The sequence below is a fragment of the Indicator indicator genome, chromosome 5 (assembly GCF_027791375.1).
Source record: "Indicator indicator isolate 239-I01 chromosome 5, UM_Iind_1.1, whole genome shotgun sequence".
NCBI lineage: Eukaryota > Metazoa > Chordata > Aves > Piciformes > Indicatoridae > Indicator > Indicator indicator.
In genome coordinates, this window is record NC_072014.1 from 17,560,719 (window position 1) to 17,804,511 (window position 243,793).

General features: G+C 37.7%; 2 protein-coding genes across 4 annotated transcripts; both read left to right on the forward strand.

The window, feature by feature from the left end:
• Positions 1 to 29,490: 29,490 nt before the first annotated feature.
• Positions 29,491 to 60,507, forward strand: CWC22 (CWC22 spliceosome associated protein homolog). The gene is made up of 20 exons (XM_054380912.1): positions 29,491 to 29,507; positions 30,056 to 30,164; positions 34,276 to 34,343; positions 35,182 to 35,298; positions 35,411 to 35,668; positions 36,138 to 36,266; positions 36,959 to 37,127; positions 37,479 to 37,532; positions 38,347 to 38,482; positions 38,573 to 38,779; positions 38,891 to 38,953; positions 39,301 to 39,396; positions 40,377 to 40,458; positions 42,422 to 42,482; positions 52,520 to 52,597; positions 54,128 to 54,280; positions 55,187 to 55,314; positions 56,261 to 56,362; positions 56,461 to 56,660; positions 59,862 to 60,507. The coding sequence occupies exons 2-20, from the start codon at positions 30,138 to 30,140 to the stop codon at positions 60,443 to 60,445; spliced, it is 2,712 nt and encodes a 903-aa protein (XP_054236887.1). The 5' UTR covers positions 29,491 to 29,507; positions 30,056 to 30,137; the 3' UTR covers positions 60,446 to 60,507.
• Positions 60,508 to 111,321: 50,814 nt separating this feature from the next.
• On the forward strand, positions 111,322 to 243,487 carry ZNF385B (zinc finger protein 385B). Of its 3 annotated transcripts, XM_054381115.1 has the most exons (12): positions 115,101 to 115,344; positions 119,143 to 119,158; positions 134,554 to 134,587; positions 157,540 to 157,555; positions 190,243 to 190,385; positions 192,014 to 192,040; positions 207,756 to 207,866; positions 221,060 to 221,222; positions 239,082 to 239,327; positions 240,361 to 240,539; positions 241,608 to 241,709; positions 243,269 to 243,487. In XM_054381115.1, exons 1-12 carry the CDS (start codon positions 115,101 to 115,103, stop codon positions 243,485 to 243,487), a joined length of 1,500 nt encoding a protein of 499 aa, XP_054237090.1. The 3 variants fall into 3 exon arrangements, with proteins under 3 accessions (XP_054237092.1, XP_054237090.1, XP_054237091.1); XM_054381116.1 differs by lacking the exon at positions 192,014 to 192,040 and having other exon boundaries at positions 190,243 to 190,373; XM_054381117.1 differs by lacking the exons at positions 119,143 to 119,158; positions 134,554 to 134,587; positions 157,540 to 157,555; positions 192,014 to 192,040 and adding an exon at positions 111,322 to 111,376 and having other exon boundaries at positions 115,099 to 115,401; positions 190,243 to 190,373.
• Positions 243,488 to 243,793: the final 306 nt, after the last annotated feature.

The window sequence follows — 243,793 nt, forward strand, 5'->3', positions numbered from 1 at the left end:
ATTTCAACTCTAACTGGTAATTTTAAATAATTTCCATTTTATTTTAAAGAACGATATTTTAAGAGCTTTAAGAAATGTTTCATTTTAAAATCAACTTTTCTTTTTTTTATACTTTTTGCTTTTATTTACTTGCAGTTTACTTGCACTTTTGTTTTGTTTCAGGTTAATCCAATGCAATTTTCATTTTGACAGATCTTCAGACAAATCACAGTACCTGTTATTTATACAGCTCTGTCAAAGCAGTAAGTGATTTTCACTGCTCACTCCTTAAGGACAAATTGAGGCCCTAATCTTGTAAAGGCCTACCTATTTTTATGGGTAGAACTGCTTACTGAGCATAAAGTTAATCACATTAAGCTTGTAAAGCACTAGAGGTCCTAGAATGGAAAACATTAGAGATGTGGAAAGCAATACTTTGACTTCCAAACACTTCTCCCATTCTCTGCCTTTTCCTGCTGAATAATAGAGGTGCATTAAGAAGAGAGTCGTCAACAGCTTAAGGGTGGTTCTGCCCTGCCCTGGTGAGGCCTCATCTTGGGTATTGTGTCCAGTTCTGGGCTCCCCAGTTCAAGGACAAGAAAGTACTGAACACATTCCAACAGAGGGCCATGGGGATGATTAATGGACTGGAGCATCCCTCTTATGAGAAGAGGCTGAGAGACTTGGGGCTCTTTAGCCTGGAGAAGACTGAGAGGGGATCTTAGCAATGCACATGAATGCATAAAAGGTGGTGGTCATGAGGGCGGGGTTGGGCTTTTCTCAGTGGTGGCCACTGATAGAGCAAGTGGCAGTAGGTACAAACTAGAACACAGGTTTCACTTGCATTTTAAGGAGAAGCTTTATTTTGATGGTGACGGAGCACTGGACCAGGCTGCCCAGAGAGGTTGTGGAGTCTCCTTCTCTGGAGACTTTCAAAACCCACCTGGACATGTTCTTGTGCAACCTGCTTTAGGCATACTGAGTTAGCAGATGGGAGGTTTGGACTAGATGATCTTGGGAGGTCCATTCCAACCCTTACCATTCTGTGATTCTTTGATTCCAAATGGAACAGAAAAAAAAATTAGTTAGAATCTCAGTTCTGTGTATTTTCTTTTATTTCATGCAGAGACAGTATTATTGATATTAGTTGTATTTCAGTTTAAAATAATGTTTGCCTCCTCAATTCAACTTCAAATATTTTATTCCAACACTTTCTTTTAAAATATCATATAAACAAAATTATTAAGAGTTGTACAGACATGTAGAAAATTATTGCTCACCTTAATTCAAAGGGTGCTCTGAGTAAAACTTTTTATACAGCTGGAATAATGCTCTGGTTTGTTCTCCTTTCTCTCCTCTCTCTTCTCCTCAGAATACAGACCTCAGAGTTACTGACCAAACCAAAAGACGCCATGCTCTTTGCTAACCCTTGTCTCTGCACTATCTCCCACCCAAACTGCCTAACAGCCTGCCTCTGCTGTTCTTTCTACCCCACCCCGGCACTTAGGATGGCATGATACCTGATAGGTACAGGTTGGCAGAAAACCACAACAGTTGTTAACAAAATGCATTATTTCCATGATGAGGAAGACAGAAATAGAAGTTAAGAGAAAAAGCTTTTCTAGAACTGGGAAGTCTGAGAGCAATTGAAAGCAGTTAGGGCAGCCAGCTGTACATCCATGCCTTTGTGGTGCAAAAACAACTGGACTTTGGCATGGATGGTACCAGGTGGGTTCTGCAGAGAAGTTGTAGAACACTTCAGGACAATACTCTTGGATTTTATCCTTCGGATAAGAGTCCAAGTTTAAACACATACTGGAGCTGCTGATTGTTGTTTATCATACAGGGTGTTCAAAGGTTAAATTGGGCTCTGGCAGTGTAAGTCCTCAGTTCACATGGCTCTGAAGACTTGTCTTTATTGCCTCTGCACCTTTGTCAGACTAGTCTGGCTGGTAGAGGGCCCCATACAGATTCAAGAGATGCTGACAGAAGGAATTTTTGGTTGGCATAGCTGCACCACATTCATGACTGACTTAAGCAAAAGCAGCATTTTTCTGCTGACGTAGTTGAGCATACAGAGGAGGTCTGCAAATATAGCCAAGTGTGGATTTATTTTAAAATTAAAAATATAATTATCTGTCATGATTGTTGCAGAAATCTTAAAAATCTGGAGCTAAGAGGCTCTACAATTATAAAACAAATTTTTTAAAATTATAATTAAAAATAAAATCTCCTTATTTGTAGTAATGTAGAAGCACAGCCATCATTTTACATTTTCTTGCAATAGGAAACACTGCTGTTAGATTTGTGTGAGCCCTTCCCTTGTGCCCTTGAAATCACTGCAGCCAGCTCAGTCATGTTTTGACACGAGCCTCAATTCTTTGGACAGAAGCAGGGTGTAAACAGCATATAAGGATAGCTTAAAGTTTCAGACTTTTTCTTTTCTTCTCTTTCCTTTTCTCTTTTTCTTTTCTTTTCTTTTCTTTTCTTTTCTTTTCTTTTCTTTTCTTTTCTTTTCTCTTTTCTTTTCTTTTCTTTTCTTTTCTTTTCTTTTCTTTTCTTTTCTTTTCTTTTCTTTTCTCTTTTCTTTTCTTTTCTTTTCTTTTCTTTTCTTTTCTTTTCTTTTCTTTTCTTTTCTTTTCTTTTCTTTTCTTTTCTTTTCTTTTCTTTTCATTATTTATTTATAGTATTGGTACCTAATTTCTTAAGTACCCTTAGTGCTGTTTTATCAAGCAAGAAATATATGTATTTTTTTAATTAAAAATTCATGGTATAGAAAATAGCATGCTGTTGACAGAAAACAGAAGAAAATTCTCTGTATAAATCCATGAAACGTAAGCAGAAGCAACAATCTTAATAAAAGTTCTCTCAAGATTAAGAGGTTTTTAGCAAGTAAATATAGAAACAGAGAAAATTTAGCCATTCGTGTCAGCCATTTATATAAGTAAATATATTCTTTAATTTATTCATGAAGATCAGAATCCTGTTTAATTGTTTATTAAACAGGGCTTCACTATCTTTTGTGTCTGCAGCTGCATGTGTTTAAGAGTTAGAACGTTAATGCATGAAAGATTAAAATAGCATTATTCACTAGTGTGTCACAGCAGGATGACCAGCTTGTTTCCATTAAAGCTGTCATTACTAAGTCACCCAAATACCTAAATTCAGAGACTGAGATAAATGTATACACTAAATATTTTAAAATTATCAACCAATGAAAATAAAAGTTTCAATTAATCTTCTACGTAAATGTTCTGCTGCCAAACATCAATCTTCTAATTCAGTACATGTTTCAAATTTCCTGTTCATAGATTTGAAAGAATTTATACCTGTCAGGTTTGCCACTGATGCAAACACATCTTTAAACAAGTTAACACTATTACTGTGTTGTGTGCCCACTTCACTTTAATCTAGACAGATTGAACAACATGTTGCTGGTAAGGCACTCAGAGCCAGCTATATGTTAGACTACATAAAAGATATTTAAGCCCAGCATTGTTTGTTTAGGATGGTAACCTTTCTGGATTAAATTTTACTAGAGAGATCTTTTCCTTTTTACACGCTGTGTTTTGGCAATACACATTTCAGCCATTTTAAAGAAAGATTGAAATGCTGTTTTAAAAAATAGAGACAAAGTATAAACAATTACAGCACTGAAGTAATTGTGCACAACCGGCACTGCAAACAGATCAAGTTCTCCATTGCAGTTCTGTATTCATAACTTTGCCTTATATCACCTATAAAGAAATACTGCACATGGAGGCCTCTTTACAAGGAAAACATTGCCATGACAGCAATTTCTTTATGGTACTTTAGTATAATTTATATAAAGACATCTGAGTGAGATGTCAGGTGAATGCCTAGGCATTTAATAGTATGTATCTATGTATTCCAGTTTGTGAATCTGTGTGAGTGTATATAATACATGGTGTATTTTAATATCTAGTTACTTATTCAAATTACTACACCTTACTGGGAGTGGAGCACAGTAAATGCTGGCATTTAACAACATCGTGCAAGAGTTCCAAGCAAGCAAGCAAAAAAAAAAAAAAATTAAGTGCTGTTAGTGTGTCTGTTATACCATGAGGGACCAAAAACATTAATACTGACATTAGATGATGTGCCACAGCCATAGGCATATCAGAGGAAATAACTAGCCAACAGCTTCCAAAATTTTTGAATAGAAGAACCACCAGGTTTCAAATTTCTCATAGACCACTGTGCCTCCTGTGTGTAATAAATCTTGACTAACACATAAGAGCCGTAAATTTATGAACATGCAATGCGCTTAAGTCACACAAACGTATGAGCATGTTGCTATGTTTTTGTACTTAGAGCTCCATCTAGTGGGGAGTCGGGATAAAGGAACATAGCGTTCCTGATTTCCAAGCATCGAAGTAACACTGTAAAAAAGTACTGTAGCGAGGATGGCCATTAAGTGACAAAAAAAAATTTAAAAATCTTTCCTCATAACTAAATTTCATACCGTTATCAAATATAAAAGGGAAAGTGGAGTGTTGGGGTGAAATTAAAATCTTGTCGGCTTTTAAAAAATTATTATCCACAAATAGATATCATTAAATAATGTAACCACACATATCTCATAACAAATCTTTACACATACAGTTTCTAAAATATTTTTAAGTAATGTCATGGTAGCCACACATTGGGAAAAACATCTTACACTCCAAATTAAGATGAAAGTTTATTATTGACTGGTCTTTTTACTACATATGTTGAAATAATAATCCAACGTTATGATGTAACAAATCTCTGGGGTTTTATGATTCAGAGTTAGAATGTAGTTTTGTGTAAGGAAACCTTCAGAAAAGTAATTCAATGCAAGTCATTAAATGGCTACATTCAACAAGCATAGAATAAACCCTTTGCAACATGCCTGTAATTCACAAGAATGATTACATAGACCTTACCTACGAGTTAGTTTGCCACCTGTGTGCCCTTTTTGTTGTTGTTTTCCTAGAACAGCAGAAGGTGGCAGGAGATTGATTGTATTAAACATTCATTAATTTATGCTCAGTTTATGTAAAGTATCTATTATATGAAATAACTCAAAAGTTACATGAAGAGGGAGGGGTGTGTAGAAATTCATCACTAAAAAGTGCTGTGTGACATGCTAACAAACTGAAGGAGATAAAGAAGATAGGGATTACTCCATTTAATAGTTATTGAGTTGCCCACATACCTTTTCCTACCGTTTCCTGTGCTTAAAAACCTTAAAATATACTAGCGTTCTGAAAGGAGTAATGTTCAGTTTAAACAGAATACAGCATAGTAAACAGAAACTCAGATGCTAGTCAGTTTCTGCTGCACTTTTCAACTGTGATGCTGCTTTTAATGACTTGAAGCATAGCCCATGATACCATTAATTTAGAAAGGATACAATACTGAATTCCTGAATCTAAATAAAATTCTTTATAGAGTGTGGGTTTTTGGTTGTTTTTTGTTGTTTTTTTTTTTTAATTTAGAAAGGATACAATACTGAATTCCTGAATCTAAATAAAATTCTTTATAGAGTGTGGGTTTTTTGTTGGGTTTTTTTTTTTTTTTTTTGGTCCTTCTGAAAATAAAACTGGGAATTCTTTTGTAAGTACAATTGGATGAATTGATTCAGGTGAAGGAAGCCACTTGAAACATTTGACAAAATTGTAAAAGGATTATAAAGATGAAAAGGATTAAAATACCTACTGGAAAAATTCAAATAGACCAAGTAATTTTGGGTTGGTTTGTTGTTGTTTTCTTCTGTTAATAGTCTGAGTCATTTTGGTTGTGTTTTGGTGGGATTTTTTTGTGCTTTTATAGACTTATTTTAGTGGTACTTTGAGATATAATTACCCAGGTTTTATAGAAAAATCTATCTTTGTGGAATTTTTGACCAAGCGGACACTGAGGATATTGTCTGGACTGATACTGCCTGTACAGCTTGGGGCACAGAAATCAATGGTTCCTCTATCTGGAGGGCTAGATAAAGGTTAAGTTGTCTTACTGTAACTAAAAATAAAATGTATAGGAAGAAATCAGCAAGGGAAAGAGTTAGCAAGAGGTAGGGAAACACAATGGAAAAGTCTGATAAATAGAAAATGTCATGATAATGAATAGATAGACAGTAGGAGAGAAAAAAGGGGAATCTATAAAATGAGAGAAAACAGGGACTGAGAAAAGTTCAAAGAAAATACTAGCTTAACCTCAGTAACCCACTCACACTGGAAGGGCAAAGAATCTCATTTAACATTTCTTAGGTTTCAGAATTCATTGTACTTTGAAAGAATACTTGATAAATTATTTAGACAGTTTCAAGTGAGATTGGAAAAATCCCAGCCTGTCAGAAGCTAGGTTAAAAAAGGTTGGTGCTGTATAAATAATTTACTTCTCTGGGGAGATAAAAAACATACAAATGGTAGTGACTAAAGTAGAGAAGCACTAAACCTGCTGAAGCTCTCTAGTCTTATGTTGAATGTAAGGCAGCACTACAGAGTGCTGTCATTTAAAAGCAAAGACTATGCCAAAGCTATCTAAAGAAGGTCAACATTAAGGATTCTACAATTTGCTGCTTTTATACATTCACCCTTTTTAACACCATAAGCATACTCCACTTAAAAAAAAAAAACCCAAACAAACTTCTTTTCAGTGATTCCCATAGCAATTTCAGTAAAGCAAGCACTTGAATAAATAACTAATCACCCTATCACTTAATTCTGTGTATGATCAGTACATTCAGTGGCAAGGCTGATGAATGGCATTCTAGAAGTTTGACTGACATGTATCAGGACTCTCTCAGATTAGTGGTTAGCAAGAGAAAATAAATGTGGGAGATCTGGTAGGCGATCTGCAGAAAGAAGGTTAGCTAGATCAAAATACCTACAAAATATTTAGTGTGTGCCCATATATGACACTGGAATTCCTCTTGTCTGCCTCCTACACAGACCAAGTTACTAGTCATAGCTAGGATAGTTGCATCTCAAAGTCTGTCTTGATACTTGTCAGCAGAATTATTATGTGTTTCCTGTGAGAAGAAGATATATTTAAACTTAATTTTCAAAGTATCACCACTGTGAGAGAGCATGCCAGGGCAGCACACCCTGTAATTTGGCTGACCTGGGCAGGAAGACTGACCAGTTAGAGGAAGCAAAGTCATGGCTTTATTAATTCCTGAGAAACTTCAAAGCATATGGCCCAAAGCATGACAACATTTACTGCAGGCGTGGCTGTGATGCACACTTTCTATCTTCAGTGCCCTCAGCATTGTTTTTTACTAATTTATATAATTTCATTCTGTAATACTGACGTGAAGAAAATTACTTTGTTTTGATCTCTAAGCCCCAGCCACCTTTCAGTTCTCAGAGGTTCTAGAGATGATCCTACTTCTTACATCTAGGGCTTTAGCCAAGTAGAGTGGGAAATCTCTGCCTTCCTCAGCTTTTTTCTCAGGGATCCCTCTGGATGTTTCAGGGACTTTGGCTGGAGCAGAAACAATCATTTGTTATCCTGATTCTTGTCAGCTCTGAGGCCTGTGTTCAGCAAAGATAGGCAATTCTCACCCAAATGGGATGTGCCTGAAACATGGGCTTTAACTGGCTATCTTTGTACTCCATAATAAATCTTTTAACTCTGAGAGCTTAATGAAGAGGTGATAATAAAGGAGTTGGCAGCTTTTTCTTTTGCAGTCATTATGAATATTTTTTACATAACTGGTAGGCAGAACACGGATACCTGTTCTGGATTGTCTAGAAGTGCTATGGATTATGGCAGGTACAACCATCCTCGAAAACACAAAGAGCCTGATAGACACCAGACAAAGGGCTGAGTCTTGCTAGAAGCTGATAAAGATCAGCTCAATGTTAATTGGCACCTCTGGGCCCAGAAGTTCCTTTGTGTCCCTTGGAGGACTCAGCCCTCCAACTAATTAAGAAATTGACCACTGCACACACTCAACAGGGTATAAATGGAGTCCTGCTATGGAGAGAGAGGGGCTCTCCACACATCAAGCAGCCTGGCAGTCAGCTCCTCTCCAATTAGACTGGGACCTCATCCAAGAAGTCCTCACACTCCCCTCAGGTAGTTTAACTGGTTGTGCAGCAGTGTATTCTCAACTGACATCTGAATCTGTAACTTTATTGTGTCAGAAGGAGTGCAGGGTAATTGCAATAAATCAACAGTTTTCAGGTGGCTGTTGCTGTCTGTTTTGTGGGCACCTCTGGTGATATGGATGAAGAAAATGAGCACCCCCAGTTTTAGTAGCAGCATATTGATATGGTATGTGACAGCAGCTTGTAAAGTCATATGGAACTTGCAGTAGGGAGTTAAATGGGGAACAAGGAACTTTCCCTATTAGAGAGATTTTCCAAACTAAAGCAGCACATTCAGTGAAGAAAATATTGTTCACAATGGAATTCCTCCATTTTCAAAGAACAAGCTAAGTTAATGCAAATCAGAGTTAATATTTTGAATAGTTTTTTTTTTAAAAGCAAACTTCAGAAAAATCAAGTAATTCCCTAATATTTGTTTATTAATTATTTTCCTTCCAAATGAGGCTTTATCCTCTGCTTGTCATAGATCAAGGTTTATCAAGGTTTCATGTATTTACTATTTTTTGTCCATTTTGCCAATAGTAGCATAAGAGATGGAGAAAGGTAAATAGCACCAAATAATTGTAACAAAAACTGAACAAAAAACATTAGAAGATAAGTTTGCTTGTTAAATTTAATGTAATTTTTACTTTCAGAATTAGGTGTCTTATCAGTGTTTCTGCTCTTCACATTTACTTGCATCAGCTTCTGGTGGGGAAATAAATCACTAGTGGTTAAATACTCCCAAGGATTAAAAAAAAAAAAAATCTATTTCAGTACAGTTTTGTCTTATATAATAGTCGCCATATGGCAAAACTCTTTAAGTACCTCAGCCTTTTATTAAACTTAATGCAAGCTGGAGAGCAGGCTCCTTCAGGAAGGGGTTTCAAGAGCCTCTGCAGATCCCTACCTCGAATAATATTCCATTAAGCTACTCGGGTGCTTATATGAGAGTAATTGAGACTCAGCTACTAATAGGAGATGTGAAATTTTGGGTTAAATTCTCTGTGTAAAAAGTGATGTAATGGCACATGGGGTAGAAGTCTAATTTTGTCTAATTTTTAAACTGGTACAGTGTATTACTTCATGTTCTTAATTGCTCGTTCGTTGGCAGTAGGAGGTAGGACACAGGAAGGAGACGGAATGGGACTTTGTGGTATGTTTGCAGCCTGTTCCTACAAGGTGGCTCTCAGAGGGTGGGTGTCAGGAAGCATCACTTTATCTAAACTGATGTAGCCCATCACTAACCTGGCACAGCACTGCCTTCCAGGCATCCCGCTGGGGCCTGCTTCAGTGCCAATTCCCACTGATGCCAAAGACTGAAATGGAAAAATGGGTACCACAGCTACCACTGTGGTTATCAGAGGCATAATCATGGGGGCTGGGCTGGGGGAGGAGTATTTAAGCTGCATTTTGTTTCTGTTCTTGCATGGCTGCATAACAATTACTGCCTTCTATTGAATCTCTCCCTGTTTGCTCCTCAGCCGTGTAGCTACATGCAGTGCAGCACCCAGGCACGCCCCAGCATTGTTGCTTGCCTGTTCTGCATGAGCGGTGCCAAGGAGCAACCGTGTGGCCGAGGCTGCCACCATGATGCCTGGGCAATGCTCCGATGTCACCGCAGTTGTAATTTGCATCTCAATGCCAGAACAGGGCCAATGTGCTGGGCTCTAGCTCACTTACACCAGAGTAGTAATTGATTTCAGGCCTGAGTAAGTCCATTGAGCTCAGCTGAGTTTCTCCAGTTTTACACTGATGTAGCTGAGATCAGTTTGTGACCTCTGTGTAATGTAAGATGAAACATTATTATTAAGCATTTGTCTTTTGTGTTCATGAAGAGCCAAGGACACACTACCAATAGTCATATGCTAATAAGACAAGGGAGAAATAGTTTTGAGTGCAAATCTTTTATAATTTTGAGACAAAGATGAACACTATTTAGATAGCGATGAATCTGACAAACATACTATATATATAGATCTAAACTTTCATTCCTAGAATTCAGAATACCTTTTTTCATCAAGTTCAAAAAAAGGAGTTATCCAAATATTCATTTTTCTGTTTTTCTCATTGAACTTTATACTTTTGTTTGAACATACTCACCTTACTTCACTTTGTGTTTATTTTGAAAAAAAAAAATTTAATATTGTATAATAACCTTGAAAATGAAATGCAAAACTTTGGTAATTATATACTGATTTGTGGTTCTATTTACTTTTGCAAAAATATCTGAATTTGAGATAAAATCAAAATTCTGGAACTTCTCTGTGAAAGAAACAAGCAGTTCTTTACCTGCTGACCAAGTCTTATCCTTTCTTTGGCAGTATGTATGTCTGTCCTGTTCAGAATTATTCCTCTGTGTTTCACTGCCTTCAACTGCCATTGGATGGCAGAAAGCCCCAGGTCTTCCTGTGAATGGTACACCACATCTACCTGAAACTCCAAAGCTTATTATGTTTTTACTTGACAACATAGAAAACCAAGGATACTATTTGTTTTGGAAAGACTGACTGTAGTAAGCACCGTTCAGACCCAATGACATAGTAAGATCTAATACCTTTATCCTTCCACCAGGAGAAAGAGGTGAAGTCCTGCATCATATCACTCCACTCGTAGATGTTGACTATATCTGAATGGGAGATGGGCAGATGAACCATGAAAGCCATGGCCTGCTTGCAGGAACACAGGCTGCTTTCCCTTTTTTAGTTCATCTATCGGCTTTTCACGTTTCTGTTCCTATCATTACCCAGTTCTGTGACAACCTTTTATATACATGCTGGCAAATGACAAACATGACTAGCAAATACAATGTGAAGCATTTACAGATTATGTGTGTATAGGTGCAAAATGAATATCTAAGAAGAAAGCACATTTCTTGGCAGAGTGTATTTAAAGAAAAACCCTACAAAGTTAAAGCCTATCATACAAAGTTCTGTTCTTCTGCTGCCTTTAACTCTTTTGCTTCCTGTATTCATCATTTTTATTTTTTCTACTTCATCATAAAGCAGTAAGATCAGCACAGCAAGCCCAGCTCTCTACACACTAGTTACTAGCTGAAGCTATGTATTTGATTTTGCGGGAGGGATCTGATTTACTATATATTACACTGACAGCTTTTTAAGGTACCATACTTTTTCAGCTAGTAAAAAAAAAAAAAGAGAGAGATGATCCATGCTTTTCAAAGGATGGACAAGTTTTCCACACTTAAGAGTGGCTCTTAATAGCTGACTGAAATATAATTCAGACAGTGCTCAAGAAGAACTGACTTTAAAAAGTCCCCACTATACCAGCTTTTAAGAGATATTTCTGTTCCTAGTTTTGTTCAGTTTTAAGATACTACTCACTTTAGTGCACCTTCTTCTGCATATCCCAGAATAAAAGGAAATGTTGTAAATGTACAAGTCAATGCTGTTTTAAGAGAATGTATTGTAAAATTATCTCAGCATTCTGTTTATACTGCAAAGTGCTGACAGTGCTTTGATGTGGAACGGATGAGAATCCATAATATGAGGGGCTGCTATGAAAGGAATGACATGCTTTAAGCTGGAACTATACAGAGAAACACATGGATTAATGACAGCTTCACACAACATCTAATTTGGTTGCTTCTTTACACCGCAGTGGAATCATTAAACTACAGCTATCTGCTAATGAGCAGGCAGGCTTCTGAACAGAGGTCACCTCTCTCCCATATTTTATAAAATTCACTCCACTCCAGTTACAAAATGATCCATTATCTCCTTTACTTGCAAGACTTTTTGTCTTTGGTGAGCTTACTGTCACATAGAAATCAAATCACAGAATGGAAAATTAGTTCCTGCTTTGACAATTGAAATTGCTTGTTTGGTGTAATTGCTTCTGTAGATCAGAAAATTAGTTACAAATATTCCTTAAAAAAAATGAAAAGCAGACCTCCTCTCTCACACACACATACTCCAACTAAATAGCAAATGCAAAGCTGGAATATAGATTCAAGCAGGAGTAACACTACATGCTTGCTTGCAGATTATTGCTCTATAAGTAAGTGACTTCCTTTGTGGATCACATTTTGGTATTGCCAACTCAGATTGGCAAATATTGACTACAATTGCCAAGCTGAGATAGTTCAAGAGCTGCAGAACTATTTGCTGTTCCAAGAAATGAAATGTCATACTCATTAATACAGCTCTTCTAGTTTCACATTTGACTGAGTTAATGCTAAAAAGAACAAACTTCCAGATAAAGGCAAAAGGTGAATTTTGGATGATAAAAAATAAATGCATAGAGTTATTTGTCTTTTTATACATGTTAGAGAAACATTTCCTAAAGCTCAGAAATTTGTCATATTATCAATCAGAACAAAGTAAATCCCCTGAATTGCAAATAGTGCCCTGAATGCCTAATAAAAAGGCATACTGATTAGCTGTACCACAAATTCCCTGTGCTTATACCAAGCACAAAGCACAAGCAACTCACCTCATAGTGAGTTGGCACCTAAATATTAAGAGTACTTGTTGAATTTTCTCAGAGTAAAGATCTTCTTCCACCCCTTAAGGCTGTGCTGTGATACAAACACACTGGAAAAACTAAAAGTGTGGTGCAAAAGCTATGAAAATCCATGAAATAGTAATTAAGAGAGTAGATTTATATTTACATTTATTTGAGAAGCCAGTACAGCCTTTTAAAGGTTGTTTACATAGATGCATTTGGCAGATAAATGTATTATTAATAAGGAATCTAATTAGTTGTATTCTAATACTACAAGGAATATTTTTTTAATCCAGTGAGATAAAGAATGGACACACTCTGCATGAACCCAAAATGAATTTGTCATTTCCATGTAAAAGTATTGAGTGAATGTGTAATGAGTATGAGGGAACCTGCAGAATCTAGGCATATCCTGTGAAGAGAAAAAAGCTACATGTCACAGAGTTAAGCTTAATTCTGATGCTGCTCTCACAACCAAGGACATCATTTTACTCTTTGGAACTCGGGGGTACCTAGAAATGCTACAATTTATTTCTTCTATGTGTATTTTATAGTACTTAGTCATACCTCATTCACACAGATCTGCACAGCTCAGAAATAACCACATCTGGCCAGCTGCATGCTTGGTGTGAATAACGTCAACTAGTTTACTGCATTAGTGCTCTAGTACAGATCTTATCACATTACAAGCCTTTAACACTTATTTATCAATCTGAAATACTAAAATGGTAGAGTTCAAAGTGATGGCTTCAATGTGTAAAGCTCTTAGTGGCCTAGGATCTGACTGGAAATCCTCTCTTGTTTAAATTGTTATACACCTGAGAAAAATAGATCACTCTGCTAAAAAGAACTATTAGCAGGCTATTTAGGGAAACCATGCCTACTATTTAAAATTCCTACTTCTGTGGCAGGTTATTGGGAACAATTTAAAGAAATTATTTGCATGTGCGTGATTTTTTTATTTAATTTATAAATTTCAGCTTATGGACAACCCATGCAATGGGAGAGACAGACATAAAATTAACCAGAATTCTGGTTTTGGTAGATGTTTTCGAGAGTTAGGCAATATTAGGGCACCAGGGTGCTATAAGAAATAGTGGAAGTGAATAAATTTTGTTTGCAGAGCCAGCAGCTGCCTTGAACTAGCAGTAAATAAGAGTAGCCAAAGCCACAGGGGGACCTTGTTGAAGCCAGAAGCTGTCTCAGCTAGGCAGTGAAAATCATCTGAGGATTATTCATGAACATGTGACTTTGATAGCCTTGTACTTGCAAGTGAGTGTGGTACTTGGGACTGACAGACTATCTGTCAGGACAAGGAGTTCTTCCTTTCTGTTTCATGAATTTTACTTTGTCATTATCGTACAAGGTCCCTACTTTGTAAGGAGAATGCTCTCACATTTCACTTTAAATTATTTTGATTTTTTTTGTGTGTGTGTGGAGTTTATTGGCAGAATTCTTTTTCGTGGTTTCTTATCCAGTAAGGTCTGTTACCCTAGAAGAAAACTGACCATTATGGAGAAATGAAGGGCATGCCTTGGCTGCTTGGCTGCTCCTCTCACAAACCCAACCTTAGCCAGTTAGGTACAATCCTCAGTCCCTTTCTTTCCCTTTCTCTTCTTTTGCTGCTCCCAGAAATGAGCTAATTAGAGCAAAATGTTTAGTGCCCATGCACAAGCTTGTAGCACCACTCTGAAGTACACCCTTTTACTTAACCATAACAATTGCTGCTTTTCTGTAGGTAAACACAGTAAATGTACAAACAAGCAGTCAGATTAGACTGGCATCTTTTCTGGGAAAATCCAGTCTAAACTGTGCCATTTGTATATGACAGGTAATCTGCAGACAGCTTTGGATTATAATTAAATAGTTTGCAGATTGAAGCCAGTGATAAACTTTCAACAAACACCACCTTTTTCTTTTCTTTCCTTTTTGCTTATGACTCTTCTTGTGCTCCACAGTGCTAATGATACTTTAAATTCAATTCTACACCGAATGCAAAGATTGAAGAAGGGATTTTTTCCCCAATTTTCTGATTTCAGGCCCTCTTTTTCTCTCTTCCTCTTCCCCTCCCTCATGCTGTCTTTGAACGTAAAGGCTTATTGACAGACACGCTGCCATTTTTTCATTGCCTAAACCAATTATTGTGTAAACCATTCATTTGCCTGAAAAATTCCTTATTTGAAGGTGATGAATTTACTACGTGATGTGATGATGAGTCCTCATTTTTTCAACAGTCACAAGGCTGTCAATCAACATAGTGATGACTCTTAACACTTTAAAAATGCTAAAAAGTTGTTGCAGTTCATGTCATAAAAATTGCCCCTCTGAGATTTAGAGGATATGAATGATTATTTTCATGTGTATTTAAAGTATTTTAGAGAAAGTGCCCATTAGGCTTATTATCTGTGTTTTTATGACTCTGCCGTAGCTAAAGCTGTTCTTTGTTTACTCTCTCTCTGTTCTTCTTCATGCCATCTTTCTTCTCTGCTTATACACACAAACAAAACCAAACACAAACAAACAGTGCTTCCCACTGCCTCCTGGACCACTGCCAGCTGTCCTGATGTCAACCAGCAAAGGACAAAAACAGCCCACCAATAAAAAAGCTCACCAAGAAGCAATGCTCTGCAGCCTTGACAGGCAACACATTCTCCCTTTCTTCAGCATGTCAGCAAAGATGTCCTCTGCAGGCATCTAATATTTCCATACTGGAAATATTAGAATTCAGTCATTTAGTTAACGTTTTATTGTTTGCATAGAACAAGAAAACCAAAGTAAACAATCTCTCAACTCTGGTTGCAATATTTGGCAGAATTTTTAAGTTTAGAGATTAATAAACTGGTAAGTAGTTAATTGACTTAATTTTCTTGAACTGCCCCTTCCAAAATAAAAGCTCTTGGGGACAATCCTTCATTATGAAAAGAAGGGAGAAAAGCTGAGAAAAGCAAGACACTTTTGTTCTCAGAATTTAATTTCCCACAATGATAAACTGTCATACTATGCAGAAGGACACATAAGTGATAGAAGCAGTAGCAGTAAATTTCAGAGCTAGGAAAACTCCTCAGTGTCAAAAATTAGTAATTACATTTAAAGTAACTCAACTGGATCTGAGAAGCAGTGGAACAATTTATCAGAGAACGTAACAAAAGGATTTCCATAAGTTACAGCTCATTATGGCTGGGAGGTAGCTGTAGCTGGGAGGTGGGGAAAAATCCATATTGTTGCTAACAGTTGGTATAATAGAAAATAACAACAGCTATTTAATTAGTTAGGGATAAAATAGGAATACATTTTAATTCCTAGAGAATACGTGACTAAAACAAGAAATTCTAAAAAGAATTGATTAACAAGACACTCTGCCTGCTCTTAATTCTTATACAAACAAATTACCTATGATCCAATACTTTAAAAACTGCAACAAACCCTCCAACACTTATTAATATACACTGGCAGAAACACACCCTCACCCCAAAAAGAATATCTAATCAGGTTTTCAAGAAGCGTTCATGTCAAAAAACAGACTACCTACAAAGTTTAACATTATTTCAAATGAGATTTTTAAATTACATCTAAAAAGTAAACCCAGGTTAAAACTGAGTTGTGGTAGATCTGCAGGATGCCTCATCTAAGCAAGAGTTAAGGAACGTGTTTTTGTAATTCTTAGCAGTTTTATTCTTTTTGACCCCTGCTCTTTTGCAGAACTACTCAATCTTAAGTGTACTGAATTGGGTGAGTATTTGTGCTTATTTTCATCTCCGTTAATTGAGGAAGCTGTCTGTTCTTGCTTTAACCTACTTTCTCTGCTGAAGTCATTTCGCCTCATAAGCCCCATGGAGATTTGAGATGCAAAGCCAGTTTATTTCTACAGTGGTCCCACTTTGTTCAGAAATACTGCCAAAGGCTTATTTGGAAACCCTTCTCATCGGAAATGGGAACATTTGGTACTTTGCAAAGACTATAAGGACTCAACTCAAAATAGAAAGTACAGTTAGCAACTGTAAGATTGAGTATATTGCCTCCCTTCAAATTGAACATCTGAGAAGAAAGCCTGTTAAAAACAAAAACAACAAAAAGTATTAATATTCATCAGGTATTAAAACATGGTGTGACTTTAAGGATTGATGTCATTTTTGGTTAAATGTTTCACAGTTATTTTATATGACATTTGCCACACATTCTGTAGCCGTGATGAAAAAGGATTGGCATTCACAGCTGCATATGCTGAAAAAAAATTCTCAAATTAATACAAATTTGTAAAAAAAAATTGAAGCATGTCAGCATGCTGTTAAGCAGGATGCAGAGATAACTAAGAGTGTCACCTGTATCCAGAGTTTTTTTTGAGCATGCTTCACAATTACTTTGTACTTCAAAAGAGAGCAGTGCACAGTGAGAATGAAATCTCTCTCTCTGGAAGGACTCCCGGGAAACAGTTTTTTGTCAGTGTTCAACAGCAATCATGGTATCCCCAGAAGTTTGATGAATTAGATACTTTAGCAAAAGTAGGGCAGCAAAGAAGTATAACAAAAGCAGCAGCTGAGCAGCTAAATTTCCCACCCTGGGTAGCTGAGAGGAACTGTTTAGGGGAAAATAAGACATCTCTTCCTTGAGTACAGTGGGATTCTGCCCTTCAGAATATCCCACCCATGTCATCATAGACCCTGTTTCTATTTAGACCATACAGCAAAACTGTTCTGATATTCCTCTTAACATGTTTTTTTGTTATGTATAGGAGGTCTTCATCAAAACAATAATGCAATTAGTTTGGCATTACTCCATTAGCTGTGCACTGGTGCTTACAGATCTTCTGATCTGCAGGCACTAAATGATTAACTAAATGATAACTAAATCACCAAATAACAAAATATTCTAGGTCCTAGAGTTGCTATAGCATAGCCTTTTGAAGAAAGGCAGCCATATGCCATAGGATAACCAGTGCCCGTTTTTAGCACAAGCAACACCAAGACCATATCACGCAGAGCCAGAGTTAATTAAGTGAGGCACCTACTGTTTGCCTATAGTTTGGAACAGCTTAATTTGAAGGTCTCCTGTAGCACTAAGAAAAGGTAATTAACAAGTGTTGCATTTTGTGACATGATGAATGCACTTGTAAAGGGGCTTGTAATGGTGACTTCTGGGTAATACCACTCTCAGTAAAACTATACCATAGTAATTGAAAGGGGGGGGAAGTGTTAAGAGCTTACATATGTCTCTAGGTAAAGTGGAAAAAGGCCAAGAGCTCTTTCTGTTGAATTTACAGTGTGCAAAACCACACTAAAACTGGTCAAACTATCAAAGGAGCATCAACATTTTGGCATTTGTTTTTGTTATTTTGAACACATAATTTTGCCAAATTTAGTGAGGTTTTAAATATATATATATATTTAAACATGACAGAAACTCTGTGCTTTGCTTAACGTTATAATGAATTAGATAAATGCTGTCACTGTCTATTCAAAGCCACGGTTTTTATTTATTTAGTGCATCTCTATTGAATGAAATAGTTTCTTTTCTAGATTGAAAGGATACCTCTTCCATTATATACAACCAGAAGATCAAGGGACAAAAATAAAAGTCTTCTGGGAAGGACTAAGGAACAACCGCTATGGTACGAAGTACAATTAAAATATCAGGATGAGAGACATGAGCCAATGTTAAGGTTGTGTGAGGATTTAGACCACCTACAATCACAAGTCAGGTAAATTCCTTGCATCACTTCCATCCACTCTGAACGCAAATGTTGATCTCACATAGTGAAGAGTTGCTCTTTAATATAACTAAAATTTATTACTTCCAGTATAAGAATATTGGCATCACAAACCCTAACACTTACTACAATATTAGTTAGCTGTTATATAGAGGAATTAAATATTTTAATATAAGTATGCTGAAGTTCAGAATTTGTTACTTTTCCTGCTACTATACTCTCTTGTCTTTATTTTTTCAATTATGTTACTGTTCAGTAGATAATAAAGTTCTTTGTGAAACACTTCAGAGGTCTTCCCAGCATTGTTACTGTGTTTAAACTCTGAAGAAAATATTTTCAAACAATCTTCTAGGTTTTTAAATCTCTATTGAGATGAACTCACATAGCTGGATATGCTGAAAGACCCAAGGGCTCCAAGGATTCCTCAATGTCTTGCCAACCTCTGGATATTCTGTCAGGACAGCAAGGCCATAAAATTTATCAAGAAATTGAAGAGATTTAGAAGTGATACATGTTTTTAATGTTTCAGGTTCACTAAGTGTAAGGAAAACTATATATAGTCAGGTCCTTTCCAGTACTTTATAATATACCATTTACGCTGATGTATTTATGCTTTAATCTCACACGAGATTCATTGTAAGCAGTGACTAGCACCAGACTAGACAGTACCTCTCCCTCTTGGTTGCCAAAGAAATGAGTATGAACACAACATCCAAATGCCAGTTCAAGTAGCTGAGAAATAGATACGATAACTTGTCTTTTAGTTAAAGATTTGAGTACATATTTCTGCTTGATGAAATAATTATAAAAATTACAATGGAAAAGTGACAGAAAGAACAAGGGAGGGCTTTGGTTTTGTTGGGTTTTGCTTTAGTTTCCTTTTTTTTTTTTTTAACTGCTGTGAAGAATAAACTACAGGAAACACACATTTTCCATTTCTAGCTTGGAGAAGCAAAGAAGAATTGTCTAACCATCTAGCAACATTTTCAGAAGCATATAACACTTAATTAACCCCTCAAGCCACTCCCCTGCATGTTATGCTACACAATCTCTGTTTTAATGCAGGTAGGCAAAAAGAAAAGTGCATTCATCATACTCTGACTTCTGGTTTCTGGACACAAACCCACTGGCACTGAATCTTGTGTCCCCACGAGGGGGCTCTACTGTCCCAGCTCTGCAGAGGAGCTGAAGTGTTTTTTTCTTTAAAGGCCAGGAGGTATAAAAATACTTCATAGAGGCTAAAAAAATCAGCACAAAGGAAGACAAACACAACTGAAAAGATTTCAATTGCTCAAAAAGAAAAAAAAAGGATTTTAGTTACTAATTAAGCTAAAGCTGCCAAATACAGCTCAATTCAAACATAGTTCAATTCATGGTATTACCTCAGAATTTTAGACAGACTAACTTTAGGGGGCTGGTTGTAGAGCAACACTTTGGTTTGATGAACTCATTTCTGTGAAAACAAACCAGTATTCCTCTTTAGTGTATAAGATTGAAGTGGAACTAAGGACATGAAAACATTATTTCACAGAGACCAGAGCGACCTGTAGCTACAGCACTACCTCTGGCTTCAGTCCACAATACAAAATAGGAATTACTTCAAACAAACAAACAAGCAAACCATTAACAGCATTAATGTGCAAAATCTGAGAGGAAAAGAAAGGGTTTTTTTCCTTTTTTATGCCAACCTGCATTTGCTGTGGCCTCCTTTTCTGAATAAAATACTTAATCTCTACATTCCTTTAAGGGAAGATGGTGCCTGAAGGGACAGGAAGTGTTTGCAGTCCTAGAAGCTGATCAGAAAACAGCATTGCCACAAACCTATGGGAAATGAAATCTTAGATACAGTCTAGAAACCTGCTTTAAACAGGAGCTGAGCAGATTTTTGACTACTATGAGAAGCAGCTGAGAGACTGTCATTAAAAATAATACAAAACATATGTGATGTTTTCACACAGTGAAAGTTCCACATATGATCAGCCCTACCCACTGAGCTCATGGGGATAACTTTGTTTTGATGAGGTTTCAAAACAAGCTAGGAGTCTGATGGTGCTTTCTTGTAAATAATAAAACTTCTGATAGAAAGGTTAGGGCTGGGTCAGCCACTAAATGAGTGACAGCTGATCTCTATTAACCCCTCTCCCCTGCCAAACGGAAAGAGAAAGGGAATAAAGGACAGTTATGAATTGGAAAAGAAAACTAAAACAGCTTTTTTGGGGAAAATAAATAAATAAATACATAAATAAATAAATAGGAAAAATAAAAAACACCTAATATATGTAAACTCAACATTGAACCCAGCCCCCCTGATGGCAATTGCATCATCATACCACTGATGCTGTGACAGAAGTCCCAGACTGGACTCAGCAGCAGATGGGAACCAGATTTAGGAGCTGGGTTATGGAACCAGATTCAGGAACTCATGGATAGGAACTTAAGGCATGAACGGACAGAGTCCTCCTCAGACGCCAGCCATTGAAGAAGAGAGCCTGACTCTCATGATCTCTCAGCTTTACACCAAATATGACATATATGAAATAGAATGCCTTGCAGGTCAGTTTAGGGCCACCTAAACTCTCTGCTTCTCCCCGTGGATGAAGCATTTTACTTGCCTGGTACACAAGATTTAGCAGTGATCTTGGCCTGCACACCAACCCTTGGTACTACCTAGAGACATTGAGCATTATCACCACTGGAAGCAGACACTGTGAAAACCTGACATTAATATCAGAAGTGTAGTTATTTAGAAGAGACTGAACTGAAAAGAACATAATTAGTTCTGTTCTTACTCAGACCAGGACAGTGTGTCACAAATATCAGTAACAAAAAGATGTTTTTCAGTTAGTATTGTAAATCCATGTTCTTCTAGCATTTATTAAAATGTAATGGTGATGGAACTTCACAGCAGAGATATTAGATCCCTCTGAAGCAATGTTATATACATGATATAAGAGCTTTCTTTTTTCTTTCTCTCTCTCCCATATGTTGCTTAACACCTGGTAGCAGAGATTGCTGCTGCCACTAAAAAGGTAGCAGAACAGATTGTACAACCATATCTCAGTCTGCTAACCAAGCTGAGCTTTGTTGTCTCAACTTATCTGACCTTGTACTAAAACTGTAAAGAATGTGATTTCTTGTCTCAGCAGCAGTGTGCAGTAATATCCTATGGCTGGAACACTCTTAACAGCTATCTGGAAACAGAGTTTGAACCTTGCTGAAAATTTTAAATGTAAAGCATGATAAAGGTCACACTGATTAATTTTAATGGAAATTAGTTGTATGTAAACGCCTTACATCTAATGAAGCAGTCAGGGAAACCAGTCACCATCATTCTGTGATTAATTAGTAAAGCAATATTAACTGCAAAGAATGACCTAGGTGAATAAGCTATTGGAGCTGTAGACTGTCTGTTGCTTTTCCAGTAGTATTGGGTACTTTCAGTGACCTAGATACAAAATTTTATTAAAAGTTGTAGAACACTGGAAGTTAATGGTTCTACAGCTGCTTGTACCAGGAGAGGCACCAGTCCAGGGAGTGCAACATGTGGATGATTTTTAACTGCTATGGGAAAAAAACATGGCTAAAACTATGTTTCCTGTGGCGTACTAATGGAGTGTTCATGCACAACATTAAGATGGCGAATATTAATTTCTTGGACACATTATCCTTTCTCCCTTTGTGTAGGTTTCAAACATTTAATTATGTTTGGTTTAATTGCTATTAGTCTCAGTTGAATTGTCACTGCTTTCAGCATTTTCAGTGTGAAGAAATTTATACAGAAATTTGCCTTATCTGAAGCACAGCTTCTCGTGTTGATTTAATTTTGTATGAATTGGGTGTTACTGTACTTTAAGGTCTGTTCTATCACTGCACTTGCTTAAGGAGAATCATTCTGTGTTGATTATTACCATTCTATATGCACAAAGCCACTTGACATGAGTTAATTTGGACACCAGAAGCAATATGACCCTGTTAGCTCATCGATAACACTGTGCTAACCTAATGAAGCAAGGGGTATCAGACAGCACAGATTTCTACTTAGTGTGGCTATATGATTACTGGTACCAGAACTAGCTCATTTAGAGATAACTTAGCTCTTAGCTCATTTATCTCCACTTGCAGTGTGCAGCAGAGACGCCCTGAGATAACTCAAAAATACATATAAATACATATAAAAGTAATTTCCAAAGAGCTCTAGTTAGAGCACACTCGTGCAGCTTCTTCCAGTATGTGGGTTTTAAATAATGGTCAGCAGTTATTCTTGCTTTTATGCATTTTACTGGAACTTGGGGAGGGGTGTTTTGGGAGGAGGAAAAGGAACACTGTCAACTGTCCTTCTCTCTGCTAAGTCCAGTCTTTCCCCAAATAGAGATGTTCCTCTTATGTGTTTTTATAGCCTAACTCCATCTATCCCTGCCTTCTGTGTGACATTTGGCATGATTTGGGTGGAGAGTTGAGTAGTATGATCATATATGTTTAGTGTGTACTCCATTTGGCTCATTATCATACTGAGGGATTTCAACTTCAATATTAAAAGTGCAGTTCATTAGACAAAGATCTTTGCTCAGGCACTATAGCCTTTGAAATTGTTTTGAAGCTGTGTGTATTCATTGTTTTAGCCTTGCTTCATTAGTCTTAGCCAAAATACGGCAGTCTTATCTTCACAAGACTCCCTCCTTCAGCCATTTGGCAGGCCAGCCTTGGGGATCTTCATTTTCTGAGATAGCAACCTCATGTTTCTAAGCATTTTGACCCCTCTCATGAAGTGCATTAAATTAACTTGCATTCCTGTCCCACGATAAGCTAGGCAGTTATCCCACACCTGCTTTCCCAGACTCTCCTCTGCTTTCCACATGTAAGCAGAGAACTAGAGTGCAACTTGTAACTCTATGTTATTCAGTTGCTTTCAAAACAAAAACTTGTTTCTAGAGGTAATCAGTTGTCTCTTGGCAAAGGCACCTCGAAGTATATTATTTCCTGTTCCTGTCTTCAGGGTCCCTTTGATGCGAATGCTCAGCTGTCCATGTTTGCTCTCTCCCAGGGTGTTTGGAGGGACAGCCAGCGTGCTGGTACATGCGCCATCAGCCACAGGACATCTTTCTCATGAGATGCTGGTGCCACATTGATGCCATATGCCTTTTTATTTCATGACACCTGTTTACACAGTGTGAGTCAGGAAGAAGATTACTTTCACAGCAGAATGGGAAACCATAGAGCATTCACAGGCAGGTGATGTTGTATTTGCTGTGGGTTCACAGAATATCTAGTGAAAGCATTTAAGAATTCATTCAAGATCGGTAAAACCATCCAGACACATGCTGGATTCAGTGTCCTGTGTGATTGCCACAGTTGAAAATCATTTTGAAAGCCAAAGAAATCAAATTCTGTAGCTACAACTTAGTTATAAGCAGAACAAAAAAAAGTAATCATTCTTTTTCTCATTGTTGTCTTTAACATATGCTATCCTTGTGTTGTTTTGATTAGGGATTTCTTGCTTTATTGATTATTCTTCTTTGTATTGTAAAGTAAATGGCGAGTTAACTTTTATGACTTTATAAGTAAAAATAACGATGACCTCTGGAGCACAGAATATTTATATCTGGCATGATGTACAATTTTACAATAGCACTGTGCTGGTTTGAGGCCAGACAGATCTTCTCTTGCCCCGAGAGGGACAAAAGAATGACACTCACACAAACGGATTGGAGATTGATAGAAAGTTTAAATGGAAAAGCAATTGGTGAAGCTACAAAACACTACAAAGCATAGTGGCAAAGAATATCCCAAAGCATACAGAGCCCCTCAGATAACACCCAAAGGCTTCCCAATCCTTCCCTCCTCCCACCTGAGGGTATACCCAAACCCCCAGGGCTTTCTTCCCCCCTCCCACTGCTAGGCAAGTCTCAGGCTGGCCAGGTCTGAGACTGCCCCCCCCTCCATTCTCCTCCTGGCATTAGGCCTAGACAGGCCTAAGAGGCCTCAAGATACTCCCCCACTGTTACCCGATAAGAGAGAGCATCTCCCAGGGAGCAGAGAGGGAAGAAAGAGAATGACTTTGCAGATGGATTTACAGGGTGCAGGATTTATGGGTAGGAATATGCCGTTTCCTGTGTCCACCTGATTGGGTGGACACTCGGGACACCTGAGGTGTAACTTATGTGGCAGTAACAGGAGGCACCCAGCCTAAACTGCCACAAATAACTATGACCTCTGGAGCACAGAATATTTTTATCTGGCATGATGTACAATTTTACAATAGCACTACTGGCCTTGTGAAAAATTTGAGAACAGGTTTGCACTCATTTTGTTAACACTTGAGTGCTGGAGAGCAAAGATTGGTACCTTAGTTTAAATCAAAGTGGTTTTGGGTTAAAGTGCTGCATAGCACACTCATGGCCTGATACTTCCTTTCTCTCACTCTTCTGTGACATCATAGTCTTGGACAGAGGAGCAGCACAGACAGTTTCGATCTTCATGGCTGTCAAATCATGAATGACCCCTCCTTACTATATTCTGATTTGATTTGATATTTTTTAACACTGATGATTCAAGCCTCTAATGCTTGTTCCAATTAAAGTCATGTTACAAGTGTATTTACGTGATGTGGTAGAACAGAAGCCATTACAACTTCAGTCCTTTGAGACTCTAAAGGTCTGTGATTCTCCCAGGTGAGCTATTTAAGTCAGATCCCAAATAAACATGGGGCACCAAATAAACTGTCTACATTTAGCTTGTATGTAGGGCTAAACTATAGTAGCTATTGTCACCCAACAATCCCTCCCCAGGAGAGAAAGAAGATCAGGAAAAGGAGACAAAACCCACAGGCTGAAATAAAAACAGATTAATGAAAATGCCAAACTGACACCAATGTCAGTATAAAATACCTAAAGTTATAGTCAGCAGAACAAAGGTACAGCAGTCATACTAAACAGGAAACTAGCCCTTGGGAGCAGGAGAAGGAAGAGGAGCATGATCAGGAGGAACCCAAAGAGAAATCCCAAGCAAAACGCTCTCACATAAAACATAAAAATTCCATGAGCAATCCAGCAATAAAGTCCCAGTCAAAGTCATCAGGTTAAGCCCATGATGTTTACAAGATCACAGCTGGCAGACTGCTGCTCTTCAAATTCATCTGCCTGACACTCCACTTCAAGCAAGAGCTGGATACAGATGATGTTGTAGTCATGATTTTGCAAAGCAGACATCGCACAATGAGGAAGTGGTTTGCATCACTGGGATTTAAAAACATTTTGTTTCAGTACAAAGAGCTGTCCCAAGAGAATTCTCACAAAATAAAAACTGTATTTCCATATTGATGAGAATTAATAAAATGTGAAGTGTTAAACATGTGAGCACAAATAAATTTTTAACACTTTCATCTAGCGCTCCAGATGCATGTATTTAAGCAATGACAAATTTTTCAGAGCATGTACAAATTAAAGATTCCTTGTTATCCCATCCATTCAGTAACTACCTTTTCTGTTTCTTTTCTGGGTTGTTTTGTTTGGGGTTTTTGTTTGGTTTTTTTGGTTGGTTGTTTTTTTTTTTTTTAATTAATATAATTCTCCAAAAGCAGAAGCCTTGTACCATTCCCACAATGAGAACTGACTCACATGGGTATACATTAAGTGCTAAGAGAAGAATGAGACCGCTGAATACTGAAGGAAGCAAATCAGTGTCCTGAAAGGTCATTTTAAAGATGGTAGCTATTCCAGCAATTGTGTGAGCTGTTGTGAACAAGAAAAAAGTTCTGGGATTCCTGACAGTAGAAAGAAGATACTGAGAACTGTGCTTTCCAAAAAAGTGGGGAGCTTAACATTTGTAGCCTAAGAGATAAGTCAACAGATTTCCAATAACTCTGTATTGAGGGATTTTCCTCAAAAATAAGCACTGAACAAAACTTCTAGTTAACAAGAGTTTTCTTACAACTTTGTGTCATAACTTTCAAAATTTAGTTGTTTTGTTGTTTTGTTTTTGTTTTTTTAATTAAACATCTTCATTTTGCCTTTTTTAGTTCACCATTTTGGTTTCAGTGTTTATTCCATACTTTGTGCTACATTGAATTACCTGTTTTTCTGCACCATTTCAGTAACCCTTTTCTACTGTTTCAGGAATTAATGCATGTCTAATTTTTTTTCCCCATGCATAATGTTTTCCCATACTGTTGTCTGGTGTGTAAAACTGGCTGGCATCACCACACAAAGAGGAGATTATGTGCTTATGACCCTCTTAGTCACTCTGCACCTGAAGTGAGTTGTTCAGCTATTCAGTCCCTTTTTGCATTACAAAATGCTAAGGAGGACTTGAGTTTTGCAGGTTTTAGAACAGTCACTAAAAACATTCAGATTGGCTCACCAATCTGGAGGAATAAGGCAGTATTTCAGGGCTACAAAACATATGGCAGAGGATGGCTACATGACCTGAGGCACAACCAGGATTCCTCCAGCTTCTCGCCACATGGGCTGACCCAGGAGCCTGAGACAGGGCAAGGACTCAACAGTACTGTGGAAGAGATCTACCTGTTGACAGCTACCTAGTTGCAAGAAAGGAGATATTTTCCCACTGACATGACCAGAATGCATGATCGATGGTGCAGTTCTTACAGGACAGAAGGGGGAATAAGAATAAAACACTTACAATTACATGCTTTCATCCCCTGGTCCTTGCAGGAATGATGCAGGCAAATACTGCTCCTAGGAAACAGTCTTGTGGATTGTTCTACAAACATCACAGCTGAGTAAATTTCAGCTGTAGAAGGAACACAGGGAATGCATTAGCAGATAACACTGTGATTTGGGCTTCAGCATAAGGCCAACGTACACTGCAGCTCATCAGAATTACACTGCTGGATGCATTTCTCCCTTCTGTCTGAAAAGGGAAATTCTGAGTAGTGTTTTTCCAGCACTGCTTCCACATTGTTATCATCTTCTTCCTCTCAACAAATACTGTGTCCCACTGCATACACACACACAGGGACTTGCACAGAGATGCTGATGGGCACAGCACAGCAGTACTGCCACATGGCTCGGTTACAAACGTCCCTGCAGGAACCATCTGGCTGTTGGCTAAGTTAATGCCTTTCTGACCCTGATCTGCTCTGTCCTCTAAGAGTTTATTTTCATTATCTCACAAGAGCTGAAAATGAACCACAAGCATTTGAAGACCTTAGATAACATTGTTCTTTTTTTCTTAATTTTTTATGAACTTAATTAATTTCCACAATCCATATAAATTTGAGCTGATAATAGGACACAGGCCCTCTATAGGTGTAAATCAGTGGTGCACAAGCACTTAAAACTTTCAGAGGCCCAAACCCCACCTCTAAGAAACAGGCATCCTAACAGCATTTTAATATATAAGATGGTATAATGTGTGCCTTGGTCATCCTTCAAATAACGTTTAACCAGCAGGTCATGTAAGTAGCAGAAGCGTGTTCTGCAGGTGTTATTCAAGGTGTCATTCAAGGAGCAGGTGTACTAAATTCACTCAGTAAACTCACTAAATTTTACAGAGATGCTGGGAGACCCTGAACAGCTTCTGATCTGTAAGGGAAGTGAGTTGACTTCTTGTTTGCTTTATTTCTGACAGGATCCTTGTACATTTTGTAGCAATGAGGTTGTTTTTTTCTGAGACGCCTCCAGATGAGATGAAGTCAGCAGTAGAGAAGTACAAGCTGAACTGAAAGATGCAGCACTCCTGCTGTAGAGCTACTCACAGAGTCATAGATTCACAGAATGGTTTAGGTTGGAAGGGTCTTTGAAGATCATCTAGTTCCAACATCCCTGCTGTGGGCAGGGACACCTTCCACTAGCCTAGGTTGCTCAAGGCCTCATCCAACCTGGCCTTGAATACCTTCAGGGAGGACGCATTCACGACCTCCCTGGCAACCTGTTCCAGTGTCTCACCACCCTAACTGTAAAAAATTTCTTCCTAATACCCACTCTAAATCTACTCTCTTCAAGCTTAAAAGCTTAAAGCCATTCCTTCTCATCCTATCACTACAAGCCTCTGTAAAAAGTCCCTTCTTTGCTTTCTTTTAGGCCCCCCTTCTGGTACTGGAAGGTTGCTATAAAGTCTCCCTGGAGCTTTCTTTTCTGCAGGCTGAACAGCCCCAACTCTGTCAGCCTTTTCTCACAGTGGGAGATGCTCCAGCCCTCTGATCATCTACATGGCCCTCCTCTGGATTTGCTCCAGCAGTTCCATGTCCCTCTTCTGCTGGGGGCACCAGAATGGATGCAGTACTCTGGGTAGGGCCTTATAAGAGCAGAGGAGCAGAATCCCTTCCCTTGTCCTGCTGGTCACACTTCTTTTGATGCAGCCCAGGACACAGTTGGTCTTCCAGGCTGCAAATGCACATTGCTGGCTCATGTTGAAGTTTTTCATCAACTGACGCTGCTTAGTCCTTTTCCTTGAGACCGCTCTAAAGCCACTCCTCACCTAGCCTATATTTGTGCTTGGGATAGTCCCAACTCAGGTGTAGGACCTTGCACTTGGCCCTGTTGAACTTCACAAGGTTGGTTTGGGCCCACCCCTCAAGCCTGTGTAAGTCCCTTTGGAACTCTACGTAGAGCTCCATCTTCAGTCATCCTTCCTATTTCCCACTGAACTGTTTTCCCTCTGCAACAACCACTACAAACGTTTTTATATACTTTATAAGAGTGTGGCTAGCAGGTTGAGGGAAGTTCTCCTGCTCTACTCTGCCCTGGAATACTGCATCCAGTTCTGGGCTCCCCAGCTGAAGGACAAGAGACTACTTAAGAGAGACCACTGGAGAGAGCCGCTAATATGATTAGGGGCCTAGAACATCTTTTACAAGGAAAGGCTGAGAGAGGTGGGTCTAGTTAACCTGGAGGAGTCTCAGGCTGGGGGGGTGGATCTTGTTAATGTTTATATAAACATCTCAAGGGTGACTGTCAGGAGGATGGAGCCAGACTCTTCTCAGTGGTGTTTGGTGACATGGGGCAATAGACGCAAACTGTAACACAAGAGGTTCCAGGCAAACATTCTGTGATGCTATGAATCTGTAATTCTGTGAAAGGGAAAACTACAGACAAGGCCAGTGAACGCGGAGAACAAAATGGCCGCCGAACGCGCCACCGCCAAACTACGCTTCCCGTCGTACAGCGGCGCCCGGGCGACAGAACCTCGCGCTGCTCCCCACGCTACTTCCGCTACGTGCACGCGCCGAGCGGGACCTGGGCGCAGTGAGCTCGCAGTGTGCGCCGCGTCCCGCCGGAAGTGATGCTGTTTGTGGCGGTGCGCGGCTGTGGGCGGTAGGTACGGAGCGCGGTGGGCCGCGGGTGGTGGCTGGGTAGCAGTAGTCCCGTGGGCAGGGCAGGAGATTGCCTCCTCGCACCTTCCCCGGGAGCCGCGTTGCCCACCGACCAGGTCTGCTTACGGGCTGGATGGTCGCGACCTCCCCTCCCAAGTCGCATCTCGGGAGCGGGCGGAAGGGCCCGGGCGGGGCGGTAAGGCAGCCCCACGGAGAGCACGGTGGCCTGCTGGGGCTATGGTTAGGTGCTGTATGGCAGGGTCTGTGAACAGGGCCTCAGCATCTGCTGCTGCTGCCTGGCCGTCGGTTCTCGCGTCTGGTGGTGCCGAGTGGCCGCGACATTGGTGCTAGAGAACTGGTTGCTGTTTCGCAGCCTTGGTCTGCTCCGCCAGGTGCTGTGTAATCGTAAAAGATAGGACTAGCAGGGGGGTGGGGGTGAGCGGGCTATATGGTTTCTTTTAAGAAGTTGCGGAAACATAGCATTAAAGATCAAAGTAAAGGAGCAGGTTTCTGTGCAGTAAAAGGTTGTTGATTGTCTTTGTGTTATAGATGATATGTTTTTCATATGCTGAACTCCTTGGATTGTCTCATTGCTGCACATTCAGAACTTCTTAAACAGTAGAAAGTCAACATGAAGAGCAGGGTGACACAAGTGAATGTAAGTGTTCTTAAATCTAAACTGTAGTGTTTGATTGGGCTCTTATTACTGCTGATAAGGTTTATAATTAATATTATCTTAAAAAAAAACCTACCTGAATGTAAAACTTATCCTCATTTGACAGCAGCTGTTTAGAACAGAAATGTTGCTGTGAGGTCAGTGAATTATGGTTGTTTCTAGTATGTATTGTTCTAACGATAGAAGTTCTCTATGGTATTAGCATATACCGATGAAGTAATTGGTGAAATGTAGCTGAATGGTGGCTCAACAGAGAGCACAAGCATCTGAAGGAATAGAGAAAAGAGGCATTGAAAAATTACCAATGATGTTAAAATTAAAATGTAAACAGGAAGTAGCAGTTAATGTGTCAGCTATTTTTTGCTGTGAAAGTTAAAGGTTTCCCATTTAAAAGTTCTGTGGTAGATTGCTGAATGGTTAAGAGCTATTTTCATGTTGTAAAGTAATTTTTGGTTTGTAAAGTACATTATTTGGGACAGGTTTGCAGAGCAATACTCTTCTGATACACTTTCAAATCTATGGTATTTATCTGGCTATATTTCTATAGAGCTCAACCTCATATAGACTTCTTCACTTTTGGTTCAAATTTTGGTGACTGAAGTGGTTTTTAATATGGGTGCCTCAGGGAATAGTTTGATATCATCTCATATTTTACCAATATGGCAATTATGGTAGTGCTCCCTCAGGTGTCAAAATGAACCAGTTAGCAGAGGCACACTGTGTGGACACTTTCAGTTAATTATTTTGGTTGAAGTGGACAAAGAAGAGAACTGTAACTTGGGGCAGAAAGCCTGGTAGTAAAGAACTGTGGGTGACCTAGGTGCTTTTGCAAGGAGACATGGTAACTGCCAAATAGACATCCAGTGACAAGCAGAGTCCCTCAGGGATCAGTCCTGGGACCAGTCTTGTTCAACATCTTTGTCGGTGACATGGACGGTGGCATTGAGTGCACCCTCAGCAAGTTTGCTGACAACACCAAGCTGTGTGGTGCAGCAGACATGCTGGAGGGAAGGGATGCCATTCAGAGGGACCTTGACAGGCTGGAGAGGTGGGCACAAGCTAACCTCATGAGGTTCAACAAGACCAAGTGCAAGGTCCTGCATCTGGGTCGAGGCAATCCCAAGCACAAATCCAGGCTGGGCAGTGACTGGCTGGAGAGCAGCCCTGAGGAGAGGGACTTGGGGGTGCTGGTAGACATGAAGCTCAACATGAGCCAGCAGTGTGCACTTGCAGCCCAGAAAGCCAACCAGATCCTGGACTGCATCAGGAGAAGTGTGGCCAGCAGGTCGAGGGAGGTGATTGTCCTTCTCTACTCCACTCTGGTGAGACCCCACCTGGAGTACTGCGTCCAGTTCTGGAGCCCCTATTCCAAGAGGGATATGGACATGCTGGAACGTGTCCAGAGAAAGGCCACGAGGACGATCAGAGGGCTGGAGCACCTCTCCTGAGAACAGACTGAAAGAGTTAGGGCTGTTCGGTCTGGAGAAGAGAAGGCTCTGAGGAGACCTTATTGTGGCCTTCCAGTATCTGAAGGGGGCCTACAAGAAAGCTGGGGAGGGACTTTTTAGAATATCAGGTAGTGACAGGACTAGAGGGAATGGAACAAAGCTGGAAGTGGGTTGATTCAGACTGGATGTGAGGAAGAAGTTCTTCACCAGGGTGAGAGCCTGGAACGGGTTGCCCAGGGAGGTGGTTGAGGCCCTATCCCTGGAGGTGTTTAAGGCCAGGCTGGATGAGGCTCTACTATGAGGTGTCCCTGCCCATGGCAGGGGGCATTGGAACTAGATGATCTTTGTGGTCCCTTCCAACCCTGACTGATTCTATGATTATTTTATTTTTATGACCACTTGTCTTTTAGGGTCTGCTTAGTCAAAGACAGATGATGTAGAACTAATGAGAATGGATCATCCTAAAAAGACCTGCTTTTTCCAGTATGATGAATATTATTTAAATACAGTAACTGTTCTGTGTTTTTCAAAGTGTTTTTTAGCACTTTCTTGGAATCATAGGATACAATCTTGCATTATATTATTTTTAGGGAAAAGACAACAGCATAAGGACTTCTTTTAAACCTCGAATGATTTCAATAATTTCCTATATCATACAGGTCCACAAATATGAATTGAAAGGTACAGAAAATCTTGATGAAAATATACTAATTTCTTGTACTGGTCTTGTCATAGATAATGTTGCTACAGAATTAAATTCTCACATGAACATGAACTTTGTAGGGATACATGCGCCCAGTAAAAAATGGAATGCATTTGTTTTCTACCATTGTCTTGATTCAGAGAAGATAACACAGGGAATAATTTTAACACAGTGTTAGAAGAGTACCCAAGGGAAGGCATTATTCTAGGATATGTTACAGTGGCCTTAAAAGTATAACTATAACTATATATATATATATATATTTACACATGTGGATTTGGGTGATGGCAATACAACCTCTGTTGCTAGGATGATGGTCATAGAATCATAGAATTCTTAGGGTTGGAAGGGACCTCAAGGATCATCTAGTTCTAACCCCCCTGCCATGGGCAGGGATACCTCATACTAGATCAAGTCGCTCAGAGCCACATCCAGCCTGGCCTTAAAAACCTCCAGGGATGGGGCTTCTACCACCTCCCTTGCCAACTGTTGCAGTGTCTCATCACCCTCACAGTGAAGAGTTTCTTCCTAACATCCAACCTGATTCTGCCCATTTCTATTTTTGTTCCATTCCCCCTAGTCATAATCTTTGTGTTGATATTATTTCGTTAGGAAACATCAGTTAATTTTGTTTTTACTTGCATAGATCATTATAAACAGCACACTTGTCACTTAGTAAAGATGCTTTTCTTTCTAATTAAGTTTTTGGAGATCATTTGGTATAGCTGTCCATCAGAGTCTGCTGTGAAGGAGGTGTCATTCTTCTCACCAACAATTTTTAGCTGCTGCTTTGGTGTAGCAAAAGCTACCGTGCTAGCATATTAATACACAGAATGACACTTCAACAAATGAGATGAGTATTTGTGCAAAAAGGTTAGCCAAGATGCATAAACAAGTCCTTGTGTAGAGTTTTTGCATCAAGGTGAAGTGTTACCTATTTCTCATCTGATCAGTGGCTGGTATCATGAGATTATGGTTCTGGAAAAACACAATACTTTAAAGAAAGGGAAGACCCTTGCAATGAAAGTGTAGAGCTTATAAAAGCTATTTCATAGCTGTACTCAAAGTAGTTTTGCAACATCTTGATGAAGGGAATATCTTTGTGTCTTGTAGATGCTGTCATGCTCTGATTTTTGTGTACAACTCCATACTTCTGTGTGTCATGATTCAGTCCACAGAGTTTGCTGTGAACTATTTAATTGTGTATCACTTGAACAGTCCTGCACAGTCACATGCAAAAAACCCATAGAATTAAATTTACTTCCAAGATGTGTCGGTTGGAATGGTATAACTTAAGTGTTTATAATGTATGAATTGAGGAAAGACTTATGAAGAACTATATCATGGTCAGTGAAAAGGAGGAGCATAAGGAGAAATTACACAATAAAGGGTTTTTTTAGGAGAGAGAAAAGGCACTTTTCAAGAAGCAGTTGATTTCTGTTAAGGGTATTGCATGTGATGCAATAAAGTACAAAATGGTATATGGAGGAAGTAAGCAGGAAAGGCAGACCTAGGGTAATCCAGCAGTAATTGACAGCAGATGGCTTGAAAAGTTAAGGAACAGGGCAACCATGAAAGTGTTCATCCACACATTTTCCCAGTCTCTGCCTATTTATAGCTCCCTGAGATAAATGGTTTTGGCAACCCATGTGAGTTTTTCTTACGTGTTTGTTCAGTCTCTTAAACCTATGCAAGCTCTGGATATCTGCAGCACCCTGTATCAGGGAGTCCAGCTCATTAGCTACTTGTTATTTAGAACCAGCATTCCTTGTCAGAATTGACTGCCATTAGCTTTACTTGATAGTCCTTACTTCTTGCAAAGGAGTAGGGAAATTGAAGACATGATGCACATTGTTCTCAAGATAAATGTACTCCTGGCAATTAATATACTATGTTGAGGCTTAATTTTTTTTTAATTATTATTATTTTCGTTTTCTTAAAGCATGGTTCCAGTTACGAAAGGAAGGAGGGCTACAGTTCACGGCAAAAAAGTTTGTCTCCAGAGGACAGGTAGAATGATTGCTTTTTTTAATACCCTACCATTCTGCATGTATACCTCAAACAGTGACTTAGTAAGCTAAACAAAAAATATAAATGACAACAAAAATCATGTTCTGTTTCTTTTTATATATTGCCATACCTGAGCAGTGAGAAAGAAACATAGGTTTAATAAATTACTGGCACGTCAATATAGCAGAAATTAGATTTGTTATTGAAATGAAATATTTAATTGAACGCTAAGGATTATTTTTAAATTGTCGCAGGACTTGGAAATTAGATGCCAGCTTTTTGCTTGCACTCATGTATTGCTGAAACCACAGTTTTCACTTCAGGGCAAGATTATTGATACCAGCAGGAAGTGAAGGAAGGAGTATTATTTGAAATGCATTCTACTGAGGTGTGAGATAAAGTGTTACCAGTTTACTTTTAATTTCACATTTTAATTGGAATAAAACCTCTTACCAAACACTTAGTTTTTTTTCTAATAGTGTCTATTATGTTTCATACTGCACAGGTAAAAAGTAGGTTAAACAAATGGATGCTTAATTTCCAGGGAGTGCACAGTGCTGAATTTATCTTTGGTGTTTGATTTTATTACCATTTAGCATTTCATTTTAAATTCTAGGAGGAGCTTTCTTTTACAGTGCTTCTTTGATTTTATTTTTTATTTTTTGAAACTTTTTCTTCATTTTTTGCTGCCAACAAATTATCATAAAAGGAGCATCTTCAATTTGAATGATGCATATATTGAAACTCAAGTTGCAGATGTGTAACAGTTGTGTATCATAGCATTGTATTGCTTTTCTGAGCTTGCTACTAAGAATTGTGTGTTTTGGATTGTGAGTAGGGATATAGAGCATGACAGGTCTCCATCTCCCAGAAAGAGAAGATACTCTGATGACAGCAGATATGATCAGGAATATTCAAGAAGGGAATACTATGATGACAGAACTTCAGAAGGAAGGTATTTAGCTCATTCTTAAGCAGTGATAAAATATTCCTTAAAATTAGTAAAACTCGGAAACCTTTCATGAACTCTTCAGTGCTGAGTAGTTTTTGTTGGGTTGTTGTTATAGAAGAACAGAAAGAGGGAGAGATCGACATCATGAGAAATGGGAAGAAAGGGAATCTGATCGAAAGAAGCAGAGAAGATACTCATCACCTGATCGCAGGAGTCCAGAGAGGTCGACAGTCCAGAGCTCACATGCTCATGATGAGGCCACTTCAAAGAAGAAGAAAGAAGAAGTGGACCCAATCCTTACTCGCACAGGTGGTGCGTATATTCCACCTGCTAAGCTCAGGATGATGCAAGAGCAAATCACTGATAAAAACAGGTAAGTTGAGAGTCACAGGCTGGTATTTTTATTGAAAAGCAAAGCAGTAAAGGACTTTAGTGAACGTTGGTAAAAATGGGGTACCTTTGGAGGACTCTGATCATTCTTTCAAAGGTCTGTTTTTTGAGAAGAAATCAAATTACGACTGTATCTTCTGCTGCAAAGTGTAAATGGAAAAGTGGGATAGAGTACATGATCAGGGATTTTTGGGAATATCTTGAAAAACTGAATATGCTGAGTTACAGTGTATCTGCAGAGACATATGCAGTGTATCTGTTGTTGCATGTTGGTTTACTGATTTCCCAGTAGTTCAGTGTATAATTGTGAACTAGTCTTGACATTTACACAATGAATACTTTCTTACCTATTTTACTGATTGCAACATACATTCATGTTTTCATAAACATATAGAAAATTCACTCAGTGTTACTGCAAATTTCCACAATAATTTGTGATACCTTTGTAATAGCTTGGCATATCAGAGGATGAGCTGGGAAGCCTTGAAGAAGTCAATCAATGGCCTTGTCAATAAAGTGAATGTTTCTAACATAGAAAATATAATTCATGAGCTCCTTCAGGAAAATATTGTTCGAGGAAGGTAAGTTCAGTATTTTAAAATAATTTTCTTGCCCTTCTGGTAATATGTATAGAGTTCATGTGTACATCACTGTGTGTGCTGTATGTAGTGTGCAAATGCTGGTCACATTTTAAAATTGACTTCAGGCTGTATTGTTCTATGCAGCGTTCCCTACTTGGGGAAGGGACCAGAGGGGAAAATGATTGTATGTGGGAATAAAAATGCAACAGATGGTAATTGTTTCCTTTTCATAAAGGCTTTACCTACATGTTTTACTTGAAAGACATGAAAGTTATGCATTTCTCTATTTACTTCTGTATTCCTAGATTTTTCATGTAAGACAAATCATATTTGTAGCCATTATTTAGCAAAATGAAAGTTTTACTACTGTTACCTACAGTGGATTGTTGTTCTAATGTGGAGACAAGATTATTACGCTGTTTTGCTCATTGCTGGGTCATTGTGACTGTTCTCAAATACTGCATGATGACTTTCTTTGGTTTAGTTTTGATGACTGAGGCTCTGTCCCACAGATCTTAAAGATTTCTTTTCATTTTGCAAAACTGTTTGTGGTGTGGTAAACAAAGGTTTGAAAACAACCATCTGTGTTTTCCAACTATTCCAACTATATACTATTTTATGTGATATGTACTGAATTAAAAACATTCAATGTTGTATTACCAGAAACATCTTAAACTTACATGTTTTTGCAGGGGATTGCTGTCTAGATCCATTTTGCAAGCTCAGAGTGCATCTCCAATTTTTACTCATGTCTATGCAGCTCTTGTGGCTATTATCAATTCAAAATTTCCAAATATTGGTGAGCTGATTCTCAAGAGGTTGATACTAAATTTTCGCAAAGGATATCGCAGAAATGATAAGGTATGTAAAGCATGAAAAAGCAGAAAAGCGTGTTCAAATTACATGCTTCAAAGGAACACACCCAACACCTGTGCATCAGCACATATCATTAGTACACTAAATACAGTAGTATTGCTGTATCAGGAAAGCTTGACAACCTGTTTTGCTGTTATGAGTTGCTACTATGATAGGTTTTTTTTACTTTTCAAACTGCACAGTCCTAATGGTGAATAACTCTCAGTATCCCTAAATAGTTTCAGAACCTTATTTGATTGTGAGATACGCAAATCTATATAGTATGTCTCCTTCCATTATGTTTCCTTCCATTTTTACAATGTATTAAAAGTTTCCTGATTTTGTTTTTTTTTGCAGCAACTCTGTCTAACATCTTCAAAATTTGTTGCTCATTTGATGAATCAGAATGTGGTATGTTACTTCATGTTTCTACTTAATCCAAACCCTATATGGCTATTTAGTTTCAAGAGAGCAGTAGCCTAAGCAAAGATACTCTCCCTGTTCTAAAAGTAATTGAAAACCTGACTTAAGGTTTCCTTTTGATGCCTGCTTTAAGTTGTTAGGACCCTTTTAGAAAAGACCTTAGTATTTGCCTACACGCTTACCATCACTTATGATTACAGTTATGCTCCAGATCTTGCACAGTCTGATACTAAGATGCAAAGCAAATATCATTTAAAGTTTTTTTTGCAACATTGTCATCTGACTTTAACATCTGTATAGACAGAATTAGCCTTAGATGTATCTAAACCAGCTCTATGCCACTTTTTTGTTAGAAAACTGGATACTACAATTTAAATAGTGGTAAGAAGCAGTGTTTCGGAAATGCGTTGGGGATGTACAGCATTTTGGTAACGAGCAACCTAATCTGAGATGTGCTGTTTGCACTTGCAACTAGTTTCTGTTATATGAATGCTGGTTTTGCTTCCTGCAAATGCATTCTTTTTTTTTTCTCTCCTTAATGGCAAAATGTTATTTATTGCTCATTGTTTATTTCAGTAGCATAGTCACATTCACCACAAAGTAGGTGATAATACACATGCTAAAATTCCACTTCATATTTTAACTTCCTGTTAATTAGCTTTGGCCCACTACTTTTGCTCTATGTGTATAAACAAATGAGCGTTGTGGCATCTTCAAAGGCTGGACTGCACTATCAAGTAAGTTAGTGTAATAATAGCATAAAATAGCGTGTTCTAATTCTTTGCTGCCATTCATTCCATAGGCTCATGAGGTTTTATGTTTGGAAATGCTCACTTTGCTCCTTGAAAGGCCTACTGATGACAGTATTGAAGTAGCTATTGGATTTATTAAAGAGAGTGGTCTCAAATTAACTGAAGTTTCTCCTAGAGGTATTAATGGTAAGTGTAATTAGCCTTTTAGTTTTGTCTTTTTGGTGTCAATACAAAAACGATTTACCAATACAAACGTATCTATCTTTTTTTGCAAAGCCATCTTTGACCGTCTTCGACACATTCTGCACGAATCTAAAATTGATATGCGTGTTCAGTATATGATAGAAGTCATGTTTGCTGTAAGGAAGGATGGCTTCAAGGATCATCCAATCATCCCAGAGGGATTAGATCTAGTGGAAGAGGAGGATCAGTTTACTCATATGTTGCCATTAGAAGATGACTACAACCCAGAGGATATTCTTAGTAAGTTAGAAGATAATTCTATGACTTTGCTCCCCATGAAAACAAATTTAAGATTAAATATTTGTTTCCTTCATTCTATTTTTAAAGTAAAGATTCTGTTTTATTCTATAGATGTTTTCAAGATGGATCCAAACTTTATGGAAAATGAAGAGAAATACAAAATGCTAAAAAAAGGTAAGGTAGTGTGTATACACATTTTTACACATAAAATAATATGTCTACACACTGACAAGATATTTCTTTATCCAACTATTGTTGCCAGCCTTTATTAAAGGTGGGTGATACTTGTGACCCAGATAACTGTCAGTTCATCATAGACCTTTCTAATGTATTCCTGATATTTTCTTCAGTGTTGTTTCTCCATCTACATTTTCATTTGGTTATGACATACCTGTTTTTCTGACTTTGCCACATTTTTCCACCTGAGACACCCTTTCACTCATACATGTTTAAATCAAGTTGTTTTGGTAATAAAACTACTGTGGTCTGTATTCCTTTAATCTGGGATACTGCTCTTTCAGAAATTCTTGATGAAGGTGACAGTGAATCTGAAGCTGATCAAGAGGCTGGAAGTAGTGAGGAAGATGAAGATGAGGAGGAGGAGGAGGATGAAGATGGTAAGTGTATGACTGACACCTCATTAGTAATTGTTCGTATGTGAAATGGGAAAGGACAGCTCAAATTGTTACACGTTTTGCAAAATGAAGTTTCAAACGTTAAAGGATGTTTTCATCTTAAATTAGTTTCCTAACAGTTTCAGGTGAGAAATGTCTTGCAAACATTAAGAGTACCAAATGTGAAAACAATACCTTAAAAATTGGTGAAGGCAGCCTTTCCAAACACCTTCTAGTGCTCTGTCGTATTTTTGAATCACTTTCAAAATCAGCATGTATTTTCTTAAAACTGTATTTACTTTTTCTATATCTCATTTTGTAGTTCAGTTCATCCCCTTTCTTGCTCTTTAGTGTAAGTCAGTGTTCACTCATTTTCAAAGAACATACTTAATTCCCAGGAAGAAAAAATTATAAACAAAACTGACATGATTGCGCAGAGTGCACAAGTAATTGAAAAGCCATCCAAGTCTTACTTTTGTAGAATACTGGGAATGGACTTCCTCACCAGTTTGCTGATGTATTTCACAGAAGAGCAGAGTTTACAAGTTGATGAAAACTGAGAATTCACCTAACTTTTCATCATTTATGCTCCTACCAAACTTTACAAGAATGAAGAAATAGTAAGCACCTCATTAACAAAGGTGTTATCAAATCAGAATGGATTTGATTCAAAGTGGATTTTTATGTACTTGCTATGGGACAAAAACATAACTTTGCAGAATGCTGTAATGTAGATCCTACACATAACAAAGAATTTTCTGTTACAATCAGGGCGTCCGTGTAATGTGTTGTAGCATCAAATTATGCAGAAAATACCTTGATAATAATGTAGACCCACGTGAACTTGCTAAATAGTCCTTAATATCTCTAGAAAAAGGTATTACGTTGTGTGCTACAGACCTACAACAGCTCTGTTTATTTAGTGACTACATATACCTGCTTTAATGTTTTGCTGTATTCAAAACCATGGTTTTCTCTTGCAGGTCAGAAAGTTACTGTCCATGACAAAACAGAAATTAACCTGGTCTCTTTCCGTCGTACAATTTATCTTGCTATTCAATCAAGGTAAATACAGTAGAGCTTGGACACCTATAACTGTAGTTGTTGTTCTCTCCTGGGTTGGGGGCCACTGGGGCATGAACCCCATTGCCTTAACAGCAATGACATTCCAGAAATGCAGGGAGCAGAGAATCTCGGAAGTCTTCATAGAAGTCCTTCATTACTGCATTGTAGAATCCCTAGCATTACATAGTCTCAGAGTCCCACTTACAAAAGAAGTCCCAAAGTCCTTAACAGACGAAGCAGGTAACAGATGTAGAAGTCCCGAGCATGTCCCTAGCCTCATCCCTAAACCGAAGCCCTGACCAGAAGTAGCAGCTAACTGACAGAAGCAGGAGTCCCTAGCAAAGCCCTGACACCCCCAAGCAGTTCCTAAGTCCCTAACCCAAGTAACTATTGCCCAGAGTGGCTGTGTATATACTCTTTGTTATCAGTCAACTAACCAGTAAAATCCAACAACATATATAAGCCAAAATCTTCTCCCAGTAAGAAGTGCTAAAGTCAAGGAGGTGGCTTCTGCAGCATGTTCCAGTCAAATGGTGCCAGTGCGAGGATGTTGTTCTTGGCACACGTGGAACATTATTGTTTTGCTCTACGCAGTGTGCCAAGGAATTGGTCAGGTAAGGAATCATGCACTCTGCACATGTCCAGCAGCTGCCCTCAGAACACTGGCTGCAGCACTGTAGTTCTTTTGAAATGGGTGAACTGGAATTCTCTTCCTTGTAAATTTTTTTTTTTTTAATATGCAGTCAAAAAAGCAAAAAATCCCCAAAGATACAAACAAAAAAAGAAACCAGAAAATGACAAAACAAACAAATCCCCCCCAAAACTAAACAAACAAAAAAACCCCAAACCAAACAAAAAAAAAACCCCACAGCAATCCAAGCAAACAAAACAAGAACAGGCAGGGAAGTGTTCTTTAATGGAGCCTGACTTCACTGTGTGAAGCAGGCTGCTTTGACAAATTCTCGTCCTAAGATAAATCCTGTTTGTTTAAAGATGCTTGAGTAGCACAGTGGGACTTCTCTATGAGGATTGCTATAATTAGTTTTCTGAGTGAACAAGTCAATGATCTTCAGATGATAAAGAATCCTAATTTCTGAAAAAAATGCATGACAAGATTAAAGAGATGCTGTGGAGTTTCTTCACTTCTGAAAGTAAGGAGTTCTGCAGTGCGGTAGTCTTGTAGGCCTGTCACAGTCTGCATTGTTTGTAAAATAAGTATATAGATAACGAACCCTAAAGTGCACTGTATTTGTATTCATCTTGGGAATGGAATCCCCTTGCAGTACATGACATGAATAATGAAAACATGATGGTATACCTCTTGTGTTGCCTGGGTGAAAGGAGACATTAATCTGTTGTATACCACTCAATTCTGTCATTAGAAGTAAGCACAGCCCACAGTATTCTGCAGGTCTGAACCTGTATGAGGAGTGAGATAATGTAGTTGTGGCACTGATGAACTAATACCACACTCAAAGGTATGAAAGTGTCTTCACTTACCCAAAGATATTGTTCCATATGTCCTTGCTGTACTTAGGTTTGTGCATCTTATACTTGGGGGGTGAGAAGGGGAAATACCTGCTGGCAGCTAAAGGCTTTCAATATGCGAGAATGGAAGCGCAAAGAGGAGAATTGGTAAACGCTGCTCTTGAGCTCACATAGAGTACTTTTCATTTCACTGGTTTTTCAAGATGTGCAGAATGAGTTCACATGTTTGTGCTTTGCTTAATTTTGTAAAGAGGATGCAATAGTAATAATTACTTGAATCGTTTTACTTTGAAATTGCTTCAAATTTGGATTAATATTCAGATATAAACTGGTGAAATACAAAATGTTTATTTAAAAACTCCACTAGAATAAAAAATACAAGAGTTTCAGCACCAATATCAATATAATTATGAAATGGTTTTAGCATAGCATATATGGCACAGATAATGAGAAATATTTTTTTCCATTATTGTAGCTTAGACTTTGAAGAATGTGCTCACAAGTTGCTGAAGATGGACTTTCCTGAAAGTCAGACTGTAAGCTTTGCTTCTTACTCTTTTTTAATAACATTATAAGAAATAGTACTATGATAGTATCTAAAATCCTTAATCTTGTCCTGGGGCCTGGTTTTTATAGCAAGTAGATGAATGACAGTGATTCCTTACAGCTATTCCTCAAAATGAGTCTTAAAACCTTTAGAGAAAATAGGCTTAAACATATTTCATAAGACATTTATTTTATGTGATTACTTTTTTCTGTGCAGCAGTTCAAGTGTTTCCTCATAGCCTATTTGAAAAGGCTAGTTGGCTGGACTTGTGAAACATTTATCCCATGACAGAATTACTGCCGTGTGGCAGCCATTCTCAGTGCTCTGTCTCTAAGGAATTTGAAGATCATATTTGCAGGCAGCTGTAGACTTCTGTCAGTGGGGTTTGAAATTTATCATAGTGCTAAAGGAATGTACTGTTTTGTTGCTTTCACAGTTGTCTTTGAATAGTAGTGTATTTAATTAAAGCAGTTCTAAGTATGATTGCTTTGTTGTAATCTTGGAGATCATCAGATGAAATGTTTAATCTTCACACACTGTAAGATCAATACAATTGGAATGGTTTCAAATAAGGGAGACTGTCCTTCATCTAGTGTTAGATCCTGGTAGAATATAAATACCTATCTAATTATATAAACAGCTTTTCACTTAGCTGTAAGCTATCATGAGAGTTGCACTTGAGAGAGCTGTTAATCTTCTTGTGGCTTTAATTATCACTATTCTGTTTTATTTGAAACACTAAGTGGAGATCTGGGCTACAGTCAAGTGTTCCTTGAAAACTTGGTTGAATGTAGTAATCAGAAATCAGTTTGCTGATTATTTTTTCAGTTCTTACACTATTTTGTTTCTAAGCAATTTACATGCAAGTAAACTAAGAATTCAGATGATTGCTAAGTATTTTCTTATCTAATTCTTTAATTCTGTGCATGAAATGCAATACTAAGCGTGCATAAGATTGTTATTCTCAATGAAGCATAGCCTGGAGAATTCTAAAGAGAAAAATCCCCAGTTTTCTAGCAAATCAGTTCTGCTGTAAAGAATAAAGAGAACAATCTAGAATATATGTGCTAGATCATACAACGGAGATTTAACTTGTGTGACATTGCTTGTTGGGTAACTGCTCAGAGAAATGTTGGTATTTAACACCACTGCAGTCTCTGTCAACTACTAGCTGTTCTACGGGGAAGAACTACTCAGAAGAAATGAATTTAATGGAGGAAGAAAAAAACCTAACCCATTAGTCAGAATCTTAGGTGTATGAAAAAAGTAGATTTTCTTTTTACCACTTCAACTTTTTTGAGATTTCACTTAAATACTTGCTTCCAGGTTTTTGGTGGATTTTGTTTGGTTTTGTTTGTTTGTTTCCAAATAAAAATAACCAGACATAAGCAGATGAATTTAAGGTATTATTTTTCATATAACTTATGGGGTGCTTATTTACTGAATACGAATCTTTGTTGTGTAAATCTGTGAGGGGCTTTATTTCTGTCTCATCTTTGAGAAACTTTATTTCCTCTATCAGTTACAAATTAAAAATACATGGATGTTACCATACACAAAAATAAATGCACAAACATGGGTTGTTTTTTTTCCTGCTGCACTACAAACACCAAAATTGTAGGAAAGCTCTCAGAGCAACTCCCAAGTCTGAGAGTTAAGAAAATAAGGGTAATTTGAATGCATATGTAACTGTTTGGAATCAATTAAATACAATGCTCAGTAATTGAGAGTACAGTAGCTCCGTGGCTAGCAGCACTATAATCTCTGAAATACTTCCACTGACTTTCATGTCTCTTCAGAGAGCAAGTAATTAGAGGAGACAAAATACGGTATCCCGCTAGCTGTCTAGTCAAGTCTCTAGACAATATTACTTTGTTCCCTCAACGGCTCATTCCAACAGATTCTTTCTTATCACTTTGTGCTTTGGCAAATGTGAAAATTCACGAAGCATCACAATTTTTAATTAAAATTTAATTTAAATTTGTAATTTATTTTTAATTAATGCATAGCCTTCTTTGAAAGCTGCTACATTTAGATGAGTAAGAATGTATATGTTACAGTTTCTGGTGCTTAGATAATTTATTTTGGTTAGCACGCCACCCTATTAAATAAGAAGAATCTGGAATGATGTAGTTATGAGTCTGCCATAATTGCTATGAATTAAATGCTTTAAAAATAAATGCAGAAGTGTTAATTTTGGCATTTTGTGTGCTAGTATGTATCTATCTAAAGAGATGATAAATGAATGTCAACCTATGATACAGTACTAGTTGTAGGAACTAATATAATTAAACTAACTGCATCTTGTCACCTGAAGCATCATCTCTGTGCAGTTTTCTTTTCACCTCACATTAAAGATGTGAGAGATTTGACTTGCTCACTGTGTAGACTTAAAGCTTGAAAGGAGTGTGTATGGGGGCAAAAAGAAAAAACCTGAGGTTTCCATATTTGTATGAGAGCAGAAAGAAAAAACAGATACAGAAATTGAAGTCACTCAAGGATTTTTGAGACTCAGCTCTGTCCATGTGGATAAAAACCAGGAATTTCTGGTTAAATTTACTGCCAGTTTCGAAACAAGGAAAATCATGTCTTATTCTTCCAAGTTAATATCCTCTGATCGAAGCCTGGATTGCATTAGTGCTGCCTTCATTATCAAAACAAACCACAGGATTATTTTTTTTAATCACAAAGCACTTTTTTACTTTTTTGATAGGTTTGACTGAAAGCTTCAGCCACCCATATTGCAGGGTGTGGTCTTCATCTGTAATTTTTTTGAACTTTGATTCAGAGCTTTAGCCAGTCTTGAGAAATTCCTGGAATGTTTGCTGAACTTTTGGATGAATCGTCAAAGTTTATGTATGTTAGTAAGAAGATTACAATTTAGGGTGAGCGTAGGAGAGGTGATAGCGTCATGGTTGGTTGTTTTTACAGTGAAGACTCTGTAGGTAAGAGGTCATTCGTTATGCCAACTCCTGCTATGAATAGTGGTTATCATGAGAAACAGGTACTAGAGCGTTTGAAGTAGTTTAATGGTGTTTCTATTTCTTAAAAATCAGGTTAGGCTTAAAATTCTTGTTGCAAAATTTTTGTTCAAATTAAGTGCAATTTTACAGTTACTTCCTGTTTTTCTTCTTAGAGGGCTCAATAATAGAATTACAGAAACATGGTTTTATTAAGGTTGTTCTCCACAGGTTTTGAGATAGACATGAACATCAATTTTGACACAAATATAGTACTAACTTTCTTGCAGATTAATTGGTTCTGAATTCTTTATGCACAGAGATTTTTGTTGTGGTTTAGCAGGGCTGAATTTGGAAATATATTTAGCAGTTTTTATCAGTGGTTAAATGATCAGATTATTGTATTACATTAACTGCTGTGCAACACAAGTGTTTGTGCTTAATACCCTTAATGGATCTGTCGCACAGCTCTGACTCGCAGAAGCGGATTAAGGCTCAAATGGATAATCTGTAGAATAGGACAGCATAATACTGCTTTTTTTGGCATTGCAGTGGTGAGGGGAGTGTTGGCACTCTCCCTTACTAACCTAAAATGGTTGTGTACTGACTGGAGATGAACAGACTTTCATGAACCGAAATGCTGCTTTTTTTGAAGAGAATGATGCTGTTAAACAGAAATACCCGTGTTCCATTTCCCATCTGATTTGCATGCAATTAACTTTCAGTCTCCAGCTACAGATCAAACGTTGAAGTGCTTTGTGTAGTCTGTGCTACAGCCTGTGAGAAGCTGTAGTACAGCCTTACAGTTGCTTCTTTGGGCGTATGTTCAGTCATGGCAGAGTACGTTATTTCTCTTTTTTTATAAACTAATGTTATTATCCGCATTAATCCCATGCGTTACCAAAGAACATTTAAATCAATTAAAACTGGAGTTAGAGGACTGTGGTATTAATAGTCATTCTGGCCTCTGAACTATGAGGAGAGGAAACAAGCAAGTTCAACTAAAATATCAGAAATAGGTATTTTTAACTTCATGCTTTCCCTTACTGAGTTCTTGTTCTCTGTTATTGGAGGAGTGGAGTACACTTCAGTTTTGTTGTTTTCAGTTGAAACAAAAGTTGAGGGTTCACACAGTAATACAAATCTAGACAAGGGTGACAACTGCTTAGCTAGAGAACTGATCCTTTAGAAAAATGAGGAATATCTTTTTTATTATTTTTTTTCTTGAAATATGCCTACAGGATACTTAACTTTTTTAAACATTATTCAAACAGAGGGCATAAAGAGAAATGCCTTATGTTGTTGCTTAGTCTTCCTCAAGGGTTAGTCTCAAGGGAGACTAATCAAATGCACCACCAACCATGCATTGGTTTTGATCTTAGAAAATGTGTCATGGATTGAATTGAACCTGCTGCTGTCACTCATACCATGCTGCAGTCATGCCAGCTTCAAAAAGTGAAGGTGCTGACTGGAGCAAAGTATTATGGGGCTTGAAGTTCAGATTGCAACATGGGAGGCCTACTGTTCCGGTTGCTGCTTCTGGGTTCTTTGGGTGTTGTTTTTCCACTGGAATGGTGGTGGGACAAGGAGGGATAGGGGCATAGTTTTCTGGCTTGGGCTTTTGACTTGCTTGCATCTGCTTGCTGCTGCTTTGTGCCATACTTCTTCTGCAAATAGGCTAAGTGATTACGTGTTGTGTACCACGTTTATCTGATTTTTTTTGATCAGTAAACTCTATTTTTCTCTCACTTTTTTTTGTCTCAATCCTGAGGTTTTGTGTTACTTTTCCCTCACTTCTGTGTTGGAAAAATAGCCAGGTTAACTCACTGGTTCGGCTTGACCTGCTTTGTTCTGATTCAAACCATGACAATGTGCCTAAAAGAGATTGGCTTTTATTGCTCCTTTTTTTTCAGTTGTGACGAAAACTAAACTTTTATACAGCAATGCTCAAAACTTTGCTGGATTAAGTTAGAGCCTCTTCTATAACAGTATCTTCCCTTCCATGCATTTATCCTAGACAAAAGTAATGGGTCACAGAATATTACTTTTTTCCACTGGAAAAAAAAATGTTACCATAGGCATGGCCTTCTTGGAAGAATTATGCATGCATTTGACACTTTCATTTTTACAGGATGGAGTCACACTTTCTTAGAACAGTCCTAGATGGAGAGGTGGGGGTGTCAGTGTCTCTTTTGCTATTTATGCATCAGGTCTTGAAGCTAACAGAAGTACTTACTTTGACTTGACATTCAGTGAGAATGTAGTCCAGGAAACTGGTATAGAGGGGGATGGTGTAATGCTGATAATTATGTTCTGATCAAGTTGATGATTTCTTAGATTCATTGATTTCTTTTGTTATAGGGCATTGCAGCTGGTAGGTTTGGCAGCTGCACCATTACTTCACAGACTTGCTACTGCCTGTAAAAGTTGATCCTGCTCAAGTAGGCTTCATGAAGCAGGACTTTTTTGTGGGCCTGAAATACTTGAATCAATCTGAATTTTCATAATCTATCATTTAAAGAAAAAAGTACATGGCAGTAATTCTGACATGGAGGTTAGAAGTATGTTGAATTATCTGAGTTCTGTTAATGCACAAACTTCCATTATTTTCCTCCTTTTGTTGTTGTTAATGTCTTGAAGTATAAGTCTAATGACATGGATCACACAAAGGAGCTGAGCTTTGACGGGAAAAAGCATCTAGACCTATAGTTTGATTATTCAAAATATCACTTGAAATAATTATGGTAAGACTAATGGATTATAAGAGGTCTTTTAAACCATACCTATATGGCATGAAATTCCAGAAACAGAACTTAATTAAATATATGATATTAGATAAGATTAATTTAAGCATATGCTTATAACTTTTTAATGAGTTTGAATTTTTCAACTCCTATTGATCTATTTTTACCAGAATTAAAAAAAAAATAAAATCAATAATATCTGAGACTAATTTTGATCTATCTTGAATGCTTAAGGCTTAGTTGTATGTTTTGGAAAACAGGCTGCATGCACTTTATAAATGCGACAGATGATACTTATGTTAAAATATTTCTAATAAGCATTAAAAAGAAGTTTTCTAAAACTGCTTATCTTTATGGCATTTAATATACCAATGAGGCAAAAATAGCTAGTTTTGCAATGTAATTGGGAAGATTGTTGCCTGTCCTATGCATGTTGCAGTATATGTTGATGTCTACAAAATGAAGGTATGGAAGACATAAAAAAATATGCTATATTTATGTGTTACTGATAACAGATGTTAGCTAGAATTCTGACTATTGTTTTTCCAAGCATGTATGTATGCATTTAACTGAAGGAGATGGATTTCCTCACATCAAATGAGTGACATCATTTAAAATTTTTTACTCATGTAGCTTTCAGGTGGAAGGGAAGCTGATTCTGTGGGGCTTTGGTGCATTACTTCATCAAAGGCTTGCGTGTGTGGTGCAGACTTGTAGGAGCATGATGAAAAGTATGTCTATCCTTGTATCCTGTGAATGATTCCTGTGGAAAATGTTTTCATAGGTCTAATTTATGCAAGATTTTTTATGACCCTGTTCAGCTCTAGGCATGCATTGTTCTAAACATAAAACAAGCTGAGGTAAAAAATGGTAAATAAAGGGACAGTATAGTAGCTGCCCTTCAGTACCTGCTACTGAAACATCTTCCATAGCTTTGCCAGCCTTGGCTCTAGATTGTAATTCAGTGGATAAAGAAGAAAAAAAGGAGAGATTGTAGAAAAAATACATATGCATATGATAGTTGTGTACAGTCAAATACTCAGCTGTAGAGAAAGCTTTAAGGGTAATAAGCAGAAGTAAAATACACTTCAGCTGAAATCAAAGAGGAAAAAGAAAAGAGTTAAAAATGTGAACTTAATTGTGAAAACAGTGCAAATGTACCCAGTGAAAGGCACTAATTTAAACAAACTGTGTCCTTTACTAGGTTTGCTTCCAGCAAATTAATTCCTTCAGTTCCTTGAATGATTGTAGCAACCCAAGTGGTGGCATTGTTTGTTTTATATTTGAAGAAGTCACGTTAGCTTATGAGTTTATGATTGTTTCAGCTTTTTTGTGCAATGGATGGAATGGAGTTCCTCTTGGAGGCAGGCTCTGGGGCAGCTCTGAAACTGCAGTCTTAGCTGAATGTAAATCTTAAAAGAAACAGCATAAAAATAAGGGAAGAAGGGGGAAAAAGAACCCATGAGAAAGGAGTGAGAAAGTATCTCTTGTACCTGCAGTGAACATAGCCCTTGAGTGAAGCTGAGAGGATAGAGAGTGGGCAGGGTGTGCTTGTTTTGCTTAAATGGTAAAGCTGGGGGAAAATGTGAGTACAATTTTTCTGTCTTTTCCTAATTCACCCTTTAGCATCTTTAAATGTAACACGATACTTGCTATGTTAGGTTGAGCTACAATCCAACTAAACCATAATCCTGTTTGGATAACATCTAGTAGAAAATGTTTAGGGACAACTGTAAGAAATGCAGTGTATTTAGAGGGAGCTTTCTCCTTATCTTCTGAGGTGCTGGTTTTTTCCGTAATAATAAATATCTTTGAAAAGAGCATGCACTGTCTCTATGGGAGATCAGATATTTTCAAAGCATTTTACTTCACGACTGGGTAGCTATACGTGATGTCTTAACTAAGGTGAATAGTCAATGCTGTGAAAACTGTTGAACAACACAGTATATGAATTGTCTGTAATACTGCAAAACAAATTCATTGCATTCTTTAAAGCAAGTGAATGGGTTAGAAACCACAGGCTCTTCCTATTATAAACATCACCAGAAGAATTATCATTGCAGTGCAGAAATGAGTTAACTAACCTTTAAAGCTATATGTGAAGCTGGAATTGCCACATGAACTTGTTGCAGCTCTCCAAAAATAATTAAATCATATTAAAGTTTGCCAAGTTTTAATCTGTACGGTTGCTCTAGACCTAATGTCAAGCTGTTTAGATAACACTACCAAGAATGTCTTTGTGGGAAGATCTCTTCTCATGCACAAGGTTATTCAAGATACCTTCCTAGAAATCATTGTAACATTTAATTAAAATGTTAAAATATTTAATTACTGGAAACCACAGGGGATACGGATGTTGGAAGTACATTTAAGATGATAAAGAAAAGTAATTTGATTTTCAAGTCTTGATGATGTTATTAGCAATAGCATCAGCACTTTACCCTTTTTATTGTTTAAAAACTGATTAACTGCAGCACTACTGTAACACAAGACAATATAAAAAGTTAATGTGCATTTTAATACTTCACACTAATACAGTGTGACAGTGTGTAAATGAATGCCTTTAAACACATCTGTGAGTTTGTTTGCTATGTTACTGCCTCATTATTTGGAAGAATTTTTTGTTATTACTTTTTTTGTTCAGTGTGGTTGGGTTTTTGTTTTTTTTATGATAGGCAGAATGTTTCCTTTTGGAATGCATGCTTGGCAGAATGGTACGAAAGGGAGAACATGAAATCTGGTATATGTTTCAATAAACTGATGTAAGCTATAGAGAGGGCAAAATGCTTGAAATTATCCCATACTTTTATGGGAGTCTTAGTAGTTTAAAGAGAACTTAAACTGATCGTGGAAGATACAGGACTGACAGCCGAAAGCCTGTTTGGGAATATTATAAACTGGTTTATGCTACTGAGTTGGTCTTTTGAGAAAATAATAGCAATTAAAAAAAAAAGTTAGAGGGGAAAAACTGCAGGCCTGTTTAAGCACTGTGTATTTCATGGCTCTTAATTTATGTAAAAATGTTTGCTCCACTTGTCTTAATTCATGTTTCAAAATGTGCCCTAAGCCAATTCACAGCTGTACTACCATCTGTAACATATGTAGCAGGTCAGAGGAAAAAGTGTTTTTAAACTCATGTTTGTGTACTTGCCTAGATCACTGCTGATAGACTGGGTCTGGTCCTAGGGACAAGGTACAAAGAATCCACTTGCATGTGGATTTCCCCTGTGACTTTTGCTTTGGTATGTGTGAAGGAACAGGAGGAGGAGGCGGCTACCATTGGATGATTACTCATGATCTTGGTGTAATGGTATTGGGGAACATGGAGGAAGGGGGCCAGGCAGCCTGTATCCCAAGAAGACTGGGGATAACTGTTCTAGATAGTTGTTGTCAATGGAGAACATCTTCTGTAGTACTCCTATAGAATCCACATCCACCATGGAAACAAGAAAAATGGAAAAGTTGGCTGCTGACAGTTGAGGAAGCACAAAGGTTTGGGGAGGCTAATCTATCTACATTTCCTTCTTCCTATCCAAGGAGGAGAGATCCTCTTTTAGAGAGTGATGGAGAACATGAGCCTAAACCAGCTTTTTCAGTGAAGTTCTCTCAGTTTTGGTTAGATGAAGTCTAGTCATGTCAACCTCCCAGGGCTGAGTTTAGTCTTTCTGAATGTAAGCCTTTGCCCTCTCCAGTGCTCCACTGTAGCAATTGCAGAGAAGCACTACTTTCTGCTCACTTATGGTAAGCAGAGCTTCTTGTGAAAATTATAGCTGAATAATTGAAGGTATTAGTATATACAAAAATGTACAGATTGTTTTATTTTGCAAATGCACTGCTAAGTATGAGAATTGTATTGGAGCTTCAAGAAGGGCTTGTCTGTAAGCCATTTCGACTTTTGGGAGTTATGAAGAATCTTAATTTTCTATAAACACAGAGGTTGGTGCTATTTAAACAAAACCAAACCCTCCTCCAAAAAAGCCCTCAGCCTCCTTTTTGTACTATGGTGAAGAAATCAGTTTGTAAATTGGTTTTGACCATTTTTTATTTAGATTTACAGTGTGTCAACTCATAAATTTTAGCTTAGGCAGAAGAGGAAGTTTAAAAGGCTGAAGTTTATACTCCTATTCCAGATAATGTGTAAAAGATGAGAAATTCAGAGAACTATTGGTGTTGCCTGTAAAGTTTTATGTAAATGCTCTTGTTCCAAAGCTCATGTCAATGTAAGGCTTTCTTTAGTATTTTGGTACTTAGTAATGAGAGGTTTTTGCTGCTACAGTGAATTTATCTAGACATTTTTTAATTTTTTTTTTTTCTTAAACCAGAAAGAACTCTGCAATATGATACTTGACTGCTGTGCTCAGCAAAGAACATATGAGAAATTCTTTGGTTTACTGGCAGGGGTGAGTTCTATTTTCAGTTTTTATACTTTATGAACTACAAAGTGTTTTCAGATTTTGCATTCCAGGACCCCATGTGAAGTACTCTGTCCAGCTCTGGAGCCCCTAACACGAGAAGGACATGGGACTGTTAATGGGTCCAGGGGAGGGCCATGAAAATGATCAGAGGGCTGGAACTCCTCTTCTGTGAAGACAGATGGAAAGAGTTGGTGGTGTTCAGCCTGGAAAAGAGAAGGCTGAAGGGAGACCTTACAGCAGTATTTGAAGGGAGGCTACAGGACAGCTGGAGAAGGACTTTTTACAAAGACATGTAGTGACAGGACAAGCAGTAATGGCTTCAAACAGGAAGAAGCTAGATTTAGATTAGACATTAGGAAGAAATTCTTCATCATGAGGGTGGTGAGGCACTGGAACAGGTTGCCTAGGGAAGTTGTAGAGACTCCACACCTGCCCATGGCAGGAGGGTTGGAACTAGATGCTCTTTAAGGTCCCTTCCAACCCAAATCATTCTATGATGCTGTGATAGACCGTATCATTGGTTTGCTCTCTTTTTTGCATCAATCTTAAACTAATAGTCTTTTTACCATTATGAACATGATTATATTAGTTGGTTGGTTGTTTAGTGAATTGAATTAACATTTTGATTGTAATAAGCATAGTGAATGCAGAATGAGAGCGCCCATTTTTCTCTTTATATTGTTATTTTTGTGCCCCCCCCTTCTCATTATGGTAGAACAGTAAATCAGTGCCAAAAGTGTGGTACTAAAAAGAGGTAAAAGTATTATTAGTTACCAGAAAATAGCCTAATGCTGAGGATTAATTTTGGAAACTTGTTTTTTATCACTTTATTCAAAGCTGCTTAGTAGGTTTTATTTAGAGGACATGAATGAATACTTACTGTCCCAGGGTTGTGGGTGGTTTGTTGTTTATCTTTTTAAGTTAAGAGCTAGCTCTCTGGTTTTGTGTAATTAATTGCTAATTTAGTTGCACTTAAAAATTCCCTATCTATGATATTGAGAGATCTGAATAGTTAGGATAAAACAGTTGTCTTCTCCAGGGAGCATGTTATGCTTAAATGCTTCTGCTGGCAGTCAGTTACAAAGCACCAACTATATGAATCTACATGGTCAGTAGCATATTAATGTTAATTTCCATGTTACTTGGAATGTTTATGTCCTAAGTATCTTACCTGTGTACTCCCTCCTGCCTCTCTCAGTTCTAAATAGTCATTCAGTGATGCCATGTCTGATGGGGTTACATCAGGTGAAAGTACTGTGTGCGTGGAAGTACAAGAAATTGCTGGTTAATTTGCTCTAGTTCAAAACTGATAATTACCACTTTACAATGCAGATGAGTTTCTTGTTCTGACAAACTGCTTAAAGAAATAAAATGTATCCATTTGAAGGTATTTTCTGCTCCTCCAAGGGTTTTTAAAAAGGAAAATCTTTTGGTAAATACTTGAACCATTAGGTCACTTACATGTAGGGTTTTTGCATGTTTAATCTGTTTTTTTCAAATTGTGCAATTTCTCAGCGTTTCTGCATGTTAAAAAAAGAATATATGGAATCCTTTGAAGCTATTTTCAAAGAACAATATGATACCATTCATCGTTTGGAAACAAACAAACTGAGGAATGTTGCCAAGATGTTTGCTCATCTGCTGTACACCGATTCAATTCCCTGGAGTGTAAGTAAAAAAGGCTATGGTCCTACATGTCTTTTTCATTAATTAATCTTCAGTGTTCAGAAATAATATATAATACATTAGCTTTAGTATTATTCTATAATTTGGAACTACCTGTATTTGTGGCAACCTGTTTTAAGTATTTTCTCAGACACTGTTGAACTCTGTTGTTCCATCTCTTCTTTCTGTCCCTTGTGCATCATTATCCTACCTTCCCCCATTCTTAAGTAGCTGATTTAAGTTGTTATTTTGTGGAACACAGACAAAATTGGTTGATTAAAATGTACTTCTCTTTTTAGAATTTTGAACTTCTAGTCAGCAATGTCAGTAGCAGAACTATCTCTAGAGAAGCTAGCCCTGAGAAACCTTTAAAAATTATGTATCTTATGTTTCATAGAATTACAAGAAATTTGAAAATACTGCCATTATGTGATTTAAGTGCCAAACAAATAAAAGCAATCTTGTTTTCTGAGATGCAATAATGTAACATTACAAATGAAGAAATACCAGAGTAACTTTTCTTTTCATAGTGTTCTATTTTTGTTTCACAGCTTAATCTCCTTCTTCAGGCACACACAAGTCAGTCCAAACATTTTACCTCTTTAGGACTTAAGTCGCAAATCTTTTAACTTCCCAGAAATCCACCTGATTTTCTCATATGGAGCTTTCCTGGCTGATACAAATCTTAATTACTACTGATGATTCTGATGATCAGAAGCTCTTTTCAGGGTAGAAAAGGATTTTTTGAGAAAGAGAGCCTTGACCAAAAATTAGATGGTTTATGTTCTTGAAGGGAGGGAAGGGGGGAAATCACTCTTTATTAGTTATTTCAGAAGGGCAAAAATTTTTAAGATGAATATATGTTTAAACTGAAGAGTGTTTCCAAACTATTTTTCTAATAATTTTCAGGTCCTTGAATGTATAATACTGAGTGAAGAAACTACCACATCCTCCAGCAGAATTTTTGTCAAAATATTCTTTCAGGAACTCAGTGAATATATGGGACTTCCTAATCTTAATGCAAGGTTAAAAGATGAGTAAGTTGTAATTTTATTTACAGAATTATACATTTAATTAGCTTCTTTATCTGAGGAAGTACAGATAAGAACTCTTGTTTTCAAGTTCAAGTAAGACTGCATTTTTGTATCTGCAGTACTTCAGGAATAAGTTCATGTATAGAGGTAGTCATTGCAGAGTCTCATTAAGGGTTACTGTAAGTTTTGGGTCAAGTATCTGCATGACTTTGCATGATGTATCTTATTTTTTTCCTAATGATACTCGACTTTTGTAAGAATTTTCCAAATGCAAGTCTATTTTTACGAGGTGCCAGCTCTACAACTGTGTAATAAATGGCACTATCGCTGTTTTTTCTGTGACAAAAAAAGCACATAACTATTAATAACAGTGGTTCCAGGATTAGTCATTACAGTGTAAATGACACTTTTTTTAAAGCCTGTACGACATTTAATGCATTGCATTCTTGCAATATTTCTTTCAGTTGCTTGATCTATCATCTTGGAAGATGGGATTCTGTGTATGATGAAGAATTTAGTAGATGCTCTAGCTCATGTAAACTTATATTTGAAGTTATACTTAGAGTCATTTTTGATGGGATTTCAGCATAGATACCTAGGTTTTGGAACTTCTTGGTCAGTAAATATTATCCTTTGCTGTCACAGCCTATTGTGATCTACAGGTCTCTTCAGGGTTTCACAGAATCAGGCTTTCTGTTGTCATAAGCTGACAGTGTGTATGTAATTCTTCCATGTGTGAGAAGGTTTAGTTTCATAAAAGAGTCAGTTTTTAAATAGCATTTTGATCAGGTATATCAGATAAAAACAATGACAGTATTGAAAAATGTATAAAGAGAAAACTTCTGCTGTCCTGTGAATATCCATACAGTTTCTTTTTCAGTTTATTAATGTCAATAAGAACTAGTGCTAAGATGGCATGGTCTTTAATTAAGGTATTTGTTTCCACCAGAACACTGCAGCCTTTCTTTGAGGGATTATTGCCTCGAGATAACCCAAGAAACACTCGCTTTGCCATCAATTTCTTCACATCTATTGGCCTTGGAGGACTAACGTGAGTAGCACTTTACTGATTTGATATTTATTTTCATTTTCTTCTCTCCCTCTTAACAAAAATTAAAAATTGAATTTTTTTGTTTGTTTGTTAATTAGGGACGAATTACGGGAGCATCTTAAAAATGCACCAAAGATGATAATGACACAGAAACAAGATGTCGAGTCATCAGATTCCTCTTCATCTTCAGACACAGACTCTTCGTCAGATTCTGATTCTGATAGCAGCAGTAGTAGTAGCTCAGAGTCGTCCAGCAGCAGTGACTCCTCATCTAGCAGTGGCAGCAGCAGCGATTCAGGTACTTAAACACTAGTTGTAACTGTATGCTTCTCTTTTATTCTATACATCCATTTATTTCTATTTACATGTATATGTACTTGGTTCGAGGCAAAAGCATCTATAGACTGTATTGGTTGCTGTGCTTTAAGAAACTAATAACTTTTTTAAAAGAAAAGATATTAAATACTGCCTATGGAAATTTATTTCATCATTTAGAAAATCTGAGTTCCATTATTAGAGACTTAAATATATAGGAACGTTTTTTTAAAGTAGATTACTTTTTTGTTCTTCTTATTTTGTTTTTTACACAATACCTGTTGTACAGTACTACATTTCAGTTTAGTGGAGGATGGAGGGATTAGAGTCATACCCTATTAATAATCTTTGTGAGGTGCTTACCAGTGAACTGTAGAGAGGTTGTTTGGTTTTTTTTTTTTTTTCACTTGACTTGATTGAGTGAGCTTGCTATTACTTGTGTCCTTCCCCGTAAATACATGCCACTTCATGGGTCAGTAATGACGTTCTAGCAATGTGTTTAAATTTTATTCTCTTTCCTAATATCCATTTCTAACTCCACTTCCTCAGGAAGACTTTGTGTGATGATATAGCAAAGGTTTTTGTCTGTAGAGAAATCGCATGAAGTGTTGCAAGCAGTGCTTAATCTGTGAAATACACACAAGTACGAGTTGGTGTGTGCAGTCTCCCCCACTGTACAAAATGTGAGCAGATGTTAACACAGCATGACTTTCTATAGTACAGAAGCTTGCTGACTCAAAGTTAATTTGATTTATTATATGCAGTTGAAACGAAAATGTCGATTAATAAAAGCAGTAAGAACTGTTTATGCTTTGGAAATACCTTTTTGTTCTCCATTGCAGGCTGATTGTGCAAAGTCTGATTTGTGTGTCATTGCATTAATCGCATTAGTGACGACAAAGCAGTAGAGGAGGGCACAGTTAAACAGGGTCAGAGAAGGCGTTATTGGTTCAGCAAAGAGCCAGATGGCCCCTGCAAAGACAGCTGCAGCTCTGCTGAGCTGCTTGATAGGAACCAGAGAGGGAAGTCCTTAGTGACAAACCAACTGAGTCTGAAGTCTGCTAGCATGAACACTTTCTTTTGGTAAATTCAGGACCTTCCCTTTACTGCTTGTTCTTTCTCTATTCAGGAAGTTATTCATTAAAATTTGCATTTTGATATCTTTGCAGCCTGGTTTCACTATCTTCCTGGTTCTGGTCAGGACACTAATTGGAGAGAACTGTGTTCTTTTCTTGGTTGAGGGCCATTACTGGTTATAGCTCCAAGTCTCCCTGGTGTTTGCAGCTTTTCAAGTCTTTGAAATAACTTGGTAGAATTGAAATGCACTTGCATGTTTTAGCAGTGCATTGTATAAGAGAGAATAGAAAAACCTGCTGAGTAGAAATGGAGCATACAGCTGAATTAGAGATTACTGTTTTACTGACAGTTCATGTGTGGAACTTCACTAGCTAGCTCAACTCAGCACTTCTCTGGAAAGGTCTGTTATCAAAACAGCTTGTTCCTTTGTACTACTTTCTCAGGTTGTCTTCTGCATTCTGGTGGATGTTAAATAATAGGGAAATCACTGTTTAAAAGAACTTAGTGCACTGGAAGTATCTGAATTGGTCCATCATTGTGTTTTATCAGAATGCCAGGAAGCCTTAGTTCTAGCCAACTAGCCAACTGCTGTAGAATTCAGATATTTTAGTATACTACTAAATCAGTTTCTGGCTGTGGTATTTTTCAAAAGGCAATCGATTAGAAAGAGTTAGTTGATATGATACTATAGTTTGTACAATAAGGTGAATTAATGGTTGTTCCAAATGTTTCTTGATGATAAATACTGCTGTGTGAGAGTTAGCTTTAATCTTAAATTGTTGACAAAGCTGTCACTATTTCTGTTGAGAAGGAGCCAGAGGGCCATTGTTACATTGCTGCAATACCACTATCTCAGTCCATTTCAGCATGCCTCTCATTTCTTATAGGATAGTGCTGGAGATTTTCCCCCATCTGCTCTTTTTAGTCTCCACTGACTGATAAGCTTTTCCAGAAAGTAATTGGGAAAGTAAATGATTTTGAAAGTGGAATAGTCTGGGGAAAAGTGATATTTCTAAAAACGACTATTTGTCAGAGTGCTTTAATGTATGACTTTGCAGCCTATGCCTGGGTTTTTTGTATCAATCCAACCAGAGGATGATGATGGGTAGACGTTTGTAGAAGTCAGGTATCACTGGCAGATAGCTAATGGATAAAAAACCTGTGATGGATACTTGTGATGGACTAGGAAGTTATGGTATACTGTATCATATCATCATCAACTATATCACTATTTTGCTTTCTTACACCCAATAGTGACTTATTTACATTCTTTAGCGTTCTCTGCTTGAACCTTGTGAAGAAAAATTAAAAAGACAGTTTTTAACCATCACACAGTGGCAACCAGATCTGTACAAATTTGAGTTGTTTCTTCTTAAATAATTAACTGGGGAGGAGCAGTCCTCATTTTCCATTACAGAAGTATATCTTACATCCCCAAAAAGTTCTTAGCATGACAGGTTTGCAAATTTTATGTCAGATTCTTATTTAGTGAGTTACTCTATTTTCACAGTGATATGATTGCTTAGTGATATTTTGCATTCAAGTCCAAATTTCTTGGGGTTTTTTGTAAGTTGAGGAAGAAGTTTTGTTTCGGTTTGAGCTGCATCATGTTTTTGATGTGTGTCAAGCACTGTAAATGGAAAAAATGCGGAAGGCCATTCTCTACTTTCTTATTTGTATGCTCTTAAGGTTTTGTGGTGGTGTGTTGTGGCCTTGCTCTTTGTTACAATATGGTTCTTGTGTACTTACCGAGAAATACTGAAAACATAGAGGAAAATGGAGAACAGTCATAGTCTTGGTAGTCAGTTCACACTTCTATGAAGAATTTATCTTTGTGAAAAACAAAAAGCCTGTAATACAGACAGGCATTTTAAAATTATCAGTACCTGCTCAATTAAACAGTGGGTGAATTTTCCCCTATTTCATGAGATAATTGGTTGGGGGTGGGGAGGAGCAGTAAAATAACACTCGTTATTTTGAAACCTTTGTCCAGACACATCCCATGAAGGTTTTCTGACAAAAAAATAAATTTAGAACTTTCTATGTAGGTTAACAAGTTTAATAAATGGGCATTGAACCTTATTCCTGTAATTTGTTATGGTTTCAGATGTTTCTAAAGCCAAAAGAAAGAGAGTGCAAAAGAAAAACAGAGAATCTGATAAAGTTTCCAGGAAAAAGCAAGAAAGGCAAAGGAAATCCCTTGAAAAGAAAACGGGAAGAAGGCAGCAAGAGGAAAGAAGTGATACTGAGAGCAAATCAGAAAGAAATCACCAAAAATTGAAAGAATCACACAGGAGAGATGATGTATCGAAGTATCACAGAGATGAGTCCAATGGCAGAGATGGTTACCATAGCAGAAAGGATAGACACCATGAAAGAAGTAAGGATCTAGAGAATAAGCACAGTAATTCAAAACCAAAGAAAGCAGAGAGAAGAGCTTCTTTGTCTGATGATGAAAATTACAGACAGTGGAGCAAAGATAATGGACATCGTAGCAGAAAAAGAGAAAGATCCAAATCCAGAGAGAGAGCCCATAACAACTCCAGTCCAAGAGAGGAGGAACAACAAGACCGGTACCGAAATGGTTCTGAGAAGCACCGAGAGAAGTACAGCCGCCACCCCGAGCAGTACAGGGAATCCAGAAAGAACGAGGACAGGCGAAGGGAGAATTCCCCACACAGACGAAAATAATACCTGACCAGAGTGGGACATAAACATGCATTTCTGAGCTGGTAAAACTGTATTTTGAAATCTGTTGCTGAACTTCCTTTTAAAAGAAAATATTTTGTACAAAGTGATACTTCGCATTTGTAAATTTTATCAGACTTTTTCAGATTTTCAGTACCACTTTTTTTATAACGGCTGCCTTGAGTTTTTCTGTTAAATTCTTCCTTTAGAGAGATGGAGCTGTTTATTTTGTGAATAAAACCATTATGATCTCAGCAAAACCAGTGTTTTTGTCACTTAGTTACAAATATTTGTAATTGCAACTTTCTAGTCTAAAATGCATTGGCTTAATTGAAAGTCAGTTACTGAGACTGGGGTGATAAATTTCAGATTGCAATGTAAATGTCACCTGAGAAGGTTTATAAAAGTTCTCAAACATCAACACGAGTGCTTCAGGCATTCTCTAGCTGTATATTCTTTCAACTTCACAAACATGAAACAAGTTTGACCAAGTATTTCAGGAAATATTTCAAGTTGATTTATGTTTTGGATTTTTTTCTTCTAGAGTTACAAATTTTGGAAGCAGTTTTAAATGTCACATATGAAAGTGTGTCAACTTGTTCTGTTACTTTTCACAGTGTTTTTTAATATTGTAACATCCTGAGCTAGTTACACTTCAGATCTTAGGGTAAAAAAACGGGTGGGTTGTTTTTTTGTTTGGGTTTGGTGGTTTTTTTTCATCTATGAATTTGATTTTGAAGTCATAGACTTCAACTCTAGCCCTACAAAAGAAGTGCTTAAGGAACATGTTTCCCAGTGTATAAAAAAAAAAAAAAAGAAATCAGAAAGAGGTGTTTCAAATCTTTGTAGATGTTTCGAATTACATGGCTTGAAGCATTGACATTATTAGAAGCAAAGTTTACCCAGAAAAATCCAGTTGCTGCAGCAGTTCATATTATAACTTGTCTTACCAGGAGTCAGTTGAATAACTAGCTCAATATTCATGTATGAGTAATGAATCAAAATCATCTGGTTAAGACTAAATTTTTGTAGTAAGTAAGGAAAATATTTGAAGTCTTTGAGCTTGAAATTGGAAATAGTCTGGGCATGGTCAGTAGGAAAGACAGAGGTGACAGTTGTCACTTTTTTTAACTTTGAAAAAGGAACACGATTGCTGGGAATATGAGAACTTACACATTTCTTGTGTAAATCATAATTCACCTTGTATAAACAGAAAATATTTGACCTGTTTTATAACAGAAAACAGAACACTTCCTAAGGAAATAGATCACTTTCACCTAAATCTTGTCACAACATTTTTCTAAGAAAAATGTCACATTTTAGAGTTTTTTCTGTATTTAACAGAATTTATTTCTGCAGGCTTTCGTGTAATAAAAACATTTTCAGTCAACAACATTCGCATGAAAAGTAAATTAATTGCAGAGAAAAAAAACGGTTTCTATCTTGCTGTACCACAGCTAAAAATGCTTTGGTGGCATTGTTCAAACTGTGGTGGTCTTTTGTTCAAAGTATTTCTCATTCTCAAAACAATTTATGCATTTTGGCAGTGTGTGTTAATTCCAGGAGAACGTCATTTTAAAGAATGCTTTCTTAAAAGAATGTTGTTGATAATTGTTACGCTTCTTTGATAGCTCTCTATAAACTGTTGGAAATTACCTGTACTTCATAATGGTTTAATTGTACAAACTTACATAATTTACCTAGAGTAACACTTTCCTTGCTACATTATGGGTTTAATAGCATAAATTTCAGTAACCCATAACTTTTGAGATATTACCTTCAAGTTTAAAAGCTTGTTAATTAAATTTTGAATAAATGGAAATACATGAAAACAATAAATGTGAAAACATGAAAAATAAAGCATTTGATTTCAGAAATGCTGATTAGAAAATGCCAACTTAAATATATCCAATTCTTCATTATTTCATACTGGCTGCTAAAAAGATTGTCCTATTTTATTTTTTGAGGTGGGGGCAAAATGGAGAGGGTGAGATTAGGACTTGAGCTGAAGTCTTAGCTGCATTTACAGTTTTCTGATGTGTTTTCTGTTTTCATTTCAAGAAACATTAATAGGCATTTATTTGATAGAATAACCTGTTAAAAATAGCTGTTATTTTTACCATTACTGCTATGAGTAGGTTTATGTGTGCATCTTAACAGATGCATGCTCAGAAGAAATGCTGCACTACGGCAGACCAGAAGTGTGTCCAGCCCAGAGACAGTGGTGAGTAATACTGAGTGTAATCCCAGTTTTTAGCAGATTAGAGTTTAATGACTTCCTGAGACAGAGGCACTATGTGCATCTTTGAATAAGGCCTAATTCTTTCACTCACTTCCAGGGAACCTGCAGCATCTTCTGCCAGTTCCAGTATTTCACTATATAGCACATGTAAGCATATGTTTCTTTCATAGCTTTTGCCTGATTGCTTTAATTTGCTACTTTCTAGTGTGTTTTCTGAATAATGTTGCATAGTTGTTTCCTGCTTGCCATCTTGAGTGTTATTTTCATAGACCTAAACCTGTATATTTTTTGCCATTTCTTTTCCAGAAGTTAAAAAATGACTTGAAATCTCTCCTTGTGTGGGACTACTCTGTAGCCCTGGTCCTTCTTCCTGCCCTTTATTTGTTTTGCTATATTCTTTACAAGGGAAAACAAGTCCACAGTACTATGTAAGCTGCTCTTCCTTTATCCACTGATGCTCTAACGGTCACAGAAAGCCACCAAGTTCATCAGGCATGATTTGCCTTTGGTGAAGCAAACTCCTGGCCAAGCTGTCAGCCTGTGGCTTGGACAGCAACACTCGGTGCTGGGTTAGGAACTGGCTGGAGGGCCGAGACCAGAGAGTGGTGGTGAATGGTGCCACATCCAGATGGAGACCAGTCACTAGTGGTGTCCCCCAGGGATCAGTGCTGGGCCCCATCCTGTTCAATATCTTTATTGATGATCTGGATGAGGGAATTGAGTCCATCATCAGTAAATTTGCAGATGACACCAAGTTGGGAGCAGGTGTTGATCGGTTAGAGGGTAGAAGGGCTCTGCAGAAGGACCTTGACAGGCTGGACAGGTGGGCAGAGTCCAACAGGATGGCATTCAACAAGTCCAAGTGCCGGGTGCTGGACTTCGGCCACAACAACCCCATGCAGAGCTACAGGCTGGGGTTGGAGTAGCTGGAGAGCAGCCAGGCAGAAAGGGACCTGGGGGTACTGGTTGACAGCAGCTGAACATGAGCCAGCAGTGTGCCCAGGTGGCCAAGAGAGCCAATGGCATCCTGGCCTGCATCAGGCATAGTGTGGCCAGCAGGAGCAGGGAGGTCATTCTACCCCTGTACTCAGCACTGGTTAGGCCACACCTTGAGTACTGTGTCCAGTTCTGGGCCCCTCAGTTTAAGAAGGACATTGAGATACTTGAACGTGTCCAGAGAAGGGCAACGAGGCTGGGGAGAGGCCTCGAACACAAGCCCTACGAGGAGAGGCTGAAGGAGCTGGAACTGTTTAGCCTGGAGAAGAGGAGGCTCAGGGGTGACCTTATTGCTCTCTACAACTACCAGAAGGAAGGTTGTAGCCAGGAGGGGGTTGGTCTCTTCTCCCAGGCAACCAGCACTAGAACAAGAGGACATAGTCTCAAGCTACACCAGGGGAAGTTTAGGCTTGAGGTGACGAGAAAGTTCTTCACGGAGAGAGTTGTTGGAATGTGCTGCCCAGGAAGGTGGTAGAGTCACTATCCCTGGAGATGTTCAAGAGGGGATTGGACGTGGTACGTGGTGACATGGTTTAGTGGTCATGAGGTCTTGGGTGACAGGTTGGACTTTGATGATCCTTGAGGTCTTTTCCAACCTTATTGATTCTGTGATTCTGTGGTTAACACCAATCACCTCTTCATTTTTCTTATGCCATAGCAAAGCCTTCAGGAGGATCTGCTCTGTGATCTTGCCAGGCATAGAGGCGACTGACTGGGTTCTTCCTTTTTTCCCTTTTTTGAAAAGAGGGGGTTATGTTTCTTATATTTCCAGTCAGCAGGGACTTCATCACATTGTCATGACTTTTTGAATGTGTGTGGCAGTTTAGGCTGGGTGCCCCCTGCCACTGCCGCATGATATACACCTCTGGTGTCCTGGGTGCCCACCCACAGGGGTGGACACAGGAAACGACGTATTTCTACCCATAAATCCTGCACCCTATAAGGCCATCTGCAAAGTCATTCTCTTGCTCTTTCTTCCCTCTCTGCTCCCCTGGGAGATGTCCTCTCTTATCGGGTAATGCCCGGGGAGTATCCTCAAGGCCTCTTAGGCCTGTCTAGGCCTAATGCCAGGAGGAGAATGGAGGGGGGGGTAGTCTCAGACCTGGCCAGCCTGAGACTTGCCTAGCAGCGGGAAGGGGAAGAAAGAGCCCTGGGGGGTTTGGGTTTACCCTCAGGTGGGAAGAAGGGAAGGATTGGGAAGCCTTTGGGAATTCTGTGAGGGGTTCTGTACGCTTTGGGATACTCTTTGTCACTATGCTTTGTAGTTTGTAGTTTTTTTCGTAGCTTCACCAATTGCTTTTCCATCTAAACTTTCCATCACTCTCCAATCCGTTTGTGTGAGTCTCATTCTTTTGTCCCTTTCGAGGCAAGAGAGGATCTGTCTGGCCCCAAACCAGCACAATGTGATGGACAGGGGTTTGGCAACTTCATTTGCCAGTTCCCTCAGGACCTGTGGGTGGATCTTGTTCAGGTCCCATGGACCTGATTTTTGCTAATAGTGTGCAGATCTTCCTTTTCCCACTTCTGTTTTTGTTTTCTGGAGCTTGGGCAGGACAGCTAGAGCCCTTGCTCATGAACTCTGAGACAAAGTAGTTATTGAGCACCTCAGCTTTCTCTGTATCCCTCATGACCAGGTCTCCATTTTCCCTCAGAGAGGCCCCGCTCTGTAGCTGCCTTTTTTGTCACTGATGTACCTGAAGAAATTCTTACTCCCCTTTATGTCTCTAGCCAAGTTTAATTATATCCACACTTTTGATTTCATAATTTGATCCTTGGCTGCTCAGACTGCTTCTTTGTAGTCTTCCCATATGGCCTGTTCTTGCTTCTGTTGCTGTGGTGGTTTGAAACTGTCTTTTTAATTTTTCCTTGCAAAGTTCAGAACAGAGAAAGTGAAAGAATGTAAATAAGTCACTATTGGGTGTAAGAAAGCAAAATACTGATTGTTCTAAGCACTTCCATTGGATAGATAGAAATGTTTAAGAACTATTACCCAAAACAAAGTAGGCATTCGGCACATTCTGCGTTCGGCAGTGGGGGCAGTTGCTGGGCTGTCTGGCTGCTGTTTCTTCTTCTCTTCTGGCTGAAGATAACACGTACTGACCTTGGCAGCTAAGTTAACAACTTTTTGCTTAACTAACTCTGCTTCTCTGTCCAGGGGGGTCTGGGGGGAAGCTCCTGGGAGAGAGAGAGGCCCCTTTGGGAGGGTCCCCTTGGGGGGAAGCAAAGGGAGATCGGTTGTGCTTTTTCTGTTGATTGTATATATTTGTGAATGTTGTGAATTTTGTATATTTGTACATATTCATTGCATTTTATTGTAGATTTTAGACTTTGCTTGTAAATACAGCTTTTCATTTGCTTCCAGACTGGGCTAGCCTGGTTATTGTTGGTGGGGGGGGAATTTCAGCTCACACCGACACAGTTGCTTATAGACTTTCCTTTTTTGCCCAGGTAAGTCCAGGAGCACCTTGTTCATCCATGCTGGCCTCCTGGCACTCTTGCCTGCCTTCTTCCTTCTTGGGCTTCCCTCCTGGGCTTGGAGGAGATGTTCCTTGAATATTGACCAGCTTTCTTGGGCCTCTCTTCCTTCCAGGGCTTTATCCCATGGCCCTCTGCCAAGCAGATAAGTGAAGAGGATAAAGTCTGCTCTCTTGAAATCCAAAATAGTGAGCTTGTTTTGCACCCTCTTTGATGCCTTGAGGGTCTGAAACTTTATCATTTCATGATTGCTACAGCCAAAGCTCCCCTTAAGTTTCACATTGCTCTGTGTTGGTGAGGATAAGGTCTGTCATAGCACCTTTTCTTGTGGGTTCTGTTACCACTTGGAGGAGGAAATTGTCATCAGTGTACTCCAGGAACCTCTTAGGTTGCTGGTGCCCTGCTGTGGAACAAGCTGCCCAAGGAAGTGGTGAAGTCACCATCCCTGGAGCTGTTGAAGAAATGTGTAGATGTGGTGCTTCAAGATACAGTTTAGTGGTTGTGGTAGCTGGATTATGGCTGGATTTTGTGATCTTAAAGGTCTTGTAGTACTCCAGTCACAACAGTCATTCTGTCACGTTTCTGTGATGGCAACTCTGTCATAGCTGTCCTGCTGAACAATGGCTTCTAGTTCCTTCTGTTTGTTGCCCATGGTGTGTGCATTGGTATGGATGCACTGGAGTTGGGCAATCGATTTAACCCGTGACATGGGCACGTCACCCCTAGGCTTATCTCTGGTGAGCTTGGTTTTATCACCTTCCCCTTTCAAACCTAGTTTAAAGCCCTATCAATGAGCTTCACCAACTCACAACAATCCTTCTTCCCTTTTGAGACAGCTGAACTCTGTCCTCGTCAGGCCTCATGCTACATAAATGTCCCCATGATCAGAGAACCCAAAATTCCACTTGCGGCACCTGCCCCTGAGCCACATGTTCATCAGCTGTGTTTTCCTCTTCCTTTCAGTGTTCAGTGCAGTTTTCCCTGCTGCTGAAGGTATTGAAGAAAACACTCCCTCTGCTCCTGATCCTTCAACCAATTGTCCCAGTGCCTTTTTATTTACTTTTGCACTTCTGTACTCAACCTCTTCAGTTCCAACTTCTATGACCAGTAACAGATAATAACCAGACTAGGGAATTTCCTAGTAGCATCTTTGACCCAGGCCCCAGGGAGGCAGCAGACTTCCCTGTGGGATGGAACTGGTCGGCCTGTAAGGCACTCTGTTCCCCTCAGCAGGAAGTCACCTATGACAATTACTGCCCTTTTTTTTCTTAACACAAGCATGGGGCTGACTGAGTCACCCCAGGCAAGCCCCTGGGTGGACCTTTATCTCCTTCCTCCATAGGCAGGCCATACTGGTTGTGTAAGGGCAACTGGGAAGGTGAGGGAAGCTGGGAGGAGCTTCACCTGCCTCCCTGTTTCCACTTACCCCCTGTATTTTAGGTCTCCTCCAGTTGCCTGATGGTGGGAGGGGAGGAGATCCTCTGCTTCTTGCTATGAACCTCCATCTGCTGCCTTTGCCTCAGGATGTGGCTCCACCAGTCTGTGATTAAGAATTGCCTCACAGTGGTGGCATTATGTGTTCTAGAGATGATCTGGTGACTCATGCAGTGAATACACCACCCATCCATGTAGGAATAAATCTTGAGTGAAGTGTTTGTGGTATTTGTAAGAACTGTACTTCTGTTCTGTAAAAATAATTTTGTTTAGAGCAAGGTCTGTGAAGCTCGATTACTCCTAGACACAAGTCTGAAGGATGGATTTGTAAAGGAAAAAGACTATTTAGGCCACCTTGTTATATAAATCCTCTAACTTCGACCTCCATATGAAAGCAGTTAGATAAATTTGGGGACAAACCTATCCACCCTCTGTTAAAATACTTTAAAAGTGCCATTAATAGATCATGCTTTCTAAAGCAGTTTTAGTTGTTATTAAAGCAATATTGCAGTCTTCCAATTGCAAATAATTTATCTCCACAATTCTGCATTGGAACAGGAACTCAAGTAAAAAGTTTTTCTGTTTGCCTTGTTCATGTTAAATGACTGTTACAAAGAGATGATGTACATATTGAAAATTAATTTTGAAAATTAGTGGCAATACTAATTAGAGATAGTTGGTGTATTATTTTAACCCAGGAGAATGGTCTTCTCTAATTTACCTAAGGTTCCAGTAACACAACTGTAACTAACTTTTGAAAGCAGGATGTGCTTCAAAATAGCTTAGCACATGTCAGCCACCAAAAAAAAAAGAGCTAGGCTGGACACTTCAAGCTCCAGTAGCAATTTAAGTTCCTCCCTGTCATTAAATTTGTACACTTTTATGAATATAAAAGTCATCTTCAGTCACCATTCCTACACTACTTTGAATCATCTTTACTGTTGAAAGCATAAAGCTAATTTTCTTGGAGCATCTTAAGAAAAGTATATTATTCTGTTAACAGATGGAATTGGCTACAGTTACTCTAATAACATTCAGAAGGCAGGAATACTTGCCCTTCAATTAGATGAGCTGCTGGTTTTTTTAAGCTTATTATTTGTATATATGTGTGTGTGTGTATATATATATTTAAGAAACAAAATTCAGAGTAAAGGGGCATTTTAGTTAAAACTCTATAAAGCATAGATTAAATTAAAAACAGCATGAGAAAAATATTGCTTCATATGCTGGAAAAATTTGAGGTCACTTCAGAGATGTTCTGCTTATATGTTTTCTTTAAGCAAAGCTATAATTTGGCTGAGCTTAGTAAGAGATTTTCTTTTCTTGCCTACTCATGACTATCATCAAGCCTCTTTCCTGAAACTGGGAAATTAAAAAAATGGAGCAGGGTGTAACTTAAAACCTTAGTATTGTTGGGGAAATGGTTTACTGAAGCATAAACCAGACAAGTCTATTAAGAACATTAACTCACATTTTGACTGTTTAAGATATGTCCATTTGGAGTTTTTCAATAATTTTATAAAATAAAGTGGGGATGAAAAATGTTCCTGAGTGTAAAAAATAAGCTGCAACATTTCATAAAAGGGGGAAAGGGAAGAGCAAGGGTATGGAAGAGGATGCAAAGCCTCAAGAAATAAAATAATTTGTCTTTAGTATCAGGGTGCTTATGGCAGGTAAGGAGGTGAGGTCGCAGCTGTTCTCACAGCAGGTGCAGTGCTAATTGGTTTTAGCTACTTGTCTGGTATTGCTTCTTCATTGCTGAACTGAAACGTGTATTCTCCTTTTAAAACTGCTGATCCAGTAGCTTTTTTTCACTTGGTTAACTATTGATTTTGGAGGTACTTTATGCCGCAGTCACAGCTGAGAAACCTCTTGAGAAATTTCTGATTGTGGTCTTTTTGTGTGATAAAAAGCTGTGCAAAAATTTCTTTGTTACTATCTTACCTAAAATTTGGTTTAACTTGAAAATTCCTTGTATTTTCAAGTCCCTATGGATAAATCCACTCCATTCCATAAGGACTGGACATTTTCAGCATCCTTTTTTGCCCTGGAGTAGCAGTTAACCTAATTGGAGAGATACCTATTGGTTTAACAGGGAGAGGCATAAGCTCTTTTATCCAGTCAGTTGCAGGTGCTGCTCCTGTGTTGCCTGTGCTTGTGTTGCTCAGTATGCTTATTCTTACTAGGCTTTCCCTCATTTTCTCGCACTCCAATTACAGTTTTAATGGTTTATTTTCTAGCACTTCTGAACTTCGCTCTCTATCACACACAGTGTTAGCCATTTGGAAAAGCATAATGTTAAAAAATACACATAAAAAATTTACTATATATCACTTGCATAATGCACTTCAAAAAAAAATCCTTAAAGCATAACATGGCTGAAGGAACAGTGTGTGTTCACACTTCTAATAAAAAAGAAGCAGCAAGCAACATGCTTCTTGCCTTCTCCTTCTTACCTTGGAACAGTGAGTTACAGGACAATTGCAGGTTGATCAGTCTTATGTCTGTAAACATTTTTTTCTGATTGCCTTATTTTGCACTACCTTTGCTAGGAGTTCAGATTTTTACATTTTTTTTGAATTTTTTTTTTATTTCATTCAGATTTTTACAGGTTTCTGAATCTAGATAAAGAATTGTCTGAAGGGTCTCATGTATGTCAATATGCCTTCAGAGGAGCCACGATGGTACTATAACAACAGAAAAAGTAAAGAGGGGTCAGCATGTAGTGTGGTGATGGGTCCCATAAGCTTCTGTGTGCTTGTAGGGAATCCTAAGTTTGTATCTTCTTACTGGTGGATTACATAATCAGCCTGGATCTTTTGGCCATAAAGGCTCCCACAAACACTCACAGAGAGAGGTGTGCCCTGTTCAACCAGTTTATCACCTATACCTGGGTAAGGCTACTAGGAGAGAAATGCATCTTACTGTCCCCTCCCTGTCATCCTTCACCACCCAGAGCTGGGTGTGTTGTGTTCTTGTCCATTTGGGTGATCATCTCTCTAGTAATATTTCAAGCAGGGTGAACAGTAGATTTAGGCAGCTATCCATGCTGAGAGTTTTCACAATGGCTGGCTTGAACCCTGTGAGCCTAACCTAGTGTGGCTGTTTTACGAGTCATAAAGAAAACCTCTACAGCATGCAACGAACTGAAACGGCCTCTCTTGGCTATAAAGAGCACCCAGAGAGAATAGCTTCCTTACACCAAGAGTAGCTTTTGCAAATACTTTCATCCTGTCCTCTTCCACATTCTTCCTGATTCTCAGTCACCTAAGGCATAGGTGAATGCCTGACTAGTCAACTTGAAAATTCTTCTGGAAAAATAATATAGGCCAGTCACACTGAAAAGAGAAAGATTCCACCAGTTCATGAGTGGTCCCAGTTAGGTGGCTGAAAGCAGCCCTTTCTTTTACTTTGCTGTTCCAGTCTTAGTGAGAATGCCATGCTTCCTCTTACCACTGTTCCTCAGTGCTGGGAGTCTTGAACACACTTCCTCAAGAAAATGCATAACAGCAGCTCTCTCTCAAACTGTCCTCCTCCCTTTCCTGTCTCCCATGTGCCACTCAAAACCAAAGAGATAGTCACCTCTTTCCGTTTCTTTTTTAAAACGGCATCTTGTGTTGCAAATCTGGTGTGTATATACACACCTTGAGAAGTGGCCTTAAATAACTGATGGGTTTCATGTAGCCTTCTCTGGGTCTTCTGTCAGTTAACTGGTGTTAACAGACTTCAGTGTCAGGGAACATTAATGGTGGACAGAAAGTTGTTTTACTTTGGGGGCTGAAATAGTCAATTGAAAAGTTGATATATTAGATCATATCTATACTGGGGTGCAGACAGCCTTGTGGCTTCCCATAAGGAAGGAGTACTGAAGTGATGACTACCTGGAATGGATTGCACACTTTTAATGATTATGCTTCCTTTGTTCAGACCCTGAGATTGGATTTGGATTTCTGGTCTGTAGGCTCTTGTTCTTTGATTAGATTCCCAGGGGCCCTCTTCTTGTCATGTATACTTTGTTATGAGTCACCAGAGGTCAAACACAAAAGCACTTAAGAAAAAATTCAAGCCAAGTGACTTCGTTACTCAATGATTGAAATGAGAAGCTGAAAATATACAGCTGAAAAAAACAAATGCCCTTTGCGGCTCTGTTCATTTCTGGCCTCTCTGCACAGAAAAAAAAACCAAAACCAAAACACACCAAAAACCTTGTTATACCTCTTTGTAGGAGAGAGATGGTATATCAGGCTGTTTTGATCACTGAACCTGTTTGAAACAGAAATTCTTTGAGATGTCATCTGTGAGCGCTTCACAGCTCCTCATTCCCTCCACTCGTGCTGGGTATGTGACTATGGCTGTGAGGATGGGTTTGTTTCTTCACCCATGGCAGGGAAGGGAGCAGCCTCCATGCTCCTTGTGGAACCTCAGGCTAAATTTAAATTCATCCTTGTGCACAGAGAGCTGGTTTTTTTTGTTTGTTTGTTTCATTTTGCAAAGTAATTATTTCCTCCCATTTCATTTTTAGCTCCCTATGGAGATGCAAAACATTGGACAAGTGTATTTCAGTTTTCCGCATATGTATAAATGCAGACTTACACTTGCATCCAGTCTTCTATTTTCATTCCCTTTTCGCACAAGAGCTGAAGATTAGTTATATGTGTGAATTAGTATAGTTTACTAGTAGAACTTCCAGCTATTTATACTCTGTATAGCTTTTTCATCATACTATCTGAATAGCTCCCAAACATTACTTTTCCTCTATACTGTGATAGCAATACATAGTATTAACTCTTGATTTTGTGAAATAGTACTAATGACAGGCACTTCAAAAGATGGGACTACAGATATCAACATTGTTACTTGTTCTGGTTTTGCTGGGACAGAATGATAGGCCAGGCATTGTCTGCAGGCTGTTAGCAGTTTGGAGTTAGCCAGGGCAATTGACTTGAGCTGACTCTCCATTGTATCCTCCAGCATAAGTTTCATGCTCTGTACAAAGGGGAAAGTTTGCTGAGAATGAGGGCTGCTTCTGCTTGAGCTCCTTGTGACCCATCCTCTTCTTTCTCCTCCTGCTTCTCCCTATTTCTGGAGGGGCTTGCTTACTATCCTGCTCCTAGTGACTACCTTATTGTGACCACTATACATTCAGTGGGCTGAATATAACTTCATATACTTTATATTTACATTGGTATTGTTTTTGCTGTTTCATTAAAATAATTTTCATTTCAGCCTATGGGTTGTCTTTTCCTAATCTCCTTTCTCAGCTGGGGTGTGGTCATTGGGTGATTCAGTAACTTCTATAGTTTAGCCCCAGGTATTGGCTAAATGTAGATATTAGTGTATATTTTGCTATCACATTCTGATGTTTTATATACATGCAATTGCACTTTCTTTTCCAGGAGTAACTGAAGTTGAAGCTTAAGTGGAACAGTGTGCATGTCAAGATCAGACTGTCCTGCAGCATACCAGGGAAGATGGGTGGTACATTCCATGGTCTGGATGACTGTGATTACCAGTGTGGTAAGGAGCAATGACTGGGTGCACAGGGTTTCTACCCAAGTCTCAAGGTCTGCCTTATTTTGGGTGCATGTATAATCAAGAACTTTCCTTGTTTGGCAGTATTTATAGGAAGGCTTTATTTCCATAGTTGTAGTTTCACAGTACTTTATAAAGAAAATACAGCATGAAGATCAATTGTTTTAATGATCTGTGTAGCACACTATTTGAGGGAAAGTGAGTTTCAAGGTTAGTTGAATGGCATTTGTCATCAGTCTGTGAAATGCTCATTTTGAATGGCAGGTTTAATTTGCACTTTAACCCTAGCACTAGCTTTAACTTCATTTTCCTCACTGTTGCTAATAACTTCAGTCTCTCCTTTTTCTGTGTGGACCATTATAATCTCTTTTTATAAGAAGACATTAAAGGTGGGGAGGGGCAAACTCGTATCTCCAGAAGGCCCCTTTTATTTTCTTAATAAGCTTTCTGCTACACCTGATCATTCTGAATTACATGTGAAATATTTAGTTCTTTGTCAGTCGGTGTTTCAGAAGAGGATGCCACAGTTCTTGGAGATTGTTATCATGGAATCATCTACAGCATTAAAATAAAAAGGGCTGTAAACAGTTTTAAATGTGTTGTTTTCATTCTCATTGAATGTCTCTCCTGCTATGAGATAGCACAAGAAGTACTCATTTTCTCTTCCATATAATATTTATTACTGCCAGTGTCTAGGGCTAAGTGCTTTTCTGTTTATCTGTTCTGGAAACATTTCTTCAGAGCTCCACTTCAGTAGGAATGCCTTTGCAGCCTCTAATGGTTTTTATCCTCTCTCTTTTCTCTCTCACTCTGTGATTCTGCTCTATACCCTGGGGCTGCCAAACACAGCATCCTAGTTGATCGCACCATGCCAACTAATTTTCAGTACGATTCTATATTTTCCATATTAGCTTTTTTGCTTTTTCTTGTGCTTTGGAAGAGTCTGTATGTTTGTTTCTTGATAACCACTGAAGAGTGCTCAGGGAGACAGAGCAGTTATGCTCTGGTCTGTCTTCTACAATTGGTACACCAGACTTGTATGGATAATTTGCAAGATTACCTGTAATGTTCATTAACATTTTCACGTCAACAATGATTTTCAGCAGTCATTGTGTTGTCCTTTTAACTACTTCAAGTTCTTTAAAGTTCCTACTTCCCCCCCCCCCTAAGTAGCAGTACTACAACACGCTTTTGGGACTGTTTCACTGTTTACCTATTGGCATGCAGAATATTGAGCATATCTTTTTATACTTCATGTTCTAACACTATGTTTCAAATTCCTGATCTCTTACTTCACAACTTCTTTAATAGCCTCTTCCGCAGGACTTATTAAAGGCTTTTTGAAAGAACATATGAATGACATAATTCCAGGTAGGTTCCCTCCTATATCTTTTGGTGGTTCCTATAATTTTCATTGAATTAAGTTAATACTTTTAATTTTTACTGAATATTTATCATGTAACTAAAAATGGTCAATAATTCCCCTAAAGACCTTTGATATAATTTTCACAACTGACAGCTTGAATTTAATTCAAGCTCATTTAAGCTCAAATGGTTGAAGACAAGATTAAAACCTTTGCAAGAGGATAATTGAAGGACTTTAAGTTCAAATACATAGGAAAAAAAAAGAGTATTTAATAGGAAAGGTGTTCAAATGAGTAAAATAAAGAGATTGGGTGTGAAAAATCTCTTCCCTTGTTGTGCTTTCAAGTGGCAGAGCATCTTTGTTTGAAACTACTTCAGGAGCAACTGAAATTTCACTTGTTTCATGCCAAGGAGCTAAAAAGGCAGTGAAATCCCTTGAACTGCTAAGTTCAATCACAAGCAGAGGTTACAGAGCTGCTCTGTCCCTGACTGGCTACAGCAGGTGCTGAAAACAGGAGGAAGTGTGAACACAGCATTAGTCCCTCTGGATTTATTAATCCATTGTCAGGCCATGTGTTACCCTGGCCACAGATCTGCAGCAGCCTGGCACGTAGCACAGGGAGGATGTCACATGCAAAAAGGCTTGCGTGGAAGCTGAGGACAACACTGCCACATATCCTTTGCTGGCTTTCTGCTTTCTGCTTTTGTGAAGTGCTTGACCAGGCCTTTCTCCATGCCTTCCAGCCACCGGAAATGATGGCAGGATGAGGGGCCTGGGTAGCAGCCAAGGGAAGCAGACTGCTGGGAGGGAGGGTGATGTCTCAGAAACAGGCTGGTGCTGGAGCCCAACACTAAGCCATGACAGTAGGTCTTCTCAGATCCTACCTGGTATAAGCCTGAGGACAGCATGCAGGAACCCACAGGGTGACTGGTACAAGCTCATACAGGAACAGGAAACAGTCTCCTGGGCTATAAACTCCCTTATTGTAGAAAACATTGCATACAGCGTGCTCTGTTTAGGTTATATACACACACACTTCATGCACACAGTCCGTGCCAGTGCTGGACAGCCAGGACTGAATGCATCTTCCCAGATTCTCTTCTCTTTACCAAGTTCTCTCATCCTGCTTTCTATTATTTCTAGGTCCTAATCTTAATGATTGATCTTAAACAGAGTTATAGTTTAGAACACAAAACAGCAGCAAAATACTACATACACTAATCACATCTGAAAGTTAAGTATTTTGGGCAGAAACTGGGAAACACATGATCATCATTGCAACAGAGATCTATCTACCACCCTTCCTCAAAACACAGCCTGATATCAAGAGGAGAGAGGAGATATACCAGTTGATATCAGTTTTACATGTAAAAGTAGATAAAAATAATTTAAATGTTTTGCGTCATAGCAAAATTCTGTAGAGACACTGGGGATTTTTTGTTATTCAATCAGAAGGGATCACCTGCTTCACACAGTGACTCTGCTTGCTTTCAATCAGCTGAGTGTATGGCTTTGACCTTTTGGCTGGGAGAGTCAATGCTGGCCTGGACAACGAGGGCTGCTGACAGGCAGTCAACAAACCAGCTGCAAATAGCTCTTGAGAAAAATTATTTGTTTCTTGCCCATTTAGTATTCCTCATTCTACTGTGAAGAGAAAATAAATGCAGACAGATAAGGGGAAGCCTCTCTTCCTGCTCCATTTGCTGTTGTGAAGGTTTTCATCTCCAATGTGAATTGGCAGGGATTGTACTGTTTTGTGGGACAATGGCTGGCAGTAGAGAGAGTCATCAAGTCATTTGCTGAGACACAACAGCCTGCCTGCACCATGAAGTTGCCAGACTGTCACATATTTTTCTAAAGAGATGATTTTCTGTGCCTGCTGGGAAAAGAAATATGAAAAGTTGTCCCTAATGAGCTAAAAATTGTGACAGAGAGGGACTTTGCGTAGGTGTAGATCTGAGCAGAGCATCACTCTGTCTTCCTCTCAGTGTGATCCCAGAACGAATTAATTCATTTCTATGATTGTTTCTTGTTTAAAGAAAATGAGATTACACAATGTCTTGGTTGATTCTTTTCCACTGTCCCATGTTATGCAAATGTAAAATAAATATATTAAAGTATTTATCTGGATTGTTTAGTGTAAGGAAGGTTGGTTCTCCCTTCTGCTGAATGCTGCAGCCATGATTGCTGCTGTCCTGATCAACTTATTTCAGCTTTACAGTGAAGTGAGAGTGAAGAGGAAAAGAGCACACATGAGAAAGTTCACATGACTCATTTAGTAAAATATCCTCTAGGTTAATAGCTCATTTACCATGAGTTATTCTATTTCCATTCAATTCATTTCTCAGCATAATTACAGGGTGGACCAACTTAGATGAAACCTCCCTTAATATAGAAACTGCATTTGTTGTTTTGTAGGTAAATGTGTATCTGCACACTGAAGCATTCTCTTATCCACATGAAAAGCAGACTATTCTTTAGTGCTCCCCTTGGAACGTCCAGCTGTGGGAAGAGCTCAGGGAGAATTTGGTTTCTGTTTTCTGACACAGGTATTAAATCTGGTACCAAAATCCACACATTCTCCAAAATCTGTAACAGATCTTGAAAAGCCCCCAGAGATCCCTGTGTCTTATAATTATCCCTGAGATTATTGCTATATTACCTTACAGCCTGTCACTGGGACTCACAACACCCAGGAGAGACACTTGGTCAGCAGCTGACAGAGGCTTGGTGAAATAGAAACATTGTGATATATTTTTGCTAGTTCTGAAGAAGCAGGATGCCTGGCAGGTGTTATAAACCAGGGCCTCAGGTCTGTATGGCTTGCAGCGATCCCTGACCACAAGGTTGGCCAAGCTGTGTATCTTGCACAGTGATGGGAAGAGTTTCACAGAGAGTAACATCCCTCTGCACAAATACTGTCAGGTTATTTGAGGAGCTTGTTATAGTAAGAAATTCACCAGTACAAAACCAGGTGTGGCTTTTTCTTCTTTTTGCAGCTGTGATCTAAACAATAACTTCCCATTCTGCTTTTGTTTTAGACAGCACTGAAGCTATGCATATTTTTTTTTTGGTGATGCACAAGCTTCCTTATAGAGAAAAGGCAAATCTCACAGTAGCACAGTTTTTACCTTGCCCATGAGGGTTGGTTTACTTCTCTGTGGTTACATCAGATGTAATTTGGTTGGTGGATACTATCTTGGTGTCTGTTCTGTTTTTTCGAACTGTGTAATCATAGGGAGGCAGCTTTTGATCTGTTTAGCATATAATTAAGCTGTGTCTATTGCTGTCTTTTTTCTACAGAATGAGCAAGTAAACAAATGAATGGAAAGGTACCAGGGAAAAAATATTTTTTCAACTGAATTGTAAACTCTGAGAAAATCAGATGTGGAACCGAAGTGCTGATATGTCTATTCTACCAGAATTAATCTCTTCCTAGAATCTTAATGTACAGGATCCATACAAATAATCTATGGAAAGATTAATTCTTTAAAAAACATACTAGCAAATAGAGTAATTGTATTTTAATTAAAAAATTGTGGGGTCGTGTGTTTAGTAAGTAGCTATTTAATTACACATTGTGTTGGGGTTTTAAAAATATACAATGTAATTACAAGGTTACATATTAAAATTAGTCTTTAAAACATTTTCCAAAGTTATTTTACTGCATTAGCTGCCAACTAAAATTCAGTAACCACAATATTATTCTCTAACCAATTGTGTAATCTAGTCTCAACATGATGTGTATTTTTAAAATGGTATGCCTACATAATATATCCATCCCTCCTACTGGTTAAGTAGAAATAACTTTCGGGAACTGAAATAACACATGTATGCAGGCATAAAAACAAAACAAAACAACTATGAAAGCAGTAAATCAGAATAATCTAAATCCTGTTCTTGTTCACCTTTATTTTTTCTTTCTATGGCATTCTTCAGGCACAAGCATGATCTTGCAAGTGTCCAGTCACTGTGGTCTGTAGACTGATTTTTATGAGTCATCTAGTGTGTCTAAGAGCCATCCACCCTATTAATGAAATCCCCTACATTTCTCCTGAAATTAAACAAGCATAGCCATAGCTTGTCCTTTAAATATTCTTAGCCTGGTCTCTGTTCAGATTTTATAAGGATGTAAATATTCCACGTAGGTTTGAGGTTATTTTCCCTGTATCTGAGGCAGCTATCTTTTGACATAAAAAACCCCAAACAAAACCACAACAAAACCAAACTCAGACCACACAAAATCCACCACCACTGCCAAGAATATGGAAAAAAAAAAAGCTTTAATATGGAAAAGTTTCTACATGAGAGATAAGTCTTAATATGCAGTCTGTTTGCTAGTGGGGGGAAAAACAAACCAACAAACCAGTAACTAAATTTTTAGAAATAATAGCATGGGACACAATGTCTAGTGACACAGGTAATGTTACAAGCTTTTTTTGTGGATTTTTATATGGGTAGAGCTGATGTGTACACATATATTCTGGAATAGCAATGTACTCACATAGCCTTCCTATACTGGAATTTGCTGTAATACCAACATAAAGCACCTAATAGGTGTGTGGCAAGCTATATCACTTTAGTTCAGTAGCTATGTAATATCACCTGTGTTGTCAATTTTGCACTGGTAGTCTTGGTTAAGATAAAGACAGAGCTGCAGCTAGAGCCAAATCCTGTTCTTGTTGTCACTAAAGCTATTATTTATTTTCTAATTCTCAATGATGCATTGAGATTTCATTCTAAATAGTGTTAATTGAAGCAATCAAGGTTTGCAATGCGTTTTCATAATGCTTTCTTTTATTCTCATTCTTGAGAGAAGATCTTGAGGTTATTGTAAAGGAATGAGTCTATCTTTCATCACCATCCTTCTTATTTTTACCCCACATTAACTGTGCCAGTGTAAGCATTGGCTATGTAAAGAATAAAGTACTACTCCTATCCTTGGTACCTTTTTCAATCTATATCCCAAGACAGAAAATTACTAGTTTCCCCATGTAATCTAAACCACTAGCATCTACACTGGATTTTATATTTCATACTTTTCCATCAGGGCAAAGTTATGCTGCAAATGCTTGGCTGGTTTTCAAACCTTGAAGTGGCAGATCTCTCAGAAAACAGACTATCCCCTAGCTGAAAAATTATCTTTTCAATTCATATTTTTCTGGAATCATAGGGGTTTTTTGCAGTTTTTTTGTGTTAACACAGAAATTTCCCATATATAAGCATACATGATACGTCATCCTTGTTTTGATTCAGTGATTCTAACGAACAAATGCATTAGTTCTACCCTTCTCTCAGTTTTCCATCTCCTATGCTGTGCAGGTAGTATTATTTTTAAAAAACAGATGGGAACTCAGGAGGTGACTCTGACCTTTGACCTATACTTTAGAAGCAAAACTGCTTAGTTCTTACCTGGAAACCCCTGATGATTTTTAATGGATGCTGGTCTAGGAATACTGAGGGAAATAAATATTCTAATTGGTTTTGATTTTTAGCTGAAGAACAGTTTGTTTCTATGTTAAATGAAGTAGTGAAAACAAATAGTATGCCATCTGGCTAGCCTACCTGGGTACTTTACCAGGAGGTTTTAAGATGTTCCCTCTGGGAGTTTTCAACTTCTTAAGTCCTATATTACTAGTATACTTTCTTTAACTAATTGTTCTTCCCTGTCTACAAATTATCTTACTCCTTGAACTGAATTAGAATTTTTAAAAATCTGGTTTGCACAGATTTTTGCTTTTGTTGGCTTTATTTAGTTTCCAAATGACAAAATCTGTAGTATTTCCAGCATTCACAGTACTCAGTTATGCAGAGGAATAGGCCTCAATGTAATCTGTGAAGCTGATACTCTCAAGGGACAGGATAACATTGAATAGTCTTAATATGTATCAGCGAGGTCTTGTTTTTAGAACAGATTGTGACTGAAAGGAAGGATTTAGCTACTTTTCAGTGCTTGGAAGGATGTCAGATGTTTTTCTTCAGATTATATTTTTCTCTTTGTTTATCAGAGGAAAAATATCCTGCAAAGAGATGAAAAATATTTAACATAGCTGGGAAGGTGATGAAGTACAGATGCAAATATTTCATTCAAACAAAATGTGCATTGTTGATTTGCAACTTTAATATTGCTTTTACTTAGTATAAAACACAAACATTTGTTCACAAATACTTTTGAAAAGAATTGTAAACATATAAATGACAACAGATTTGTGAGGATGATCTGATAATTCAATTTTTAATGTATTATTTATATTGAATGTGCATATACAACCCTGATCATATCTCATAGATGTGGTTTTCTAAGCACAACATTGACAGATAATAATTCCTTATGCTGAAAAATCTTGCAGTCTAAATCTATATAATTTTACTCAATATGCAATCAGGAAATAGAAACACTATTATGACAGTTAAGTGACCTGTCACAGAGTACAAATAGTATAGTTGTGTAAGACTGAATGGTTGGCAGATACTTTGTAAAGTATATTAGTATAAAAAAATTTGAATTATACAGCTAATTTTACTGCACCCTCCCCAAGGTAAGGTCATCAGATACTGAACATTCTAGCCATAGCCAGCAAACATAGGTTTAAAAAGGGGTAAGTCTGAGAAGTTAGGAAGGCAAGTGGGACACCTGAACATGCTTTAAAAACACCAGGAAACTGGGACTCAGTGGAGGGGGGGGGGGGGGGGGGAAGGTAAAAAGTTAATAGCAAATTGCATAGAGCATCCCAAGTAACAAGGACTCCATCAAATACAGATGCAAGGTAAAAAAGAACACCAAAATGAAATGCTGGCTTACCTAAAAAAACAAAGATTGGTTCGCAAACAGCAGAGTGACTAAGTAGTTTCTTGTCTGTTTTTACAGGGAAAGCAGATGGAAATCTACTAAATCTGGGATTGTCTTCCCAGAGGCAGTAACAGGGAAGACAAAAAAAAAAATGTACTGGCATATAAGATATCTGGTTATAAAATATCAGACTCCCTTAGAAAAACTCAAGATGTGCATCTATAGCTGTGAATTTTAAAGTGAATAAGGAAATTGGTGATATTTCAAAAGCCTTTAAAAAATATACTTGATCCAGAAATAACTCTAAAGAAATTCTTCATTAAACAACAACAACAACAAAACACAACCAAAACCCCAGTAAAAAAAAAAAAAAAACAAAAACAAGGAACAAACAAGGAACTGAATGCCATTGGGAAAAACTCTTAGTCTTTTGAAGTAATGTAGTGAGAAAATACCAGGAAAATCTCAGTTTCATTAGGGAAAAGGACATGGAATCAGGTATGGAAGATCATGCTTCACTCATCAGAGTGACTTTCTCCTGGCTTTTTTTACCATACTTTTTCCATGCATGAAAATAAGTGGTTAGACATTTAGCTGTGTTTTATTAGAAATCTGTTATCAGACTTCAATTTTGAAGACCATAAAGATGGGTGAAAAGGAAAGATGGGTGAAAAGGTTCAGAAAAAGTTACTTAGATTTCTTGCACTGTTTCTTACAGAGTAAATCACACCTGTGAAGTTTGCTTGAAGTGTTCCACTGGTAACCTCTCCTCATAATATTACATAAAATGTCATCCAGATTTAATATTCCTGTTCCCTTTGGCAGGAAATACTTCCCAGCTCTTGGGATTTCTCTAACTGGTTATGGGTTTACTTACATGCACCATTCTGTAGGATTCTATTCCTTTCAATAACAAACTTGCATCACATTAAATCTATTCTCAATGCTGATGTTTTAAAAATTCAAAACTATCAAAGTTTATTTTGGTAGAGCCAGATATAAGGTTCTGAACAGATTATAATGATAAATGCAATTCTAATTCACATTCAGCATGTCTTCCTCCTCTGCATATTCTTACTTTACTCAGGATAGGATGCTACCTCTTTTATACGTTGGTTTATGCAGATTTCAGTGGAAAATCAGCAAGTAGCAGCCTCTCCTTTCTGTGAGATTTCTGAGTCTACAGACCACTTATCTTCTTATATTCTTGTTGCACACATGACCTCTTTAGCTATTTTGATATTCCTCAACTCCTAAGAAGTATGAATCGGACAACAATTCTGTCATTTCGTAACTTCTAGTGTGCTTTCAGTCTTTGACAGAGATTAAATGTGACACTTAGAATTGAGATCACAGGGCATTTGGAATTTTCCAGTTTTCCCACCTATACTGTACTCTAGAGCATAGCATTTATAGGAAGCAGGAATATGGCATGGTAGATTGCACAATGGAGGACTCAACTGAAATGCTTTATAAATATGTTTACAGTTATGGGTTAAATGTTGCTGGTTTTGATGAAATAGTCCTGCCAAAGACAGATCCAAGGTATACTTTCACATAAAGTGTTCAAACGCATATACAATTATCTATCTGTCATTGCATCTCTCTGTAGGAGGTTGATGGTTAGCTTTCACTGAAATATCTTTCTTTTTGTAAAAAGTAATTCACAAGCCTACTGAACAGAAATATTTCTGTTCTGAAGAATGTTATAGTATTCACAGGGGTTCTTAAACATTTTCACCTTAAAAGTGAATACGGTGAATGGCCATTGTAGACCACCTTTCAATCTGAAATTGAATAACATCTCTATGGCAACTACAGCAGCTGCTTATATTAGAAAAATAATAATACATGAAGATAATACACTTAGTTCTTTACAATAGGACTTAGCAGTTGGATATGAAAATTGTTGATTTTTTTTTTTTTCATGACTTCTGAACATATTTTGGAGACTGTTGTTCTGGATCATATCAAGTTTGTCTTCAAAAGGGCTAAAAGATAGATAAAAGATAATGAAATACAAAAATGTTGGATATTGCTGTGATCATACATCTTTGTTCCTTTTCAAGATAATCAACTTGGTGTCTGAATGACACCAAATCCTGCCAGCCTGGATTTTTTAATTATTTTGCATGTGTATGAGCACAATTACTGAAGGGGTTGTGTACACTCCCAATTCCTCTACCACTGGTCCAATGTTCTCAGTTGTAGTAGTGGATTCTTACTACTGTGTTTCTATTTTGGCACGACAGACTCAGATGAACTCAGAATTTCTAGCAGAAAAGAAACGTGTCCAGTTTGCAGCTTTTCTTTCACAGTAGGAGACCTAGCCAAATCTTTCAATAAAACTTGGTGATGCTTTAGAGTTTGGAATTCTTCTGAGGAAGTTCATGATATGTAAAGCACCCAAAGAAGGGCTACATTCATATTTCACAGGATGATTAATTCAAATTGTGAAAACTTGCTGTTGTGAATTATAAAAATAACAAACATAAAAATCTAAATAAACAAAATACTTCTTAATAGTATTAAGAAGCACTGCTTTTCTCCAAAAGATTAAAGTACAGCAAGAAGGTTTTCTCCAACGTTAAATGTTCTGGTTTTCCTTTCTGCAGAAAAAAAAACAAATTAAGTACTACAGGATTTCCCCTGTTTACATCATATTCTTCAGGAGGGATATTTGAATTCTACTGACACTATAAAAATGTTTACACTTAAGTTTGTATGGATGTCTCTACTTATAACATTATTTTTCTGTTAAGCATATTTACGAAGACTGATGTGTAATGATTATATTTAGGTATGTTTTTGTACAGTGTAGAAAACAGAGCTCATCCATAATGCTTATTGTTTTGCGCCGTTCACAGTGGGCTGATAATGTCAAGGGTATGTGAATCTCACTAGAGGAGTGTTTAAACTCAGGAAGCAAAGAGAAACCCGTGCCATCCAGAAACTGAAAGGGGGCAGGAATAGCAGGATCCAGGGTTGTTCAGCTAGGTGGGTTTGATATATATATATACTTTTTTTAAGCTGTTGCTTCTGGGACGTGGCGTCTCAGAGAAATCAGACAATACTGAGGTAACTGCGATCGGTCACCTCTGGGTGTGCCCAGGGCAAATAAACACGCAGTGCCAGAGGGGGCTTCTTCCAACCGCAAGGCCCTTTCTTTCCCCCTCATTTAGAGGTTCCCGGGGTACCGCTGCACGGCCGTGCCTCCGCCTCGCTGCGAGCTGGACCCTCAATGCCAGTGCGAGCGACCCCGGGGGCAGGGCTCGCAACCTGGAGCGGTACAGGAGCCACCCAGACGCGGCGCCCGGGAACTGTCCAACTCGCCTCTCACTGCGAACGAGAGCGCGACGCTCCCCTCGGCCGCAACCTGACGCGGCCACAGGTGCCAACTGCCTCCGCTGGCACGAGCGCACACCGCCCGCCGCCGCAGCGATCCGCCGCCCGTGCACACCCCACCTGAGCCCGCCGAGGCGGGGCGGCGGGGAGGGCCGCCGGGGCCGGGCGGACGCATGCGCCGGGACGGCGGCAGCGGGCGAGCCGCCCGGGTCCCGCGGAGTTGGGACTCGTTCCCTTCGGTTCGGCCGGAGCGGGGCTCCTGTGCTCGCCCGCCCGCCGGCCGGCCCCGCGCTGACTGCCGCTTTCCTCTCTCGCCGGCAGCTGAGGTAAGAGGCGGGCGATGCCCCGGGGCTCAGCAGGTGCCGGCGGGGACCTTGCTCAATGTCACAGCGCGGCTGAGGGCGAGGATGAGTTGGGGCAAGGACTCAGTGCACCGGGGACACCCAGCTCGGTCTCGGGGTGCAGCCGGAGCTCCCTGGTGAAGCCCAAACCAAACTTTGCTATCGCGTGAACGGGGCGAGCGGCGAGGAGCAGAGCCGCAGGTAGCAGGCGGCGGCGGAGTGGGCATCCCTGGCTGCCCGGCAGGAGGGGGTTTAGCGGCGTTTCTCGCATCTACATTTTTTTTGCAGGCGCCCCTCTAAAATAGGTCAGGGTCTTCAGAGATAGATGAGATTTGCATACCAATTTTTTTTTTTTTACCTCGGAAAGGTACGAGGGTTTCTTTCTTGGGCTCAAGGCTGACGGAGCTCTCTTTTCCTTGCCTAGTGATTGACTTTTCTAAAACACAAAATAGTTGTGTGAATATAGCACGGGTTTCTTGTTTCATAAATCGCGATGGCTTTGGGAAAGGTAAATTTCTTCCGCAAAGGAGGAATTAACCTACATGAAAGCGGCACCTTTGATGAGCTAATTGCTTCACAAGCTTCTTCATCACAGGCCTGGAGATGGTGGTGGTATGCTTAATATGTTAAAGTCCTGGTATTTCAAAATGCATAAAGGAGAGGTGGGTACAAAGTTGTATTTTCTGTGGGTACAAACAGGAAATTTCCTTGTTTTGAGGAATTGTCAGAATATCCATGTATGTATGGATGCTCATATTTGTTTTCTGTTTACTTTTTACTCCTAAACAAACAAGGGAATTATCGTCATGGGTTTGGTTTTTTGTGGGTTTTTTTTTTGTGTGTGTTTTGTTGTTGTTGGTTTTTTTTTTTTTTTTTTTTATATGGGCACTAGATCTTTATGGTTAAGCTTGAATGGAAAAGTCTTTAAATGGAAAAGTGAGAAAAGCGTGGCACTGTGGGCATGCGAAAGTTTAAATAAGTCTTCAAAGTGAACATTTCACTTCAGCTAACTACTGCTGATAGGAGGAAGGAGATGATGATTTTATTTTCTATAGTCTTTGCTACTACTTTATTGCTGTCTTTCACAAAGTATAACATTGTGGTGCAAAACAAATCCACTGTTACTGTCAAAAGCCTTTAAGTTCTCTTATCTGAATAAAATGTAACATGAAGCAGTAGTGTAAGAAACTTAAGTTGATGGGGATTCATCTGTGCGATTGCAGTGGATGTAGATGAAGCGTTGCTACTGCAAGTCCACAGTGAGAGGTATGGTAGGTCACTGGGGGGGCGCCCAGGCTGGTGACTGCAGGGAGGAGCTGCCTCTTTCTGCTTCTCAGGGCAGCATTGTCCTCACCAGTGGACACATCTTCCCCTTGCCTTGTTACTTTACTTCTGAAAAGGAGAAAAATATGTCTCTTTGCATAGTTTAGAAGTGACTCTAGGTGGGTTTGAGTGGGTTATGCTGCTTCTCCCTTTCCAAGTAAGTAATTTTGCTACTTGTTCCAACTCACCAGATCAGTACTCTTCTTAAAGGAGAGGATGGGGCTTTTCTTCTTTCTGGTTCCTAAGGTGCTTCTCTGTGGATGTTCGGTTTCACCAGATGGGTTTTTCTGTTCCTTGCACTTTTTCAGTGAGCAGGGATTGATGTGATTGTGTGAAACCTGAAGGCAGAAGATAAACTGAGAGTTTTGAAATTGATCATGTTACTAACTTATTTTTCTGTTGATTAAATAATCCTGAAGGTAGTAAGAAATTTCCTATTACATTGTATTTTCACTCATTTACCAAGTTCCTGTTTTTTTTCACCCAATGACTAATATAATGGGTGTTCCTTTAAAATTAGAAGTATTAACAAAAAGTAGCTGATATCAAGAGATTGTGCTGTCTCGCTTCTTTCCACACTAGCAGCAGCTGTCCTCCATCACCCTGTGCTCCATCTGCCGTGGGCACTGTCTCGCCGGGGATGATTGTACTTGCACCAGCATCAATCTGTTAACCAACTATTCGCTACTGTCTGCATGTTTTTTTCCTCCCTCCCTTCCCCCCTCCCCTTTTTGGATTTTTTTTTTTTTAATCTAAGTTTTAATTGAGAGGGTACCTTCCTGCACAAATGTAGTTGCTCAGGGATGATGCAGTGTAAAAGCAAGGAAAACCCAAAAACCTCGGGGAAGATAATCTTTTGGGGGAATGTAGGCTTGTTAGTTAATTAGCTCTACAAGTCCTAGGATTTCAAACAGCAGAGGATTGCTGCATAAAATATAACAGGTGCTTAACCATCAGTGCAGTCTTCAGGTTTCCACAAGAGACTGTAGTTTGAGAATATTTGCTCTTAAGAGTTTGAGAATTTATGAAATGAGGCATTAGTGTTATTTTAAAAATGAACGTATGGTACAGCTGTGGTACTCTCAAATCCTGAAACATTCATCAGGCTGTGTTGGACTGTAACAAAGTACATAACTGAAGTGTGAGGTTCTCTCTAGTGTACTGAAATATGCTGCAAAGCTTGGGTCATCTGTAGTTAATAGAAAGAGAAGATGACTTTGCAGTCTGAATAGCTTATTTCGGAAAGTGTACTACCACTTCATTATACTCTTTAAAGCCATTGAAATTTCTTAAATGTCAACTTGTAGCAGGTAAATATTTTAGTTGTGTAACTTTTCCATTTGATTCAGAAAACTGTAGTACTTAATATGTTGTCATCAAGATACAAGTGTGACTGTCTTATCTGATGGCATCCTGTGTTGCCTCTGATGCAGTGAAAGTAGCAGCAGATGTTAAATGCTGTAATATCCCAGTTGAAAAAGGGGAATTTTACCTAAATTCATAGATTGGACTTGCAATTTTATCCTCAAACTGATAAATGCACAGAGTTGAAGGAATTGCAGGAGCTTCTTTCTATTGTGTGACTGTAATATCCCTTTATCTGCATAGGTTGATGGATTTTTTTTTTTTTTCACCCAATGTATTGCTTACCTAACTTTGCAGATGCAATTCAGATGTTGGTTAAAGGGCTATTTTCTCTTGTTATTTTTCCTACTAGTGCAAACTATTGCAATCTCACAGAAAATGCATGGTCTTACTATAGGAAGTTTATGATTTTCATTATTTAATGTGACAATATTTTTAAACCAAAACATCTAAAAACATTGTAACAATTTGTGTCCTAAGGATCTGAGAAAATATTTTTCATAAAATTAGTCCATTTTGTGATTTTATGTAATGTGTAGAGAAACTCAGGAATTCTGACAAAAAAATTTGTACAATGCGGTCATTTGATGTCATTCTTGGTTATCAAGGAAAGTCCTGAAGAATGGTGTCTAATATTCTAATACAGTTACACTCAGTGGAAGCATATATTAAGTAAGCATCTGTTATTTTATGACATCAATAGTAATTTGGTAAAAATAACATAATACTAGGTGTGTTTTTTTGAAGGCAGGGTCTTACTCTGCCAAAATGAAAGCCTGTTTTTCTTATCCCCTGTAATACATCACATTACTTCAAGTCAAGCGAACATTTCCAAAGGTGATGAATTGTGCCCATTAACTTCTGCATTTTTATTGTTTTCTTTCTAGACGAGTGTTTCTTAAGATTGTCTTCAATAATTCTTTTGAATTTGCCAAATGTAAAGCATAGAATCTTAACATGATTATTGTACGCTTTGCATGCAACTGTGATTTTTCTTATGTATAAGCTAAAGCTGACATTGCTTTCTATAAACGTATTAATTGACATGTTAAAAATTCATTAGAGAACCTGAGCTGCCAAGGCTTGTAAAAATAGAAGCCTTGTAAACCAATCTAACTGTATCAGTGCAGTTCCAGTCCTTTGCTTATCAATATTGCTGCTGTTGAGCTGCCAGACAGATCTTGTAATGACAGGTAGTGCTAATACACATCAGGGCACGTTAGAACCAAGCTGTTTACATTGTTGATGATTGTTTGGATATGAGCAAGTTAGGCTGTTTTGAAAACATTGCCAATGCTTCATTCCCCAGTGAAATTATCCAATAACACTTTGTTTATTGACAACAACTTTTTTGGGTATTAAACATTTATGATAAAGAATTCAAGGGAAGATTTAGCTAAACAGTAGAAGCTTTTGACACAAAGTCCTTTTCCCCTCACTTTATATACCTAAATTCTTTTCAGTTACATAACCTTCTCTGTTTCATAGATTTTGACATTTTCTGAGTCTGCACTGAACACAGAGTCAGCATAAACAGAATACAAATAGATGGAATGCACTTCTGTGGCAGAAAGCAAGATCTGCATGATTATGCATGTAGGTTCACAATTTTCTAGATATTTTCTGGTGATTTTGCTGTGTGACACCATGATGGGTTGTGGTATTGGTAAATGTTATAGTTCTGCAAAATACTGGACATTACTCCTGCTTTCTGATGGCAAACCGTTTGGTGAAGACATGCCAGTGGAGGACTTAGGGAACACTTGCAGCTAAGTAACACATGCTGCATGTGAAGTAGGGTAATCTACTGAATCATACTGGGAAATGTGTGCCCCTGCAAGGACACCTTTGCAAAGTGCAAACCTCAAAGCCAGTCTGCTCTGTGATAATATGATGATGTTCATCCCATTATTTGCATCTGTGTGGCAGTGGAGATGATCCTTATAAGACTAAGATAAGTCTGGTGTATAAAAGAAGATTGCATATAAAGCAAAACTGTAGCTACTTACTACAGGCACGGGAGAACAATTCTGTACCTGACTGAAATGATAGGGTTTAAGGTCAGGAGAGCAAGTAAAATTAACTGAAGTGAAGCTTGAATTATATTGTTACATGAAACCATCATTTCTTTTTGGCTTGTTTGTTGGTGTTTTTATTGAAGCTGTTTTGGTTTTTATGTGCCAGGGTATTTTTATGATTTGTGAGGCTTGTAGTGCATCAGGGAAGCAAAAATGCTACCATTCTACAACCCACATCTTCTCACGCAGAGTGATTCATAATTGGTTTACTTGATGGTGATTGGAGTAGTACTGATTCCCTGCAGAGGATGCCACCTATCAAGTCTTTAACACTACTCACCATTACTAAATTTGAAAGGTCTAATGAGCTGGTAGCATAAATGTTTATGGTTGTAGGCCATGTTCTGTCTGTATATACTTGACAGGTATCAAAAAGTTAAATTATGGTAGGCGATTTTGTTTAACAGCTAGTGCTGCTGAGTTTGAATTCAACACTTCTCAGTATATCCCACTTAAATACAGAAGACTATCAGGCTCTTAATCCTATTACAATTTGATATAATTGAAAATGTTAGTTTAAGAATCAGTGATTTGACAGGCAGCATTAGTACAGTATGCCTCAAAATGGGAAGAGAGGGGGGGAAATGTATAATGTAATTTGTAATGTGACTTGATTTACACTTTACCATGTTTATTTGTGTCTATCATAATTTTGAGCTTTAAAAATGAGCCTGTTTTCCTAAGCTAAGGAAAAAAATAGTAATTGAGCAGAGAGACACATTATCAAGATATACCCAGAGAAGAAGTTGTGCCGGGGAGCTATAGGCTAGATATTAGGAGAAAGTTCTTCACAGAGAGGGTGATTTCCCATTGGAATGGGCTGCCCAGGGAGGTGGTGGAGTCACCATTGCTGGAGACGTTCAAGAGGAGACTGGATGAGGCACTTAGTGCCATGGTCTAGTTGATTGCTTAGGGCTGGGTGATCGGTTGGACTGCATGATCTTGGAGGTCTCTTCCAACCTGGTTGATTCTATGATTCTATTCTAAGATGAGCTTGGTAAGCTATTAAGTGAAGATTCTCAAAGTTCTTACTCTGCCCTGTGCAGCAAGACTTCCAAAGAAGATACAGGAGCATCCTAATGAGATTTTATAATGGAAATGCTAATACAAGCTAGCGGAGGAGTAGCTAGTCTCTATCTTTGCATGACTGCATATGATAAAAAAAAACCCCAAACATAATCTTTCTTCCTTTGGCCACCCGCTAATAATTGGGTGGTGAACCTTTAACCTGGAACTGCAAATGCATTTAAGTGCCTAGATGCACTTCATCCTTTAAAAATTACATTATTTAATACATGTTACTAATTAAGAAAAGCCCTTATACATAAGCATCAAAGCTCTACAGGACCAGATTCTGCCTTTATCCATTTCTGTGGTCTGTTATCTGCAATGCAGGTGCAGTCTATGCCAGACAGCTGTGTATTTGATAGATGGTGGGGCCTCTGCGTAGTCAATACCATGTTTGATTCTTATCTTGTTCCCTGTTAATCAGAGAAACAAGAATACCTATATTATAGACATCAAATAACATTAAGACATCTTAAAAGTTGCAGAACTAGATGAAAATTACAAAATAGCAGAAAGTGTTGTGTACAGCCTTAATTGAGCCTGTTGGTAGGTATAATCACAAGTCATTTCTGGGATTTTTTTGTGGAAATGTCACCAGGCTTTGTGCACAGGACAGCTAATGTTTGCTTACTGACAAATGACTCTTCCTGAATCTGTTGGTGCCTGGCTTGTTACTTGAGCATTATTTTGAGAATGTGGACTTTTCATTAGTGCTCAGCCCATAGTGGTTGTGTACTTCACAAATGGTAACAAAAAATTATAACGTTGATCTTGCAACACTTCCATGACATAAATTAATAGCCTTCTCCTGACAGAGGGGGAGCTCTAGCAGAGAGAGAAATCTTCAGCAATTTTAGATGTTCACTTGGAATGATGTAGCGTGTGTTCGCAGCAGAGTTTATGTTGCTGTCAATGGCACTTCTGTAAGCTAGAGCTCGCAGTTATCAAGTTAGACTCCCAGAAATGGCATGCACAGTTAGTGACTATTTAAGGAGTGATTTAAGCAACTTGCCTACCATTACTAGCAGCTCTGTGGTATAGTTCAGGATACAGACAGATTCTGCACTGCAGCATTCAAGTGCCTTGACCTTGAGAGAATCTTTCTCTTACAGTTTCCTTCTTTTCTTCTAGCTTCTATAGTTTTTTTTTTCAAGAGATAGCTATTCTTAGAACTTATGTTGATTTTTTTGATTCATCTGAAGTCTGTGAGGAGAGGAAATACAAGATATTTTAATGTCATCCTGGGGTGCATTAAGAAAAGTCGTCTAGGGAGGTTCTTCTCCCCTTCTACTCTGCCCTGGTGAGACCACACGTGGAATGCTGTATCCAGTTTTGGGTTCCTCTATTTGAGAGAGAGAGAGAGATCTGCTGCAAAGAGTTCAATGGAGAGCTACAAGGATGATTAGGGGACTTGAACATATCTCCTATGGACAGGGACTGAGAGACCTGGGGCTGTTTAGTTTTGAGAAGAGAAGGCTGAGAGGGAATCGTATTGATGTCTATAAGTATCTGAGGGGTGGGTGTCAAGATGAAGGTGCCAGTCTCTTTTTGGTGGTGCCCAGTGATAGGACAGTGAACAGTGGGTACAAGCTAGAACACAGGAGGTTCCGCCTCTACACAAAGAGACATTTCTTTATGGTGAGGGTGTCTGAGCACTGGAAGAGGCTGCCTGGAGAGGTTGTGGAGTCTTCTTCTCTGGAGACTTTCAAAACCCACCTGGATGCATTCCTGCACCGCCTGCCCTAGGTGATTCTGCTTTGGCAGGGGGCTGGACTCAATGATGTCTGGAGGTCCCTTCCAGCTCCTAACGTGCTGTGATTAGCATTTTTCATTATTTAAAAAAAAGGCAAGCTGTACAATCCATAAATTCTGTCCTAAGGAGTCATGATGAATCTCTTCATCCATACTCTTCTATTGTTTAGATCTAGAGCCTGGATTCTGAAGCTTATGGAATGACAGAAGAAATTAGCGTCATGCTACTATGTGAGAGACTTGATGTCCTTTGAGTTTCACTGGTATTCACTCAGGTATCTTTAGACTGTATTCTGCAGAAATTCAGCACATTGTTTTAAACAGGTTATATCAGAAGTAGCAGAACCTTATTATAGACAGTTTGGGGCAGCCAAAATGCAGTTATGTTTCTCCTAGTCCCATAGATAATATGAAAAATATGAAGTGCTTTAACATGGTAGGGATGTTTGATGCTATTGCCTTATTGTATATAGTATTAAACTGCTCAAAATTAATCTGTTACCTCAAAATCTGTAGAATAACTTATGACTATGGAAATAACCTTTTTTAGGAATATCTGAGACTGCTCTAGCTTTCCTAATATATGTTCGAATAAGACTAAATCCGACATATTTGGAACATGTTTTTAACTTCAGGAAAGTGATAGATGCTCTGGAGCAAGTGATACTCCTACACTGGCATTTTCTTTCTTTTTTAAACAGGTCTGAGAAAACATTTCAAGACCAATTCTACTGTCTTTCCTCAGCATGTAGGTTAGCCTTGTCAGCTCAAGAATGCTACCAAAATAGCCAAAGAAACCAGAAAACCAGAGCTTTAGAAACTTCAGCAAGCATCAGAGAAAGCTGCATGGATGATCAGTAGTAAAAAATGTTGACAGAACTAATGTAAAAATTTGTTCATATTGTCAGCTTTATAATTTGATTATGTTGTCAACTCTGTTGCAGTGCCATATGTTAACTCTGTAAATTTGATGAGTTTCAGTTGTCCCTTTCATAATTACAATTATATTGTAACTCAAATAGGATGGGGAGGAGTACGTGAGAGGCAGACAAAAGACTAATGCAGTGATGCTTGTTTCTAACTCTTGTGAATTTGCAATACAGCTTGGTGGCTGTTTGTTGTTGCATTTTAAAGGAGCTGGGAAAGCCTTTGACAGAACCCCTTGAACCTGTCTTGTGCATTATTTGTAGCTCTCAGAAGTTTTACACCTTGCTTTCTTAAGTGTAAATTAGAATATTGATCAAGTTTCTATATTGTAGTTTTTAAAGAAAGGAGTTGAAGTTTCTTTTCCATCTGTAAAGTGGACATCTAGATGGTGAGCAAGAACAGGAAAACATCCTTGTTCAGAGGAAAAGATTTATACTAATCTGATTTGGTGAATGTTGTTGTTTTGGTTTTTTGGGTTTGTTTTGGTTTTGTTTTTTTAACTAGCTTTAAACTGCAGATGACATGGAACAGAAGGGCTGCAAGGAGTCTATGGCTGATAGGAGTGTGTGCTCATGATAACTATGGGGGCTGTCATGGGGTGCTGGGAGTCAACATGTTTCCATGCTGAGCGCAGGAACCTTGGCAGATTTGCTTTTGTATGCTACTACAGAATGACAGAAAACATCTGGTTGGAAGAGACCTCAAAGATCACCCAGACCAACCTTCAACCCAGTTTAGGGTCAATCCTAAACCATGTCCCTAAGCACCAGTCCTCATGCTGCTTAAACACCTCCAGGGATAGTGACTCTACCACCGCCCTGGGCAGACCATTCCAATGTTTGATAACCCTCTCTGTCAAGAAATATTTCCTAGCATCCAGCCTGAACCTCCCTTGGCACAGCTTGAAACCATTTCCTTTAGTCCTGTCGCTCAACACCAAGGAGAAAAGGCTGGCCCCCTCCTTGCTCCAACCTCCCTTCAGGGAGTTGTAGAGAGTGATGAGGTCTCCCCTCAGCCTCCTCTTCTCCAGACTGAACAACCCTGGCTCCCTCAGGCACTCATAGACCATGTGCTCCAGGCCCTTCACCAGCCTGGTTGCCCTTCAATATATTTGTAATACGTGTTGTATGGAGTGGCTCTTGTTTTTGCAGAGCTTGCGATCACATTGTGTGGCACTGCATCAGAGTTTTGAATCTTTCTGTCTTTTTGACTATATATATTTGGGATCCATTCCTGTTGTTTATTGCTGTTCCTTGCCATGCTGTGTCTTCCATCTTATGAGAACTCTCAAATTCCTTTCATGTTAATGATCTGCTGCAAAAAAACCCCAGGTATACTTTAGAATTACTTGTGAGATTGAAGTAACTAGATTTGGGCCACGAAAGTGAAGTATTTTATGTAGTTCAAAAGGATTGTTTCAGCTTGCATTTCTAAATAGCCTAGTTTTCAAAACTGGGTATTAGTGGGTTTTAAGCATTGGCAGAATCTCTCTAGAATACTTGTTACTGGGATTGGTATTTCATGTTTTTTCCAAAAAGCTGTGGGCAAAACTTAATTCACTTATCAGAGTACCTGCAAATGCTTCTTAATGAGTGCAAACATGAAAAGTTACCTTGAGATTGATTGGAATCCTTCAGATTTGATGGTTGCAGGACAGTGAGCTTTGGCTTTGTGGGCTTATTGCAGACAGCCCTGCCTGGCTCCTGTCACTCATCACTACTGCTCCTGATCATTGTCCACACCTTCCTCTTGTCCCCTCAGGCAGCCTAATAACTTGATCTTTAGCCTTTCCTTTAATGGTTGTATTTTCTGGCTTTTCAAATATCTTGACCCCTGTGTTGGCTTGGTGACCTAGTTGTCTATCTGATCCACATTCTCCTTCCCGATTTCAGCCTAGCTGCATGAATTACAAGACTGACCAGTGAGTCACTGGGGTACATGGGCTGCCAAGTAAAATATGAATCTTCAGATGGATGCTGTTCTGCTTTTAGTAAAAATGTTTTTGAGCTGCTCTTCCAGTCAGTAAAGCCTGGAAAAAAAGAATAGAAATTTCACATACTTTTTTTTTTTTTTTTTCACCTTCAGTAGAATAAAAGAAGAATGTTCTTTTAAAGGTTAGTTGTCAAATGTGTGTATGCATTGAAAGTGGATAAACATTAATTCCTTTTTCTTTTAAGGTGTTTAGTAGGAAACCAGTTACTAAAACGGAGTATAAAACTGTCATACAAGTGCTTGACTATTCTGTGCAGTTACATATTATTGAGACTGATAGATACATAGGTTTTAAAATGCATATAGTTAATAATGACTCTGAGATTAATTCATTGCATGTGATAGATTGCTTTAATAGATGAAGAAAGAATAAAAATGAAACATCCATATCTATGTAAAAATCCTTTAGAGAAGAAGTTCTTGGAGTCAGAGTATCAGCCTCATGCTGTATTTTTATATGGCCTTGGTATAACAGTTTTCTCACCTACCAACAGATTCTGTAGGTGTCATAATAATATTGTGTTTACTTAAACCCCTCCTGGGTTATGATATATAGAGAGAGTTCAGAAAATATGTCTGCATCAGATTTACCTCTAACCCGTGAAAGAATATCTTTTACCACATGATTGCATCAACTGAGAAATCTGGTATCAGGAAATAGATTGTTTTTTCTCAAGTAAGCCATACCTTACTGGCAAAGGAATCCCGCAAACAGCTTGAAGTGCTTACACTTACATTTAACTGCTAGATTTAGGGGCGTTTGACTGGTTGATGCTTTGCCTTAGCGCATGCAGAGATTTCTTGGGTTGTGAATTTCTGTGTTCAGAAGCATGAGTTTGCTCAAATTTGAAAAAAAAACCAAACTAAAAATTGACTATTCAGAGACTGTTCACAAGACTGCACTGCAACAGGGCTATGCAAGGCAGAGGTAAGTCTGTTATTAAAAAAGACTGACTCAGGGTTTCATAGGACTTCTATGCTAGGAAATTAAATATTGATGTCTTTGAGATAGTAATGCCTACCTCTTAGAAGAAAATACCTATCTGCTTGAAATGAATTTTAATATTTGACAATATAGTATACAAAATACAGCAAATTTTAGAGCTCTCTGATATGCAACAATGCAAAATTATATGCTGAGCTGAATGCCTAGCTCTCATTCTGTCTCACATGATTTATAGCTCCATGACTCCTGTGTAAATATGATACATGACTTAATGAAGTAAAACACTGGAATGGGTTTACATCTCAAGTTGTTTAATGATTTCCACTACCTAGGTGACTAGTGTGCTGGAGAAGAAAGCAGCTGTAGTATCTTTTTGTTTATTATGGCAAGGATGTAAAAGTCTGTGTTGCTCTTACTTACGGTTGCTTCCTTGTCACATATGCAATTTGTTGGAAGAAGGATGGAATATTGCTTTTCTATAAAGCATAAAAATAGTAAGAAAGAATAGAAATGCAGATGTAATCTTTCTTGCTCAAGCTTATATGAAACAGCTTTATTAAACTACTTGGAATCTAGATCTAACCAAATACAAGAGAAATAGCGTTCCAGCATGATTTATTCCAATAACAGGATGAAAAACTCTTAGAAAGACCAATTGGTTTTGTTAGCTAAGGGGTTTTAGGGAAGATTTTTTTTTTTTTCAAACTGCTGCATTGGTTATTTAAGTAACTTTTAAAAGAAAGAGGTGAATTTTGTTTTGGTATTACTCTTACACCTGAAGTCTCTCTAGTTAAGTTTTTGTTAGTTTTAGAATATTTGTGTTTACAATGTCTTCTATGTGGTGGTTCTGATATTCTTGACTGCAATGCTGTGAACTCAAATCAGTTAATTCTGAATTGTTAATAGTTTAAGTTGAGGCACGTTTTCTGGGTTGGGAAGGGGAAAATAATAAAGGGATATCACAGAAATGAACTGACTCCAGCCTTGTTTTGATCTGCAGCTATAATTTAGTATTTAGTATTTGCGGCAGCTGCTTTCAGTAATTGCTGTGGGGAGCCATCCAAAATCCAGGAGTTGCAATGAGAGGTCTTTTTTATTTTTCTGTGCAGCTGCATAGTTTAAGTTCAAGAATTATCACCCTTCTGCCAACAGTGCAGTAGCATTACAGGTGTACCTCTTCCTATCATCTTTGTGGAACACAAGCACACATATATTTAATGCTGAATTTGTTGTCATCTATACACATTTCTTACCTATTCCAGGATGTGTCCATTCCTTATTTTGTCTGCAGTCCTATCTCTATGGAGCCACAAAGGCTAAAGCCTTTGCTGACTTTCATTTGAGAGTTGAGGTCTGTCCTCAAAGATCTGTAGGTCTATCCTTTTGTTTTCCTTTTTTGTTTCATTGGACTCTCCTCGTTCTTTTAAATCTCAGTTGAAGAGAAAGTGTGACTTACCATTTTACAATTGCAGTTTGTGCTCACATCGTGATTGCAATTAAGATAACAGAAGCACAGTATTCAAGCAACTATATAACCTTCTGAGGCTTGTTAGAGCTTGAGAAATTAGTGAACAGCGAAGGCTACTGCTCTTGGAAAGGTAGCTCAGTCCTTGTAAACTCTGTATTTGGTAATGTGTTAGCTTGTGAGTCTAGAATTTAATTCTAGAAGCTTTCCTATCACTTCTGAGATCATTGCAACTTCAGGGACATCTCAAATAAGCTGCAATTTCTGCCAGACCTTTCAAGGAGCCTGTTTTGTAACATGTAATAGGGATTTACTCAAAGTACAAGTAACATGAAAAGAGCTATTTTCAGAGTAAAGTAAAGGAGTATACGTGCTGCTCTGAATAATCCTGGAAGTGCTTCCTGCCAGAATGGCAAATTTTATAGTGCAATCCCCCTTGTGCCCTTTGTGCTGCTATAAAAGATGATCTGCCTCCTCTCAGATCAGGATGGAGGCTTTTTAAAGTTTCATGCGTCAGGCTTGTGTCTCAGTTGTAAAACAGACTTTTGGCAATAGTAGTGGTTCCTGATTTTCTCTGTGTGTGTTAGCTTGCTCATTAGTAAGAGGTAGGCTGAGGTCACCTACTGAGAGTGGCTCTGCATGTGAATGAGGCTACTGTAAGAAAATAGACTTTCTAGTTTAGGTCATCAATTAGGAGAGAGTTTTACTTGATATGAAATATAAGCACATGTGCAGAGACACTGGAAGCAATCATGTTTGGATTTGTCTTAATTTTTCTTTGGGAATGGTTTATCCAGTTCTTTGTAGCCTCATCCTGGTATAACTTGAGATGACCAGTTATACTTTACGAAGTGGTGAATTGTGTAGGGAGTTGGAAATTTAGTTACACATTATTTTAGGTAAGAAATATAGGTGTTGGTGAATATATATGAATATATTAGGGTAACACTGATGATATCTTAATGTACAAAGGTGTTTGTATACTTTGTGTCACCATGAGGCTCTTCCTGAATTACTCAGTTGTTCTCATTCCTGTCTCCAGCGTTTTTCAAGGCACACATAACGTTGATCTACCTGGATCCAGTCGTACAAATATATTTTTCATCTGTGGGTCCCTTCTTTTCTAGAGAGATTTTTGCATGCTTAGTGATCCACCTGTGCAGAAGCATTTATGAGATCAGAGCCTAAGCGTATTACTGTTCAGTGTAATTGGATGTCAGACTCGCACTCTAGTGCAATTTCTTCCAAGTGTCACCAAGATTAACTGAAGAACAGGAGTGATTGAGGACACTTTAACTGTTAAAGCCTTGGAAAACAATTCTGAAAAGGTGGACTTTTTAAATTGAGAACTGGGAACAGTGGGCCATTACCACATTTTAACTGCTTGTTGAACGAGGTGTTTTAAAATGTGTTAAGGAATAAGTATTTTTTTCCCATTAAATAGTTTTATCAAAACATAATACCAAAGTATTGGTTTATTGATTATTTGCTACTAATTCTGTATGTCTGAGTGGTGGTGTTTGCTGATAAATCTTCCCTTTTTTGTCCATATAAAAAAATTGGAGTGGGTATCTAAAAGGCACAGTTTGTATGATCAGATAAAAATATTTTCCAATGTTAATGAAATACTCTATTAAAAAGCAAACAGTGAATGCAGTACTGGCACCATTTAGGCTTGTTATGTTTTAGAAACCTTGGGATTAGTGTTTATCTGTCCCATAAAGGACACAAATCATTTAGATTAGAAGTAATCTGATTGTATTGAAGTACAAATTATAGCACAAAGGCCATTCAAGTGGGTTAAGTGACCAGGGCTGGTAAACACCATATGACTGCTGATTGGTCGATGAAAGAGTATTAACTGAAAGATAATGATGGATTTTAATCCAAATCTCTAAAGCGGGACAGCTGTAGATCCCAAATGAGTTCACTCTCTGGCAGTTTTAGAACATTGGTTTTATTTGTTTCCAGCTCTTTCTCTTGCACAAGAATTAATTTTGAAGTGTAATTTCTTACTCTTGTGTAGATTATAGCTGTTCCATACGGTTTTCTTTGATTAGATTTCTATTTTTTTTTTCTTTCCGTAAATGAGTTCACTATGGTTTTTATGCACCTTTGAGAAACTGCAGTGTGTTTATTTCAGAGTTCTGCAGCATGCTAAGGTAAATCGTTAGTGTGATTTGGTTTAGGAAAATCAGCGGATCTTCTTCCTTCTTCATGTCTTTTATCAGCAGGCTTGGAGGTCCACTTAAGTGTTTACAAAACAAACAAACAAACAAAAAACCCCAAACCCCCCCACAAACTGAATAACTGGTATTCCATGGTTGCAGATACTAGGGCAGAAGAATGGTAGGTAAATGCTTATCACTGATAATACATCCCGTGAGTTTTGGAGTGTAGTTTTTGCTTTATTTCAGAGGGTCTATATGTATTTTAAAAATGGGAATTGCATCAGTAATTTATGATACTCTGAGAAGTGGCAACTTTTTAGGAGAACAATGTAACATTGTTTAGGATGTGAAATGAAAAATTTACACAAGCTATATTAACTAATTATGTTAGTGCTGAGGCTATTCTGCTCTTTTGTGGTTGTTGTGGCAATAAGAACTTGGTAAAATTTCAGATTCTGTCTTAAATTTCCCCTCTGCCCCAAAATTATGTTTACCCTGATACATGCACATGCATTAAAGGAATTGGATGAAGGACTACAGAAGAAAAATACTTTAACTTTATGATTCCCTGGTCCATCTGTCTATTTGGTTTGGGAAGATCAACAAGAGAACAGATGAAGTGGTCCTAAATTATTGTTTACAGCCCTAACAGTCAGAACAGGAAAAAGATTTACGGTTCTTTATACCGTTTCATCTTATCTGTCTTCATATGTAGAAAATGTACATGATTAAGTTATTCCTTTATTGCTATTCAGGATTTATTGAGATAACCTATGAGATATGCCCTCATGGCACAAGCAGACATTAGTTCAGCCTATGTACTGTACCTATAGATGGTTTTGAGAGCAATAGGGTCATTAGTACCTAACTTGTGTTTTGTCCTTTTGATGTAGGTACACCTAATGCTATAGCAGGTGTCAGTAGGTATGGATCTTGTCCTTCTATTTGCAGTACTTGTTTGACAGTGCTGAAGGAGGTGCTCATGGTGAATTTAACGACTGTGCAATTTCAGAAATAACATTTTGACTAAGTTGATTATGTTCTAGAGAAAACTTTGGATACAAAACAAGGTTTTCCAAGGGGAAATGGAAAATATAATTGGAAAGCTTGCAGCTGTATATATTTTGGAATTTTTCCGAAGCTAAGTCCTTAATATTCATTCCTGTGCGAAGATACCTTGTGGGATCTCTGAAATCTAGTTGCTTTCACGTGTGGTTTTCTGTGGCAGATGACAGTCTGTTTCTGCTGACAGTTGAACTGGGCATCATTTTTCATGTCTTAGCTATGGGCTGATAAGTATTTAAAAACAATAAAGTGGCATTAAATTGACAGTTTGGATTACTGATTGAATTGGTATTTACTGTAAGCCAAAGACTTAGAACAGCTGAGAACTCTTGATGCTTTCCAGTTATTTGATTCTTATGCTTAATGAAACACGATTAAATAAATAAAAAACCTGATGTATGTGTTGTTTATAAGTATTCTGTTAAATGAGCTAGTGGTGCCTAACTTCCCTGGGTTTTTTCAGACTAAAGAAGCCTTAACGTTGCAATTGCAAAACTGCTGAGTCCTCATCTGGACTTCAGGGAACTGATTTGATTACTGCTTGTGATGAGTTCAGATTGTGATGAATGCAGAGAAAAAGCCTTCTGGTTGAGGAAAAGGAGAACTTACGATTTTTTTTTTTTTTTATGGGGAGTCTTCCTAAATCTTGGAAATTAGAGGCTAAGGGAAGGATGAGATTGTGAGAATATGGAGAAAGAGGAAACATCTGCCTTCTGATGCATTTATGGAAATGGGGGAAAACCAGGGAAAGAGGAACTTTAAACCAACATTGCCCAAGAACAAGCAGCTGGAAGACTTTGTGTGGCCAAATACAGGCCTGATTGTTGGAGCTTTGTCCTGGTTGAGGCACACCAGGACTTGGGGTTTTTTTGTTTGTTTGTGTTTTTGTTTTTTAGAGTCTTGTGTTTCTTACAGTGATAAAGAATATCAGCAGTACAGGACTTGATTAAGTGCATGTCTGACTCCTGGCGAGCTGCTGAAAATACTGTCAGCTCTGAACATTTGAAAATCTTGTCAGGTCCTAGAAGAAAATAGAAGTTGGTTTATCTTTAATTCCCTTCTAGTTCTTGAGCCTTTAGGGTTCATATTTTCAGTCATCTCTGGAAGGATTAAAAGGCTAAAAGTTCCTAGGGATTTTATGGCTGCACGAGCCAAGCTTGAGAAAAATGCCTAGTACCATATCATTCTGAGACCTGGCAACCCTGATGAGTGGAGTGTCATAAGCAAAAGAGCCATCAGACTGATAAATTATTTTTTTATTGAGTGAATCCAAATGTTTGATATTTCAAAATGTTGTATTTGTGATGTTAGTACAGGAGGTGTAGTCAATCCGCTGCATCTTTTAAGGCAATATGTGTGTTTAAAACTCTCTTAGCAGAAACTCTGTTCAGTTATCAGGTATTCAGCAAAGTATAACTTGAGCAGAGGAGACTGAAAAGGAATATCTCACAAGAGTAAAATGAGCTTCTGAAGGGTAACTTCAGTTGTAAATACTAAATTAAAAGCTGCTTGTTGTGCACCTCAGCATTTTCAAGTGTAAAAAACTATACTGCTCACACTTCCATCTTTCTGGGGGATATATTTATTCAGAGGGGATTAATGTCCAATTTTCAGTGTGACTGCCTTCATCACAAGTTTATCCCTTTGAAAAATGACGTTTTTACATTTATAGTAACAGTATGCTTGAAGACTTCAGATTCATGGTTATAAAATGAAAGTTGGAAAAGTGTTTGTATTTCTAAGGAGGTTCCAGAATAGTATTCTGTGCAGAGTGGCAGTATAAGACTAACTGATGTAATTTTGTTTGTCAGATCTTTTTGTGTTAAATAGCGTTGTGATATTGAATTTTAATTGCATTTCTGATTACATGGACATTTAATAAAACCATGTATTCTGCAGACAGCTGCAGTAGAATGCACAGATTGGTATTTGTAGTTCTGTAGTAGAGAAGTAACCTGGGATGATTTAAAGCAACTGACAGCTGTACAAACAGTCATTTAAAGAAGAGTAAGGACATCTTTTGTTAAGGACTATGGAGGAGCTATGCCTTTTGCCCCTCATTACCTCTGGTTCCTTGTGTGGGAGGAGAGGAATGACAAATCCTTCACTTTGTGTACACTTTTCCAGATTTTCTTTCTTTAGATAGTCCCTACCTTTTCTTAAAAGCTGAGCTGTCGTTTGGAGGTGACTGATGTATTTTGTTCTTCTGCCCTGTCTCAGCTCCACATGGTATGAATGCTCGAGGAGGTGATGCACCCATGCTGATTGGAGGTGTCTTCCTTTCAGCATCTGCTACCAGGCTTCCAGGAGGATCCCTGCTGATGCAGCCATCTTGGCATAGGCTGTAGCACCGGGTGGTTTTGCAGTGTTTACCTGCTGTGTCCCCTCCCTGAGACCTTTGCAGCCCACATCTCTCGTTGCTGTGCAGTACAGACCTTCACAATTTCTCTCCTTTGTGTCTTGTTTTTCTGATGTTAAAGATTTAAAGGCGATTTGGATATATTTTTAAATTCCACTTCTTAAGGGATGAGCTTAGGCAATGCTTTTTTTTTTCATGTGTACAGACAGTGATGTAACCTTTACACTTGTGGAAGGGTAAACTCCCTGAAAGGAGTTTAGTGAAAGGTTTTAGTGTAGCTGGTGGTTTTAAAATGTTCAGAAAAACACACTGGTGAATTGTTTTCTGTTTTCTCTGCTGGCTTTAGAGCTTTATCAATGTACAAAAAGATTCAATTCTATGATTTGAGAAGAATGGGTAGAATTATGGTACGTAGTTTGAATTTTATGCTGTTTGTGAGGCAGGCAGAAGATATCACACTAGTTATGCTTTTTAATTGACTTTGCCTTCCTCTGTGTGTGTATAGTATGACAGCACATGAGAAGGAGCACAAGAAGAATATATGGAGATATGGGAGTAGGAAAAGAGCAGGGCTGTGCAAGAAATCGTAAGATGGAGAACAGCTGGCAAAATGATAGCAGTAGAGAGATGAAAGGAAGAGGGACAGAAAAATCATCCTGTCATCAAGAAAGAAAATTTCTAAAATTTCTTTAAGCCAAAGAAATCTCAAAGCTATGTAGAATTTTGCTTCCTGGTCTCAGGTTTCTTCTGGTTCACTCTGAGTTTGTGGGCTGTATGTCCTTTTAGTTACTTATCACAATGAGAATACTTTGCTTCCTTGATGGTGTTAGGGGTTAGCCCAGCAGCACATTTTAACTTGTTCTTGATTTACTGCATGTCTGTAATGGTGTAACTTTCACTTCTTTTATTGGACAATTAGAGAGCTATAGCCTCCAGACTTGTCTGATCTAAAATAAACTAACCTAGTAGATTTCAAAAAGTCTTCTAAACTTGACAGCAGATGGCACATGCTTTTTGTTTAGCCCTGCATATACTATCTTTGTGGGTGGGAACTGCCTTAGGACAAAATCAGCATCCCACCAGTCACCATCTGTGTTGGCAGATGATATGTGGGACTGTCATGAATAAGCATTCTGATGTTTGTACATGTCCGAAGGAAGACACTGCTTGTTAACATGTCAGTTAGTATGCAGTCAACACTACGAGAAGCTCACTTTATGTAGAAATCAGTGAAAGATGAGTTCTGCTCCTCGAGTCCATCTCTCTAATATGGGTGGATATGAGGTGATTCTTCCATATCCACAGTTTGTTCATTTTGATGATGATCTTGAATGACCCTGTTTTGGCTAACCCTAATCTTTGTTTATGCTTTTGTGCTAAAAAAGGAATCTTCTGTTTCATAGCTATTGTGTCAGAGGTGATGTTCAGATGCCTTGTATCAAATCATACCTGAAGCTGATAATGAGCATGAATCCTAGCTATAATTTTTTCCCTTGCTTTCACAGTAGTCTGAGTTGATAGGTGAAGGGAGAGGACAATTTGGACATAGAGGTGGAAAATGTCTTGTAGAAGAATGCCCAATAGTTTTGCTCCAGATGCAGGAGTGGAAATGCACATGTGGCCCTACTGATCCCACTTTCCCTCAGGTAGTTGATGCACAGACAGAAGCGTGAACCGTAAGGATACCCACTGACCATTTCCTTTATGCCTTCCATCCCTGCCTCTGTGCACTAAGCCTCTCTTCTAGACTAGTGCTTTGAGAAATACTGTTGAGACCAGTTTTGCTTGGAAGGGTCACTTGTCATTCAGGTAACAGGTTCTTTACATAGAGTATTTTAGATAGAAAAAGTGGTCCCATAGGATGCTCTGGGTTGATTCAAGTACAAACACCTTTGAAGGGAAGAAATACGTGCATCTATCATACCATTTGCTATATACTGCAGTTAAGATGTTTGCTTTGGTTTGAGCATGTTTTATTAGCACTTAGCTGGTCTGTGTGTCTCCTAAACCGGGTATTAAGCATAAGTTTAATGAATGGTATCTAATTTAGTGTTTCAAATAGCTACCTTGAATATTCTTTTTCTTAGTACCTTCAGGATACTTGCAGAATATCTACAAGAGTACATGTTTATGCAGTTTAGTGCTATTGAAATCACCAATGGTTCTTTGGTATGAAGATTTTTATATTTAAGTGTTTTTTATTCTTAAATATGATATACAGGTAGTACGGACTTTATACAAATGAATAATAAAAGGGAAGAAAATCAAACAAAACCTCACATGAATTCTTAATTCAAGTGCTACCTTTCAGGTTAGAATGAAAATGTAAATTTTAGAGTTATGTCCAAACATTTATCAAACCCAGATAAGGTCAATGCAATAGTTGGGCTGAGTGCGATGGAATGCAAAGACATGAAGAGCATTTTTCTGTCCAATTTGTATGAAAAAAACCACTCACCCTAACAGACTCTTGGGGAGAGAGCAGAGTGGATTATCTGCAGCATGGAAGCACATGCATGTGCTGTTTATGGATCAGTGTGAGATGTCAACAAAACCAGCAAAAGAGTGCCAGTTGCTTAAAGCCTGAAGTGGTTGGCCGCTGGAGTTTAGGAGATGTCTGTGTAAGTCTGTGGATGGGCAGGAGGGATTAGGGAGTGGCCATATCCTCAACTCTGCCAGAGGGCTCTCCAAGTTCTGTATCAGCAAAAAACGTGTTTAGCTATAGTTCCTTTTAAAGGAAAACAGGAAGTGAAGGGTTGTATTCCTGACATGCTAACTTTAACCTGGTCTGGTTCTGCAGGTGACTTCAGATTAGATGATCCACTTGCCTCGTTTTATGGTCTGTTTTTATGGTCACTACCAGTTGGATAATTATCTTATAACTGGATCATAAATCTTAATAGCTAATAAGACAAATTTACCTTTGTACTATAAGGCAACATTTCTTTCAAGATTTTTTCCGTTCCAAAAGAGAATCAGTAGTTTACATGGACAGTGAATCTCTTAGGGATGACTAAATTTGGACCATCTTTTTAGGAGCACTTTAGGATTGATACTCACTGCCACTGATCATTCTTGCAGGTTTTCTTCATCTTAGTGTTGTCAGGCAAGCTAATGCCTCTGAATCTCACACTATTTCTGAACATAACTTGTTCTTTGTTTATGCCCAGCTATTATTTTCCCCATAGTCCTCAAAGTTCTTGCTCTTGTGTCCAAGAGGTCTTTGTGTCATTACCAGGCTTTATCCTGAATTAAGGATTTCCAGTACAACTTAGATACAGCTCCTCACATTGTCCAACTTGGGCTATATGAATAAGATGACTGTCTATTATGCATGGCTTTTTGTAGTGGCTTCCTTTTATGATCAGGTGAATTCTCAATATTTTTTAAGAAAGGTAGAAAATTATTTTTGCGTCATGAGACCAAAGCTTTGTTTGGTCCTCAAATGTGGTTATGCTCAAGCAAGATAAAGCAACAGCCAGGTACAAATACTCTGTGGGAATCTCCCACTATGTCTGTGGGTTTTGATCTTTACTCATGCAAGTTCATGCCATAAACTTTTTATAATTAAAATAGATACTTCACTAGAACTACCTTACATCTTGTATCAGTTCTCCAATTAGTTAAAAGCCATTTGCTTTACAGTGGGTATTAAGCTATTTTACGTTTTAAGAGACGATTCTAAAATACAGAGAATTAATTTGGTCCTTAAAAAAGCTTTAGTTTTTTTGAGGTCTTTTTATTGCTGTTCAGACTATATCTTCTACATAATTCTTTATTGCAGGTTCAGACTATATCTTCTACATAATTTCCTTTTATAAGCTTGGTTTTATCTCTTTTCAGTTGTAAAATCTGATGAAGGTGCATTTTTTTTTTTTTTAATTTTATTCAGTGTAATTTATTTTTTTTTTCTTAGGAACACGAGAGGAGTCCTTTGATTTAAAATATTTGGATACAATACTTTGAAAGATGCAAGTGAAAAAGCAAACCTAGTAATTCTGTAGAAATCTAGATATTTAGGAAATAGTCTTAGAAAATTATCTTAGAGACAATATAATTAAATCTATTTTATTAAATTAGTAATTGATAAGATAGTTCCCTAGCCTCAAGGAGGCAGATTGTGAAAGTGGCATAATTGGGAATATGCTTAAGAAAAGTCACTTTGTACATTTCCACTTGGAAAAAAAATGTTTTAAAAAAATTTAATCTACTTTTTGAGAAGCTGCTATTAAAATGACTTCTACTTCTCATATATTTAACCTTTTAAAAGCATCCCACCTATTTTTGAAATTATTACTATTTTTTGCTGACTGGCATTTTGGCATGTGAGATGTTTTAATTCTGGATTAGTCTAACAAAAGTAATTGAAGTCTGCTTATATTTTTGTGTTTGGTGGGTTTTTGTGTTTGTTTTGTTTGTGTGTTTGTTGTTTTCCCCTCCTTCCTGGGTGTTTAGAAATACAGAGTATTTCGGGTTTGGATCTTTGACAGAAAACGAGGGTTCCTAGATGAAATTATACATAAATATGACCTAGTACTGATAGTAGATGATGTCTTGTATGTTGTGGACTTGTTTGGTTGTCGAGGGCACTAAGATACACAGACTACACACTAGGGTTTGGTGGTGTGGTTATCAGGAATGTTGTATGGATTTATGTAACAGACTGGTTGATGGAGAAAGCTAAGGGAACCAAGTAACATTCTCCTGGCAGATCTGTTGTCTCTGATAGACTTACATACAGGGTAGGGGATGATAAGAGCCTAAGAGAATCCAAGATATCTGTCTGGACGCCAAACCTGATTAACCCTCTTGTTAGAAGCCAGGTATGTTAAGTCAGGTAAGGATATATCTCTTTGTCAAATAGTTGATGTGTAAATCTATTCTTGTTCATGTAAGGAAGGCCAGAAATCCTAAGTACAGGGGCTAAAGAGCGAAGGATCAACCTTATAATTAAAGCTAGCCAGACCATGAGCACATGCAACTACAATCTGTGATAATCTAAGTGAAGAGTGATTTTCATTTGCTCCAATTTTAGCTGAGCTCACAATCTAGTGCAGTAGGTGTAAGTTCAGGTTTTCTTAAGGTGGTAATTTCAATGCTGATAGAACAAAGCGAAATACTGTACTAGCTAGTTGAATGTTTTCAGTTTTCTGAATTACCTTGTACTGAACAGCTAATGTTTGTGTTGTGAAACAACCATCTGTTTTTGTAGTTTAAAGAGAAACTCGTTCAAATGTTAAGTACTCTAAAATGTGTTAGTGAAGAGGCTGTCAGCCATTTGTCATACTACACCATTCAAAACTTTTCATGCACAGGAATAGCAAGCTGGCTTCCTATTCATTTTTGCCTTGATAAACCAGCATCAAAACAAGCTAAAAGTTTACTTAACCCAGTTTGGTCAGTATGCCATAATTCATACAATCATAGAATGTTTTGGGTTGGAAGGGACATTTAAAAGCCATGTAGTCTGACCCCCCCCTTCAGTGAGCAGGGACATTTTTAACTAGATCTGGTTGCTCAGACCCCTGTCCAACCTGACCTTAAATGTTTCCAGGGATGGGATGTCTACCACCTCTCTGGCAACCTGTGCCAATGTTTCACCACCCTCACTGTAAAAAAAATATTGTTTTTCGTTATGTCTAGTCTAAATCTACTCTCTTACACTTTAAAACCATTACCCCATGTCCTATTACAACAGGACCTGAAGGCATAGAAATGTATTTACTTTTCTGAACCATCCAGTTTTTACTGTAAATTTGAATTAAAATATTCCGTGTGCTTTGTGAGCAGAGATGAAAGCTAAGTAATAGCTGATCAGATGCGTATGGATGGCTAATAAATGGTTTGACATGTGGAAACATTGCAGAATATGATGCCTTCTTGAGGAATTTCATGACATGATGAAGATTAAACATGGCAGTTTTCTGTTTTGATTTGTTCTGAAAGAGGAACACATAGCTGAAAGAAAACTGGTCCCTTAAACATATGGGGAATTTTTCAAGGTTGGCTTCAAAGTAGTCTCTAGTGCTTTTTTAACACTGTAGGATACTGCACACAAGGCACTATACATATGCTGTTCACCACAGTATCCCAGTAGAACTTGTTGCCCAGATGGTGCAAACCATATGCCTCTTGATAGTTTATCTGTGTTTGGGAAATACTATCTAAAAATATAAGAAAGGTCCTAAGACTTCTCAAAAGCACGTCTAGTGAATGCTTTGGAGGCATTCAGGCTGGTTGTTTTATCTTTCTTCTGCTTCCATTCTTTTCCCCCCTTTTTTTTTTTTAATGTGTGTGTGAGTGTTTTATAGCAGGGATGAGAAACTATGGAATCATAATTGCTCCATTTCAAGTCAGAACACTTAAGGAATGCATACAGTCTTCACTGGTCCTTCTGCATAGATAGTTTTTCACCATAGGAGGTGCTTAGGAAGTATACAGCACTAGGATCAGCCTTAGGGGTCTCTTTTTTTCTCTTCCTCTCTTACCCCCCTTCCCCACTTGTCCCAGTGAACCTTTTGGAAAAGGTAGCAATGTAGAAAGCCAGTTAATTTTTTTGTATTTGTCCCTTTATATTCTGTAACTCATTTGACTATTTCCAAAGGCTAAAGGAGAACTTACTCTTTGACCATATGTAGGTAGTTGAAATACATTTTCTGTTTTTGCTTACCTAGCACAGATCCACAGAGGGATGACAGTCTAATTCTGTTTCCAGCATAGTGGTTCTTTAAAGTATCAGCTAATTAGGAGTGGGCATTGCAAAAGTTTAGAACAGTGCTCAGGAAAATAATGCTTCATGTAACCATCACTAATTCGTAGGATAACAAAAGCTTATTTCCTTTGACTTAAGATTTGCATATTCTTACCTACAGCAAAGACTTATCTAATACTTCTTTGTACCTCCTCTGAAAGCACAACTCTGTTTAAAAGTAAATTAGCTAAATTGAAAGTCTAATTGCCTTGAGCTTAAAGTATAAAGGATGTCCATGCTTAGATTTCTTTACTAGCTGAAAGAGGCTGAGAAGATGTGGTTTCAGAAATCCTAACAGGGTATCCTATGACACCTAAGAAATTGAATGTGGTGTCATAAATCACTAATTCATTCGAGCTCCAGTATTGCTTGCAGAATCTATTTGGATAGATTAGTTCTGAGTACTGGAGAGCAAATGTGATGGGAGGACAACTTTTTTAGTTTGGTTAAAGCTTATGTCAAGTACTTGAAAATCCCTTATACTTGTATTCTGCTTCTTATGATTTTTGGACAGAGTGAAAATGAATATACCTGGCTTGAATCAGAACTTTGCAAGAGAAAGGACTAGACTTTCAAATCCCTGTGAAAAATGTGTATGGCGTATGATCCCTTTACATATCTAGATTTTTCTGGGTTATTTCAGCAGTATGTTTTCTAGCATACTTAGATGCTTTTCTTTGTTTCCTGTTTGTGTTTTGTTTTTTTCCCTTGTTTTCACATTTTCATATTTCAATTTTTAATAGGGTATAGTCCTCTTAAGTCATTGAGTAAATGCAACTACAGTGATAGAACACTACCTTTGTAATGTGTCTGTCTCTCCAAGCGTGATTCACAGAATCACGTCCTTTTATATGAGCCATTATAATTTGTGGATATTGTTATGTATCAGCTGCTGCTGAGACTTGGCTTATACTGTGCATACAAAGGCGGGAGCTTGCAGGATTGCTTTGTTGTATTTTTCCCTTATTTCCATCCTTTTCCCCTTTTAATTAAATAATTTTTTGTTTTAGTCTTAAATGTACTTTTAAATATGTCTCAATCCCATCTATAACCATTACTCTAAATTATTTTTTTGTTTGTTTTGCAGAATATAATGATCATGTAACTTCTCTTTATTCTCAGCTCACTGACATTAGTCTCAAGTAGCTGCTGCTGTTACATGATAATGTTATTGAGCTATGTGTAAGCCTGAGGAACGAAATGGCCCCGTTTCATATCTGACTCAGGGTGAGTGAGAATAACTACCTCCCAGAACACTTCAAAATCTGTCTGCAGTGAAAAGCTCTTTTTTTAAGGGAAAAAGACACTTGCCAGATGCTTGCTTGCGTAAATTTGAGTGACTAGAAAACGTAGAGAATAGGAAGAATGCCCAAGTCTTTTGGGTTGTGTTTTTTTTTGTTTTGTTTTGTTTGTTTGGGGTTTGTTTGGTTTGGTTCTGGTTGGTTGGTTTTGTTTTTTATTACAATTTAATGTGTATGTGCAAATTTCTCTCATCGAAGTATCAAGCATTCAGATAGCTTTCTAGAGAAAAAGTTACTTCTTAAAAAATACACTGTATTCATGGTGGAATTCTTAACACTGACTCAATACAGAGTTGCACTTATTCTAGAGCCAGGACATGTCAGCTGAAATTTTTATATGTGTGGTTTTCCAGCCCTAACTTTAAAGAAGAAAGAAAGGAAACTGAATTTTGAAGATAAATGGGACCTTTCATGTAACAACCTTGGTTTTTGAGCCAACATGCACATCACGAGTTAGCACACTTCAGTTATGGTAGAAGCTGTATTACTGTGTGAAAGATGTATTTACTGTAAAATCTTGGTGGATGTTTGCCACCAACATTTTCATCTTAAACACTTTAGAAGGGACTGGTAAGACTTTTCAAACACAGATAATGTGCTCTACCAAATTTTCAGGTCTCTCAAATCCTGGGAAGACAAGGGCTGGAACTGCTGTGTAGGAACAGACTAACTCCTGGGAGCTAGCATGATGTGGTCTCTGTCTGTATGTACAGGTCCTCTCCAGAGTCCTACCGGTCAGAGTATGCAGCTGAAAACCCTCCTAAAGCTAAGGTTTAGGATGCTTAATGCAGGTATTTTTTCAGAAGGGCTTTGCATCTGCGGCTGCCAACAGCTGTTGGAGGGTCAGTGCTGCATATAATGAGGTCACCTTTTAATTTAGTTGCAGAGCTTTAGGCAATCAAGGTTATTTTAAAATTTCAGCTTGTGGTTTTTAATTCTTAAATTAGTAGCCAGAGATTGGCTTAAGGACTCATTTTTTCCTCTGTTAATGCAGCTAAGACAGCACTTTGTAGTAAAAGTGAGTTTGTAAAAAAACAAAGGTGAAATTTGGACAGTGGTTTCTTTTTGGAGGTCTGGAGGTAATTTTCTATATGTGCTGGCAGCTGGGATGCTGCTTTAAGGTGCATATGTGTTATTCAAGTCCTTGCCACACTTAGTTGTTTTTTCTGGGTGTGTCCATATTAAAAATGGTTTTGGTCACATCAGGAATGCACTTTTGATATAACTGTTCTGATTTTCCTGGTTAACCGTGCCTTTGTTCATATTTCAGCGATCTTGGACTTTACCAGCTGAAAGGTTTTGTTAATTTGAATGAAAGTAAACTAAAGCATGCAGTCTAGGAGTCTGTGTATCTCTTGCTGCAGTGGTAATGGGCTAATGAAGTACCATCCCAGTGCTTTCCAAAGTAAACCCTCTTTAAAAGGTTCTGGTGCTGTTACAGGTAATCAGCAGCAGCTGTCTGCTTCATCAGTTTGCCTTTTAGTCCACACAGCTTCCTAATGCAGATGTCTGCCTCAGTACTTTTAAATGAGTCTAAACCAACTGAGTCTCATTAAGATCTTGTAGATTATTGGAATAATTATTTAGTTATATTTTGAATTATTTGCTTTCTGCAATCAAACTTGTGATGTTTCTGACAAGCTAATGTTTTAAAACTATTAACTATTTTATTATTGAAGAATTACCTTTGTATATTTATAGCCTCTAAAACAACGTAATACGACAACACATTTGTTTCAAAGCCATTTACTTCAAAGAACAAAAACTACATCAATGTTGTTATAAAAATTTACAGAAAACAAAGGGGGGTATGGGAAGTTGTTTATAGTTTTAAAAATACATTGAAAAGTTATGAATGCCAAAGCTCTAAGCAGATTAAATTTTCAGGTGAAGATGTCATCTAAGATCAGCTGAGTTGAGGATCTTGGTTGCTTGCCTTGAAATCTGATACTTACACTTAAATGATTTAGTGTGACAGTGCCTAGCCTGTTTTTTTAGGATCACTACTCTTATTTTTTAAAAAAAGCCGTTAGGTACCTAGACCCTACAATTACTTTCAATAATTATTTTTTGTTTCAATATTTGATGTGGTGTATATCTTACTGTACTCTTTAAAATTTTTGTGAATTTGATGAGAGAACTGTCAGCTATATGAAATATGACTATGAACTCCATTTAAAACACTTGGTCATGCTTGAGAAGGAAAGTGTACAAATACTAAGATTTTAAGCATGGTCTAGAGTTAGGAACATGATTAAATACTCCATCCCACCATATAAATGACTACTTAACCTTTTCATGAAGCTCGTTGCCACTTATGCACCTGTGCCAAAGAACCAAACAATTTCTCCTGGTAATATATATGACAGGATAATGAGAGGAGTATTCTAGTATTACTTGCAAATACTGTTTTGGGAGGATTGCTATGATTGCTTTTGAGTTTTGTGTGTGTGTAGGTGTGCTTTCTCTCATTCCCCTCTCTATCAGAGTGGTAGATATGACAAAGTTCCATGCTGCTGTGGTTCTTGGGCTGGAAAAGGGACCTTGTATTTGAAGCCTCTTTCCTTCTCAAAGCTGAATATACGTGCATTCTTGCCGGGAAAGAGCTCTTCTGCACAGCTCCATGAGACAGACTTCAGCTGACCCAGTTATTTAGGAAGTGGTGGTAAAGATTAAAGTGTAAACATCAGGTTTTTTTTTAGTCAGGAAAACAGAAGTATTTTGAGTTACCCTAGACCCTTATTCTTTTTATAAAGAGCTGTCCCTTCTGTATTGGTTTAGCAGCGTACTTTAAAAGAAATACACACTTGCACATGTCTCTCCCCCTGCCATATGAAATTTTTCTTTGGGTAGCTTGGCTCATTTATCATGATGAGTTTTTTATTCTTTAGGGACAGCTATGCATATTTCAGGCTCTTGGATTGTTGTCTAGGGACTGTCATTTACTATGTATTTGTGTAGCTCTTACAAGACTGTCTTCTAGCTGGTATTCCACATAATAGTTTTAATTGTGAAGGCATTGAAGACTATTATAGACAACACTAATAGTTGTGTGAAGGCTGAGGATCTGTGTGTATGTAAAAGTTGAAACTAATCATTAGTCTCACTTGAACAGTCTATTGTCTTCCAGTGTTTCAGTAGCATCTCCTGTTGACATCTTTTTTGTTGAATAATTGTATTTGGAGCAGTGGGTACAGCTACAGTCATCGGAAAATGAAAATCTCTGCAACCACCATTTAGTGAGGTGGAGGAAATATATTTGAAAGTAATCTTAACCTTTGCTAGAGATGCGATAATAAACATGCTTTAAAATAGAGAGCTTGGAAACAAAATAATGAGTTGTTGTGAGTTATCGCTGTGTGCAGACTGATTTATTGCCAACTTGTTATTTCTGAGATCTGGTGTGTCACAAATGTGCGTTTTCTCTATTAAGTGACACCTCTGCAGCTTGGAACCTTGTATGTTGGAACTGGTCTTTGGTTTATACTATATAGAATTGTAAAACGCAAAATGCTTATTTTGTAGTAAGTGCTATTAGTTGGCTTCTAATAACAATTTTGTCTGCTTTTTAGGTATGAAGCGTCCATTAAGTCCTGAACACATCTTTGAAGATGGGATTATGAATCAACCAGCTATTCTACAGGGCTTTGAAGAAAAAGGATTGAGGAACGACAGACAGGACTATCAATTAAGCAAAGAAAAAAAGAAGGTACTGTTTTCTTTCTGTGAAGTGTGCAATATACAACTGAACTCTGCGGCACAAGCTCAAGTTCATTACAATGGGAAGTCTCACCTGAGAAGAGTGAAGCAGCTAAATAATGGAAAGCTCCCTACAAGTACAGCCACTGGCACTTTGTTTGCAACTACAAACACAGGTACACGATTAATATCAGATGTTGGATTTTGGTCGAGATCTAAGGAAGCTTTTAAGCTCTATCTTCCCCCACCCAACATAATCATTAAATTTAATATAGATTAAGACTAATAATTAATAATATCTTGCCACAGTTAGAATTAATGGTCTCTTTCTTTCCTGCAAAGCCAACTTGTATTGAAGCAATATTGCATTAATGCCTGATTAGTGACTGAGTTGGGACTTGTGTAGTTGAGATATGGTCTATTTAAAAGAGACTGTTGTGGCTTTGGATAGTCATGCATTTTGTCTTTTGCTTTTGTTTTGAAAGGATGCTATATGTACAGGAGAAAAAGATAGGTAGTGGTCAGACAGGCAGAAGGAGAGCTGGGATTTGCAGGCTTGGCCTTTTCAGTGGTCTGGGTTTTAACTATCTTCATTCAAGTGAGAAGTAATTTAATATAATACTTTTCACTTGGCAAAATAAAGATCCCAAATGCTTGGGCAAAAAGTAATTTGCATGCATAATGTAAAGGTAAAAAGCACATAATGTGTTTTTGTTTTGTGTGTGTTGTGGTTTTGATGTTTGTTGTTGTGGGGGTTATTTTTATTTCACAGTTAGACTTGGTTTATAGCTTTTCTGAGAAAAATGTAGTGTTTCCTTACTTCTCTGCACATATAAGAGAGTGAACATGTTGAACAAATAGGTTAGATCTTGTATGGCTGTGAGGGTAATGATGTTGTGACTCTCTTTCCTTTTTTTAAGGGCTCCTGGCATAGTCTAAAGGATTTTGTTGCAGGATTATCCTTCTGTGATGTTTCAACAGCACTGAAGAGAATTTGTTAGAGCAGTTTAAGGATGCTTTGCTTTCTGATAGTTGACATAGATTTTCTTCCCTTCCGTTTATTTTGCTAAAGAAAACTTAGCAGGTTTAGACATTCTGTAGAGTCCAAAATGGCCAAAGCTGATCCTAAAAGGTTTTCTTTACATCTTAAGCAAGTACAGCAAATAATCCTTTGTAGAGGTTAAATGAATTTGTTCCAAATTCCAAGTACCCACTGCTCCAAATGAAACTGTTGTTTAGAAGAAGCAAAAGTTGCTGTTTCTTACCACTTGGTATTGATGAAGTAACAGATTTCAAATCTTAACTAAAGAGATGGTATTAATTTTGTTAGAGATATTTTTTATTTATGTAGAAACAGTCAAGCTATATTAAAGAGTTTAGCTGTTGCTGTCTTGCTTAGGTGGTGTTTTTGTTTTTGTTTTTTATTTTATGTTGATTCTTGTTAACTGAATTTCCCTTTTCTTTCATTGTTTTGTTTGGTTTAGAACCAAGCAGTGTGAGGTTGTCACTTGGATAAAGCCTGTGGTCCAAAAGATTTAATTCCTATTGAATAGCACCTGTGCCTTATTAAAACAGCTGAATATCTGAGGAATTCTTATTTAATTTCAGTTCTTCTACATTTAAAATGTCAATACTATATATTTTCCATTGCTTCTTGTTAGCTGGACTCCTGTATCTGATGTCTTTGATGTCATTCCTGGGGATGACACCTCTGACACTATTGCTCAAAGACTACTCTGATAAGGGTACTTTATATTTGCTGGGTCATGTGCTGTGGAGTTACTATACAGTTTAGCAGTTAAGATTCATGTTTGGTTGTGCTTTGTTCACTGGTCTCTACATTACAGTGTATCCTAGTTATTTACTAGGTAGGCTGGTCTTTCCAGTGCATGTCAAAACAGACATTCTATTCTCACAGGTGGGGGGTGTTTGTTTCATAGCAGTTAAAAGAAAGGAATGCATTGTACACACAGTTTATTATTATAATTGCACAGACAATTTAATACGCTGCTTAAAGGCCAGTAGGAGAACAAGACTTATTGAAATGTAGTTCTCAAGGAACATTTTCCAAAAATAAGTAGAAATTAATTTTCTTATAAATTGACATTATCCAGGCTCAGTTTTAATCCATGTGCTCTGGAGTGTTATTACCTCTTGTAATGGGAGTCTGCCTTTCCCATTTCTTTGGCTAACATTGTAAACAGAATTAATTGTGCAGGTGGTAGAAGAAATTATGTTCACCTCACCGGTGAACAGACTTTATTCCATGTGTGAAGGAAATAAATAGCCATTCTCACTCTTCATTGTTATAACTACATACCCTTCTAATCAATGGTTCAACACAGCTCTGGAATATTTTTGTAAGTTTTCTGCTAATCTCTCATTGGAGTTTTCCTCTGTCACCATAAGATGAATGTGAAATTAATAATATTCCTGGGGGAAAATAAGGTGACTGTAAAATCTAGATGAGAATAAATATTCTCTGACAGTACAGAAACCAGGATTAGAGACCTGCCAGAAATCTTCTTGATTCTGTGTGACAGAACTGATTTGTGCACCATCAATGCCTCCAGCCTTCTTGGCTCTTGGTGGACTTTCTTTCAAATGGGGATGAACATAAAGGAGTTGTCAGATATATTTTCATATTCATCCTCTCCTGAGATCCTCCTTGTGACAGACAGCCTCAAGTTGTTACAAAGTATCCTTTTAATTGTTGACCTCCACTGTATTTTACGATTGCACCATCTGTTTGTTGTTTCAGTACTAGGTAATGCTCCTTGTACCGCTTCAAGAGTTTGCTAAGACTTGATAACTGTGGAAGTCTGGTTCTTGGCAGTAATACTCTGTGATGTATAGAAGAGGGAGTTTTATATATTTGAAGTCTAAATATACTTTTAGAGAGAACTTTAAATTTATTTCTCTATATTTAGAGTATGATTGCCATAGAATTTCAAAGTGTATTTAGGAACATATTTTTCTAAAAAGCCTACTCTGTTTCTATAGTCTTTTATTAAAATTTTGCTTGCCCCACACAATCACTGAAATCTAGAAGCTATTTTTGCTGTTGCACCTCTGCCTGTGATTTCAGTAACTTCAAGAAAAATTGCATCTAAAATTAAGTTTAACAGCTGCTTTTCTTTGTATTGATCAAATCTAGAAAATTACTAAACAGGAAGGCTTTGGTGATTTAATCCATCTTATCGAACGCATTTTCTTTAGATTAGTGTTAAAAAATGTGTGTGAAGAAAACTATTATACTGGAAAAGTATATTGTGTGTGATATTAGAGCCTTCAGTTTTGCTTACATTAATTATTGTTCATTACCAGTCATACACCTTCTCCATTTTAGTGCAGCTAAAGGTGAAGTTTGTCACTGATGCCATTTGCAGGGGCCATCCCTATCCTTGTGCCAGGCATATCTGATGCACAGCCAGGCTTCTGCCAGAAGGAAATAAGCAAACAAGAAAGCATGTATTTGCTTCTGCAGATTGAATTGGAAATTATTTCAGTTATTTCCTATAAACAGGAAAAGAAAGGGTAGTTTCTTGCAACTTTGGGGAAATGTGTTTTGGAATGAGCTTGTTAAAAGCTTTTCAGCAGCATGTACTGGAACCCTGCAGCAGTGATAACTGCGGGTCAGGTCGCAGCTGCTTGGGGTACACATAATCCCTCCTGCTACCCTGAAAACAAGGGCCTAAAGCATCTGTGCTTCAAAGAGGGAGGCATCGGTTTTGGGAGTATGGTACGGACTTGGCTAATTAAATATTGTTTGCCTCTTTATCTGCTAACAGATAACTAATGAGTTGCGTGTTGAGAAAATAAAGGTAGGCGAGGACGAGATCTGAGGCAGCCAAGGCTGGGGCTGGCTGCGGGCTGGCAAAGTTTCCACGAGGTGGTGCTGCAGCCCGGGCATTGACCGGGCGAGCCGCCGCCGTGGGCTTTGCCGGGCTGTTCTGCCTCGCTTCTTTTCCTAAGCCTCTTTTTTTAATTAAGCGAGATATCTGTATAGGTAACACCGAGTTGTTTGTTCATATATTTTGTGGCCAGCTTTGTAGGTGACATCGTTATGTTTTTCCCAGATCTGCTTTGAGGATGACACCAATTTTGTGTCACAGTTTCTCATTTCTTGTTCCTGGGGTGCTATCTCGTGGGGAATCTTGTGATTGCCGCCTTTGCACCCATGCTAACATGGCAATAATAAATAAATAGACTTCTGTTGTGTTCATGACTTAAATCAGGTCACAAAAAGGGCCTGGTAATGGTAGTGCAAGGAAGAAAGTAAAACGACAGGCTTGGACATGGGAGAGGAACAAAAGACTGTGGAGAAGGCAGATTTTCTTCACTTTTGGCAACAGAGCTTAGAACTGCTTTGCCTCCTTGTGTGATGCCATGTTATTGGAAGCTGGAATAATGCCTTTTAAGTAGGCATCCCTTCCAGTTAACAGAAACAGGGAAGCTCACAACGTGCTCAGAATTACCTTTCAAAGGATCCATGGACTATAACTTGAGTATTATTTCGCCAAATGCCTAGAGTAAGGAAGTGTGAATAGTGAAAAGGACCTTCCTTAACATCTAATTTTGATTAAGCATTAATTATCTAATAATTTGACTTTTTCTTTCTCTCAAAGATTAAAAGCGACTATTAGTAGACATTGAGAAATCATTCTGAAAATATTTCAGCTAGCCTTAAATCCACACACCCACCTGTGGCCTGGTGCCCTTGAGGAAGACTTTTTTGTTTTTGTTTTTGTTTTAATGAAACTGTAAAGCAATTACCTTGCGAGGTGACTAGGTCAATGCAGGATTAAACAAAGGTCTGTTACAACAGAATGAAGCTGTGGATTTTAGTAGAGTTTTTTTCTTGTTTTTCAATTGTCAGAAGAATCTCATTCTAAATGTAGGTCTTTGTATGTAGGTTTGAATCCTTATCTGGGCCAAGACTAGCTATCTGGCAAGTAGCTTCATTGACATCTAAAGCTGCTTTGTGCCCACCTAATGGAGAACAGATTTTTTGCCCACTTCAAGCCTCTTGATCTGGATTCTCAAATTCCTTATCAATGTTTGTCTTTCATTTTTATAAAGATGAGCAAGGATAATCAGGCTTCTATTACAAATATATTTAATGAATTATTTTGCCATGTACTCAAAGGAACTGTAAGCAGTAGCCAAAACAGTAAGTGAGCAGTGTGGCACTAAATGCATGCACACATAGCTATACAGCTGATGTGTAAGACTATAGACAAGAGGGGAATGGTAGAAAGCACTGTACTCTTACTTTTTCTTGTGTTATGCACAAACCTTTTTTAGACTTACAGAGGTCATCACTTCAAAGTTTGTGAGCCGAGTCTTACTAAGTGTGTGCATAGATAGCTATAGAATTGATGTGTAATACTATAGAGGAGAAGATAGAAGATAGCAGAAAGCACTGTGAGCTTACTCTTTCTTGTATTATGCCCAAGTCCTGTTTTAGATTTGTAGGTCAGTGCTTTTTCTGCTTCTGCATCTGCTGCCTATAGCCCAATCATTTGGAAAGCACTTTGAAAAACCCTGCTGCTGCAAGGGCACAAAGTGGAGTAATACCTTGGGGCTTTCACCACCAGCCCTCAGTGTGAAAGGGAAGTTGCGCCCTATTTTGCTATCCTGTTTCACTGCTCTGTTTGGAGAAGGTGAATTTTTTTTTGCTAAAACCCAAAACTATTACCTTTCTCCAGTATAATAGTAATTTTAAAAGAGTTGCAACTTAGATTAGTGAGCTGTTGGGAAACAGCGTGCCACTTCTCACTGCAGGGTATGTCGATGACTTCTCTTATTCAGTGGTCTTTTGAACAAGATTTCCTTTGCTTTATGGTTCCACATTCTTTCCATCATTTGAGTAACTTCCACAATTGAAATGCTACATAAGTTAACATTTTTCTTACAATATGAAATGTATTTATGATAAGTGATTTCTATGTTTCTTTCACATTAGTTATGATTAGTTGCTCTGAAATTAAGGGGATCTGTTATACTGTTTCAGTGCACTTGATGCTCCTTACAAAATGTTGATGATGAGATTTGATATTGGGGAGAGCTAACATTAAAGATGGTTTCTTCTTTGCAAAGAACTTCAAACTGTATCTACTGTGCTTTGTGTTTGCACTGTGAAAGTACTGGTAAAATTCATAAAAATAGGTGGCTGGTTTGTGTACGTACTGGTATTATTCAAGAAAAAAAAAAAGGAAAGTTGTTATTTCATTGAGGTTGGTTGTTTTTAAGTAATTGTCAAGATGCATTAGAGCAAAACATTAAAAAAATTCCCTAATGCAAAAGAAGAAAACCCCACCTTTGAGTAGACAGCTGAGATGAAAAGGAATCTATAAATGCAAAGTCATCATTTTTATTCAGTGTGCATTCCCAGCAGTGATTTCTGTATTAAAATGACTGAAAAAATAATAAAGACAAATTTGGTTATTATTTTTTGTCTTCCAAAATCATTTAGATACTCATCTGGGTTGTAAGTATCCTCATCTGGAATAAAAAAATCCTGCCAAAATTTATTTATAGCTGTTTTGCGACACAGTAGTCTGTTTGGATAACCGTACAGGTATTATAATAAAATATCCTGTGTTTTTCTATTTCTTTGCAAACTTAACCTAGTCATGATTACATCTGATTCTTATTAACCTGTGTATCTCTGTGGGTATGAGTCTGCACAGCGACACATGCCCTCTTACCTTTTTTGGGAAAGAAAATGTATGAAGTACCTTTAAAGACAAAAAGATTTACATAGTGGGAAGTCTGTGTGGGAGTAGGAAGAGCATGAATTTAATAAGCCATGGAGATTTTTCATAGTAAGTAATTAAAAATTACTGGGTTTGAAAGATGAAGGTGTTGGTCATATAATGTCATACTTTTAGTCATTGATTCTGTACAGATCTTTGCTGGGTCAGTATTCTAAAATTTTTCATCTAAATACTTATGCTTCTATTTGTATATAATAGACTTTGTTATGTGGTTAAAAAGTACTTATTTGTTCATTTGCATAATTCTAAATTAATCTTATTTAGAAGAGCTGTAAGGAATCTTTAATTTTTATTACTGTTTTTTTTTTTTTTCCCCAATAATCCACCTCATCAGAATACAGGCTACTGATTCTCCTCTGTCTCGTGCTCATTGTAGAAAAGACAGAGCTATTTTTAACATTGACACAGTCTAGAGAGACGATTCTTCATTCTGTGTGGTTTGGAGCTGAATCTGTAGAGCCTTTCATAATATCCCTTTTTAAAATGATTTGTTTGAATTTGATCGCTGTAGCTGATTCCATGCATTGATAATGAAGGCTTGGGTTGCTTGTTTCTCAGCATAAATTCACCTCAGACTTCTACTTTGACAGTGCTCTGTGTTTCAGTACGCATGAAGATACAGAACTGAAATTGCTTTGCTTTCTTTACAAATGACTCAGAGTGTGCTTGTCCTTCCCTAAAATGTTGCCAGCATGTGAAGGATTTTCAATGAGCAATGCAATAAGCCAGCATCTGGGAAGGTTTGAGGCTGCACTGGTATAACAGTGTACTGTCACACAGATGATCAGGGCTGGAGCCAAGTCTCTGTAGCACCGTAGATCATATTGGTCACATACTGGAAGTTTTGTTTACGTAACTTGGTTGCTGTTTAGGCTGCTTAAATAATCTTGCCATAATGTGGAGTGGACTTCCCAGTAGAGGTGAGCACGATTTTTATTATTAAACTTCACTGAATTGCTTTGTGATATGATATTGAATGAATGCTTATATGTTTGGCATTATTTCTGGGTGCATGTCCTTTGTGTTTTAGTTATTCCAGTGGAAAGGATAAGGAATTGGCAAGGGATGTAATACACAATTTTATTCTCATTTAAGTATTAAAAGTAAGTCTAAATATGTGGCAAGCTCCCTTTACTTGCTTGCTGTTTGCAGAGGGCATCTTTCCAGTAGGTGACTTCCTATGCATTTTAAATGTTTTTGGAACATGTCAGTGATGCTGTATTATTGTTACAGAAAGAAGCTCATTAGCAGTGTGACTAAATACCTCTTACCAGAGCTTGCCTTCTGGCTTGTTAAATCTCAAATTATAGTTATAATGATATGTAAAACACAAGAGCTGTTGGATTCTTCAGATAACCTAAGAAAGTAAAGAATTAAGTAAATTGTATACGTGATTTAACATCTTGCATATGTCTGTCATCGTTAATATTGAAAGTTATGATCTGTCATGCCCAGGATAGCTTCCAGTATTTCATTTGCACTGACAGCTTGCTTGAGAAGGGTATAAAATTACTGCCACTTTTCTCTAACCAGTTAAATTGGAGATTTAGTGCAGTAAGTTTTATCTAAGGGAACAGATAGTGTGCTAAAGGTAGCCTGTGAAGTTCTAGTAATAAATCTTAAAGCTCAAAAGAAGCGTTATCGTGAACTAAATAGACTTTGTACCTGTGTGTTTAAAAAAAAAAGTGTTCTTTATTGGGAATTTCTCCTAGACAAGAACACAAAATTAGTTTACCTTAATTACTTTTAAGCATTGCTGTTGTAATATATTTCATCTGTGGTAAGACCTACTCTGATTATATTTGTATTTGCTAATAGTAATTTTATTTATTTTTAATAAAAGAAGGAAAGATACTGGAAAAAAAATAAAATGTTTTTCTTGCTTGCTATAGAAATAGCTATGCTTACTATGTAAAAGACTGCTGTGGGCTCTTTTTTTATGAGGAACTAGGACAGCTCATGCATTTTCCTGCTAAATATATTTATGAGACAGCTGTTTTATAGCTTTCAGCTCTAAAGTTATAGATAAGTGTGTATTTGTTTGACAGAAGATTCGAGAATTTCCATTTACTGCCAGTACATGTAAAGCTTGGCTAAGCAGACTGCATCAGGAGCACACACCATTTGTATTAGCCAATCTGTCTTTGCAAGTCCCAGGGCCACTATCTTGCTAGAAGCCACTGTGTGCTTTTGAAAGCATGAAATTAGTTTTATACTGAGCACATGGTTTCTCATTTAGCAGTTCTTTTTATGGTAATGGTCAATTTATGGTTCAGTGCTAGAATTTTGGTGTTCTGTCAAAGCTGATAGCTTCTGCTAAGGTGTTCCTTGGAGATAATACCAACCAAATAAACCCCAAAACAACAACCCCTACCCAAAACACCACCCCCTTCCCCCCCTCGCAAAAAAAGACCCCAACCAAGGAACAAACAAAAAACAAACCAAACCAGCAAAAATTCAGTTTGTGATGGGGATCATAGGAAAAACCTAATAAAAGGAAAGTTCTCCCCAATGACCTAAATTACTCACATTTATGATAGCATTTTGGAGGTATTTTGTTGTAGTCTTTCAGATGACATTTGTAAGCATGTTTGTCATTCATGACATAATTGTTAAATTCATTGTCACCTTCTTACACTACAAACAGTTTTATAATCACTTTGCAATAAGCTTTTTTTATGACATGGAGAATTACTGTCCCTCGACTAATATTCTCTGTGTGCTTATTTAATGATCAAGGACAAAACACACTTCTAGAATGTACACGAAACACCCTAACTATTCAGTAGAGAATTTTTTTTTTTAAACAGCAACTTTAGAACACACTGCTAACTTTGCTCTCTGGAAATGTACAGGATTCCAAAAAAGTTCTTTGTAAATTTACCTTTGTAAAACCTCCTTTTTTACCATATTTTTATCATTCTTGAAGGAGGGCATTCTAACTCTGCCAGATTATTAACTGTTCCCTTGCTAGCAGCTATCCTCAGTCAAAGATTTAGGTGGTTAACATTGTGCACTGCTAGGCTTTGCTTGAGTTACTCTGTCCAGTTTATCTTAATCTGTCTTCTATATTAGGTAATATGACATCGTATTGCTTGCTAATTCTGATCTGATCCTACAATAAGCATTTTTGATGTTACAATATTCGCTACTTTGCTCAGTTCTGTCTTCAAGTGGCAGAATTGACACTACATTTTGTGCGGAAGATATGGTGGGCTCTGGAACTGGTAATGATTTTTATTCTTAAATTCTTTACTCTTTTACTCTTCCCAGCATCATGAAAGGAATGGAGCAAATTAGCTGGTAGTAAAACACAATTTGCTTTAGTCCTTATAAACTCCAAAAGGTTATAGTTCGTGTCCAATGGACTGTAACACCCCACAAATGGGAACCTGCATGCGGGTTTGGCAGAGTCAGGTGGTACGATTCTAGTGACATGTGAGCGCAAGGGAATACAACTTGTAACTTTTACAAGTGAAGTTATTTCATGACACAGTTACAGATATTTCTTCTTGAGAAAGAAGAAGCTGGAGAACATAAGTTCCAGAAGCTTACTTAAGAAGTAAACTTAAGATAGTGTACCCTTTTTTTTTTTTTAAGTTATTCCCTCATCATGGAGGAGGAAGATGAGATGATATGAAGACTACTGCTTTTTGTCCAAGATGCTTAGAAGGTGCAGCTTCAACAAAGCTCCTTCCTCAAAGGCTCATTGTTTTGATTGTCCTGTAGTCACAAGAGATGCAGAGTGATAGCTTGAATTTTAGGCAGCTTACTTTTTTTTTTTTTTTTTCCCTTGGGTCATTTTAGGACTTTCGAATAAATTTGCTTGCTATTCTTCAAAGTGTGTTTAAAAGCTACCAGGTAGAAATTATTACAAACATTTGGAAAACAATGTGTGACATGTCACTACACTGACATGTAAAACTTGTTTACTTCTTTAAATGCTTGAGCTAGAATGCCTTTCCTTCTCCTTTTATTCTTTTTGAGATTCTTTTTATGTGTGATTTTTATGGCTATGAATACAAGCTTGACACATTTCAAGCTGGCTAGTTCTTTGTTCCAAGAAGTTGTTGTTTGTAAGGAGCTTTCAGCTTCAAAGATCTTGCATCCTCTTCCAACTGTTTTTATGGTTGCAGGTTGCATATTTCACCCCCCCCCCCCTACTGTTTCACGTCAGTGAAGTGCGAAGCAAGATCTGGTGTGCTTGTTACACTGGACAAAACTACTTCTTTTCCTGGTAGGGAGTTCAACTTTTTCAAGAGTAATTTTTACATCAGATTGCCAGTCATTGCATGTCATCATAATTTTAATTTCTTTTCCTTTAGACAACATCAGTATTAATGTATGGTGGCGTTATGCAGTTTGAGAGGATTTGGGCAATAGCAGCTTCACTACTGCAAGGTTAGTTACAAGGATATTCTGAAGAAGAGGATAGCATAAGCTAAAAGGAAAAAAATAGTGGGGAAAGGGTATGGAGTTGTAAACCGTTCCATGTTATCACTTGACTGTGGGAGTCAAACCTCTTCATGGAAATCTTCAGGTCACTGATGATTTCTGAGGATCTGAGAAAGCTGAGAATTACAGTCCACTGTGGCAGCCTTGTTGAAGCCCTACTGCTGAAGCTGGACTTAATGTGTTTTTTCCTCCTTATAGGCTAAAGAATCAGAGATGTTCTGAAGGTCTCACATGGAATGTTCAGCCAAGAAATTGTGTTCTCTCATATGCTTTCTGTTTTGTTGTATTCTGAGCAGTTGTAGTGGTTTGAAACACACTAATATTCCCCAGTATCAGAAATCATGAATAACTTGTAACAAGCTTGTAACTTGTCCTTGAAGCTAACTGGGTTTCTTGTGTTGGTTTTGTTTTTGGTTTGGTTTTGGTTTTTTGTTTTTTGGAAGTGGAGAAACCAGGGTACTTTTTGGTCTGTACAAGTGCTTTTTTGTATTGACTCTAGCAATTAGGGCTGGTGAAAAGCTAAATTCCTTAGCCTTGAGTAGGTCTAAGACTTACCCTGAATAAGGCCTGGCCCTTTTTTGTGGTCTGTGATTAAGCAGTGTAGATCTCAGGAGATGAGAAAATCTTTTTAATACTCTCTGAATAGAGAAGTACAGCTTCTTTAGGGACTGAGATTTTCAAATGCATATAGTGTGTCACAGGAGATACCTGAAGGAAAGAATATGACTGTGAAAACTTCTTGGTAGGCAGCTTGTGAAAGTGTCCAACTTTTAACTGGGCAAGAATTTGTGGTATGCTGTGTGTAGTAATACCACTTGTTAGTGTATGTGGTTGCTTCTGAATGATCTAGGAGATATGTGTTCAGATCATGTGTGTTCAGGTCATTAAAGGATGTTTCCAGGTCTAGAGACTTTTGAGGGGTTTGTGACGTGTGTTTTGGTTTTTTCTTTGTTTCTGGTGGATTTTTCGTGTGTGTGTGTTGGTTGGTTGGTTTGTTCGTTTGTTTGTTTGTTTTGTTAGGTATTCACTTGGGTAATGCTTATACTTGTACTGGGCAAAAAGAGAGAGCAGGTCTCTAGCATGCTGCTTTTCTTTTTGCTCTCTTCAAGTATACAGGAATGACATAATTAAATGTCAGAACATACTGCCTGAAAGTTTGTGACTTCCACCCAGTGGCCTCCATTTTCTTTCTTTAGGTTACTTCATAGTAGATGGAGCAGAGAGAGGAAGAGAAGGGAAGAAATCTGTGAAGAAAATCCCTAGAATTTTCTGTCTTTCTGCCCAAACTGGACTAGAAATTTTCACATATGTGCAGTCTCTTCTCATTCACCCTAGGGTGTTTCCAGTGGCGACATCTTGAAAAGCTTTTTATCAGTACAGGTAGAAGGAAACCATAGTTCTGGGACTGAACTCCATTTAAATATGAACAGAAAAGGAGGGTTTTTTTTTAATCAGCAAAACATGCTTAAATGGAACATGGAGTGAATAAAGAGGTGAGGAAGTTCTTTAGGCTTTAGAGTGGCACATCTGGATAAAGAGTCACAGAAATCACTTCATCAAGAGAAAGCAGACTAGTTGGAAAGAATGGAAGGTTATTTTTAGGAACTGCAATTAATGTATTGTTGCCAGCTTTGTTCATGGTACTGTTGAAGCCTGGTATGTCTCCAGTAAAGATTCTGAATAGTAAAAATCCATCCTCTCTATTGAGTAATCGCTGCAGTGACCTCTTTTTAAGAAAACATGAATAGCACTTGGCACCTCTGTACCCAGGTTACTTCTGAAAGTAACATTCAAGCTTTTCAGTCACTTTGGCTGGTGATCAGGGCCCAGACTATGAGATAAAAAACAAAGCTGAAACACCAGAGGTTCATTTGAATCATTATGTAAACATCCTCATTTTTTGTAGACATGATTTTAAAGAATCCTCATAAAGTGGTGTAGTTCTGGATTTTTGTTCATAAGTATTGACAGAAATGAGGAAAAATCTGGCAGAAACAAGTGAAAATAGTGTGAAATGCTTGCTCATTTTAATATTTTCTCCTCTCTAACATGTATTTCTCTTTTGATGCAAAAATATCTCCTCTTTTTTTCTTCTGTTTTGCTCCTTCCTCAAAACAAACAACACAAATTACTTTATTTTACAAATTATTTTGTATGATCTTTATTGGGAAAAAAAAATGAGTTGACACTGTTCTTCTAATTGTATATTAGACTTCTACTCTGTAACTTAACTATTATTGCATGGTACCTGTGCCATTGGTATCCTTCTGGAGGTGATGTTTCTCAACTGGACAATTAATGAAGCTTAAAATCCAGATCAATATAGTAATAATTTACCAGCAGCTAATGAAGTCTGTAATCTAGTTATGCTTTGTAAGGAAGTACCCATGAATATCTGAGTGACAAGGCTATTTATTTTAAATATTTTATGAATTCCTAGATTTTGAAAGATTTTTGTTGCAAATAATCAGCTTTAGTACTTGAATTGTTTCATATTGGTCACTAATATTATTCAGTTAAGAGGCAGAAACAGCCTATTGCTTCATAAGTGTATCAGGATACTCGCTGGCGAAGAAGTGATAAAAATGAGAAAAGCATAACTTTTGGATTAGTTTGAAATGTGTATCCAAACCATTAAGTAATTATGGAAAAAAAATCCTTGAACTAGCAGCATAATTTCACATGTGATTTGCTAAGTATAGCTATATACTTTTAGTTTTTAATTTATAAACAGATCCTTAAACATTTTTCAGTTTGACAAGCTTTTATCCAAAACTGTCATGTTGTTCACAACATGATATTTATTCATTGATCCATCCCAAGTTTATTGGAATCTTCTGAGAAATGGGACAAACAGAATGAATTATTGCAGGAATGCATAAAAAGGTTCCAGGGATTTCCATGCTTTGGAAGTGCTCTGCAACCTAAACTTGTAGCTTCCCCTCCCACTCTTCCATACGTATGCTCACTAGTTTGAAAGGTGTTAGTGGGCTTGGCAGGAAAGGGGAGAGAATTGGATTAGAAATTTAGTGTGATGTACCAATTAACTCAAGAAGCAAATTAAAACTGAAAGAGCAGAAGGCATTGCGGTCATCCTGATGTGTAAAATGAAACAATGTGGCTGAAGTCAGAATGTTCCAGACTTCTCAAGGCCAACTACATGCACTTTATCTGACTTAAGTGATGATTAATCATGCACCTAAGGTTAAACATTTGTGTAAGTGTTCACTAGTTGGTCCGTACTGTTTGTGAACAGGAGTTGGAACTGGAGCAGAAGAAAATATAACTTCTGGCCATTGAAAATTCCACCTTAAAAGCAGTTACATTAAATAAAGATGAAAAGTAGTATGTTTTTGAGGACAGGTCCAAACAAATGCTACTTGAGATGATGTGTGCAGGATTTTGATTATTTATTTTTGTTTTGGTTTTGTACTGCTTTTGATGTTCTGGATGCTATAGTTTGATCAGTTCTCTTGTCTCCCTGCCTGCAGAAAGTGAAGCTACTGAGAGGTGTGCAGTGCTGCGGTACTGTGCCCCAGAATGCAGGGCAATGCTGAAGCATTCCAGGGGTTTGCTCCCATTTATTGTACTTGGAAACTGGAAGTGAAGTTGATCGCAGCTGAAGAGGCAAATGAGACTGTGAATTCTGTGGTGTTTTGGGTTTTATAAAACATTCTTTACATCTAGGAATCCTCCTGGCAAATACTTGTTTTGAGGAAGTGCATGATTAATGAGAAAAAGTCTGAAGAAATGCACAAACATTTTAATTTTTTAAGTATTTGTGTTGCTTTATATTTTTTATAGGAAGAGAGTATTATTTGAATCAATGTGACGTGCTTCACATTTTTTCATTGTCTTGTGTAGTCCAATGTTTGCAGCTAGAAATGATACATACTACAGCATATCAAAATAGCAGTTTGTAGTAGGTTGTCAAGTGGTGGTAATCTGCAATAGAACTGATGTGCTACTGTAAATACACTTATCCTGAAATTGAAATCTCTTTACTCACTGTATTATTTTCCAGGACATCTATTGCACAGACATGTTGTTTATTGCCTGCCTTTAATAGAGTTCTAGGGTCAGTAGGAATTGTATTGCAAACTCAAGGTTTCAGATGTTACATAGGTGTTACAAGCAGTACCAGTGCAGACACACAGTGGAGGACTCTTTAAGGAACCATGGTCTTGTAGAAAGTCTTTTTTTTTTTTTAACTCCCCTTTTGATTTTGTTCTTGAATGTTAATAGAACATGACCATGCTATTGTGGTGTGGAGCAGTCAGCTGCCAGAATGAAGTCTGAAGGGACATCTACCAATTAACTGAAAATAATGAGAAAAATCTTCTTGTTACGCTAATCAAAGTGAACTTGTTATCAAGAAATTTGAAAGTCAACAGATTTGAAAGTCAACAAATTTGTAAGCCATGTATGGTCTAGCCTGACTCTTCTGGTATAAACAAAATTGGAATCAGTGCATCTGCTTAGGCTCATAGACTGTGAGGACCAAAGGAATCAGCAAGCTTTATCTCCTGTACACCACCAGACAAAATAATCTCAAACATTAATTCCTTCAGCAGAAGAAATTGCCTTTTCTAATGTGCTAGGGCTTGCTATTAAGTCCAATAAATCTGCAATTGAACCAGAAAAGATTATTTAGAGACACATCCCAGTTCAATTTAAGGACTCCAGAATGTGATGAATTTATTTGTTAAACTCTTGAATTGTTTAAATAACTCCTTACCTCTGCAGTTAAGAACCACGTCTTGCCAATTTGAATTTTCTAATTATGAGGTGCCTTTTCTTCCCTGTTATTAAAGTACTCCTATTATTAGGTACATTCCTCTTTTGAAATAGCAAGGAAGCTTGATTTAAAGTCCAGCACTGTTTGCATTGTGTGCAATTACAAGCACAGATGTAACATCTGAAAAGAGCATGTATTACCTTTTTTCTTTCATTATCATGGTTCGCATCGATGGTCTCAGTGATTCTCCAGTGACTCAGGATGACAACTTTGCCTCCAAGCTAGTCGGCCGTCGGGTCCTGGTTTTTACAATCTGCACAACATATTCTTACTGGTAACAAGTACTGTTTCACCCAGAACTGAGTTCATAAAGCTGTCTTTATTAGCACAAATACCAATACATATCAAGATTTTTCAGGACTTTTACTGCCTTTTCCTCTTCCCCAGTTAATTTTTTAGCTGTCAAGATCAAGATTTTCTTGCTGAGAACTTGTGGAAGGACACAATTTCCAAGTTGTATCCCTTGCTTATGATATGCTCTGCTTTTTTTCCTCTTCTGTAGAGTCTGGCCTCTGTTTATAAAACTGTATGTAAAATAGTGACAGGCAGCTGTGCAGCAATTCTATGTCCACTTCTTGATACCACCCAGGATTCGTAGTGATCTTTAACACTCGAAGTTATTTTTAATTCATTCTTTGTTGTTGTTTTGAATGTTTGTTTTTGGCTATTTGTTTGGTTTTGTTCTTTTTTCATTTTGGTTTATTTGTTTTGTGGGGTTTGTTTTTTATGTTTGGTTTTTTACTTTCTGTGAAGCTTAGTAACAATGTGGGAATCAGGGTGGTATAATTTTAGTCTGATTTCCTTTATATGTTTATCATCTCACCTAATTTTCTTGGCATTGGTTTCAAAGACTGTTACCTAAAGCATACGTTCAGTGAAGAGGCAGAAAACAGGGAATATAGAATCTTCTCCCTATTTCCTAGCCAACTGGTAAAGGCACTGTATATATGATCTACTTGGCAGATGTTTTCTCACAGTTCTACCTGAAGTTTTGGAACTAAGAATGTCTGTAATCTAACCATGTAAATAATGTTGTCATTTATCTTTTTTTTTTGGTACAGTGGTACTAGTACTTGACAGGCATTCTCATTAGTCATTGTCTTTTTCCCACTTCATTAGAATTGACTAGAGACAATGTCATACAGTGTTATATTCAGACTGCTATCCTAGGGATGTCTTTATCTCCTTTGGAACGTGTCCTCAGCACCTACATCCATCAATGCACAAAAATGCCTTTCTGTAGTTTGTGGTAAGTGTGGAAGCACTGTGTAAGCATTCAAATTTATTTAGGTGACTAATTCCTTCCTATTTTACCTAAGGTAAAATGCTTACTTTAGTAGTACAAACTGCTTGGCAAGATGTCACTGTTAACAGGCTTACCTTTAAACCTGTGACTGTCTCATACCTTGCAAGCCAGTATTCAGGATTTCTGACTCCAAAGACTGTGCTGCCAGAATATGGCTTCCCCCCCGCCCCCAATAAACTTTATTCCGCAGAGGAGGGAGTGAAAATGCTCTATAAGTGAAAATGCTCTATAAGTGTTGCTTGGAATTTATTTCTACAATTTCTCGCAAGCTTGGCTTTTATCTAAGCTCTTTTCACTTTCCTGTCAGGATGACTTCTAATCCATATGTGTACCTGTATTCAGGATTTTGAGAATGCTGTCCATGAGTAAAGGAAAAAATATGTGGCAACTGAAAAAAAAAACAGTGTAGTTTGAATTAAAAAGGAAGTTGTTTTGTAGCAGTAGCTAAAGTGGAAAACTAAAACAGAAGTAGAGTTCTGCTCTTCTGTACATCACTGATGTCTTTGAAGGTTGGTCACTCTTGAATTGATGAGTTTTTTTCCTGCTGTCTAAATCCTTCCTCTATTTAAGAAGTTACTTTAGAGAGGGTACTGGTTTTTCTGAAACATCTTCTTACACTCTTGTAGTCTAAATTGAGATCTTATGTAGTCAGACGGTGGTAGTATTTTCTCCCCTTCTCTTTCAGTGTCAGAGTTCATAACTGAATTTTTCTCAACAGTAAAAATGTGATGTGCTTTCCTGTGACTTATATTTTTCCTCTTTTGTCTTCCATCAGCCACATGTACATCTGAGGCTTCTGATCTTTGGATGCAACTACGGTTAAGTTTTTACTACAAATGTGCCATTTACTGGAGCAAAAGGCCCATCAGCAAATATTTATTAATGTTATCTTCTCCCAAACACATTTGCATAGTAATTTCTTGCTAGATTACTCTGCTTGTGGTTGTCAAATCTGCACTGTTGTCAGCCTCACCATAGGGTATGAAAATTTTAATAAGAATTGAAGAGCTTAATAAAATGCCTTTAGAAAAAAAAAAATTGATATAATGAATTATAATGGGAAATAGCTACCTGCCAATGAATGTCCAACAGGGGAGTCTTAGAGATGTAGGTACTGCATGCCTTGATTTCAAGATGAAAAAGTCATCTAATTGTTCAGTATAGACTTATAGCAAAAACAAAAACAAAAGAACCCGACCTTTAAACATGGGTTTAGATTGCACTATGATTTTTTGTTGTCACATGTAAAACAAATCATCAGCCTTGTCGTGGCATAGGACTAGTCCTGATCATCTTTATAAATGAGGGGTGTGTTGCTGAGAGCTTGTTGTCTTTTATATTAGTTAACTGAATGGTTATTTGTGTTGCATATGTCTGAAGATCCACAGTTTTATTATGTTAGATTTGTACAGAATTATGGGAAAGACTTATGCCCCAAATTTTAGAATCTACTTCAAAATATAATGGATGACGATAGTAGAATAAATTGGAAGAAGAGAGTTATCTAGGAAAAAAAAAACCCTCTCTGCTAAAGTCAAATGATTTTCCTCATGTTACTCAAGAAAGTGAATGTTTGTTCTGGTAGCACTTTATTATGTTATAGTAGAAAAATAGCTAATGTATTAACAAGAATTAGCAGAAGGGCTTCCTGAAAATTTAATCTATTTTGCTGCATAATAAATTCATGTGTTCCTGTAGGACAGTCTTTGGCTTGGCAGGGTTGGGTTTTGGGGTTTTCGTTTGTTTTTCCTTGAATGGACTAAACACAGTGTAGCTGATATGTTAATGATCCAACTATAAAAATTTGGTAGTTTTTTCATATGCAAACTGCTAGTAGTTTCTTTATATGCTTAGCAAGTGAAACTCAGTCATGAGGGCATCTGCTTTTGAAAAGGAAGAATGAATTAATAAACCACCTTCAACAAATGAGTACACAGGAACAGGCTACAAAGAATGAGATAGGAAGAGGTCAGAGACCAGGCACAAGCCCAGGTTTTCAGCAACCCAATTCCAGGTCCTCAGTGTTAAATGAGCGTTACGCTTGTTGAGTCTTAAACTTCTGTTATATTTCAGTAGAATTGGAGGGTTTTAACTTGTGTTTGTAAGCTGCTCACCATAATCAGTGTCCTTGTACACTGTTTGTTCATTCTTTTCATCTGTGAAATACTGTTAAATACTGTTAGCCTGGAGAAGAGGAGGCTCAGGGGAGACCTCATTGCTGTCTACAACTACCTGAAGGGAGGTTGTAGCCAGGAGGGAGTTGGTCTCTTCTCCCAGGCAACCAGCATCAGAACAAGAGGACATAGTCTCAAGCTGTGCCAGGGGAGGTTTAGGCTGGAGGTGAGGAGAAAGTTCTTCACAGAGAGAGTGGTTGGCCATTGGAATGTGCTGCCCAGGGAGGTGGTGGAGTCACCATCCCTGGAGGTGTTCAAGAGAGGATTGGACGTGGCACTTGGTGCCATGGTTTAGATAGTCATGAGGTTTAGGGTGACAGGTTGGATTCGATGATCTTTGAGGTCTCTTCCAACCTTCTTGATTCTATGATTCTATTTTTTGATCCGGAGATGTTGGGATAGTGTTAAATATTTGGCCAATATATCACTGATAAATAGAATGGAAATATCTCTGAGAGACTGTCAAGGAATTTGGAATGACCGCTGACAGGGCTACATGGGACATCAGGTATGGCACAGTAATTTCTACATAGTAGCAGGATATTTCAAGTTTGGCAGGTATTTCTCCATGCTGAAGGGGGAAATTTAATTTCTTAGTCATGAGTATCTGTTGCATTAATTCTATTTTCAGAGGTTACTTTGATAATTGAATGGGACAATGCTGGGTAAAGGAAATGTAGCTTTGTTAAAATGTTTTCTGACATGTGCAACTAAACTATTTCCGAAACATTAATTGTAAAAATGTAAATTGTAAAAAAATGGCTTTATGCATGTCAAATTTGTGAGCAAAAGCTTGCACATTCATTTTTCAGTGCTGCATGAACAAAGAAAAGACATAGAATCATAGAATGTTAGGGTTGGAAGGGATCTCCAGAGGTCATCTAGTCCAACCTCCCTGAAAAAGCAGGATCACCTGGGGCAGGCCACACAGGAATGCTTTCAAGTGGGTTTTGGAAATCTGCAGAGAAGGGGACTCCCCATCTTCCTGGGCAACCTCTTCCAGTGCTCTGTCACCCTCACAGTAAAGAAGTTTCTCTCATGTTGAGGTAGAACTTCCTGTGTTACACCAGCTTCTTGTGTGTCTTGTTGCTGGACACCACCAAAAAGAGACCATCATCTTCATCTTGACACCTACCCCTCAAATGTTTATAGACATGTGGCTGTCAATGGGTCCATGTCTAAGTGGAGTCCCTCAAGGATCAGTACTGGCACCAGTCTTGTTCAACATCTTTGTCAGTGACATGGACAATGGCATTGAGTGCACCCTCAGCAAGTTTGCTGACAACACCAAGCTGTGTGGTGCAGCAGACACGCTGGAGGGAAGGGATGGCATCCAGAGGGACCTTGACAGGCTGGAGAGGTGGGCACAAGCTAACTTCATGAGGTTCAACAAGACCAAGTGCAAGGTCCTGCGTCTGGGTCGAGGCAATCCCAAGCACAAATCCAGGCTGGGCAGTGACTGGCTGGAGAGCAGCCCTGAGGAGAGGGACTTGGAGGTGCTGGTGGACGATAAGCTCAACATGAGCTGTCAATGTGCACTTGCAGCCCAGAAAGCCAACCAGATCCTGGGCTGCATCAAGAGAAGCATGGCCAACAGGTCAAGGGAGGTGATTGTCCCCCTCTACTCCACTCTGGTGAGACCCCACCTGGAGTACTGCATCCACTTCTGGAGCCCCTATTACAAGACAGTTATGGATGTGCTGGGCAGTGTCCAGAGCAAGGCCACAAGGATGATCAGGTGGCTGGAGCTCCTCTACTATAAGGACAGGCTTGGGAGAGTTGGGGTTCAGTTTGAAGAAGAGAAGGCTCTGAGGAGACCTCATTGTGGCCTTCCAGTATCTGAAGGGGACCTACAAGAAAGCTGGTGAGCGACTTTTTAGGGTAGTGATAGGTCTAAGGGGAATGGATGCAAGCTAGAGGAGGGTAGATTATATTAGATGTTAGGAAGAAGTTATTCACCATAAGGGTGGTGAGACACTGGAACAGGTTGCCCAGGGAGGTGGTGGAAGTCCCGTCTCTGGAAGTTTTTAAGGCCAGGTTGGATGTGGCTCTGGGCAATCTGATCTAGTGGAATGATGTAGTGGAACCCCATGGCAGGGTGTTTGGAACTAGATGATCCTTGAGGTCCCTTCCAAACCTGACAATTTTGTGATTCTGTGACATTCTGTCCCCTCTCAGCCTTCTCTTCTCCAGATTAAATACCCCTTGTTCTCTCAGTCTTTCTTCGTAGGAGAGATGTTCAAGTCCCTCAATCATCCTTGTAGGTTTTTGTTGGATTCTCCAGTAGATCCCTGTCTCTCTTGAATCGGTGAGCCCAGAACTGGATACACCTGGAAAAAATCTGACTTAATAGCTTTAAATTACTTGGAGATCCTTAAATGAAAGGTTTTACAGAAATAAACTGATTGTGATTTTTATTTTACCATTATGGAACTCTCTTTATCTTAAAGTACTTCCTTGGACAGAATAAGCTTTAGGGTTTTTTTTGTTTTCACATGACTTACCTGGTTTTATATTAAGTAGTCCTACTTATGGAAAATATAAATGACTTCCTTTGGTAGTGAGCATTTGGAGTGATCTGCCGCAGTGCTTCAGGAAACATGCTGCTTGCAGGAACAGGGCTCACATTCCCATCTGCTGGAAAAGTAGGAACATCAGCTGGAGTCATTAACATTGTTGTCTTTAGGGGTGCCTGCCTGCTTTCCCAGAATGGGAAACTGAAGGCAGTAAATAGTGCAATAAAATATTTTACAGGTAATAAATCTCCTACACCAAAAGAAAATAAGGTCTGAGCAAGTAGAAGAAAACAGTTCTTTCAAATGTTTAATGATTAAGATTATATATAAAGGGCAGAGATAAACACTGCTATTTTTATAGGAGGTGGTAAAGACTATATCACAGGAAACTCCTAAAATGCTTTTTACCATTCCAGTAATGAGAAAAACAGAAAAGGGAAGTAAGTCCTAAGCAATGTCTGAAAGTGAAACCACTTAAAGTATGTGAATGTAACACAAGGAAATACCTGAATGCAAGAACATATCCCAAGGACATATTCAAATTAACAGAATACACAATTATAGAACTGAAAAATAAAAAAAAATCAAGTTCTACATGCAGTTTTAGGCCTTAAATCAGTTCCACATGCCCATACTTCTTCATAACTGGGACTTCAAGGATAAAGAAATTGTTAAAATGGTTGCCCAAGCATGATTGGATTTTCCAGAATGGTTTGATTATTAGTCTTTTTTCTAAAGAGGTAAATCAGTAATATTTCAATTTGCAGTCCTTTATAGAAATGCATATGCTCATATGTAGTATACATACATCTAGAACTAAAAAAATAACTAATGGTAATTTCAGAGTACAAAACTAAGGTGCATGGAGAAGTGCTATACTAGTCATCTAAGCAGTGATAGATGATTTCAGTGAATTGCAATTAATCTGGAGTTGCTTTCATGAGAGCATAAATTGTATAAATTCTTATTTCAGTTTATTTCCTGTTACAGGGCTACAGAATCTACCAGGAGCAGAAAAGACATACTAGTTGAAGTCACTGAGAGATATGCAATACATGAATGTCTTTCATAAAATATTGAGACAGCTTAATTACAGCCTTTAAAAAATATGACAAACTTTGTATAACATTAAGCACTCTGGAGGTACATCTGGAATTACTTGGAAAGTTAAAAGTTTGGGTCTTTGGCAAACTCAAATAATGATGTTTCTCTAGGGTAACCTCAAAATTAACCAGATCTTTTTTTGCAATTTTCTGTTGTAACCATAAATAAAACTACAATTTTATTTACCAACTGAGAAGTTGGTAGTTGCTAGTTCTTTCCGGTTGTTGACATGTAAGCTAAACAGATGTGCATAAAATGATAATCTGTTGTGTTTATGACATGGCGTCCTCCTTATCATTGTCATACCAAATGCCCTTAGATTTACTTTGAGATGTTGTGAGCATTTTGTGTGCGTGCAGGTCTTCCTTTGCATAGGAGGAAACTGCAAGGAAGTTTTTATGAAGCAAAGGCATAAAGGTATAAAAAGTTTCCTGCGTGATCTGCTCTAGGTAATTCCACTGTGGCTGGGGAGTTGGACTAGATGATCTTTCAAGGTCCTTTCCAACCCCTAATGTTCTTTGATTCTGTGATATTTTAGTGTGTGTGATGTAGGGGGGATTTGAGTGTCCATGTCTTGTGCTTGTGGCATTGAATCTGAGTTGTGGTCTGGTGGAGTTTTTTCAGCTCAGTCATCTTTATGGCCCCTATGAACTGTTGAAGTCACTTCCACTTGGGTCAGTTGAGAATGATGATTTGACTGTGGTTGTCAGAATCTTGGAGAAGGTTCAGGCTCCTATATACCATTTAGGAAAACTGCTTCTAGACAGCATTCCTTGTGAACAAAGATGACTTCATCTGAGAGAGTATATATTGCTGAGCACTTCAAGTGGTGCCTTTATACTCTGAAAGACTAAGATGATCTTCAGCTGCATTTGTAAAGTCAGTGCCTGCCTTCTTGTTTAATACGTTAGATAAATGCTTTTTCGAATCTTTGCAAGAGATTGTGTAGCTTCTTGCCTTATGTGAAACGGCCTGTGTATAGATAACTCTGTTTATAACATGTTGTCAAATAAAATGCGCATCTCTGTCCACTGCCATGAGTGGAACTTTGTCTAGACTGTTTTGAATAGGTATTTTAACGTACTGCATAGTTCACAGAAACAAACTGGGGGGTTGGTTTGTTTTTATTTTGTGTGTGTCTTTTCCAAATGTAGCATTTAAGGTCTATATTGCTTAAAAGAGAAGCTAAGTAGGCTGATTCACATCCTTGGTAGGTCTTGTCATCTATTCCTGAAATGTTTTTACTGATATTTTAAGCTTAGGTTGCTGATGGCTGTTTAAGGGCATGCATGTGATTATCAGACTGTGGTGACATTGCTGGCACTTAGTCAATTTATAGGGAGTGCCACCATTCTATGTTTATTAAAGTTGAACTGCTCTTGTTTACATAGATTGTATTTTGGTCTTGCCCTGATGAATTGCCTCCAGATATTAACTGTCCCTCAATTATCTTCTCATCTTAAACTGTCCCTCAGTTATCTTCTCATCTTAACAACTGATCAAAGGAGAATTAACACTTGTAAAATTAAACGTGTGGTAAAGTGTTCCAGTGTAGCTGTGATCGAGTTGACCCTTCATGAAATCCAAGCTGAACCAATCCATGTTTATCATACGAAAGTTTTGCAAAGACTTAAGCTTTTACACAAGAACAAATGTTAGATTATGTTGACTGTCATAATTAATTAGTTTCTAAATTCTGTCTAATGTAGGGTTGCAAATCCAAGTGTCTCAAATCTGAAATTCTGTGTTTCAGCCTCTGAGATTTCTGAGAGATTTGTACGATTTTATGTTGTCAAGCTGCTTGTTACTGAGCACACTTCTCAGAGGATTTCTGTGTGGCACTTGCCTTATCCAGTAATCCTGAAACAGTTTCCACTTCAGAAACGTGTTCCTGGTTTCCCCCTTTGAGATGGTGAAGAGCTTGAAACTTCTGCTTTAGCCAGGTTGGACTGTCTTCAAACAGAGGTGAAAAACATTAATTTATCTTAGTGTATGAATATTAAATTGGCAGAAAGCTGTATAATGTGAAATCAGACATTGTAGATGACTTGGGTGTTGACTTCTGAGTTGCTATCTATATTGATCTGTGATAGACTATGGTAACTACTAGTATGATAATCTTACCAGATAAATGTGATATCACAGGGCATGCTGGCTTACAGTCTTGTGTTTAAAAAAAACTGTGTTTCTTGCATGGTAATCAGATCCTCTATCCATCCGTTAAAGTGCAATGCACTTTTTTGATTGTTTTGTTGTTCTTTGGTTTTGTTTTTTTTTTTCTAAAAACTATACTTCAGATTGTTGTTGAGACAAAAAAAAAGGAATTCACTGAAAACTTTTTGAAGATTCATATCTGCAATATGGATATTAAAATTAGGGAGACCATGAAAATTCAAGATAAAATTGTATGATAGCTTGTCCAATGCATAACAGCTTAATGGTAGAACAAAGCAGTATACATTTGGGTTTCAGCAAGGACTTATCTAGCAAGGTGTTGATTTGCAATCCAACAGAGCACTTGGGAGCCTAACTTTAAAGTTTTTGAAGATTTGTGATTAAACATCAGTTTGTCTTCAGTGACTCAAAGGCAGTAAAACTAGTGCACTGTCTTGTACTCTGAAGCCTCCCCACTGGTATCACAGTATCACAGTATTTCAGAGGCTGGAAGGGACTTCAAGAAATCATCAGGTCCAAACCCCCTGCCAAAGCAGGATCACTTAGGGTAGTCTGCACAGGAATTCATCCAGGTGGCTTTTGAATGTCTCCAGTGAAAGAGACGCCACAACCTCCCTGGGCAGCTTGTTCCAGTGCTCTATCACCCTCACTGTAAAGAAGTTTCTCCTCATGTTGAAGTGAAATCTTCTATGTTCAAGTTTGAACCCGTTGTTCCTTGTCTTATTACTGTGAACCACCAAAAAGAGCCTGGGCCCATCCACTTGACACCCACCCCTCAGATATTTATACACATCAATGAGATCATCTCTTCTCAAGACTAAATAGCCCCAGAAGTCTCAGTCTCTCTTTGTAGGGGACATGAAATACCCAATGGTACTGGATACCACTGGGGTTGCAGGTCAGAGCAACATCAAACAGTAATGCAGGTTTTGTGAGTGAAGTTTGATACTCCAGCTTTTATAAGTAAATCCTCAGTAAGATGTGGAAAATTTGTTGTGTTCAATCTGGACTGCTTGGAATTGGTGTAAATTTGTTCAGATTGTTGCACCCACATCAGTCAGCTAATTCTCTTGATTTGTGTGCAGTTTTATGGGTTTACTGCTTCGATAGACTCTTTATGTGTTTTTGAATAAGGCTCTGATGTGATTTATTGAAACGTGATGCCATTAAAGACTATATGAAGAGGTATTGATATGATTAAGCTCTACCCAGTTGATGGAAAATGACTTTTAATGAGCTTCTAGACTATTTTCATTGACTGAAGTTATTTAAATAAAGGCTAAAGCAGAAGATTTAATTTCTACAACGGCACAGAATATTTTGGATTTTTAAAACTTAGTAAAGCTTGTATTAGTGTGTTCAAATATATTGGCAGTACTGCTCAAATTCAGATGGTGTTTTATCTCTTCTTTAGGTATGTACAATTTTTGAAATTAGGTGATAAAGCCAACGAGTTTTATCACCCAGTGATCTTATAAACCTAAGGATTTATTTATTCTAGCTGTATCCAGTCTTATTGCATTGAATAATTTCAAAAGAAAGAATGGCACTTCACTTTGCCTTCTACTGAAATAAGTGTTAGGTCTGCTCTGAATTGCTGTGAAGTATGCAATATTGCCACATGCTTCTTTTGTCATTGGACCAAAAACTACCTACCTACTGTGTGAGAAGCTTTATTTGCACACTTTATAGAATATTTCCTAGTAATCCCTTTTTCTCAATATGTAGCATTCACATTCACATGCCTTTCTTAGAGTAACAGCTTTTTTTCCACCCTTCCTTTGAACCCAGAACATTCATAAGGCTTTGAATGCTTACAATACTAGGTGCACATTTTGAGGGGCAATGTTTGCACGATTTACGATCATGTTACTGAAATTTAACTCATTAATTCTGTAAGATTTATGTAGTTAATATGTAGCTGATTAGAATTACATAGCATTTAGAAACCTTCTTTGCTCTTATTCCTAAAAAAAATCTAGAACACATTAATCCAGAGTAATGAAAGGAGACCTAAAAGGTTCTGTGTAATATTAATCTACTTAATTATCATGTTTGGGGTACAAATATTAATAGAATATTTTGATTAATTTACCGTATTTACAACTCCAAGACTGAGAGTTTCAGAAATTGTAGGTTATCCATTTTTCCTAGCCAGCATGTTGAATACATACACAACTCTGAATCAGAGCTAATAGCTGAATTTTGAAATAAGTTTTGAAAACATAATCTTTTTATACTGTTTCAGTGGTGCCCAAGTGTGTTTTGAATGTGGCTTTTATCACTTTATATGTATTCCTAGATAAATAAAACATGAATTTATTCATATGCATTTTGCTATGTTTTTATTTGAATTTCCAAGAATAATTAGTATACTTTATGAAACACTTTTTTCAGTTCTTTTACTTACACACCTAAGTACAAGTACTCTATTACTACATGTTTTGGGCTATTGAAAGAATGGGAGGAATCCTCAAAGTTAGGAAAACAACTTGGAGTTAAATAATGCAAAGTTATTTATATCTATTAAACTTTTATCTTTTTATCCATACACACCTCCCCTTCTCCCCATCCCAAATTCTTACTTTTGGTATCTTAGATTCATGACATTAACTTCAGTATCCTGGTAAGAATGCTGTGCATCCTTTTTGCGTTCTTGCAGTCAGGGTTGTGTTGTGGTAGGTTTCCCAGTGGTAAAGAGCACAAGCCAATACTGATTACCTGTTTTGCAGGCTCAGGAAGCGTGGGATCACACAGAAGGACAGAAGGAAGGTACATGGTCACCTGCCAAAATAAAGAAGATTCTGTAGAAAATATCTGATATCTATATAGCCCAGATGTGTAGTGTTGTTGCTTTTTCACAAAAGGTACAGTACAAGTTGGTTAACTGTTAGTCCTCTCATGGCCATCTCCCTAGCTACTAGGAGGTGACAGTTTTTTTAAAAACAATCCCTTGGAAGATTTACAGTGGCAAACCAGATGGCCATTAGAAGTTTCCAGTGTCAGGAGTGGCATAAGGAATGATCTACTTGTGAGAAATGAATAAGTTGATGCTCACATCAAAGGCAGAAGGATTGGCAAGGTGGGTAGACTGTTCTGCAAAGGGTTGTAAAAGTTACTATTCAACATGTAAACAAGCTGTGATAGTGCTCATTATCATCTGTTGAGAGCTGAATTTCCATCACTAGCTCATGCATGCAAGTCTTGGTGGCATCTGGAGTCCAGCCTCTCCTTCAAGCTGTGCAGCAGGTTTGTTCAGGCAGGTCATCACTGGCTGCATTTCCAGAGATTCCAATTTCTGCACTGTGGTGGTTTGAGGGTTCCAACCCACCACATGGGCTTGTATTTAATGATTTACTTTCAAACCTGATGTATATTTTCATTCTGTTTTATAATGGTGATCATAACTATAATATCCAGATGCCATCTTCCATTATTTGAGCATTATTTTCCCATTCTCTTCAGCAAGCTGTACATTACCCAGACTTGACTGAGTAGTTGTGCATACTGAGCAAGGCCTTACAGCAGTGCAGTCCCATCAGATGTGAGAAATGGTGCTACAGTCAAAACTGTACTGGCATCTTACAAACTAAACCATAAGTTAAATTGCAGCCAGAGTAAATATTTGAATGTGTGGAGAAGAATGTGCTGTAGAGACTTATTAGCCATATCTGCAAAAAACCCAGGACAATCCTATTGATTTTATCCTTATCTTGATGACCTTGTAGTTTGAGTTAATGGTTTCTAAACTCAACTAAAGAGTTTTTCCAGGGCAGACCTTTATGTCTGCAGTCAAGGAGAAAGTGTACAGCTGAAAAACATGCTCTTAAGGTTTTGTTCTTTCTTTACATATGAAATATGTATTTTAATTTACATGGGTGTAGAATCAGTATAAAACATTATATTTATATGTTATAGAAAAGCCTGAAATGTAGTTAACTTTTGTTAAACTATATATTTCTCTTAATGATCTGGAAGTTGTCTGGGGCTACATCTTACAGGGTAGGTTCTCCAGCCCTTTGATCATCTTCAGAGTCATGTCAGTCCACATATTTTGTGATTAGTGGGGACCAGAACTGTACACGGTACTCCAGGTGCAGCCAAAAAGCGCTGAGTGGAGTGGGATGGTCGCATCTGTGTTTCTACTTATAGAGCCTCCGTTGATCCAAGGTTAAAGGTTAATATTAATTAAGAATGATCATGTTTTTATTTCTTACTGAGATCTGGAAAGTGGCTGAAATGAGCTCTCGGTGTTTGGATTCACAATCAGTAATGTCAGACATGGTTTCTATTCTGTTCTTTGTATGTGGGTTCTTAGTGATAGAAAATGTCCATTTCTCTGTAAGGAAAAACTAGGGTATCTGTCTTCCTTAAAAAGTAGATGTGAGGTTGCAAGAAGATGTATTTCAGTGCTAGTTTTTATGTAGCTGTGTTCTTAGTCAGCCTTCCCATATGAAAATAAAAGGTTATATGAAGGATTGAGGCAAAGCTGCTTTGGCTTTTCTTTGCATCTCAAGTTTCAGTCTAGATCCAAATCTGTCTCTGGTACAGAAGCAACACTTGTCTCATGAGTCAGTTTTTCTCTTGTCAGGGGCCAGCAATGCTGTCTGTTACAAATGAATGTGAACCGTTTGGGAGGGGAAGACAGAACAGTGCTTGTGTGACTCAGTTCAGATATGTCCAAGAGAAAAAACACTGAATGTATTTCCACTTAATATGGAAATAGTCATTTTTCACATCTCTACTGTTGCTAGTATTTCATGTATACTTGCATTGATGGGAGACAATTGCTTTGCTGCAGGTCCAATTTATTTCCAAAAAGGGCAAAAAATTTCTGCAAAAATCCTTTTCTAGGTCCAGGAGGTATCTACGTCTTTCTTGTGATGTATTTGAGAATAGCTGCCCTGTGCAGATTAACCCATTGAAGAAAAAATGTACTGAGGAGCAATATACTAATACTGGTCTGTATTCTTCTGACAGGCTTTGAAGGATGGAAAGTTATTGGCTTGTAGTATTTGAGGACATTGAATTACTTATACATAGGTTTTTCCTTTTTGTGAGTTATCTTTTTTCCTTTTGGCTTTGGAAATATTATCTTGAAAGCTCTACTTCTTTCTGAAGCTGTTATTTTCTTGTATACAATGGATTTTTAATGATTTAAGACACCAACTTAATAACTCATTTAGTTGTATGTGGCATGTTCTTTATTTCCTGTGGAAGTCCAATTTTTACTCAGTTTTACTATTTCTCAAGTGTCTCTCTGAGGAAACCCCACCAAAGGAGTGACCTAGATCACAGAATAGCAGGGCTAAGTTACAGGTAGTTACTACACCAGTCAGAATGTTTGGGCAAACAGGAAGCAGGTGGCTTTTCTGTCTCAAATTCATGCACTAAAGCATGATTAACTTCTTCACTAGCCTGTCTTGAAGTAAAACGTGAAGACAAGCGAACAAAAGGGCTTAAATATCCCTCTGTGCTGTCTCCATCTGCTGCTCGGTAGGGATATTAACAGGTCCCACAGTCTCAGTTTCACTAGCATCTTGATCTTGGCGCAGTAATAGAGTGGCATTTTGAGGACTGGGTTTGGATGTAGAAGCGTTTTTCTCAGCTGTGATCTTATCAAATGCTTGAAGCTGACCCAAGAATATTTGGAGTGGTCCATAAGAACAATATGGGAATTTGCTCATATATTTGTGTTGTGGGTTTTTTGTTGTTGTTGTTGTTTGGTTTGTTTGATTTTGTATTTTTTTTAATTGTATTTTTGTTTGGTTGTGTTTTGGGTTTTTTTAGGGAAGGCTATTATATAATTTACGTAATTTAATAATTATGTAATCAATTTGTTATATAATCTGTTACTAGAGACATAGATGTTAGCTTAGTGTTATTTTAAGTATATTGATAATCATGATGTAACTTAACTTTTTAAGGTGTTTGGTACAGTTCTGCACCTGTCAACTTTGAGAGATTTCAAAAACTGACTCATTCACAGAAAGTGAATCCTCTGCTCAAATCGGTTAAAACTTGCTTCTTTAAACTTTAGGCGTTCTATCTAAAAACACAACCATTACAATTTTACGAAACTGGAAAATAGTGAGTGATCTCCATCACTTTTTTACTGAGCCCAGGCATTACTGGAGAAAGTGAGGAGCTTGGGAATAACTTGGTACATTGGGAAAGAGAGAGAGCTGGTGACAAGACTTCCTCTCAAGTTTTGATTTATCCAGAGTGCTTTTTCAAGCAAAGAGTCTAGAAAAACCATTGTATGCTTAAAAGAAAAGGTAACTTATCACTGATTTCCCTTAAAGTGTATTTAAGTGCTATTAGGTACCTAAATGTTCTGTAGCTAGAGGACATACTGGATAGAGTCCATTTCATTCAGTTGGTTTTAGTTCATCTGCTTCTGAATCTGCTTCTTATTTGTATCTCATTGTGTGGCAACATGTAAAGCTTCTCTAGCAAACTGGTTTGCTCAACAAAATCTGTCTTATAGTGTCATTTACAAGTAGCACAGATGTAAGCCTCATCCACATTAGTAGGTCTTACCTACTAATTTATTAGGAAACTGGCCTATCAATGCAGCTTAAATTAATAGTGTATGAGCAGGTGTAATTGCAATAGTTGTGGTTCAGTACCATTCATTTAAAAAGAGACTGAGTTGTGATTCCTTGTAAGGGTACTTCAGACTTAATCTGAGGTGAAACTGAAGGATTGCAAGTCCCAGAAAGAGCGCTGGCCCAGTTTTCCAAGGACACTCTCTGTAAATTCTTTAGGTTTCTGTGTAGTTTCAGAGGCTCAGTGCTTTTGGAAACTGGGTTGAGTGGCAGATAATAACGAAACAGCCTTCAGGAATGATCGCCAGATTAGGAAAAGATTAGTCAAATGGCTTTACATTTCTGATATTTTTATATAGATAATACTATAGAACTAACCTAATTTGAATGAGATTTTTGTTGAAAAAAAATGCATATGCATGCCTGTTGTGTTAAAAATAACTATGCTGTGGTGCTTATCTGTTTTCCCTGTGACAATTAAAATCTCACTTGTGTGTTTATGGGCATAAATCTGCATTCTGTCACTCATGGCAGTATGTTGGTATTCTCAAAAAAGTGGCAGACAGCAGTGTTATCAATCTGGTGAAGAAACAGATTTGTTTCAAGAAAATTGGTGAAAATACATGCCATTCTGATTGTGCAAATTAAATTAGTTCAATCTATGATTAATTAAGTCCCTTCAAAAATTATAACAGGTGTCTGGAACGATCTTGCTTAATGTTTTGAGTGCTTTAAATGCCTCCAGAGCGCTTGCATTAGTTGACTGAATACCCTGTTAAAGAAAGGATGTCATATGTGACCAATTTGTCCCATGTGACCAAGTTGTCCCAAAGGAACAAAATTAGTACATCTCAGATACCCTGGAGGAAATACATAAATGTATGTGATACAAGGCAGCTAAGGTATCAAGTAAGAAGGTTAGAGGTTAAAATTGTATGATTAGTGTTTTATCCAGATGGGAAAAAGTGAGTGTCATGTATACAGTGCAAATACCATTCTATGAGGAAAGTTTATTGAATATAATGGGATTCAGAGATAATATTTCAAGTGAAGGTATCACTCGGAGATGTTACTGTGATTTTTGAGATGTAGCAACATACCGTACACAATGCATGTGATGCTCGTACACGTGTTAGCTCTGGAAGCTGCAGCGCAAACTGATGGAATTTTACATGGAAATGATGGAGGTCTGACAGCAAAGCCACTGCGGCAGTGCTGTTCCTGGAGGCAGGGAGGCAAGGGTTGTTTCTCTTCTTCCATCCAAACCCTGGAAATTTTCAGCAAACCTATTGTATCTTGCACTTGTTAATACAGAGCTTTTGGAGCATATGCTTGTATTCATAGTAGATATAAATACTTAGCAAGTCTCAGAAACATTTGAACAACTGTGTACATGTGTGAACCTGCAAACCTTTTGGGATGGATTTTAGCAGGCATAAATCTGCTTCTGGTTCTGACGTGTCGGTACAGATGCCATCTCTGTAAAGCTCAAGCACACAATTCAGTGACTTTGTAGAAGAGAAGGCTGGCTGCCAAGAAAAATTAACTCTGTGTCTTGTGTCAGTTAAGCAGTTTAATTAGCTTTCACACATAAGGCTGAAATAAAAATGAGCTACTACTTGTCACCATGCTTTGAGAGACTAGTCTCTTTGTAGAGTAACACACATCCATCTGCTTCAGATAGAATTTATTACAACAGACTGTGCCTTACTACACTGGAATTCAACTGCCTGATCCCAAGAAGGATCCCCCTGTGCAGTGCAGAGCCCTTGGTCATATTCTCACACGCATCTTCTATGTCCAAAATAACCCTGACGTGGACTCTCGTGTGCTTAGCGGCTCCATTCCTTACAGCTCTCTCTCTTCCCATGATCTGCAGTGTAGCTATGCTGATGCAAGAGTGTGCTTTCTTTCCAGCTGGATCTGAAGCAGGTGCTATTGATCTGATGTATTGCAGAAAGACAAAAATACCAGAACAGAGGCTCCGGCATGAGCTACTGTGCAACCCCAGGAAATAGAAGAGCTGTTAAATCTAGCAGCACCAGAGGGGTAAAGGATTTGGTGTGCAAGAAGAAAAGACAAAGGAACAGAGGCCAGTATCATCATAAGAGTGGGAATTAAGTGGAGAAAAGCTAGATAGACCAAAAAAAAAGGAAAACAGTAAAGCTGGCAAACAGAGTCAAAGGATTGAAGGGAAGGGAGTCTGGGGTTTGTGCAATTCCTTTCCAATTTGAAGAGGCTGTGTGGGAGAAGACTAGAGGCAATACACAGTCCACAGAAGAACAGACATCTCACTTCATATTTACAGCCTATGGGTAGAAATTGTGTTTTTTAGATTGTGCCACTTAAGCAGCTCAGTTCCTGAAGGCAAGAGACTTTCCTCAGCATCAGTTTTATAACTCTGGATTTACACAAGTGCTAAAAGAGTTGCACTGTGTCATACTTGAGTCCTGTTGAAACACTGCATTAGGACTATACTCTGCGGCCTTCCAGCCCTGCATTTTGTCTGAAGTATTTTAATCTGTAGAAACCTTCTGTTGTGCCCTGCCATTACATTCAGGAAAAAAAAAAGTTTAAATCTGAACAGAAGGAAATATTAGTATCTCAGATAAGTATGCCAATAAGATCCCATAATAAGTGAGACTGTGAGTCAAAGATGGTGTTTCTTGACATGGTTTCATTTATTTTGTTTCTTCTTGCATCAGGATATTACTCTCTTCAAACTCCAGCACTCATACATCAGGAGGTAATTTGGGGCCATTGATAGCCCATATGTGAAGAAGTCAGTGACTTAATGCTGTCATCAGCTCTGAGCATTGTTTTTAAAAAAGCCTATTCTGCCAAAAATACTTTCAGCTGATCAGCTTTATATTGATCAGTGTGTCATTATCTCCTTAAAAATGTTAATTAAACAAATCACTTAATCAAATGACTTTTCTCTTTGCTATGCTGCTCTTTCTAATTTAAAATTTTGTAGTGAAATACACCAGGGAGAAAAAAAGGACAAGTTAATAATGTTTATGAGATGATCCTTAAACCGGGAGATTAATGCAGCTGAGCTGTCAGTCTGTATTGTAATATAACTGAATGTGGTAGTTTCTTACAGCTTCATTCTCTTAAAAAATCTTAGTACTTTCTGCCTATGTTCAATGTTCTTGGCATATTATTCCTTGCAAACATTAGGCATGTTGTTGGTTGCTTGGTTTGGTTCTTGTTGGTTTGTTTTGTTTTTCTAATTCCGAAGGCTCTTAGAGTCATTGGAAATATTTGAATGTATTTTCAAAATTAATTAAAGCTTAGGAGGCTGTCTTAAACTTACTTTTTCATGTCAGTGCAAATGTCTTTCTCTTTTTTTTATCGTGAATCTAACATTTCTTGTGACTGCAATCCACTTGGCTTCCATTTATGTCATATGAATTGATGATAGGTTTGGTCAAGTCTATTGCCTCAACAACAGAGAGATGCATGCTGATGAAAAAAATAAACTAAAAAATGATCTGCTCCTCTCCCTCAGCCTTTAATGTATTTTCATATTTCTGGTGCCAAAGAGATGACTTTCAAGGTAGTTAAAACAGTTTATTTCAAGGTGTTCATGGTAGCAAGGTTGAGCACTTTCCTGAGAATTCAGACAGGAACTCCTATTGGTAATAACATACGCCACAGTATGCTTCTTGTCCCCAAGCTGTAGAAGGTTTTCATCAATTTCAATCCCTGTCCCCTGCTCCTTTTTCCTTCTCCCTTTCTCTTAAAGTGCTTCTGCTTCTGTTCAAGCACAAAGACCTGCCCAGCCTGACCATGCAATTCTTTGCACCACAATTTGAGATCTGCAGCATGAGTGTTGCTTGCTTCTCTCTCATCAAGAGTGCTTTGCAAATGGCACTGGATTGTTCAGCCTTTGTGCAGTCCATCTGTTTATGGGGTGGGGGCTTTTCTTTCTACAAAAGCTTGTTGTGTTTCAGGAGAAATGTCACTGAGATTTACCTGTTGTGATTGGATAACTGGTTTCCATCTCTAGTAAAGATGTCTCAATTAAAGAAAATTATCAGAACATGCTAAGTACACATTTGTTATACAGCAGGACATACCACATACTGTTTTCACTCAGGGAAAGTTACCGATGCATTAATTCATTACACATAAAACTTGATGCCACATATTTCTTTTTGGTGTTGCTTGCTTGAGCTGTAGTCTCTTAGGTCAGTAATTCTTTCTTAACCTGTGTGCACAGAGCTCTTAGTACTGTGGAGCCTGAAGTAATTTCATATGTCTCAGCCTTACTGTAATGTATTGAATTAAAAATAATCAATGGATGTTTTATAAACCTTTTTAGACTAACTTTCAGATGCTAAAGCTCTGTTATTCCCTGCCATTCAGACTATTTAGCAACTATTTATCATTAATACTATGAGGAATGTGTATGTAGTTGGATTTTGGAAGCAAAATCTGGGGAACAGATACATATGGCTATTGAAGTTTTGTCTCCAAATATACCATTTTTTCAATTCTAAATTCATCTTTCATCTGATGGTTATACAGTAATGCAACACCAACAGTGTCTGAACTTAAAAGTAATGAGTCTTTCAGAATCCAAGTGCTCATGATAAAGAGGAAGGTTAAGAGTGTTTGATACACTGCCCAGGAAGCATTCTCTTTTCCAGTCCTTGGGTGTACAGGACCCAAAGCAGAAAATCTGTTTGTCATTCTTTTTTTCCAACTGCAATGAAATAATTACTCACCAGGATGGCTTCTAAAATATTTGCTGTCATATAGGCCTTATAATGACAAATTCTTAAGTCAAAGTAGCAAGTGAGTTGGAGCAATGGTGATTAATGACTTGAACAAAAATAGGTTTTATTGTGCATTTATAACTGGAATGACATGCCTTTGATATTGTCATCAAAATTGTTAGAACCTTGAGGGCTGCATACCTGTTGGACTCAACTGAGGCTGGAGAAAGACTTAAGAATTTGTCAATGAAGGTCCCTGTTAGAAGATGAAAGTTAAAATGACACTACGTTCTTGTGGTAATATGTAGGGGAATATATACATCTCACCTTTGTCCTAGAAGGAGCTGTTGAAGGTAAAATGTCATCTCTGAGGGTGCACTGTAGGTCACCTCTCATAATGGGATGTCATAACAAAGCGCAAACGTAAAATCTAAGGAGCTGGAATGTAATGATTTAATTTTTTTCCTGAATATTGTAAACTGAAACAGGAATACTGCTTTATTACTTCATTTAGCATGCAACAGAGTACAGGCTGCTGTTTTTAAAGGGGTGTATAGGCACATGTGAATATACGTGTGCAAGTTCAGTGCATCTTTGTGACGCAGCTACAGACAAGTACCAATAAGCAGAATTTACTTCATATAAGCACAAGTAACAAGATACACAGTGTGAGCTGGTAGTTTTCAACAGCTCTTTCATATGCATTTAATGTATGTCTTCAATGTGAGAAATACATTCTATCCATAAACTAGGGCAGACTTAAATGTTGCTTTTCTAAATCCTCCTAGAGGAAAACTTCTAGTGAGGACTGGCTCCAGTGATCTGTATGACAGGAAGAGGAAAAGCTGTGATTTATATGTGAGTAGATATGCATGTTAGGGATGATGATTTGAGAGTTCTAGAGAATATGATGCTTGCCTTCACTTTGAGTCTGTGTCTGCATGTAGCACAATTCACTGTAATTAACCTGCTATGGGAAAAAGAAGCAAATAACTCAATACTTTGATGCTATTCTCTTTTGAGAAAGCCGTGGGCATTTGTTGCGTCCTGTGAATTTTATCTAGTGAGAAAGCAGTTTAACTGTTAGTTCCTGGACATGTGCTTGTCTTCTTGTTCCTGCATGTCTGTACAGTAGGATCAGGTTATTCTACCTCACTTTTGACTTCTGTTTTCCTCCTTCAAACTGGGATGATTCTTAGAGATTGTATTAAATGCATTGGATTAATATACCACTTAAGTGTAGCTAGCATGTTTGACAAAGCTTCCTGACAAATTTACCTTGCCTTTGTATTGATTCAAACCTTGAATTTTAGAAGCAAAATGTAGGTGCTTTGGTATGCTTAGCAAAATTTGGATTACTGTTGTGAATCCTTTATTGCAAGAGATAGAATAGTTGTTTTTCTTGAACAGTGGTTGGGTTTTTTTTTCCACATACTAGTCATTGGTTTAAATCAATGTCTCCGGAGAGTGCTTGTATTTCATTAATGTGATATTCCATGTATTAGCATAAATTTCAGATATCCATGTTAGTCATTTTATCTGAGATCTTATCAGTAGCATTCTACTGCTTAAAATGCATATGTGAAAATATTTGATCAACAAAGTTGAAGAATAAGAGTCGGGATGGGTAGTATAATAAGAATGAGGCCAAAACTTAACTACTGCTAAGTTTGTCTTTTTCTTAACTTGTATGTTATGATCAGATGTGGTAGTTATCACCCATGTTTCCTAGGTTGCCCTTTTGGTAAAACTTCTATCGTGCTTCTGCAAAAGACTAGTATGTGGTGCACTAAAGATACATCCTTGAGAAAAAGTACAGCAAACCTGTAGTTAAAACAGTGACTGTTTGTGTTCTGAAGCTAGAGCGTGGGCTAAAATACCAAAACTGTGATTACTGAGTCCTAAGACCTTCTTCTGCAAACACAGACTGATCTTCTGTGAGTGGGGTTGCTGTAGGCTGTTGAGAGTGAGAGAGAAATAGAAGAGAGATGGGTACAGTGCATCAAACCAGCTACATGGTTAAACCTGAGAATGCTAGTGCATTGTAATGGCTTTAGCAAGCAACTATCAAACATTGCCAAAAAGAGACATTGCAGTCATTGAGCAAGTGGAGCAAGCTGAGGGAAGCATGCCTGTCAATTCAGAGGGAAATACAGTCCCTGCCGTTTTGTCTTGCTGTAACGTGTAAACATGCTGCATGCTTATGGAACATGTGAGACTTTTCTGTAGTTAGTAGTGAAATTTAAAATAGAAAATAAATATATCCTTTAGGCATCACAGAAAATACAAGTACTAGTATTATTGTCAGAATGAGAGAATGTAGTATTTACTTGGAGATACTGGTCAAGTTGCTAAGTCATCAGTGTCTACATAAAACCCACATAAAGTTTCATAGAAGTTTGGTGTTGCCAACCCCAAGTGCGCAATGAGAATGAGTCACATCTTCCAAGATCCCAAGATTTGCCTTAAAAGTCAGAGAGGTTTATTTTTAATTTGGTTTCATTTTTATTTGCCTTTTTATGTCAAAGCTGATTAATTTTTTTCCACTGTTTTATTCTCTGATAATTTCTGCCAGCAATGCTCACCCCTCTCTTTTTCTTTCTTTATTGTTTTTCAAAGAAAGATACTTGTAACAAGAATACCAAATATTTCAGGATGTGTAATGAAATCCATGCTGCCAAGTCAAGTTGGCAGGTAATTATGAAAGTAATCCATCTTTAAGTAGAAAGAATGAGGAGTGGGAGGTTGTAGAATAAAACAAGATTAAGCTGAAGTTTCATATGTGCTGTTTTGACTGACCAAAAAGTCACACCCTAGTGAAGTGTGTCATCACTGGAACAACATATTTTGTGAAGGACTGGGTACAAAATTAATCCAATGAGAAATATTTTGTCTAGTATTTCTAGACGTTGTGGAAGTTTGTTCCAAGTAGTTTGCCTTTCAAAGTCCTCTTGTACCCCTCCTCGTATCCCTTCACTTTTGGAAAAAAACAAATGAGGAAATAAGTAAATCTTAACTTAATGCACTTTAAGACAAAACACTGAAGACAAGGTTTTATTCCATAATGTTCAGTTTCTCCATGAGCAGTTATCTAACATTGCTGTGACTGCAAATTGCATTAGATAAAAACCCATCCCTCATGTTCTTGGATTTCTTTCTTTTTTTTTTTTTTGTGTGCAGACTTACAGCAGATCCCAAAGTGAGGGGATGCAGGACATGGACACTTCTTTTGGTTACAAACTTATGATTTGAATCACAGCTTCCAGATGATGTGCTTTTTGCTTTTATAATTGTAAGAAGGTTGTGTGGTGTTTTTCATCGTAGCAGAGGTTAATTTTAATTGCGCAAAACATTCTGTGGTGAATTTTAGTGAACAGTAGCTACTTGCCATGGTAGCAGCAGCATTCTAAATGTTTTTATTCTAGGTGATGTTTGAAATAAAAACAAGCAAACAAAAAACCCCAAACAACACCAAACAAACTCACATACACAAGAAAACCCCAGCTTCCTCCTGGTATTTCTTTAAAGGAAGTCTTTTCTATTGGGGGAGATACTTCAGTTGTGCAGTTGTGATGTAATCAAACACTAAAGCAAGACAGGCCTTTGTAAAACTTGAATTTAGATTTTCCTTTGATACACACTCTATCAAGCAGTTTTGTAGTTTTTGTATCCAAGTTTCTCTTGGATAAAGTTAGGCAACTCATTAAAACACAGTTGCAGGGCAAATATATTGAAATACATAAACTTTAAATTTTTTGTGATGTGATTTTTTTTTTATGGTTTTATTACTTCAAATTAAGGTGACACCAGCTGCCACCTGTCTCTGCATCACTTCTACGTAGTCTGAAGAGGTATCATTCACCAATGAGAGTGAAGTAGTGCTCCAGCAGCTTTATGGGGCAGGGCATATTTCTCAGCAGCTCAAGTTCAAGCCCTCCTCAAAACTTGCACCAAGTCAAAAAGGAGCTTGTGAGAACGTTCCCTTTGCTAGATCTATTGAGCAGAACTTGCTATTCTGCAGAACTAACTGTAGATGAGAAACATGCTTTTAGGTAAGTAATTCCATGTGGAGGTTGAAATCTGTCTTTTAACTTGCTGTATAACAGAACGCTGTATGCCTGCTCCAGCTGTATGAAAGGAAAAATACATGCACTGTTTTGCTGATTTAGTTTTAATAGCTGTCCATTAGTGAAAGCAGTACTCATTTGTTGTGCTTTAGGAAAGGACTAGTTGAATTAGAAAATATTTGTACTGCAGATGCCTGTGATCTGTGGTTTTTTGGATACTTTTTATCTTTATGTAAACCTCGTAAAAGAAATACAAATGCCAAAATCAGCATTTGAACTTTATCCTTTTTTTCCTCCTGTTCAGATGGTAATCATGACATTTTCTGAAGGAAGCCTATAAATGAAAATTCATGTTAGTAAGCCTGTAGGAAGAACGTGTTGCTTAAATATTAAAATTAATTTGTTTCTTATTTGTTATCATACTGATGGCTCACTGTGAAAATGTAATGGTTGATTATTGTGTCTTTAATTTCCTTTTAGCATTATGCTGCTGAATCCTGTCGACTGATATTACATAATAGTTTCAATAACCATAAATAGTATTAGCATTTGAAATAGGGGATGCTTTCATCTGTGTTTTAAAGAACAATTTCAAATTATTAAGCTTATGAAAGGTTAATATATTGCAGATTGCACTGTACAGCTCATCTGCAATGTTAAAAATGTGCATCATGCATTCAGAAAGTTTGTTTTCAGCTCCTTTGTTAGATCAAAAACATAAATTCTCTCCTTCAATCCTCGAAGTCCTGTTTATAGTTAGATTATTATCTTGTAGGTAAACTTTTATTTTGTTTTTGTTTTTAATTTTTTTTTCTATACAAGGCTTCACTGGAGAAATGTCAGATGTTGAAATAAATACTAGTAGAATGCTCATTTGCTGTGAATTCAGTGATATAAATCCACTGTACTCTGTGTAAGTATGATCGTCCTTGGGCTGTGGCAAATTACATTTCATAGCATTCCATTGCTTTTAAAATCACTTCTTTTAACTCTCTTTTTAACTGAAAGCAATATACATCCACTGACCTTAATTTTTTGTTTACTGTCACCTTATTTTAACTTTCTAAAGGTGTTAAAATGTCCTAGGGAGATGTTTCTCTTGGGCATTATTTAGGATTAGTCAATATTTAGCTTAATCTAGTTAAATCGCTCAGATTTCAGCAAATCAGGCTTCATGTTTGTAGGTATTTCAAGACTACAGCTATTTCATAAGAATTGATTCCTTGTTCTCTTTCTCTTCATATGTGCCTGTGACATTGTGCTGTGTTTTGTTTGATGATCATATTTTTTTAATTCTTTGTGGTAGGGAGAGGTTCTCTGATTTTTCTAGACCTTTAGTTTTTTTATGTTCAGACACAGTCATGATAATAATTTGCTGTGTTGTGGAGAAATACATGCTGTGAAAGGTTTTAACAGAGAAGTCCAAGAGATCTGGCCTTTAGGTTATCCCTGTTGCTCATTTATGTGATTTCAGCATCCTGGATTTATAAATACATTAATTCCTTCTGAACTTGGAGCTGTCCACACCTTCCATGTTGCCTTCAGGGTGCTTAGTTAAACATCACTAGCCATCATTTCCCTGTGCTACCATTGTCACGGTGGTGTTTAGATTCACAGTTACCTTTGCTTTTTCAGTGTGGCTCATCTGGCAGCCCATAGACTGGGCCAGGCTGCTGTGTGTTGTTCACAGCAAACAGCTGCTGGACAGTGCAGTCAGACCAACACTCCTGGGCTGCTGTTCTCTCCTGGGAGACGAGGCATAGGCAATGCTAGGCATGGTCTCTCTGCTGCTCTTGGCCTCTGAATGGCGAAGCCAAGCTGACACTGGGAAAATATCTTGCAAGCTGAAAGAGGGAAGCAAGGGTCCAGAAATTGGTGACAAGCATTTTGAGGACAGATGCCATGATTGAAACAATAGTATGAAAAATGCCAACAACCAAACCCAAAGAAACCCAAACCCAAGCAAGCAAAACCCTCCAGTTTTAACTCATTAAAGCTGTTTTATGCAGAATTTGCAGCTCTGTTAAGCTGAGAGAAATATTCTCTTGAGAGGGGAAACCCAGTAAAATTTGGAAGCTTGTGCACTAAAGATGATATGAATTTTGGCAAAAGCTGAGCAACACAAATGAAGCCAGAGAGGAAAAATGCCCAACCCTTGTTGCTGGTAGCAGTGACTACTACTGATCCTGCAAGCACTGAGGAAGCAGACAAAGGGCTCTGAGTCACAGGGGGAAAAGGCAGCAATTCATGTCAGAAAAAGTCCTGGAATGGGCATGTCTGAACTTGTGAGAGGTGTTTGGCAATGAAAGTAATCCAGAAGTATAGAAGTACTCCACCGTCACTTTGTCAATGATATTTCCTAATAATACTAGTTTTAAAACTTCCTCTGCAGGAGAGATGAAGACAAGAATTTCAGTAATGGGCACTGGTAATGGGGCAGACCACAAATAAAATTTGCATCATAAGTTTCTGTTTAGGTAGGTGAATATCCCTGATGCATGTACAGGTTTCTTCATTTTGCAAACAGATTATTTATTTGGGTTTGGTCAGTACTTAAAAATTTGGTCTTTGGGGAAAAGGTGTTTTTTGGTACTATAATGCTAAAACACTTTGAGCAGAGTTTAAAATCATTGTATTCTATAGCTGTAGAGAACATTGAGGTCTTCTGGAATGACTTATTTAAATATCCTTATAGTTGATGGCATATTTGTAGTTGAATAAATTCAGGGAAGATTCATCTTAAACTGTTCTGTCCAGTTCTGCTTTGAAAAAAAAAAAAACAGGAAAATACAATAATTTAATCTCTTAAAGTTGCTTAAACCTTCAGGGGGAAAAGAGTTACTACTCAAATTTCAGATGAAAGGAGTGTTTTGTGAATTCATCTGTGTCATGTATTCATACCTGACTTAAAATGAGCCATGATGTACTGCACTTTCTGGGAACATTACATAAACTTCCTTGTTCTAAACCACGCACAAGTTTGAAGTATGTAAACAGGAGTGAAAGAAACTTTGCAGTAGTTTCTCCGCAAGCAGGAAGCCTGATATTTACACAATAATCAATAGGGCAATGATCACAGAGACAAGCAGTAGTCTCTCCTAGAAAGAAGGTAGGATCTATCTGAACAACAACTTTCTTATTAGCGAGATGTGTATGATTGGGGATGGGTTTGGCATGAATTCTGCAGAACCTTGTTGGCTGAGATAGGGACATGTGCAATTCAAACAAGGGTTTGCTTAGAAGCGTGTTATATTTGGAACAGCTTTCTCCTTCTTTAATCTTTGGAATTTTGATCAGTCTTTCAGTAGCGTTTTCATGAGACTTTTAAAGAAGATTAGTTGAGGGGAAAAAATTTGATCCTGATACAGCTTGCTTTGACATAGATAAGAAGCTTCTTTCCCTATGATTTACTTCTTCCTGTAATTCTTTGCTGTGACATTTATTTCTTTTTTGTCCTGTGTGCCATTAAAGAGAAGTTCTGTCTCACTGTGGGCAGATAGGCAAAGGAAAGCAAGAGCATAACTGACCTCGGTGCAACCAGAAAGAGAAGAGACAAGGAACAGTATACTCGTTATTTCTTGTTATTGTTTGATCTACAGGGCTAATAATACTATCTGACAATAAAAGCTGATGATTTTCAGTTCAAGCATGAAGTTACTGAATCCATGAACAACAGAGGAAGCTAAACCTGTCTTGATTCCTCTTTTTTCCAACGTCCTTTTTGTGAGGACTCAGAAAAATGTTTTTTCCCTAAATTCTGTAGGTAGGAAGGATGACTAATTTCATGTGCTACCTGCAAAGAATGGTCAAGAGAAAGCCCTGCCTATCTTCATACCCCTGGAGATCTGTCTGTTGTAAAGAGATTTTTTTCTTTCCCCCCGCTTTGGTAACAAATATTTTAAGGGTAGATGCCAAACTGGAATTCTGAAAGGGCAGCTAATTCGTAACCCCAGAAAAGTAGCTGAAGTGTCTAAAGTGCAATTTATTCTGGATTTCCACCTTTAAAATGCTTGAAAATAATCTGGACTTTCTTTGCTGCTAAAACCAAATTTTATCCTCTCTTTTTTTAAGATTGAATTTAAGAAGATTAGGTTAGGCACTGTGTTTGACAGTAGCTTCCAGGGCTATCCTTAGGTTGATTCATGCACTTTGTCTCCTATCTAAAAATTAATCAGTTTGATATTAACAACTGCTCTTTAGTGACTTGAGACATTCTATATTAATGTCTGTCACTATGTTGTCGTGGCACAGCTAAAACTTCAATAATGAAATGTCAATAACAGGTCTAAAAATAGTTATGAAATGTTCTTTGAAAAGCTAGTGCAGGCTTTCTGAAATGATGGGTAGAAGCACAGCAGAACCAAAAAACAACCCTTACTTCTGGGTGGGTGAGGTTGTCTCTGATAGAGAATCAAAGTACTTCACATGAGAGTCAACTGTTGAAAAACCATGGCTGACTAGAAACCAGAATTTTTGTCCCTTTTGAGGGCTGAATATAAGTCTAGCCACAGGATATTCACTTACAAACTTTCAGAATTTATTCACTTATAAAAAGAAAAGATGCAAGTCCTAAAGAGCTAGTAATAGTTCAAAGATCTTAATTTGGACATCCTTGTGTATACAGCATAGCTCTTAAGATTTGCATTAAGTGCAAAAAACCTCATAGGAATTTATGAATCTGTTCTGAAAGGTAATGTTCATAGCTAAAGCTCTTCCTAGATCCCTGCGTGCTGTTCCCCCATGTTCTTGCAAAACCAAGAAGCTTAATTTAGTTTAATCTAAAAGCCTGTTTGTTTTCTCCCTGGTAGTCCCAAAACTCAAGAACTACAGACACCTTGGTAAAAGTGCTTCTCTGTAAATGGGGGATTTGTTAGTTAGAATGCCTGGGAAGAGAGGACATTTTGGAGATGAAATTCTGTAAATTCAGGAAATCTGTAGATGTGAGTCACTGGCTGAGGGTGTGAGAAGGAAAATTTTGTTTGCAAAATATTGGAGCCATTTTATTTCTAATGTGCTGTCCTGAAACTGAAGAGAGGAAGACTCATCAGAACAAGTAGGGAGAGCATTGCACCAGAGGATTACAGAAGGAAAAAAAGTACAGAGGATGCAGTCAAGATCAGAGCAGGGATATCACTCATAGTGGAAGGAGAGAGACTTTACTCCAGTCTTGCTTAGGACTATAGGAAACCAAGGGCACTACAGGCATGAAAAGAGAGTAATTCAAAGTATTTAAAGCTTTTGAAAAGATTGTGGAAGAAGGATAGATTCAGTCCTACAGTTTAACTGAAAAAGTAATTTCTGTGCTTGTGTGATTTTGATGGCACTGAAAGGGTAGCTGTTCAGCTAGTAACAGATACAAAGAATACTTGTGGGTAAAGGGTTAGGATATATTTCTCTTGCACTGTGTTCTTGGAGCTTATGGTATGTGCTGAGCTGTAAAGCTGAGTGACCAGGTTTTACAAGATTCTCTGTGAGTGGTGTTCTTCACCCTTAAATTATTAGCTTATAATTCTGGTTTTGTTGGAAATTTTACTTCCCACTGCAGGGGAATGAAGAGTTGGCCTCTGAAGTGGTGTATTGTATTTCTGACACACTTCAAAACAAAAAGCTCATCAGCATCTCCACTGCCTATCAATTGCATAATACACTGCAGGTCAATCTGCCATGGGGCATATGCTTCAGGTCAAAGTGTCTTGTGGCTGGCTGCTCAGCCTTTATTTTTTACCTGTGTGAATCCTCTGAGGCTAGTGGAATTAATCTAATGGACAAGAGTATAAGTGAGAATAGAAATATGTGCAGCAATTCACAAAATCTGGTCTTTGTGCAATTTAAATGAAATGTAAGTAAACTCTTAACAGGAGAGACATTTTCATTTTGGTCCTGCATCTTGACTGTGAAAGAGTCCATGAGGTATGATGTGTCATTTCCAGTTAACAGAATTCCAGCTGTTGAACAAAATCAATCAGCTTTTCACTGCACATACTCTGTAGTATGTTCGATATTACATGATTTTTCTATGGCTTTATGCTCTTTAAAATTATGGTAACTATCACCATTAAAATACATTTCATAAATTTTTAATATGAAAAATACAGTTGAAACAGGAGTGAAACTTATTGAAACATGAAAATAATATGTAGTCACTAATTTTGTTATTTTCTCATCTTCCTTTTGAAGTCCTGAGTTAATTGGCTTTCCTGCCATTCCCATGGGACACCCTCCTGTTGCTTTTTGGATAACTTGCTTTAGATATTGCTTTTTCCCAATATTAAGCCATAGAATATCATTCATTTCTTCCATCCTATCATTGCTAATTATGCTGTATGAAACTAATGGACATTCTTCATTTACACTACTTAATGTCAGAAACATTTTTGGGGCAGTGAGGTGTACTGACACTAATTTCCTTTAAAATTGGTCATAGTAATAGCAGTAGGAATGGCGTTCTATGGTTGTGTGTAAGGGTCTTAACCACATTAAAATATTGCAAAAATTTCTATATCTAGTCAGCTCATAGATACCTTTTGAGTGGTGCTTTCCTTACAGTGGTGTTAGCCTGTGGTTCTTGTCTGATCACTGGGTTCATAAAGGTGACTTTCAGTATTTTGCCATTTGCTTATTGCAGTTTTTTTGTGTGCCGTAACCTTGGAGTTACTTTTAGTGGCATACTCTGCATATCTGTGATGCTTTGAAACATTTGTTAGACTACATGAAATGTCTTTAAGCCAAATGCTTGCTTCTAGCAGCTGTAAGTGGTATCAGTTTACTGGTTTAGCTGTCTGCTTTTGGGACATTAAGAACATGATCATTTTACTCTTTGAGTCCCTGTCCAAGTTTAGCCTTTGAGAAATAGTATCAAATAATGAAATGGATGGGATCCTATTACATCTTAATAATTACAAAACAAATAAGCAAACAAAAGCATCTAAATACTTCTTTTCTTCCTCTTCAGGAATCCAATTAAGATAAAAGTAAAGGCTTACTATACTGTAGTGCTACTTAAGAACCTAGACTTGATGTTTCAAAGAGGCATTACTGGGATCTGAGTAGTTCTTTGAATTCAAAGATCAGCTTTTGTGGACTGGGTAGGTGATCTGACTGCAGGAAAATGAACCACAAAGCAGACATTGAAACTTTCTAATATTTGGTCAAAATAGACAAGATCCATTTAGATATGTTTAAGATGCTGAATCCATAAACCTAGGGATTTATTTGGTTTGTAGTTGGAGGGCTAGTTTTAAGATTTGGGAAATCTTTCTGTTACAGCTGCCTGAGAAGTACTTTGAGATGTAGTTATGCAAGTAGAACACAAATGAGCATCTCAGCACTGTCTTTGCTTTTTAAAATTAAACAAAGGAAAGACTTCTACTTGAAAGAGAGGAATTGCTTCTTGTAAATCCAAGTATCAGGGATTGAAATCCTAGACCATTAGAGCAAGGAAAGTGTAAGAAATATTAAGAAGCATAACAAGGTCTCTACAAAGTCAGTATTTAACATCCAGTTGTGAGTCATTCAGTACTTAAAAATTATATAATACTGTCAATTATGAATACAAATCCAGGGGGAATTTAAAGACTTTTCACCAGAATTTAAAAACCCTGATACACTAAGGATTAATTCACTAAGGAAACATGAACATATATAATGAAGTACCTGATACTGACTCCTATTAAGTTGCATCTGGAATGATTGTTCACACCACAAGAAGCAAAAGGATGAAAGAGGGATTTATTGGAAGGGCATCAAGGGTTTCCTGATTTGAGATGTTGTAAGGACATGGCATGGTGGCTGTAATGGATTTACCATGCTCTGCCCAGAGCCTCTTGCTCTGAGCAGCAATGTAGCTTCGTTCTGCCAAACATCTCGAGGGAAAGGCTTCCTGCATCTTGCTTTAACACCAAGGAATCTCTCATCTCACAGACTAAGGTGCAACAAGAAAGTAGTAAGGTAAACCAGCATGATAACAGTTAAGTCTGTAGGTTTATTTTATTTAATGCTAGATGTTGCTAGATTATCTATGGGGGTGTTTGCCAGCTTCTTTATAATTCTTCATTTTCATAATTTGGCTGGATCCTTTCTAAAACTTCACATCTTCAACCTCTACTCTTCATCTTAAATTCATTTCTTCCTTTGAACTTGAGTAGCCTGAGTATCCTACTTCACCCTCCAATTTATCGAGTTATTGCCCTTCTTTAAGATATTTAGAATGGAAATATAGGAAATTAAATCCTAAGCAAACCTGATTTCTTTTATTTTTTTTTTTACAATTTTTTTTAATCTAATTGTTGTGTGGAAGGAAGACCCGTACTTTGTGTGAGGAACTTATATGGCTGGATTTTTCTCAGCTGTTATTGAATGAATTAAGCTAGACTTCACTGGATGCTAGTACAGTGTCTCTCATAAGGAACTTGTATGAGCTTAAGTTTGAAATGCACACCCTTTCATATTCCTCATACTTTCTGAATATATGTTAATCTTCCAATACAATGTGATCTGGGAGTTATCAGTTTCTTGCTTTATTTCCTTTTGAGTTCCATCTGGAATTTTTTTTCATTGAACAGTCTTTTCCAGAAGTCTTCCTCCTATAAAATGGTCTTTCCTTATAACCTTTCTCAATTGAAGCCTTTTATTTGCTGCCCTGTCACACATTTCTTTAAACTGTGTTTCAGACAAGGTTTTTCTCTCCCAAGGTGGGAATAATTCCAAGCATGTTTTATAAAACATCTAGTGGGACTGAATCAAGGCTGCCACTCAGCTGTTTTTCTTTTCCCTTTGAGTTTTAGATAATTTCATGGTGTGTGGACTTCTTTCCCTTCCATTCAAGCTTGACTGTGGGGGCACAAGGATGTCAGAAATGTCATAATTTTGTTAGATTTATCTTCTGCTTTCATCCCTCACTTTTACAGAGGTGTGGAATTGGGTTTGGCAACCTGTCAGAAGTGATGTGCCAGACTGCATTTTTCTGTCTGTAGTTGGAGAAACCCAGTCTTTCTGCTGGCCCTCACGGGTGCTTTTCCAAAGTGGGGGTTGCATACTGTTGTCAAGCATCCTTGTGTGGTGGTTTGGCCCTGGCTGGGGGCCAGATGCCCACCAAAGCTGCTCTATCACTCCCCTTCTTAGCTGGACAGCAGAGAGGGGAAAATTTAAGAAAAGTCAGTTAGAAGCAATTTAATAGTAATGATAGGCACAAGCAATAGACCACATGCAGAAGTGAAAGCAAAGGGATGTTATTCTGTGCTGCCCATCAGCAGGCAGTGCTGTGGTGTAGCAGGGTAGCAGGGCTTTCTACACGCAGGGCTTCGGCTGGAGGACAAACACCAGCCACGAATATCCACACCGCTCCCTTCTGTCTCATCGCTCTTATATCCAAGCTGAGATGGCATGGAATACCCCTTTGGCCAGATTGGGTCAGCTGGCTTGGCTGTTTCTCCTCCCCAGATCTTGCCCACCCTTCAGTGTACTCTTGGGGTGGGAAAATGTTGGAAAAACACAGGCTGGATGCTTGTTCAGCAGCGGCCAAAGCACTGGTAACATTACAGTACTGCAAAACACAGCACTGGAAGGATGCTTTGAGGAGAGTTAACTCCAGCTCAGCCAAACCCAATACACCCTGTCATGGGTTGTTGATGTCTCTGAATAAGATGCCATAAGAGAAGAGCACTCTGCCTTTTTGGAACAAGTTCCTGTCTTGCTGGGCACCTGCCCAGGCAACTGGCTTAAGCTGTGCAATCTCTCTGTAATTGGACAAGTCTAGAGCAGGACTGGCTGAGGCAAAACTGAGGTTAGAATAATGAAACTCCTGAAAGAAGGCAAGAAGCTTTTCAGTGCTGAGATGCTGAATTAAATATCTGTAATAAAAAATTCTTTCTTCGGTCTCTCTCCTCCCTCAAGTAATAGAAAACTATTTGCTCAAAAGAACAAAAAAGTAGTGTTCTTTCATAATTTTATTTATACTTTAAGCACCTTTGCTGTAGATCAGAGAATTTGTAAAACTAGGATCAATCTGTGTGTTTAATTTCAGCTTATCAGTAGAATGTTCTCACTCAGCTGGAAACTTCCAAGCTAGAAAACAGACCTCCACTGTCACAGCCTGCCTGTCCTTTCATATGTTAACATTTAATAATTTTGCTTCTGTGAGCTCCAAAGTCAATTCAAGGCTTCTTAGCAAAAGCAGATTTTGTCCAACAGGAGTAAAAGATCCTCAGTGTGAAGTGTTCCTTCTGAAGTGTCAACAAATTCTATTTTGGCACAGAGGACGGGTTGTTGAAAGCTGTGGGTTTGCAAGAGGCTTCTATAGAGGTAAAAGTACTCACAAATGGGATGTCAGGGATGTGGGGAACACAGGCAAGGGGGGCAGAGACAATTCAGTGACTAGAAAAGGGGGGACGTCTGGTAAGGAGCAGGAAGAACCATCTTTATCTTGGTCTTCCTCCTCTTCTTGTGCCTTATTCCCTACCACTCGTTGCCTTGCTAGAATATTTACTCCTCACTGTATTATCCTGCTTCTTATGGCAACAGGCAAGGTAGGGTCAGCTCAAGGGGCAGGAAATCAAGGGGCTAAAGATGCTTCTACTGCTGGGGAAGGATCAGGCAGCAACCTCTAGGAATAAGTTCTGTGTTCTGACTGCCACTGAGGTGTTGGGAGAAGTGCAGCAGTGTCAAGCGTAGGGTGAAGATAAGTCTCTTGTATAGGAAAATATTCCTTCAGCTGTCCCTGACAGCTGCTTGCTTTGTCTAGTGGTTGGCTTTGCAGACATGACTCTGTTTTACTGCATTTTATCTCTCATCCACTGTACAAAACCAGGGATAACCTACTATTTATAACGATCTTCAGAAATTCTCTGACTTCCCATGAACAGGATTTAAGATAGAAAACTCTTTAGGTGATACTAATTTTGATCCCAGGTTTACTGTACACTGGGGAGCAGTAGATGCAGTGAGATGGAAGGAATTAATCATTTGGAACTGGAATCTGAAAGGTTCTAACTATCCCAGGGCTGGGCTGAGTGTCCTCCATTCCTGTCAGTTGCAAGTTGGATTGTCGTGTGAGTTAATGGATTATGAGCAGCAAGCAGTAGGATTCAGCTGCTATACTCCGAGTGTCTACACATAGTCTGTGTAGGAAGGCTTGCACTAGAGAAAAAGCAGATCTGTACAGCTACAAGGTTTCTGTGGATGGAGCAATGCTTTACCTGAGTTGGTAAGGAGGATGAAGTATGGAACTTCCTTATTCCTTTCCATTTTGATGTTATTGACAACCTACAGGCATGTGGAGAGAAAATAAGGTAAGTTTCTTGGCTAAGCAGCTGTTGTGTCCTTCGGGATATGCAGCTAGAGGCAACTTCTGTGCTAATCTCTTGTACAACAAGACTGTAAAATAAGTTTCCTCTGCCTTTGTTACTGGTGGAACTAGGGTGGGCAGAAGGAAACACATCTCTTTTCTTTTTTTTTTTTTTTTTTTGTGTCTTTTGAGGTTTTTTTTGAGGAAGGCTTTGATTCAGAAGTTACTATTTATAATAACTTTCATTGAGCCCCAAGACTCCATACTGGCAAGTAGCATCCTATTATTAAAGAACAAGCTTTTCTCTAGCATTAAGATTGCGATTCAGCTGTTCCTTTGTCTCCATGGCAACTTTAAGGGTAACAACAAAGCAGTAGGTTATGTTGTCAGCCAAAAAATCTGTAAAGCTCAAGTGATTGTTGATAGCAACAAAATGGATGCCAGTTCAGGTTGCTTACAGCCAATAATAGATACTGAACCAGTGGCTGAAGTATTGCATGTGACATTTTAAAGCAGAGAACATACCAGAAAAAGTAAAGTTGATGTAACTGACAGTTCTTATAAATTATACATGAAGTAGTGTTTTAAAACTCAATAGGAAACTGTGGTTTACTTTCTCTACTGGAATGAATTTCAGGAAAAGAAAAGAGCTCCTTGTCTATACAATATATGCCACCTGGAGAGAAGCTCAAGTTTTCTTCCCAGATTGTTGATGGAGCACAGAACAAATGCCACTTTAGGAAAGTGGGGTCAATTCCTAAGAGGGATAAGTCTTCAAGTTCTCATCTAGCTTCAGTGTTGATCTGAAAAAGGAAGCATGTTAAGGAAAAGGCAATGCTTTTCTTACAAATAATAAAATAAAAGGGAATTGGGAGGAATTATCATCAGGTTTTGATCTTAACCCCATGGTACCAAGGGTTTGGATATTTTAGTGACATGTAAAATTGAAAATCATTCATGGGGAAAAAGCCTTGAGAAAATCAGACTGAATGCTGCTGAGACTAGTGCTGGAAACCAGCTATGAGAGCAGAGCAATTTCAGAAAAGGATGCTTAACATCAAAGCAGGAAGAACAGGATTTAAAGGAGTTTTTATGTAGTTGAGCCATAAGGAAATCCATTCTTAAACAAAAGTAGTGACAAATGAGTGAATGAAAATAAAACAGTATTACCTTAAATAATTTCTGCCTGATAGTTGACAAATCTCATTGAACTATTGGTGCTGGATGTACTGGGGGAATTCTGCCTCTTAAAATGCATGCATGCATGCTGTCAAGCAGCATGTACCCAGACACCTTTTGGAATATTAAATTAGCTGAGTTTGAGCTCATTTAACTACTTTCTCCAGTTAATGCATCACGTTAGTGCTCTGTATTTTGTAAAGGTGTCACCTCATTTCTTGAATCAAAGGTTCCTGACTATTTAACCTGTCTGTTATCAAAGAATAGTTTTCAATGAGAAGGATGGTGGATGGAGATTGCAACCTGTTGTTCTTCAATGTCTGACTTGGCAGCATCACACAAACCCTCTTTTAATGCAGGCAAACAGATCAGGTTCGTTCAATGACAACAGCATGAGATACCATCTGATGTCTGTTTTAAACTTCAGAGAAGTCAGCTACTTATGATTCCCATTACACCTGTTTGTATCAACCCTAAATGAAGACAACATGAGTGTACTTTGTTGTGTTTTATTTTCACACTATGAAATGCAAAATCATAGAATGTCAGGAGCTGGAACAGGACCTCTAGAAATTGAGTCCAACATCTCTGCCAAAAGAGGATCACCTAGGGCAGGATGCACAGGAATGCATCCAGATGGGTTTTGAAGTCTCCAGAGAAGGGGATTTCTCAACCTCCCTGGGCAGCCTGTTCCAGTGCTTTTTCACCCTCACTATAAAGACGTTTCTCCTCATGTTGAGGCGGAACCTCCTGTGTTCCAGCTTGTACCCATGGTTCCTTGTCCTGTCACTGGGCACCACTGAAAAGAGACTGGCACCTTCATCTTGACACACACTTCTCAGATATTTGTAGATGTTAATAAGATCCCCTTTCAGCCTTCTTCTCTCAAGACTAAACATCCCCAGGTCTCGCAGTTTTTCTTCACAGAATAGATATTCAAGTCCCCCAGTCATCCTCATAGCTCTCTGTTGAACTCTCCAGTAGATCCCTCTCTCTCTTGAACTGTTGTCCAAAACTGGACACAATATTCTACATGTGGTCTCACACCTGAGGGGAAGGAGAACCTCCCTAGACCTGCTGGACGCTTGATTTCCATATTTATTTTAATTTGTCTCAGGTACAGAAGCTTTCTGAGCCGTCTTTTGGTTTCAAATGTCCATAGGTAAACCCAAATTATTCAAGTAATTCAAATAAAACAACTTTTTGTTTGTTTGTTCTGAAAACTGTTAATTAAACTGAAACTCTAACCTCCATAGTCTTCATCTGATCATATGTCAACTTGTGTGACAACTTAAAATTTAAGATGAGGTATTGTAGTAATTATTTGTTTACTTACAACTTCTCTGTATGGTTTGAGACCAGATGTCCTTTAGGGAGTGATACTGTGGTGAAGACTGGAACTGCAGGTTTCAAAGGAGAGTTTGTAAGTTAGCCCTGGTGAAGGCTCTTTACAAGTAAGACTCTTCCAGATGAGTGTTTGAACTTACTTTGTGTTAAGCTGCAATGATGAAAAGTGGAATGGCCTGCAAGAACAGACTCTTGAGACAAACTACCATGGATGGGGTGAGGATGGGAGCTCAAGGTACTAGTAGGCATATGGTGCAGAGGGGAGATACCAGTCAGGTGGGGAAGAATAAATCATCTTGCATATTTTTACCTGTTCAGCCATCAGCTCATTGGTGTGATGCCAGGACAAGCAACTAAGAAACCTGTTTGGACATGCTTGACTGTCGTCTGAAAGACCTTTGAAGGGTGGACATCAGAATAAAGAGTTGCCGCCTGCTCATTCATCAGATACATTCAATAACCATAAAGCAGTAAAAGAAAAGGCACAGAATGATGGAAATCTAAATGAAAGTGAAATAAACTTGGGCAAACCTGCTTGAGGATATTAATCGGTATGGGTCACTTGGAAGTGTAGGGCAGTAGTTGCCGGGTTGCTTCATGTAATGAATTTTGTTCTTAGGAAATGGGACAACAGCAGCACTTGAGATTGATGGGCTTCTTTTCACAGAGTGGTTAAAATGTAATGGTGGAGGCCTGTTTGTACCTGATTGCTTTCCTGAGAGGGACAGTTGTCTGTGTAATAGTGCCAAATGTGACTGTGCATCTGTCATAGTTTTCTATGCCACCAAAGACTACCAGGTATACTCCAGGCTGGTCTGAAGGCAAGCAATGTCAGCATCGCTCAGGCTTGAACTGGTACCTTGTTTTACAGTGAAATTTTACGTCCCATGTCAGTCTTACTCCCTTTGCTTCAATCTTGTGGGGTGTATTTCCCTTCTATGTATTTTGTGTGGTGAATTTCACTGATTTCCTAAGTTGCTCAACCTACCAGCAAAGCTATAATTGCCCCTAAGTCCAGCCTTATAAGCTCTTCTGAAAATTGAAAGTTACATACAAGTTTTTTTTGCTGTGATTTATCATCAATGACATTTTTTCAAAGCAAATATGTATTTATACTTTTGTAACTGTAACTTTTCTAGTGTAAGCAAAATTTTGAGGAATGGGATTCCAGAACTTCCAGGAAAGATGGATCATATGTCTGTATTGCTCTTGATGGATTAGATAGAACAGATCTCTAAATATCTAGTTGCTGATGAAGGATGAACGTTAAAATGCCTAAGTAGCTGTTATAACTCCATCAGTCTGCATAACAAACAACTACCATCTAATTATTTTCCTCTGTATTTTGTCTCTAGTAATTAAAGTTCCAGACTATGAGCAAGATCTTCACACTTGTAATTATTTGCTATTTACTCTGCAAATATCATCTAATTTTGCTGACCCTTCTTTCAAATGAGTCATAGAATGGATTTTTCTAATTTCTAGTGAATACCTCTTTGCAGTTCACTCAAATCTGTTTCAAAGATGTGATTTTCTGAGCTACATGTGCGCACAGAAAATACACCAAATTCCATGCAGCAGTAATACCTTCTCCTGCCATTTTTTCATATACCTTTACTTCTTTTTCCTCTGTTCTGGGTGCTGTTTATAGTAAAGTGATTTTCAAATTACATGGAGTTTAACTGTTATCACAGATTTAAGGCAGAATTCTTGTTTGATTTCATGTGGATAGATTGGATGACTCAAAATTCAGTGATCAGCTTTTAATCAAAAGGCTTTCATGTATCTAGTACTAATGACTGAAGGTTGCTGTCACTATAAAAATGAAGTATAAGTTATTTGATATATAGATATCTTTGTTGCAACTTGCAGGAATCCTAATGTCTCTAAATGAAAGCTGTTTCTGCTTTTAGCCTAGTCAGCTCATGGTGGGTTGCATGCAAGCAAACTGTTATGGTAGGTGTAGGGGATGTGGTAAAGAACAACTGTGCTTGGGGTGTTTTGTCATGAAGCTTACCAGAAAAGCATTATGGAAGATGACAGTTTAAAATCAGATACAACTTATACTGAGGAATAAAATCATAAATCTTATATTTATGGCAAAGATAAACAATGCTGCTATTGACTATGATGCATGTGTTTGTTTAATAATAAAAAAATAGTGTTCCATGAACAAAAGTTCCCAGTTTCATGACAGCTGTGGAACTTTCCATTTCATGTGCAGCCATAGCACAACTCTGTACTAGTTCCTTTGGCAAAAATAGACTTTATAGGGAGTGGAAAATTCCACTTGCTGCATGAGAGGGAATCTTAGTAACTTTCTTTTCCCAGAATTTGCAACTGCTACTGTATTAAGCACTAGTAAAATGTTTATATTATCAACAACCAGATTTGTCAGAAGAGTAAATGTTAAAAGTTTTTCTGCTTTGCTAGACCATGGGAACAGGTTCTGGTGCTGCTATTGTTCTCTGCATTTCTAGTGCAAAAAAAATGAAGAAACCCTAGAAAAATGCAAATTTCAAACAGAAATAAGTGCTCTTGTCTCTTAAGTCAAAGCTTTATATTTCTCTATACAAATAAATATATAAATTGTAGAGGAAGGACCCAGTTTTATGCTGTAGAGTGGACATGATAAAATACACTGCACCGGGGACATCATTGATGTTAGCTTTTAGCATATATAGGCCCCTTGAAATCCAGCAAGGCCATGTTTGTACTTCATAAAAAAAAGTTTGATACCAGCTATAAACACCTTATTGCAGTTTGTCTTTAGCAGACTGCAGTCATAGTACTCGCTGCTAGTCATCCAGTCCTCTCTTCGTCGATGTGGCATTTCTTCTCTTGTACATACAGGAGCTTTTTATTCAGTCTTTATACAAATGCATGTGTAGTTGAGATTCCCAGATTCTCTTTGGAGATTTTTTTTTTTTCTCCACAGTCTGGTTCAGCTCAAAAAGGCTGCCATCAGGAACATTAAATATCACTCAGAATAATCTTGGTGTCAAGATTTCTCTGATGTTCAGACCTATTTTTCTCAGTTAGATCCTTTTATTTCGGTTTTCTCTATTCTCCAAGCCTTTCAGAATTTGTTACTTCAGAAGTCTTTCAAATACCCTCTCCCTGCCTCTTACCTCTACATCTGTCATGTGTTGTTCCTAGGGTGTTCGTATTTAACCTTTGCATTTTCTAGACTTCCAGGAGCTTGTTTCTTATATTGCTTTTCCTCAGTCTCTTTTCAATTTGTGGACTGTTTTCAAGTTAAAAGGTACCTGCTGCTCAGCACAATAAGCTTTATCAAATAGAGACTGATGTCCTTGCTTCATCTAAGGGATACATTGATACTTTCAGCTTTGTTCCTTATGCTGTGGTCAGCTTATTTGGCTTCATGCATGATGGTTTTATGCAGAAGAGGGAGCTGAGCTTTTTCACCTTCAGCTTAGTTGCTGCTCTGGCAGGTCAAACTCTCATTCTTGCAACTCAAACATTATTTGGAAACGCATAAAATGTTCTTACTATTTATGCTTCTCTTTTCACTGCATGACAAAGGTCATCTTTAATAAAACCTTTCAGACAGAACGCCCAGGTATTTTTGTTTTCTATAGGTTTTTTCTAAGTCTCATTTTAACTCTGCAGTGCTATCTGATGGATTGATTTATCAATCTATAATCTATATCTAGCCCAACATGTGAAGACCAGGTGGTCTTAGATTGATTTACAGTTTTTCCGTACTCTTTTGTTTAAATATATGCATACATAATGAAAAATACTAGGAAAGTCTCATCTTGACCAAACCTCTGTTATTCTAGGCCGAGAGGTTTTCAATCTTGAAAACAGTTGAAGTTTTCTAAATTTTACTACACTGGAATCCATCTGCTCTTGTGATATTTTTCTAATTCCCATCTTAAGTTTATTTTTTGTCTATTATTCACCATGGATACCTAGTGTTCTGCAGGTAAGATGACTACTGCTTAGTCTGTGTTGGAAATTTATTACATTTTTTTGTTGTAGAATGATGGATCTTTTGGAGTTCATTGTTGCATACAGTGCTGTTAAGTCTGGGAATAATGTTTATGGCTATTTTCTCTTCTGGCTCCAGTGTTGTCTAAAGACAAACCTATCTTGTTGTTTTGTTGTTTGTCTTTTTTTTTAATTAAGGTATCAGTCATGGTACTCTATTAGAAAGTGCATTCCATGAAGCATTTACAAGATGTGCCATTCATTTCTGTTATTCTGTAACAGAAAAGACAGCTGAAGATTATATTTCACTTTGCATGACTCTTTTTTTGTGTAACTTTCAGAAGTGTTTAGAAGGACATGTTTGATGTTCATGTCCTGAGAAAAAGCTGTGTAGAAGTCTAAATTTCTGTGTTGGCAGAAAATTGTAGGATAAAATCTCTTTGCAAAACTTGTTCTGAAGTGGACCTCATGTAAAAAACCCCCAAACTTCAATGCATATCATATCTCTAAGTGGTTAATTTAGAATATTTTACATATATTTTTGTCTTTAGTGTAGACATTTTACTACCAGCAAGTGGATTAATTCTTTCTTTCTTCTATTCTCCACTCTGACTATGCTTTTTAAAAAAAATAAGGATTTTTTTTTCTTTTGGAAGCAGCTGAAGCCATCATGCCTCTTCCTGATCAAGGAGCAAGTTAATGTAATTTCAGTTTACTGATCTTCTCCTTTTCTGGTAGGCATATACCATACAGGACAACCAGGTGATCAGGTCCAGTCAGGTTCATGAAAAGCAGGTCCTGCTGATGAACCTGATCCCCTTCCATGCCAAGGTAACCTTCTTAGTGGACAAGGGAAAGGCTCTTTCCTTTCCCCCTCCCCCTTTCTCCCTTCTTCCCTGCACACACACACACACACACACACCCAACCTTTCTCCCTCTTTTTTCCTTTTCCTCTCCCTTCCATAGCACTTTTGAACATTCTGAAAAAAATTACATGGAAATTCCAAGGATATAGTTAACCACCAGTGGAGGTGGAGGAAGATGTTAAAGATGTGGGCTCCTTTATGTGATTGAACCACAAAACACAAGTTCAGACCTGCCTACTTAATTACCAGCTTAAGGAGCTTCAGCTCCTGAATTAGGGACTTTGGTAACAGTCCTTAGGTTGTACAGCAGCCAGCATATTCTGGAGCATAGTTTAGCTCTGAAAGGTTCTAACTATTGCAGAAATACACGGCGTATTTGAAACCCACTGGGGAATGCTTGTGCCACTGTGAAACCATGACTAGTGTATCCACAGGAACATATAAGCCTTGATCTTTACTAAGGAGCCCATTTCATCCCCATCTTGGAAAACTTATTTTGACAAATGTTGTGTGCTACTATAGCAACTATTTATGCAAGGACATATTAGGACATTTGCACAGAAAAGGAGTGAGAACTGCAATGTGTAGTCTAGAATATGTGATAGTAGAGGAGTGGTTAAGCTTAGTCCTGTCTCCAGACTGCAAGTCATTCATGCATAATTCACTCGCTGTGGTCCTACCACTACAAATGCTCCTTTCTGTGTAATTTCTAATCGATTGCCTCTTTCCTTTTGGTGTTCATACACATCTTTCTTCACTGGGTTTCTCTGTGCAGCAGTTTCAGAACTATTATAGAACAAGGAGCACGTAGCGGTTTCTGTTTATAAAGTATCAAAGACATGAAGCTGTGCTAACAAATACCACGGTACCTCCTCTTGCTATTGCTTTGCATGGAGAAATGCCAGCCGTAGTGTCTGACCTGGCAGCTGTTGTTTCTATACAGAGCTCCTCCTGCTGAAGCTAATCAACCAGATTTCACACTTGTACTGCTGCTAATCCTAGTGACTGTGTGGACTTAAAAGGTATAATGACAGATTTTCACCAGCATGGCAGAGGCAAGTTTGGACCATTAGCTGGAGTTTTGTACACCACACATTGTACCTCCAATCTTGCATTCCTCAGTTTTGCAAATATATGCAATTTAAAAGGAAACATGAAAGGGTATTATAGTATACAGTCTTCTTAAGGCTTCTTTGTTTCTAATAATAAAATGTCTTCAACTGTGACTTCAAACTCTTACATGAATAATTCTCTCTCTCCAAATCTGGGTTGCATTTCAGGGTTTTCAATCTCCCTGTTGCAGTGAGCAGCTCTGAGAGGGAGGAAGACCTGGCTTTGTAATAACAGTGTTTTCCTGTCTTGGTATCTTTTGCCAGTTCCTCCCACCTCATATAAATAAAACTGAATTTCTTTAAATTGTGCAGTTCCATCTATCACTGTTAAGATTTTAAATGTTTAGAGATATAAAGTCACATTTTAAACCTTATGTTTTCTGTAAACAGCATATATTGCTTTTCAATCAGTCTTATCAGTTGCTGAGTATAAAGTGAGATTAAATGTGCCTGGCACTCAGGAGAATTAAGAAAAATATTTAAACATTAATTTAAAGCCCAGTGATTGGGAATTTAAGCTCAGAAAGCAGGAACTGGAATGGAGAATGATAGACACCATTCTATAATCAGGGATTTACAAAGTGCAAGGGTTGAGGGAAATACATCTCTCTGTTCCAGGAGATAGGCTGAAGCCTCTATGCTGCTCTGTTCTATCTTCAAACTAGCATTTAGGATACTAAATATAAAGTGTTGATTATTGCATTTAAAATCAGAGTGATATACTAAGTTTTAAGATAGGGCAAAGGATATTTATTAAAAGTGAGAGGGAGTTGCTCCTTAGGAAAATTAGTAACAGAATAGCCATCTTGCCTGATTTTGCAGCAAAATGCTACTACCCTGTAGTACAGCAAACAAGCAGTAGATGAAGTAAATTTAAAAAGATTGAGTGGATTTTAAGATGTCCTTATCAGGATATTTCTCTTACCAAGCATACTGTAAGGGTTTGGAAGTTCTCTTAAAGAGACTCTAACAAGAACATGATGACAAACTATCTGTGCTGGTTTGAGGCCAGCCAGAACGTCTCTTGCCCCGAAAGGGACAAAAGAATGACACTCACACAAACTGATTGGAGAGTGATGGAAAGTTTAAATGGAAAAGCAATTGGTGAAACTACAGAAAACTACAAAGCATAGTGGCAAAGAACATCCTAAAGCATAGAGAGTCCCTTACATAGTACCCAGAGGCTTCCCAATCTTTCCCTTCTCCCACCTGAGGGTCTACCCAAACCCTCAGGGCTCTTTCTTGCCCCCTCCCGCTGCTAGGCAAGTCTCAGGCTGGCCAGGTCTGGGACTGCCCCCCCCCCCGTCCATTCTCCTCCTGGCATTACCCGATAAGAGAGCATCTCCCACGGGGGCAGAGAGGGAAGAAAGAGAAAGAGAATGACTTTGCAGATGGATTTATAGGGCGCAGGATTTATGGGTAGAAATACGCCATTTTCTGTATCCACCCCTATTGGGTGGGCACCCAGGACACCAGAGGTGTATCTCATGCAGCAGTGGCAGGGGCCACCCAGCCTAAACTGCCACACTATCCCATGGTAAAGGAAAGATGGAAAAATAGCAAGGATAATTTGGCTCAGCTATAGACTGTTTATGGACTCAAGCACAAGAACTGGAAAGCAGACTGAATTACTAAGGATGACAAAAAAAAATCCCCAAACCAAAACAAAAACCTGAAAGTGTAGGACAGACTTAATGAATAAAATGGAGCTGAAATATGCATCAAACTCCAAGAGAGCTTTCTGTAAGTTCACTTACAATACCTTCAGAATGCCAAAGGAAAAGGTGACTTGGTATCCTGTGAATGTCAGAGGAAGCCAAAATTTTGGGTTGCATGGTGCCAGTTTTGCATTATTTTTCATTAGAAAGAGTGATTGTGTTAAGGTGGCAGTTATCAATATAAGTGATAAAGAGCTGTAAGAACAGGTCGGATTGTCTCAATGAACCTAGAATCTTTGAAACACTGTTTCTGACTAATGTGATGCAAGGATACTTACATGGAAGGAAATATCAGCACTTAACAAAGTCCCAGGGCACTAGGATTGCCTTATGGGGTCACAGTATTTTAAAAAGAGAGTACAGAACAGACTGAGTTTAGAACCAATATATTATCATCCTTTTGAAGAAAGGGACATATTAATTATGCCAGAAGGAAAACAGGAGCTGAGTGATAGTCACTGCTGCACATAAGCAGGAATCAATACTCTGAGAATGTGGGGAAGTATTGCTGTGTATCACGAGCAGCACACAAGTTAACACTGCCATGTTATCAACTGAGAGATACCATCCTGGGAGATACAACCAGAAACATAGTGGACAGGCATGAAATCTCTCTGTTACACTGCCAGAAAGATGAGGTCTAGTTCTGGGAAGCCTGGATCAGATTGAGAAGCATCAGCTGCCCTCATATCAGCACTGTTTCATGACTGTGAGTTCAGCTCCACCAGCTCACTGGTCTGGCTGAAAGCAAATTTCTCTGTTGTTGGTTTGTTGCCAGTTTGTTTCCAACTGGTGTACTCCCTGTGCTGGCTCAAGGAGTGTGTAAGGAAGCCAGGAGTGGTGAGGCTGCCCAGCCTGATCCCAGAGTGGTCATGCAAAGTAGATGATGGCTGCATGGCATGTTTCATTAAAATGCTTTCATGCTTTTATTACATCCACTCTCACCTTCTATTTATTTATCTTTATTTTCAGCATAGTGTTTGATTAATTGGATCTAATCTTTAATTAGATTTATTTAATGTATTAAATAAATCATAGTAAATTGATATTAATTAGTCTCTGGGAAATGAGAGATGTCTCTTTTTTTAAAGGTTTCTGCTAGCTGAAGCCCTATTAAAAGTCAGTTTGAGGTTTTGTTACAAAAATACCTAGTTTGGTCCAATCTCAGTTTAATTTTAACAGCAACATTCTGTTATATACTGCTTTTTAGTTTTGATTCCTCTCACTGTAGCTGACGATAAGGTTATTCAAGTTCATGTCATGCAGTCTTTGAAAGTGTAACAGCATCAAAAAAGTCTTTATGGTCCCAAGCCTTGGCAGGGCTAGTGCACTGCTGCATCCAAAAGCAGAATAAGGTTTCTAGTCAGATACCAGTGTTTCATTAATGTTCAGGAAGTTCATGAGTGTGGTGAGCTGTGCTAGCATATCTGTTAATTTGAAATCTATTGCCTTCATTCCTCCATATGTCACAGAGGGTACATAGCATATCTTACAGTTTTATTAATTTTCAAGTTCTTACTTATTCATCAGTCCTGATTTTGAGAGTATGTAAAGCAGTGTTCAGGAGAGCCAGGATTTGTGGACTTAGATCTTATGAGTGTCATGACCCAAGACTGTCTGTAATTCTGTGCTCCAAGGTCTCCTTTTATGAATTTATAAAAAAATTCAAGCAGACACATTTCTTTTTTTCTAGAAGATATTTAAATGCAACCAGCTAGTTAGTAATCCCTCTAAGTTTAATTCTAAAAAGAATAGCAAGGAAAATGCTACTGAAATATAGTTTACTACTCTTTTAGGTTATATTTGATCAGGTGATGTCAGTAACAGGCTACCCTGCCTCTGGAGTCAAGTTGCAAACATTCTCCTCAAGGGTAATTAAAACCAAGCAGACAATTACAACAGCTCGGATTTGTTCAGGCTTGCTGGCTGCCCCCTGTCTTGTAGCACCCAACATCACAAACACACCATTTTGAAATGAAAGGATTGTTTCTCTCTGAGTCTTATGCTGTGTCTATGTTTAAATGCTGCAGAGGAGGTGGACTTGTAACCTTGGGGACAAAGGTAAGCATCCTGGTACTGATTAACAGTGGGAAGCCTTTATGGAACTATTTAGTCTGTGTTTTATTGTGCTTTTGCTTTGCTAAAATGATTTGTGGTTGTGTGGTCATAGAAAAACCCTCTGCAGTTTCTAAATACTGTAAGACACTGATAAATGGTGCTGAGTTTGGCTCTTTTCTTCCATGAGGTAAGGTCTCTGTGCTCTTTGTGTTTCCAGGTACAGTACAGCAGGGTGCACTGGTAACTTTTATAGATCAAGAAACAAAGCTCTGGCTTGCTGTAGCATTTATGAGTGGAGGCTCTGAAAAGGAGATGCAGGAGAAATTTAAATCCTTCAGGAAATGCTATAAAGATGTTCTTGTTGCTTTAGTTAGAGGCAGCAGATAGGGCACAAGGAAGAATTAGAGAAGTTTGGGAGGGAGGAGCTTTACCTTCTGTCATAGTAGCTAGGAAATTATGAAATAAGGTCGTTTTGTTTGTTGGTTGGTTGGTTTATTTTTTTTTTTTTTTATTTTTTGTTTGGGGATTTTTTGTTTGATTTTTGTTCTAAGCTATCTAGGAAATTCCTCACTAAACCAATCATAGAAAAAGGATTATATCACTTGAACTTAAACTGCCCTCTGTCTTTACGTGTTTGACCTCTTCTGAATGGATGCTTGTATGCTTCGTGGCCTGTGTTGTGGCAGAGCAGTTAAATTCAGTGTGGAATGTAGACTATCTGATGGGTTTTAAATCTGCCTGTCTCATTGTTTCTTATTCTCAACATCAAGATGTTGGTTCTTCTCAAAGCATGTACCTAGCTATGAAAATGATTGCACCTAAGGAGATAATGACTGAAATGATGAGCTTTTGGATAGAATGGAGGTGGACTGGGTGTTCAAACTTCTTTTGCAAAGTTGTGAAAAATGGAAACTTTTTGTTGGAAGGAAAACTCAATTTCATTCAGCAGAGATCTTGGATTCCATTGCAGATAGTTTCAATCTACCACTTTCAACAACCTAGATTAGCTGTTATTGCAACCTTTTATCTGAAGGATTTTTAGGGAGCAATACCTATAGAAGAACTTATGCAAAGAAAACAAGGAGCAACTCGGGTAACTAAGGTGATTCTAGAGGTGATGGCATAATTAATATGTGGGAAAAGCAAATGAGGCAGGAAATTCTCTGAGCTATGATGACTTTTAAGAGAGTCAGAAATTGCTTAGTGTGGTTAAATGGTTAGACACATCTGAGAGGATGCATATGGGTCTAGACCTCTATTACCTTTGTGCACAGTCTTGCTGAGGTGGTGCATCAGACCACTGAAGTGGGATAAGGATCAGGAAGGCAAGTAGAAGAGTCAAATTCCCCAAATTTAAAATTAGGGTATAATGGTTTTGACCAACTAATAATGAGACAGTGACCCAGCAGCATTCTCAGTGATAGACTTGTTTGGCTTTAGTGGATAGCAACTTAGTACCTACTGAAAGTGTGTGTTGAGGCTCACTGAGGGTTAGATGATGAGCTCAATGGTGAGAGAATTCAGGTTAAGAATTGGATTTTGAGAAACATCAGGTCATATGAGAGGTGAAGTGACAATAGACTCTCTAAAAAGATAACCATGGCCAAATCCCATTCCCCAAATTATGAATCTTTTAAGGTAGTGTAAACAGGGTTTGTGGTTTTTTGTGTTGTTTGTTTGTTTGGTTTGGTTTGGTTTTTCTTCTCCTGTTCCTTAGTAGAGAAGCTTCAATTTGTAATGAAACATGGAAATCAAAGTCATGAACAAATAAGGAAGGAAGTGGAGTGATTCATCCTGGGACATCATAGGCTCAATGTCAGGCACCAAAGAATGGAGACTGCATGGAAAAATATGGTGACTGGCATGAAAGTTGCACCATGTTCTGGTCAAGACTATGCCTTCAGTTGGCATATGGTGATGTCATAGTTTTAGTTAAGGGTAGTAGCAGAAAAGCAAACCAATACCATCTCTCACTGTGCCTCTGGATTGGGAGTCTGGAAAAGGCAAGGGCTGAGGGGAGCTGGTTTCTCAACAGAAAAAGGATCCTAAGGAATTCAGAAAGACCACAGTTAGTGCAGATGGCAAGAGAACAGAGAGCTGAAAAAGACAGCTTTTTTTCTTTCTCTGTTTTTTTTTTTTTCTTTCTGTTGTACTTCAAAAACTTCAAAGTGAAAACAACTCCAAAGCAGTGTTTCCTAGAAGCAGATAGAGGAGAGGGCAGAGCTGCTCACTGAGGAGTGGATACCAGAGGGAGAGGTTTGAGCAAGCCAGGAGCTTCTGAGGAAAGGAAATTGGGAGAGACTGGAAAGCATTTACATTGCATTGTTGTCACTGTTTGATTAGAATAAATCCAACTTACTGAGCTTGATGGTTTTAAGCCATAACTGCTTTCCAGTCAAACAAATTGTCTTGGTCGCTTTAGAAGTCTACAGAATTAGCTCTTTTAAGAAGCTAATGACAAATACTTCCATACTATCTATAGATAGCAGCAAATTGCAGTTGTACTGCAGCCAGCATGTTTCTTCTAAATATAGTGAAGGATGTTCCATAATTTATTTAATTACTTAAACTTGACAAGGAGCCAGTGCTAACACACATGCTTTAAAACTAGTATAGGAATTCTGGAATTCACTTTCCTTGGGAATATAAATCCTGCTGAAAACGTGTGGGAGAGTGTAGCACAATTGCTGTAAAATTTAGGTTGTATGTTGTGCAGCTGTGCACTTGGTGCCATGGTCTAGTTGATTGGATAGGGCTGGGTGATAGGTTGGACTGGATGATCTTGGAGGTCTCTTCTAACCTGGTTGATTCTAAGTCCTTTCTCAGCTGTAAGAATATGAGTGGTGGCTAAAGGAGAAAGAGGACAGGAATGTGGGTCACAATTCTGAAAGCCAGAGAGGGACAGGACAATTCCAAATGTTATGATCAGGCAATTGTAACACAGTTATTTAAAGAAAATGCAAGATAATCTGTTCCAGCTCTGATTCTTGGACTTCTCTTCCTACTCCATCTGTTATAGTATCTTATATACCAAACCTATGGGGATTCCTGCTGTTATTACAAACTATTAGAAATACAGAATAGCTGCAAGGAGAATGAGATTTTTCTTGGTTAATATTTTGTTATATTTGTCTCTAAAATACTGGCATTTCAGTTTCCTATTACCCAGCCCCTCACCAGGTAAACATCATTATTTGTTCTCCATGACTTTGATGTGCTAATTGTAGAGATTAGGGAAATAAATATTGGTATATTCTTTTAAATATTAGTATTACTATAACAGAGTTTTTCAATATGAACTTTTCCATGGTTGTCTTCATATCGAGTATGTGCAGAATGTTTATGATCCATAGTCCACCTTTTGTTTTTTAATGAACAACCTTCAGTCATAAGACATTGGAGATAGAAAATCACAGAATGATAGGGATTGGAAGGGACCTCTGGAGATCATCTAGTCCAGCCTACCCCCAAAGCTGGATCACCTAGGGCAGGCTGCACAGCAACTCAATCAAGTGTGTTTTGAGAGTGTCCAGAGATGGAGAGTCCACAGCCTCTCTGGGTAGTTTGTTCCAGTGCACCATCACCCTTACAGTCAAGAAGTTTTTCCTCATCTTGAGGCTGAACTTTCTGTGTTCCAATTTGCATCCATTGCCCCTCATTCTATCGCTGGACACCAGTGAAAAGAGACTTGCACCTTCTTCTTGACACCTACTCTTAATGTGTTTATAAACACTGATCAGATCCCCTCTCAGCCTTCTCTTCTGCAGGCTAAATAGCCCCAGTTCTCTCACTGTTTTCTCATAAGAGAGATGCTTTGTTCCCTTAATCATCCTTGTAGCCCTCGTTGGACACTCTCCAGTGGTAGGAAAATAATTAAATAGAAGAATATTAACATCCCATGGAAGTTAAAGTAATTCTAATTCACTCCTAAGGTTTCAGTGAGTCAGCCCTAATGCTTCAATGAGGAATGGTCTGATAAATTAAAATCTGTTTATAGGTAAGTATAAGTAGGTTTATGTTTTTATTTTTAGTATTCTTATGTGAAATACACGCAGTATATAGCTTTATTTCTGATAACAATGAGCAATATATAATTAATACTAGCTAAGTAAGTAATGACTGACTACTTTTTGACTGATTAAATGCTAGAGCTTCCATTTGTTTCATCAGCACCAAATTTCAATTTATTTTTGGTATTGACCTCATTGGTGGAATCCTACATGTGTTTTAAATGTAGACATACCTCATTTCATGGTAACTTCTCATGAGGGTGGTGAAAGTTTTTAAGGCCAGGCTGGATGGGGCTCTGAGCAACGTGACCTACTGTAAGGTGCCCATGGCAGGGGGGTTGGAACGGATATCTTTGAGGTCCCTTCCAACCCTGACAATTCTGTGATTCTGTGATCTGATACAAAAGAAGAATACGGATTTTTGTTAGCACACCTTCATGGAACACTTATTTCAAGATGGATAATAATGGACATGCTAACTTAATATTCCAGCATACAGGAAATCATGTTTTAATTTGTAGGGAGAGTTATTTTCATAGTTTGGCATGTTTTTCAGATTCATGAGCATGAAGACCTTAAGTGTTCAATATTTGTATGTTGCACTGAAATTGCATCAGATGTCTCTGGGGTTGCTGAAACATTTACTGAAAAAAGACTCAGAATGGAGCGCAAATTATTTGATATATATCTTCTCCATGTGTTACTTTGGAAGGCTAGATGTGAACAAGTGCTTTCCTAACTCTTGTCATGTGTTACACAGAGTGGTGCTTACTTACTGCCATTGAGTATCCATAAGTTCTACACCAGTTCTTGTTTCTGTTCCTTGTGGCTTCTGGAAAAAAGAAAAGAAAAGGCAAATGCTTTTTGAGTATTTACCCATTTTTAGTTGCCAAACGTGGATGGATGTGTATGATTTGTGCATTTTAAATCCATTAATAAGTTGATGGAAGGTCTAACTGCTCCACTGATATCTGAATAATGTTTAAGAGATATGAATTCAGTGCACTTTCCAAGTGTTTAAAAGATGCATGTGTATCAGTAACTCTGTTGGCAGTCATATCAACTCCCAAAGGACCTGCATCCTCGTTCATTAGTGCTTGAGGGTGTATGGTACCCTGGGGCCAGAGAAGTTCTTAGCATGTTTCCTACTGTTCCCACAGTTCAGATGGGGACTGTGCCATGTCTCATATATGTGAGGCTTCTGCTTCAAGTTATTTTTAAAAATAAGTTGCCCAGATAGTGAGATATCTCTGAGGATCATGCTAATTTGCCATTTGGGACAGATCTGTTGAAGTAATGGTCTTCGCTCTCCTTGACTACTTTACTTTTGACAGACTATAATCCCTATGGGTATCTTAAGACTCATTTGTCACACTACCATATTATAGGGAAGCAATACTTGCTCTGCTGAGTGAATCCTGGGGAAAAAAAATCTACTGAAATGCTGTCTTTATTCACATTGCTTTTTATTTGAAAGTAGAGTGTTTTAGGATTCACCTCTGTGAGTATTATTAATGGAGTACTTCTAGAATAGGTTTTTCCTTAAGCATTTTGGTATCAGCTGTTGTTCAGTAATTCAGAATTACTTGACTTGCCCTTAACTTGTTTTTAGCAATTATTGTTTATCTTGGCAATAAACAGAAACATAAAGCATTCTCTAATACTCGCGTATAGCTGTAACTTAACAAAATTAGTACATCTCTGAATTGTGTAAACTAATCATACTGAGAAGGAAAAAAGAGACTAATATTTATGTCAAGTATTGGGAAATATCTCAGGGGCTAATATCCTATAAGTACCTAAACTACAAAATGTTGTGACTTGCAATTGACTGATTTTTTTTTTTACCTGTCATTTATGGGGAAAGGCAGATCTAGGGCAATGGAAGTATCAGAGATAAGGGAAGAAAGCTATTTTTTTTGTGGTTGTGCATTTCTGTGATTAGATGGGGGTTTTCATTAACAAAATTTCATTATATCAATCTTCCCATAAAGCTGCATATTAAGCAAGTATAGGAAAGCCTTGTGCAAGTTGGGTTTTTCTGTTGGTGATGAGTTTGTTGTTTGGGGTTTTTATATAGTTTTTACAAGGCATAGGCAGTAGAGCGGAACAGATTTTTGTTGAGTATGAAAGCCTACGTACTACCTCTGGCTCTAACCTGTTTATAAAACTACTTTTTGAGCTGCATGCTGAAGTAAATATTTCTGAACATGTTGAAAACTTCCGCTGACAAAATAATAAACTACTGAAAAGGCAGGGTCCTGGAAAAATCTCATAGATGAACACATGCTGAATTATCTCAGAATCTCTCCAGAGAGCTATTTTATATATGTCCTGCCTCATCTTGCCCCTTCTGAAGCTCTGAAGGAAAATGCTATAAATGAAGATGACAGTGTATGATGTGAAGCAGAGTGGCACTGCATAGTGTTGTTGAAGGCTAAAATTTAGCCACCATGGGCGAAGTGAAAGGGACAACTTGTCATCCTTTTTTTGAAGGGATACTGTTGGTTTAAGCAGTGTCTGAAAAAAAAAATTCACTAAAAATGTTAAAGGAGGAGAAAGCTCAGAACTGTCCCATCTTATCAGTTATATTGCTGATGTTCCCTGGCCAGATGAGACTACTTAGCCTAGGTGTAGAAAGTAAAGTTTCCTCTTAGCTGTGCATAGTTAGTGGTGGGTGTGAGCAACTCAAACAAGGTCTCCTTGAAGTTTTCCCAAATGTTGTCCATGGCACAAGTTAAAACAAAGGCAACCACATGCACTCTAAGGTGGATATAGATTGCTCAGTTTACAGAAATTTGTCAGCTGGACGTTTTTATTCCGTCCTGATTTCATTTCAGTTACTGTTCCACTGCACTTCTGACTGTGGACTGCTTTCTTGAATTGTAGGATTAAAGCATTGCACTAACATCTTTAATAGAAAAAGGAGAGAGAGCTGAGTATGGCTTTAGATTTCTCTGTGGTTGCCTTTAACGAAGAGCATGTTTTCAAGTCTGAAAAGTAATTATTTTCTTTAAGTATGCCAAAATTGCTCACAGAATGTATTTTAGGTGAGTAAGTTTTGTGATGGATTTGGGGTTTTCATGTAATGGTCTATTATTGACCCAAAGCAGAGGAATTAATGTGCAGATATTATACCTTTTGTATGTGTTTAAAGAAGAGCACTTAAGAAGAAAATCATAGTAGTAATACTTTCACAAATAATTTTCAGGAGGAAAAATTGTGTGCTTAAATTTGACTGAAATTGCTAGTGCTCTTATAGAAAACACAAGTAGTAAAAGTTAACCGTGGCCAAAGCTGAGATATTGCTAGTCTTGGGTTCTACAGTTTATGTGAAGTCACAAAAGAGCACTGTGGAGTTGTTGGTAGAGCCTATTTGAGTCCCCATGTCACAGGAGGAATGACCATTACAAGTGCACCCCCAAAATAACATTTTCACTGCTCAATCTATTAATTAGGTGTCTTTTGTTGTTGTTGTTAGAGAGTGATCAAATTTGGGTAAAGATGGCAACCTTTCATAACTTTTCAAAAACATCAGTGTTGCAGTGCATTGCAGTCTGTTTGAAGCCATGTGTACATAGCTAAAGAGGAACAGGTCCTGTTACACAGGGACTTGTTTTTAAGATCAATGTATGTAGGAAGAAGTAAAACTTTTGATAAAATTACACATTTTGGATCATCTACTGAGATGAAAACCTATTTTCCTGCTTTAAGACAAGGGTAGAAGGCCAGTGAGGATCAGTGCCTTTTGGCAAAGTCTGTCTGCTGCTTGCATCTTCAGTACATAGATAACTCTTGCTATAGGAGTCAAAATTGAAGTTATGAAGGTAAAGTGTTGTTTAAAAATTATGAAGCTGAAATGAGCAAATGAATTTACAAGAAAAATCAGTTATATTTATGCTGAAGATTTACAAGTAGTTTTAAACAATCTATGTTTGACATGGCAAATTGTCATTAAAATGTTAATTAAATGGTAAGCATCTGTTAAATTTATGAAGATAATGAAGCTTGTCAGCTACATCTTTCTTGTGCCAATATTCCTGCTTAGTTCAGTTCTGCATACAGATTTGGTGGAGTGGTGATGAGAAGCTGTTTGACCTTTTGAAGCAATGCCAGTGTAAAACTCTGTTCTGTTCTGTTTGATTTGATGATTTTGTCCTGAAATTATTTTACCTCTAGTTTCAGTCATCTTTATCAGATCATTCTTCCAGAGGCTTTCAAAAGTGAATCTGAAAATCAAGCTTCAGTCAAACAGGGTCACTGGTATTTGATTTGCAATAGTAGAAGTAATAAACTGGCAAAAAAGAACTGAAAAACTTCTTGTTGATGCCTCCTCTAATTAGTCTGGTAGGTGTGTGTGCTTTCTGTTCTGTACAGACCCCAAATATATCCTAGTCTACTGGTTATACATGACTCTGGCAGCCAAAACACCATGGACTGCAAAACTGGTGGCCAATTTCAAATGTCTTTGTTGCATACTCAGCCAAGGAGTACAAAGATTGCATTGTTTGCAGGAGGATGCTGGGGTTTTTATTTTTTTAAGGCTTTTATGCAGAATACTTTCTATGCTGTGTTAAAGACAGGAGCCTAGTTTAAGTCTGATTGTAAATGTCGCTCACAGTTTAACTCTACTCTGTTACAAATGTTCTGTGAAATGTAGTTAAAATATGCAAACATAGCTTTCACTGAAGTATGTGTATGTGAAGAGAGGACAAGTCTTTTTCTAACTTCATGGATCTGTAATTGCTTAAGGACTTCAGAAAACTTGGTGAAGTTAGATTGATGGTGGCACTCTGTAGGCTTTAAGCAATTGAATATAACATGGCTGCTGTTCGAATACAACTCTGAGATCCAAATTGTGTATATCTACACTTGTAGAACCCACTAGTAGAAATAATCACCTTTTTTTTTTTCAGTTGAAAATGTTTTCTTTGGATAAATCCTCTGATACACTGTTTTCCTATTGAGAAATATTTTTCTGTTAAGAATATGAGGAAGAATCTATAGACAGGTTAGCCTTTAACTTTTTGGACATTTGTAAGCTTACTTATAGTTAATTAAGCATAACTGTCCATGAATTTCATGGGCTTATGAGAAACAAACCTTACTTTTACAAAAGCATATTTTTCCTTTCCAGTTGTGCAGCTCATCTGGGCTGGTGTTCAAACAGTTCTCTCTCTGTATTTGTCAGTGACCTGGTTTTGTGTAATCATCACGCTTTTCCTGTAGAAGAAACAGAATAGATTATAGTCTGCTATTCATCTGCTAGACCACAGTAAAATGTTTGCTGTGCTGCAGCTATGATCAAAATGACTGTCTCTCCAGAATCTACAAATTGTGAGCTCAGGGCTAGCTAGAAGTGTTTGGTCATCTCAGAAAAATCCATACAGCCTCATCTGCTTTCCTCTTAGATACTGTAAGATGGGTTCAAAATTGGAGGCAGGATGATTAGATGAAAAGGGAGAAAATTTCTGCTCTGCTTTTAATTTTGTCTGTCCTTTGCAGGGAGAAAGGGAGATCCCTTAATGGAAGACTGGTACTCAGGCAGCCCATATGAATTGCCTGGCATCTTGCAAGTAGATGCAAATGATTTGATTTGATGGGAGAAGAGAGGGAAAATTACTTGTTTACATTCCTCTTCCTCCACCCCCCCACCCCCCATTCCTGACTGGTTTAAAAAGCTCAGATGACATCTATGTGAAAAAGCTGAGGTATTGTATCAGCTGTGCTTGAGACTAGAGAAAGTCCTAAGGAGGCTGTTATACCCCCACCTGATGTGCTGGCCACCAGTGAATGGGAGAAGAAGGTAATTATGGGGAAATTCTGGCAGAGATAGGAGAGGCAGAGTGACTCAATCTCTTTTAGAGTTGTGGGAAATGTGTTCCAGTGCTTGCTCCATTCAGTGTGGAATTATTTATTAAATCCAGGAAGCAGAAACAAAGAATTTTAATTTTTTTTTTCATTTCTAAATTGAGCAGGGGCAATTTTATTTGAAACCAGTTTTTTGTGATTTCATGAGAAACAGTACTCCCACAGGCATAGCTGGAATCTGTCTACTAGGCACACTATTGTATGAATAGGGAAGATAGCTAGTTAAAGGTGAATATTTGGACATTTGTGTCCTCCCATTCCTCTGGGGTCTTGTTGGGGAGTGATCCTCAAGTGTCTATAGAAAGAATTTCAGCATGTAGATTTCTGGAAAGCTTTTGCCTGGAGAAAAACATCTGGGCTCCAATTAAGAAAATGCTACTTTGCATTGCATGTAGAGTTGTGTTTGTTTATGTGCTAGCTGATTATTTAATTATTGGCTTTTTTATAATATATGCCTTGTACTGCAAAATAGGAGGCATTTTTTTAATGTTAGGTGAAATGGTGGTTTTGAAGCACCTGATAGGTACCATCAGGTCAGAAGAGGGAAAACTGACATAGAGCTCACTATTTGGAAACAAACCTCAGAATTTTAGCTGTATGTGTTGGCTGTGCTAGCTGATCTAATAGGCAACAGTGAACTGCAAAATATCTGTCTTTCATGGGTGCCCATCCTGGCCTTTTTGGCACAGAAGAATTTTGTCATCTTTAGAAAGGATTTATTCTATCTGCCAATGTGATTTACATACCATATGTCTCCTCTTCAGCATCTGAGTATCCATGGCATAGGGAAGTGTTCTGCCTCATCTGTAGCATGTGGAAATGGGTTTCTTTTAACGATATCAATTTGTGCAGAGCCACTTTATTACCTCCCTGTATTATTTTTTCTTGGCAGCTGTCAGATATACTGTGTGTGATGTGGAAAGGAGAATACTATGAATTCCTGGTTTTGTTTGCTCTTGGCAGGCACTACTACACTTCCCACCCTTGTGCGCACACCTACCTTGATGATGCAGCCTTCCCTGGATATCAAACCCTTTATGTCCTTCCCCATGGACAGCAGCTCTGCTGTTGGATTCTTCCCAAATTTTAACACAGTAAGTAAAGGTGTTTCCATATTTTGTTTCAGTGTATGCTTTCGAGCCAGTGTATGCTTTACATATCCAGTACTGAAGCTGCCTTGAACCAGTGCATCACTGACACAGTTCTAGAGAGCCTTTTTTCACTGTGCTGTGATGGTTGCTGTTCTCTTGTCTGGAAGGCCTGGAGTGGTACCCACTGTGGGTATGAGGCTGATCAGTTTTTAACTTAGTCTGTCAGGGTGGTGTTTACAGACTGGAGAAAAAAAACCTGATAGAGATTTGATGAGTGGTAGAATGATTTTTGAGCATTTGCCTGGTCATGTGCATTTCCATGTGCTATACAAGAGGCAAAATCAAAAGCTAATGGAAAAAAAGGTGTGACAGGTCAGACATAGATCCTCCACTGAATCAAGCTAAGTCTATTACAGCCAGTGAAGCAACTGGAAGATTTTGTTAATCCTGTATAATAACAATAAAGTCTAAAATTGCACAGCCATGCAACATGAAAATTGTGAACCTGCTACTTTTAATTTGTGCTAAAGCCTCTTTTTTTCACAAAACAAAAAATTTAAAAAATGTTGTCACACTGATGCTTAATGCTTCTGTCCTTCTCCATATTAGGGCAGCAATAACAAAAATAGCTGCTTCTGTACTTCAGCTTATAAGGTGATTCTGAATGTTATCAAAATGCTTTTTTGGCATTACATGTTATCATTTCTTTAATTATCATAAATGCATTGGATACAGCAAACCCAATATTTTTCATGTTGCCACTCACATTTTCATGTGTGGAGGTTATTCAGCATGGAATGAGTCAAGTAGTAAGCTAATAGCAACAGGAAGGAAACTGCTCTGGGTCACTTCTGCCAAGTAAGTGAGGATGATCTGTTTCTTATGTGACCATTGCCTGAACTGAACAGCATCACACTTGTCACTGGAGTGGTGGGGGAGGTGGAAAGGGAGGCAGTGTCACCATCACCAGACAGTGATCAGCTGAACCAGTGCCAAGTGTTTCCTTTCACAAAGTCACTTCTGTTTGAAGTTAAACCAGCCAGAGAATTGGGTTTTTCCATGACTTGCAAATTTGTCTTGCTGACAGGCCTTGTGCTATATAGCATAAGCCACAAATCATGCCAATTCACGGCAAAATGTGTGTGCAATTGCTCTGTGTTTATGAGAGAGGTACAGGGGTGTGCATGTGTATAGATTGGGAGGGTACGTGAATGTACGTGTGTGCTGAAATAGATTTTTAAAAATCCAGGCATGTGTAAAGCTCAAGACCAAACCTCAATACAATTTTAAGAAAAAGATGTGTCATTCTCATCTTGTAGGCATCAAGCAAGTCGTATTAATTTTCCATCCTCTTTCTGATACATTCAAGAATTTTATTTGTTACTGATTTGTCTGCTTTCCAGTTGCACTGGTTTTGTAGGTGAGCTTTTTCAAAGAACTGTGAATCGGACTCAGAGAGCCTTTTTTTAGGGATACTGTAGTTGTAGAGTCAGCCAACATTTTATGTTTACTGGTAATATTATTTCTGAGCTGCAGTAGCTTCTAGAAACAGATTAATTTGGTTGTTTACACTCTTTTTGCCTATGTACACTACCTTACGTTTCTCTGGGTTACATTCCTAATGTTGTAATTGTCCTTCACAGTTGTCATTTCTCTCCAAATTTCTACAGGTTTTATTGAAAAAGAGTGGTGGGGTAATCGGCACATATTGTAGGATCAGTCTACTTCCTCTCTTGGAACTCTTGAGAGTTGCATAAAATCATGCTGCTATGCATCACAGACACCACATTCAGGCTCTGTTTTTTGAGGAACAGTGTTCAGCACTACTCTATATCTAATTGACAGACTTTGCCATTTATCTTGCGGGTATTGATTTTCCTTAACAGTCTTTTACAATGGACTTTGAAGCTCATTGGAAAACGAAATCGTTCATGGTTATCTCCTGACAGGCAGAGTGAACACCAGCGTTCTTTCTAACTTAGAATAACCTTTGCAAGTGTAAAGTTCTATGTCTGTGTTTGTTTTTTTTTTTCTTTTTCACTGTAAAGTGGTGGGAGAAGTATGTAAAAGTTTACAAAAAGCCTTTTTTCCAGAAGACAAGTGTGAGTGAATAGAAGCTATATCCAGTTGACTGGTATGTGTCATCCAAAGTGCTTTTATTTTTCATCTTGATCAGGAAAAAATATTGGAAGAGCTTTTTGTCCTTTCCCCCCAAAAAAGCTTATCATTTGCTTTATGGATCATTCAGGAAATATATGCACTTCACTCACAAGAGGAATTGTCAAGGACTGCAGACAGTGAAACCTCTAGTGTGCAGCACTCAATCTCTTTCCTTTCAGTAGGACTAAAGGGACCCTGCAGCATGTGCCAGGGCTACTCTTCATGCTTGCATGTGTTCACTGAAGGTAGTGAAAAAAAATGTGGTCTCAAGAGAAAACCACTTTGGATGCACCTGTTCATTTTCAGTGACACTCAGATGTGGAAACTCTTTTCTCAACCTTGCCAGGAGGTGGTTTCTAAATAAAATTCAGTGGCCTGAAAAAAAAAGTTTCTGCATAGGAGCTTGATACAGTAACTACTAGAGCAGGAAAAACAAGGTAAAAAAAAATAACTACAAACATGTTTAAAGGAACACCACCTACAGTGTTTTGAAAATAATTTCTCTTATTTATGGAAATACGTCTAAAATCTAGGGTAAACCTTTTCTTATATAGTTAACTCTGATGTTTTCAATTCTGAAAACATCTGTGATACTCCAGATAAAACATCAGTGTTCCCATTTCATTTGTGAAACTGTTCTGATCACTTGCTTCTCTCCACGTGGGGTACATTCAAATGAAGCACTGAGCAGACCCTTATTTTGTCGAAAGAAATGCCTACCCCGAGTATATCCTATTTTCTCGACAGAATTGTGTGAGTTAGTTTAAAATGCCTTCCTTCTGTTTCTCCTAAAAACAGTTAATAGTTCTAAAAATGCTGTGGACTTAATCGTGCCCCAATTAAATTTGTCCTTGGTCCTTAGAACTTCTTTATTATTAAGGAAAAATTAAGCGCACTAACTTCTTGGATACTTGCCTTTGTTTCTCAGTAAGGATACTTTTTTGTTTCAACAGATCAGCCAGAAAGGGATCTCCTAAGGGCAGAATGAAGGATCCCAAGCAAAGAGGTATTGCAGAATAGGTCCTCTCTTCTTTCTTGGTCTATTCACAACACCAGCAAATAGTTTTGTTAGAACAGGACAGGCATGATCATGACCCTGCTGCACAGAAGGACAATCTCTATCTCACAATTACTGCAGCATCGTATCATATTTGTCCTGGCATCAACTTATAAAAAAATCTTGCTCCGTTGCTCATGCCCTCTGTCTGAAATGCATAGCTTGAATTAAATTCTTGGCTGGTATTATTTGGAAATTCTGCTTATAGCAGAATGGGAGGCAGCGTTATAGGAACTTACCAAATTGGTACCTCCAGGTTGGAACAGAAATTGTATGAAAAGGCATTGTTTAGGCTGAGGTCTTTTTTAGCATGCTAAAATGACTCTAACGATTCCTTAACATGTAACATCTTGCATATTGATTGCATTTGAAGATCTTTAACACTTCAAAGTCAAATGCATAAAGTCAGAGGAAATCAAAGTTAAGATTATTGTGGTCCCTATTATGCTTTTAATGTAAACATCTCCTTATAAAGAATGTATACTCCAAAAAAAGAATCTCAAAACTCTGATGCTTTCTGCCTTGTCCCAAAGTGAGAACAGTGATACCTGATTCAAATTTAGTTGAAGTGGTACAGCCAGGGACCCGTCAGTCTCCACAAAGGCAGTATCAGCAACTTCTAAGATTCTGTCATCATACAAAATAATCAGCAATTCATATCCTTCCTTCTGAGTTTGTTATGGCCTCAGGGGTAATCAAAGATTATAGCATCTCTTGTGGCTTTAACATTAGTGGAATATTTTCCACCTAACTAACCTGTGATTGGTTTCTAAATACTGATTCAGACCTTCATAATTTAGAGGACGCAGGGGTTAATGTGACCCAGTTATTGCTTCACTATCTATTTCTCTTCAAGTAGGTTTATGCTGATTCTTTATATTAGTTACCTCAGTTCCCTTTCAAAGTGAACCAGAAGTATTTTATGTCTGCCAGTGAAGGTGAGCCAGCTGGAGTGGGGTACAGGAAGGGAAAGAGGAGCTGACTAGTAACTTAGAAATCTGGCTCTTATCCAGCATTAGCCCTGCCTGGACTAAGTATCCCTGGCCTTCCCCCAAGACAACTACTGTGACAGACTAATATGCTTTTTCCTCTTCTGCATTTTCAATTATGCCTCTTATTTTTATTTCTCACCTATCTAGTTCTCAATTTGAAGTGCCCAATAATCAGCCAAGGCAGAAGGGCAGGTCTGTAGATAAGAGCACAAGGCACTCACATTGCCAGCTTCACTTGCTGCTGTGTGCCAACTGCCTCTCCTGCATTTAGAACAGCACCACAGGTCAGGAGCTTTCTCTTTCCTTAGCAGGGCTGAATTCAGCGACTTAATGCCCTGCTGCAATGCCAAAGTATGCTCTGGAGCTCAGGAGCTGTGCACAAGCAGAGCAAATTGCAGATGCAGCCAACTGGATGTTGCCAAGTTCTTCTTATCTGCGGTTCTCTGTATCTAAGCAGTCTGTCCATGTGCTTTGATTTCCTCTTTCATGAAGTGATTGGAGGGAAGTGACTTGCTCTGCTCCTCTCTAAAACACTCTGCTCCAGGGAGCAGGTGAAGTTTTGTAAGAGCTATACACTACTTAACAGCATAGGAAGGAAATCTAAACCATTGATGTAAGAAGGAGAGGTGTTTTGTGGGGCAGATGGTATTTCATTTGGGGTTTTCTTGTTGGGGGTGGTGGGATGTGTTTGTTTGGTTTTTTGTTGGGTTGTAGGGAGTTTTTTTGTTGTTTTGGGTTTTTTCTTTTTGTTACTGAAGAAATGGCAATATTTTTTTTCTTACGGACATTTTATACTCTTTTTATAGTCAAGGTATTTTGTTTGCTTTCTGTTCCTGCGTTGAACACTTTGAAACATTCCTATTTCACTTTTAGTTATTATGGCTAAAATAGTTTGTGTTTTCCAAGTCATAGCAGAATCATCCAAACTACATGAGGAATCAGCCTGTTACCTTTTATAAATGGAATAAATGAGAATAATTTTTTTCCCCACAGATACTTAGAGATGAGGAAAGCAGGGGTTCAGGAATCACATAGCAAAGCACAAATAAGACCAACACAGACCTCTGCTCTGTGGCTAGTCTTTGGTTTCTTCTCTGACTCTTTCCTCTCACAGTACCTGGCTACAAAGCCCTTCTTCTTTTCAGTCTTCTGTAGTCCCTCTTTTTGTGTGTGTGTCCTTTTTTTGTACCAATCTGGGAATTCCTACTTGTCTTTCTATGGCTTTGATGCAACACCAGAAGAGATTCCTTTCAACTGTGGTAGCAGTTTTTGGAAAAATTCTTCTTAGACCTTGGAGGCCCTGAAAAATGCTTAAGGTGGTATATTTTTCCCACAAAACACTTGAGCCATTTCACCTGAAGCTTTCAAAAAAGATTGAGCTTGGAGCAAACACCTGGTAAGTTACATGGAGGACTGAGGGGGGAGAGGAGATTTTAAAAAAAACTGCCAAAAGCAAGGATTTGTCAATCAGTCTTTGACAGCTTTTGTAGTTTGTGATATTTTAACATAAAGATGCAGTTCCTTAGTTCCTGTCAGAAATCTCTTCAAAGACCAACTCTTTGTTAAATCAGTGAGCCTAAATAAGTATTTTTCTTCCTGGTTTCTAGTCTTTAATTCATATTATTCTCAGGAAGAAAAAAAAAATATCCAGGCTGGCTTTCAGGTAGAATCTCTTCAAACATTAATTATTGTTTAAAGTTTCCTGTTGCTTTGTATCTTCTTTAAGAAGAACTGGATGGATGATCTTCCTCCTCTCAGTTCAGATCAGCACCCAGATAGGAAACCTTGTCTCTAAGGAGAAAATACATTGACATGCACTGGTGAGAAACAGAAGTCACCAGGTGTGGAAGCTTTTGCCTCCTGATATACAAGAGTTCAGCATCCACACTCTTGAAAACTGGATCCTAAATTGCTGCAATACGTCTGTTATTGTGCATATAACTAATTAGGTCATCAGCCTAATTCTTTCATAGAAATACAGTTTCTGCATAGGAATCCTACCATTTGCTGAGTTGCATGCAGAAAATACATTCCTTGTGTTTCATCTGTTTTTACAGAAAGCTTGGAGTTAGTCTCTCCAACACATCAGCAGTATTTATTTCTTTTACTGATGAGCATAGGGCAAAGAAAAGAAGCCTTTATCTTCATTGAATTGCTTTCTTCTCAGTTTAGTAATATGTTCATGGCACAAGGAAGCTGGTTGAAGGGAGAGAGCCATAAATCCATAAATATTTTAGGCATTAGACTGATGAAGGATGTTTTGCAAATAGACTGTGAGGAAAATGTCTCCCCTCAAAGCTTGCAGTTGTAAAGTCATAGTCTAAGGCAAATGAGGCACATGTTGCACTACTGTGCTTCTAAAGGTTTTTCTCGTTTCTAACTGGAAGGCTTGTCCTGAGCCAAATTCCAGAGCACTTTAGAGAAATTTTATTCTCTGTGTGTCTGACGAATGGCTGCTTTTGCAGCTTCCTGGCTGTATGTGGCTGACTTTCCTGCCCTCTCTTAGACCTTAATCATATTAATTAATAATTAATAAATTGTAATAATGCCACTAAGAATTCTTTGTTGTGCTTTCTGACTATGGATATAGCTAGTGGTCTTTCAGCCTAGATACAATGAATTTTATGACAGTTATGGTATATAGTCATAGTGTAGAAACCTGTCTTTCTTCGGCATGGCTGAAAACCAAGGATACACAGGTTTGGAGCACTGATACCTCATTTCAACTACCAGATTAAGGCTGATTTGAAGACCTGTGTCTTTCAGACTGTCTTCACTATGTTCCCTCTGTCTGGTCTCACAGTTAACACCAGGGAAAGAGAATTGCATTTCTTGCTTGTGCATTTATTAGAAGAGACAGTTTTCTATTTTGCTTTGTCTCATTTGCTTAGATTTAAAGAAAACAAAACAATGAAAAAACCCCCAAAACTACACTGCAAAACCAGAAGGCTTCAATGCTACATTAAGTTTTAGGACAGGTATAATTAGAAATGGAACATTCTTTTAGAGATTCATATCTGAATGCAACACTTTTTAATCAGAAGCTTAAAAAAAACCCAAAACAAAAACAAACAACCCAAACCCAGACTAGAAACATCATTATTGATTTTTAAATTTAAAAACCTGTTATTCCTTACTTACTATGGAGAGTAGATGACAACTGTCAGCTAGGATAGTTTTGCATTTCTTGGTTCTGATTTGCTTCTTGGTTATATTCAGCCATTGTATATGTTTATATTCAAATGTATATATACATATATAATTTATCCTCTTTTTAGCTTTTTTTTTCCATGAGTGAAAGGTAATGACACTAACTCATTTCAGAAGAATGCATTTCTTTTAACTTTATTCTTTCCTGTTCACAGAATTAATCAAGGCCCTGAAATTTGTCCCTAACCTCTCTTTGCACAGTTCAGAGCTGCAGAGGAAATTCAAATCTACTTAATGAGATACCATTCATCTTTGTAATGTTGGTGTTCTGGAGCATGCTGGGAGCAAGAAAACTGTCAGGAAAACTTAGAGCAAACCCTCAAGAAGAAAAGGTTCATATCTAGGGACCATCTCAAAGATGAAAGCAAAATTTGGAATCCTGTTTACCCCATGTGTTATTTAAGCTGCTTTTCTGCCTACAAACCCCTACACTTGAGGGTTTTGGCAGGATTCTACTGAAATGTAATTTTTCATATTATTTTATATATTCAGTATTATTTTACTGTCAGGTAGTAATAGGTAGTGTTACAAGAATAGCTTTGCTCTCAGATTATGTAATTGGTTTGATTTCAAGCAAGTTTCAAACTGTAGTATGTTTTTATTTTCTGAAGTATCTGGAGGCAAGATGATATTTTTGGTAGTTCCTTTTGTTCAGCTGGACACAGCTGAGTGTTCTGAATAGCAGCAGTCTTAAATAGCAGTTAAGTAGCATCTTCCATCAGGTAATTTTGAAGAGTTCTAAACGTTATTTAGGCCTTTTAGCCTTTTTGTGAGATTGCAAATATTTTAATCCCCATATTACAAATGAATAACATAAGGCTTGGGCAAAGTGGCTCATATATAGTTAAACTTGTGAGACACAAAGCCACAGAGAGAAGGGAAATTGTCATATTCCTTGAGTTTTAGTTTAACTATTGGATTTGTATTTCACTTTGCTCTTTACTTCAAGTTTGGTCTGTCATGGTCCTAAAAGTTTATCTCACAGGTATAAAGTCTTATGTTATGGTAGAGGAGTGATCTGGATGGATTTAAAGAGAAGTTACTGATTGCTTAAAGCTGCTTCAATTTAGTACTGAAAAAAAAACTAAGGGGGGGTGGGTGGAAGTACGTTAAAACTCAATACTTTTTCTTCATTTTCCAAATACTTGGGGGAGGAATCCTCTTTTACCCTAAAGTACTTTCAGCAGCTTTCTGTTTCTTTATTTTACCTACAAAAATATCCAGACTTGTCTGGAGCAGAAAATTTGACATTTTTCAGCCATAGAGGTGAAATCTATTGTTGGTGTTCACATTGCAAGCACAAGCCTTTTATGTATTTATATCCTCACTTGGGAATAAGCCTTATAAGAAACTAAGACTAGATTCAGAATGGGATTTTTTGGTGTTTGGTTTTGGGTTTGGTTGTTTTTTTGGGTGTTTTTTTTTTTTTTTTTCTGTGATGGCTCACCAATTCTTTCTTTCTTTGGGTTAAATATTTCTACAGGAATCAAATATTAAATTTTAATAATCTTTCATGCAACAATTTCTAAACCAGAAATTTTAGCACAACACTTTTTCTAAGACTCTGCTAATTATGATTTACTAAACCAGAAACAGGGAAGGAAGGGCAGAGGAAATCTTTTCAGTGCTGAAAAAAACAATAGTAAAAAATAATTAAAAGTTGTTTTCTCAATTCTAATTTGATCTATCAGCTTAATTGTATCACATTATACAGGGAGAAAAGAAGAGTAGGAAGAGATTAGAGTTAGTTACTTTTTTTTTATCAGTTTCTTGATTTAAGCCAGAGAATTGCGAAGAGAGAGGAGGACATAAGAACAAAAGATTAGCAAATCCCTGATTTTATTTCAGTTGGACAGTACAGAATGTTTTTTATTCTTGACTTGGTTTAGGAGAAACAAAACTCTTCCGAGAAGACTGGGATTCATCCTCGGCCTGCTTTGCTTGGTCTGACAAAGTCTTGCAAATTAGGATTTCTAAGTTAAAATTCTGCTGAAAGCAGTGTCTGCTTCAACATAAGATTCCCGTTTGGTGCTGTTTCAGCCAGCTTCCTCTCCCAGGCTGGGTCAGAACACATCCAAAGATAGAGAAGGACATGTGGTGGTGAACTTAACTTGTGCTAGCACACAAGGTGGATAAATGGGCATATCAGTCAAGAATTAGGCTAAGGAAAGAATATTAATGCAATTCTTGTTAAAACAAGAAGGATGTAATTAAGTAGGTAAAGACAAAGCATATCGTTCCTTTACTGCCAGTGTTCCAATGGCATATTCAGAAACTGAAAAGGAATCCAAGATTCAAGGTTTTTGTAAGTGAGAGACTTAATGAACTTGATTTCTCAAAGAGAAGATTAAGAGCTGATCTGAATGCAGAGTATGACTGCCTAGATTAGGGTGACATTTAGTAGAGAAACACAACTAGATTGTGTGGTTTATAACAGACATGGTAAGCATTGCTTCCCTAACAATGTAAATTAACTTAGTTGGAAATTTTAAGTCAAGCTGTTGAGGTTTTTTTCCCCAAAAATTTAGGTTCCTCATAGTAGGAAGGGCCAAAACTCTCCAAGTGAATGAAACTGTTGTGAATTTTTCAGCAAATCAAATGGCTCCTTACAACCTAAAGCAAATCTGCAAATTGCTGCAATTATCACTTTCAGTATTCTGTGTGATTGTGAAGAGAGTTATGCAGAAAGAATAATTCTTCATTTTTCCATGTAAGTTGTACTTTTAAAGGGGGAACATACAATAGGGTAACATACCCAGTGGCTCTGCATTATGCCACAGGACTGGACATAAAAAAGTAGGGAGGGAAGCCTAGTTGCTAGAGACCAAATGCAGGAAATAGGTCTCCTGAATGCAGATCTCCAGCCCTGCAACTCTGTTAACAGAATTCATGTGGATTTGCAAAAATAAAATTAGCTGAATTCTCTAAAAGAAAAATGGAGAAGCTGAATTTGTTAATATTTCACCTTTTTAAAGGTTGTTCCTACCTCTGGATGCCTTTTAGTTGTCTTGTACTGAAAATGAAGTAGAAATGTGAACTCCAAAGATGCCTCTTCCCTTTTTAATTTTTCAAGTACTCACTGTTATTTTAACAACTCTTCATGGATAGCTTTAATATCTGACATGTTGGCAAGTGAATTACAGAGAGATTTTTGTTTCATTTTAAAATGCCTTCAGGCTGATTTTACTGACTACTAGTAGTGTGTGGAGGTCACAGCTATCTCAGGGAAGCTGGAGCTTGCTGCCAAATTGATCAAGAAGACAAGAGACAAATGCAGCAAGAAGTTGCATTCAGAGAGAGTTGTCTTCAGAGTGCAGTGTTATATTTTGGGAGCCACGTGGAAGGGAAGGGAGATAATAGTCCCTCTGGTCTGAATTCTTAGTGGATGCTTATGACTTTCTGCACGTCTTCATTTTTCTCTTTAAAAAGAGAAAAATGGAGACATGGACTTGTGGCAACTTTTCAATGAGATCCACGTTTCATTCTCTGTGCAAATGTGCATTAAGAGAGCCTGTTAAATAACAAAATGTGATTAAAGCAACCCTCAGTTAGACCACAAGATTATGGTAAAAAAGTCCATAATCTTATAAATTGTTCTTTTTATTCTAATTAAACATTTGCACAAGTCTCTGAATCAGCTGCTGGATATCTAACAGAAACTCTCCCCTGATTTGGTGATTGGCCATTAACATCAGCTTGGTTTTTTCGAACCCCAAAATGTTATGAAGAGCAGAGAGCTAGAGGTGTGGGGAGGTGGTGTTTATAGAACTGCAGGCTTAGCGTACAGGAGCACACCTCTGTGGGGACATGCTCTGTGCTAGTCAGGGAAGCGCAATATTGAGGGAGCATTCCCACAAAAAAAATTCTTATCATTTAGATTGGAAAAGACCCTTAAGGTCATACGAGTCCAACCATAAACCTGACAGTTCCAAGTCCACCATGTCCCTAAGAACTGCATCTGCCTCTGAGGATGGTGACTTAAATGCTTCCCTGAGCAGTGTCTTCCAATGCATGACAACCCTTTCACTGAAGACGTTTTTCCTACTATTCAACCTAAACCTCCCCTGACACAATTTGAGGCCGTTTCCTCTTGTCATACCACGTTACTTGGGAGAACAAACTGATGTCCACCTGACTACAACCTTGTTGTTCAGGTAGAGCTGCCTCAAGTGTTCCTGGTGATGCACAATAAGCAAGGAATTGTATAACTGTATAGCATTGATTTGAACAGTAAATTCCGTTTAGCATTAACCAAATGAGAAATATGTTCCTTGTGGGACAAAAGCAACACAAATGTGGAACGAACAGATTGTTGCTAGTTTGTATTGGAGGAGTGTGCCAAGAGTTGCATCACAATGTTAATGTTCCTGATTTTATGCTGGGCATTTAAAATATGTGCTCTGTTGAGTATGAGTATTTACTTCTGCCACTCCTTTAGTCATCATAATATGTACAGTTATGGTAGAAGGCTGTGTATGTATGCAAGAATTTGTGATAAACTTCAGCATATGGTCATTCTCCACAGTGGCAGTGTGCTCAGCTTTCCTGACAACTGGAACTCAAACACAGGAGTTCACCCAAACCTTGTGATCTAAAAGAATGTTGAAAAGATTTGATCTACAGCATGTTCACCTTCCTACGTTGTCATCATCATAATAGTACACAAATAAGGAGTGTTGTGCAATGTGTTAAAAAGCTCTCAGAGCTTAGTTTAGATGCTGCTCTGACACTGGTAACTTATATCTCCCTTTGATTGCCAGAGGAAAACAGTGGATTGTATTTTCAGTTCATTCCACATATGGTTTAAATTTTGCTTTATCAAAGTGAAAGAACACATTATGCTGTAGAGCCACTCTTAGTGTTTTTTCAGAAGCTTCTTAATACCCTGTGCTTAAGTGATACTCAGTTAAATCTCTTACACCCACTTAGCAATATTCTAATTACAAATGCTCATCTAGCAGACAACTCTAGAGATGAACCAAGACTTACATTATTATGAGAAGTATCTGAACCGAGGACATTCCCAGTAACAATTTTAAATCTTATTCAAATGGAAGATTATGCTACTGTTATGAGAAAAAGAGCTTTTGGATGTAGGTTTTTGTTTGGAGTGGTAGCATGTGTGACACTTCCTTAACTTATTTGAATAGATAAGCAGGTCAAGAAGAGAATGAAAGCTTAGACATTAGGTAGTTAGGTAGAAAAGGCAAATGTAAATCAAGGCACTACACTCAGATGTGTAACCAGTAATGTAGTCCCAGATACTATGCAAGTACCAGAAGCTTCAACCCAGGTAAGCATCTGGATTTATCCAAGCTTTTAAAATGGAGATTGCACCTGATCAAAAACTAGTACAAATATCCTGGATATCCAGCTTCACAAAAAGGCAGCTTTTCTTGCAATGTAGTGTCACCTCGTTTAAACAAAAGGCTTAGCCATGATACCCAACCTTTCTGTTTGCAGCAGCTTACCTCTTGACAGGATCAGTGCAATTTATTTAAGGCTCACGATATGGTGTTTGTACTGTCTGCTCTGTGTAAAGGGATCTTTTAAATTGACTGGAACTCCAGTTTCACTGAAGGAGTTCTCCTGATGCTTTTGGTGTTTCGTTTTTTGGTGGGTTTTGTTTTGTTTTGTTTTGAATTTTCTCCTTATGCCTCAGTAGTCTGGTTCAGATCTCAGAAGGTCCCATGTAGTACCATGACATACAGCAGGGCCTGTAGAGTTTCTGGTAGAAAGAAGTGTAAGAGAAATTGTTGAATTACTAATGATAATGTGTAACATCTCGTATAAAACTGCTTTTATACCTGAAGACTGAAAGGTACATGATATGATGCGAGTTTTTAAAACACACTCCATGGAGTATATAATCTTTTGGGTGACATATATTTGCTAGGCAAATGAATAGAAACCTCAGTAAGAATAGTATAAGAGGATTCTGACATGCCAGAAAGACATCTACGGATTAAGTGAGCTGAGGAAGTTTGCTAATGAAAGTTCACAAAGACAGTGAGTACAAAGAATGACCCAAAGAAAGACCAGCATGTTGTGAAAGACCTTAATGAGACTAAGCAGCCAGACATGCAGTTGGTGAAGTTCCATCTAGATAAATGTAAAATAATGCACACACAATGACCACACATAGAAAATAACATGCTACAAGTTGGCTATTAACAGTTGGGACTGAGATCTCAGCTTGATAATAGTGATTCCATTACATCAGCTCAGAGTTCAGTACTGGTCCACCCTGAGTATTTTATGTGATTCCTGTCCATACCTCCCAAACTTTTGGCTGAAGTTAATTGTGATATAATTGAGAAGGGCAACAAGGATACTCAAAGGAATGGAATGGTTTCCATGCAAAGAATAACTGAGCAACAGTGGACTTGGGATGTGGTACAGGTCTTATAAAACTGAGTTGCATGGAGCTACATTTAAAGAAAAAATAATTGTTTCATTGTCAGAGCAGATTGAAACTCAATGCAAAGAGTCTTCTACATTAGTTCAAGGGGTGACTATGCAAGACAGTCGCTAGTGTTTACAAATACACAGAAAACACCTGGCTGTGGAAAATTTCTAGTGGAAAAAGACATGAACCTTGTAAAAATAGTTGGAGGAAATAGGAGGCATTTGTGCTGATCCTGTTGTTCTAATAGGTAAACTACAGATGTTTCTTCTGTAGGACAGAACAAAAGGCTGAATGGAGCTTCATTAGAGTTTAGCCTTTCTTGTGTGCTTTGGATTGTCTGTTGCTACATTTGCATTTTTTATATGCTTTGAAAGTCATTGTCACCTGTCTGGTGACACAGAAATACTGCAGAGTATTTCTCATGTTTGCATGTTCTGAAATCAGAAAACAGAAGTGGTAGCAGTAGATTACTGCTGAAATCTGTCCAGATTCTGTTAATCGTTGCTCACTTTGATAGTTTGGGTGGTTTAAGGAGACCTGTTGCATAGAGATAGAGTCTTCAAATTTGCTGGAAAGACATTTTTAAATTTAACTTTTTATTAACCCTTTTGAAATAGGAGGACAACAATAAAAGGTTGTTAAATTTAGTTATGTCTATCAGAGCACTGTGAATTGCTGTATTAATTTCTTCTGTATCATAAACAGCAGAATGCAGGCTTTTATTTTGCATTTATGGTAACTGTTAGCCTCTGTTATTATTTTGGTTTATAGAACTGTTTTTTTAAATACTGGTGCTTCTCACTGGGCAAGGTATGTTGCACCATTTCTGAATATATACCTCAACACATTACTCTCTCCCTCTTTCCTATTCCCTCCCTCCATGAAATGAAAGGGATAACTTTGTGTACTGATCTGAGATCAGTTTACCCTGCAGCATTAATCTTCAAACAGAGACACTATTTTATTTTTCCATCGTGCTGTAATCCACTCCAGTTTCTGCTATATTTAAAACCCATTAATTGTTAATGTTGCACTTCTTGAATTCTAATGATGACCAGACTACAGGCGGGGCTCCTGTTTGGGAAGGATCATTAACCATCCCCTGGGGATCATGAGTGGTACTTCGTAGAGGCAGCGTGAGCTGTATTATTTGTGCAGATTTTATCCTTGTGCTGTTACATCTGTTTGAAGCTGGGACTTGTATGGTTTTGACCGGCATTGCCCCGTGCTAGCGCTGCGGATGGTTATCTGGAATGCACCAAAGAATCGTTGGTCGCTGCTGCTTTTTCCCTTTTAATTTTTTCAAACGGGACTTCAGACTCTATTGGTATTTTTGCTGTTTCTTTTACACAGTCTCAGATACTTCAAATGGTTGAGGTACTTTTCAGCGTTACTCTTTTGTTCTAGATTACCTGATCTAAAAATTAGTAGTTAAGATTGAAAAGCAAAACCTGTCTTCCATTTAAGGTAAAAAACCCTCAAAACTATTTCCTAATGATACGGCAATCTGTTAATATATATCATAAATGTAATAATGCATGTTGACTGGCATACATCTATTATAAAACAAATGCTCAGAAACCATTTTGTCTGCATGTAGAATTTTGATATTTTGTGCAGAGTGATGCAAAAAATGATGCAAGTTAGGAGCAGATTTTTATTTTCTGTTGTTACATTTTAAGCTTTTAAACATTGAACTGTCATTATGTTCTAGAAACACATTCATTGTAACAACGTGTCATTTAATAATTCAATAATTCAATCTAGACAAGATGTTTTTCACTCTTGTAATTGTCTTAATATGGTACCTTTATATCAATGAAATACTGTATTTAATGGCAAAAGCTGATAAAAGTTACGTTGTCTCTCCAGGAAATTTGTTAGCAATGACATTTACAAAATCATGCATATGGTTTAGAAGGAATGTAGCAAAAAAACATAGTTCAAAAAATTTAAGTGTTTAATGTTAGGTAATAGATTATCCAAGAATATCTTTGTAGGGAGAAATGATGCTGTGTGTTTTTTCCTGAATTTATCTGTTTGCACATGTGCATACATCCAAAGAAAATAGTTAATGCAGACTTCTCTGGAAACCTAAATGGGTTCTAAAATAAAATTACAGTCTTTATCCTCAGGCTTAGAAAGTCTGGAAGCAGGTAATTTACTGTTACAATTCTTTAACTAACGAATCTGTAAATTTTATTTTTCTCCTTTTTGTAAGTCCTTTTAGTATCAAATATGTGACATGTACCACCCAAGATTAAACAAATTTATTAGGTTTATTCAGATAGCACTGTAAAGTAGCAAAAGCTGCAAAAAAGACTGCAAAGCAAGCTTCACAAAAAAAAATATAGCAAATTGAACTATTTTCTCTTGAGCTGATTTAAAAACAAGGCTGGGAAATGAACACTTTATATTTTCTAAGAGAGGCCATTTTTTGCCCTCTCCTCCAAAGAATCCATTTCTGATCTTAAATAAGGATGGAGGAATATACATGCACAGATGCTCACAGGATAATTCAAGTTGAAAGGGATCTCTAATGTCATCTGGTCTAACGTACAGCTCAGAGCTGTGAGATCAAGCCAGATATTCTCTTTTATTTGAACTAGAAAAATGTTCAGATCTTTTTGAATCAGGAAATTAATTTTAATCTGTATCCATGACACATCAGGAAAAATTACGTATTATGCTTAATTGAGGCCTCAAGGCAGTGGCAGTTATAAACTGTTTCCTTAACATTCAATGCCATTCCCCAGCTCCTGCAGTGTTAATAGCAGAGCTCTCTGCAATCTTGAAGATATTCTAAACTGCCAACCAACAGGAGTCCTGGTATTTAGCAAAGATGCAGTCAGTTCCTAGTTTCTGAAAAATTCAGTCAAATGTAGGAGGAGTATATTCAGTGCTTCACTTATCTCACATTTTTCATGGTGATAAAATGTTTTCTTAAGTGTGGTTAACTTCAATATCCTTTCCTCATGTAAACACTCCCTCTGTGCTCCTCTGAATTTAGCCTTCCCATGGGATCTGTCACTAATCCGTTCTGCACAAAGTTTGACGATTGTGAGCTTTTTTCACAGGAATGGCTGTTTCTAATGGAATAGAACCAGCCTCTCACAAAGAGGTCCCTGATTATTTACAGAATATTCACAAATAAGTGCTAATATCCATCTCTGAACAGAAAAGCAGATAAATGAGAGTGACTTGTTAAGAGGCAAAAGTTGTTTCTCATAATGCATCTGTTGAGTCAGCAAGTGATGGGGGAAGGCTGTCCAGGGGGCTTTTTGCAATTCAGATGCATCAGTGGGGCCTGCAGTGCAGAGAATGTGCAGGGTTGGGGGAGGATGACAGCAACGATGGAGCTGCCTTTTCTTCACAAGCTCTGACATGCTATCAATTCCCTAACCTGTGTTAAATATAACTATTATGAGGGCTGAAATTTTATTTCTTCCTGTCTATCTAAAAACAAAAGAAAAAGATTCTAGTAGAAAATGTGATTTTTCATTTTCTTCTGTACTGTATTGCCCTGAAAAGTTGTAAATGGATTGTTTGTTCTCCAGATGGATCCTGTGCAAAAAGCAGTCATAAACCACACATTTGGAGTGTCCATTCCCCCAAAGAAGAAGCAAGTAATTTCCTGTAACGTCTGCCAGCTTCGATTTAACTCTGATGTAAGTATTGGCTGTTTTAATTATTTTTTTCTTTCCTTTTTTTTTTTTTGGACATTAAGTATCAGTTAATCTAACCCTTTTTTTCCAAAACAAATTATTCCAGTTCTGCCGACATTCTTCTTAGCCTGATGAGCTGATATTTTGTCTACTTAGAGGTAGTATTATACGCCCATAGTATAATATGCCCATAGAGGTGTATTGCTCTTTTTTTTGTGAGTGAATGGATCTGGCACAGTATCATCCATTCACCATATCCCATTTGACAGTCCAGTAACGTTCAACACATACTGCAAAAATTTTTTTTTTTTTTTTTTAAGTAAAGGAGGGGAAGCAGACAGAAGAGCTTCCCTTTAAGTTCTCCATGTCACACTCACTCTTGTTTTGGCAGTGTTAGGTTAGCAGTTGGACTTGATGACCTTGGAGGTCTTTCCCAACCCTTATGATTCTTCCAGACAGAATATCTTTTTCCTGTTGTTCTTACATCCCTGCTGATGATATGCTTTCACATTTCTTAATAAAGTCACTCTTCCTGTAACTTCATTTAGAACAAATCAGTGTATTTACTTCTAGCTGTCTTTTTGAGTATGATAAATTTCAAGGAAACTATTTTCTGAGGTGTAATTAAAAAATCACACATATTGCATAAGAGTACATTGACTGATATGTTTAAAATATATATCAAATTAATGCTTTTCCAGAAAATTAAAAACTTCAAAAACCAAACTATGACTAAGAAAATTATAACCTTTGTCAATTCAAAAATATGTATGTGTTCATGGAGACTACTTGCAAGTGTCATTAAGCTAATAAAAAACACCTCAGATATTTTCTTGATCTCAAATCTAAGCACAAATTCTTAAGTGATATGTTAATATTAGATATTTTGCTGTTATATTTTCATTCTAAGAAATAGTTTGCAGATACCACCTGAAAGCCTTTGAGTACTTGGTTCTCCTAGAGATTTGTAGTAAGGTGCCTATTACTCTGATTTTCTCTGCCTCTGTCATCCCACTTTGAAAAGTGTCTTGTAAAGTGATTTTCCCAGTTTGGCTTTCTTAGCTAGACTGGTAAGGGTTTTGAAGCAGTGCTGTCTTACATTCAAATTGATTTCTAAATCTGTCATCTTTTGGCAAGCTTATTAAACTTCCTTTGAAGTGGCAATATATACTTAGTTAACTGATTTTAAAAATGGTTACTTAAAATTTAGTTCATTTATCTTTCCTCTTTAAGTTTTAAGGTGAGAAAAATCTTTCTGCTCTCATACTTGGCTTAGATACCTCCTTTTACTGATAACAACTTTATTTGTTCCTTATTTTAAAGATTCAGATCCAGGGAAATTTTTGCTTATGACCTTACTTCAGCACCAGGGAGGCAGCTTTTCCCTCTGCTGAGGTTAGGGTCCCTCTGATGATGGGTCTGTCGTTAGAGGAGTTGCTCACTTTGTCTGCACTGACATTCAGGTGAACAAACAGCACTTCAGGCAGACAGACTGCATCACAATCTAGTGGCTCAAAATAATAAATAAATAAATAAAAGCTGAAATACGATACCATTTTGTACATCTGCCAACCAAGCAATTTTTCCTATCTAGACTAACTCACAATGTAGAACAAAAAGTGCCTATCGTATTCTGCTTTCAATAGTGCCATTGCAAAAGCATGATAGATTATAGCTTTGTTTCTCCTTCTGGGGCAGGTGTATTCATACAGTGATGTGCTCCATTCTAAATGTGATCAATATGCTCAGTTCTAGTTACTGGAATATATCATCGTGCTTTTGTGATGGATGGTTGTAAGAAAAGATGAAGCATCATGAGTGTGTCACTGATAGTGATAAAATGCAGTTCCTTACTTTCTACGGAAATTTACTTTACCAGGACTTTCAAAAACAACCTGGAACTTTGATTTTAGAATGTGCTGGGATTCTTTTAGTAACAAAAAATACTTAAATATATGTTTCATAAATATTTCATAATGACAACATACAGGAATGCTTGGAGAATGAGTTTTCATAATATAGCACTTCTATTTTAAAAGCTATCTAGCTTTCTTTTCCTGGGTAACTTACATAAGATTTTAAATCTTTCCTCCAGGTTCAGTCTTTTGACCTTACAAGTTATTTATCTGAGTGTGTGTTGAGTTTTTTTTTATTTTTTCACTGGAGTGAGAACTTATTTTATTCAGATATGTCTCTGCATTGTAATTTCATTCAGGTAGTGATAACATCCTTTTGACTAAGTTCTGCAGAGTCTCATAGTTCTTAGTTTACTAAGAACTCCTACACAGAAATAAAAATCTGAACTCTGCTTATGTTTTTCTTTGTGGTCTCTTTATAGTGTGAAGTTACACTTAGAGGGTGGAATGGTCTTTACAATCCATTCTGTGTTTGTGGATTTGGGGAAAGGAAATCAGGTACTTGTGAACCTTGTAACTGTTCAATTTCAGTGAATCAGATCTACCAACATAACATCCTCAGAATACACTGAGAGCCTTTCAGGTGGCATAAAACTGTGATAACCTGCATTAAAAGCTTGAGCGTAAGACATTGCAGAATTAGATTTGTAGTACAGCCACTTCGCATTTGCAGTTTTTATTGGCTCTACAAGGCTGACATATATTCCTTGTTGTTGATGGGCATTTTGTTCCTTTGAACTCCATTTGACCTAAATTATGCAAGCAAATGAAATAAAAATGACAGAAGCAAACTGTTGAATATTTTTCTTACTTTTGTGCTCATAACTGAATTTTAATTGCATGCTGTTTGAAGATTCTGACCTGATTCTAATACTGCTTTATCCGTGGCATGAGTAACCAATGGATATTTATGAGATTTATGATGATTATGGATATGTGAGAAGAAGAAAATTGTTGTTGCCTGCAATGTTTTTCTCACACTGTGGACACCCACTGGTCTGGATCAATAGACCAAAAGATTCAGACCAGTCAATCTATGGTTGTCAAATCTTCCACTGAATTAATACTGTAAATGGCAAAAGTTTCTATTTTCTTCTGCTAGTATATTTCCAGGTTTTACTTTGGTGAGAGAGTTTTGCCATCAGATTCAGAGGCAGAGATCTGCAGCTTTCTGCTGGAAGAGAAAATCTGATATCAGGGATGGAAGGAAAATTTCAAGTAGGTTGTCTCCTGAATTCTGAATTTTTCAGGATCTCCTAGTCTCCTGGACTTCAAAAACATTTTTTAAAAGTACAAAGCGACTTTTTGAAGTGCAATATGAAGACTCTAAATGTGGTCTAATTTTAACCTGATCTGTTTATTAACAGAGAAATTATGGGGTGTGACTCATACTCAGGGATTCAGCATTGTAATCTGTTATTTTCTAGAATTCATTAGCCACAGTTTGGCCAATTTGGAGGTTGTGGTTTTTTTTGTAATGAACAATTAGACAAGCATCTTGAATACCTTTTACAAGTTTTGCCAAGACCAGGAGAAATTGCACTACAGAAGGGATCACTAAAAGTCTTGAGAAACAAAAAAAAATACAATGTCACCTTTGTGAAGTAACAGCGAATTACAATTGTCATAATAGTTTGTACTATGAGGCTGTTGAATGAGAATTTTATCTGTAGCAGCAGTATTGACCTGACAACAGTGATCACTGAGGGTGCTTCCACAATATTGTTCACATTATGCAGTTATGAAGCTCTAGCTGGTACTTGACTGGAATTGAGTGCCTAAACCTAAGTGTTTTGTTTTCTGAGTTTCCTAAGCATCTAGGACACGCACACCAGCCATGTTGACCTGGCAGAGGACCTGCAGCTGAGGGTCAGACAACACGCTTAAGTACATCTCAAATCATACTGAGTGCCTGTTTCTAGGCTGAATTCCCACTGATTAGCTTTGCCTTTTTTTTTCTTTTTTTTTTTTTAATGGCAGCAAAGCAGGATTTAGTGAAGAAAAAGCATTAAGGGAAATACAAGAAAATTAATTGACTTGAAGATTATGAGCAACAATTTAAAGGACATGACATGCTAAAAGAATGAGGGAGGAATAGACAAAGAACATTGCTCTAAAACAATTTTTAATGATGGTAGATACCAGGAGTCAGCTGTTGTTAAATTATGGTGGAAATTTCTGTTTGGGAAGGAAAGCATTATGAGGATTGGTATCTGATGAGACTGATTAGTTAGAATAGTAAGTGGGGTATTATTTTAGCCTGCTTAAACTTTATTCTGGTATGCAGAGGAACTTCACTGGAAAAACTATTATTTAAAAAGAAAACAACAACAAAGTGACACCATCCATTAATAGTTACAGTTGGATTTGCTCCGGTATATTAGAATAAACACAGATAATTCCAACTTTGCGTCAAATTTTCTGTTAACACCATTTTATCTTTTCGTTTCTACATGATGGTGAAACAGTATGTGTACCAGTGCAGCAATGATTATTGTGTCAGTAAAGTTCAAACTACAGTGTTCTGTTACAATCCAGCTCAGAAAAAAAGTAATAAATATCTCATTTACATTTGCTACCACCAGAGACCATGCAGCAGTAGAGGAAGAACCCTCTTGTTGGAACAGATTGTGATAGTGAGTCAGATTTTATGCTTGCTCAAAGACCACCAGAGTGAGGGACATAACTGTATTCCACCAAGAGGAAGCAAGACATGCTGAGAAAGATTCAGCTTAGCCTTGGATACAATATTTTTTCCTTTTAAGAATTCCAGGATTCCTTCCAAACCCATGATATATATATATGGAGTACAGATAAGATTTGCTAAATAAGTTTTCACATTAATTATGTGGGTCTGGCTTGTTGATATTAATTATTTGTATAATAGACATTCTAGCAGAAACAAAAGGCAGCTTCAGTTTGCTAAATCCTTATTTCCCTGTAAGAGGGTCCAGTAGCAACAGAGCAAGGGGGAAAATGGCTTTCTATTCAACATTAAAATCCTTCACTGCCTACTCTTGGCTTGTCCTTTCTTATTCCTTCTGGCCACCAGATGAACCTGCAGCATCTTCTGCAGCTGCTGTGTGGCAAAATGTCTCTCTAGCAGCTGTGGAGCTTTGGCCAGACCATCAATGAGATGTCTGTTATATTCTGTTACGATGTCTGACATTGTAGTGTGCAGTCATAAGAGAAAAATGAGTTGCAAGTATACCTGTTTGGATTCTGCAGAACTGATTTTTTTTCTTCCACATCTATGAATCATCACCTTATGTTCAAGTAACTTTTCTTTGATCATCTCCCTCCTTTTTTTTTTTTTTTTTTTTTTTGGAGGAGGAGGGTGAGGGAAGTGGTGTTTATTTTGATAGTCCACAGAGTTTTTGGAACTTAGGTATTATTCAGTGACAGTCCTAATCCAGTTCCTTTCCTCAGCATCAGATTTATCTGTGCTCCAAACACACAATTATATTGTGCCAGCAGTTCACATGGGGTTTTGTTAATTCTTTTTGTTTGGTAGTGTTTGGGTTTTTAAGAACAGAGTTCATCATCTGTTGGTCACATCTAAAATAAATACTTGCTTCCCTCTGTGCACTTCCTGTTTCTTGCAGAAAGGTCTTTGATTGTGATACAGCCTGGTAGGTACCATCTAGTTGATGGAATATCATTAGATTTGAAATAAACTTGTGTTTGTGCAGTGTGTTGATCTGTGAACAATGACTGTAAGTCGATTGTCCTTTCTGGTGTCACCTGCCAATACTTGGAAATCAAGAAAAAGCACCTTGTAGGCAGATCAGAAAAGGCAGATGTTTACAGCAGAGCATGAAGAGATGATGAAGGTCATATTAATGTTGAATGCATTTATAGTTAATAAAAATTATGTGATGGTAGTGATCATCTTAAAAAAAAAAAAAACAACAAAACCAGAAGGCATATTTTTTAAGCTTAGACAAGTATTATCAAATGTTAACCTTGCAAATTTGAATGAATCATTCATGCTGTCAAAAAGATAACACACAAAATAATCAATAGCATCAAATAAAAATCTACAGAACTGTCGTTGTCTTTTGTCAAATGTTTTACATTTTCCCTATAAATAAGACTTTTTATATTGATTCTTTGGATATGGAAGGTAGTGAAGCAGATAAGAGGTAATTAAAAGCATAAATCTTAGGAACTTATGAAGGTAATTTTCTATTTTGTAGACAGAACTGACAAAATGATGAAAGTTGTTAGCTCCAACATGACAGAAATATTGCATGATTATAGGGTACAGGCTTATAATGTGCTGAAAGTTCCTTTCAAATAACACCCATTTAACAGAGCTTTTAACTAAGTTTGCTTAGACATTTTAAAAATGGGTTGACTTCTTATGACATGGCTGGTCTTCACAACTTTTATATTTTTCTATGTCCTTTTCAAAGGTAATCTACCTTACCATTCAGAGCAATTAGATTTAGAAATCTGTTGAAAACAGAACTGAAGCATAATGCATAGCTTTGGTATAATAAATGTATGAACACCTCAGTATTGCAGATTTCTTCAGTTACATCTATTATTAATATCAAATGAGATAAAACTAAATTTTTCAGCACCTCTTCCTGATTTATCACTTCATGTAATTTTTATTAGAGTTATGATTCTAGTATAAATTCTTCTGAATTGATGTAGTCCTTTCATAAATAGGCATCCTCTTACAATATGGTTTCAACCATTAAACTATGTGATCAAACATTTGGTAGACCTCTTACTATTTTAAGAAAGGGAGCTTTGTAGTTTAGGACCTGCTGTGAATTAAAATGATGATACGTTATGGGCATAAATACCTTGGTGCTCTTCCAGTCTTGCACAATTAGATGCCCTCTGTAGTAAGACCTCTGCCATTGCCCCCATGTCAGGAGAGCTCTCATAGGGACCCTGCACTCTTCATCAAATCATTTCTCCTTACTTCCTCATATAATGCAATTGTGGTTAGCCCTAGCTTCTTCCTCAGTAAGAGCCTCACCTGTAAAACCAATGACTTTTTTTTTCTTTTTTTTTGGTACTTGTTGCTATGTAGCTATGATGGAGTTCTCTATGTATCAGGAATTGTGGAAGCCATACCCTTGCTTAAATCCATACTTTTTCAAGAATACTCTTACTTATCTTCCACAACTACTTAGGCATTATTTCTGTCTTTCAGACACAAATTCTATTGATTTCAAAATAAGCTTAGCAATTCAGGATATTGATAGTTTAGGGGAAAGACCTGAATGTTATGAGGATGTTGTAAGTATTCAGAAATAAATATAAAATAAGGAAATTCTGTATTCATTATATGTCCACATGAACTGGAACCAACTTAATGCATAGAAGTGGGCAGGTATACAGGTGTTGAGGTGTAGTCTTTCTACAGTGTATGTTATGACTATATTTAGGACAAATTAGATTTATTTATATTTTATCTTAAAATTATGAAAAAAAAGAAAAAAAAAATAAGATATGCAGGAAAGAATTTGCAGATATTCCAGAGAAGAAAAGAAGTTTTCAGGATGATTACATATCTGTTAAGTCTTCCAGCCTATGTAGTTAAACTGTTACTAGAGAAGCTTTTGTGGTCTTTTGAACAAATATTTTTCTTTGGAGACTACCATTATATTGACACTAAATGAATACAGCATTCGGGATTAAATTGCTATTGAGAAGACTTCCCATCCAGGGCAGAATTCTTGCTTTAAAAAGATGCAATAAAGAGGGAGAAGAATAAGATATGCATGTACCATGCTCAGTTCCATTTAGTTAAGGCACTCTCCTGGTATTACAGAGCTTAAGTCATGAACCTGGGCTTTGCATGTGGATACTTCAGAGTCTCATTTTATTTCTGTATTTCTCCTTCTTAATGTCATATGTTTAATCTTACATCTTAATTGTCAGCCTGGCTAATGTGGTGGCAGATTCAAGCATTCAGCGTAAGTGTTGAGGGTCCAATGGTCTTTTTTTCCATGAAGACCTATTGAAGGGCTACTTCAGCTAATCCTGAATAAATCTGAACAGCAACAACAACAACAACAAAAAAAAATCTTCATTTCACATGCATACATCCTGAACTGTTAGACTTAGTCAAACCTGAATCGGATAGTCATTGAAGGGATCTGGTAGGTTAATAAATTCAGTTAATTAGTCATTCACACAGTAAATAGATTCTAGAATTCAGTCACTTGTGAACTGTCAAAATGAATAGCGCTGATTTCAAATACACTGTCAGTCATTGCTCCTGACAGGGATAATTTTCTGTAATCTTGTGTACTGCAGTCTTATCTGAATTTCGAAAATTTCTTAAAGGTAATACCACTATCTATGTATCTAGATGATCTCAGTGTTGCCTGCTGTTCTCTCTCTATTGATATATATATATATATATGTGCATCTAGATTTTATCAAAAAACAAAGCTACTGAATTTATTTTATGCGGTACAGTATGTTCATAATATAATATTTCTATTATAAAGCACATTTACATGTAGAAGATGATTTGCATTATTGTTTTATTAGATACAATCTAGTATATAAGACTAACATATGTAGTCTTGCGGTTTAGGATCCTGATGCTTAGATTTCAATCTTAATAACTTGGAATTGAAACTAGCAATTACCTTTGGATTTTAAATCAAATGTAACATTTAGATCATTTGTGTGTCTCAATTAAATATCTTTTGGAGAGAGCTAAAACTTGTACTTTGTTACGGCCAAGTCATTAATCCTTATAGCATATAAGGCTCTTTTAAAAATCGTAAGGTTAGATTGGTTGGGATTTTGTAATTACTACTTAAAGACTGTGGATAAAACTAAAAATCTAGGTTGTTTAAAGAGAGGACAGGCATCCTGCCACCATTTTAAGGTCTAGAAATTTAAAAAACAATGAGAGAAAATTGCTTATTTATTTGTCAGTTACATTCTTAATTATTTGCAACTGGATTTAAAATGCAGTTTTTCACTAAGCTGAGATCTTCTAAAGATTTCCACATACGTGTTTCAAAAGATATGTTGATCAAAGGGTAAGGCTAGGCAAATGCATTTACGCTTTTGCAGAATCTGGCCTGTCAGTACAAAGGTATTCTTTTGCATTCCAGTATGCAATGTCACATTTACAGCAGCTTAAAGCTTTTCCTGTTCATTGTATCTTACTAGCCAGGGTTTGACGACTTTCTGTACTTTATATTAAGTAGGGGGATTCCTCTTTAAAATGTTGCAGTGTGTATACGTGAAGCTGGTAGACCATAATCGGTTTTAGAACTGACAGGAAATTAGGTTTTTCTTTAGGTAAGTTATTTCATACAAAATATTTCCTTATTACACTCTTTCAAAGTGTGTCTTGCCTACATTAGTAAATATTTAATTTGAAAATGTACAAGTTCACTGGTGACATTTAATTATGACTATTTAAGCAATAGATTGAACTCTTTTTTTTTAAATAAAAAATTAAATATTCCAATAAAGCTGATTTGTGGTACATAGAACTGGTTAATTAATACCTACACAAAATGCAGCCCTGTACACTGGAATAAGTCATTATGCAATTACAAAAGCATCAGAAAACATGAGTACAGAAAGTTTGTTGTTACATATCTTTATTTTGGCTTTTTCTAACTTTTTTAACTTTCTCAAATATTGTTTTGATCATATGGAATTTACATGACTTAGTTTTGCTTACTTTAGTTAATGTTAATGGTGATCAAAAAGTGCATTCAGTATCCATGTAAAACACTGCATCCCAAAAATAGTTACTCTTTATTTCATTTTATACTTTACTCGGGTTTTATATTAAAACTGTGAAATTATCTTTCCTTTACACATGTGAATTTTAAACCTTGTTTCTACAGAACTTAGTGCTGTATTTGTGTCAGAAACAAGTTTTAATTGGAACTTGGAGCAAATATGTTTGCTGTTAGTATGGCAATTGTGTAAATATTTTATAAAACTAGGGTTAGTAATGATCAGAACATTAATAATCAGAATAATTAATATCAGTAATAATCAGAATTTATGTTCCAATTTCAGATTCACATAGCCATGACTCGAGAAATCTCCAGTATTTTTTGCAGCATGGTTACACAGAGCACAGTTCCATGTTGATGCTGCATTTCAGTTACCAATGGGCAATCAAATCAAATGATTTATCCTGTAAAGGATTATAAGCAAACTGTCAACACCAGGTATATCTGAAAGGCTAGAAAATACTCCTCTAACTTCATATTTGAAAATATTATCTGTGTTTCTACTCACAAAACACAGATGAATTGAAAGAGCTTAAAAATCAAAGGTTTAACAAAATCCAGCCACTGGAAGTTGAAGCTAAATAAATTCAGTGTAGAAATAAATGGTGTATACCTAACTGACAAAGTGAAGCAGTCAAATAGTTTGCCAAAGACAGATTTTTTTTCACAGCTAGCTACTTTGAAATCAAGACCAGACAATTATTTTTTTTCCCACAGTTGTTCAAACAGTTTTGCAAAAGGCTGGTGTTTTCAGAACCTCTGCTTATAAGGCCAAAAGGTATTGCTATGTACATCTAATGTACAACTATGAATTTGATAATAAAATGTTACAATAATTAAAAAACTTCAATCAAAAGTGCGTAAGTTCAGCACGTTTCAGTGAGGCTTTGCTTGTGTTTATGAAAATCCTAATTTTAATTCTGCCTGGGCTTGTTTGTTCTCAACAGGTCTCAGGTACACTACATGAGGATTGAATGAAGGGAAGCAAAGACTGTAGTAGGTTATTACTGATATTGCAGGCATTATTATTGCAAATATCAGCAGAAAGGCTTATTATCAAGGAATTGACTTGCTAAGCCTTTCTCTTGAGTGCACTTATGTCTCATGTTATAGCTTTGGCCTCAGGCAGCATATGATCCTATCAACAGTACACATATGCGCAGGGCATAGAGTTCAAATATTTAAAGGGACATCATCAACTTGAGAATGATTGAGTAGAAAATCTCATACTTCCTATTATTTAAGATTAAAAGTATTGGAATGGAAAGGCCATATATACACCTCAATTGTTAGCTTTGGTTTTTTTTGTACATTGTCATGTGCGGATAGTTTATTTAATTTTCTTGAACACGCATTCTAGTGCATCATGTAGCAATAGCAACCTTAAGAGAAATGAACAAAACAGCAAGGGTGGAGGGAGACAGGGTGAAACTCCTGTGCCTGTGTGAAGCCCATTGACATTACAGTGAACAGGTCTTTGCTCCTCTACCCACATTCAGAACTGAAGAGGTCCAACCCAGAAGTTGACAAGTGTCCCTTTAAGTAGTGCACGTAGTAGTAGTGGTATAGCTGTTTAGTTGTTTCTTTATAATCCTTATATTGTGTTTGTACATGTATTAATATTTCAGAGGTTTTAAAATCAAGAAAGAGTTTAATAACAATTGATGACATGACTCTCTACTGGTTTTATAAAGAATTTTTAAACAAAAATCTCTGTTTTAAAGGAGCTAAAAGTAAAACTCATCTGGCAGCCTTTCTAACTGAATGCTTGCTTACTGACATCTCTCATAATAGAAAAGATGCAGCCACAATATGCATCCACACACACCATCCTTTTGAGGTGGAAATCACTGTGTTTCATGGGGTGTATAATCACCTAACAAGCTTCAGTGTATACAAGCCTCTATTTTAGTGGCAGATCTCCATCAGTTTTAACAGTGCATAGGTTTTGTGAGAGCTCTAACATTCTGTCTATTCTCTTGTCTGGTCCAGCTGTTTCTACTCTTCACTTACGCTACTATAATACAAAACTTTTATTACATGCTGTCCAAAGGTGTCTGCATTGTAGTGCGTATTTCTGATGATCTTAAAACTATTTTCCTTGTTATGGCAGCATTCTTTATAGAATTCTGATGTCTTATGTGTTTTAGTGTTTTTTTTATAAAAAGCAAGCAACTTGTTTCATGGCTCACTTCATTTAACACAGTGAACTGAATAACACAGTCCTACTCAGTTGAAGAGAGAGAATGAGTTTTTGCATGAATATATTAAAAGTTTACTTACACTGATGTTTCTATATGCCAGGTGCCAAGGTGTGGTCTTCTGGTTACATGAAGCATGCTTTCTCTTGAGTGTTTTACTTTGAAATAAACTACGATATTAACTTCCTATAGTTAATATGTAACCTTCAATAGAGGCACCTAGTAGTATGTCTCAAATATTTTTTAAAATTATGTTTGTAAATACTAATAATGCAAAGCTATTGCTGAGTAGCATAATGATAGGAAAATAGACTTTATTTTGTATAAAATTGTTTGTCACTCATTTTTGGTAAATAAATTTCCTAAGTTTTAAAAAAAAAAAAAAGTTCATTAACTGACATTTCAAAGCTTTGGACTTTGTGTTATGCAGGGAGCTTCTTAGTTTTGCACCTAACAAAGTGGCCTGATTTGTCAAGGCATCTGGTTAGGTAAAGTCAGGAACAATACCAGGGACTCAAAATCACTGCAAAAATTAGGCATTTATTTGTCTGGCTTTAGCTGTGCAACTTCAAAAACTCTCAACTAGCTTCTGAAGCTTGTTTTAAGACAAAGGTGAAGTATGTATTTCAGTACGTATTTCTGCTGTTCTGTTTGGGCAGACCAAGAAGAGTACATTATACATAAAGTGCTTTAGCCAAGTCCCTCTCCTTCCTGTTGTTCAGATTCCAAAAAAAAATATTCAAGGCAATTTATAAAACAATCAAGTCTGATAAGCATTTAGTTTTTGATATTTTACTTGGAACCCCTGTAATTTACAGGTTTGGTGTTTCTTTATTTTAACCCTTCTTCCTTGATTTGATAATGTCATTAATTCCTGTTTCAATTGCTGTTAGTATAGTGATGAAAATACTTTTGTACTAGCTGAATCAGAAGGAAAAATTGATTATTTGATGGTACATCATGGTTCATCTTTTAACTAAAAGCAGTAGAGAGTAAGGACAGTACATGAAAGTTGAATAGCATCTTTCTCACCTGAATGTGTTTATATTTGTATAGTGCTTTAATTTTTTAAGCACCATGGAAGCACAGAGTTCTTTTAGGAGTGAGAATTTTGTGTAATCTTGAAGCCTCTTTTTCTGAGTTACTGAAAACATGTACTTTTGGATATATAGAACTTAACATCTAGGAAAGCTGTTCATATAAAGCTACTAAAATTTTCTAGGTCGTATAATATGGTGCCTGCTATTGAAAGTGTCATTTTTCTGCCTTGTCATCCATTGTGTTATACAGAAGTACAGAAAAAAGTGAGCCTGATTTGTTCTCCTTTGTAGAGCCAGGCCGAGGCCCACTACAAAGGAAGTAAACATGCCAAGAAGGTCAAAGCACTAGAGGCAACGAAAAGTAAACCCAAAGTTGGTTCTTCCAAGGACAGCGCAAAGTCTAACACAAGCTGCTGCACCACGCCAGTCACAGCCAACATCTCTGACAAATCAGGTCAATGAAAAATTTTTGTTCTATACATTCTTTCTTTTCTCCTTTTTTGGTGTTTGTATGAGAGACTGGTTGCATGATCGTGATCCATGACTTGTGTTTTCTAAACTATTTACTATGCTTCTGGTACAGAATTGATTGGTGTTGATATTATCCAAGTGCTTTTTCAAATCTGTGAAATGTGCTGTCCCTGTATGCTGAAATCTACATTTTTTTTTCAAATTGTGAAAGTTACTCTGATAAAATATGGATGTTTTTCATATAACAATAATAATGGATGGATGTGGCTGGAGGGGCAAATCTGAAGTGTATGTATTTAGCTGAAGCCCAAGAAACCTTTGTAAGATTTTCCTTTCTGAATAGGACAATGTTGCTCAAACAGGGAAAACACAGCTACAGAAATGAGGTGAAACCTCATTGCATGGATATTTCCTGACTTCCATAGCTTCTCAGTGCTTTTCTTTTTCCCTATTAGTAATCTGAGGAAGATCAGTAGCAATAATTGCAGTGGAGCTGCTTGAGTCTTTCTGTTCTGTCAGTGTTGTGTTACTAAATGAAACAGGAGAATTTCCTGAACTTGCTGATAGTCTGAAACACAGTGCTTGTTATCCAGGAGAAAGCATCTACTGTGGGTTGCCCAACTGTTGGTCAGTCTAATAGACTGCTTCTGATAAATTTGCTTCTGCCTTGGTAGCCATTTATGATCCTGTTCACTGGAGCTGCCCACATTGCTTAGTTTCTTTCTTGGTTCATCTTAAAGCTACAGTAACCTTTAAATTCTAAATGTACACAGAGGGTAGTGGGATTTATTTGGGTAGGGGGCTTCTTTATCTAGGAGTTGTGGGGTTTTTGCACTGTAATGAGGTCAGTTCAACATTAGGGCATAAGTTTAGGGCATTTTGCCGATTTTACCAAACAATGTAAGGCCTCAAGAATGCAGGTCCAGTGTTTCAGGAATCCTTGACCTTTCATCCTTGACAAGGCTCCCCTGGAACCAGTAATCTCAGTACACTTTTATCTTTAGGTAGACAATATTAGTATAACTTTACCAATTCCCTTTTCTAAGACTATGTTATCCTAAGGTAGGTACCGTCAGCCTAACTTTAAACAACCAGTCAGCAATATCACAGTTCATTTGTATGCAGTCTTGGGCATTTGATAGATATGTTTTTTGACTGTCTGGAAGTCCACGAATGAGAGGAGTTCATCTGGAAAAATTGATGGTAGCTAGCATCAGGGATTGCCTTTATACATCTCTCTCATACACTGCTTGTGTACATGGATGCCTTTTGCCAGATCTGAGAATCTTGAAATCTTAATGATAAGAAGATCTCCTCATTCCTGTGGGTCTATACCTCCAGCTGAATAAATGGCTCAGGTAATCAACAAGTAGTTGTGGGTACCTGGTGTGTGAATTAGAAATAACTCCAGGTCCCCAGCATCCTTCTTCCTCTTGCGTGCTCAACGCCTGATCTCTGCCTGTGAGGGGAACCTGCCACACACATTCTGTTTCTGATTCCTTCAGATGCCTGGAATATTTTTCCTGCAATTTAGCCACCTCAGTAGGAACCAGGTGATGGTAAATATGGTAGTGATGGATTTTCCATCCCCCTCATCAACAATTTCAGTCTTAATTAATCGCTGAACTTGTACTGGTTCTGGTATAGGGTCAGGGTCTTCCCTTGGATCGTTACCAGCATACCAAATGTCTTAATCCAGCATCTTGAGATCCTCACAATATGTGGCTTTGCTTTAGAAAAGGGCAGAGGTAGCAACCAGTACATAGGAGTGCAGAGTATTTAGAATGTGTTTTAAATATAGCTGGGAATGCAATAGAAGACAGTGTCTGTGATCCCAGGGTAGCATGGTTTAGATGCTTACAGTGATGAGTCCTTTAGGAATGTGTATGATAATATCTGGACTGTTACGTCACTGTTTACTTATCAGGCTGAAAGCTCTTTGATCATACTTCCAAATCAAAACAATTAGTTCACAATGAAGCAGACAGATGATGTAGTATCACCTTCTTTGCATTTTGCTTTGATACAGAATTCAGGAAGTAAATGCAACTGTTTTAAGCTACTCAAAAGAGTCAAAACCATGTTTCAGCTTATAAAACTAAGATCAATTTATTTTTTTTTCTGCTTTTGATTCATTCAGTATGTGCTCTATTTCCTTGGTGCTAGGTAGAGCTGTTTGGGAAGTGATAGGTATGGGTGTTTCAGATTCAGTCCTCATTCAAATAGGAGCAGAAGGCTCTGCTACTTGAGATTTAGTAGGTACAGATAAACCCTTTGGATGCACTATGAATGCTCCTTTTTGTTCCGCTCCAACAGCAATAGGCATCTTATGCACCTAGCTAGGCCCAATGTTAGATCATGTTTAAAATCGTGACGCCTCTTAACTACTGCTCTGTCCTGTAGCTGTGTCTCAGGGCAGCTCAAACAGCAGTTCACAGGGTCACAGTGATGATATTCCAGCACATGAGCAATCCTATACTGAGCTGATGTGTATGGCAAGGACAACAGGAAAGGGATGCAACTGAAAGTTGTTTGCCAGTTCTCAATCCTAAGCAGGCTCTGTAAGAGTAATTCCAGTCACTACAGCTGTATAATTAAAACCAGATGGAGGCTGATCCAAGGAGCATTGTCGTCTTAGAGTGCAGTACAGCATCTGACACCAAATGGGCTAGTTCACATTTTGAAAACAGCCTGGACATGTTGATGACCTAATAAATGCTTCTTGATGTCATGTAGGCATATGGTAATTAGCGGGGCTGTTAGATAGGACTGGAAACTCCAAGCTTCATTAGACTTAGAATAGTTGACCTTCACATCTTGTCTAGGGGGGTTTAGTTCATCAAGAGCTTTCTGTGGTTGCATTGACAACAAAACTGAGTGTTTTTTCATTTTGTTCCTAAAGTAGAGTGCAACATGTTGAATCAGATTTGCTTGGGAAGATGATGAATTGGATTCCTCCAGTGTCCCAATTACCAGTGCCATTTATTCATCAGCTACCAACGAGGTGTAATGTCCCAAGAGAAGGATCAGTTTGCATTTTGCAAGTCCACCATCAGGACACTCCCTTACTTATGTTGTTTTCATTTCTTGTTTTAAAACTCTTTCTGCCAGTGTTTAAATGCTAAGCTTTTCCATGTGCTTCTCCATGCTTGGAGTAATCCTAAAAATGATACTAGTTTTCTTGACAAAATCTTTGTTCACCTTAACATTGATTCTCATTTGTCACCTTGTTTTCCACTCACATTAAAGGAATGGCTTGTTTACATAGCTCAGATAAACTTTTTCTAAGATAATCCTTCAGAGGTAGCCAAGAGGTAGAGACACACAGCATCCACAGCTGAACTGTTCTGGGGAATTCTAGGTTATTTGTTATACAGATACCATAAGAAGAACCTTAAAGTTTAGGGTGTTTTCAGGGTATTTATTCTTTATATTTTGCCCAGGTCCTCTAGACCTCAAAATTTATTCTGGCAGTTGAATTTTGAAGGTGGGTCAGGGAGAGATTGAGGCTTTAGGAAAGGAATATAACAAGGGAGTGTTTGGCTTGCTGTCCCCCAAGGCCAGTGAGCCATACTTAGAGGTTCTGTCTTATGCCCCTCAAAAATGCTTTGTTGTTATGTCTGGCCTCCATCGAAAGGTACTGATGAGCCTTATCAGTTCTTCGCATTTATGCTGGCATAAACAATTCTGCTGAAGTCATATTCTATAAAATAATCATGCATCTCTTTAAGTGGGTTCAGGTAGTGCCTGCTAAGCACAGGCACATTTCTGTAATATAAAGGCATTAGTTTATGGTCAGATAAGTAGTAAATTCAATCAGATTCAGCCACCAAAGAGGGTAATTTCAAGGATATTTTTTCATTAAACCCTTTCAGTCTGGTTAAGTTTCGTTCTCTTTTCATTCAATATTTCATCTGCGGGCCAGTGTATTGCTGCCTGTTGAAACTGTCTTGAGAATGGAGGTTAAGGCACAGTATAAAACTTGCTGATTGACCACTGTGCTTTTATAGTGGATAATACAGAACAGAATTACTATTAAATGAATTCATAGATTCATCCCAGATACAGTGTAGCAAGCGTGATGCATGTATTTGCATGAACATTATATTAGCAGTATTGATATGTAAAATATACTGTCAGTGGGACATTAAATGTCTGTGTTTGATTTAGCAGTAAATAGCTTCTGGGCATTTTATGGTGAGTTATTTCAATGGCTGTCTCAGGAAGTTGCTGTTTGGTTTATGCTCTTAGGATAAAAGGTTAGCCAAAACAGTAATTAACAAATCAAAGTCCATTAAGTCATTATGATAGGTTACATCTTGAAATGCTTTCTTTCCTGTCACTCTTGCTGTTCATACTTTTGAAAAGTTATATTCAAGCTTCATTTTTCCATATATGCTGTACAACCACAACGGAAAAGCAGTTGTTCTGCACTTTTTTGGTGTTGATAAAATCCTGGGGGTCTTCAGATGCTTCTTTGCCCTGTCTATAATAACACTAACTAGCACATATCAAATTCTGCACCTCTACTGAAAACTGATTATAGGTGCCATTAATTGAAAAATAAACTCTGTGGCTGACACAATTACACTGATGAGCTGTTGCAATTCCTGTTCAAATTGAAAAAGGTCAGTCATTTCTTTCTCCAGTTATTATATCAGTCAGAAATATAAGAAATAGGTTTTTGTTTTGGGGGAAAAAAAGGTTTCTTCTGCAGTAATTTATGCAGAAGAGTTGTCAGAGGTGCCTGTTGTTGGGTGCTGCGTGGCTGTGGAGAGGGACCAGGCCGACACCAGGATCCTTTAGCACCAGCAACCACCAACACCACCAACCTTTATTGATACATATCATGGCATCCTTTCTCTCTCTGCACCCACCCCTTTGCCCTTAAGCAATTGGCTTAGCCTTGTTGTCCAGGTGCCTCTCTCCTCTCCTTTCCCAGGCCCCCCATTCGTTATTCACAGATGTCCTTCCCTGGAGTTGTTTACATTCCCAATTCAAGGCAGAGCTGCCCTTATCTCCCACACAGAACCACTGCATCAAAAATTTATTGTAAGCTGAAGTCAGACTCTTTTTGGGTGCTCCGCCCTGTGCTCCTGTGCTGTACCATTAAAACTGTGTACCTCTATTACTTGTTCTGGTTCTAAAATCTAGAATTTCGTTGCCTATTTTTTAATTATCATCCTTTAAATTAAGCAAAGTTTTTTTCTTACTTAGGGGAGAGGTAAAAATAGGCATTGAGCCAAGAAAGATTTGCTTTACTAATGATGCTGAATAGTGGGAGCAGAGCCAGGGGTGCTGTCATCTACTAGGTTGTTTTTCAGCTGGATGTATGTGGTCCTGTAAAGAATCCATTTATTTACATCAAATCTTTCAGCTCCTCTTTTATATTTTGCAATCAGGCATCCACGTTGTTTGTTTGTTTGCTCTGCTAATGGTGTAGCTATTGAATATCCAAAGATTTTTTTTTTCAATAGGATGATGACCAGAATGGCATGGTAATAAGATTAATATGACATAACAAAAATTACTAGAAAATGTATGTCTGTGTATTTCAATAGAGGATATAATACCAGAGAGAGGGAACTACCAGAACTATTATGTACCACACAATTCTTTATTCCTCATTGTTTTTGCAATAATGGTCCTTCATGTGCTTTGGGGCAATCCCCGTTATCAATACCAGCAGGGGGATGAAAGGATTGAGAGTAGCCCTGTGGAGAAGGTCTTGGGAGTACTGGTGGATGAAAAGTTAGTCATGAGATGACAGTGTGTGCTCACAGCCTAGAAAACAAATCACATCCTGAGCTGCATCAAAAGGAGAATGGCCAGGAGGATGGGGGAAATGATTTCATACCTCTACTTCGCTCCAGTGAGACCTCACCTGGAATGCTCTGTTCAGCTGTCTGTGTAGTCTTCGGTACAAGGCAGACATGGACCTGTTGTAGTGGTTCCAGATGAGATCATAAAATTATCAGAGTTGTAACACCTCTCTTATGAAGAAAGGCTGAAGGTTGGGATTGTTCATCTGGAGAAGAGAAGGCTCCGGGGAAACCTTATTGCACCCATCCAATACATAAGAGTGGCCCATAAGAAAGATGGGAACAATTTTTTTTAGCAGAGTATCTTCTGATAGTGTGAGGTGGGCGGGGGGTGGACTGAATTTTCTTTAAAGGTCTGTTCCAACCCAAAGCATTCTATGACTCTGTAATATGCTATTACAAGAGTTCTTTAGTCTTCAGGTAGGGAAATGGAGTAGGGAGAAAGTATCTGTCAAAGAGAGTTGAGATAAATACCAGTGTCACTCCTCTGCTTTGTGATTTTCCATTAGGAAGATTATCCATAAGCATCCTAAAAAGTGAGGGTTATGTAATGAGATTTTATAGAAATTGCAAATGAGAGAAATAAAATATCTCCTTCTATCACTTTAAGATGATTATTTTGATGATGAATTACAGCATTATTGGCCTAAGAAAATATTAATTCATGAACTAAGCCCAAGGGTTGTTTTTAGATGACTAAGAAATTCAAATCAGTGGAAGTTCTCTTTATTTACACAAACCTGAAATGAGACCTTTAAATACATTAAAATGGAAAACTCCCCAAAAAGACAGCTGCTGGTTTGTCAGCTTTTTAACAGGCCTGGGAGGAATAGCTTTGTCTGTACCTAGTACTTTCATAAAGCTTATTAAATAAATATATTGCTGAAGAAGTAAGGTCATTCATTTGATGCCAGACATTTAGTTTTCTCACTTAATCAGAGAATAAATAGCAGAAAGCTGGTGATTACTCCTACAGTTGGGTAGCTGAATGGAATTTTGTCTCTGTCCAGTTATAACAAAGTTAAAAGTTCTATAAAATCTGTAAAATCTCAGTTAAAATTCTTCCTTTTCTCTCAGCCTTTGAATGAATTTTATCTCAAAATGTAAAAGAACAGGCCAGGCTAAATCCTCTCCCTTCAGAATGCTTTGGTTTTGCCCCTCAATGAGATAAAAGTTCAATTTTTTTGCCTCCCCCAACACACACTTTTTTTTGTCCTGGGAATCTTGTACATAGGATTGAAGAAAACACTCTTCATGATGGCTTCATACTGTATCTCTCAGCAAATATTCAAGTAAAGGAAAAGACCTCTAATAGTTCACGCTGGTCTAGTAGTGATTTCCACATGTTCAATAATGTGGCTTGATTTTGGACTTTTTTTGGTAGGTGTTATTTTTACTCATCTTTGGTTTTGCAACATCAATTCAAGGAAAAATGCATGTTACTAGGGAAGAGCAGGCAATTGTGAGACCAAGAAGTTGATGAGTTGGTTTTGATGCAGGATTGTTAAGAGATCCTGAATCAAAAACAAAAGCAAAAGTATCTATGTCTGGCACATCAGGCATTTAAATAGGCCTTCTGAAAAATCTTTCTTCATCATCCTTCCAGCCTTAGTTCTGCAGTTACTACATTATTGACTTGGTATGAGAAATATGCTACATTTCCTACAGCTTAAAAATTATCTTTACAAGCAATAGGGTACATATTCTTTCCTTATTATTTTTTTTCGAGGAAAGTGAAAATATTTTTGTGCTTGTTAGACAAGTTATATTTGAAATGCAATTTATTTGTCAAATCTTGAGGGCATGACTAAATACGGTCTTCAGGCAAACCTTCCACAGGCACAGTTACAGATATCATTTAACTGAAATGAAGATCAGTGTTTCGTAGTTGACTTCAATGGAAGTTCTGTCTGGGCACGGACCAAGTAAGTAGTGCAGATACAGGCCCACATGAATGTACTTGCAGGCACACTGTCAGTTCTTTATTCATTTAGACATCCATACATTTTGTATTGAGTTCCAAAGCACTTTAAGCAGCTGTGGGTAAAATTGTAAGATTTGTTTTTTGTTTTTTTGTTTTTTTTTTCCCCACAAATGGCAAATGAAATGTGATTCTAGTAATAGAGTTCAGATTCATAGATAGAGGAGGCAATGTTATTTTTACAACAGAGGTGATGAACCAAAGCATTTTCAATCAGAAGTGAAGGATGTATGGACCAAATACAGTATGTTTGTTGTAATCATTAAATATTATTATAAGCATTCTTATTAACGTCATTAAAAGATGGTGCAGTACTATAGAAAATCTGTAATCCAGGAACTTTAAAATAAATGTGCAGTCTCTGTAATGAGATTGTAAAATATTTACAAACTAATAGATGTCTGTTATCAGGAAAAGATAATTTTAACCAGCAAAAACATTTACATTTCACTCAGATGAGAGTTACATTTTGTAATGAGAGGTCTTATATTATATTTCAAACTTTGCCCAAAGTGTATTATAATTTTCCAACTCTTAAATTTTTCTGTTCCAGCCAATACAGACTGGCATAGCTCAGAACAATCTGAAAGGTTAAGGTAGATTTGAAATAAATTTGTTTAATACAGCAGCTGGACCTGGGAAGACTTAAATTGTTGGATAGCTTTAATCTATGGATGCTCATTAATTAGCCCCTTGCTATCTGTGTGTTACTATGTGTTCCCTGGTTAGATCTGCCTTGTTTTGAACTGCTACTAATCTTGCTGAGTTTTATGAACAAACTTCTAAAGAATGGTTCCCCAACCTGCTATAAGAGGGCTGCAATGTGGCACTGAGAAATTAGCTATCAGCAATGTATGCCAGAAAGTTGCTCTGTATTTGTGTTTGTAGGCAAGTTCATTTTCTCCAGAACTCATGCATTCCGTTTACCATTGTTACATGTTTACATTATTCAGTTTAAAAATTGTGAGAAGGGGGCAGGGGGAAAGTGCATTAATCTCTTCTCAAATGAGGAAAAGAGAAGTCTGATATAACCTGCATCCCCCCACAAAACCCCCAGAATTTAAGACGAGCAGGTGAAATGGAGACACATCACAAGTTGCTTCAAGTGAGTGTTAGAAGTTAGTTTGTTTGCTACAGACACAGTGGGCAGTCTTCTGTATTTTGGCTAACTGGAAAAATCAACCTTTCTTGTTCCTCTTGCTTTTGCACAGAGAAGAGAAATTACATTGTGCTGAAAGATTAAATAAGAGATTTTTGAACTGTGAATGCCCTTTGTCAATACAGACAACTTTTGTACAGTTATGTTGATAGCTGCCTTTTATATATATATATACTAGTTCTTTTTTTTCCCCTCCCTTCCCATGTGAGTGGACTCAGATTTTTCTTGATCAATAAAACAGATCTAAACCACCTTCCAACCAACCAAAACCAATTCCTTAAGAATCCCCAGTGGTGCAAAGAATTGACTAAAAATCGTAAGTGATATGGTGGGATCCTATCAGCTATCCCAATAATAGAAGCAAATTGCACTCTATTCAGAAAGGTGTACAAATAGGCACAGAAATAGATTTTGCAGGAAAAGATTTTACAGTTACAGAGCTGTCTATGCTTCTGAATATTTTCTAATTCTTATCAGTCTGCTTTCATAAAAATTAAACCCATCAAAAATTTCAAAAACAAACCTTTGTAACATTACATCTTTAATTTAATCAGTTGCAAATATTTTCTTACTCTGAAAAACTGACAGGTTCCTTTCTAACAAAATTCCCTGGAGTCTTTGGCACACCAAATCAGAAATAAAATAGCTAAGAAACTAAGTATCAACATCACTGTAGTACCATAGCTGAACAAGCAATACTCCTAAATGAAAAAGGTACTTCATCTTAGCCTGTTGGAGAGTAGTGATGCAGTTAATCAAATAATCAGTCTAGCTACAGAGTTCACTCAGTATTGCAGAGCCATCTAGACATTTCCTGATGTAGCTTCAGTGTCTTGGGAAAATATGTTGTAGCTTATTTCAGTGCACATTTGTGTTTGAGATGAAAAGCTTTATAGCTTCCATTTGCTTCTCATCTTTGTATAGAAACAAAATTGGTTTTCTTTAGAATGTGTCAAACAGATTTATTTCATGTAACAACCTTCCATTATATAAAACCTAACTGTTTTTCAGACAGGCCTGAGGTAGAAGAAAAAGATTTTACAAAACTAAGGGTCGTCAAAGGGTTAATAGATACACTGTGCTGCCTGATTTGCATGTAGGTTTGCAGTGGAATTTTTCTAGAACAGAGCCCCACGGGTTTTTCAGCCTCATTTCTCAGTAGGCTGCACAACTGGTGAGAAAGTAGGTATTTGTCTGACAGCCTTTAGAGTCTCATTATTCAGCAAATGTGGTGATAATCCAAAAAAAAAAAGAAATTTTGAAATGCCTTATCAGAGTTAGATAACTGTCTTAATGAGTGTCAAGAAATAATCTAATGCTCTTTGTTGGTGAGTTTTTTTGAGTGATGCTGAGATGCAGGAGAGTGCTTGCAAATGCTGTAAAGATTGTGACTTCTGGTGACTTATCTGCATTCCTGCTGTTGCCTTTATAACATATATTACTCATAGTGTTAATCTTTTTTTTCATAAAAAGGATAATTAATTGTATAAGTGTATGCTTTATTTTTTTATATCAGTGTGAGCCAGTAGAAGATACAATTTTCTGTGACAAATGTTTTGAAATTTGATTTTCCTGCTGGAGTTGCTGTCTGCCTTTCTCTTCAGTAGCTTTTCTGCTAATATATTAAAGGAGGCCATTCTTGTCCTTGTATTACTTTGGTTATTGATTTTTCTCCCTCCGTGTCATATTTCAAGGCAAAGAAATATAGAGCAACTATTGTTTCCAATATGATGACTTTGGGTCCTCACTCTACCCCAGGCCTAAGTCCCAGCATAGATCTTAGGGTTTGCTTAGGTACCCTTCAAGTACAGCATGGCTAAGTAAGCTTTCCCCAACCTGACTTTGTTTTGTCATGGTTTCTTAACATGCCCCATAATTACTTTTAGCCAGACTTGTAACCTTTTTGACTATGATCTCTTTGCTTTCATGTTTTTGAATGCTGCACACCTGTTAAAATATTTCTGTGGTTCAGCTAAAGCTACTGATTCTTCTCTCCCCAAATTCTTCATGTCCTTCACTTTCAAAGCTCTCCATACCTTTGCATGTCTCCTGTAATGTACTTTCAAGATGCTGACTTGCTATCAGCCATTGCATCCAGCTTCCCAAACAATTTCCCACTTTTCATGATTCTATTTGCAGAGACCTTCCTGCAAACAGCTGCCAAATTTACTTCTGTTACTCTCATCTCTGAAAATTTCTTTCTCTGTGATGGACTGAAAAATAGAGAAAAGAACTGTGTAAGAAATTTGCATGCCACACTGGTGCCTGTGTTGGTGACTGGTTGTTCTGTCTCTTTTGTGACTTCATGCCTGCCTATATGCAGCTGTGTTCTCCTCTCTTAAACCGAAAATGGTTTTATCTGGGGGCATGTTATTATTCTGTGTGCAGATAGATTAGAACAGCAAGGACAGATGATAGATTTTAGTAATATCAACTAACTTGCCTCTTTCAGTATTGTCAATGAGCATATGTTATGAAGTAGTGTAGGAAGAAAAAAAATGTAGTGGGAAATGTGTCACTTCTTAGTTTTATGTCAGATGTGCTAAGCATCCAACATATCAATTTTTAAGTGATAATTTAATTTTTCAAGAAACACATTTTATATTTTTCTTTATTTATGCCAACGTAGCTACAATGATCAGCTTTACAGCAAAATTTCTTGGAGTGTGTATGGCTGTAATTAATGCAACTGATTTTACCTTTGCTACACAGTCGTTCAGGGAAAGAACATTGATACGATAGTCTGACAATCTGATTTGTTTCCTCTTCCCATTTTGTAACTGCTGTTTGCTGCAAAGGTTGCTTAATGTAGCCTTATATTCACAGGCATATTTGGAGCTCTTGAAATTATAGGGAGAACCTGAAAATCTATTTCATTTAGTATAGATCTGCTGGCTTGGGGATATATGTTTTCTTTACCTCAAAGTCTCAATTACTCTCCAAAATTACACTTCAAACTACTATTAGTTCAGTGTGATAGAACTTATGTGAATTCAAGGCTATCATAAGACAATCTTTGCACAACATTTCTAGTAACCTGTAAATAAAACATAAACCCTCTCAGAAATCACGTGGTTTTAGTTACCATAGGAAGTATCATAGTCAGAAATTACTGGAAGGTGTTCAGGGTCATTAAGCTGTGTATGTTTTAAACAGCTATTCTTTAATTAGTGAGAAGTTATTGTAACAACCACTGTAAACACAGCCAGTTGCACCAAAGGATGTGTGCCTAACCATGCATCTGTTCTGCTCAATGGTTGCATAGCCTTGATAACCATGCAGTGATCACGTTACACAGTGTATTACTTTGTGTTTCTCCTAATGTAGCTGGCTTAGGCTGGAAATTGCACTGGAAATGGAATGGCTCTTTCCTTTAGGTTTTCCAAGAAGAGAAGGCACACAAGCATTTGCTATTTTCTTACCTTTATGAAGGAGAATAATAAATATCTAGCCTGCCAGGAATAGTTTTTCCTTTATGCTCTTTTCTAAGCTGGCAATATGTTCTGTTGTGCAAGCAAGTGAAAGAACTATAAAAACAAATCTCCATTTCTAGGACAGAAAATGAGCAAATGTCTCAGAAGAGCTTCAGTGTAGGGTTGTCTAGAGCAGCAGTGGACACTTTGCAATGTCTATGCTGTTTCTGAGTATTTTGTGTATAGCAACTGTTCAGTGCCTGCATCTGGGGTTGCAGGAAATCTGGCACGAAGAAAAGTGCAAAGCTGACACCTGGCAGTGGGTGGTTGTAAGGATGGCATCATCTCTTCCCAGTGAGGGGCCACCTCCAACACAGCCAGCACTGCTCTGGGAGGCTGTTCTCTGTCCTGAGATCCTTGTCTGTCCATGTGCTCATCCTTTGGCACAGGTCCTTGGTAACAGTCCCAGTTTCTGGCAGAGAAGAGCAGGCATATGTAAAACTATGGATCTTACCACATGCATACACACACACACAAAAAATGTTTTTTTTCAGTAACTGAAATATTCTTTCCTCTGTTAGTGTCACATTAAGATCACAGTTATTTATCTATTACATACAGGCAGAAAATGTACATTACACTTTTGTAAGGGTTATTAAGATCACAGCAGAGCTCCATATCCAAAAGCTTTGCGTGTATGTGTTGGAATATGCTCCTGTATCATCTTTACCTTAGATAATCTTTTAGTTTCAATTGCTCTTTGAGCAAGCTGTTGTGAAACAGATGTTTATTGCAAATTTATGTTTTGTGTATCTTTAGTGATAAAACCTGTGCAAACGGGTATGTTGTGGGATATAAGTAGCTATGAGTATTATTGATATAAAAAATCATTACAATTTCAATTTCTAAATACATGCATAAGTTTTAGATTTTTTTTTCTCTTGGGTGTATTTTTATTAAGAGTCTCAATTCTTAATTAAAGACCTTATTTTACAGACTTTTCTATTGAAAACATAGTGTATGCTTTCATCACAACATTTAAATTAGAACTTCTGCACCAAAATCATTGCTCTCACTCAGAAAGAAAAATAATAAAATGTCCTAGCTGTAGAAAGGCAATGCCTATAGGCACATTTGAGTATGGCAAGAGATCGTTTTACAATGCAAACGTATAATGTGCAAAAAAAAAAAGAAAAAATGTATGTTATAAAACTGTAAATACTTCCCACAAATCACAGAGTAAAATAAGTGGGCTTTTAAATGTACTTTATAAACCAAACTGTTTAATGGAATGGTTAGGGGTATGTATTCTTTTCACTTTTTGCATGGATTGCATTAATCTCTGGACTGTGACCTGGGGCAGGGCTCACACCTGATTGTTCACCAGAAAAGAAAATAGCTGAAGCGATACAAGTTGAGCATCAGAGAGAAGTTTTATGGTAATTTCTTGGTAATTTTTTTGGCCCTATTTTGAGCTAGGACAAAAACCCATTCACTTAGCTAGACTGGGATTCCAGCATTAATGGGTAGGTCCTATAGAGTATGTCACAGCATCTACATGGCTGTGAGAACCATGTGGCCTGCAAATGTCAGTAAATATTTCATTTGGAAGCTAGAACATGTTAGATTTGAACCTGTCAGATGCAACACTGTGCTCCATCCTGACTTTGGTATGTACAGCTGAAGTGAGGCAGTAACAAATAAGTCAGTCTTGAATTTTAACATGGTGCTGACACAAACATAAGGCAAACAACCAGAAATATGTGAAATCAACTTCAAAGCAGAATTGAAACAATGTAAGTAGGCAACAAGAGCATTGATAGTACTGAGCCCAAAGCAATATTTAATTAGCTTGCTTTATTTTTTCCTTGGGCTCTATTTCAAAATAAATTCAGGCTGCAGTAAGAACTTGAAATGAACTATTGATTTACTTCCTAGGAGTCTTGAGGAAAAGGGAGATTTAATTTAAAGACAGGAGTTTAACACAGATGAAATATGGCCTTTCTATGTGGAAAAAGAACATAGTGGGTACAGTACAACAGTATGGGTTAGATTTTAAATGAGCCTATTGCCCATGAGTTAGAGTGTGAGCATTGCAGCCTGACCCTGACTCAGGCTGAAACAGCTACAGCTTTCTGGGAGGAGGTTGATACCTCCATGGTCTTCTGCTTCCAGCTGTGCCCTGCTGAGCTGTGCAGCAGAATATGGTGTGTCCCTGGTCGTGGGCAAGATGAACTCACTCATGAACTTGTTTGGCCTCTGTCTGGCTCTGTTGGGCTCCATGAGTTCATCCCAGGAGCAAATTCAAGCCTATTCTCAGTAAGACTTGCCTTCAGAAATAACATGTATTTTATCCAGTGATTGCAATTTGGAAGTACGACTGTGGATGCAGGCATACTAACAGTTACATTTCTGATTTCTCCATGGAGTTTTTATTTGTGAGCTCTGTACTATAAGTACAAATTAAAGAGTGATCTTCCTCGTACTTTGTATGCACATGCGATTTGCATTTCCTGTGCTTTGCACAGTTGAACATTTGGCATTTCTGCCTTGAACATGAAACTGTAACTAATGGTGTTTTGAATTCTGGGGATTGAAAACAATAAGCTGTTATCAAAGGCCCATTTGGAGAAGTGCAATTTTCTGATTTTAGAAGCCAAGAAAACCCAGTTCTGGCCCCATAGCAGTGACAAATATGCACTTAGCTCCGTGTACTTTCTGTGGGAGTTAAACTGTATAATAACCTTACAATTATGATCTTTGAAGATGTTCTGCATTAAGCATTGAGAATAGTGGAAGGAAACATTAATTCATAGAGGGGCGTATGTCTCTTCTTATACATCGCTGTGGATGAAGAGCTTATTTGTGTCAGGAAGCTTTCCAAATGATGGAATTATTATGTGAACTGAGTTTTTTTCCAAAAGCTGCAATACTGGCAGAATTGAGCCCAGCTGGATGCTGGTAACTTCTCTCTAGTTTTCTAAAAGTTTTCTTCTTAGCTTGTTACACACTACATACTCCAGACTTGCTTTTTGTGATGCATAGTAAAAACACTATAAATTTTGAGATTAATTTTTAAAATTATGTACTAAATCACCTTGTGGCTGAGGAAAAGTGAGAAACGAAATCTGCCATTTTTCAATCATCTGTTAAATTCAGCAATGGAAGACCATCACTCTGTGATGGTATTGGTGGTCTGTGCAAAATGGTTCTTACCCAGTTGCTCAGGATCTCACTCCACAGATGCTTGATGGCAAAACAAAGAAATAAAAATCTGCTCTTCCTCTTGTTGCAGACAGTTTGAGCAGCGAGGTCAGGGGCTGCAGGCAGTAGTGTGAGCAGTGTACTTGCTGCGTGAGGCAGTCTGTCAGGCCAGGGTCTGCCCTGGCACGTATCAGCTGGCACTCCTGCTGGCTGGCCCTCTCCAGCTCACTTTCTCACAGGAGGAGATGATTTCTGTCTCCAGTAAGTATTTCAAAAGCATCAAAGCTTTATGGTTGCATTAAAAGAAAAGCATGAGAAACAACATTAAAAGCCCCTAAACTAGAGTAACATACAGCTCGGAGTTCTGCAGATGCGTTATTCTTGTAAGGCCTGAAATGCAAAATACTGAGGAAGCTTCCTGTACTGGATTTGGGCTCACATATATGCTGGTGTTAGACCTTTTGCAGTCTGATATAATATTGCATAGAATAACAACAAGTCTATTTTCCTGTAACATAAATTCACAAATGGCAGCAATTCAGCATGTTTCCTTTGTAGATGTTATCCCCTCTGAAAAATCCCTACTGAAAAATCGTTAATTCAGAATGTTAGCAAATGCTAATTATTAAAACAATGCATATTGTGAAGACTCACAGGTTATATAATGTGTTCTAGAACTTTGCAGATGTAACAATACTATAGAAATATAAATATTTTATAGTCTATGAACTGTGATTTAACCTCAATTTCTTTTGTCAATCAAAATACCTTCAGAATTCAATTTTATCATTAATTTGGTTCTAATAGAAGTCTTTGTGCTTGATTTTCAGTGTTTAATACAGTTCACATCATCTAATCTCAATGTATTTTTGTTGCCATTTTATAAATAATAATTCTTTTAATAGGATTTACTTTCTCCTGGTTTTCAACATTCTGAAATTGTACTGCAACGCACTTCTGGGAAGTATACCACCAAATGTGGGTTTCAGTTTCAGGATGCCTGTACATTGTTATGCACTCTCAAGTGTTTGTTGTAGGAGGTACAATTCTGTTTTCCAGATTCTTGGTAGAACAGCATTGGCCTGCTATGCAGAGTGATGTTAAGACAGAGCCTGGTAGCTGTAAACATAAAGTGCAAGTGCTCAAAACAGAACCTAGTTTTTCAAATCAGCTCAACACTATTTAAGACCATGCCATAAAATTCACATGGTATATAAGCTGTTTTTAAGAGGTTGCTTTTATGTAGATATTGGACTTGCTTAGATGATAAAATTTTATGCTTGTTGTTCAGAGTGACACCAGGTCACTTATGGGATCATTTCTTATGTCCATTTTGTCAGAGTTGCTCGTACCATTGTACCATCCACCTTCTACCCCATGTTCTTTTTAGGTAAGCTTGTCATACTGACAGCAATTAATATGGCTTGTGGTCACAAGGACTGCAGTTGAATAGTTTGAAACGCAGTAAGCTCTTCTAGACAACTTATAGGAAAGAAGCATCTGAGTACCAGCTCTGGCACAGAGTTCCACTTTAGGCACAGCTGAATTCTTCACCCTGTGATCACTATCTGTAAAATGAAGTAATGCCTGCCTGTCTGTCTCACAAGAGAACACAACTGACTCGTGTTTGTGAATACAGTAATGTACTGCATGCACATCAGAGCCATCCGATCTCCACGTGCATAGGGAATTGTTCTTGAAAAAAACTAAAAATACTAGCAGCTGTGTTCATGTGTGTAGTGTAGTACCATAATTCTCTGTAACTGAAATGAGGAACATCAAGTGTTGTGACAATGCTGGAGCCTTTCAGCATCCACTTAATGACTCTGAGAAACTTGAGGTATTCCTAACCCAAATACATTGCTTTTCAGAAATATTTTTGTAAATTCCAGTGCAAAGCCTCGCATGTTTCTGAGCTCTCTCCAGTCCTTAACTCTGGCTGCTTTGGTGCTTTGTTTTGTTCCTTTCAAGAGGCCAAACCTGAAGCATGACAGCAATAGCAGCTGGCATCAATTGGATGAAGTCATTGGTATTCACTACTAATCTTAAAACCAGGTTAAATATCACCTGTTTTGTCAAATTCTGACCATTTCATCATAGGATTTTCACAAGTTTTTCAGGATGCTGCTGTCCTGCATAAAACTAGATGAATTAGGCCCCTGTTGGGTTAAGTTTGCTAAAACCACAGGCCTATTACTGTATGGTTTATTTATTTATTTTTTATGTGCAGCATATTGTGACATACGTATTTTGCTTCTTTTAGAAGATAAAGGAAAAGCAAAACCCAATAGTGCAAGTCAACAGTCCAGTACAGAAGTGGGTTCTTTTCTTCCCAAACCTGGAGTGGCAGCAGTGGCAGCTGTAACACCTACTTCATCCTCCAAGAGCACGAATGGATCTCCTAACGCAGTTTCTGAGTCAGAAGAGGAAAAAGCCAAAAAACTACTTTATTGTTCATTATGCAAAGTGGCTGTGAATTCCCTGTCACAACTAGAAGCCCACAATACAGGTAAGTATGCATATAGTGAAAGTCAATTGTGTGTTATTATTTTGAAAATTCACTGTAATAAGCTGTTTTTCCAATACTGTGGTGGTCACACTCCACTGAAGAGTCTTTCAGTTAAAATTTACAATGGCAAGTTACAAAAGGTTTTCATGTGTGGTATTTGATAATTTATAGCTATCTGTAAATGGTTTTGAACTGTCCTTCATGCTCTCCATAAGCTTTTAGCTGACAAATTCCCTACAGTTCATGTTACCTAATCAGTTTCCACAATGTCTCCGTAGTGAGGATCATAGTATGATCACAGTGGTTTCTGTGTCAGTACTAAGTTTCTAAAATGTCAATTTTCTATCTCTTTCATATTTCATCTTACTATCTCTTGTGTCTATTTTTTTGCTGGCACAACTTCTAGTAATTTTTGTTATTTAATATTTATGGTAATTTTAGGATGGGCTTCTTAGCCTTCCTAGATGTTCTTAGAATATTTTGATTACTGCAGATTAGATACGCTCCCTTTAAAAGGCCACAAGCAGAAATCTCTAATGTGCTCTGGCTGCTTTGTGATGTGCTGGTGATGTAAATCTTATTAACAAACCATCAAAGCTGTTTTTTACAGCTATAATCCATTGGCCAAAATGCAGCCATCTCTTCCCAATCAGGGGATACTTCCTGCATTACTGCTTGTAGGCAGGTTTTAAGTGATTGCTGTGGTTCCTGGCTAATGTCCTTTTTTTTCTGATTCACCAGTGAATAGTAGAACAGGCTGCAAACACCTTGGCCATACAGCTATATGCAGCCCTCAAACAGAGAGGCAGTGGTCCAGAGTGCCTGTTGTTCCCTTTCTGTACAAACCTTTCTCCCATTGTCTGGCTTTCCTTTAGGTTAAGGAAGTGGGACCTATGCTGAGCAAAACTAGTGTCATCATTAATCCCCATCAGTGGCAACTTTTGAAAAGAAATGTCTTACAAAAAGTCCAAGGCTAATGGACATGGTTGTATGTTGCTGATCATTCACTCACTTGTGTCTCCTTGCCCATTAGGCTCCAAGCACAAGACCATGGTTGAGGCACGAAATGGTGCAGGTCCCATCAAGTCTTACCCTAGACCTGGATCCCGGCTGAAGGTGCAGAATGGTAGTAAAGGCTCAGGACTGCAGAACAAGACATTTCATTGTGAAATCTGCGATGTCCATGTGAATTCAGAGATTCAACTTAAACAGGTAGCTTGCATGTATCTGAGGCTCCTTTGCTGGTTTTAGTTGTACTACAATATTGTAATGTTTTGGCAAAAAGTGAACTTAGTATTTCTTTCCTGTCATCCCACAACTATATCTAAATACTACACCATAGGTCATGTCATATAACTGTTTTGTCTGGGAAAAAATGGGCTTCAGAGCTGTAAAGCAGAGGTAGACAAGATGTCGCTATCAATAAACAACACAGCAGATCTAGTTTAAAAGTTTCCTGTAGCTCAGGAGAGAGTTTTGAACTTTGGTCTCGCAAATGGAAGAAATTCTGGTTTGAGGTTTCCTGAATTCCTCTTTTGGTGCTGTTTCAGTCTGCTGAGCTAGTTTTTAATACTATGTGAGGAGAATGTGACTTGATCTACTGGTTTAGGGCAATTAGCAGGAGGGTGATACTATAGATTTGTCTGAATTGTGTAGAGCTAACAGTGTAGCTGCATGAACATGCAGCTCTGCTCTGTCTGAGCAAATTAGCCGTGGGTTCAGAGCTGTGTCAATACAGATATGTTGTTTCTGATGCCCAAATGGGAATATCTAACTGGATGGTGCTGTGTGGTGCGGATGTATTCTCTCCTTCCTTGTTATTTTAGTTACCTGTAAGATAGTATTAACTTGTATGGTGTAGACATATCCCTGGGTACTGGTTCTTCCTTCAGCTAATAATGAATTATTTATACAGTTGAACAGCATCAGCAAGACTGAAATTGACCTCCTACTTCTGAATATCCCTATGACCTAGTGATTACAGCTCTGCCTGGTTCAAAGCTCCTCACATGGAAAAAGGAAATACTAACCAAAATACCAATAAACTGCAGAGCCTTTCTTGGATCACAGAATTCACTGTATTTGATTAGTTTCTGATTCTCTATTTGATATGCTTCAAATTGGTATATTTGATTTAGCAAAACTCCTCTTTGCTCTCTATAAAGAACCTAGTTTATCTTACAAACAGGAGCTTAGGCATATCTTACTGAGAAATCATTTTCAAACTCAAAACTGAGAAATGTTTAAACAGCTAATTAAATGTGAGGTTATTTATTTCAGCACATTTCCAGCCGAAGACATAAGGACAGAGTTGCAGGGAAGCCTATGAAACCTAAATACAGCCCTTACAACAAACTGCAGCGCAGCCCAAGTATTTTAGCAGTAAGTATTTTTATTTTTCATCACTGTCTATGTGAATTTGTGACCTTGGGGACTCCCACTGCACTGAGACAGGAACACCACAGACCTGATGCTTTTGCAGTGTTTCAGCCCCACAGGCTGAGCCTGAGTGGGGATCAGATTTGGAGATAGTTATGTATTCTGTCTGCCCAGTCAAAGGCATGCAGACAGCACTGTGAGTGTTACTTACTGCTAGGAAGAAAGGAATAATCGGTGGAATGAGGAATGAGCTGTGTGCCCTGTGGAAAGGTGTTTGCTTTGCTGGGCCAGTACACTTCTTGAAGGCTGCAATATCTGCCTGTCCTGGGCACCTGAGATAACTCTCAGTTACGACAGATGCAGTCAGGGAAAAGGACAAAAGATACAAAAATACTGAGGCTCATTCTCTGCATACAGCAGAACAGAGTGCTGTGTGAATGTACTCTGTTGATACAAAAGAGTTCTCAGGTTAAGGAGAATTGATTCCTTATCTGCATACTCAGGCTGTATCTGTCACTGGCTTTCAAAACACCTCACCTGCCTTCATGGCTCCAGCCATTCCCCTTTCACACCCACCTGCATTTCCAGGAATTCTCCAAGCTAGTTCTGCCATTCATCTGTAGCTGGAGTTCAGACTGGCTCTAGCACAGCACAGATTGTATGTTTATTTGCTCCTGACTCAGCCTGTATTTTATTCATTAGGGAAAAGTGCATGCACAAAAACGATTCATTGGTTAGAGAGAGAAGCGAATGTGTGTGCACAAAGGTACAGTAGGCATGTGAGAAGCCTTTAAACCTCGAAATATTTGTATGTCTTTGTAAATGTATAGACAAGCATGAAAATGCTGCAGGCTTTCTCTAAGTCTCCACATTCAATAGGTTCTGCACACATTCATCGTCTTCACTTGTGTAATATATCATTTTATAATCTATTGCATAGAGACCTCTACCGATAAAGAGAGGATGTGAATATCTTTGCTCCCGCAAATATGTGATTCTAGTGCAAATCATTTTCAGTGAGACTGTAGTGTATGTATGTCTGCTTAGCTTTTTTCACCACAAGCACCCGCAATTGTAGATCATAAACTTGAGTAATAATTCTTTCAGAAATAATTCTTTATGGTATTGCTCTTAAAACATATTTTTATTTTGAAAAGAGGAGTTCTGTCTCAGTAGGTAAAGAGCTGACTGGACTAGTTCTCTATCTTGACAGCTCTACTTTTCTACAACTCTTTTGCAAGTGGAAAATTTGACTTGTGACGTTGAAGTCTTAATCATGTTTCTTCAGTGTTTCTTCCACAATTAGGATTTGTATAATTTAATGTTGTTCACTTGCAAATTATCCTTCCTTCTAAATATCAATGTGACTGCCTCTACACTCAAGAGGTTTATGTATCTTTAAATATATGATTGGGTTGCTTTAATTGCCTTGGGAGTAAGATTACAATGCAGGTAAAATTTCTAAACAGTTGACGCGAGGCTTCTATGAGAAACAACAGTGTGCCTTTGTCAGGGTTCATTTTTTTTCCCCTCACATTGCTTTTTTGTGTGTTATATTCCAGGCAAAGCTTGCATTCCAGAAGGACATGATAAAGCCACTGGCACCTGCTTTCCTTTCATCTCCTCTTGCTGCAGCTGCGGCTGTGTCATCGGCTCTGTCCCTTCCTCCCCGTCCTTCTGCCTCCTTGTTCCAGGCACCTGCAATACCACCAGCTCTCCTCAGGCCAGGCCACGGTCCCATCCGGGCAACACCTGCCTCCATACTTTTTGCACCATACTAAGTTATTAATGTAAAAAAGAGATAACTATGGCCAGTAGAAAGGGTAAAAGAAAAGCAGGAAATAGTTTGAAATTTTAAAATGTCTTTCTCTTTGGAAATGCCATCCAAGGTGACACCTCGGCCATAAAATTCATCATTAGCTGTACTGCATTTTGGAGTCTAAACAACCCTCCTTCTCAGTCTCTCTGTCTGTCTTTCTTAAATACAAATAGTGATTTGGTAAAAACTTAATTTCTCATAAAATTTATACCATTAAGGATTCATGCATCTATTATTTTTTTATTTTTATTTTCAATGTTTATGATGC

Bases quoted from the DNA above. Each gene is read 5' to 3' on its own strand.
- ZNF385B (XM_054381115.1), top strand. From the start codon at position 115,101: ATGAAGCGTCCATTAAGTCCTGAACACATCTTTGAAGATGGGATTATG. The intron at 221,223-239,081 runs GTCAATGAAAAA...TGCTTCTTTTAG, and splicing joins CAACATCTCTGACAAATCAG to AAGATAAAGGAAAAGCAAAA. The intron at 240,540-241,607 runs GTAGCTTGCATG...TATTTATTTCAG, and splicing joins CAGAGATTCAACTTAAACAG to CACATTTCCAGCCGAAGACA.
- CWC22 (XM_054380912.1), top strand. From the start codon at position 30,138: ATGAAGAGCAGGGTGACACAAGTGAAT. The intron at 36,267-36,958 runs GTAAGTTCAGTA...ATGTTTTTGCAG, and splicing joins GAAAATATTGTTCGAGGAAG to GGGATTGCTGTCTAGATCCA. The intron at 55,315-56,260 runs GTAAGTTGTAAT...TGTTTCCACCAG, and splicing joins AATGCAAGGTTAAAAGATGA to AACACTGCAGCCTTTCTTTG.